This window comes from Pan troglodytes, chromosome 22 (genome assembly GCF_028858775.2).
Source record: "Pan troglodytes isolate AG18354 chromosome 22, NHGRI_mPanTro3-v2.0_pri, whole genome shotgun sequence".
In the NCBI taxonomy this organism is placed as follows: domain Eukaryota; kingdom Metazoa; phylum Chordata; class Mammalia; order Primates; family Hominidae; genus Pan; species Pan troglodytes.
The window spans coordinates 42,392,966-42,680,508 of NC_072420.2; the positions used below are offsets into that span (position 1 = coordinate 42,392,966).

A 287,543-nucleotide genomic window follows, 5' to 3' on the forward strand; every position below is an offset into this window, starting at 1 on the left:
CCCCAGGGAGAAAGCTCTAAGCTACTGCCCAGCTGGCTCCAAAAGGGGTCCAGAAATCACTTTGAGGGTGACCCTGGGGCTGCTCCCTGCATCCCCACATCCTCCCCCATTTCCGACGAGCAGCACCTGCCCTGGGCACTCCCCAGCGTGCCCTCCTTCTCCTCGGCAGATGGGGCTTCCTGCTGATTCTTCCTGCAGGACAGTCAGGTGTGTGAGGGCGGGCCCTCCAGCCTGGGCACCTCCTCATGCGGCTCCCTTGGTGAGTCGCCATCACACAGAAGGCGGGTAGAGGGAAGAAGGCAGCGGACTTGGTGGTCCTGACGCTTGTAAACCTGAGGACAGGAAGTGAGCAGCGCTGTGCTGAGCTGGTGCCTCTGGGAGATGCTGGGCTCCCTGGGGCCTTGACTGTCCTGTTGGTGGCCAACTCCCTTGGCATGTGGTCCTGTGCAGTACCCGTCTATCAAACGACCGCAGACATGAATGAATGAATGAATGAATGAATGAATGCTTTAGCCTGACTTCATACCACATAGGTAAGTTTCAGGATGTTAGCACAGCTAAAAAGCAATAGGGCAAATTACAAAACAAAAAAAGAAAGCTAAAAAAAAAACAAAACTGTCATGAGCACGCCTGGCCTCGTAGCAACCCACCAACGGGACTGGAAGAGTCACGTGAACACACACCCATTTGCTGGCTTTAGCTCATGTCCTGGCTGTACAGGACTTGCCTCTGTTTCGCAGCCATATTGCTGTTTAATTTATTCAGGGAGAATTCACATAGCATAAAACTGAGCACTCTAAAGTGAGCAATCCCTGGCACTTAGTGCACTCACAATGGCATCCAACCAGCCTCACCCTCTAGCTCCAAAACATCCCTTCTCACCCGAGTAAAACCCTGGCCCCATGAAACAGTGTCTCCCCAGCCCTTGCAGCCACCAGTCTGTCTCTGTGGATTCACTTGTTCTGATATAAAATGGGTGGTACCATATGTGGCCTCTCCACCTGCCATCTTTCACTCAGCACCGTGTTTGAAGGGTGTATCCACATGGTAGCCCGTATCAGAACTTCATTCCTTTTTATGGCTGAATAATATCCCATTGTATGGGTAGACCACATTTTGTGAGTCCATTGATCTGTGGATGGGCATGGGGGCTGTTTCCTCTTTCGGTCCTGTGAATAGTGCTGCTATGCAAATACACAGGTGTACATGTAGTCATTGGAGTCCCAATTCTTTGTACCATCAACAGTTTTTCATCGTTTATAAAACATTAGATCTGTAGAATGTCTACCTCAACCTCCCTTCGTTTCCAGGCATGACTTGACCAAGGGCACAGAGGGTCAGGAATGGCAGGGGCAGGCCTTGGACCAGGTCTTCTGACCACATCCTCCACTGCCACGAGGATGAAGGTCCCCGTGGAAGGAAACGGAGGGTGTGACCCACTCGCCTTAGCAGGTTGGGCAACACCCACCAGGCCAGGCCGCAGGCAGCGCTGTTGAAGGCGGGGCCCCATCGCCTCCCACCACCCACTAAGGTCACAGGAGGCAGCCAGGCTTGCCCACACATGGGGGCAGCTAGAGGAAACCTGGTTAGGGCTTCAGAGAGGGGTCAAGGTTGAAGCCATCTGAGGGGTCAGAGGCAGGAGGCAAAGGGGCCTCTGCTTCCTTCAGCGGCGAATCCAGAGTCTGGGTGCATGGAGGCGAGCAAGAGGAACAGGCTCGTTAGGGAAGCCCCACCCAGTTACTCAGCACCTCGTAAACATCGATTATTCCCACTACGGGCTAAAGGAAAGAGAAGGAAAATTCCCTGGTAATGCCACCTCCCCAAGCAGCCACCATGAGCCTTTGAGGGTTTGTGCGCATGGAAAGAGAAATCTGGTGTGGATGATTGTACGTCAGTGGATCAGCTCTAAATCAATGGAGCGGGTTTTATGGTATCCCCTTGGTTTCACATCAACTAGGAGGTCACTTATGCACCTGGGACATCACCTTTTCTCCTCCATGAAAGCTGTGAAATTCTCAACACCTAGTCCAGCAGCTGGCATATAGGGGGTATAGAAAAAATGCTTGTTGTAGGAACTAATGCTGAAACCCAAAGCGGCCCTCGTAGAAAGTAAAAGCAAATGCCTTTGATGCCTGTCATTCTAGGATCCCTCGGAGAGAAGGCATGCCCACCACTTCCCCACACCTCCCCCAGCCCCTGGCTCACTCATGTTCTGAGCCCTTTTGGACTCTCCTGCCGGCAAAAACAAGTTTAGGCAGCATTTTCACCTCTGTCCTGTTAATATCTCAGTGGATATCTTAACTACAGAATAGACATAACCTCATTATAACAAATTAACTCAACTCAGCAGCTAGAAGGGACAGTTCCTGTTTAAAGGTAACTAATGCTGAATATACCACAAAGAGATAGAAGATGGATATATGAACAGGAAGTTGAGATTTGACGGACAAAATTAAAAGGAGTTCTAGATTGAAAATCACTTTCCTTAGAATGTTGACAGCATTGTTCTCTTGCCTTCAAGCTTCCGTTTTTATTGTCTGTGTCTTACCAAATCAGTAAATGCACACAGTGCAAAAAGTGAAAAACTCAGGGCAAGAAAACACAACGCATGAAGCCCTGCTCTCCCACCTGCTCATCCCCTAAATCCAGGTCTCACACCGCAGGCAGTCACACTCCAATCTTGCAGCACTTTCTTCCAGTATTCTCCCCATCACATGCTTACACTGATGTTTGTTTGAATTTTTGTTTAAGATTTTATGTATTTATTCCCAACTAGGGAAGATGAAGATTTAGGGCTTTCATAACAGCCCCAGCCACACCCACAGCCACGCTATAGAGTTATGTCATCATTTACAATGAAATCAAAATCCACTGTTTGTACATCATTATGATTCAATGTGATTCCACCCAACCCAGGCCTGCTCATTTGGCTGGATGTTGAGTTCTAGCTTGGAGGAGGCATTCTTTGCTGCCAGTTGCATGGACTAAACATGAAAACATTCCTACCGTACAGCTAGAAGTGTTGGATAAAATGTGAGACTCCTTTTAAATAACTAGCTAAACATACAAGAAGAAAGGAGACAAAACCTCCAGGGGCCAAAAGAAGAGGGAAATAAAGCCTGAATAGTGAACATCGGCTGGGCTTAGATTGACTTGGGGATTGCATTACTATTGGCACCCAGGGACCTGGAGTTGAACACTCCAGAGACAGAAGATAAGCTCAGGGGCCCAAGTAAGGCAGGATATTATAAGCAAAATCCTTGAAGGGCCACCCTGAGAGGAAATATTCACCCACCAGCAGAGGAAGATGACCTGAAAGCATATCTATCTCAGCCCATGCCAGGAGCAAGAAAAAAAAAAAAAGAGAGAGAGAGAAGAGAAGAGAAAGAGAGGAGAGGAGAGGAGAAGGGAATGCCCCTTAAGAGCTTGTAATGATGGGCCTGTCTTGTTCAGGTTTTGGATTTGAATTTATACTCCCTGCATAGTCCAGGACCCACAGAGCCACAGAATTAGCACAAAAATGATCACAGGCTGGCAAGACAACTGAGAGTCTTGAAAACACAAAATCTCTCAGTAAAGACAGCTTCAGCTCAAGCACAAAAGATTCTCACAGATAGAGTCCTACTGAAAATGAACGCACAATCCAAAATTATAAATCACACAAGGAAACAATCCACCAGCAGACCCAACAAGCAGAGGAATTGGATCCCTAAGAACCCTAGGTAATAGGATTATCAGATGATGGCTTTTAACAGGTATGTTTAAAATGATTACAGATATAAAACAAGGAAATGAGCACAAGATGCTACCAAGAAAACAAGGCAGATTCCGAAAGAATGGAGTAGAACATTGGGAAATGGAAAGTATAGTGAGTGAAATAAAAATCTCAGTGAGTATCTTAACTATAGAATAGATATAGCCTCATTATAACAAAGTTAGCTCAACTCAGCAACTAGAAGGGGCAGTTCCCATTTAAAGGTAACTTATGCAGAATATAGCACAACAGATAGAAAAATGGAAATATGAACAGGAAGTTGAGATTTGAAGGACAAAATTGAAAGTTCTAAATTGAAAATCACTTTCCTTAAAATGTTGACAGCATTGTTCTCTTGCCTTCAAGCTTCCCTTTTTGTTGTCTAGAAGTCTGACGCATCTGATATCTGATTTAGCATCTTCTTGCACTCCACCTGAAAGCATTTAGGATCACCTCTCCAGCTCCATCCTGGAGTCACCTCCCCATCCCTGTCCTGGCATCACCACCCCATCCCCAACCTGGCATCCTTCCATGCTGGGCTTGCAATGGCTGTTCTCCTAGCCATCACTCTAAGCACTTGCTGAGCCCTTTTTATGTGAGATTCCTGTACTTTAGTTTGGAAACATTTTCTTCTTTTTCTTTTTTTGAAACTCCTATTATTGGGATGATGGGCCTCCTGGAATAATTCTCTAATTTTCTTTCCTTTCCTCTCCTATGTTCCACTTCTTTGCCTATTTGTTCTTCTTTCTCTGATAAATTCTTTTCTTTGATTTCTTAGACTTATTTTCTACTTTTGAGAGTTTTATTTTTCTCATCACATTAAAAAAATTTCATTTCTGTTCTCTAAATATTTACACACACACACACACACACACACACACACACACACTCCTGAGCTGGTGTTCATTAAAATGTTTGTTCTGAGACATTATAGATTTTGAAAAAGTCTTCTTCTGATCCATACTTTGTTTTCTCTGCTTTTTTAATCTGCTTGTTGGATTGGTTAGGATGGTCGTGTCTTTGTCTTTCATGTTAGGGCTTTCTTTGTTCTAGTGGGCTCTCTGTTCGTTTTTCAGACGTCAGTTAGCAACAGATATTTGGAAGCTCTGTGTGTGTGGGAGAGCTTATCACTGGGTGACTGTCACTGCAGCATGATGGAGGGAACTTCTAAATGTCAGGTCTGCAGATCTTTTCCTGCTTGGAGGTGCTGAGAGAAGGGAGAGAGCCTGGAGGGGTGGAGGTGGGGTGCAGGTCACGTCTTAAGTACATAGAGTCTACCCGATTTCCTCCTGCTGAGTTGCTTCCCCCAGCCCCACTCTGGATATGCCTGGAGTTGTGGGGTTCAGGCACATCTGGTTCAAACTTGTCCTGTCTGCTGATGGAGTGGAGAGTGGGAGGCCATCTGGGTGTCTACCTGCTCCTGGTGAGGGCGCTCAGGTGGTCCTCTTCTGTCCCACTCTTCTCTCTGTCCTTCAGAGTCTGGTGCCTCCACCCCTAAAGATTGACATTATTGTTGGTAGATTGAATGGACATAACATTATTCTGTCTAATGAGTATACATTTTCTAAATGCTTGTTTAGCTCATTGTGGTCTAGGAACAAATGGTTTTCAGAGCCACACGGCCCACAGACAGACTCACCACCTCCCGATGTGGTCTCCACCAGGCCAGTGGCTGGCCTATAAGTGACAACATCCAGCCACAGCCTCATTAGGGCACCAGGTGGGCTTGTCAGGTCGCACACCTTGGCTGATCGGCAAATGAAGGGAAACGCCAGCACATCTCCGTCCACCATTATCGTGAGAGGGCACTTTCCAGCTCTTCTCTGGGGACACATCCCTCCGCACCTTCCCTCCCTTCCTCCTCCTCCATGCACCCCTTCCCATTCACCCTGAAGAGACCAGCTGGGCTGGCTCCTCAGCAGACCCCTCCTCAGGAGGTCTGGTCTGGCTTCACTGATCCCACAAAGGTGATGGGTTTGGCTATGTGCCAGCACGCGGCCATGCCCTCCCCTGGTCTCCGGCATCATCCCACTTATAAAGAGTCATTCCTTGAAGGCAAAGATGGGGTCCCACATCACCCAGTGTCCTTCCCCGCACCAGCCAAGGTCACCCTCGAAGAGCAAGTTCTTCCCCACAGCCACCAGGAAAGATGGAAAGGAAAAGGAGAGGCTCTGCCTGAGTTCCACAGCCCAGGAGGAGGCCACCCTGTCCTTTCTCCTGGAGCAAGGGCAGCCTCCCCACCGGCCCCACCTGCAGAGCTGCCGGGTGCCACCTCCCTGAGTCTAGTTTTTCCAGTAGCACCACTGGGACCAGGAAGTGATGTAAGGAGGAAGGAAGACACCTCAGGGAGGCCAGCTTCCTCTGGGTTGCCTCAGAGGGGCTGAGGTTGCTGAAACCTCCAGGCTCCATTCCAAGGGGCGAGGTCCGCCCAAACATGACAACGTAAAGGGAGGTCCTCCCTGACCCTCAAGTCCCACTCTCTGGGGCCAGCCCTGCTCACGCTTTGGGGAGCACCTTTCTGAAGAGCTCCACACAGCTGTACATTGATACTGTCGAGTTTACATCGTGTTGTGCAGAGAAATGAGAAGTCGAGAATTCATCCTGCCCCACCGGCTTCCTCACCTTCTCTTGCATTTTCTTCCTGATCTAGCATCCAATGCATTTTTTTTTTAATTCAAGCTTCCTTCCTTTGTGTGCTAACATTTTACCTGTAGATCCTAGCACATTTCTTTAGGCAAGGAAACAGACCCTTTGTTGAGCACCTTCATCGTGGCCACTGCAGTTGCCTGGGAGGCTCCGGAAGGTTTTGTGACTCCTGAAGCCAGCTGAGGCAGCCACCTGAGCAAGGGGGTTGTTCATCCCAGGGCTCACCCTCATTCAGGGCCATGACCTTTTCTAGTAAGTGTGCACTCTCTTAGGTCCCACCCTGTGTCACCCGGACTCTCTTGGAGTTCGGCATGTGGAGATGACTTTCTTCCTCACTCTGGATGCAATTTGGGAACTACACCGAGGATTGTGGCCAGGCGCTCTTCCCTCACCTCTGACGGATCCAGTAGGTGGTCCCAGATTCTCACTCTGACCCAACCACTATGACTTCAAAGCTGCTGTGCACAGTTACCACTGCTGGGCAGACCTTCCAGAACCTTCCAGAACATCCCATGATTCAGAGGGAAGACACCCTGGATGAGGGAGTCCTCCATTTTTCCGAGCAAATGCACGTGTTCTACACACAACTCCAGGTCATTCTCCAGTGGTACCTGAGCCCTCCATAGGGCCCCTGTGAGGGATCCTGGGTGGGGACTTCTGTGACTGTGACAGCTGGCCTCTGGGCCACCTTTTCCAGAAACAGCATTCCTGATTCTCCCTTGGGAAACCATCACCTCCACATTCAGGGTGGCGTCTGCCAGCCTGGCCCAGCCCGGGCTGTGGGAACTCTCCCTCCCCGGGCTGACATGCTTGGTTTTGAGGATGGGCGCAACCTGCTGCGGGGCCACCACACTGCATCCACTCTGAGACGCCATGAATTCTAATCCTAAATGTACCATTGTCCTGATCACCTCCAAAATAGGAAAAAATGCTGCCAATGACAATTGTAAGAGGCCATTGACTCCCTCATAGCTGTTAGAATGCAGAAAAAATAGCATCTAAGGAACTACGAATGATTTTTAATCTGGGGCTTGGGAAAGGGGAACTATTGGGAGAAAGAAGTTCTCTTTGCACTGAGATCCTCAGGCCATTTAACCTTGGAGACAAGAAGACAGGGATATATTTTGCAAAGGACTTGCCCATTACTAAAGGTGACACAGGGGAAAGGAGACACTAAACATCTGGATCCAGCCATTTCTGACACTGGATTTCATGATGCAGTTCTTCTTCTTCTTCTTCTTCTTCTTCTTCTTCTTCTTCTTATTATTATTATTATTACTATTTGTCTGCAGGGCCTAAAGCAGTGACTAGCACCATTCCTGGAACAGACTGGCCACCTGGTGCCTGCTCACTCTGCAGTAAACATTGGTGCCGCTGCCCTCCTGAACATCAAAGTCCGTGGACAGGTGCAGAGAAGGCCAGAGCCCAGGCACCTGAGAACAGGGCCCTGTTGCCTCGTGCAGTGGAGTTCTGAACTCCTGACCTCATGCAACAATTAGTTATAAAAGAAGGGAGAAGCAGGGATTGGGAGAAGAAGAAAGGGAAGAAAGAAGGACAAAATGAGGGGGGGAGGAAAATTTGTTCAGGGTTGATAGTCTAAGACGTCAACCTGGCATCCAAAATGTCAGCTTTGGGGCAGGGATTCTGTCCTCCAAATGTCACCTTGTGCCAGTGCCTGCCCCTCCCTCTGCAGTGCCAGTAGGAGGCCTTCACACACTACACCCACTCTTTTGAAATGAACAGACCAGCTAACCTTGGCACTGTGGATGATCCTGGTAAACAAAGTCCCCTGAGTACTGGGGTCAGTCAGGTTCAAGGGCCTGGGAGAAGATGGCAACTCCTGGTTCAATAGCCTGGGAGTGGAGCACTCTGGGTAAACCAGTTGTTTGCCAAGGAAGCCCTCAGGTACACAGGTCCCTCTGCTGTCAGGCGTCCTGGTGAAGCACCAAGAGGTTGACTGGCCACTGACCTCCACTCAAGAGGGACTTCAGAAGAACCCTGAAGTGAGGCCCAAAATGTCCTAAGATTTGTAGGACAGTGTACTGAAACCACGGATCCAGAAGACATGCCAATCATGGGTCAGGTGTTCCCCATCTGCTCTCTGAGAGTGTGGCTTCAGGTGTGGATCTAGGTTGAGTGCTGACAATGAAATCTTGGTGCATCTGAGCCCAGCAGGCTGTTTCTGACTTGGCTGGCGCTGAGGATGGAGGAGCACAGGAAGAAAGTATCCCAAGGACAGTTTTCTGAGCCAGTGTCATGGAGGTGTGAATGAAGCGGGGCAGAGTGGGAAACCTGGGCGGAGTGCTCCACTACTACTCTTTGGCTGGTCCCTGAACTGGATATCCTGGTCAGTAATGAGGGGATGTTTGGCACCACACCCCCCCTGGTCCTGACCTCATCCCCCGGCCACTGGGAGGGCTGCAGTGAGCTAGATGGTCTGGGGGCCTGGATGTCAGGGCATGCGGACCTGTCTTGCACCTTGGTTTGCTCCAGCCAGGGAGAACCACTTTTCTTCTAGAACCTACCATCTCCACATCTCACAGCTGATGAAGGCAGGCTGGAATCATCTCTCTGACATTGCTCAGGGCTGGGGTTCTAGAGGGAATAGCCAGGGGTGTACTAAAAGACCCTTGGCCCCAGAACAACGGCAGAGCATGTGAAGCCTAAGACCCACTTTTGTTTCCTCCCAGGAACAAAGGGGCAGACTTTTCCTAAAGTGGAGGATATAAAAATGCATTCAATCCTCAAACCAGAAGATGCTCCTGAACGAAAAAACACAGAATAGAGATCAGAGGGGAAGGAAAATGCCTGAATTTTCTGAGAAATTAAGAAGAAAAATGGGAGGCTTGTTAAATTATCACTATTTCAAGACAGGCAAGGAAATAATGTAGGTTCCTAAATGAAAAAAAAAAAAAAGTTAAGCTAAATGACAGTCTTAGTAAGAAACAGTTCCTAGGCATTGCTACCTAGCATAAAAATCTTTAAGGGTGAGTCACCATTCTGCAGGGCCAGGGAGACCCACTGACAGGGTCACTAGGCACGGTGCAGCCAAGAAGGCCACCAGTGTGTCAGGGAGATCATCACGCACCAAGATTGACCTCATGTGTGTGTGTTGAGGATGATGGGAATGGCTCCCACAGCCAGAGAAAGGAGATACAAATACAGACCAGCAAGAGTGACCCCTGGGATGCTGGGCTGTAACCGAAGGCATGGATGTGAAATCATAGTTTCTAGTAAGACACAGAAATGTGTATGTGATATTCACATAGGTTGCATGCAGCTTCCTACGTCTGTCTGCTGAGGGCCTAGAAGCAATGACAGCCCAGTAACAATGAGCACCTCCAGCACCCACATCTTGGCGTCTAAGAACCATTCTCCACTCAGACAAACGGTTTCCTTGGAGAAATGGCTTCTTCCGAGGCTGGGGAAATAAGTACAAGGTGGGCCTGGAACTGTGTCAGAAAGCAAGGAAGCACTCAGAGAAAGATGGGAGGTGAGGGGGCACAGGAGCCTGCGTAGAGGTGCCCAAACCGGCCAAATCAGGGCTAACCTGACCTTCAAAATAATCAGAATATCCCATCAATTAAACAGGGATCCAAGACCACATATTGATGTAAATAAACAAAAGTGGGAGAGGAAAAAGCCCTCCTTGGTACACAGTATCATGTCTGTGGTATTTCTGCCAAAAATGCGTAACCTAAACCATATCTTGAGGAAAATTAGATAAACCTAAACTGAGGACATTCCACCAAATAACTGGCCATACTTCCCAAAAGGTCCGAATGAACCCATGAAGGAGCCCCATGTCATAAGTTAATTCAAAGTCAGAAAAGAGAAGACTGAGGAACTGAGGACTGATAAAAACGGAAGCCACATGGCTATTGAACACCATGGGGTCCCAGGCCAGAGAGTGAAAAAAAAAAGAGGTGCTGCTTGCGTGTTTTTCAACTTTCTTCTTCTATAAAGTACAGTTTTGAGACAATCAGCAAAATTTGAAGAGAATTTGCAGATTTGATGGTCATATCCTACCAATGTTAATTTCCTGAATGTGATGGGCAAATTGTGGGTGATGCAGGAGAAACTCTTGTTTTTAGGAAATGTACAGGTAAGTATTTAGGAGTAACAGGGCACACTGTCTGCAACCTACTCTCGAACAGGTAGGTAGGTGGATGAGAAAGGCAAATGCAATCAAATATAAGCAAACAGGGAATCTGGCTGAAGGGTTACCAGAGTTCTATGTACTATTCCTGTCACTTTTCTGTAATCTGAAATTATTTCAAAATACAGAACGTAAGAACTATAACATTTCAATACAAACTTCAGTGTTGGGAGCTTCCATCAAGACACACTTCTCTCCCCCACCTGATCACCCGTGTGTGGAGGGACCCAGGCAGAGGACGACGCCCGGCTCCACCCTCTGCTTTCTTGGGGTCCCACGGCCTGGGTTAATTCAGGACACAGGGGCCCTTCCAGAAGGCCATCTGCAAGCTTCCATCACTGCCTCAAGCCTTTGGTTTTCAGAAACCAGATTACTCGAGCTCATTGATAAGAAAAAGCAGTCTCAACCAGCTTCAAAAAAGTAGGCAAGTACTTTGCTTTATTGACATCAAATGGAACTTCTTGTCCCTCACGCAGTCCACACAACAGTAGCATAATACAATAAAGGCACAATGAGGCATATTAAAACATAGCCAGTTTCAACAGCTTGGATATTTCCTGCCATGGAAAAGTATCCTGCCCACAGATTCACATTAACATACATGGTACATTAATATCAATCTCTATCATATACCAGGCCACGGTACATGTTTGCACGCAGGGTCACGTTCTGCAACAAACTTATTCTAATAACAGTATTCAGAAGGCACCCTATGGGACACAGGTGACAGTGAAGTTACGAGGCTAGATGGCCACATCTTTTACATCCAAGAACCGCCCTGGGGCCACACCCCAACCTGCTGAGGTGCGGAGGCACGTCTGCAAAGCAGGTCAGAAACACTCCCCCCATACCCCAAAACACTATCCCTATCCCAAATCACCTAACAAAAATGAGAGCTGGAAAGGGCGCAGATGAGCATAGGTAATACTGTCTATGTCTAGGTAATACTATGTAATTTTATCTTCATACTGTGTGTGGAGATAAAAAACACAGTTTCTCCTGCACCTCTTCCCCAAGACTGGTGCACTCCAGCGACCTGAGGGGGCTCGCCTCAGTCCCCGGGACTGAGGTTACAAAGGGAGAATTTTTTAATGACTCTTAGGCCCGTGGCTCTAGAGTTGCCAAAACATCTTAGGCAACGAGAAACGAACGGCAGCCAGTACCATGTGGGCATGTGTGTGTGGTTGTCCACAAGGACTCACCAAAGTAACAGACTGGAATCGTTAAGAGCTGGCCACACATACGCCCCGCAAAGCTGGCTGCTACCATTCGTTCCTTGTTGCATAAAACATTGTTTTCAAAGCCAACCCCACTACTTAGTCATCATTTACAGACTAGACTATCCAATGTTATGAACATTTTTAACAGGTTTCAAGCAACAGCTGATAAGGTATTCATCTCTTAAGATATTTTATAAAACAATTCCATGGAAACTTTAAGACAGGCCTCTCTGCCCACCGTCATGTATGAAGATAAAAAACACAGTTTCCCCTGCACCTCTTCCCTCAAGACTGGTGAGCTCCAGCAACCCAAGGTGGCTCGCCTCAGGAGAGAGTGGATGCTTCCACGCCTGGGGCTTCATCACTGAGAGACCAGCCTCAGCGGCCCATTAGGAGCACAACGAAATGATTCTGACCCACGGTCCCTTCAGAGAGCAGGTGCCTAGATCGATGATGGAGCGGGCATGTGCACCTGAGCCAGCTTCGCCTGGAGGGGACACTCCGGTCAGCAGCAGCCGCCTCCTGATGGCACCATGTCACCTCTGCTTGGTTAACATTTAGGTAAGCCACAACGGGGCCCCACGCAGGATCGTTCCATCCCCACGAGGAACACAGGACAGGACAAGAGCCCCACGTGGACCCCCGGTCTCCGCAGGCAGCCAGCTAGGTCTTGCTTCGCCGCAGGAGAGTGGCGGCGGGGCCATGGCCGCCCTGGAACTTGAGGCTCTGCAGGTTGATGTGGGCCCCATGCCTGAGCAGAGTCTCCACCGTCTGTGCGTGCCGGCCCTGGGCGGCCAGGTGCAGCGCGCTGAGCCCCTGCTCGTCGAACAGGTCAATGACATCGGCGCTGACCAACTCCTCCACCACCTCCGAGTGCCCGTGGGCGGCAGCCAGGTGCAGCGCCGTCTGGTTCAGGGGTCCCCGGGCCAGCACATCGGCCTTCTCCTCGACAAGCAGCTTGACAGTGGCCAGGTGTCCGTTGCGGGCAGCCAGGTGCAGAGCGGTGTAGCCGTCTGAGGTCACGGCCTCCTTGCCAGCGCCCCGATGCAGGAGCAGCCTGGCAGTGCTCGTGTGCCCTGTCTCCGCGGCCACGTGCAGGGGTGTCTGTGCCAGCAGGCTGCAGACGTTGACGTCGGAGCACAGGTCGATAAGGATGCGGGCCACGCGGTAGTGCCCGCGCTGTGCGGCCAGGTGCAATGGCGTCCTCCCATCCAGCGTCTGGGCATTCACAGTCACCCCTGGCTGCTTGGCCAGCAGCTTGACGATGGGCAGGTGGCCCTGCCAGGCAGCGTAGTGCAGTGGCAGCCAGGCATCCTTGCCCTGCAGGCTCACGTCCACGCCTCGGCGCAGCAGGATGCGCACGATATTCTCCTGCCCGTGCTGGCAGGCCACGTGCATGGGCGTCCGGCCCTCAAAGTCCACCTCGTTGACCGAGGCGTTCTTCTCCAACAGCAGCCGTGTGCTAGACTCGTCCCCGTTCTGGGCTGCAAAGTGGAGGGCCGTCCACTGGTCCTCATCCTTGGCGTTGACACTGATCTTCCGCGCCAGCAGGAGCTCCACGACACCCCGCACCCTCCTCTCCACAGCCATGTGCAACGGGGTGGAGCCCCTACGGTTGGTCAGGTTGGGGTTGGCATTGTTCAGCAGCAGCCACTTGACGCACTCCTCTTGCCCGGCCTCCACCGCCAGGTGCAGCAGGCTGGCACCGCTGTCCAGCGCCAGGTCCACGTCCTGTGGCTGCAGGATCTTCATCAGTTTGCTGGTGTCCCCGGACACGATGGCATCCACAAGCTTCTTCTTCTGGACATCTGTGGTGCCCAGATCTGCAGGGAGAGGAGAGGCAAAGGTCAGAGCGTGGCTGCACACCCAGGGACGTGGCGTCTCTGGGAGCCTGGCTGTGGCGCTCAGGTGGAGGAGTGCCATGGCCTCCAGGCTGCTCGCTGGTCACCCGACTGTGTTTGAGCGTTGTCTGTGCCTCGTGATTAAGGTCAGTCCTAGCGGGAGCCCCGGGGCAGGCTGGCGAATGTCTCCCAGGTGCTCGTTAGTCGGTTTGCAAAATAAAACCCGCTCTCCCTGTCCTGCGGGGTGGTGAGCCCCCTTGGTGCTTAGAGATGGCAGTGACTGCAAACATCCCTTCATTAAAGAAAGAAGGAAAAAGGGCACAGACTAAAAAGACCAGGCCAGAGCCCCCATTCGCCTGGAAGCCTTGGCACCTGCCACCCACGGACGCCCCAGGCCTAGCAGCCTGCAGAGATGGTGACTAGAGCTGGAAGGGGCTGCTCCAGCTCTTGCCCCACCTCGAAGTGGCACCTCCTGACCTGGGGAGGTTAAGTCGGAAGTTTTCTATGATAATCCTGAAGGGACCGAGCTTCTCGTTTCAGGAGGACGTTAGTCCAGCACTCAGGATGAAAAGTTGTATTTACCACAAAAATCCTACTGTAGTGCCTGGAGTTCTGAAACCCTGCAATGAGACTCTCCTCCGCCCTCCTGTGAAACGCATGGGGACTTGGAAGTCGGCGGTGGTAAGGTGTTAAGAAAACGGAACCCTCCCAGTCAGGCTTGGTGTTTGAACACTGGCACTCCAAGTGGAGCCAGTGAAGTAATTGTCTCTCGAGCATGAAGACAAGATGTCATTTCAGAGTATTAGACCCAAAGAGAATGTTCTAGAACGTACTTATCCATGGGAGATGGTGGTATTTCTTTCTGCTCAGTCTTAGACTTTGCCCTGCCTCTCCTCCTCAAGCCCATCACCCACTGCTTATCTGCCGTCGAGCCAGGTCTTCCCCACGGTGTCCATGTAGCATTTCCTTAAAACAAGGCACCCTCCTTTGCCCCCGATATTCTAATCTAAAAATCCCGGGAAGTCTGTAAGATCCAGGAAAAGTCTTTGCCTCCAAGAGGATGTTCCCAATCCACCAGGAAAAGCCAACTTCCCCTTCCCCCCGAGATTGCAGCCTTGGCCCTCAGCCCCCGTGGCTGTAGCCCTGAGTGTAAATCCCTGTATTTTCCATCAGAGCTGCAGCCCCTTCAGGAACAGGGCAGGACCACGTCTTACCCCTGCAGCTGGCAGAAAGGAGGCCAGAACAAGCACCAGGTCCAGCACCCTGGGGCAGGGATAGGAAAAAAAGCACCTTCCAAAAACAAAAGCCATCAAAATTAACATAAAAAGATAAGATTAGCTAAATGAGAAGTGCTCCTCCCTAACAGGTGGTTTGCAAAGGTGGCCTGGTGTTAAAACCTCCAAGGATAACCAACACATTACTAGGCCTGGACTACTGTGAACAGGGAGCCCACATATGCAAAGGCGTGGGTGTGTACCCAGCAGCCTCCGAGCAGAGGGTGTGGGACTGCCATGCCCGAGACAGGAGGCCCGCCAGGGAGTGGGGCTCGGCTCCTCGCCAGGCTCACTGCACTGGATGGGGTTTCCAATCTGTAGACCTGAGGTCAGCCTCCACCCATGGCACTGGCACAGGCAAGACTGTTGCACAGACTGGTGATGTGGCCTGTTCCCCACACATGCTAAGTGACATAAGACGGAGCCAAATGCCCAACACCCAAAATTAATTACTTAAGACAGAGAGAACACAAAGAAGAATTCTTGCTGGGTCAAGAAACTGTCCCCTTGATTCCGTTTAGCTTCTCACTGAGTCCAGTCAACTGTCCCGCCAAGCCCAGCATCTCTCGGGACACAGAGGTGTCCCCACTCACCGCTGGTTGAAGGTTCCCGCTCAAAGGACAGCGACAGCGATCCTCTGGAAGAGAAGGCGGAGTCCACCGAGGACACCCCCGAGAGCCTCTTCCCACTGCCGGACGATGGCAGCTTGGACTCAGAGGAGCTGCGGCTGAGCTCCTCGGGGCCCTCGACAGCCTGGGAAACTCCAGAGTCCAGCTGCGAGAGCAGCTCGGAGAGGCTGTAGTCGTTATCGAAGGTGGGGGCAGAGGCCCGCTTGAGCCTCGCAGACACGGGCACCACCTGCGAAGATGCAGAAGAGGGGGTGGGTGAAGACCCTGCCATACCCCGCATGGCCCGCCCATGACACAAACACAGAAGAGCAAGGTCGGCCACGGGAGGGAGGTGGGGGAGGAAAGGACGGACCCTGGAAGCAATGCAGATAACCTATTGGTCACCGAGCTCAGACCCCGCATCGGCACAGCACTAGGGAGCTCAGACGCCGTGTCCACACAGCGCCGGGGAGCTCAGACCCGGCGCCCGCACAGCGCCGGGGAGCTCAGACCCCGCGCCCGCACAGTGCCGGGCAGCTCAGACTCTGCACCCGCACAGCACTTGGGATGCTCAGACTCTGCATCCGCACAGCGCCAGGGAGCTCAAAGACTTGGAGCTACAAAGACTTGCGCTGGCCCCACCCAGCACAGAGACATCTTAAGGAAAGATCGACTTCATAAAAGTGCAAAATCCAGCCTCATGCAGCTCTGGATACCATCTGCTCAGTAACACTGCACAGAGCGTCACCCAGACAAAAGGCAGGCGGTGTCAAGCTGCAGAATGTGAAGCATGTATGGCGGGACACAGCTGCCCAGCACAGGCCAGCGTTGGCAGGAAACGAGAGGACAGACAGGAACTGGGCAGGACCCCCACACGTGGCCACAACTGCGACCTCCCCACGGAGCCACGTGGGGCTGGCCTGGGGGCTGTGTGGGGACGAGGGAAAGGGGAAGGACCCGGCTACAGGGACGAGGGGTGATCCAATCCCACATACACCGATGGGGCCTTTTAAAGAGTCTCGCTTCATGGACTGCAGGGGCAGCAGGTTTCTGGTGGGTAAGTGGAATCTGACAGGATTTCACGCTTCTTCCCTTAGGCACACCTGTTTGCCCCAACTCCCCACCCTTTGTGGGACGGCTCGAGGTCCCGCACTGTTGCTGGGTGTACCGAGCCACCCCTACATGTTGGTTGCCTTCTTTCCCTTATCAGGGCCCAGGTCTGCCTCTGTACCAGCAACCCCCGGGCACCTTTGCTCCCGGACTCACTGGCACACATGCACTTTATGTTGAGACAGTGGGCGCATATTCCTGATATACATATTTCCTGATCTCCTGAGCTCACACCAACAGCCTGGGATTAATTGCCCAACACCAGATAACACGTTATAAAGCTCACTTATCAGCTCTGCCTCACAGGTCTGCTCTAGTCTCATTACCTGAAAAGGTATTTAGCCAGCCCTGGCACTTGGAACTTCTTATCACATCTGAAATCACCTAGGTGGCACTCATCAGAGTACAGACCATTTATGGGCAGCTATAAAGGAACTGGATCCCCGAGCCAGGGGTGCAAAGACACTCAGACACCAGCTCTCCCTCCCCGGCTGGGGCTGGGCCTTCTGATCCCCGTGGTCCACACACATCCAATGAGTGGCTATTTAGTGTCAGGGAAGCCCTTCCGCCACTCACGCAGAATCAGACAGGAGGTGGGGCGGGGATGCAGTCAGGCAGGTGGACCTGAGCCCCCATGGGAACTACACTTCTAATGGAGTTGGGTGCGGGATGGGCTCAGAAGAGAGGGAGAGTGGTCCGGGCGGCGGGGGACTCTGCAAAGAGGAGTGGTTTGGAAACTCCTGCCTGGAAGCCGAGGAGACAAAAGACCCCTGTGGGAAGGACGCGTTACCTCGCTCCTGGGCTCCGGGGGGCTTTTCACGTCCAGATCATGAGCAGTTTCTTTCACTTCATCATCAGGCTTTTCACACAGGTCCTCGGTTTCAGAAGTAATTTCTTGTGGGGAAGAAAGGGGACATGTCACTCGGATGATGACTTCTGCGTACACACGCGTTCCATATAAACGCGGGGCCCCCACGAGCTGGGGGATTTCTCACACGCCTCGGCCCAGCCTGAGCTCACCAGGCAAGCCCAGGGGCCCTACATGGACGATTTGCTGGCCAAACCCAGGCCCCCCATCGGTAATCATTTGAAGGCCTCACCAGACTCAAGGCAGAAGCCTTCCCCAGGGGAGCGCCACCTGCCAGTCACAGGGAGCAGAGCTGCCAGCACCTGGCGGATGAGCTCCCCATTCATCCCGTTTCCTGCCGTAAGCTTTAAATGCAGCAGTTTCCATCTCATCAGGGTGACTTTCCTATGCCAGAGACACATCTGTCCCAGGAAGTCAACTCCTCAAGAGAAGGGCAACGCCGCCGGCCACCGGCCAGGTAAGTCCCCGGGAAGAGCATGGCTGCACCTGAACTTCAGGCTCCCATACAGACTCCTCTGGGTGGCAAGCCCAGCCCTGGTGGGGAGCAGGGGGCGGATGGTTGGAGGCAACTCAGTTCCAGCTGCCGTGGCCGAGCCGTGAGTACCAGAGGCCGCAGGCAGGTACTGGGGCCAACCTATCTGTGCAGGGCTCATTTCGGCCCACCTGTTACACGCCTTGTTTCTCACCCAGGCCTGGTCCCTGACCCTGTCCTGTCTGTCACCTCTGTCTCCTGTGACACCCACAGAATGTGGCGGGGAGACCCCGGGGTGCTCACCTTGGAAGGTGGGCCTAACTCGCGGATCCCCCTGCCAGCACCGCTGCATGAGGCGTATCAGGTGGCTGCAGGCGCGCGGCCGGGCTCTGCACACGGGCGGCAGCTCGGGGCGGTGGCCCTTCACCACCTTCACCATGATGTGCAGGATGTTCTTCTCATCTGCCAAGGGAAGGATGCGAGTCAGGGGCTCTGCAGGGCTGGGTGGCAGCATCTCACCCTTGGGAGGAAACGACACACTCGCCGGGGGCCACAATGGGGCCATCCCCACACCACCCCAGGGAGACGGCTTCCCCCCTCCCGTTTCAAAGGCAGAGCTTCCTGTAACCCTCACCCTCATGGTGCGCCATGCTCTCTAGTTTCCTGGTTTTGAAATCGACCTCTTTCCCTGGGTTCTGATCTACCAGATGGAGTCAGTGTGTTTGGTCACAGAGCAGATCTTTCTAGGCATCCCATCCAAAGGAAGATGAGGTTCAAAGGAGAACAATATCTTATGAGGCTCATTCCATCAACAGCCCAAGCCAGCAAAGGGAATGAGCCTCACGCACCATGGAGGAGCCACAGCGTCCTACATCCACTGAGACCCAACTCTCTCTACAATGGTGAAGAAGTCTTCCTCAGTTCCAACTCCAATCCCAAGCTCAGGTCCCCAGCTGGCCTCCCCTGCAGGTGCACCAGGGCTGGGGTGTGTGGGAGGGCTCTTTCCCCTCAATTCACCATGTGGGGCCGCACCTGTCCTTTCCAACTGCCTTCACTAGCATGCATGGGCTCTCGCTTATTATTATTATTATTATTGCCACAACTTCTACCCTGACTGGGAAGGGCCCAGGGTGACCTCCAGTGGGCCAAGTTCTTTTTTCTGCTTAGCCTGGAATCGTCAAGGCGGACCCCAAGCTTCTTGTTCTCAACAGCCCTCTCTGCCCTCCAGATCCAAACACACCCACGCATGGAATGGCAGCTCTTTGGAGAGGCCATGTGCCTCAGCAGGTGTGGAAAATCAGCCGAGAATCACCCACGGCTGCCAGGATTCCATACGATGTTTTGCTCCACTTTCCCATTAAATCTTGTGCAATAAATATCGTAAGTATTTAACAGGCTATTTCCAAGATTATTCAGACTTCAAAACCAACAGCTCCTCTAAATAAAATGGAAGCAAACTGAAGTAAACGCCCGGAATGTTTCCTGCTGCCAAGCACAGACTGGAAAAGCTGGGGAGAGGCCTTGTTCTCCTGCACCTTGAACCCCCTCCTACCCATTTTTGCCTGAGGTTGCAATTTTTTGAATTTGAAAAATCAGACCTTGGCGATGACCTTGAACAGTAGGATATGGATAATTCCCACATGCTTAGCGTTCCAATAAGGGAACACTAGGCATATTCAGCAATAAAGCACAAGGGCTTGAGCCTTGACCTGTCCCCTGCGCCTAGCTTCGGGTGTCACATCTATCAGACACTGCCTCATTTCACAAGCCTTCGGGCTGTAGGCCACTGTGCGGGAGAACATACAGAAGGCAAGAAAGGCGACGGGCGGTCAGACAACACAGACGGACACCAGCCAGCAGAGGCCTGGCAGGACGCGTTCCGTGCTTTCTACTGGCATTCTTTTAAAGCTGCCAAGATACTTGATCTTGCGATGCTGGAAGATCTCTTCTCACCCCAGCACTTTCCCATACATCGGCTCCTAGTCTGAGCCCCGACTAACAAGGGGCTAGGCCTTGACTTTCATCTTCATTTTTAGACATTTTCGGTCACACCACAAAATATCATGAGTAGCCCAGAAATGTCTTTAGAGGAAAAGGGAATCTGTCCAACAAAGCTAAAAAGTCCTGGATTTTTATGATAAGTAAGTCAAGGTGTGACAACTTTGAGGATGGTGTTCGGAATGGTGGCTGCCTGGCTGGGGAAGCAAACACCACAGCTCTCAAGCTGGGCAGGGGTGCCGCTCCTGCAAGCAACTCCATGGCACTGAGCGGCTCTGGAGGTTGGCTGCGCAAGCACGCGGGTACATGTAATGCTCCTGAACTGTATGCTTCACACGGTTGACATGCTAAGTTTTGTTATGTGTATTTTATTACTATTTTTTAAAAAAGTAAACAAAAAAGAATTAGCTGGAAATACCAGCACAGGCAAACCCCTGGAGACAGAAAGCAGGTGAGTGGTTGCTGGGGCTTGAGCAGGAGGAAGGGAGAGGGACTACAGAATGGCCATGGGCTTTGCCTTCTAGCATGATGAGAATGTTCTGGAATTAGACAGTGGTAACGCTTGTTCAACACTGCCAGTGTAGTTAATGTCACTGAATTATACACTTTAAATGGCTAACATGACCAATTTTATGTTATATATATTTTACGACCAAAAAAAAACTAGCTGGCACCTAAAAAAATTCCATTGAACAGGCCCCTTCAGATCTGTGTCTTTTCCTGCGTGCAAATTACACCACAGAGCAGCACCTATGGAAGCGTGGATCACAGGCTCTGTTTTAGGATAGAGAAAGGACAACAAGGTGTCCCCCCCATTATTCCAGAAAAGACAAGCACATTACACCTCAAAGACAGGTCCACTCACCTGCAAACGGCTTCTTCTGTGTGAGCACGCCCCAGATGACGATGGCAAAGCTGGAAGAGAAACCAGGCACGTTAGCATCTGACAGCCAGAGACTCAAAGCCGAATGCACTCATGCACAGCAACAGGCATGAAGAAACCTGTTCTGAAGCCTTCCAAAGACAGAGCCATGACACTGAGATATTTCTCCTGTTTTTAAAAAGAGAAAATTCTCTATAGTGAAGCCCAGCATGTTGATAGCTCAGATGTCAGACAGACTCAAGTAACTTCGCCAACTGGGCTACAATCTTCAGGCAGCTTGAGGGACTTCCAAAGAGGGTGCCACCCTATGCGGGGAGTGAGCTCCTGGGGAACAGCGCCTGTGTGCCTCACTGATATCTTCTCGCAAGCACCAGGCACAGAGCACCTGCGCAGGCATTTACTGAAGAAATGGATGAATGAATGATGGGCAACTCCCATGCCCTCCCCCAACAATGATTTCATTCTCTGAAAACACGGATTCTGGTTCTGATCAGTGTTCCTAACTTAGGCTTGCTGAGATTTCAGCGTTCCTAACAGAGGCTCACTGAGATTTCATCGTTAGAGGGTTGTTAAAGAAAGTGCACAGAAAACATAGGAGACAACACAGCTGAACGCCCCAAAGCCTTTTTCGGGGGCTGCTTACAAATATATAGATAATATGAGGGATACGTTCATGTACATTACTCTGGATACACCAAAAAAAGTGCCCAAACTGATTAAAAAAAAAAAAAAAAGAAAAGAAAAGAAAAACAGAAGTCCGAAAACTGAGTCTCCAAGGAGCACTGAGTTGGTGAGGGCTGTTTACAGACACCGAATTCACCATCGAAAATTCGTTCAAACGGCAGGTTCAAAAGCTGGAACTCCAAACTCTAAAATCAATGGAGAGGATCTCAATCTCCCCAAACTCTACAAGCTGTGACTAGTCTCCAAAGTGACACTTCCAGGCAACTCTCAGCTTAAAGCCCCAGCTAAGCACATGCACAATGGCCACTGTCAAACCAGTCAGCCTGGGCTGCTGGCGGCGGCAATGACCAAAAGGCAGAGCTCACATGCGGGGTCCGAGTCACAGTGCTGCAGGATAACAGCCACAATGGGAGGCTTAGTGCCTGCTCACACGCTCCCACCCTCTTTTCTTCTCCAAGAAGTCTGTGTGATTAAGACCTTTACAATTTGAAAAAGGAAGGGACTAGGTGACTTGGGGATTGATCTCTGACCAACAAAGGTTAAGTGCCATGAAGAAGATGAGCTGCTCACCTCACAAAATCAGAGTGAATTTCGGAAAGTACAAACACACATGCGTACAGACCACTGAAAGCAGCAGGTTCTTCCAACAGACAAGCCATAAAGCCCACGGGTCATGAAATCACCAAGGCTCTGACAGGGCAGGGCTGTCAGCCTGGCCCAAATGTGGACCTGGGAACAACCTTCCTCCTTGGCCAGCAACACTCACAGCAAAGAAATCCCTGAACTCTACAAGCACCCACCCCTTCTATGTGGACTTAGCCCCCTTTCTGTTTGTTTGTTTTTTAGACAGGGTCGCGCTCTGTTGCCCAGGCTGGAATGCAGTGGTGCAATCATGACTTACTGCAATCTCCACCTCCCGGGCTCAAGCAATCCTCCCACTTCAGTCCCTAGTAGCTGGGACTACAGGTGCACGCCACCAAGCTGGGCTAATTTTTGTATTTTTTGTAGAGATGAGGTTTCACCATGTTGCCCAGGCTGGTCTCAAACTCCTGGGCTCAAGTAATCCTCCTGCCTCGGCCTCCCGCAGTGCTGGGATTACAGGCGTGAGTCACCGCGCCTGGCCTGAGCCCCATTTCTGACTGGCAGCAAGAGGCCTTTCTGAAAGCTGCAGCTCAGGGCATGAAGCATTGAGGTTGAGAGCCCCTGGCACCCACAGGGGATGGGGGGCGGCATGTCACACACCTGTATACATCGTGCTTGGTGTCGAAGAGCCGGCTCTTCTCCCTGATGCGCTCTGGAGGGAGGTAGGCGATTGTGCCAAACAGGCCATCCATGCTGAGGTCATGCGAGTGGGACAGCCCATTGCACTTGGCCAGACCAAAATCAGAAATCTGCAACACAGCCATCAGAGCGGGGCTCATTAGCCTGCAACAGTGATATTTTATGATGCTTTATCAAAGGTCCCTTCTGCAATCTCAGAGGGTGGGTGAGAGCTTTCCAGGAGCCCCTAAGAGCCGTGTCTGTGCCTCTCCAGGTAGCCCTGCCCCAGGCAGGGAGGGAGACAGATTCTGGGGCAGAAGCAAGCCTGGAGGCATTAGGAGCAGCACATTTGACAGGCAGTGAAAGAATCGTACTGTAAGGAAGGAGTCTCTGGGACAGAACTCCAGAAGAATTAGAATCCACCTTCTGTAAAGCATCATGTTTGCCACGGTGGTTGAGAGCCGGCTGAGCCGGCATAAAGGGAAAAAAACAAGCCTTCGAGGGTTCGGGTAAAGAGAGACACATGTGAAGACCAGGTCTGCTCCTAGGGAAGTCGGGGAGCCGGTTATGCAACCTGCCAGCTGGGGAGGCTGGCGGGCAAGTGGCTGCAAGTCCTTTAAAGGGAAACACAGAAACACACCTTCAGAAGCCCTTTAAACTTTAAAGCAAACAAAACACACGCCTCAGAGCCCCGTCCATCTGGAGTGTTTTGTGATCAGCAGACACTGGCTGGCTGCTTCAAACACATGTGTTCGAGTGAAGGTCTAATAAACACCTCTGCTGGCAGCGCCCGGGCCCCAAGGAGCACCGGCCACCCAGCTCCTCCAGGAATGCCCTCAACGTCCGCATTCAGGGGAGGCAGGTCTCAGGTCTCCTTCGGGCAAAGGTGACCTTGGAGCTCACTGGGGAGACTTCACAGACCCCCGGTCTGACCTCTCTCGGGGGCATCCCCTTTCCTGCCAGTGTCCTACCCTCTCCAGTGTAACTCAGTCACCTTTGAAGCTGCTGAAAACCGTATGTGGGATGAAGCCACAAGTCATCAGCATTAATGGGACTCTTGATCCAGGGGGAGTGCTGCTCTCAACTTTCCTTCAAGGCATATGGATTTTTTTAAAAACCCTTTTCATTAACTCTTGAGCTCCTCTCAAACACACCCATGGAGTGACAGGAAATGAGGCTGAGTCAGGCCTTAATTCTGGGCTGGCCATGCCCATGTGGTGAGCCAATAGGGCTGCTGTCATCAGCACCAAACAGCTGGGAGAATTTACGACCTGTGACTCGGGCTTCCAGGGATCCTGAGCACATCTGCAGGGAGGTAGGGGGGAAGGCCTGCGAGCAGGGACCGGCCCTCCTTCTCTGCAGCCAGGAGCACCAGGACAAGGCCTCGACTCCAGCGGCTCTCACGTCCTCCCACTTCCATTTCTCCCAGGGCCTTCAGGCCTGCACCGCCCTTGAGAGCCACACTCTGCACTCCAGGGAAAGTGCCAGCTCCCCAGAGGAACGCCATCACCCGACCCTGCAAACCCCGGCGGCTGCTGGACGCTGGGACACAACAACGTGTCCTAACTCTCCAAATAGCTCCAGAGCACTGGAAGTTTCAGTTCAACAGTCATCAGTGGCTTGAAAGCCTTCAAATTCAGAAATGGGCTGAACAATGAGAACACATGGACAGAGGGAGGGGAGCATCACACGCCGGGCCCTGTCGGTGCATAGGGGAAGAGGGAAGGGAGAGCATTAGGACAAACACCTAATGCATGCGGGGCTTAAAACCTAGGTGATAACCTAGATGGTGGATGGGTGCAGCAAACCACCATGGCACATATATACCTATGTAACAAACTGGCACATTCTGCACATGTATCCCGGAACTAAAAGTAAAATAAAAAATAATAATAATAATAAAGAAAGCATCACACACTTTCTAGGCAATTCCTCCTCCCCCTGTATGGTTGAATGTAGGAAAAAAATATCTCCCTCCCACGGTTAGTTAAGGATCAGACTCACTGTTCTAATCTTGCCTGTACAAGTTAGTAGCTCCGTGGCCCTGGACTATTAGCCTCTCTGTGCCTGTTTCCTTTTTTCATAAAAGGAGGCAATAACAGTACCCGTCCTGTAGCTTTGTTGTGAAAATTAAATGACATCTGAGATCATTAAGAAAGAAAAGAAAAGAAAAGAAAAGAAAAAGGACGGGGGTGCAGAGATCTCAGCCCGGTGCTTCCCCAGGCCTGCAGCCTTTTCTCCTCCTGTCTTTGTCAGATAGAGCCAGCCACTCCAAACTATACTTGGTGAAAAGAAAACGAGCAGAAATTCTCTGTAAAACCTCTGGCAACAAAATGCAAGCTCGGAATTGAGAATTCTAGGAGGGTCACTGACCCTCTATGTTCTCCTCCCTCCATGTCTCGGACCCCGGGCCGGCTGCATTTCCCCTCCGCCCTTCCTCATCTTCCCACCCAAGCTGCCCCTCGCCCCGTGTCCTCAACAGCGAGCTACTGTGGCATCCACTCTGACCAGCAAATGCTTCAAGAGTTACAAACACTCTCATCAGCACCCGACTCTGCATCTCCAAGAGCTGAGGGCTCACAGCTGTCCCCAAGCACATGGCCCTTCAACTTCAAGGTCCAGCTGTCAAGACTAAGAAAGCAGCCTGCCGGGGCTTTGCTGCCTCTAAAAGAAAGACACAGCAGAACGTGACCCGCGTGTGACCCTTTGAAAAGCGTCTGTTTTGGGCTAACTGGACATATAAATGCAGCCTGAGATTTTAAACCAAGTTATTTCATTTTTAAGTTGAAATTGATTCCAACTAATATCTTAATATTGGTATTTAGTATATTTAATGTTGAATAATATCAAGCATTAATTTGATACTATTACTTTATATACTATTTATATTTATCTACTTTATGAAGCAGACAGTTGCTGTGATATTTTCAGTTTGAATCAAGCCCTGAGCACTGAGGTAGCCCATCTCAGAGGCAAATGGCAGCACTGGAATGGCAACTTAGGATCTAGTTTCAGGATTCTGGATTACAGTTTTCCTGCATTGAATAACTGTCTACTGAGGACTGCCCAGAAGCCCAGTGGTCAGTCCATGCAAAGCTTCCACACTTTGTCTTCAGGAACAAAGGCGCTGACTCTCAGAACCCCGACACACACTCCCTGCTGCCCTCTACGCACACCAGTAGCTATTTCGCAGAAAAAATAAGTATGTCACGTAAAGGCATTTTTCTGTTTGTTTTTGGGCTTCTTGATGGTGACTAACATGCCTAAGAAGGACGCCACACAAAAGCAATCTTTCCTGCGGCCTGTCAGGGTACACAGGGCCCTAAGATGTCCCAGGGGCGCCACACAGAGATGTCCTGTCACTTCCTGGCCAGCACCCAGCGTGCCTTCAACAGCAGCCTCCCTGAGAAAGCAGTTCCAGGCAGCATCCGCCCCCTGCAGCCGTCCTGAAAGACAGGGAAGCCCTGCTGCCTGCTGCCCCTGCAGGAAGGCCCAGAGCTCTCTGCGTCTCTTGGGCTGTTTCCTTCACCTAAAGGCTCTGCTGCTGCCTGCCCCGACTCCTGAGGGCAGAAAAGCCCCACCCTGTGTGAAGGCCCAGCCCCAGGAGCACTCTCAACCCCTCCCACAGGGCTGCCTCTAGGCCCTGCCTGCGGGCCACACACCCTGCCCCCAAGTGACTGCTACGTGCAGTGGTCATTTGGTTTCTTTCATGTCAAGCACAGTGGCAGGCCAGGTGGAAATCAAGGTCTCCGCTCCGTGACTTACAGCTGGACGATCCTGGCTGCTAATTTACTCACTCTAAGCAGAGACTCAGTGAGAACCAGAGGCCACCGTCCACTCTGCACCTCTGCTCTGAGGATGAGGGCAGCTCCCGCAGGTGAAGCCTCTAGCATGCCCTTTCCGGTATTTAGTGCATGTTGGACGGCAGAGCTTACTAGTCATTAGGGCCCCAGAGCCTGTGCTACCTAGAAACAAGCCCGTAAATGTTGGCGGGAATGGAGGGTCCGCATGTGAGGCCCAGCCCTGCCCGTCACAGGAAACGGGAATCCCAGGGGTCCCAGAACATAAGCAGATGCGGGAAACCACCAGAGAGCCCGTTCAAGCCAAGTCATTTGATTTTTGTCTCCATTATCTCAATTTCCTACTTCACTTCACAGGACGGTGCTTCATCTTCTAGCTGAAATCTTACTACTGCGCAACACCTACCTAAGAGACAACTTATAATTACTGCCCGAAGTGAAAAATTGACCTCCTCACCACCGCCCTGGCTGAGCAAGGCACGCGAGATGCACTCGTCCGCAGAGTCTGGGCACAGGGAGCGGCCGTGCGCATGCCATATGGGCCACCGCTCCCGTCCCACCCAAGAGCTCAGGGGCAGGGCCGGGCCCTGAATTCAGGTCTCTCCTAATTAATGGTCAGGCCATCAGAGAGGCCTGGAAGTGCTGTGCCACCAGGAACAGTAGCACAGCCAAGCCAGGCAGGGGACTCCTCTGCTTGTCCCCTGCATGAACTACATGGATCCGGGCCATGGCTCTCGGCTCCTTCTCACTCCCAGGGCAGACACCAGTGTCATGTGGACCAGCATATCACCCTGGGCCTCCCAAGAGCATGTGAACATCACCACGTGGGGAAAAACTACAACACGCCAGGTGTAACCACCACATGTCAACGACAGTACAACCCTAGCCACGAAGGCCATCAAAGGAGATACAAGGAAATACAGCCCTGATGCAAAGGTGATGATGCTAACACCTGCCAAGGCCCAGAGGCAACACTGGTTTTCAGTTATATTATCTCTCTTACTTTTCTGTGTTTCAAAAACCTATCAGCGAAGCAAAAGCAAGCTCCAGCTCCCAGGCGTTGCACTAACGCAACACGCTGCCACTCCACACTCTACGCAGGGGCAGACAGAGGCAACGAGCCCCTCCTCACAAGCCTCTTTCCACAGCACTTTGAGGACCCCACTGCAGAGGACCCCCACATTCCCACCACCCCGAGCTCCTGAAAACACTGAGGGAAATGCGTCCCTTTGTTGCAGAGCCTGAGGTCTCGCAAGGACACACCTGGCCCACGGGCTGAATTCTAACCTGATTTCATAAGACCAAAACCCACAAACCCGTAATCTTTTTCCGGAATGAGTCATATGCCAAGATTTGGGGGAACAGCCCCCATGTTCACCAAGCTACCCTCCAGCTACATGGCGCGTGGTTTTCATACCAACCAGGACAAGCTTAGGCTCCTGGAGTCCTCATGCTGCAAAAGGCCTCGGTTTCAAGCTCTTTCCTCCAAGAAGAACCACCTCCTCTTCTGCCCTTGTCCTGACCTCAGGGCTTGACCCCTTGATACCCTGCTCCCCAAGACACAGGCCCTCCCTGCCCAGCTCTCTCGGGCACCGTGCGGCCCCCCACCTTGACGTGGTAGTGGGCATCCAGCAGGATGTTCGCGGGCTTGAGGTCCAGGTGCAGGAGTGGCGGGGCCATGCAGTGCAGGAAGTTCATGCCCACCGCCGTCTCGTGGATGATGCGGAACCGGAGATCCCATGGCAATGGCTCCGAGGCCAGCAGCTTTTCCAGGGAGCCCGTCTCCATGTACTCCATGACCAGGCCGACAGGTTCGCGGCAGATGCCATACACAGGCAGGATGTAGCGAAACTTGGCCATCTCCATCTTCTTGGCTTCTTCCAAAAGCTCCATGCGCTCCCTGAAAAAGTTCAAAGGCATGAAGAACACGCAATGGTCACTCAGCCACAAACATGGAACAGCACCCTGGCCAGAAGACGACCGGCTCCAGAGGGCTGAGCAAATGCCTCAAGTGCACACACATGGGGCACACTTCAATGTCACATCACGAATGCAGGGCTTTCCAGAGTCTCAGTCCTGAGGCTGCTGAAATGTACCTATGCATCACAGGGTTATCACAAGTGAGGAAGAGGGAAATTCTAATCGTTTTACAGGTAGCACTGATAACACATGTGGGGGGTCCACGTGTGTGAATAATTCCACAGGCAGCCATGAGCCAAGGCTTGGGGGTCTCAGAGACTGCAGGTGCAGGCCGATAATCCCTTCTCCTGGGAGGAGGGAAGAGAAGTTGAGGTTCCACTCAAGGTTGTAACTAGGCAACTAGGCCGGGCACGGTGGCTCATGCCTGTAATCCCAGCACTTTGACAGGCCAAGGCGGATGGATCACCTGAGGTCAGGAGTTCGAGACCAGCCTGGCCAACATAGTGGAACCCCGTCTCTACTAAAAATACAAAAATTAGCCAGGCATGGTGGCAGATGCTTATAATCCCAGCTACTCAGGAGGCTGAGGCAGGAAAATCACTTGAACCAGGGAGGCAGAGGTTGCAGTGAGCTGAAATCATGCCACTGCACTCCAGCCTGGGAGACAAAGTAAAACTCCATCTCAAAAAAAAAAAAAAGAAAAGTTGTAACTAGTTATGTTCAAGGAACCCAACTCACCTTCTCGGTTTAAGCCCAATACCTGAGTTGGCCCAGTTATTCCTGAATCCAACCTCACACTCAAACTAATGAAACAGCATAGGTCCAAAGCATGGGGTTGCCAACGGCCAAATCCAACCAGCCATTTTTTAAAATAAAAAATATAGGCTGGGTGTGGTGGCTCATGCCTGTAATCCCAGCACTTTGGGAGGCCGAAACAGGCAGATCACGAGGTCAGGAGTTCGAGACCAGCCTGATCAACATGGTGAAACCCTGTCTCTACGAAAAATACAAAAATTAGCTGGGCATGGTGGCGCCTGCCTGTAATCCCAGCTACTCAGGAGGCTGAAACAGGAGAATCACTTGAACCTGGGAGGCGGAGGTTACAGTGAGCCGAGATCGTGCCATTGCACTCCAGCCTGGGTGACAGAGAGAGACTCCATAACAACAACAACAACAACAACAACAACAACAACAAATATATATATATTTGTTGATATATATTTGTAAAGAGAGAGAGAGAGAAAATGTAGTAAAATAGACATAACATAGTATTTATTATTTTAGCCATTCACAGGTGTACAATTCCCTGACATTACCCACATTCACAGTGTGGTACAACCATCACCACTATCTACACCCAAAACTTTTCCATCATCCTCAACAAAAATTCTGCACCCATTAACCAATAACTCCTTCCCTCATCCCCATCCTCAGTAACCTCTTTTCTACATTCTAGGCAAATTCGTATAAGCATAAGCATATAAAATTTGCCCTTCTGTGTCTGGCTTATTTCATTAAGCATGTTTTCAGGGTCTATTCACACTGTAACATATATCAACACTTCCTTTTCATGGCTGAATAATATTCTGCTGCATGAATGTACTGCGTTTTGTTCATCTGTTCGTGGGTGCGGGCCATTTCCACCTTTTGGCTCTCGTGGATAATGCTGCACATCTGCACACATTGGGGGACAAACGCCTGGAGTCCTGGCTTTCAATTCTTTTCGATATATACCTAGGAGCAGAATTGCTTGGTCACAGTCTATGTGTCACATTTTGAGAAACTGCCAAATGGTTGCCCACAGCGTGCCACCACCTTGTTTGTATAAATAAACTTTTACTGGAAGAAAGTCTCAATCATTCATTTAAACACTGGCTGTGGCTGCTTTTGCACTTCAAAGGGGAGAGGAGTCCTTGCAACACAGGCCCTGCGGCCTGCAAAGCCTAAAATGTTGCCTCTCTAGGCCTTCGTGGAGAAAGTTGACCAACCTCTGGTCTAAGGTCACTTCCCTGCTGCAGCCTGTGTTTTCACAGACTAGAATCCCAGTGCAATGGTCTGTATTAGCATCATGGGTCAAAAGTCTCAGAATGCGTTCAGAGTAAGAGGCTGAATCCCACGGACGCACGTTGGCCATGCAGGATCGAGATCAGCAGCCCCAAACACAGACATAGTAGAAAGCACCTAGGAAGCTGGCTGGAATGCTGGTTCCCAGGCCTCACTCCTTGAGAATGCGTTCCAGGTTGGGGCTGGAAAATCTGTTTTTTTTGTTTGTTTTTCTTTTTTGAAACAGAGTCTTGCTCTGTTGCCCAGGCTGGAGTGCAGTGGCATGATCCTAGCTCACTGCAACCTCTACCTCCCAGGTTCAAGTGAGTCTCATGCCTCAGCCTCCAGGGTAGCTGGGATTACAGGTGTGCAACACTCAGCTAATTTTTTGTATTTTTAGTAAAGATGGGATTTTGCTGTTTGCCAGGCTGGTCTTGAACTCCTAGGCTCAAGTGATTTGCCCGCCTCAGCTCCCAAAGTGCTAGGATTACAGGCATCAGTCACCGTGCCCAGCCAATCTGCTTTCTAATAATATAATAAGCTCCCTAAAGGAAATATTCAGAACCACACTAGGAGAGATCCGACCTCCTATAGCAGGAAACCCAGCAGCTCCATGTCCACGCACAGGCCACGCAAGGCAGCTGGCTGGGGTGGCCTCCAGACAATTCCCCCAGAATCCAGCGTCCAGCCCAAGTCCCTGCCTATAACCCAGTGTCCGCTGCCACAGCAGGGGGCTCTTCTGGAGCTTGGACACAGGCCTGCTCCTCCCAGTGACAAACCCGGGAGCAGGTGCTGGGAAATCACTCAGTGGCTCCCATTTCCTCGCCTGCTGGTGAATCCAAAACAGTGCCAAGAGAACGCATCCATTTCTTAATGATCTGACCGCCCCTGCAAGAGTTCAGCCCCTCCTAGGCTTCCCTTACCATAGTGAAAACACTTTCCCTGCAGGAAAGGCCAGCAAGAACCCCTGGATCCTACTGTTTAGCTCTTGCTGTGGAAATTCCCATACATCGGACAGGTACCAAAGGCTCGGAGATCTCAGCCTGTCTGCCCCCCGACAATGCAAGCCCTGCAGCTAGGGCTCTGCGCCTCAGGACATAGCCCACTGGCTCTCAATTAGAGGCAACTTCACCCCCCAAGAAACACTGGGCAATGTCTGGAGAGATTCTGGTTGTCACAACTGAAGGATGCTACTGAACATCCTACAATGCATAAGACAGCCCCAAGCTAAGAATTACTCAGCCCCAAATGCCAATGGTGCCAAGTTGAATAACCCCGATGTAAACCAAGTGAGTGCATTTTCAGCCAATAAACTACTACTGTCCAGAATCAGCACTTCAGTACTCCCAGCACTCACCTGACCTATATTTTAAGCAGTTCTGTGTATTGGCAAGTGCTTGCTTGAATCCACCGTATGTCAGAACTAAGGACAAGAGGTCCCTTTCCCGTCTTCATGGTGTTTACGTGTACCCTCTAAGGAAGAAGATGGAGAATTACCCCCAAAAGAGAAGTGTGGTTGAAAAATCTAAGCCTCTTGAAAGGAAGGTCCAGGGAGCTATGGAGAATCAAGAGAGATCCAAAGTCAGAAGTCAGCGTAGGAAAGGGGCCCTGAGAGAATCGGGAAGGCTGAGACCTGCGCAGAGTCCAGGGGCACCCGGGAGGCCAGCAGAGAGGAGCAGTCGCTGTGGATCCCCTTGGGCTTGGCAAAGCAGAGAGTGGAAGCCAGGAGAGCACACACACTCTGTTGGAAGAATCTGCAGGACGGGTCCATTGACTGCACGTGGAGGAGAGAGGCTTGCAGGACCTCTCTGGAGCTGCACCAGGGGTCACTAGGCAGCTCTCTACGGTGGACGCGGGAGCACCCCAGGAGGAGCAGCTGGGGGGTGTGGGGGGTGGGCAGGTCGAGTGTGTCTGAATACACTCAAGGAGCAAAGAATCCCACTGGCCTTGGGAACAAGTGAAGCAAGTATCAGGAATGAACGTGAAATTATTATGAGACAAAACTTAGGGGAGCACGGCCTGCTTTCCTAGCGCTCTGGTTAAATGACCAACTAATGGAAAACAAGATGCCCACCAGTGTGCAGTGCTAGCCTGTGGGGGTCCCTGGGCTGAGCTGAAAGCTGCCCCATCACCGGCATACCGTCGGCTGCTTCCTCCCTCCAGGGGAAATCCCTCTCCCTGCAGCCACAGGCTTGGGCCAGGCTCTGGGACCCATCAAGGGATGGGGGTTGCAGATCAGATCGCGGGACTCTCAACCCTGCTCCCAGTCTCAATGAGCATTGGGAAAAAAGGAAGACGAGGGCCTGATGCCAATGTCAAGCATCAGCTAAAATGAAACCGGTCACCAAAGAAGGAAAATGACACCTCTCAGCTCCCGGCCTTTCTCCTCCTCTGGGAGCACCGGTTGGCTGAGGCCCTCGTTTGTTATTTAAAGGAATACCAGCACGACTTCCAGCCCGGCAACTGCCACCAACTTCCAAACCGTCGGACTGGGACATGGTACCGGCTGCTGCTTCTCTTTATGTCTTGTTAAGAATCAGAGTTATGATTTGTCTGTTTCCGATTGCTCAAATGTGGCCAGCTTGCCGCCCCTCCCCTACCAGTGTGGCCTCCCTCCTCCGGACACTCTGCCCCGGGGCGCTGGCGAAAGTCCTTCCATAGGACTCAGACCCACATCCACTGTGCAACCGTGTGAGGCACACCCTCCTCGCCGGAGGGTTTCGAGGAAATGACAATTCGGGTGTTTAGAGGCCAGCCATTCGCAAGGGTCATTTTTCCACATTAAGTAGACATTCTGAGAGTGAACTCTCTAAGCCAAAGCTGACTGATAATAAACACGTATTCTGAGAACAATGTCAATCAAAGGAAGGCTGAGTAGCTTATTAAGTGGAAGCTCTGAGCCACTCCGCAAATAGTGTTTTCTTTTATTTGCCCAAAGGGCTTAATACATAAAACCCCGGTGACTTCTGATTGCAGAGTGAGCTCATTAGCGACTCTAACAGCTATGGGCTGGCAGCAGTGCACACCCCTCCCCAGCGCACCGAGTTCAGCAAGTACTTTACTCTCCCTGCCCTGGGCTCTTTCTGCAGAACGGAGACCCCATTTACCTTACTTTAAAAGAAACAACAAACAAACAAAAAAGGGCCACTGCTGCTAGTTGGCTCCCGAAAGCAGATCCCGGCTAGAGTCTCCTAACGGAGTCCACCCCAGCTTTGCGCAACTGCCTGAAGGGAGCCCAGCACGACTTCCCCCTTCCAGGGGCCACACATTTGAGGGCATTTTCTCGAGGAAAATCAGCTGTCCTGGAAAAAAAAGTCATTGTTTCCGTGGACAAAAGTGTCGTGACAGCATGATCCAAACTGGTTTGGGGTAGACAGGATTCCAGCCGAGGAAGGGGTTCCCGGGACCGCCCTGTGGGAGATCTGAGGCCCAGGAGTGGGGGTGGGGCGGCTCCCTTGCCTACCAGCCTGGATTTCGCTCAGAAGCACCAGCATGTCCTCAGAAACTTTCCACACTGTTTACCATCCAGTAACCACTGGGCCAAAACCCACACGACCCCTCCTTCCAGCCCCTCTCCAGGTGCTCCCTAGGCGCACATCTGGGAAACTCCAGCGGCTTTAGGAAGCTCCAGCCCTTCTGGGGTCGGGTGTCGCCCGGCGGCATTTGCAATTCAATAAGCCTGAAAGGGCCTCTTTGCAACAAGCTGCAAGAAGAGGCTTTTCTGATCAGGGAGGTTAAGAAGTGCTCAGGTACTCGAAGCACAGAAAGAACCCACCGATTGCTTTTGAGCAATGGCACTATTTTTTTAATACATTTTTTTCTCCTAAGCAGTGTTTCTGGCTTATTTTAATGATTCTGGCTTATTCTGATGACCACACAAAAGGAACTGTAGATTTATTACTATTATCATTATTTTAACACGTGGAGAGATGCCGAATCCAGCCTAGGTGCTGGGGTGGCGGCCAGGGAGCACAGAACATCGCACAGTCACATTCGCACCGTCTCCAAATCGCATTTCTTACTGTTGACAGTGAAGTCAATGTTTCTGGGTTGACCAGAACCCCCTCTTGTTGGTGTTGATTAAAACACAACCTAAAAACTGTGCCTTGCTCCAAGCTCAGCTACGCTTAGGCACAGTTCAGTGGGGGTGGCGTCCTATTCCCCTCTCCTTCGCTGCTGGTGAAAGCGTTGCTAATTCTGCTTCCACGCAGGAACGGGAAAAGCCCCCTCTCCCCCGCAAAAGTGTCCTGGGCCCTGTTTTGGGTTCCACATGAAAAATCTCTGGGCATTAATTAGGATTAACTTGGGGTTCAACTTTTTAAAGATACGGTGAGTAGCACTTACATGAATTCGGTTTTCTCCTCATTTAGGGCTAGCCAAAGTGTATTTCGCCCTCCCAGGGAGGGCAATGGAGTAGCGAGAAATACGAGAAATATCATCACACCAATCATCTCTGAAAGGGACTTCCTAAAGAAGTCCCAAGGTTCTTCTCCAGGCTCAGAAATTCCAAAGACCTGTGGACCAGGCCAGCTGCGGTTTCCCCTGCAAGCACGCATCCTGGAAAGGGGGAAAGAACGGCCCCGGGGCATGGTCTTGTGCAAGCGGAGAAGCAATAAAAGAAGGGAAAAGTGAGAAGCAGGGAGGTGGGGGAGACGGTGAGACCACTCAGGTAACAAAGAGCTCCGAAGGAGAAACCTAGCAACTACCTTCGGGAAAATGCGGCCGGAAAATGTGTTTCATCATCTGTTAGCCGATGCCTCTCAGCGAGGCCTTCTGCACACCAATCCAATTATGTTCCCAGGGAGCCTCGGAGGGGTTCCCACACGGCTATTTTTAAAACTGACAAGAAACGGGCTTGTCCAATCGTCAGCTCTGTTGTTACAAACCTGGGGTTTGCTCAGGCTCGCCCCGACCAGCCGGGGCTGAATGTGGCAGGAGCGTCTCCCAGCCGGCGCCCCGCAGGCACTGGCTTCTTCTGAGCATCCCCTTAGCTGGGGGCTGGTAGGGGAGGAACGGGGCCTTTGGGATCACTTTATTCTCTCCAAACTGATCACAGCACCCATCCCTACACCCCACCCTAGGCCCTGTGACCCCCACAATGAGGGTCAGCCAGGGAGGCCAGCTGCCTCTCCAAAGCCACCCCACAGGACCCTCCGAGGCACCGAGCCCCATGATGAAGGTAATCTCAGATCAATGGGGTGTCACCTGTGAACTCCCAGGAGGGCCCCCTGGCAGGCACTTCCTGTCCCTGGGAGCCTCGCCAAGTGTCTGGGGGCTGGGCGGCCCCCCAACCTTTCCTGCACAGCAAAGCAAGCTCACATGGCCTGGCGCAGCCTGCTCATCAAAGAAGCCCCGAGCAGGTGCTGTGGCCAAGGGCTGGCTAAAGGCCGGGCCCAGGGGAGCTGCAGGGAGCCAGGAGACCCCAGACCACCTTGAGAGGCAAGCAGCGTTGGCCAGTGAAAATCAGCCTCACCTGCACCTGTACCTGTGCTGGCTCCTATGTAACAAGTGGACGAGACCATCACTGACCCCCAGCAGCCTGGAAGAGGGCCAGACCCATGTGTCAGGGGTGAGAGGGGCTGTCCTTCCAAGAAGAGAAGCAAGACTTAGGCAGAAGGGGTACAGGGCCGGGGGCTGCACACAAAGACCCTAGGAGAATCCTATCCCCCAATTCAGGGAACATCTTGCAAATATGAGGGGCTGGGGTGGGAGGCAGCTCGTCAGAAAAGCACTGAGAAATGTGGCAGGGCAAGTGGCACAGCAACTACTTCAAGACCTAGGTACAACCTTGTGAGACTGCAATGCAACCAGCTCCTGGAGCACAGTGGGACTGATGTACATTCCTAACAAGAACCTCAAGCTCAATACAGTCAATAATTAACCTAAAGGAATCAGCTTCACAAAGAGCCGGGGTTTGACCAACTTCTCAGAAAGATCAGCCACTGCTGCACATGGCAAAGCCCCAACCTACTCTACCAGGCCCAGCAGAGCACAGGAGGTGAAATGCTTCCTGCTAGGCGATGCTGACCTCGACCTAGCCACCTGACATGCCACCACCTGTCTGCTTTGGGCAGGGTAGGAAAGGCTTCCAGTTAAAGTACAAAACACTTTTCAACCAAGCTATGCAATATCCTAAGTGATCCACCTCAAGTGGAGAAAGCCTCCCTCCAACCAGGCCACCCAAGAAATAAGGGACTGGTCGCTAGAAATAACAGAAGATCCTAAGGATGTGAGCTGGTGAGTCAGTCCAGGTAGGTGCTTGTTTACTTTGCTCTTCCAATACATGAAAGTGGTGTTAAAATTTTCACTGATGATTAAAGCTCACACACATCCCCAAGAGATGAAACGAATGCCCCTATGGAGAGGGTTCCCTTTCAGAACCTAACCACTGGCTGGTATTCAAAGTGGTTTGGATTTCATCAAAATAACCACAGCACCCCTCCTGGCCTGAGAAGTTCCCAGAATCTGAGGCAGGGGAGAAAAAGTGCACAGCCTGGGCCAGCATCTCACCATTGAACTAGTGGTGATTTGATGACACTCGTCACCACTCTACTGATGTTTCCAAGAAACACTGGATTTGAGGGTTACGGCAAAAAGCCACCACTATCTCTGCTGTGTAGTCTCCTAGCCAAGGACGAAAATGCAAAGGGAGAGGACAGGCCTCTCATCCACAGAGGCGTCACAGTCACGGCATGGGGCTGCAGCACGCACTGCCACCCCAGACACCGGCATCACAACGATTCTGCAGAAAAGCTGGGGCTTAGCGGCCCCATCACTCAATCAGCCGAGCATTCGAAACCAGGTCTGCCAGGCAGCAAAGGCTAAATGGTATTTTAAAAAGGGGTCGCTTCTGGGTGTATGTGTTCAAGGAATCTCTAGGTAAAATATAAGCATAGCTTCCATGTAGAATGTAAGCTTCATTAAAGGATAAGTAATTAAAATGTGCTAAATTGAGCCTTACATATAAACCATCAAAATCAACTGTAAACAGTGAAATCTACAACAACAACGAGGTACTGTTCAAGAACATTCTCCCTACCTCTCAAATTATGCACAGACGACAACCGACCCACCGAATTTAACACGGGCGGCTCTGCGTCCTTCCCATTCGTCTTTGTTACCTTGAACACTCCTGCTAGGTAGGTACAGGCAGGTTCCATTCTGACTTTTGGACTGGGAAACTGGGGTGCAGGAGGGCCCCATGGCAGGGCCACAGAACTTGAATGCAAGGCCCTTCCCTAGCGGTTCGGTCTCGAAATTAAGTCAGCTAAAACGAGAGTGTGCGGCGAGGAAGCGCTGGGCGGACGGATCAACACCCCGGACCCCGTGCCGGACCCCACTGCCAGGCCCGAGCCCCGGAGCTCCAACGCGCAAGCGCCGGGAGCCCGGGAAGCCTCGCCCGAGCCAAGCCGAAGCTTCCGACCGAAATAATTACTGTCTTACACCAATTTGTGTTCCAACGTAAATTACTAAGTAAGTCGAACGGAGGCTAACTCCACTCACAAAGCCCAGAGGCCCCACATGGCAATTTTTCTAAGCCCTGCGCAGACCGCAGCGCCCCGGTGGGTCCCGGGCGGGCCGGACGCGCCTCCGAGGCGCGGGTCCGAGGCGCAAGGCAAGCTGGAGACCCCGAAAAACCAGGGCCACTCGGGGAGTGTCAGGAAGCACGACTGGGCACCTTAGGACGTCCGGGCAGACGCGGCCCCCGAGGAGCCCCAGAGGAGCCCCCTGACCCGGCCCCGACGTGCGCGATCGCGCCCGGGCTCGCCAAAGCCCCCGCGCCCCTCCGGCCGGGACAGGCCGAGTGGACATTGTCGGAGCCCCGCGGCCTCGCCGGCAATTGGTTTCCCCCCACGAAGCTGCTCCGGGGGTGAGTTCGGGAGAGAGAGGCAGGACCCCGGGACCAGAGCACCCCGACCCCGGCCCCGGCCCGGGCCCCAGCCGCCCCAGCGCCCCGCCCGGGCCGCTCACCTGTCGTCGACGTGCAGGCTGGGCGAGCACTTGATGGCCAGCCAGGTCTTCCAGTGGACATGGCGCACCTTGTACACCTGTCCGAAGCCGCCCGAGCCCACCTTCTCCCAGCCCGTGAACTCGCCCGCGTCGAAGGTGCGCAGCAGCCCCAGGGCCCATGGGGTCCCGCCGTCGCCCTCCATCGCGCGCGTCTCGCCAGCGCCGCGGCGTTTACCCAGGTGCCCAGGTGCGCGCTCCGCCCTGTTACGTCACTTCCGTAGGTCGTCCCGGCCCCAGGCCCCGCCCACTTCCCCGCCCCCCGGGCGCCCTCTCTGCCAGCGCCCGGTGACTGCGGACGGATGAATAGACGCTCCGGGTCACTGCGCTCTCCCCTGGGTGCGCAGAGCTTCTCACGCTTCTCACGGGTCTCGACGTGCGCATCAGCTGCCCTGCTTTTCTTTGCTTTTTTTTTTTCCTTAATTGCGGAGTCACATGCAGTTGTAAGAAATCATTCACTTTGCCCAGTTTCCCCCAGTGTTACCACTTTGCAAAACTTTGCCAAAAAAAAAGTCCAATCTCACAACCAGGATATTGACTTTGATACAGTCACCGATCTTATTCAGTTTTGCCGTTTTACTCGTCTTCCTTTGCATGTATTAGTTTTACACAATGTAATCATCTGTGTACCTTCCCGTATCCACCCCCACCTGGCCACTCCTGTGGCGATTTTACAGCCGCACCCCGGAGCCTGGCATCACTAATCTTTCCTCTATTTCTAAAATTGTTTTATTTCAGAAATGTTATGTTTAGATACAGGAATCATACAGCGCCTAATTTTTTGAAATTGGCTTTCTTCACTCGTCAGTCTAATTCCCTGCAGGTTCACGTCTTGCTTTTTTACACGAGTTTCCTCTTAGAAAGTAACTTTTTTAAAAAAAATTACCCAACAGCAAATCTAAAGTCCATTTCAAATGCAAGAGTCCCCTCATCCTTTCCTAAATAACAGCCTCTTTTTACAGGTAGAACAGATGGTTTGAAAAGGAAAGATTTTTTTTTCACATATGGGTAAAAAAAATTCCCAGCCTTGGAAGGATATTTGGGTTAGAGGCCGAAGTGCATCACAGATCACGCACGCGTCCACACCTCAGAAAACGCTCACTCATTCCTGAGACGCAACGGTGAGTGAAGGCTTATTTTTGGCCACAGGAGATTAATAATGAAGACAGGAGGGCGGAGCTAAAGGAGAGGGTATTTTAACGACATTAACTGTGTTTTTGTGTTAGTAACTCGGAAAGAGAGAGGCTGCCCCAAGTCAGCGCATTGAAAGCCGCAGACCTAGTGTCTCCAGGCTCCCCCTTCCAAACGGGCGCGGGCCTTCTTTCATAGCCTGTAGCGGGGAGCCGCGTCTCCCCACTGCCTCCCCACTCCCATCCGGCCGCTCTTTGGAGGGAACTCACACATCCCAACATGACGATGCTTGCTCGGGGGGCCTCCTGGGGGGACCAGGGAGCCACTTCCTTTCCCACATACTCCGGAAATTAAAGTTGGTCTCCTTAAGGCTGGAGTGTCAAATCGTTGTTTTAAGCTTGTCACAAATGTAACTTACATTTGGACTAATGTTTTAAAAAATAATTGGAGTTTTGAATCTACGAAGATACCTTGGAAGTAAACATAGTTATTATTTTGGTGGGAAAAAAATGAATGGACTAGAAAGTGAGTCACCTGTCCTGTTTCCGGGGCTCAGCTCTAGCAAAGTACCTTTCTCCATCTACAGTCTCCGGCACACAGCTCCGCAGCTGGGGGTGACTAAGAGCCCACACCACTCAAGTAATAAAACCCTCCAATTTCATTTATTTAATCATCTGTGTGCTTCATTTGACAAATATTTATGGAGTGTCTGCTGCTAGCTCAGTACCTGGTGCCTGGGACTGAAGACCAGAGCCCCCTGGAGACGAAAATAGCCAGCTCCCAGCTGTGAGCAGATCGGGTCCAAAGATCACGGGCTCGGCGGCAGGAACCTGGTTTGGTATCCGGCTCCTCTGCGGACTTTGAAGTGCTTTACCGATTCACATGACAACTGGTAAAACGAAAACAAACACCTTTACAGGAATTGTGAATTCGAGTTCCAGACCCTCTGGGATTCCGGGAGCGCCGTTGCTATTTATGTTAACAGTCATTGGTCCCAGCCTGGTAAGGTTAGAATTTCCAAGTATAAAAGTAATTTAGTTTCGTTTTAAATACATTTTAGGGCCAAAGAAAAGTGGAACAATTTAAAGAAAAAGATGAAATGAATAATAGGGCAAGTTTTGCATCTCAGACTTGGGAGGTGGCTGTCCTGAGGTTTCATGGGACAACATTAATTAACCTCATGAAGTGCCTTCATGGACAACGTGCCCGGTGTGGTTACAAACAAACCAATCAGCACAGATCCTGGGTGGAAAGCAGGGCGCAGCCACGGAGGCACAGTAGGGGTGCAGACTTGAAGGTTTTTAGGAGGTAAGCCCCGAGGGCATGAAGCTCCACAGAGAGACTGTTGACCCGCCTGGGAGTGCGGGTGAGGAGGGGAGGGACGACTAGGGGAGATAATGGGGGGTGGGAGGTGGGAAGGAGGAGTGGGGGAAGGGGGCTGTCTGCTGACATTTGCAAGCCCCCACTCCCCCACTACCCTGTGTTCCTCCTGGCCCCTTTCCCAGAAGAATTCCAAGCCAGTTTCCTCCTATACTGGATGTCCTGACAGCGAATCTAAATAGGTGATCCCTTGAGCTCCAGGTCCCCAAGCTGTGCCCTTCTTCATAGGGGGCCATTTAGCACTGACCCACACAGCAGTCACCCCAAGGTCCCTGGTCTGGAAGTGCCGGGAAGCTGCCTTTAACATCCTACCGCAGGGAACGATGGAGGTTGCCTGCCAGGGAGAAGACAGGATAGAGAGGTCTCTGGGTTTGCAGCCAGCCTGCCTCAGATGGGGTCCCAGGCTGTGACCATGGTGCATTTGCCTGTCCCTGATGTGTGGGATAGAGGGACCTGCTTCGAGATGTCGGTGGGGATCCACACAGATGATAATTACATGTGTGTGGCACATGCCAGGCCATGGGTGAATACTGAGATTTTCAACTGAGTCATTTTCGTCTTTGTCCTTCTCAGGGTCCTGGAGCGACTCAACCCTTGTAAGTGCATGGCTCAGTGAGATCGTGGAGCTGACATAGGGCTGACCTGGCTCTCAGAGGCCCCAGAATAAAGCCGGAGCCCCTGGGGTCCACCTGCCGGCATGACCATGGGACAGGGGCGTGGAGCTGAGCTGGGCCAGCCACCTGGGAACACTGTCCCCTCCCGCCAGGCCTCTGCACCCAGCCTCCTCCCTGCCTGGCAGGCTCCTCCCTCCCCTACAACAGCCGCTCCTGCCACCACTTGCATTGTTGTTTTTGAGAATTCCCTGTGTGTTGTGTTATTTTCTAAAAGAACACAACTTGTTCACTGCAGAGATTCTGCCTTCACTAATTCTGACAAAGTGATTTAGGGGAGACATCGAGGGCCTGACTCGCACTTGCGAGGGCTCCCAGACCACCTCTGGGAGACCCATCTCCGCCTGACACCCAACTCCTCGCTCTTACTCAAGCAAATATTTTCTATTTACACAAACACTTCCTTATCAGAGACAGCTCCTCCTTTGACCCAGTGGTTCCATGAGTCTTCCTGCGGGATCATCCATTCCGTGTCCTGGGAACACAGCATGAAGGGTGCTGTTCAGCAACCTAGGGGCTTGTGTCTGATGGCAGAAGCCATCAAGCAGACGGGGGATGAATTATAATAGTAATAATGCTGCTTTGCACCCTCATGCTCCACTCCATAGTCTTTAAATGTGGGGCTTCTTAAAACCCCAATTTGGAGCCTCCCTGATCCTCCCCTCTTTCCCCAGGCAGCTCATCCAGGCTCACCTCAGCTTCCATGTATTCTACGAAGATCCCTAAGCTTCTCTCTGCAGGCCAGACCTTTCCTCCGAGCCTCAAACCCCCAAAACTTAACATGGTGCCCACAGTAGGATGTACCTAAGGCACCTCTACCCATTTGAGATAAGCCTATGCTTTTCACCCCCAAACTGGTTCTTTCCAGCATCTCCTGTTTCTGTGAATGAGCCCTTTCCGTTCTGAAGGCCAGGACAGAGTAGCCCATGGCCCCCACTGCACACTCAATCCAGTCCTGTGTCCCAGCACCACCCTGACCAGGACAAGAGGCAAACCTGCCCCGGCCCCAAATGTTAAAGGGCTCCAGTCTGCTATTCCTTGGACCTTCCTGTCTACCCAGTGCCTGGAGTCAATTGGGCCAGGAGACACCCATCCCCATAGATCAAGAAAGCTTTGGGGACCCTGAAATTCCCAGTGCAAATGTCCCTCAGCCATCTCCAGCCCCTGCACATGTTCATTTCCCTGAGAGCAACTGCACGACAGGTGTGAGCACCTGAGCCCCCAAGTGTAGCCAAGAGAAAGCTGCGTGCAAGGGCCATGGGCAGAGCTCGGCCTGAAGCCCAGGATGTTCACGCATGTGCCAGTGAGGCTGTTCGTGGGTTAGGACGGAGCTGCAGGCAGAAAGAGCGGGGGACTCTTCGGGGGCCAGAAGCTGAGAATCCTCAGCTGTGCTCTAGGCATGAGAGTGCATTTGTCAGTCAGAGGACTGAACACACTTCATTTAACCCTTTGTTAGCTTGATGTAGAACTTTCAACAATTCAGACACGTGGCCCCTAGGCCCAGTTATTGCACCTTCCGCTGGGGTCCAGAAGCTTCACCACAGGTCTGGTCACCAAGCCTGGCACCTCTTCCATCCTGAGCCTCCCTGCCTGTGACTCTGTCCCCTGTGCCAGTGCCTGGACCCCAGTCATGGTCACTGCCATCTGGTCATGACAGCGGTCACCTTATCTCCGGAAGGCTCAGGGGGGTCTCCAGACACCCATGAGACCCCAGCCCCAGCCAGTGTGTCTTGACACGGTCTAGAGAAAGAATTCAGGGGACAAGTGGTCATGGTGTGAAAGGCACCGTTTTGCTTTTATTGCAAAGAGAAAGTGGGCACTTGAAAGAGAGCTCGGACTTGTGTGGGAGAATGAGTCACACACAGTGAAGTTTGGGTTTCTGATTTTGTGGGCTTTTCTTTAATTAGGAGGTGGAATAATCATTAAGTATTTTAGAAAAAAGGGGATTTCAGGGACCTCCTGATTACCACCCTTTTTCTCCCTCATTTGGGTTTGCCTGGAAGCGTCCTGGACATGTCACCCTGACAGGGGTTTCGGCCGCTTTCTCTCCCTTATTTGGGTTTTCTATTATCCTGGGGTTTCTTTGCCTGGTACTAGTTTTAGCTATGATTTGGGTTTTTCCATCCTCCCACGACCACCGAGTGCTATTCCTGTCTCAACCCTGGCCCTCTTGGGCCCATTCTTCACCTGCAGCGGGACATCTGGAAAACACACCCCTGGCCTCGCTTTCAGGGTGGAAATGAGCTTGGCTCCTCCAGCTCCAGCCTGCAGCCTCTGCTGCTCCTGGCCCTCCAGCCGCCTCTCCCCTGACTGGGCTCCTCCCAGTTCCTCCAGCTTGGTGCTGCAGGACCGGTGCACACGCTGTCCTGGGGCTCGGAAATCTCTCTCCTGGCACCACTCCCTGATGCCTGCCTGGTCTCCCCCACTCAGCCCATCATGGGTGTCTCCCCCAGCCCCAGGCTTCGTCACATTCCTCTGTTACAAGCTCAGGAGCCTGTGCACAAGTTGCCCTGCCTCCCCCACTCTCAGCTTCATGGGGCGGAGCAATCTCTGCCCCTTCTCCCACCACACAGAGGCTCTCCATGACCCACCCCTGCGCATCTCTACTGGCCGGCCTCTGCTACCCCCACTGTCTCTGCTGCAGCCACACTGACCCTCCTTGCTTTCTTCCCCAAACCAGTGCCCTCCTCCCCAGGCCCTCTGCACTGCTGCTGCTTCTTCCTGGGGGGCTGTGTCGTCCCTCTGCCGTCACTGCTTCCAGTTTCATGTGACCTCCTCACAGCTGCCCTCCTGGATGACCCGTCTAAGACAGCGCTGGTCCCCTCCCGCTGGCCACCACCCTTCTGGGAGCCACTCAAGAGTTTAGGGGTTACCTCTCTGCTGACACTCACCCTAAAATGCATGGTACTATTAACTTGAGTAAATATTTTGGTTACTCAAGGGTGAGCCCCACTTACAGTCCCTCCAGAGTGCCCCCCACAGCGCCTCCTGAGAAGTACAGCAAATGCCGCTAAAATCAGAGGTTCTCTGCACACGGCACTTTTAGTACATCAGTAATCTTTTTATGGCATCCCTAGACCAAGGAAACGTCCAGGGGGTTTCATTTATTCAGTGGTTAGGATCCAATAATTTAAAAAATATTGATGGAAAAATAGTCTAGCAGTTTCTCCAAAAGTTAAATATAGAATTGCCCTATGGAATTGAAAACAGGCATTCACACATAAACTTGTACATTCATGGCAGCAGTATTCATAATAGCAACAGGCAGAAACAACCCAAATGTCCATCCATGGATGAATGGATAAACAAAATGCAGTCTCTGCATGCTGCGAAAATTCACTGGATCCCTAAAGGAAGTTCTGATACATGCTGTATTGTGGATGAACCTTAAATAGGTTCATATGTATTATACAGTTGTATGATACATTTCTATCAAATATTGTATATAGACATTCGTATGGTCCATTTATATCAAATATTCAGAACAGGCAAATCCACAGAGGCAGAAAGTAGATGGGTGGTTCCAGGAGCTGAGAGACAGAGGGAATAGGGAGTTAATGGGTAGGAGTGTCCTTTCCGGTAATGACAATGTTTTTGAATTGGATGGTGGTGATGATGGTTGCACATCATTGTGAATGCACTGCACTAAACGAATTGTACATTTTTATTTTTAAATTTTTTTTAGAGGTGGAGATCTTGTTATGTTGCCTAGGCTGGCCTTGAACTCTTGGGCTCGAGCAACCCTCCTTGCCTCAGCTTCCCAGGTACCTACAGGTGCACATCATCCTACGCAGTTGAACTGTAAATTTTTAGATGGTTAGTTTTATGTGATGTGAATTTTATCTCAACTTTAAAACAAAGTTATATCTTAACAACTTAGTAGCTTTTTAAAAAATGATATGCATAAATTAAAAGAAAAAAATTTGTATCTCATTCTTAACAATGGTTACATACTTATGGGATGGTTTCCCCTGTCCGACACTATACAACTTCTCAAACCTGGAAATGTCCTGTGCTGCGCTAATTTTCACTTACTGCTTTTTTCACAGCAACCTCCAAAAACCCAACTTTGCAAAGATATGGCATCGTCAGAAGAAATGGGGTGCAATCTAATGTTGACAGTGTAAGTAGTCCGGAGTGAGCAGCTCACGTGGTTTCTCAGAGACTTTGCGGGTTCCCCCCAAACTTTAAACTTTAAAATATCCTGGTGCACCTGCAGGAGTTCCCTGTGCTGCCCCGCAGTGCCACAGCACCCAGTCTGAGAACTGTAATAATACATATATGCTGGATTAAATTAATTATAAAGTTAATTCTTAAATACATCCTTAAGATGTCCATCCATTGCTTCTTTTCCCTCTCTCTTTTTGTTTTGTAATCAACCTTACCTTTCAAATAATTTTGTAAATATGGGCCAATTCCTTCCCTAAAACACCCACTTCTGGAAGAAATATTACACACCCTGGAGAATTTCTTTGCACTTACTGACTCCCTCTCTCAACACAGGTGGATGAGAGTGGGACACCTGCCAGTTGTTTGCATCAGCAGACACTCAGAGTCCACGGAAAAAATGAGCCCAGAGGTTTTTAAACCACAACACAAGCAAAAGGCACCTGGTCCCGTTCCTCTTAAGACAGAAGAAAGAGGCGTAAAACCAGCTCCAGGTGCCACCCTTAAGAAATGTTACAGTGCCGGATGGGAAGAGTAAACCCTGAACATCTCTTCTTAATACTTTACAGACTTCAAGTGTATTTTATGGTGACAAAGCATATTGAAGACAAATGAAACTCTACAACCCTGAAAACCAGCCTGAATTATTTTGAGAGACAGACAGTGGCTGCGAGGAGAAGCGTCGGGATTTTCTGGGCTGGCCATCTCCAGTGTCACTGACCCCGGTCTACCCCTGCATGTTTGTTTACGGGAAAGGAGTTGAGGAGGAGGTTGTATGCCTGAGAGCCTGAAAACAATCCAGGGCAGGCGGAGCGAGGAGAGGACTTTACTCCTCACACTCACATAGGCATCCTGAAAAGCCACTTTTCTTTCCAAGGTGGGCACGGGCCTTGAGCTTGGAGTGGAGCCAGTTAAAGTTGTCCGCTCTGGGTCATCAGATGGAGATCTGATCTTGGGTCATGAATTGTGGTTTTAGGAGAAAGGCAGAGGCTAAACCCATCTTCTGTCTGGTGGGGATGCCCAGCAAAGGGCTCAGAAACACAGCCACGGGCCTCTTGCAGCAGCTGGATGCACATTTCAGGAGGTTGCCTGAAAGCAGAATTGACTTCAGAGATTAGGGCAGCAGAGCCCAGCCACAGAGTGGTCCCAGGAGCCAGGAAGTGCCACACAACCCCTCGCTTATTTTTACTCAGTATGCCACGGAAGGCCTGACCTGTTAAAAGTGCCCTTTAAGAATGGCTGGCCCGCCCTCTCTCAGAGGGTTCATGCTGGGGAGAGGGTACCTGCACGCCCGCTAAGTTCCAAATGACAACCCAGGTGTAGAAAGGGCTTAGACTTTAGGGTTCAAACCCATCCTAGAGTCCGGTCCAAGGCCAGTTACAGCCAATGGGCAGTGGTAGGTGCAGCCCAGCCCATTAGCTCATTTTTGAGCCTCAGAGGGACAGAGCAGCACTAATGGGTGCACAAATGGCTAGAATGTTCACCAACTCCTCGAGGGTGGCATTGGACATTTGGGCAAGGGTCTTATGGAGGCTGAGAGTTGACTGTGGGCTCATCACAGCTATTTTGAGGGTCTTGACAGCCCAACTAGCAAACAATTCTGCAGGGATGTGCAGGGATGAGAGGTCAGGGCAAAGGGAAATGGCATTGTCAAGTGGACGGCCAAAAAGTCCAGGATGCCCCCAGGTCCCAGGGAACGGCGGGGGAGGAACTCAGGGACTGGATTACCCACAGGACCTGGTGAGACCCACAGCCACGGGCTGACTTGTGTCCACTCAGAAGCGTATGTTAAAATCCTAACCCCCAGTACTTTGGAATGTGACCTTATTTGGACATAGGGACTTTGAAGATGATCAAGTTAAGATGAAGTCATGGGGCCGGGAGCGGTGGCTCATGCCTGTAATCGCAGCACTTCGGGAGGCCGAGGCGGGCAGATCACGAGGTGAGGAGATCGAGACCATACTGGCTAACACGGTGAAACCCCTTCTCTACTAAAAATACAAAAAAAAAAAAAAATTAGCCGGGCATGGTGGCAGGCACCTGTAGTCCCAGCTACTCAGGAGGCTGAGGCAGGAGAATGGCATGAACCCTGGAGGTGGAGCTTGCAGTGAGCCGAGATCGTGCCACTGCACTCCAGCCTGGGAGACAGAGCGAGACTCCGTCTCAAATAAATAAATAAATAAAGATGAAGTCATTAGGGTAGACCCTAAAGCAACAGAGCTAGTGTCCTTGTAAAGAGGGGAAGTCTGGACACAGACACACACCTGCACTAAGGGAAGTGGGTGGGAAACACTGGGAAGACGCCACGTGACTGCAGTGGCGCAGCTGCACGCCAAGTGATGCCTGGGGCACTGGAAGCCGGGGAGAGGGTTCCTGCCTGGCCCCTAAGCTCCAAATGACAACCCAGGCATAGGAAGGGCCTACATTTTGGGGTTCAAACCTATCCTGGAGTCCGGTCCGGGGCCAGTTACAGCTAATGGGCAGTGCTGGGTGCAGCCCAGCCCGTAAGCTCATTCTTGAGCCTCAGAGGGACAGAGCAGCTCTAATCGGTGCAAAAATGGCTGGAATATTTCACCAACTCCTTGGGTGGGTGGGTGGGGAGGGCATTGGACATTTTGGGCAAGGGTCTTCTTGAGGCTGAGAGAGGCCAGGAAGGAGCTTCCCCTGGAGTTGTCTGGGAGTGGGACCCTGCTGACACCGACCTCAACTTTGGACTTCTGGCCTCTAGAGCTGTGAGAGACTAAACACCTGTGGTTTTAAGCCACCTGGTTTGTGTCACTTTGCTGTGGCAGCCACTAGAATCTAATACACCCAACTAGATATGTATCTTTGTCACAGTTACAGGAATCTTTATTTTATCCAAAAGCAAAAGACACTGAACTTCTGTGTACATTCCAGGCCTGCTGATTGTAGCTGGTCTATAAGCTCGTGTCGGGGTCTATGGTGGTTGATTTTTGTGTCCCTTTGACTGAGCCATGAGGTATTTGATCAAACATTATTCCAGGTGTTTCTGTGAGGCTGCTTTTGGATGAGATTAACATGTAAATCAGTAGAGTCAAGCAAATCGTCCTCCCCAATGCAGATGGGTCTCGTCCATGCAGCTAGAGGCCTGGAAAGAAGGAAAAGCTGATCATCCTCGTGTAAGAGAGAATCCCTCCTACCCGACAGCCTTCCAGCTGGGATATTGGCTTTTTCTTGCCTTTAGACTTGAACTGAACAATTGGCTCTTCCTGGCCCCAGGCTTTGGGACTCAGAAGCACACATTGACTGTCCTGGGGCTCCAGCTTGTGGACTACCCTGCAGAAAGACTGTGGGACTCGTCAGCCATCATCATCCTGTGAGCCAGTTTTACACACACACACACACACACAGTCTCACTCATGCTCACACACACACTCACACACGTACACACAATCACACTTGCACACAGACACACTCTTACACACTCATTCACACACATGTGCACACACACACACACACACACAATTGGTTGTTTCTCTGATGAATTCAGGATCTTAAAGGTTACCTATTTCATTGTAATGCTGTTTTCTAGCACCAGGCTAGTCCTTTTGTCGGCAGAACTGGTAGGCTCACTTTTTTTTTTTTTCAGACTGTTTTGTGTTTTATTTTCTTTCATTTATAAAAAAGCATTTCTAAGCCAGGGCAGTGAAGCCTGACGCTACCGTTCACGGTCAGTGAAATGAGCATTCGAGGATGGGACTCAGCCTGTCTGGACAGGTCCCCAGACAAAAAACACAGAGAATCAAGAACCCAGGCGCTCCCTGTCGGACGCCAGGCCGGGCCCTGTGACAAGGATCTCAGCGCTGGCGGTGGGGCTGCCCTGAGGGTTCGAGGCCTGGCTCTTCCTGCCCCACTGCCTGGTGTGCAGCTCAGGGGCCAGGCCGCCTGCGCCCCCCGCCGGGCGGCACGCCCGGCCCAGGGTGGGGGTCCGGCTCGCCCCCAGGGGGCCAGCGGGGCCTCTGTTATCTCGCTCCAGAACCGACATCGCCAGCCAAGACCTTCCTCGTGGAGCCCTCAGTCTGGCCAAGAACGCTCCTTGGAGTCTGCTTGGAAGCACAGCGGGCTCAGCTTTGCCAAATTCTCCGAGGAGACTTTCCATGAGGCGCCTCCTGCCATCTGTGGGCGGCGTTGGGAACTGCGGCCACGGCTGCTTGGGAATCAGGACGTCCCAGCTCCCAGCCGGCGGTCATTCATCCCCTCAACACACACTCTGGGCCGCCCGCCTGACTCCAGGCAGGCCCTCCGGGGACTCGGGAAATAGCAGTTGTGAAACATTTCTGAAACATTCCTCTTCCATTTATTCTGTGATTTTCTTCAGAAACACAAGGCGTGCACGAGTCAGCTTATTAGCTTATCCTTCACCCATACGTAGGCTCTTCTTTCCAATCAATTTTATCTTCGTTTTTTTCTAAGAAAATTTTAGGAATTTTGCTTTTGTTTTGTTTTTGGGTTTTTTGTGTGTTTTGTTGTTGTTATTTTGTGTGTGTGTGTGTTTTTTTTTTTGGTTGGGGGGGTTGGCTTGGTTTGGTTTTTGCTTGATTTTTTAATTTTAGGGATTTTTAAAAAGCCAGCATTCCTTAATCTTCTGATTGTTGTGTGACTGTTGTATAATATTAAGAAATACATTCCTGTCATCCACAACTAACAACCATTAATAATGTGTCATATTGTTTACTTTTTTGTTTTTAACTAAATTTTGCTTTGGGGAAGTATCCATGAAGATACAATATAGCTGTGAGATATTTCCTGTACCTGCTAGGTAACACCCCTTCATGTAAAACGCAGAGCATTTGGTTTATCCACACCCCCCCACCCCCCGCCCATGCATATTAGTGGTTACCAGTGCTAAAGGGACAGCGCCCCCCACGTGCATTTCTCCAGGTACTGAGGCAGGAGAATAGGGTCTGGAGGCAGGGGACCAAAGGCTGTTTCACACAGACTTCCTACAACTAAATTGAAAGGAAAACCCTAACTTTCCACTCCTGAGTAACAAAAGGACCAGAGGCTATTCCCTTTCTAAACCCCCCACCTTTTCCTCGAGGCAAATGGGAAATTGGCTGTCCGCAACCAATCACACTGATTGTGGGCGGAGTCTTCGTTTGCAACTCTGTACCTTCACTCCAGTCTCTGAACGGTTGCTGTCCACAACGAATCAGACTGATTGGGGGCTCAGTCTTCGTTTGCATAGAAGTATAACTTTGTAACTTCACCGTAGCCTCTGATTGGTTGCTTTTGGCACCTTCATTTACATGAGGTGATCCTGATGTGGCCAATTGGAAACTTCTAAGGGATATTTGGACCCAAGAAGATCCTGTATCCAGGCCCTTGAGCCGCTGCTCGGGTCTGCTCCCATAGTGTGGAGTGTACTTTGGTTTTCAATTAATTCCCGCTTTCATTCTTTTGCTGCTTCATTCTTTCTTTGCTTTGTTGGGCGTTTTGTCCAATTCTTTGTTCAAAATGCCAAGAGCCTGGACAAGTTGCAGTTATGACCCTCGACCGGTGATAGTAGCACTCGCTCCTAACAGCTTGGCTGCAGTAAGCCTAGGCTTCCAGGGAGAGCCTCTGCACCTGCTGCTGTGCTGCTTGAGTTCTCTCAGACAAGGAAGCATAAAAAGGGCTGCCTTTTTCAAACAGCAGGGGAAGGAAAACACAGTGATAACAAATCCAAATGTTATTTCAATTGAGATCTTATCATATACATCATATACATAGCCATTTAAAAAGTGAAAACAAATATAATAAAATCAAATTATATTCAATAAAAAGAGCAAGGTGCAGGCATTTACATAATGAGACCCACTTCTCTTAATGTATTATATAGTCTATAAAAGCAAAAGATGTGAAGCACCCCAAATCCCCATGGATGGGCGATGGTTGAATTATTATCACTCATCCATAGGAAAGACTGCCGTGCAATTGTGAAAATGGGAGGAGGACTGTGTCTACACGTGCCTCTGGAGTGATTGCGACCACTCTGAACAGAGCAAGGTGGAGGAAATCTTCCATTTTTCCAGTACAGGCAGGAAATAGGGACCCATCCCTCTGTCTATCTATTTACTATCTTTATTCCCATCCATCTATTATCTATCTATCTATGTTTCTACCATTCATCATCTATGTACTACCTATCTACCTGCCTACCTGTTACCTATCATCTATCTACCATCAATCAATCTATCTCTCCCTGCTTCCATTTTAAAAATAAACAGTGTGAGCACAGTCCACAGGGAGGGGGCTGGAAGTCTCTGGGGGAAGGCACAAGTCCTTGTTGCACATGCCCTGTGTTCTAGATTTGACTATGAAACCATGCAAATATTTTACATCCTTATAAAACACAATTAACTTTAAAAAGCAATGTCTAAATACCAAAAATAAAATAAGACAAATGAACCAAATGTGTATCCATTTGGTAGTCTGACCAACCGGAGGAGAGCTATTCCAATTGACTTTAAAACGTAGGAATTTAAAAGTAACTACTAGTGGAAAATGCACTAAGGGCAAAAAGAACAGAGAAAGAAAGGAAAGAAAGAAAGGAAGAAAGGAAGGAAAGGAAGGAAGAAAGGAGGGAGGGAGAGAGAGAGAAAGAGAAAGAAAGAAAGAGAGGGAGGGAGGGAGAAAGAAAGAGAGAGGAGAGGAGAGGAGGAAAGAAAGAAAGGAAGGAGGGGAGGGAGGAAAGGAAGGAAGGAAGGAAGGAAGGAAGGGAGGCATCTTAACCCCTTTCCCACAATCACACTATTGGCTGAGTGTTGATGTTATCCTGAGACTGCCCTGTGTGTGTTGAAGCATAAAGGAAATGTGATATAGAAACTCTATCATGCTGTATGGTAAAGAACTGAGATTTTTGGCATGAGAAAATAAAAGTTAAGGAGCTGTAATTTAAAAGAAAAATATTGGCCAGACACAGTGCCTCATGCCTGTAATCCCAGCACTCTGGAAAGTGGGAGGATCACTCAAGCCCAGGAGTTCAAGACTAGCCTGGGCAACAGAGTGAGACCCCGTCTCCCCCCAAAATAAACAAAATTAGCGAACATGGTGGCATGCACTTGTGATCCTGGATATTTTGGAGGCTGAGGTGGGAGGATTGTTCGAGCCCAGAAGTTTGAGGCTGCAGTCAGCCATTATTACAACACTGCACTCCAGCCTGGGCAACAAAGTGAAACCTTGTCTCAAAAAAAGAAAAAATCATAAAAGACAAGGAAAATATCAGCACAATAATTAAAATCAATAAAAATGGATGATGCAAGCATTCTATTAATTAGGCTCGTTATCATAATGTAAATACATATTTGGGGGACTTGTTCCTCCAAACAGCAATGCTCTCTCTTCCTCCTCTACACTTTATGCCAACTAATTTTACATAAATGGGAAACTGTCATTTCTACCAAAGCGAGCTGCACTGTGTTTCTTGGGGTGAACCTCTAGGGAGACAGCCATTGTGAGAATGAAAGGGGAAATATATTATTCAAAGTTTACTTACAGATTTAAAAAATGCCTATTTCCTCCCTGTTTTCTCCCACCCTCCAAGTTTATTAGTTACCTCTATCCACTAGCAATGGACAGATTTTCATGATTTAATTATTTTTACTATCAATTTTAAAAGTCAGCAAAACATATTTCCTTTTTAACAATATATCATTTTAAAAGGGTACAGAGTTGCAGTTACATAGGACGACTAAGTCTAGAGGTCCAGTGCAGAGCCTGAGGACTGTACTTAACAATTCTGTGCTGTACCCGGGAAATTTACCAAGAGAGGTTTCAGGTGCTGTCACCACACAAACACACAAAACGCAACCGTGGGGAGGTGGACATGTTCATATGCTTGACCGTAGTAACTTTGCTGTGAGTATCTCTATCAACACATCATGTTACACAATGTAAATATATGCCTTTTTTTTTTTTTTTTTTTTTTTTGAGATGGAGTCTTGCTCTTGTCGCCCAGGCTGGAGTGCAATGGCATGATCTCCGCTCACTGCAACCTCCGCCTCCCAGGTTCAAGCAATTCTCCTGCCTCAGCCTCCCACATGGCTGGGATTACAGGCGCCTGCCACCACGACCAGCTAATTTTTGTATTTTTAGTAGAGACAGGGTTTCACCATGTTGGCCAGGCTGGTCTCGAACTCCTGACCTGGTGATCTGCCCACCTCGGCCTCACAAAGTGCTGGGATTACAGGCATGAGTCACCACGCCTGGCCACCATTTTTATTTTTAAAATGATAAAACAAAACACATTGCTGAACCAAGAAAAGAATCGAGATGATCGTGCAAATAATTATGCATACTATATTTGGGAAAAATAAAAGTTATGAAACAATAGCAGGTCCAAGTTATATATGCAACTGTGTAAAATGCGTTCTTTAAAAATCAGGGTTTCTGTGCTTTCAGCAACCTACACATGTTCTGACTTGCGATCTCAAGGTCTGGGAGACATGTGTGGTGAAATCACACACACCTGCCCCAGCAGAGGGGTCACTGGACGTCTTCATGCGCTGCAGGGAACTCAGATGAAAGGGACCTTAATTAATGTAACCTTTACGTTAGATTCAAACATGCCTTTATGACTACTCATCTGATTTGTAATTTAAAGCTTAAGCAAAGTATGGCATTATTTAAATGCTCATTTTTAATTTGTTGAAAGAAAAGTCAATATTTATCATTAAGACTGTGGCTCAAGTCTAAGACCTATCTAGTGGGAAGCAGGACTAGATCAAAGGTCTGACTGTAAAGTACATGAAAATTTTTAACTTTTTTTTGTTTTTTTGAGACAGAGTCTCACTCTGTTGCCCAGGCTGGAGTGCAGTGCTGTGGTGCGATCTTGGCTCATTGCAACCTCCACCCCCTGGATTCAAGCAATTCTCCTGCCTCAGCCTCCCTGGTAACTGGGATTACAGGCATGTGCCACCATGCCTGGCTAATTTTTTTGTATTTTTAGTACAGACGGTGTTTCACCATGTTGGCCAGGCTGGTCTCGAACTCCTGACCTCAGGTGATCCACCCACCTCGGCCTCCCAAAGTGCTGGGATTACAGGTGTGAGCCACTGCACCTGGCCAAAATTTTAATTTTTTAAATAAAATGTTATCCTTAGACTGCCTTTCCTCCTCTGTTTACTCTTCTTTACACTGTGTGTGTACATGCACTGGTTCACATGTGTGCATGTGTGAGCATGCTCTGTACTCATGGGTGTGTGTTGAAGGCCAAAAGAACGAGGGTCGTGACCAGCTCAGCACACCACTGGAGGCTGTATGAGCAAACAGCAAACTGTTCTCATGAATGCAGGTTCTTGGCAAACTGACAAACCACGTCTGCCACCAGAAGGAATGCTGAGGGCAGTCACGCCCCAGGCGCATCGTTTCTTGTGATTATCTACAGCCACATCTGAAGCCTGTTGTATAAAGAAAGCAATTATGTGAACCAGTGATAAATCAAGCAGCTGACCAATCGTTGCCTTTTGCTCCCTGTTGATTCTACCTAGTAAATACGAAGGGCTTTAGAGGCTCAGGGCCCTTGCTCACTAGAAGCAAAGAGCCCCCGACTCCTTCTTTAAAACGGATCTTTTTGTCTTTGTCTTCATTTCTGCGTTCATCCCTCTTCGTTCAGTCCTGTAGTAACCGTCATAGGTGTGCATGCACGTGTGTGTGTGTGTGTGTGTGTGTGTGTGTGTATGCACATGAGACTGAACCTGAGAAGCTCCACACTCAGCTACATCAGGGGCAGCCCAAGACCTGCGGAACATTCCAGCATGACTCATGTCTCCCCGTCCTGCCCCTATCTTCCAGAACACTGCCAGCCAGATGTATCTTATGTAACGCCATCCCCCATGCAGAGGACCTGCAGGTTCTACACACTGGCATTTGGGGGCCCCTTGGGAAAGTGACCAGTGAGGCTGAGAGGTCCACAAGCCCTACCCATACTCCAAGAACCTTCAGGCTTGCAGAGATTTGAGGAAACCTCCAGTACAAGAGGTAGAAAACAAACAGAAAAGAAACAGTTCAGAGATTGGCGGCAGAGGAAGAGCTTCAAATCTTCAGAGAAGATGTGTCACCCATGAAACTAGAACACAGTGAGTAGGGGACAAGGAGGACCAGATAACCAGAAAGAAAGCTTAGAAATTAAAACATGAAGGCCAAGACTAAACATTAAAGAGTCGAGAAGATCGTCCAGAAATTACCACAAAAGGGGCTGGGCATGGTGGCTCCTGCCTGTAATCCCAGCACTTTCGGAGGCTGAAGCAGGTGGATCACCTGAGGTCAGGAGTCCAAGACCATCCTGGCCAACACAGTGAAAACGCAACTCTACTAAAAAAAAAAAAATGCAAAAAAATTAGCCAGACATGGTGGCGGGCGCCTGTAATCCCAGCTACTCGGGAGGCTGAGGCGGGAGAATCACTTGAACCTGGGAGGCGGAGGTTGCAGTGAGCCGAGATCGTGCCATTGCACTACTGCCTGGGCAACAAAAGCGAAACTCTGTCTCAAAAACAAAACAAACAAACAAAAAAAACAAGAGAAAAAAGAAAAGAAAAACGAAATTCCCACAGCACTACATCTGCAGTAGGCACTGAAAGCCTCCTGTCCTAGGAGACTCCCCTCCTGCCTCCTGGACAGTCCCCTCTGCCTTTGTCTCCCTTCTCTCCTCTTAGAATTCCCACTAGCCGGATGCCTCTGCCGACTGAAGCTACTATGAACATTGTGTGTAAGTCTTTTGTGGATATATGTTTTCATTTATCTTAGCTATTAGCTTAGTGCAAAAGTAATTGCGTTTTTTGCTGCAAATTTCTGAGTTAAGCCTACTGAGCCGAGATCGCACCACTGTACTCCAGCCTGGGCAACAGAGTGAGACTCTGCCTCAAAAAAAAAAAAAAGAAGAAGAAAGCACAGAATTCTCACCCACACTCTCTGCTCCTGCATCCCCACCAGATCTGTATTGGTGTGGTGCATTCATTACAGCTGATGAACCAAAACGGATACATTATTATTAACTAATTATTTAAAATTAACATTTAGGGCTGGGCACAGTGGCTCACACCTGTAATCCCAGCACTTTGAGAACCTGAGGTGGGCGGATCACTTGAGGTCAGGAGTTTGAGATGAGCCTGGCTAACATGGTGAAACCCCGTCTCTACAAAACACACAAAAATTAGCCAGGCGTGGTGGCACATGAGACTACAAGTCCCAGCTACTCGAAAGGCTGAGGCAGGAAAATCGCTTGAACCCAGAAGGTGGAGTTTGCAGTGAGCCGAGATTGCGCCATTGCACTCCAGCCTGGGCGACAGTGTGAGACTCCATCTCAAAATAAAAAAAGAGACTCCATCTCAAAAAAAAAAAAAAAAAGAGAGAGAAAAGAAAAAGTCATGGAAAGCAGCTCAGGTGCTTCTTTGCTTTATCACTCCCAGGAAAGTGAGGCTTTTTAAAAGGTCTCAGTGATGTTCTGCAAACTTTATCATCAAAGACAGACAACACTCAATACACTCTAGAAAATCTCTACGTGCTTAAAGTCAGGTGTAATTGAAGTTAAATGGGGGCCAGTCGCAGCGGCTCACACCTATAATCCCAGCACTTTGGGAGGCCAAGGTGGGAGGATTGCTTGAGCCCAAGAATTCAAGACCAGCCTGGGCAACTTAGTGAGACTCCGTCTCTACAAAAAAAAAAAAAATTAGCTGGCATGATGGTTCATACCTGTAGTCTCAGCTACTTGGGAAGCTGAGGTGGGAGGATGGCTCAAACCTGGGAGGTTGAGGCTGCAGTGAGCCGTGATCACACCACTGCACTCCAGTCTGGGCCACAGAAGGAAATCCTATGTCAAAAAAAAAAAAAAAAAAAGAAAGAAAGAAAGAAAAGAAAAGAAAAAGAAATGGTAAATGATTTGGAGTTTTAAAGTCACCAGGCTTCAGTCACTCATGGAATGATTTCAGAGACTCTTCAAGGAGAATATGTCAAATAGTACTTAAAGCTGTTAAGGCTTCCAACCAATTCTTGAAGTCCTTGAAGGTTGGTAGGAAAGTCAAAGAGGGGAGAAATTGCCTGGAGAAAACAGTAACGACGCAGGGCTGGATGAGGGGTTAGTCTGTGGATTGAAGAAGTGAAAGGTTATTAGACATAAGGCTATCATTATCTCTACCTGATCTTTAGAAGAACAGAACGGGAGGAAATATCCTAAAGAATCCAACACAAGGAAGTTTGTGGACAGGAATGCTGTTAGATGATTGCGTGAAGTTGGGAAATCTCTCCAACTTGTTTCATTAATAAGAAAATAAATCACGTCTGGGGTAGTTTAGCCATGTTCTTGCTCTTGGCTTGAAACAATGGTTGTCAAGTTGCCGCCGGGGGCTATAAAACTTGATTTGGTCCCGAGTTGAGGAAAAGGACGCTGGGCTCAGCTGTGAGTCACTGGAGCCTGGAGCCACTTGTCCATCAAACAGAAGTTCTCACAGCAATTTGCACGGAAAACCAAAGCTGAGGTTAAGCCTCGTCGAGTCAGAAGTCTGACTCTGGCTGGTGAATAATCAGTAGAAATATTTCAGCTTTGACGCCACCTGAAGGCAGGTGTGGGTTGGGGGTGGCTAATTACATCCAGAGTGGGACAAAGTTCCCCGGGCAGCTGTGTTTGCAGCTGTGACAGCAAACATCGCAAACAGCAGTCAGGAGCCAGGAAAGCGATTGAGCGTTTTGCTGTTACCTTTTAAATTAAAAAAAAAAAAAATGAGCCAGGCGCAGTGGCTCATGCCTGTAATCCCAGCACTTTGGGAGGCCAAGGCGGCTGGATCACCTGAGGTCGGGAGTTTGAGACCAGCCTGACCAACATGGAGAAACCCCGTCTCTACTAAAAATACAAAATTAGCTGGGCGTGGTGGTGGGCACCTGTAATCACAGCTACCCGGGAGGCTAAGGCAGGAGAGTCACTTGAACCCGGGAGGTGGAGGTTGCAGTGAGCCGAGATCACACCATTGCACTCCAGCCTGGGCAAAAAGAGCAAAACTCCATCTCGAAACACACACACACACACACACACACACACACAAATAGGTCCTTGGTTTTAAAAACAAAAGTCTCTGCACCGTTTGATGACACATTCGCTGGCTGGTTGTTTTGGGAATGTTCCACTGAATCTTGGAGGGATGCTCTTCATTAGGGCCCATGCATTTCAGCCTAGTGTGCGCCATCCACGTTCTCATTGTTCTTCTCCTTAAAAGAATTATTCGGTCTGAGTAAGGGCCTAGCAGCCTCTCACAATTCCCAATTTCTCCCAAAGTACTGACAGTGATCCAAAAACAAAGAAAAGAACCCCAGTTCCACAAACATCAAATTAAAGATTCATTCAGACAATATTTTGTAATGATATTTTACTGAGGCCAGGTGTGGTGGTGTATGCCTGTCATCTCAGCGTTTTGGGAGGCTGAAGCAGGCAGATCGCTTGAGTCCTGGGGTTAGAGACCAGTCTGGGCAACATGGTGAAACCCTGTCTCAACAAAGATATACCAAAAAAAGAAATTATCTGGGCATGGTGGTGCACACCTGTAGTCCCAGCTACTCGGGAAGCTGAGGTAAGAGAATCACCCAAACCCAGGAAGTTGAGGCTGCAGTGAGCCGTGATCGCGCCACTGCACTCCAGTCTGAGTGACATAAGTCAGACCCTCCCTCAAAAAACTAATAGTAATGAATGATTCAGTTTTACTGACAATGAATTCTATCTTTTAATTGAGAAACCTAAATCATCTGATAATGAGATAACAATTATTTCGGGGGGTGACTGAGCCGATGTTAGTAGAATGACTGAGTATAGCACATCGGGCTATTCCTCTTCTTATCCTAAATTGATGAGCTGGATATTTAAATAGAATTCTTTTCAATTTTATATTTTTACTGATGCTTTCAAGACCCATATAGTAACTGAAAATCTAGGAACACGTTTTAGCTCTGTTTCTAAAGCACTAAACAAATCAGTGTCCAATCTACCAAGTGGAGAACCACCTGCAGTAAAAAGATCTTAGCTTGGGCGACTAAGATACGAAGATACTTAGAGCATGTGACATGGGTATTTTTTTCACTGCGGTATTTACTGGGAGTTTCCACTGTTTTTTAATTTTATCTATCAAGCCTCTCTAATAGACCGTCCCAAGCTGGGCACCAGAAGGTTATATAGGAATGGTTGGGATGTATGGGAACAGTCCAGGGAATATGATTGTTTAAAACCAAATAAGGCACAGTAATACACCGCTAGCTTCTATATTTAAATGCCAACATGTACCCAGGGGGCATCAGAATGTACTACAATTTTAGACATGAAACTTACATAATGATGTCAGATAAATGCCTTTTTCATTTGCTATTTCCATTATGTAATCATCAAGCATAATAAAGATCACTTGTCATAAAGAACCATTTTCTACTGGACAGTTACATTCCATTAATCATTAAGGTAGCATGGAGAATTAAAAGGCTTGAATAATCATGTTTTACCATTTGCTGAAATGGGACAACAAATATAACTTAATGAAAAAAGTTGAAGAATTCATTAGTGATCTTATTAATAAGAGTGAATCATTGGAGATGAGGGTTTTCGAGGCTCATGAAGACTTGAAAATTTCAAGTGATAATTCCAACCGGATAGAACACTTTCAGCTATTGGTTTGAAGCTTCAATGCTTTGATGGCTAAGGAAGTATGTCTTCCAACAACACCTAGACCCAGAAAAAACATGGTTAACAGTAAAAGATGTTGGGAGCCTTTTCTCCCCATGGTTCATCTGAACTGGGCAAATTCTTTCTCTTATCTCTCCAAATTATGATCTTAATTGTTAAATTTTTCTCTTAGAATACAGCATGAATAATTTGTACAACCCATACTACACAATACTAGTTACATGGAAAATACAAACCACATTTTAAATGATTTAACCTTGGTTATAAGGCAGTTCCACAATTATTCCCCAGAAACCTATACACTGATCTTCAATTCTGTAATCTGACTCCTGGGCATTTATTCCAGAGAAATGAAAACTCATGTACACAAAAATACTCACACAAATATTCATAGCAACTTTGATTCAGAATAGCTGCAAACTGGAAACAACCCAAAATTGTCCTTCAATGGGCTAATGCCTAAATAAACCATAGTGTACCCACATAATGGTCTCAGCAATGAAAAGGAATGAACTGTTGACACACCCAGCAACTTGGGAGCAACTCCAGGGTGGAGATGCTGAGTGGAAAATCACAAGGTCAGAAGATTGAGACCACCCTGGCCAACATGGTGAAACCCAGTCTCTACTAAAAAAATACAAAATTAGCCGGGCATGGTGGCGCACACCTGTAATCCCAGCTACTCAGGAGGCTGAGGCAGGAGAATCGCTTGAACCCAGGAGGTGGAGGTTGCAGTGAGCTGAGATTGAGCCACTGCACTCCAGCCTGGGTGACAGAGGGAGACTCTGTCTCAAAAACAAACACAAAAGAAAAAAAGGAAAAACCAATCTCAAAAAGTGATACATTTGGTATCTTGACGTGGGGCAGATAAACAGACCAACACAATGATACACCAGCATTGTATAGAATCTAATACACACACAAACACACACACAGGGTATAAATGAAATCTGAATAAGACCACTGGATTATATCAAAGTCAAATCTAACTGTGATCTAGTACAATAGTTTTTCAAACTGTTAACCACTGGGGGAAACCAGACAAAGTATAAGAGATCTCTCTGAATGATTTTTGATAACTGTATGTGAATATACTATCTCAGTAAAAGTTGGTTTTATGTGATCTGCTATCTATCTCAATAAAAGTTTCTGTTAAAAAATCATGGTTTTGGGAGGCCAAGGTGGACGGATCACCTGAGGTCAGAAGTTCGAGACCAGGCTAGCCAACATGGTGAGACCCAGTCTCTCCTGAAAATACACAAATCAGCCGGTGTGGTGGCACGCACTTGTAATCCTAGCTACTCGGGAGGCTGAGGCAGGAGAATCGCTTGAAGCCGGGAGGTGGAGGTTGCAGTGAGCCAGCATTGTGCCACTGCACTCCAGCTTGGGCAATGGAGTGAGACTGTCTCAAAAAAAAAAAAAAAAAAAAAGCATGGTTAACATGTAAAGAATAATACCTTGATAGACAAATATACCATATTTTTTAAAGTTATAGAATGTATGATTCCATTTTATATAACATTCTTGAAATGACAAAATTATAGAGGTAGAGAGCAGATGGTGATTGCCTGAGGCTAGGGAATGGGGGAGGGATTGGGGAGGGTAGGGAATGGGGAGGGATCAGGGAGGCTAGGGAATGGAGGAGGGATGGGGAGGGGAGGGAATGGGGGAGGGATCGGGGAGGGTAGGGAATTGGGGAGGGATCAGGGAGGCTAGGGAATGGGGGAGGGTAGGGAATGGGGGGAGGGATCAGGGAGGGTAGGGAATCGGGGAGGGATGGGGGAGGCTAAGGAATGGGGAGGGATGGGGGAGGGGAGGGAATGGGGAGGGATCAGGGAGACTAGAGAATCGGGGAGGGATGGGGAGGCTAGGAAATGGGGGAGGGATCAGGGGCTAGGGAATGGGGTAGGGATGGGAGAGGCTGGAGTGCAGTGGCACAATCATCGCTTACCGCAGCCTTGATCTGCCAGGTTCAAGTGATCCTCCCACCTCAGCCTCCTGAATAGCTGGAACTACAGGCACATACTACACACCAGCTATTTTGTTTGTTTGTTTTATTTTTTTGTGGAAATAGGGTCTCACTATGTTGCCCAGCCTGGTTTCAAACTCCTGGCCTCAAGTGATCCTCCTGCCTCAGCCTCCCAAAATGCTGGGATTACAAGTGTGAGCCATCACACATGGCCTCTCGTACATTTTATAGGTCTCTATATTATAAGTCCCATAATACATCATCTTTACTTTTGCTTGACTTTTAAATATATTTAACTGACAAGATAATAAAGTATTTGAATCTACCCACATTGTTACCATTTCCATTGTTCTCTGTGTCCTTGGACAGGTCCAGATTCCCACCTGCCATCACCTTCGCTCTGCGTGGAAGACATCCTTAAAGAGAACTCGCACTGCAGGCTACTGACACTGAACTCCTTCAGCCTTGTGTGTCTGGAAAAGTCTTTAATTGGGGAGCTGATTATAATCCCCAAAAACACAGTCCCAAACACCATAACCCCAAACGCTGAAATCCCAGAAGATCAAACCTGAAAATCACAACCCCAAAAGATCAAAATCCTGAAAATATAATTCTGGAAAAAATAATTTTTAAAAACATTTAAAAGATATTGCAGTTCAGAAACATATCAAAACAGGACCACACACTTCATAGACCACTTTATACAACAAAATAGGTGATAATAATAACATATACTTTTGCAAGCGTAAACACTCAGGTAAACTAATGACAGTCGCACAGGTTATGAGCAGATGAACCACATTCTTTTTTTTTTGAGATGGAGTCTCGCTCTTGTTGCCCAGGCTGGAGTGCAATGGTGTGATCTCAGCTCACTGCAATCTCTGCCTTCTGGGTTCAAGCAATTCTCCTGCCTGAGCCTCCTGAGTAGCTGGAATTACAGGCATACGCCACCACGCCTGGCTAATTTTTGTACTTTTAGTAGAGACGAGGTTTCGTCATGTTGGCCAGGCTGGTCTTGAACTCCTGGCCTCAGGTGATCTGCCCGCCTCAGCCTCCCAAAGTGCTGGGATTACAGGCGTGAGCCACTGCGCCTGGCCAGATGAACCACATTCATAAAGAAATAGGTCAAAAGGGAAAGGTAGAAACACATGTCACTATCGGTAATTGCGCACACCCAGCTTTCTAACTGTGGTCATCTGAAATACCAAATGAACAAAGTGTCTTTCAACAAGATCAATCAAAACCCCCGACGGGTCACCACTGCATGTAGCTGCCCAAAGAGCCAAAATCTGGATAAATTTTATCTTTCACAAATGCAAATGTACAAAAAGAACATCTCTTCATTTACTGAGGAAGTTTCAACATTTTCTGATGTCCAAGGCAGCAGAAGAAAAGTCTGTCCCAGCTCTCAGAGATAGACCAACTTGCCTTCTGTATTTGTTCTCTCAGGCACCCCAGCTGATTGGATGGTGCCTGCCAGCATTGAGGGCAGATCATGCTCACCTCGTCCACTCAGACTTGCACAATAATTTCCCCAGGAGACTCACAGACACACCCGAAAGAATACTTTACCAGGTTTCTAGGTACTCCTCAATCCAGGCAAGTTGACATCTAAAATTCAGTCCACACGTGCCAACCCTGGTCAACTTGGCATACATAGGTATCTCATTCGACCATACTTAATTTCCAAATAAAGACAATAAGCTGATAGTTTTACTTAACATGATGCAACTATCCTATGATTGTGATTTTCAGGATTTTACCCTTTGGGGATTTTGATCTTCTGGGACTTCAACATTCGGGAATATTGTGTTCAGGGTTGTGTCTTTCAGGATTATTATCTAAAACCCTTTATTTGGCCTTCTTTTTTGAAAGATATTTTTGCTGGGTATAGAATTTATCCTGACAGTTGCTTTCAGTGCTTTTCCTATGTTTCTCCAGTGTCTTCTGGCTTGCATCTCCTTGATGTGAATTTGATGTGTCATCATTATCTTTGTTCCTCTGTATGTGATATGTCTTTCCTCTGGATTCTTCCAGGTTTTTGTCCTTATTACTGGTTTTCAGCAATTTGATTAGTAAATGCCTTAAGGTAGTTTTCTTCATGATTCTTGTGCTTGGTGATCACTGGGCTTCTCAAATATGTAGTTTTATGGCTTTCAGCAAATTTAACAACATTTTGCTCATTCTTTTTTTTTTTTTTTTTTGAGACAGAGTCTGACTCTGTTGCCCAGGCTGGAGTGCAGTGGCATGATCTCAGCTCACTGCAACCTCCACCTCCCGGGTTCAAGCAATTCTCCTGCCTCAGCCTCCCGAGAAGCTGGGACTACAGGCGTGCACCACCACACCAGGATAACTTTTGTATTTTTAGTAGAGACAGGGTTTTACCATGTTGGCCAGGATGGTCTCGATCTCTTGACCTTGTGATCTGCCTGCCTCAGCCTCCCAAAGTGCTGGGATTACAGGCATGAGCCACTGCACCCGGCTTCACTATTTCTTCAGATATTTTTTTCCATCTCTTCCTCTTTTCTTCCAAGGACTCTTTAAAAACTCTAATAACATATATTTGGCTGCTTGAAGTTATCTCAAAGCTCGCTGATGCTCTGTTCATTTTCTCCCTCTTCTTTTTCTGTGCATTTTATTTTGAATAGTTTTTTTTTTTTATTGCCCTAGCTTCACTGATCTTTTCTTCTGCAATATCTGACCTGCTGTGAATACTATCCAGTATGTTTGTTATGTCATCACTGAAATTTTCATCTCTGGAAGTTCTATTCATTTTGTTTTTAAAAAACTACATCTTTCATGCCTTTAACAGGTTTAATTATTTAATTATTCCTCTAGCTTTTAGAACATCTGAAAAACAGTCATAATTACTCTTATCTTTGTCTACCAATTCTGTCATTTTCAAGAAGATTTGATGGGTTTATTTTGCTCCTTATCATGAGTTGTATTTTCCTGATTCTTTGCATGCGTGGTCATTTTTGATTGGGTGCTGTCCTGATTTTGCATTGCTGGGTGTGAGGTGTTCTTGTATCTCTATAAAATATCCTTGAGCATTGTTCTGGGATTCAGTGAAGCGTCTTGGAAACACTTTGATCCTTTCCACGTTTTGCTATGAAGCTTTGTTCAGTGGGACCAGAGTAAGGTTTAGGGGTCATTTCTCCTCATGTTTAGGCAAAATGCTTCTGAGAACTCTGCCCAAATTTCCCTAAATTAGAGAATTTTTTCCCTCTGCATGCTGGGAACAGGTCACTTCCTCACATGCGTGCTTGTCCGTACTCAGCTGAGAGTCATGGGGTCCTCTGTTGAGCTCTGGCGCTGTCTCTGCACAGCTCTCTCCTCCCCGATACCCTGCCCTGAGAACTCTGGCTACCTTGTCCGTCCTGGACCTTACCTTTGTCTCATCAGTTCAGGGACTGCTGTGCCCTGCCTTGTCTCCCTCTCTGCACTGTGGCCTGGGAAGTCTCTCCAGTCCATATGCTGGGCAGTCATAGGATTCACCTGGCTTGTTTTTCATCTCTCAGGGACCACTGTCTTCACTCCTGATGGCCGTATATTGTGTCTGGGCTTTTTTTTTTTTTTTTTTTTTTTTTGAGACGAGTCTCACTCTGTCACCCAGGCAGGAGTGCAGTGGTGCGATGTCAGCTCACTGCAACCTCTGCCTGCCAGGTTTAAGCAATTCTCGTGCCTCACCTCCCAAGTAGCTGGGATCACAGACGCCCACCACCACGCCCGGCTAATGTTTGTATTTTCAGTAGAGGCGGTGTTTCACCATGTTGGCCAGGCTGGTCTCAAACTCCTGACCTCAAGTGATCTGCCCACCTCGACCACTCAAAGTGCTGGGATTACAGGCGTGAGCCACCACACCCGGCCATGTCTGGGCTTTTTAGCTGGTTCAAGCAGAAGAGTTAAGTCTAGTTCCTACCCCATCAGGGTCAGAAGCAGAAATGTTTAGATCAGACAATTGAATTGCCTGTGTGAGCCCCTCCATACAGTATGAATGGCAGATGCAAGACCCTGGTGAGGGGTGGTGGGGGGTGAGAAAGAAGACTGGCAGGCAGGAAGCAGGGCCAGGCCCTACAGACCTGGAGGCTGCAGAAAGGATCTGTGGGTATTCAGAGAGCTCTCAGGATCCAAGGGAGGACGCTGGGCTTGGTGTGTGGGCCACACTGTAGAATGTACACCTTCAAGGGTTACTGAGGTGACGGCATGGAGAATAGACTTCCTGGGACAAGAGTGGAAGCTGACAGGCACTTAGGAGGTGTCAGCTGGAAACCTGGAGTCGGGGAATAGCGGAGGACATGGTGAAATATGGACATTTTCTTTTTCTTCCTTTAAGAGATGGGGTCTCACTATGTTGTTCAGGCTGGTCTTGAACATCTGACCTCAAGTGATCCTCCTGCCTTGGCATCCAAAATGTTAGGATTACAGGCGTGAGGCACCACACCTGGTCTTAAAACCTGGACATTTTTGCAAACACTTGGATGTCAGGGTGGGAAGCAGGGCAAGTCCAGGATGAAGCTGGGCTCTGAGCTTGTGTGTTTAGTGATGACAGGGCTGTTGGCTGAGCATAGGGTCAGTGGGGAAGGGCCAGGTTTGGGGCCGGGCCGGGGAAAGGGCGTGTGAACTCTATGAGCTGGACGTGCTGAGCTTGATGATCCGGTGAGACCCGCAGGTAGAGAGGAATTGTACGCTTTAATTCAAGGAAAAAATGGCAAAATACAAAGGACACATAGGACTCTCCTGAGGCCAGCATGCCTCTTCCAGACGGTTTTAGATAAGCAGCAAGGGCAGCCTCTGGGTTTCTAGAGGCTGTTTCCTACAACATGGAGGCAGGTGCCTCTCTTTCCTTCATTACCTTGCTATAAGATTTTGTGACTAAAACTCAAGAGAGAAGAAAACAGCTAGTGTTCAGGTCAAGCCCCAAATTGTGATGCAAATGTGGTGACGTGAAGGAAGTAATGTATGCAGTGGTCCATTTCCAAGACAAACTGCCTTGAATTGGCTTAGGTCAGCAAACTACATAAGAAACAGGATACACTAGGCCTCTGCTTGGATCGTCAACGCCTGCTTGTCAGCCTCCCCTTTCCCCCTTTCTCCCCTCCCCCTTCGTTGCCCTCACCCAAACCAAAGAAATTTAGTCTAAGATGAAAGTTTACTAGCTTGCAAAATAGCTCATTTTATCTATTCGTATCAGCCTGCCCAGCTACTTAGGTCATAAGTCAAATGCTTGAAGAGCCCCTGGGCTGACTAGGATTGCAAAGCATTGTGGGCTGCAACAAAATGCAGCAGGACAACCCTAAAAAGACACCTAAGACCCCTGCCCAACAACCAATAGGTGATGTCTGGGAAGGTTGTGAGCCCATAGTGCTCAGCCTATGAGGAACTCGGGGAGGGACCTGCACACTAGGGGATACATTGTTTGTTGAAACTGCACTGGGTGTGCCTGCCCATCAGACACCCAATCTTGCAAGACCATCATTAAAAGTCTCACTTCTGCTGTTCTTCGGGTCTCTGAGTCCGTTCTTTGGGTTTGGACAGGTGAGTTTGTCTCTCACAGATGCACCAGTGTTCAGGAGGAACTGAATGTCTCACTCGGGGAACAGGCCATATTGGCAGGAGTGAAGTCTTGGGTCTGGTCCTCCCTCTACCCAGAGGTGTGCTGAGCAGTAGTGTGTCTCTAGACAGGTAGGTCTACATTCCAGTGAAGGGTGCCTTCCCCATGGCCTCCCTCTTTATAAAACACACAGAAGGCAAGCCTGTCAGTGGGGAAAGAACGGGCTACTTGGCTCCAAGGCAGTCTGGATGTGGCTGCCATGCTTCGAGGACACGGAATGCCAGCTGCCTGCACTTGGGAACCCTGGGCTCAGGGGAGCCACATTCCCCGGCTAAGGGAGGAGAAGCTCTCAGCTCCACTGGAAGCAAGGCTTGGGTGGAAGGCGAGGCCCCGGCCAGCTTTGTCCGGGCAACCCAGCGCCACTTCCAGATGATTCTGATGATTGCACCGCCATACAGGCAAGGTCACTCATCCCTGTCAGGCCAGAACGAGGACCCCTGTGAGAATACACTCACACTAGATGTACAACCTGATGGGGAAGAAGCCAATGGCCCGCTCTGTTCCCCTCTCTACGGAGCTTGTGCCTAATGCTTGTGAAAAGGCCGTATTCAGACGGTGTGCTTGTCAGTTTTCCACCACACTGCGTGGCTTTTAGCAGAGCAAATCACTAGGTGGTAATATGCACCCTGAAAGAAACATGGGGGCGCTGATGAATCGAACGTGCATGCTAACATGCTAACAACATCACCACCGTTTCCCCCTGCAGTGTTCTGAAAGGCTGAAAGTCTGCCTTTGTGTGCAATGAGAACCACACAGGGCTGGCACACACAAGGACTTGCTCACAGCTGGCCAAACGTGAAATGAATGAATCCTACTTCCTGGCAGAATTCATTGCTGCCAGATGCTATCTAAAATACAACAAAAATATCCAAGGCTTGGTTCTCACAGGTTAAATCCTCAGAAGACTGGATATGTAAGATGTTTCCTAACTTTAAAATGACCCAGCAGGCCGAGTGCAGTGGCTCACGCCTGTAATCCCAGCACTTTGGGAGGCTGAGGGGGGTGGATCGTTTGAGGCCAGGAGTTCGAGACCAGCCTGGCCAGCATGGCGAAACCCTGTCTATACTAAAAATACAAAAAATTAGCCAGGCATGGTGGTAGGCACCTGTGATCTCAGCTACTTGGGAGGCTGAGGCAGGAGAATCACGGGAACCTGGAAGGCGGAGGCTGCAGGGAGTCGAGATCTCACCACTGCACTCCAGCCTGGGTGACAGAGCGAGACACTGTCTCAAAAAAAAAAAAAACAAAAAAAACCTAGCAAATTAGAATACATCATTCAATATTTGATCAAAAGATCAATAAGATAAGGGGTCATTCCAGACCATCTGCCCAAAGAAACTCCTGCTGAAGTATTTGCCTCTCTCTAGCTGTCAATCTTTTTGGTGCCTGTTCTCTCTCAATCTAAGCTTTACAAAAAATGCTACATGCACCCTCTTGGTGGCTTTTTTTTTTTTTTTTTTTTTGGCAATTCCTGTGAAAGCTTCTGATACCTCAATATCTCAGGGAACATTTCAAATAATCCAAACATTTTATGAGTTCTGGACCTGAGAGGAATCAAGATGTGGCTGACAGCAGGAATTGTGAGCGTTCTCAAAGTATATGAACTGCACCACCTTCCCTAACAGGCAGTGGGAGCAGAAGGCCAGCAATTGAAAACACGGGTCACAGCACCTTTTATTCATCATCATACAACCTGATGTGACAGGAAATACAGCCAACATCTCCAAACAGTCTTAATGCCTAAAACAATCCAATGGGAAAGCCCAAGACGCCGCCTCTAGTGGGGAAGCCATGAGCCTTCCGCCTTTGGATGCCACAAATGGGAACGATAGAGGTACAGGAGGTCTGCCTTCCACGCCGGACTCTCCAGCGCAGTCCCATGCCGGACACAGCGAGGCGGCACTTGGCACAGAACGTTTTCCTGAGAACACGTCACACGCTAGAGCATTCCAGAGGCCCGAGCCCCTTCTCAACCCAGAGACCAGGATTCACGGGGAGCAGCTGTACCTGTGGCCTCCCCGCAAGACTCACACCAGTGGATGGCACTCAAGTCCACAGCTGCACGGAGCCACGGGTCCAAAACAAATTCTCCACTGAGATGGGTCCACAGAGCCTGGTGGCCACAATGGCTGGATCTAATGTCTTCCTTTATGAATACATCTGTGCACCTGGGATCAGTTAAAAAACGAAATACTTCCTGTCATGATGATCAATATGCAGAACCGCGTATAGGTGAGGACTCTTCTGCCCGGGTGGTACATGGTTGTTGTATTTTGCTATCTAGTTTCTTTGATGCAAATTTGTAGCAATTGCTTTAAGACAACCCATTTTGCCTCAGACAGTGACCCTATTAAGACCACGTATGTTTACAGAAAACTTGGGAGTTTGATTTTTCTTTAGAGTTCTCACTTATAACAAGAAGTAAGAGGTGTCTGTGTATTGAGATAAACAGTGGTATATACCACACAATCTAAATTAGGTTCTTTAACAACATTTGATGCGGTCTTACTCTAGGCACTAAAACAACTTCTTTAAAAAAATAAAATTGTGATTTCCAAGGCCTTTATTTTATAGGGAAGAGGAATAAAAGATCAATGCTAGTGGGTGTTTCGTCATGAGCCCAAAGCCCATTGGGAGTCTCTGCGAGGTCATTTGCCCTTTAGATTCTGCAAAGGCAAAAAGAAATCGATACTGATTTTTAAAAATATATCTTAGGAGCCCTGGTCTCCTGCTGATTCCATGGATGCCTGGAGCACTTGTATCTGGAGAATGGAGACAATATCACCCCAAGCCCGAGTTCATTTGATGAGACTACTATGTATAAAACAGTTAATTATATACATAAATAACATAAAATAATTCTCATAAATTAAAAGTCAAATGATCTCCCACTATTCATTCAACTGAGAGGTGAGAGCTAGGCGCGAGTGATGGTGGGTAAGGTGAGGAGGTGAGCCCCGCAGACCCTCCTGCATGCTGCCTGGGGATGAACTTTCCTTAGTTCATGAAGGCATATATTGCACAAAACAAATTCCAGCCCTGTCCTCAAAAGTCTGCTGTTTGGAGTGGAGTGAAGTGCTGAGAAAGTTGCGTTTTGAAAAACACAATCATCCTTTGTTCTGCTGGCAACATCAGGACTGCTCCTGATCAATTACACAGCCATGCCAGTGTTTCCTCAAGATGGACTCCCAGTGAGTGCAGGATCTGGGATAATTGGCAAAGCAGGACACCTTAAGGCAGGTTTGTCCTCTCACTGTGGCCACAAACAGAGTACCAGGAAAGTTAAGAGCAAACTTCTCCCCACACCTCTCAGTGTTTCTTGTCGTGGGCAGCAGGAGGGCTGCGTGCCTCCCCCAACCCTGGCCCCTGCCCCCGAAACTGGTACACAGACGTGACAGCACATGTCCCCGCACACGCAGACCTGGCTGTTCACCGCACATTCAGTTTTAGGGGCAATTAATGCTTCTATTAGTGAACTAACCTCTCTGCTTTCATTACCACCTGGCAGGAAATAGCATTTTCTCTGTGTTTCAGAAATACCTACACTTTTCCATTGTAAAGAGCCAAACTCATTCAATATTTTTATAGAAAACTGGACATGAAATACACCAACCTTTGGAATTGAAGTTTAAACAGAAGGAAAATATGAATTTTCCCCCGTTTCTTCCACTCGGGATTCTGGCTGGGCTTCAGCCAGAATGGATACATTTGGATTGCAGAGAATCCTGAGACAACCCGGAGGAGCCCCTGGGGGCAGCAGGGAGGCTCACTCCTCACACACAGCCGCGCAACCCTCTGCATCTGGGCAGCTGTGAAGGGTGGACAGGGACCGATGGTCCTACAGTGCACATGACTTTATCATGTTAACATAAAACTAAAACACAATATTGGCCATAACAGTCTTGAACACATAATGTATGTTTGAAATAAAGTTAAAAAAAAAAAAAGGAAAAAAAACTCTATTGGAAATCGATTCACGGATATTACTAAGATGCCTTTTGAGCCGGAGTCAGTGACCTCACGTGACCCCTTGCACATGATGACCGTGATGACCTCGAAGGTTGCAGGATCAGGTGCGGCTCAGCACGCCTCACGTATGGTTTCAGCCCATAGTTGTATAAGAACCGACTCCACTCCTAGTTCAAAGAGAATAAACGTTACTTTAACTTCTATCTGCTCGCTTACAAAAAAATCCAGAAGTGAGGAGAAAATGTTCCCTGCTGCCTGCTGCCACCTGTGAATACTGTCTGTGTTCTCACAGGAACCAAGCTCTAAAAGAAAAAAGAAAATGAACCATGTGTGTTCCTAATAACTTATCTCCTGCCTCTTAAAATCCTGCTTCTCTCTCAGCTTCACTTTCCCGAACCCTGTGTCGGGCGAACACTGGTTCTGTAAGGGGAGGCAGATGCGGCCCCGGCCCAGGACTTACTGCCTTGGTAAGGCATGGGGTGGAGCCCCATCCAGTTTAAAACTCTGGCCTGCCAGAGGTCCCTTCTAGAGTTAAGCTGACAGACCGTAATGGTTGCTGGCGGGGGATCTGGAGATACTCTGCAAAGCTAAGTCAACCTTACATTGCAATGTATGACTTTTTGTTTGTTTGGTATCCAGCAAACACATCTAAACAAATCCCAAACATCCCTCTGCAGTTCTTGCCCCGAGTCTCCCGGAACGCAGCTCAGTAGCTGTACATCTGCTGCTGCTGCTCCGCCTGCACCTGGGGCTGGGCCGCCTGCTGTGGGGGTGCCTGCGGCTGCGGGGGTGGCAAGACGTCAGTCTGGGGCACTGCCCGCCATGTGAGCGGGTGCTGGTCACTAAGCTGGCTCCCCAGGGGCGTGATGGAGTTGACCAGGGTCGTCAGGTTGATGAAGTGGGCCACAGACTGTGGGTTCGAGGCTTCCGGCTGGGGGTGGATCTGGACGTCATTTTGGCGATTGTGCAACATGGCAGAGCCGCTGACGGTATCAAAGGTCACGGTCAGGATTGAGTTGTCCAGCTGTAACTGGCGTTCAGGGGTGGTAAGGTGCCCCACGGCCACCGGCTGGAGATTGGTAAACTGAGTCGCGGCCGCAGTGGTGATGGGGGTCACGGTGATGTTGGTCAGGCCGACTGAGCTCGATGGTGTGGTCACATTTGGGTCACCCAGGGTCACCACTACCTGGAAGATTCACACACAACAAAAATCCGTTCATTTCTGCAAAATGGGGAACGCAAGGACCTCCCCAGGATGCGCTCTGTGTTACCACACCAAAGAAGCACGACATTCTTTGGTGAAAGAGGAAACCGAGTTAATTTTGTTCTGGAAAAATTCCAGCGAGAAACAAAAACAAGAAACAGACACAATCATGAAGGCAATGAGAAGGAACTAAGAAACAAATTAATTTCACTGGCTAGAAAAAAATTGAAAAAAGTAAGCACGAAAAAGACGGAAAACAGATGCTTCCTTTTCTATCCATTCCTCTGAAGTGCCCTGCTGTTGGTAAATGAAAATCCCACCACAAAGCTACAAAGAGCAATAAAGGTATTTGCAGTACCAATCGCTAATAAGAGAAAGCATTCTCTTTCATGGAGAGGGATGAAAGGCCAAATAAATGAGGAACTTTTGCAGTCAAGATTACCATCCCCCAAAACAAGACAGAGAAGTGCAGTATCAGACACAGACTGATCAAACACTCAGAGGCTTCAAAAGCAAAAGTGACGAAGGCTGAGCAAGACAGAAGGTTCCACTTGAGAAAGTGGGATTGTGGGATTGTCTTCACCTTCCAGACTGAGGGATCCTTGCTCTCCGGCTAGTCAGCAAATACACAGGGCTGAGCTTTCACCATAAGGGCACTTAGGTAGGCCACCCGTGACCTCCGCAAACTGCAAACAGCCTACCTGATTCCCACTCGGGCAGGGATATCTCTCTTCAACATGCTAGAATATATGTTGCTACTAACAATGACAAGCATGATTTGTAGGTCAGAACTCAGAAACGCTTACATGAAACATGCTTAAGTGAAAAACAGAATGTCTGCTGCCTTCAACCACATGAAGTCCACATGTACACTGTGTGTAGTAAAAAGAGATGGAGTCACACACACGTAAGGCTCTCATGCTTAGGGAAAGTGACCGGCACCTAATCAGAACATAAAGCCGCAAACTGACCTGCTGAATGCTCTGTACTGCGGAATTGGTCTCGTCGCCTACGCTGCCTGTGAACTCCGTCTCTTTCTCTGAGTATTCGCTGAAGGTGGCGTCCTCGGGCACCGGAGCACCCGCCTCCTCTTCTGGCTTCTGCTTTCTCTTGTGACTTCGCTTGGCAGCTTTCCCGTGCTTCCCTTCGGCCAAATCCTCCTGCTCCAGAGTCAGCTCAGGCTGCAGAAAAATCGGTTTCAGCCGAGAACCAGGTTAGTCGGTCACGTCAGGCAGCGGCCAGGGCAGCCCCAGCACTGCCCTGGACACACTCTCCAATCAGTGGGGACGCTTGTGGGCCACCGAGCTGCCACAAGAAACAGTGACCACAGCTTGGTCTTATATTTCTAAGGATCGGGGCAAGTTCCTTTAGTTGCAGATTAAAAAAAAAATACATACAAGTCATAGTTTTAAAAGTTGTATTTTATGCTAAAATGTAAACACTTCTTAGAAACTTAACTTTTTAAGCCACTGGGTATTTCCAAAGGGAAATGTTTCTGCCCGGGTGAGCTGCTAGAGCAAGGCTGAAAATGCTTTCAAGTCAGGGCTCTCTCTTCCCCAGGGCTGAGACAAATCCACCATAAAAAACAATTTTGAATTAAAACAGATTTGACCGCAAAACCTGCAGGGACAGGGAACGAGGGCCCAGCTGCAGTGATGAGCCCAGTGGGCCCCTCCCCGCACGCTTCCCTGCAAGTGTCCAGGACGCTGCTGGGCTGTGACCACATCCTCTGAACCGGGCCAGCTCCACACCAGGCTCGCTCAGGCTCACAGAGGCCGCGGGGCAGTGGTGGCCGGTGAGTGGTCACCTGCCACTCCTCTCTTCCTGTGCCATTCCACACAACCTGATCCTAACCCAGTGGCAGACAGACCCAGCGCGGGCCTACACCGCTGTCATGGTGGGACGACCCTTCCCCCCATGCCTGTGACTTGCCAAGGGTAGAAATGGCCTGTGGGTTCTGGGGCTGGGGCTGGAGCCGCCGTACGTCACTCAGCCGGACCCAGTGCCCTTCATGAAGACTGCACTCTAAAGCGCTGTTTCAGAACGAGAGGCATACACGTGATCTTAGACCACTGAGAGCATGGCACGTTCTCTTTGAAATAAAAAAAAATTTTTGCTAACTAAAAGTTTAGTATTAACTAAAAATTTCTTTAAAAACTAAGTTCATCTAATTGCTATGTTTAAACTTATTTTGCTTAGAACAATTTAATGATTGTTCTGATTTTTTTTTTTTTTTTTCAGACACAGTCTCGCTCTGTCGCCTGGGCTGGAGCGCAGTGGCACAATCTCGGCTCACTGCAACCTCCGCCCCTGGGTTCAAGCAATTCTCCTGCCTCAGCCTCCTGAGTAGCTGGGATTACAGGCGTGCGCTACCACATTCGGCTAATTTTTGTACTTTTAGTAGAGACAGGGTTTTGCCACGTTGGCCAGGCCGGTCTTGAACTCCTGACCTCAAGTGATCTGCCTGCCTTGGCCTCCCAAATTGCTGGGATTACAGGCGTGAGCCACCGCGCCCAGCCAATTGTTCTAATTTCTATTTTTTTCTGGAAAACATCTGTTTTCCAAAGTGAGATAGACCAGTATTCAACAAACTGAGGTCATAGAAACTACAGAAACGAGGAGATGATCTAAGAGGTTCTGAGGGGAAGAGAAGCCAAGAAAACAGGGTAACCTGGCCACAGGCTTGCCCAGAGCTGCTCCCTCCCGGCCTGTCCAAGCCCCTCTGGTCCCTTCTGCAGGTGTCCACTTACCCCAAAGTTTCTGAGCCCCTGGGGCCCCGTGCTGCTCACCTGGACGATGCCGATGGAGGAGGCGTCGATGGTGGTGGTCTCCGGGAGGTGGTCCAGGTCATCGATCCTCACCGCGAGCACCTATGAGGAGCACAGGGCGTGAGCTGGGGGTCAGGGTGCTGCTGATGCAGGTGGGAACCCAGAAGCCACACACGCCTCGGGACCACCTCCACCACTCCTGCCCTTCCCTCCCAGGCATCCCCCACACTTCCCAGTCTCCTCTGTTCAGTTCTGACTTTGAAACTCGGTGTCCAGAAGCCCAGGGCTTATCCTCACCCCTTATTTCATGCTCCCACAATGGTCTTGCCCCTGTATCATCTCATGTCCACTCCCCCAGGGGGGAGACTGTGTCCTCCCTTTTTGGCCCCCCACCAAAGGGGTGAGGTTTCAGTGGCGCTTCTGTTATTTCCAAGGGAGACCACAGCAAGGTAAGATACGGTAGAGTAAACTTGTTCTATGAGCAATCACCAAAAATGAGACATTTGTGCCTTACACATCGTACTTTTCGTTGAATCCATACACAAGTGCTTTCATTTGTTGGTTTTGTGATGAAGTGACGCCCTGCCCCTACCTTCCCTCCAATGGCCACACTGAACGGGGTCCTCAGCACGCCCCATGTGTCCACAGGGCCCCTCCCACCAGCTCAGTGCGTCCTGCCCAAAAGTGAGTGACCTTCACCACCCACACCCTGCTTACAGCAGTTGCGTTTGTTCCTGTGATGACCTAATTAGATCATAAGAAAGACAACGGAAAACGAGTACAGAGACAGCCGAACGTGATAAAGGGGAGGGGCTACAAAACAAAATCAGCAAGAGTCTGCCTGTAAGGGTGCTTCACCCAAACAGCTTTGCAAACATCTTTAAATTTCTGATCAACTAAAGGAAGTTAAAATGAAAAAGCAGACTATGCTTTGTGGATGTAACTCATTTAAAAAAGGAGAGAAGTGCATCATTAAATTTACATTCCATGACTAGGTCTGGGCCCCTTCCTGGAAAAGATGGCAAACAAAGGCTGGTCTGTAAGTGTTTTAAGTTAACATAAATCCTGCAATGGCTTTGAAGACTCCAGTGTAACTCTCATTGACACTGAGCACAGATCTATACTGTGACACTCGCAAAGGACCCTGAGCAAAAGCAACCAGACTGCTGTGGACGCACTCTCTACCGTCACCACCATCACCACCATAAGCACCACCACCACCATCATCATTACCACCTCTATCATCAGTATCATCACCATCAACACCAACACCACCACCTCCATCACCATTACCAACACCATCACCACCCCCTCCATCACTATCATTACCCTCATCACCACCAACACTGTCACCACCATCACCACTACCACCACCATCATCATCAGTACCACTACCACCACGTGGCATCACCACCACTGCCATTCCTATCACCACTATCACCACCACCACCACCACCACCATCACCACCACCACCATCACCACCACCACCACCACCACCACCACCAACACCATCACCACCACCACCATCACCACCACCAACACCATCACCATCATCACTACCACCATCACCACCACCACCATCACCACCACCATCACCACCACCACCACCATCACCACCACCATCACCACCACCACCACCACCCATCACCATCACCACCACCACCCATCACCATCACCACCACCACCATCACCACCACCACTACCACCATCACCATCACCACCCCCACCCCCACTATCACTACCATCACCATCACCACCACCACCACCATCACTACCATCATCACCATCACCATCACCACCACCACCCATCACTACCACCACCATCACTACCATCACCACCACCATCACCACCACCATCACCATCACCACCACCATCACTACCACTTCCATCACCATTACCACCATCACCGCCTCCTCCATCACTATCATTACCATCATCACCACCACCACTGTCACCACCATCACCACTACCACTGCCATCACCATCAGCACCACTACCACCATGTGGCATCACCACTACCATCCCTATCACCACTATCACCATCACCATCTCCACCACCATCATCACCACCATCAACACCACCACCTCCCCCATCACCTCTACCACCACCATCACCAACACCACCATCACCAACACCAGGTCCCCCATCACCACCATCACCTTTACCACCATCACCTTTACCACCATCTCCACCACTACCTCCACCACCATCACATCAATATCATCAGTATCCTAGTCACACAGTCTGAAAGCTGACACCACCAAAGAACCACCATAGAAGCATTAGCTTCACTCTTCTTAGGATATAAGAAAAAAGTGAAAATTGCTTTCTGTGTTCTGTTTGTAATGTAACATTCATTCAAAGTAAAGAGAAAAACCATAGCTTGGAGTCATAAAATAGTATCAATCCTAAAAGATTCTGAATCTCTGTAAGTAGTTCATGCCTGTTTAACTAGTCCAACAGTTAAACTATAACTAGTTTAATTTAACTAGTTAAATTAGTGTGACTCCAACGAACACCTTCTTCCTCCTGAATCTGTGGCACCACCAGTGGGGACAGGCTCAGGGGGACCGTCATCCCACTCTCAGACAGCCAGGCCTCACTGCGGTACACACACAGCTACACAAAGCTGACCCGAGTCCCCTTCCTTCCCCTCACACTGCTGTCTAGGGTTGTCTCTTCCATATCCTCTATTCTAGTTTGTAATCACTTTGCCTCTCTGTCTACTTCTTATTTTTCTTTCTGTCTCCTACCCAGACCGTAAAGTCCAGGAGGGCAGGGATGGACCCTGGCTGGCCGGCCCATCACATCACTGGTAGGCATGTGTTTGAGTTAACGTAGAGGGAAACAACTGTGAGATGATCAAAAGGAATGACACAAAGAGAGCACAGGATAAAAGGCTGGAGAAACAAATTGGTTCGAGAACAAAGACGGACAAAATCCCCCCGCACCACCTTCCCTGGGTCTGGAAGGCTTTGCTCTTGAGTCACTTGGTTCTGTCTGGGTTGGGCTCGAGGGGAGTGGGGATGGGCAACACACAGCCCAGTTGAAGGAGCAGAGCACAGAAGGAGAACTTGCAGTTGGGCCACCTTAGGAAGTGGTTTAATCCTGGTGAGAGGACTCTGCCTGACAGTGTTTGTGGGAGATGTCTTTATCAGTAAGGCCTCTCCACCCAGCTACGCACATCAAAACTCCGGTGTACAAAATTGATGTGCACAGTCTTTATCAATACGCGGAAGTCTAGAAACCCACACGCCATGGAGAGGAACCGCTCAAACGCCAGCCTTGCTCACGGGCTGCTGGGTGGGCTGCAGGGCCTGCCCTGCCCCTGGGGTGCCAAGATGGTCCTGGCGCTTTGGGTTCCTACTCCCCCGACTCTGTTTTCTAGGTAAAAACACCAGCTGGCCACTACATGAAAAGGGAAGCAATGGAGCTCGGTTAGAGGGATCCAAGCTCCCCGCTGAGCGGGGCACAGGGCAGAGTATGCAGCCACGGTCCCCTGGCTTCCCGGACTGGAGAGCAGGTTGAGTCCCTGCATCTCCCTGGGAGCCTGATCGGGCTGCAGAGGAACAGCAACACGGCAATGTCCCGGGTCACCCCCAAACTAGGGAGCCACCAGACTGACACCTGAGGCAGACGGTGCTTTCCCAATTCCAAAAGGAAGTCACTTTCATTACAGGACATTGGAAAATGGAGAAAAATGTGAAGACAAGAAATTACCCATCACTTCAAGAACAAGAGAGAAATCACTGTGGGATGTTTTGCTCCCTTCTTTACCTACCTCATTTATATAAGTGAGTATTACATATACACACAATGTGTGTGACGTGTATTGTGTATACACACATTATAGATGTGCACAACGTATACTGCTCTTTCACGTACGTAATGAGCATTTCAGATCCTTGTAAGCATGTGTGTCAGGCAAACACACTGCTAAACCATCACTAATTGAATCACGTTCTTATTGTAGGGTTGGAATAACCATTTATTAAACATAATACAACATCCTATTGTAGGGGTTGGAATAACCATTTATTAAACACTCGAGAAATACCGTGATGCTGCCTTCAAGAAAAACACCCAACGGTGAGAGCGGCAACTCGTGCCAGCCGGCCAGTGTGGTCACTCTGCATCTAAAACCCCCTGCCCCCGCAACAGGCGAAGGATGCCGTCCTCCGCCGCTACCGTTTGCGTTTCTGGGATGCGCGGTGAGCTGAACGCCTTTCCGTGTGTTTTTCACCACGGCTGTTCTTCCGCATGAGCTCCGTCTCCGTGTACACCCTGAGTGTGCTTCGCGTGTTTCTCAGTGGGTGCCTGTTATCACTAATGTTGACAGGCTCTATCTGTCTAACACAGTCACGGCCTATGCAAATTTTTTCTTTTTTTTTTTTTTTTGAGATGGAGTCTCGTTCTGTCACCCAGGCTGGACTGCAGTGGCGCAATCTCGGCTCACTGCAACCTCCGCCTCCTGGTTTCAAGCGATTCTGCTGCCTCAGCCTCCCGAGTAGCTGGGACTACAGGCGCCCACCACCATGCCCAGCTAATTTTTATATTTTTAGTAGAGACGGGGTTTCACCATGTTGGCCAGGCTGGTCTCAAACTCTTAACCTCGTGATCCACTCGCCTCGGCCTCCCAAAGTGCTGGGATTACAAGCATGAGCCACCGTGCCCGGCCCAGATTTTTCATTTTTCCTTTGGCCTGTATTTGTTCTGAGTGCTTATGGAGTCAAACCTGCGTTCACAACTCCTTTTGCTGCTTTTACGCTTAGAGAGTCTACTCTTTTCTGTGACCTGACAACTAAGTTTTCCTCTGGTTTTGTCTTTCAGGGTGCTCCTTCTTAAAGCACATTTAATTACGGAACATCCTGGCCCTTCCTGTGGAGCAGGCTTTCAGAGCAGCTGGGCTCTGCCTGCGTCTGTACAATTTCCCCCTCCCCATCCTCAGTGTCATACTTTACTCGGCCCCAACACCACGTGGAGCCCCCATTTTGCACATTAGTTCCATGAGTGGGAAGAATGGGGGGAGTGGCAGGGCTGTGCTTCCATCTTGCCCTAATTTCAGGGAGGACATAATTTATAACCTTAGCAAAGGTCCGCCTGAGGCTCTCCTAACCTCTCGCAGCCACTCACTCAGCGCCTCCTGTGTGGCAGGCAGTGCCAGTCACAGACGCACCTAAGACTCAGGGCCTGCCTCCAGTACTGGGGGTCTGCAGAGGGAGGTGGGCCATGTGCCAGCATGGGGGTGTCCGGTGCGCGGCCCGCTGGCGGGGCACGGAGGGGGCACAGCCACCAGCTCACCTCGGGGTGCTTGCGCCGCATGTGTCGGCTCATGGAGGCCCTGGTGGACACCTTGGTCCCGCACAGCTGGCAGCTCTGCGCCTCCACCTTGTCGTGTGTGAGCTGAACGTGCTTCTGCAGCATGTACTCGGTCACGTACTTCTTGTCGCACACGGAGCACGTCCACTGCTTGCCCACTTTTCACACACACGCAGACGCACATGCGCGTGGAAAGGAAGAGACACGCAGGTCACTAGTGCAGCCATCCCAATGACCCTGGCCCGCTGGACGAGGCAAGAAGCCTGTCACGCCCCGCCCGTCCTGAGAGGGCCGGTGCTGGTCCCCGAGCACACATGAGCACAGAGCCTCTGTCCCTTGGGGAGCACTGCCGGCAGCAGCTGCATCACGGAACCAATAGGAGAAAATTCAAGAAGGGATACTTGAAAGCGGTGGCGGGTTGACCTTCAGAGGCCAAGGGGCCACCATGAAGCCAAGACACCACTAAATGTGCTGGAACCGTCTAGATAATAGAATAGTCATTTCCACCCCCGCAGGCGCTCAGACAGCCCCGGCAGCCTGCCGCGTGCAGCCCTGCAGGCTCCTTCAGGCTGCGCCGCTCACCTGTGTGGATGAGCTTGTGGGTCTCCATCGTGTTCCTCTCGCTGAATGTCTTCCCACACAATTCACACATGAAATCTTTAATCCCTGCAGAGAAAGGCGCACATAACTTCCTATGTTTAATGAGTGTTGTAAGTCCACATCAGGGCATGTCTTCTCCCTGACACGTTCCAGGCACTGCAGGGCCTTCAGGAGAAGGTGAATTGCAAGAAGACAGCAGACAATGAACGCTCATCCCCAGCCTCGGCCAGCAAAGTGTGGCTTGGAAAGTTTCTGCTTCCATGGTGACATTTCATATCAAAAAAACATGAGATGTGGGAAAGGCTGTCTGAAAACACAGACAGAAAGTGGAACCCACACGTGGACAAGCAGAAAAATGATGGGAATTTCTTTAAAGCATGAATGTATCCACACCTCCTTTAGTCCAGGAAGCTCTTAGGCAGCATATGTGATATTACAATGAGAGAGGAAACGGGAACTGAAACCAGGACCAACGGCAAGGAGGACACAGACGAGCCAAGCATAAGAGACAACAGAACTGCCGTGCTCGGACAAAATGAGTGTGCTTCTTCAAAACTTGACTAATTCAAATGAGAGCTGATGCCAGGCACCGTGGCTCATGCCTGTGATCCAAGCACTTTGGGAGGCCGAAGGAAGATCGCTCGAGTCCAGGAGTTCAAGACCAGCCTGGGCAACATGGCGAGACCCTGTCTCTACAAAAATAAAATAAAATAACAAGCTGGGCATGATGGTGTGTGCCTATAGTCCCAGCTACTCGAGAAGCTGAGGTGGGAGGATCACTTGAGCCCAGGACTTCAAGGCTGCAGTGAGCTGTGATCACATCACTGCACTCCAGCATGAGCAACAGAGAGACCCCATCTCTAACAACAACAAAAAGGCAAATTAGAGCTTACTTGACTTTTTTTTTTGAGACAGTGTCTCACTCTGTTGCCCAGGTTGGAATGCAGCGGCGCGATCTCGGCTCACTGCAAGCTCCGCTTCCCGGGTTCACACCATTCTCCTGCCTCAGCCTCTCTGAGTAGCTGGGACTACAGGCGCCCGCCACCACACCCAGCTAATTTTTTGTACTTTTAGTAGAGACGGAGTTTCACCGTGGTCTCGATCTCCTGACCTCGTGATCCGCCCGCCTCAGCCTCCCAAAGTGCTGGGATTACAAGCGTGAGCCACCGCGCCCGGCCTTGACTTTTTAAAATATTTGATAAGTACTCTGTCAGTCCTGGCTCATGGACTGGCCTCACGGGAGCCAGAAGCGGATGCGTTAATAGACCGACACCAGAGGTGGCAATTCCTCCCGCACGGCCACTCGTGCCCAGGGATTCTAAGACCCCCCCCTTCCAATGGAGGGGCCTTAACACCCCAGAGCCTCCCAGAGTAGGGAGGGTCCCTCCCCAGGTCCAGGGACAAGACCAGGAAGTGTCACTGTTTTGTTGCTTATTTTAAGGACACTTTTGATTGACATCAAACTCATAGACAGAAAAACACAAATTGTAAGTGAGTGCGGGCTCAACAAATTTCCACAAAGTGAATGAACAAAATAACCAGTTCCCTGATTACTAGGGAAAAAGAACCAGCATAGCCATCATCGTGACATTCCCAGGATCAGGAGGTGCACAGTAGGTGGCCTTGTGGTGGAAACAGGTTTAATTAGAGCCCGGGGGGAGGCGTACAGATAATTCTGTTAAAATCTGTTATTTTATGGATGAGGAGGCTGAATCTCCCAGGACAGTCTGTGGAACTTGAGAGGGTGAAGACGAAAAGGCCAGCCCTTAGCGACTCTGATTGAGAGAGTCTGGGAAAGAAAACCCAAGCCTGGTCTTTAGACAAAGCCTCTCAGATGATTCAGGAAATCCAAGAGCGAGCATCCCCAACAGACGGCCACGTGAGGAAAGTTGAGAGGACATTCCTCAGAAGCTAAAGGACCCCAAAATGCTTAGAGAAATAAGACAAGCTGTGGGCCACTGCCCTGAGGAACGGCCACCGCCTTGGGAACAGCCACTGCCCTAGGGAAGGGCCACTGTGGGGGATGATCGCCAGGGGAGAACTGGGGAGTGTGTTTGTTTCACCAGCCCAGACACCTTGCTCTGACGGCTGTCAGCGCCCCACCAGGCGGCACAGGACCCGTGCTCCCCGGAGCGAAGGGAAACGTGTGGCACGTAATTATGTATGTGGTCCACAGAGAGGGAGACAGGGAGGAGACCAAAGGGGGACCAGCTTCCTCCTGGTGCAAGTGCTCACATCAGCTCACGTCTGGGGGGCTCTGGGGGGTCAGGGGCAAGCAAGAATGGAGTCCACGGTCTGTTTCACCCCAAAAACTGATGGGGAGGTGGACCCTATGAATGCCCTTTAAACAAAGGTTGCCCCTCAAAATGGGAACAAGACAAGTAATTTTTAAAGGCACTTAACTCAGTCCTGAGGGCTCACTGTGGAGCATGGGACAGAGGCCACCACAGCCCAGTGAGTTGGTAGGCGGCAGGCAGAGTGTGAGGTGTTCTGAGAACCCAGATGAGGGCATGTGGCCCAGTCTTGGGGAACAAGAGTATCCCAAAAATGGTAAAGCATATACTGGACAGAGATTCCCCAGGAAAGAGATGGACAGTACACTTCTGCAGTCCAGGGGCAGAGGAGGCTGGCACGCCCGGCCAACCCAAAGCAGACCCGTGTGGCAACCCGTGCCGCTCTGGGGAGCAGGGGAGGAAGGTAGGCAGGTGACGTGGGCTGGATAAAGGCAGGACCCAACGTGCAGTTGAGGGGCCCCCGGGGAGCACTGAACAGGCTCACGCCAGGGAACTTCACGCTGAGACACAACTCCACCACTCAGGGACTACCTTCTCTCAATTCTGATGTCTCAATTTTCTCTCCACAAGCACAAAAACACTCGCCCATACAGAAGGGTTTTATGAGAATGGCCTTGTATTGGCATTGCGCAGGGTGCTCTAGTGTTTTATGAGAATGGCTGTGTGTTAGTGATTGCGCAGGGTGCTCTAGTGTTTTATAAGATCTTGGCCTTGTGTTAGTGATTGCGCAGGGTGCTCTAGTGTTTTATGAGAACGCCTTGTGTTAGTGATTGCGCAGGGTGCTCTAGTGTTTTATGAGATCTTGGCCTTGTCTTAGTGATTGCGCAGGGTGCTCTAGTGTTTTATGAGAATGTCTGTGTGTTAGTGATTGCGCAGGGTGCTCTAGTGTTTTATGAGAATGCCTTGTGTTAGTGATTGCGCAGGGTGCTCTAGTGTTTTATGAGAATGTCTGTGTGTTAGTGATTGTGCAGGGTGCTTTAGTGTTTTATGAGAATGTCTGTGTGTTAGTGATTGCGCAGGGTGCTCTAGTGTTTTATGAGAACGCCTTGTGTTAGTGATTGCACAGGGTGCTCTAGTGTTTTGTGAGAATGCCTTGTGTTAGTGATTGCGGAGGGTGCTCTAGTGTTTTATGAGAACGCCTTGTGTTAGTGATTGCGCAGGGTGCTCTAGTGTTTTATGAGAACGCCTTGTGTTAGTGATTGCGCAGGATGCTCTAGTGTTTTATGAGATCTTGGCCTTGTGTTAGTGATTGCGCAGGGTGCTCTAGTGTTTCATGAGAATGTCTGTGTGTTAGTGATTGCGCAGGGTGCTCTAGTGTTTTGTGAGAATGCCTTGTGTTAGTGATTGCGCAGGGTGCTCTAGTGTTTTATGAGAATGGCTGTGTGTTAGTGATTGCGCAGGGTGCTCTAGTGTTTTATGAGAACGACTTGTATTAGTGATTGCACAGGGTGCTCTAGTGTTTTATGAGAACGCCTTGTGTTAGTGATTGCGCAGGGTGCTCTAGTGTTTTCTAAGATCTTGGCCTTGTGTTAGTGATTGTGCAGGGTGCTCTAGTGTTTTATAAGATCTTGGCCTTGTGTTAGTGATTGTGCAGGGTGCTCTAGTGTTTTATAAGATCTTGGCCTTGTGTTAGAGATTGCGCAGGGTGCTCTAGTGTTTTAGGAGAACGCCTTGTTAGTGATTGCGCAGGGTGCTCTAGTGTTTTATGAGAATGTGTGTGTGTTAGTGATTGTGCAGGGTGTTCTAGTGTTTTATGAGAATGCCGTGTGTTAGTGATTGCGCAGGGTGCTCTAGTGTTTTCTAAGATCTTGGCCTTGTGTTAGTGATTGTGCAGGGTGCTCTAGTGTTTTCTAAGATCTTGGCCTTGTGTTAGAGATTGTGCAGGGTGCTCTAGTGTTTTATGAGAACGCCTTGTTAGTGATTGCGCAGGGTGCTCTAGTGTTTTATGAGAATGTCTGTGTGTTAGTGATTGCGCAGGGTGCTCTAGTGTTTTATGAGAATGCCTTGTGTTAGTGATTGCGCAGGGTGCTCTAGTGTTTTATGAGAATGTCTGTGTGTTAGTGATTGCGCAGGGTGCTTTAGTGTTTTATGAGAACGCCTTGTGTTAGTGATTGCGCAGGGTGCTCTAGTGTTTTATGAGAACGCCTTGTGTTAGTGATTGCGCAGGGTGCTCTAGTGTTTTCTAAGATCTTGGCCTTGTGTTAGTGATTGCGCAGGGTGCTCTAGTGTTTTCTAAGATCTTGGCCTTGTGTTAGTGATTGCGCAGGGTGCTCTAGTGTTTTATAAGATCTTGGCCTTGTGTTACTGATTGTGCAGGGTGCTCTAGTGTTTTCTAAGATCTTGGCCTTGTGTTAGTGATTACGCATGGTGCTCTAGTGTTTTATGAGAATGCCTTGTGTTAGTGATTGCGGAGGGTGCTCTAGTGTTTTGTGAGAATGGCTGTGTGTTAGTGATTGCGCAGGGTGCTCTAGTGTTTTATAAGATCTTGGCCTTGTGTTAGTGATTACGCAGGGTGCTCTAGTGTTTTATGAGAACGCCTTGTGTTAGTGATTGCGCAGGGTGCTCTAGTGTTTTATGAGAATCACTTGTGTTAGTGATTGCGCAGGGTGCTCTAGTGTTTTCTAAGATCTTGGCCTTGTGTTACAGATGGCACAGGCTGCTCTTTGTCCTGTCGCGTCACCGACTCCTTTCTGTGCACATCAGCGTAGTACACACATCATCCGAGCGGACACCTTGCTCTTTTCTGGATGCACCATGGCTTAGCCAGTGCCCTACCGAGGCCACGTCTGACCTTCCAGCGCCTTCCCTAACTCAAAAGATGACAAGCAACCTTGCATGCACATCCCTGGCCCTTGTCTGGTTGCTATTTCTTGTGCACATTCCTGAGGGGGAAACAGCTGAACGGGAGGAACATTTAAAGACTGACCAGTCTCCCAATGCCGGAAGTGAGCTGTGCAGCATGCTCTGCGGTGACGAGGCCCCTGTGGGAGGGGGACCTTTTGAGATATGCAGCTGCTCACCCCGGCCCCAGGAAGCTCTCTTGGGGAACCCGGCACTCACTGGGAATCACAAAGAGGAATCGTCTTGAGGCGGCTCTCTCTTCTCCCACGGCCCACCTGGCTTCCCTACGCAGTGAGTGCCGTGGCTGGCGCGGCCCGGGCCTCGGACTCACCCGTGTGCCGCTTGCAGTGCTTGAGCATGTTGACCTTCTGCGCGAACCTGCGGTGGCACTCCTTGCACTCGTACTCCTTGATGCCCTTGTGCAGCTTCATGTGGTGGCGCAGCGCGTGCTTGGTCTTCATGCCTTCGAGGACACAGCGAGTCAGAGGCAGCCACACCCCCACGCAGCCCACCCGGGGGCCCGTGCCCGAGACCCTGGGGCAGGCACAGGCAGCGGCCCGTGCGGTACTGGTGAGGGTGTGGGCCGGCCCCCGAGGATCCCGGCCAGTCCACCAGCGGTGAGACCTGGGAAGTGACTGTGCCCAGAGGCCGGGAGGGACTGACTGCAACATCAGGTGCACTCACTCCTGCCAGGGCCTGGCCGAGCCCTGACCACGCGAGCAACGCCGGGGCGGTGGGTAAACTTCCCTGCATGCCCATGGCAACCCGGCAGGAGAATTCGGTGAGAGATAGATTAATACAAGCATGACTAAGGGTTCCCTTCAACCTTGACAATATGAGTGGTGATTGGGATTCGGACGCGAGATGGTTTCAATCTACCTGTAATTTAAGAAGCCAATCTTAAGAAGCTGAAATACTCCAAAGCCTCACTCACACAGCCAGTGGAGAGAGGGTGGCCCTGACATAGGGGCTGAGTCAGAGGGTGTGGTGCGCTGGCAGGGACAGCACTGTACAAGGCCCTCCGCAGGGGGCACAGGCATGTGCGGCTTGGTACACCTGACCGGGAGGCTGACACGCACCAGGGAACAGGGCGACCCAGCCCAAAGGCAGCCTCCCCACCCCCGAAGAGGAGCCTTCACTGTGCCTGCCCAGGGCGGTGGGCAGCCTGCACTCCCAGGCCACCGTGTTCCCTCCACATTTGGGGAAGAACTACTGAGCCTGAACACAGCTCTGTAGTAAGCTGGTCAACGCTTCCCCTCTGATTCCACCCTCACCAGATGCAGGGGTGACCGTCCACCAGCTCCTGCCAGAATTCTAAAGCCCGGGCCAGAAGACCTCCCTGGCTACGAGAAAACTGCGCGGCTGGGCCAGCAGGGGGAGCAAAGGCCCCACGATGAAGCCCGCTGCCAGCACACACAGCTGCACAACTCCTGGCCTCGGGTGGGGACGGCACCTGCAGGCCTATTACCAATGACCGAAGAGTGATTCCACTTGAAAAAGTTACTTTCAATCTTTTTGATTAAAAAAAAAAAAAGAGTGCCGGTCATTGCTGACACGCCCAGACCCCAGCACTTCCCTCTTCCTGCTTCTAAAATGAACATATTCCAAATTTCAAAACTAATACACAGTCACAGAAAACCCAGAAAATACAGAAGAGATGGCATCTCCACATTCTGACCTCCCCACCACAGCCAGCGTTGGTGACAGTAATGTTTTTTCTTCCATTTAACAAAGAAAATCTGCCAACAGTTTCAAAATAAACACAACTGCCAGACAGAGGAAATTTTAAAGCTTGCTCTACTGGGATTGTGATTTAATCCATTTACAAATTACCATGGGGAAAACTGATGTTTTTTAAATACTTATAATTTTTAATCCCGAACAGGGGATGCCTTTTTTATAGCTTTCAACACCGGGTGTCATATTCTCACCGGCCACACTAAGTTCTTGCAGATCATTCCTGAGTAGTTCAAGGCCCATGATGTGATTCTGAACAAGACATTTTCCTCCACACACACAGAAAACCTACTGGCTGGGCCCCTGCCCCCACCTGCTGGTGACAGGCTCTCACGACTACTAACAGCCTCCCACTTGGTCCCTGACACTGACTAAGTCCCTGGTCAGGGCTAGAATTTCTGGAAAAAAAATGTAAAGTAATAATATGCAACAGTGTTTCTTGCAACACTGTAATAATAAATGACTATAACAAAACAACCAGAAACTTTATAAAATAAAGGGTCTGGTTATATGAATCGTACCAAGGGCTTGAAAAATAAAATCAGGCAATATTTACATGTTCTGATATAAAAAGATCTCCAAGATGTATTTTCAAGTAAAAAAAAATAGCAAAGTATCAAAAAAACAAATGAGCACAAGCATGCGCTGGTATGTACTAGCAACTGTTACATGATAGCAAGATGACAATACTGAAATTTGGTATTCTGTAAAATAAATCTGGCAACTAATGTATTAATGCCAGCATTTTATTTCAGCTATTCAGAATTCATTTTAAAAAACGATGCAACTAAATAATTAATACATTTCAAACACTAAAATGTCTACAACATTACAAAATGTGGCTTTATCCCACACCCCTTGCCTCCCAGGGCATCTGGTGGCATTTGGGGACCTGCAGGGGACCCAGGTGTGGCTCCTCTCTGCCTAAGAGGCCCGGCCCTGAATAAGCCCCCACCCCTGCCCCTCCTGTCTCTACACGCTACTCAGGACCCCTCCAGCCAGGCCCACCACACTGTCTTAAACATTTTACTTCTTGGGGGCATTGGGGAGGAAAGGGGAGGAGCAGGTGGTGAAAGGGGCTGGGAGCTTAAGGCAGACGCGGATAAAGAGCAAGCCAGCCTGTCCCGCTAAGGCAGGCAGACACTGCTACCGACATTCTGTTCAGAGAAACCACCTGTCCCGCTAAGGCAGGCAGACACTGCTACCGACATTCCGTTCAGAGAAACCACCGCAGTGGCTCTGCGAGGACCGGCTGGGGTTTGAGGGGAGAGTAACTACGCCACCTTCCAGACCCGTTTGTATTGTTTAAAAAATATGTCTTGGCGAGGTGCATGCGCTGCTTTTTTAATAACCACCCATGTGCCATCCTTGCGCGAAGTTACCCTGGAGGAGGGGCAAGAGCCTGTGCTGGCCTCTGAGGTGAGGAACAGAGGGCCAGGAAGTGGGGAAAGGAAAGACCCCCTTTCTGGCCTTTTCTGCAGGCAGTTCTTTTAGGCTTTGACACGCAGCGTTATTCTACGGGTGCTCATAGGGGTCACCCGGCGAGTGCAGTTCATGCAGCTCCTGTGTTTCCATCACACTGTCACCGCGACAGCATGAGCAGGGTCGCTTGAAACAGCCCAAGACAGACCTGCCGCTCCAAAACTTTTAGGAAGTTGTTTTTTCAAAAAAAAAAAAAAAAAACAGGAATGGGTTAAAATTATGATGTGTACTGGAATTATCTTTGTATTTTGCTTACTAAGTTGAGACATTTTATTACTAGGTTTGTTATTAATGAATGTTCTGTTGTTACAATGAAGATTCCTCGGCCATGGTGAGTGTCTCTCTCACCACGCAGCTGATTCTAGTCTGCGGAGTGAATATGCTGAGGGTTTTGCATCTACTGTCGGACCCCATGGTGGCTTTGGGAATCATTCTATACTTCAAACAATTAGATCCTGCATTATTTTCCTACTTTTAAAACGATTTGTTTGTGCCTTTAAATTTATCACATCTTTCTGCTTTCTGGACTACTTGATTTTTCTTGCAGATTCCTGATTTAAATGCTGCCTCGAGTCCTTCTTTCCTTAAGTAAGCGACTGAAGCCTATGGGCTTCCAGGGCCACACACTGGCAATGCCTCTCGCACTATGGTCGGTATCTTGGTCACATCCCCTTCCAGAGCCCTGCAGCTGGGCGGCCTGGCTGAGCCTGGCCCGTGGCCCGCGGCACCCACACCCACCTTCCCCACACTCCCAGTTCTCGCTCACATCCCCTCCCAGCGCCCTGCAGCAGCTGAGCGGCCTGGCTGAGCCTGGCCCGTGGCCCTGGCGCCTGTACCCACCTTTCCCACACTCGGCCCGTGGCCCCGGCCCCCACCCCCGCCACACCCACCTTCCCCACACTCCCAGTTCTCGCTCACATCCCCTCCCAGCACCCTGCAGCAGCTGAGCGGCCTGGCTGAGCCTGGCCCGTGGCCCCGGCCCCCGCCCCCGCCGCACCCACCTTCCCCACACTCCCAGTTCTCGCTCATGTCCCCTTCCAGCACCCTGCAGCCAGGTGGCCTGGCTGAGCCTGGCCCATGTCCCCAGCACCCGTACCCACCTTTCCCACACTCGGCACACAGGTACTCGCGGACGTTGTCGTGCACACGCATGTGCTCCTTCAGCATGTCCTTCCTGGCAAAGGACTTCCCACACTGCTCGCAGGCGTGGCTCTTCACACCTGAGAACACAGGCATCCGCAACTCAGAGCCGAGCAGCTCCGACCTGCGGTGGCCGCAAAAAGGATGCACCAAGGAGAGGGGCCCAGCCTCCCCAGCAGCTGGAAGCACAGTAACAGGGGTGGGGTCGCCTCTTCAGCGGCCTCCACAGAGCCCTCCCGGGGATCCTGTGACTCCAGTAGATCCCTGCGGGCCTGGAGGGGTGAGGGGGCTGGGGGCGCTGGGCTGTGAGTGGCAGGGCTGATAAGGACAGGAAAAGCTGGAGAAACAGAGGAAGGCACGGGGGAGGCAAGGTGCGACGGCTCTGTGTGTAGAATACGCGGAGACCCCCGGCATCCCTCCCTGCCAGCCCCCTCCAGCGAGGGCCGGGACCCCGCATGCTGACAGACACGCACCTGTGTGGATGAGCTTGTGGCGCTCCAGGTTCCCTATGCTGTTGAAGATCCGCCCGCAGATCTCGCAGGGGTGGATGTACCTGAAACCAGAGACAAGCTCAGGATGGCCGCACAGCCTCGGGGCTCCACGGCAGCGAGGGCACTTCACCCAGCACCTTCATCTGCAAAGGTGAGGCAACAAGGTGCCACGGGGACGATAAAAGAAGCAGATATTTGAGCCTCTGCCACGGGCTCAATCGTAACCCCCCGAATTCCTACGTCGAAGTCTTAACCCCGGCACTTCAGAATGTGACTATGTTTGGAGATGGGGTCTTTGCAGACGTGATTACATGGAAAAGAGGCCATCAGGGTGGTCCCTGACCAATCTGACCAGTGTCCTTATAAGAAGATGAGATTGGGCACAGACACGCACAGTGGAACGGCCCTATGAGGACACAGGGAGAAGACAGCATTTACGGGCCAAGGAGAGAAGTGTCAGAGGAGGCGGCCCTGCCGCCACCGTGACCCCTGAGCTCCCGCCTCCAGGACTGAAGATGGTAAGTGTCTGTTGTTTAGGCTGTGCCGGCTGTGGTTCTTCGTTAGCGCCCCTGGACAGGACTGTTTAGTCACTCACTCAGCAGACCGCGCAGATTATGGCCTGTATGTCAGATGTGGCCTGGCATTAATGAAATCTAATTGTTGCAGGAAAAAGCATTTTGGGTCATTCTGTAGGCAGGGCAGGAACCCCGCTATTTTCCTGTAACATGGCCAGCTGGTGCCAGGAGACTATGCGGAAGCACAGGATAAACCCCAGCCCTGCTGCCCCTAGCCCAGCTGCCCCCGAGCCCTGCTGCGCCCCCAGCCCTGGCCCTGAGACCCAGAGGACATCACTTGTTGGAAGCTACAAATGGCTCCTTAAAGCATGTGTCTCTTTGCAAGGAAGCATGTCCCCTCTCTCCTGACACAACCCGGGAGCCCCCGACCAGGCCTCACTTCTGCACGTTGGGGTCCGGCAGGTTTTCACGGTGGATGACCATGTGGGCGTGGTAGGTGGCCTTCAGTGCAAAGCGCCGGTTGCAGATGCTGCAGCCGTAGCCCTTCTCCTTGTGCACCTCCATGATGTGCTTCAGGTACTCCTTCCCCCGGCCGAAGGTGAGCTGCGGGCCAGGTGGACAGGGCACTGCTGACACCCGCATGAGGTCCCTGGTCCTCTTAGCTAATGAGGTCGTGTCCACAAACCAGGGCACCCGACATGGCCTGAGAGCCCATGACTCATGCCAGGGCGGAAGGGACTCTCAGAGGCTTGATGGGGAACTTTTCCGAAGCCATAAGGCCTCATGCCCAAAACTCAAGAGCACGGGTCTCCTCGGAAACAAACCACCCTCCTTTTTGGCGAGCCCCTTCCATGCACAGGGGAGGCCTCGTGAGGGCTTCAGGCCTGAGCAGGGAGGAGGAGGGGGAGGGGAGAGGGGCAGGGGAGAGGCGCCCCAGCCTGCAGCCAGCACAGCCACCTTCTAGGAGGCCGACCCCCACACTTCATGTGTGTTCCTGAACCGTGTCACAAGGCAAGTTCCTGGAGGGCGCCTGTGAGACCCACATAGACCATCCCTGAGCACCAAGGTGACACGGGCTGGCCTTCCCAGGCACAGGTGATGGACAGGCACCCAGTCTGCAGTAGGACCACCGGCCCGAGCCTTTGGGGAGGGAGGGCTGCTTCCGAGATGCATGAAGGTGCCTGCTGTGTGGGGCCCACAGCCTTGAAACGACCACCTTCCTTTCCAGACCACCCAGGCACCGCGGGGCAGACCCGCCATACCTGGCACCGCTTGCAGCTGTACTTGTGAGGCTCCGAGTCTGCGCTCTCATCAGAATTGTCGTCGTTTTCTTCCGAGGAGATCCCGATCTTGCCGATAAACTCTTCCCTCTGGTGGTCATCCATCAACGCGATGTCCTGGAAAACAGCCACCACTTCCGGTTTCTAACAGCGCAGCAGACGCTTCACTCAGTTATCTACACCACAGGGACGACCAATCATTTCCCCAGATGCAGAAGAAAACGCCTCTCTGATGCCTGTGACGCCCTAACGAGCTACACTTGTGCCCCAGCCCATCCCAGCTTGTCCCCAGGGGTCCCCACCTAAACGCTAAAGCTGCCCTCGCTCTCCACGCCGCCCGTGGCTTCCTCTCACACGCGCCCAGCAAGATCCCAATCTGTGCCCAGGGCCAGGCACTGCTGGGAAGTCCCCCGAGTGAGTCTCCCATACCACCTGTTACTTCTTCAGTTCTTGATCAGCGCTTCTCCCACCCTTTATCACACCCCAAGTCCTCCCTGCTCCCGGGGCTTCTGCTCCGTTCCTCTCTTTCCTCAAAGGTGGGGAGGGACACAAATGCCAGCACCGGGCTGAGAAGCAGCCACGGCGGGAGAGCAGTACTTCAAGCCTGGCAGTTGGGCCACAGGAGGTGAGGCCAATGCAGTCACAGAATTCATTTTGGAGAGATGAAATGTGACCAATTGTCAACTATTTGAGGACGCTGCTATGGTCTGAATACTTGAACCCTCCCAAATTCCCATGTTGGATCCTAACTCACCAGGAAATGGTATCAGGAAGCAGGGCCTCTGGGAGGCCATTAGATCATGAGGCTGGAGCCCTCAAGATTGGGATTTGGGGTGGGGCATGGTGGCTCACGCCTGTAATCGCAGCACTTTGGGAGGCTGAGGCAGGCGGATCACTTGAGGTCAGGAGTTCAAGACCAGCCGGGCCAACAAGGTGAAACCCTGTCTCTACCAAAAATACAAAAATTAGCTGGACATTATGGCGGATGCTTGTAGTCCCAGCTACTTGGGAGGCTGAGGCGGGAGAATCACTTGAACCCAGGAGGTGGAGGATGCAGTAAGATCTTGCCATTGTACTCCAGCCTGGGCGACAGAATGAGACTCCGTCTCAAAAAAAAAAAAAAAAAAAAAAAAAAGAATGGGATTTGGGCCCTTATAGAAGAGATCCCTACCCTTCTACCATGTGAGGACACAGTGAGAAGGTGCCATCTACGAACCAGGAAGTGAGCCTCGCCAGACACCGAATCTATGGGGGCTTTGGGGTCTAGCCTCCAGAACCGTGAGCAGCACATGTCTGCCCAGAAGCTGCCCTGCCTGCAGAACTCTGCTATGGCTGACTGTGACAGACGCTGGCCTGGGGGCCTGCCATGAGCATGCCTGGGTGAGGGCAGCACGCGATCGACACCTTGAAGTGGACGTGGATGTGGTCCCTGAGCACATCCACGCGGAAGAACTTGCGCCCGCAGATCTCGCAGGTGTACTTCTTGTCGCCGTGGGTGAGCAGGTGCTTGTTCATATTGCTCCGGCAGGAGAACACCTGTGGCAGAGGGGCCGCATGGTGAGGGGCTGCGGCGTCTCGTGACGGGAAGGAGCCTCTCCATCAGGCTCCTCCGGGGAAACCACAACCCGGGACAGAAACACAGCACTGTGGTCCAGGCCTTGCATCTCAACAGTTCCTCAGTGTGTGAGAGACACAAATAACCACTGATGCCAGAATAAGGGTTACTTGCTGAATTGTGTAAACAGGTGCTTACGTTACAATAGAAAATTGACCATTTCCTAGTCTTTATTATAAATGTTAGTTCAGCTCCATATTTTTTAGCCCATTTAAATATTTCCCTAGGATGGACTACCAAGGAACCAGCAAACCACAGAAGTACCTGCAATTTTCTGAAAGGAGATATCAAAGAAGAAAGCTAGTTACCCCCTTGGCTTTTATACTGTGTTTAATGCACATTCCCAATGTCTCTGATTTCCTGCTCTTTCCAGCCTGGCATGATGGGTGTGGAGATGCATCCATTCATCCAATACGCATCCAAGGGGGTCACCTCTGTGACCAGGGCTGGGGTTGGCGCTGGGTGGTCCACATGACAGATGTGGCCCCACTGGCACAGAGCAGTGGACAAGGCTGGAAGCTGAGACCACTGCTAGGGCCCTAGAAACCCCAGCGCTCCACAGAACTCTGCGGGTCTCTATCTGGATGGCCGTTCCCAGCGGCCAAGTAACCCGGGGTGTGACCTCCTAAAGTTCGCCTGATGCCCACATTGTCAAGAAGAGAACGTAACAGATGAATGAAAAGGAATGAGTGATTCGCTAGGGACAGGATGCCGGCATCTCCAGGCGACATCTCTTTCCAAGATGTGCAGATGACTCGGGCTGACAGCGCTGTGCCCCATCCCAGGGATGCTAGGTGGGGCAATGCGACAGGGTGAAAGGTGAGCAGGAGAGGACAGAGTCTGCAGATGTCATGGTCTTTACAGGGAAGACTGGGCTGAAAACGACAAATAACTGGAAACAACAAAGAATTCAGTCACCCAAACTACAGGCTATTTCACACCTGCCTCAACCCTCAGTGTTTATTCAATAAACACTGCACAGAATAAAAACCTGTTTGGATGTCAGGCACAGAGCTGGTTTTGCACATACGATCTCTCAACAGCATGGAAGGCACTTGGAGCCGGTACCCCCCAAGGGGCAGAGGTCAGTGGACAGAAAGACTGGGGACGGGGGATAAGGGGCACAGGCTTCGCCCACCTCTGCCCTGTGCACAGCTGGCCCAGCTCGCAAAGGCACTCCAACTCACCTGCTCTACCCCAGCCCTGCCCCTCCAGCCCACAGTCCGGAGCCTCACCTGGACCCCCAGCCACACCTCCCTGCTCACTCATTTGCTCAGGCTTGCTCTGTGGTTTGAAAAAAATCAGGAAATTTCACATAAACACAGATTTCCATTTTCTCTTTAAAAGGTCAAAAGCTCGGTGATGGTGCTGCATGCTGGAAGGCAGGACGGCGGGGACAGTGACAGCGGGCCTCCTGCGGGGGCCTGTGCTCCCAGCTGCTGAAACACTGGATGAGCGTCACTCCGGGGCTCACGTGAGCTGTGTGTGGCTGGGGCACCCTCCCCTCGGCGGCTCCTAAAGCCACTTGAGTGACGTGCAGGAGCTGCTGGGCCCAGAGCCCGCTTGGGAGCTGCTCAGAACCCTTACTCTGCAGCATGAGCTTTGCATCCTGTGAGGGACAGTTCCTAGGCCTCCAAGGACAGATGACATCTTACAGTCACCTGAGTGAAAGCTAAGTAACGAAGAAGTGACGCCACCTCCAGTCACAACCAAGGTGCTTCTGCACAGAACTTGGGGCCATGGCAGCCTGACAGCTGTGAGGGCCACGGCATGGGCCCTAGGCTCTCCCGGGACGGGCAGCGTGTTTGCTGGATGTTTAGGATCCAGCATCTCTGCCAAGCAGCCAGGTGTCTGAATCCTGAGCTAGTGCCAGGATGGCCCCCTCACCGTGCAGCCCTCGGATGGATGTGCTCCCATGGATGACATCACCCTTTCCTCTCTTGGGCAGCGCCGGGCATCCACTGAACGTGCCTGGGAGCACCTGCCATGGGATCGGTCATGCTCTAACTTACAGAACGCCAGCCATCCACTGCACAAAGGAGACTGGCACTGACAGGCAAAATAAAGCCACTGGGTCCCCCTGCGTCCTCATTCATTGTGCCCCAGTCCTGACCACAAGGTCACTGTCTCAACGATGCTATACAGGAGAGTGGGAGCCAGGGAGCAGCTCAGGAGGAAAATCATGGCAAAGAGGAAAAGAGGCTGTCCAGGAAGAATCTTTTCTCAGCCCACTCACTGGAAACCCATCTTAAGTACCAAAGAAATCCAAATGGCAAGTGTTTAAAATGGGTGGACACCAGTTTAAGACAACCTGAGCACCCATCGTTACCCCCCAAATCTTCCCTGCAATATTCTACAAGTACAGCTCATAGAGTCTTAACTGAAGAAAATGAAGTGCTTTCCATCTCAGCGTCCGACGTGGATGCGAGCATTACCTTGCCACACACCGGGCACCCGGAAGGCTCCTTCTTGTAGCGGGCCAGGTTCTCCCCGCCGGCCTCCAGGTCCTCTCGCTTCACTCGCCGCACTCCTGAAATTGCCAACCCCACCAGCAAGACAGTGAATACACACAGAACACGCGAAGGTCCATCAGATTCCACTTCAGCCAGCATCCTTTCCAGCGCACGGGAGGACAGGGCTGCCCACAGTGGGGACAGAAGCGTGGCGGCTTAAGTAACATCACTTGCACACTGTTTGGCATCAGCACTAACCACCATTCCTGAAGCAGCCCCAGGGAAGGAAGGAAGATGGCACAACGTATGTGGGATCTGCAGAGACAGTTCTCGCATCTGAAACATTTGGAAATGTAATGGCATCGAGTGCTAAATGTTCCTAGGTGGCAGAGCTATGATGAGCTCCTATGGAAGAAGGCACTTCTACTCCATCTAAAGGCTCAAAGCCAAGTTATGATTCTTATAGATAGTGAAATAGGCAGGCATTTTTTATTTAAAAGATACTAATATTCATCTCTCGCAAATTAACATTAGTCAAATCAACATCAGGCTGGTAAATAAAACCTTTATGGTTTTGAGGCATATTGTTCCAAATTGGGATCAAGACAGACTTTTAAATGTTCATGCAAAACAGGTAAGTTTTGACCAAAAGAGAGAAACCCACTTCTCAGGATCTCTTTCTATACTGCCGACCCATTCTGGGAGCATTCCTGCCTGGCCAGGTGTAAGTGCAGAGCTGGATTTAAAAATGCTCAGCAAACTGGACGTTGGACAAACGGACCGTTCTCCAAAGGCTCCCAGCATGACAGACACAGGAGTCTGAGGCACAGCTTAGACTAAGCTCCAATATGAGGGACAAACCCATAAAACAGTCACAAAAACATGAGTTTACTCCCACAGAAGACGACCCGAGTTACATTAAACTGTAAAATGCAACCCAGCTACACTGTGTCCCTGGAAACAGCTGACTTCCGGCAGCATCCACAGTTACCGGCATTTATGGGCGCTTGCCATGTGCGGGGTCCTGTGCGGGAAGTTTCAAGAGCAGGGTCTGGTGCAACCATCACAGCAATGCTAGGGGTTCAGGTCTGAGTACTGTCTCCCCTGCATAGGTGAGAAAACTGAGGCACAGTAGCTTGCTAAGGCTACCCAGTCACTAAGTGGAGTCCACGTTTGATTCGAGAGGCCCTAAGTATACCACCCAAGGAACCACAAAGAAAAACGTTGTGGGTCTTTATGAATCAACACGAAGAAAAGAGTTGAGCAAAAAAGGAAAGTGCTAAAAGGTACACAGGATGCAATTCCAGCCTTGTTTTTTTAAAAAAGGGACGAAGGCACACGTGTATGCCTATTTGGACGGACATGGTTATACTTCATTTTTTATTTTTATATATATTTTTTGAGATAGGGTCTTGCTCTGGAAAGCAGTGATGCAAGCACAGCTCACTGCAGCCTCGACCTCCCAGCCTCAAGCAATCCTCCTGCCTCAGCCTCCTGAGTAGCTGGCACTACAAGTATGTGCCACCATGCCCAGCTAATTTTTTGTAGAAGCAGAGCCTCGCTATGTTGCCTGGGCTGGTCTCGAACTGCTGGCCTCAAGCGATCCTCCAGCTGCGGCCTCTCAAAGTGCTGGGATTCCAGGCGTGAGCCACCATGCCCAGGAGGGTTCTACTTTACACAGGACTTTGTGGTCTCACATCTTCTTTTCAACAAGCATATGCTTCATTTGTAATTATGAAATAATTTTTTCCAAATTTCAATGAAAAGGTATATGAAGGGCTGCAGCTCTTAGTTGCTCTTATACTGGTTTTTCCCACTTTCTGTCATATTGAAAGCATTTTTCACAATATCTAGTATCTTTGAAAAAACACTTCTAATGACAGTAAAACACTGGACCCTACAAATCGTCCAGTTTTCTTAGCTCCTTCCCCAGTGTGGAACATTTAGGGTATTTCCAGCTGTTTCTCCTTGCGCACAGCAGGTCTGACACCTGTGTCTCAGCAACTTACTCTCCTGAGACAGGTTCTCAGAAGAGGATGAGCCCATCGGATGGTGGGCATTTCCAGGCAAAGGAGCAGGCGGCGCCGAACTGCTCCCCAAAGGCCCTGCTGACTGCTCCATGCCGCCCTGCCCCACCCCGCAGGAGCTGCCTCTCCCCGCCCGCAGCAGGTGCGCAGGCGGCCTCACCTTCCAGGTGCCGGCGCTGGTGGTCCAGCATGACGTCCTTGCGGTAGAACATCTTGCTGCAGACCTCACAGGCAAATTTCTTGTCGCCGTGCTTCTTCTTGTGCTTGGAGAGGTTGCTGTTGGTGGAGAAGAATCTGAAACACATCTCACATTGGAACGTCTTGTCATCTGTCCAGAGAGCAAACAAACACACAACGATTTTGAGGTAAATAACATCTCACGCAGGCACGCATGTGTGGCCTGAACGTCAATAAAGCGCGGGTGACGGGCATGAGAGTCACGGGGACGCGTGGCCAGGAAGAAAACAGCACCTGTGTGTCATACACTGTCTACCCCAGGAACTCACGATGCAGAGACGGGAACCGCGGTGCTTGAAAAGCAGACACGGAGCTCACCTTTCATCACCAAGCAACGCCAGCCGCCTCCCTCCCGGGCCACCCTGTCCCACAGCACCTGGGGACGATGACTCCACTTCCGTCAGGAAAGCTGCCCAGTCCAAAGCTTCCCCTGGGCCTGCACCCTCCACCCAGCATGACTGACTGACAGATAGAATGACCTACCTACCAACCAACCAACCACCCAAGCAACTGACCACCCGACCAATGTGGCCGCCCCTGCCCCCAGGATCCCTGGTGTCGGCCCCTCCCAACTCCTTCCCCGTGGGCGGGCATCAATGTGCCCATATTCCCCCCTTCACCCAAATCCTCCTCAGCACACACACAATCACACACCACACAAATACAAACACACTCAACACACCCCCCCCACACAAATACACAATCACACACACCACATACACACACCACACACACACATGCCCCACACAAATACACAACCACACACACCACATACACACCACACACACACGCCCCACCCAAATACACAATCACACACACCATACACACACCACACACACACACCCCACAGAAATACACAATCACACACACCACACTCAACATACCACACACATGCCTCACACAAATACACAAATACACAATCACACACCACATATACACACCACACACACATACACATACATGTCACACACACCATCACACACTGCAAATACATACACACCCAACACACATCACACACACACACATGCCCCAAATACACAATCACATACCACACAAATAATATACTCAACACACCACACAAAAACACATGCCCCACAAATACACAATCACACACACCACAAATACACACATATTCAACACAAACTACACACACAATACACAAATAACACCACACACAGAAGCCACAAATACTCAACACACCACAGATGCAAACCCCACACAAATGCACAATTACACCACATATACATTCAACACATCACACACATATAATCACACACCACACAGATACACTCAACATACACCACATACACACCCCACAGACATTCAACACACACCACATACACTATCACACACCACACAAATACACCTGCACTCAATACACACCACAAATACATTCAACACATACCACACATACACCCCAAATATACACACACCACACAAATGTACTCATACCACACACACGAGCCCCACATAAACGCACTATACCACATACACACACATTCAACACACCACACACATATAATCACACCACAGATACACTCAACATACACCACACACATCCCACATACAAACACATTCAACACACACCATATACATTATCACATACCACATACACACACACTCAACACACACCACACACACATATACATTCAACACACACCACTCACCCCAAATACCCAATCACATACTACACAAATACAGTCAACACACACCACATAAACATACACTCAACACATACTACACAAACACACATACTCAACACACCACAGAAATATACAATCATACAACGTACACCCACACATTCAACACACACACCACATACATACTCAACATACACCACAAACTCAACACACACCACACACAAAAATACACATTCAACACACACCCCACACAAATACACACCACACACACATTCAACATACCCCCAACACAAATACACACATTCAACACAAACCACACACAATCACACCACACACTCAACACACACCACACACACCCCCCCACACAAATACACACTCAACACACACATCCACATATATGCCCCACACAACACATACTCAACACATACACCACACACAACCCACACACAAATACACACACAACATACAAACACATACGCTCAGCACACCAAATACACACACCACACATAAATACACAATCACGTATCACACACACCAAATACACACTGAACACATACCACACACATACACCACACACACACTGAACACATACCACACACACATAATACGCCACACCAAATACATACCACACACGAATACACACAAATCACACATACCACAAATACACTCAACACACACACCACACACCTCATATTCAACACACACCACATACACACAAACACACCACACAAATACTAAACACACACCACACAAATACATCCACATACCACACAAATACATCCACACACCACAGAAACACACAGCCACACACCACAGAAACACACAGCCACACACCACAGAAACACACAGCCACACACCACAGAAACACACAGCCACACACAGTCCATGAAGCTTCCAGAAACACCCACATCCCTGCATCCCAGACCTCATCTCCAGCCCCTCCTGGAAGGTAGCCAGTCAAACGGTGGTTTCTGCTCCGCCCAGGACACTGACAGCCCCCCAGTGCCATCTGTCCCTCCGACTCTCACACAGGCACCTCGGGGGTCCTCACTGCCCAGTCCCTCACCCTGCAGTATCAGCCCCAGGTCCCCTCGCCCTGCCCACGTCCATCAGATGCCTCACCAGTTGACGGCTACCCCAGGGCCCAGCAGAGCTGCGTTCTCCTCCCTGTGTCGCCAACGTGGGAGGACATGACAGCTGGGTGACCCAGGAGCGGGGCACCAGAGCAGACTGCATTTCTGGGCCCCTGGGCTCTCACCCACGGACCAGCTCCCAGGCTCAGTGTTTGCCAAATATACAAATCCCCAAAACTGCACTGAAAGCTGCCATTTGTGCAAAGCAGCCGCCCTGCGCCTGTCCCTCTCTGCTGCCCGAGGGAGCCGCCACAGAGTGTCTCAGGGTCCCCCTGTCTAGGGTTTCCCTGCCTCAGGGGCCAGATCCTTTGTTGTGGGCCACCCTGTGCACCGTGGGATGCTGAGCAGATACCGGGCTTCCACCCAGTAGGTGCCAGGAGCACCCCTCCCCACCAAGGTGTCTGCAGACATTGCCGACAGCGTCCCTTGGGGCAAACGCCCTCCACTCTCCACCCCCGCCAGGTAGAGATTCACTGGCCAGGGCTCACAAAATGAGACTCTCTGGGGTGGGCCTTGGGCCTCCACATGCGTCTGGCTTCACTCAGGTGATCCCAATGTGCAGCCCAGGTTGGGGGTGAGGGAAGCAGACAACCTGGTGCCGGGAGAGCCAGGCGCTCTCAACTCCTCCCAGCTGGGAATGGACAGGGCATGGCCATCTGCGAAGACAGGAGGCAGCAGTGGGGAAATCTACGCCCCATGGGTGCCACCCTCAGGACAGGCGAAGCGCTGGGAGGGGACAGTCCCCTCCCACAGCTCCAACCATGGCAGGACAGTGGGAGGTGGCCTCTGCCAGGGCTGAACACAGTAGAGGTGGCCCTGTGCGAGGCTCCCCTGCCCACATCCCACCCCACCTGCAGCGTGACCTCAGCCCAGAGCCAGCCTCACCTGGGCCATAAGAGGAGCACCGTGACAGATGCTACGCTGAGTCCCAGCCTAACATACTGCTTGCCTTCCTCCTATAAAGTGAAACATTATCCATATAGCCACTGCCCTCAGTTTCGTTTTGGCTTAAGATGTGATGGGCTCTGTCCGGATCCACACGACTGCATGATATGTGTCCTTCACACACTGCGTCTGAGGCGTGCGTGTTTACAGTGCTGGACGTTTTCATGATGACTTTAATGGCTATGTGATATTCCATCCAGCTCACTTCTCAAAACTCACTTTGCTATTTTTGACACTGTAGATAATTTATTGATGGAATCTTTAGTAATGCATATTTTTTTCTTCTGTCAAATCTCTTTATCATGAATTCTTAGGAATGGGACCACTAGAGCCAAGCGCTTTGTGAAAGGCCACACCTTACAGCACTGTGGCATCAGATCACCACAGGCCACACCTTTACAGCACTGTGGCATTGGATCACCACAGGCCACACCTTTACAGCACTGTGGCATCAGATCACCACAGGCCACACCTTTACAGTGCGTGGCAACGGATCACCATAGGCCACACCTTTACAGTGCTGTGGCATCGGATCACCACAGGCCACACCTTACAGCACTGTGGCATCAGATCGCCACAGGCCACACCTTTACAGTGCGTGGCAACGGATCACCATAGGCCACACCTTTACAGTGCTGTGGCATCGGATCACCACAGGCCACACCTTACAGCACTGTGGCATCAGATCGCCACAGGCCACACCTTTACAGTGCGTGGCAACGGATCACCATAGGCCACACCTTTACAGTGCTGTGGCATCGGATCACCACAGGCCACACCTTACAGCACTGTGGCATCAGATCGCCACAGGCCACACCTTTACAGTGCGTGGCAACGGATCACCATAGGCCACACCTTTACAGTGCTGTGGCATTGGATCACCACAGGCCACACCTTACAGCACTGTGGCATCAGATCGCCACAGGCCACACCTTTACAGTGCTGTGGCATTGGATTGCCACACTCCCCTCAACCTGGGCCTCCTGAACAGCATAGGTGAGCCTCCCTCCCAGCCAGGCACTAAAGAGCACAGGTGAGCCTCCCTCCCAGGCAGGTGCTAAAGAGCACAGGTGAGCCTCCTTCCCAGGCAGGTACCAACCAATACAAGTGAGCCCCCCTCCCAGGCAGGTGCAAAACAGCACCCATGAGCACCCCCTCCTGGGCAGGTGGCTCCACTAGTCCTGCCGCCCCGTGGAAGGCAGTGGTGCTGCCAAGAGCTTCAGCTTTCTCCCTCACAAGCCCCTCGTGACCATGGAAAGAGAACCTACTTCAGGCCACTCCCCAGCTGTCCCGGACAACTCTGCCAAGCCGAGGGTGGCTTCTCCCGCAGCCACCCACTCGCTGCCAGTCCAGGAACCCACATGGGCACTGGGTCCCAACAATGCTTCTCCCTCCAATAACCCTGCGCCGAGGGGGTCTAGGTTTATGTCTGAATAAATGAGCCACTGAGAACAGCTGCCTACTGGGGTCTGACGAAGGGAGAGGGGCGCAGGGCACCCGGGGATGGAGAGGGGATTACTGGGGGAGGCTGGTGGGCCGCATTTTGCCTGAGGGCCTGGACGTGAGCCTTTGCTATTCCGTAGCACAGTACTTATGGTCAGACACAGCACAAGGAACACGAAGATGAGTTACACCAGCACCTGGTCACACCACAAGGGACAGGCACCACAACAGGTCCCATGGAGGGAGCTTCAGAAAAACCCACAAGACTGTAACATTTTAAAACTTCCCCCCACACCCCTCTCCAGGGTGTGCTATGAGTCCTCGAGAGAGGGCGACACAAAGGCAACAGTGACTCATCCCTCTGTGCCCCGCTGGGGACCCCCACTGCTTGGGCCTCCAGTGCCACCCACCAATGGGAATGGGGAAGGCGTGACTCCCACATACTTGGTTTAATTCTTGGTACAAATTCTTGGTTTAATTGTCTAAGGAAGATACACATTCTCTTAACTTCAATACGATAAATAAGTATAAGAGCATGCAAATCATATATTATGCAAACAAGCTCCATTTCAAGGTTTTTATCCTTTCTGTTCAGTCTAAAACGGGTAACCTTTGAAACTAGAACGTCTCAGGGGAAGAGGTGGTGCGATGCAGGTCCCTGGCGCTCTGCGGGTTCTAGGTGACTAACAAAGGCCAGCACCTGGCCTAACAGCATCTCTGGCTGACAGGAAGCTGCTGCTGCCTTAGCCGCTTCTAGTACTTTGTTTTATTTGGGTCCAGAGAAATAGTTGAGAATATCAGAGGGCAATGCCTCTTCCTCAACCTTGAGTCTGCCTCACCAGAGCGCCTTAGATGGTAGCATCACTCTTGGGAACCCCAAAACCCTCGCCTGCTACACTCCTGCAGGACTGTGGGGACCCCAAGGGGAGGTTCGCAAACAAGATGAAGGTTCATCTGTCTGGCCGGGGCTGCGTTAAGTGGAAGTCTTCAGGGGACTGTGCCCCAGGTTTCTTGGGAATTCTTGTGATAGGAGGGCTTAAAATGCAGGAGGTGCGGCACACTGGAAATTCATCCAGAAGCTTCTGGAGGCCACCTCATGCCAGACATGGATCCTTCAGAGCTGCTAAAGCTTAGGCAAAACATGACTCATTCCTGCCCCTCAGAACAGTCCAACCCGAGGAAGAAGGCATCAGGGAGGAAGAACCAAACCCTGGTTTCAAATAGGAGCCCTCAGAGTAGAACTAGCCAACCCCACCAAGGGCCCCCCGCGCCCAGCAGCTACAGCAGGGGAGCAGGGCCTCTCACATGGCCCATGTGCGGCAGCTCTGGTCAGAGCCCCTGGGAGTCCGCTGCTGCAGGTGCCCTGTTCTCAACACAGGGGCGGGTGGCACCTTAACAAGAACAACACAGAGATGCAAGTGACAGACACAGAGCAGGTGGACAAGGACGGGGTGGGCGTCGAAGGCTAACCTGGTAGGTCTCTAAGCCGACTGCCGCCGGGCCCCCCCTCTCCAGGGTGTGCTATGAGTCCTAGAGAGAGGGGGACACAAAGGCAACAGTGACTCATCCCTCTGTGCCCCGCTGGGGACCCCCACTGCTTGGGCCTCCAGTGCCACCCACCATTGGGAATGGGGAAGGCGTGACTCCCACATCCCAGAGGGTGCACGTCATCACTGCAGAATACAGGGGCGTCCTCGGGCCACGTGGAGAAGCGCAGCCGGCAGGACGGCCTTGGCTTTCCTTTGGTCTGTTTACTTGCCAGCAGCAAATTCGGCCAGAGAGACAGGGGCCTCAGACGCCCCCCAGGCCCGAAGAGGCCACCTCTCCACTACAGGCTGGTCCAGGCACACCCGGCTTCAGGCCTCACACAAGGAAAATGCTTTATTTTTGGAAGCTGGTGCACACAAGCAGGCTCAGAACAAAAAGAATGCGTGCAGGGGCAACCCCGTTCCACCCTGGACGCTGCAGGAGATGTGGATGGAGGAGGGCTCGCGGTTAGGAACAACCTTTGCAAGCAAGCGAGGCAGCACTCACACTCCTCCAGCCATTATCCTGATCTTTTCCTTTCTTCCTCAGACGGCCCTAGAAAACATTGGACACTGCTGCTCCCTGTTTTTAGCCAGAACGGCCCCCCGCTTTACAATGCTCTCCAGTGTGGGGCCATACGCAGCTCGGCTGACAAATGCAGGAAGAAAATCAATCCCTTTTTACTGGAAAGTTTCCATCTGTGTATCTTTAGGGTAACTGCTTTGAAGCAAAATGGACAGAGGGAAATGTTAAAAGTGAGGCTGTCTATTCATGAAAACAATCTTTACTTCGGACTAAAGTTCCACGGTCTCCGCGGCGTATCTAGAATCCGTACCGCGCAGCGGCCGAGGGGAGACCTGACCGGCGCCCTCACCTGTCCTGCAGTTGTGGAACTCCAGCGCGCTCTCGATGCGGAAGGTCTTCTCACAAGTGCCGCAGCGGTACCTGTACTCGCCGTCCACCTGGTCAGAGGGACACGCCGTGGGTGAGATGGCCCAGCGCAGAGTCCACAGATGCCGAGCCCCCGACGTGCTGCCCGGGCGACTCCACGCCTGTGTCTGTTATGACTCTGACCTCCACCACCCTCCCGCTCTATTTAGGAACACAAAGGATGTTTACTCTTGCTGTTCACCTGCCCTAGAAAGGAACTCCACACTCAGGGAGCCCCACTCCAAGCACCAAACACTCCCATTCTCCTGACTCTTCCTGCTGCGCTTGTGGGCATCTGACCAGGACGAGGGGCTGACAGGTGGCCCAGGGATGCCAGGACACCCACAGCCCTCACCTGCTCTCATCCCTCCTGGGACTCTCTTCTCAGGGACGCTTGGACACCCACAGCCCTCACCCGCTCTCATCCCTCCTGGGACTCTCCCTTCTCAGGGATACCTGGGCACCCACAGCCCTTGCCCACTCTCCTCCCTCCCCCACAGGGCTCGCCCACTCTCCTCCCTCCCCCACAGGGCTCGCCCGCTCTCCTCCCTCCCCCACAGCCCTCGCCGGCTCTCCTCCCTCCCCCACAGGCCTCGCCCGCTCTCCTCCCTCCCCCACAGGCCTCGCCCACTCTCCTCCCTCCTGGGATTCTTTCTTCTCATTACAACATGGTGATTTGGTCAGTTGTCTGTGTTGTCCACACAACTGGGAAGAGAACCCTGGGCTTGTTTCCACCCACCTCGTTCCTGCTGTGCTTGTAGGAAACGTGCTGCTTTAGGCTCTCTTTGCGGCTGAACAATTTTGCACACTCTTCGCACTTAAACAGCTTGTCACCTGAGGAACCAACCAACAGAGAGCTCATTCACTACTTAGAGCATTTACCGAGAGAAGCATGCCCACCGGGGAAATGCCCCACGAGCCGCCTCGCTCCCACCATGCGAAGGGGCTGCAGAGATGATCGCCCACAAATGCAGCCTCTCACTGGCGCAGCTCGTGGGAGACGACCCAAGGAGGGGAGACTCCGCGCTGTCCTCCCACCCCCAGCCCCAGCCCCAGTCCCGGTCCCAGCCCCAGCCCCAGCCCCGGGCGCCAGCCGGGCCTCGCGGACTCACCATGCGAGCGCACGTGCCTGCTCAGGTTGCTGCTGTTCTGGAAGATCTTGCTGCAGATATTGCACTGGTAAACCCGCTTGTGCTCCCCGAGCTGTTTGATGAGCTTGCGCCGGATGCCGTGTCTGCTCGAGAGAATTAAGCTCCTCTTGAGCGTGATGGTGTTATTCTGATGATGGGTGAACCTGCCCAGGGACGTCAATAAGTTGGGAAAAGACAGGTGGGAAAAAAGTTCCAGGTTACAAGCAGCATGAAAACGGCCTCCTTCCAAAACTTCCCAGCTAATCCCGAGCCTGCATGCGAGAAAGGAGGGAATGCGCCCGGGCGTCACTCCCAGCTTCCAGGGCATCTGAAAGGGACACCTTGAATATATAATGACATTAGGCAGCTTTAGCTGCAACAGCCACACACCTGACTCTGTTCTAACTCTGGCCACCAGAAAGCCTGGAGGTCAATTTGTGCCTCAATTAGAATAACCACACCTGTTTTCTGCTCCTGTCACTCTGTCTTAACTCTTCTCTGTTTTACATATTATCTGAACCTGATTTTTAAAACTTCTTTTCCCTGTTAGATGTATTTTTGATGGTAAGCCACCTGAACTCTTCTGGGCAATAAGATAAAGTATAAATAAATAAACAGGTAACATCATTTCTGATATTACTTTTGCCAACTACAAGAGGTGATCCAAAAAGGGCCAAAAAAAAGTGACCACCAACTTACTCAACTCCATGGTAAAAATGACCCAAGAATCGTAACTAAAACACAGGGCAAGCTGTTAAATTTACTGAAATTCAAATAGCAAAGTGTTTTACCACAGCAGCATCACGAAAGCTAGAAGCAACCCAACTGTCCATCAATGGATGCATGGATACACAAAATATGGGGCATATGCATGATGGTATATTACTCAGTGTTGAAGGAAATTCTGACACAGGCTACACATGGATGAGCCGGGGTAGAATAAGCCAGTCACATAAGGACAAATCCTGTCTGATTCCACTTATAAGACATCTCTAGAGTCATCCAATCCACAGAGACAGAAAGTAGAATGGTGGGTGCCAGGGGCTGGGGGAGGGGGCTGGAGCGGGTGCTTAGTGGGGACAGTGTTTCAGCTTGGGAAGATGGGAAAGTTCCACAGATGGATGGGGGAGATGGTTGCCCAACAGTGTGAACATCCTGAATGCCACTAAATTGTGCACTTAAACATGGTTAAAATGGTTAAATTTATGCATATTTAACCAAAATAAAGCATTTTTCTAAAGCTGTTTTCACAGTGGATGCACCATTAAACTCCTGAGCTCCAGAACATTCCTGCTGCCTCCTCAGCAGGTCTGTTTCCATCTCCTTCCCTGGGGCTTTCCTGCTGGGAAGGTGCCTTCCCTCCAGAATGGCCTGGCTGCTGCCAGCACTGTCTGTCCACAGGACGGCCCCAGGTGCCAGGCAGGACTTACTTTGGAACCGAGCTGGTGTCAGTGGTGGTGGTGGCCAGCTTCCCCAGAACCAGCTCCATGATCCGCTCATCTGGCGTTGCACTCACAGGCTCATCCGGAGGGACCTCGGTAATGATCTCTGCCACTTGCTCTGTACGAAGGGGATGTGACAAGCTAAGTAACCACAAGAGCAGGGGACAAACACAGTCAAACCATGGTGACACACTGCCCCATGGGAACCACAGCCAGGCCAGAGTGGTAGCCACAAATGTTGAGGTTTACAGAGGGGGAAAAAAAAACTGTCAATATTTTGGGATCCACACATTTACTAGTACAAACAGAAAAGCAAAATGTTTTTCTTAGCCTAAACTGAAGTTATAATTTGTTATTCTTTTTAAAAACCACAACATCATAACATTACTTCAATCCCTCTTCATACCAACCAAAAACATTTTGGATATATAGCAGAAACTTCGAACTTACTACATCAATTGTGACAGAGTTTTAGAAATGTTAATGTTTCTAATTAAATGTGCCAACATTAGTAAAACCATTTTAGCTAACCATTTTGTATAAGAGTTAAAGATCACATCATCGCCAATACTGGAGACCCTGGCCAGAAACCCAAGATAAATGAAATAGGGGAAGATTACACAAAAAAATTCAACCACTGGTTTCTACCACTTTGCCTACTAAATGTCTTCTCAACACAAGTAAGAATTAGTGAAATATCTACCTGACACGCTTTCCCCCGCCCCCATCTTCTCTGCCTATTCACAGAGACCTGGGGAAACTGGCCAGGGGGCTTTCAGGCGCTCCTAAATCAGCGCCCAACAGTGCACAGCCTAGAAGCCGCAGACCCACAGCAGAAAAGGGGAGGCTCAGAATATTCCACAATGGCTGCTCTTCCCAATTGTCTCTAATTCATAGAAGCAATAAGGACTCCTTTTCACTCTCATAAAAGAAATCCTGGTGTATCCCAGACAGTAAAAAGAAAAACTGCCCAGTGTCAGTAACAAATGTGAAGGGGCCAGTGGCTGAGCATCAGATCTCATCCTCACTGTGAGGCCCACGAGGCTGCAGGTGGCTTGGATGGGGGCTGTGTGAGGACCACAGGGACAAGAGCCTCACAGAGACCGCACACCCTGGAAGAGGGTCAAATGCCTCTTCAAACCCAACTGAGGATACTGCACAATCAAAGGATGAGCCCTAGCCAGGCCCTGGGAGCAACTCAGTGCCCACCCACAGGTGATGGACCAAGCACTGTTCAGCGATCAAGGAGAAGGAGCCACAGATAAACCATGTGGGCGGGTCTCGAGGCTGTACGCTGCCTGAAGGAGGCAGACAGAGTCCATTCGTGAGAAATTCCAGGATGGGTGGAATGAACTCGTACAGAAGACAGTCAGGAAAGTGGCTAACGAGACGGAAATGTCCTCTACCCTGACGGGGGTGCTGGTTTCACAGCTGTATCCATTTGTCAAAATTCACACCCTGTATCCTTTTTAGTGTGACATGTATTACATGGAAATTGTACTTTACTAGAGTTGATTGAGAGAAAAACAGACGGGCTTAGAGTCTACCTTCCACGAGGCCTTTCTACACTGAGTTTTCCCGCCCCACCCTCTGCCCCCTGCCCCGCCAGCCCTTGGGCGCCAGGAGGGCTGCGCCCCACGCAGGCACTCATCCCCGGAACCCGCTCATCACCTGTGGGTTCCTTGTCTTCCACGATGACTAGAGGCTGCTCAGCTTTGGACACTTTGGGTTTTCTCCCCCTTCGAGGCTTTTTCTTCTGTTCTTTGGTGGCAACATTCTCGCTCTCGGGCACTGCAGGGGGTTCCCCCCGGGGTGTGTCCTGCTCCTTCTCGGGAGCTGCTGCCTCGCTTTGGCTGCCTGGAGGAAGGCTTTTGGCTTGTTCTAAGTGGCCCAACAGATGTTCTGCAAAGAGAGACGCGAATGCACCACCCAATTAGGAAGCCTGCCACCGTCCACACCCACCCTGGCCTCTGGTTCCTATGTGTGTGTGTTTTCAATCTTGTTTGCCAACCTTTGTATAGGCAAGTGAACTTTATTTCTACTGTTTTATTTCCTCTGCATCAAACACAACTGCTATTTTGAAAAGTAAATTAAGTGGTAAAAGCAAGGGTAGGTTCACCATGAGGGCAGTTTAGTGAAAAAAGCAGACATACACACACACATATGTCTGCAAAGCAAAAACCTGAGAAGGAGATATCAAAATATGAATGTGTCCAGGCACAGTGGCTCATGCCTGTAATCCAAGCACTTTGGGAGGCTGAGGCAGGTGGATCACATGAGGTCAGGAGTTCAAGACCAGCCTGGCAAACATGGTGAAAACCCGTCTCTAATAAAAACACAAAAAGTTAGCCGGGTGTGGTGGTGTGTGCCTGTAGTCCCAGCCACTGGGGAGGCTGAGGCAGAAGAACTGCTTGAACCCGGGAGGCGGAGCTTGCAGTGAACCGAGATAGCACCACTGCACTCCAACCAGGTGACAGAGCAAGACTGTCTCAAAAAAAAAAAAAAAGATTTGCACCCTAGACCTGTGAAAGCTCTGGGAGACGTAGCAGAAGCAAAATCAAAACACTCTGTAACAATCCAGAGTGCATGGAAGGACCACTGTAGGGGCAGGGGAGAAAAGAAGATTCCTTGCTAAAGAGCTTACCAAAACAACAACAACAAAAGCAAGAAAAGTCCCAAGAAAACTAAAAAATTAAGCAATAAGCCATCAGGGCTTCAGCAGACACATACACACAAACTCAAGAAGAATGGAATTCCTAGATAATAACACAAGCTGAGAGGAGAAAACTGGGGGAAAATACATTTAAATGAATAAAGAAGGGTTAAAAAACACATATTAAAAAAAAGCAAGGGCATGCTGAAATATAACAAGCGCTTATGAAAAATAACCAAATAAAACTTATATAAAATAAAAAGGAGACCCAAAATAAAAACACAATGTGTCATATTAAACAAAAAATTAGACACAACTGAAGAGAGAACTCATAAAGTAAAATGAAGAGCTGCAAAGATTACCCAGAATGTAGAAAAGAGACAAGGAGCTAGAAAAATATGAGCAGGAGCTAAGAAGACATGAAGTATAATATAACAAGAAGGTCTAAAACATGTACAATAGGACAAAGAGAAAATAGGGAAGGAGGGCTAAACAATGGGCAAGATAAGGGTGGGAGATTATCCAGAATGAATGAAAGACATCACTCTTCAGATTCAAGATCTGTAACAGGGAAAACAAATAAAAATAAAGACATAAATGATGACTCTGTTATAAATTGCAGAACTCCAAAGACAGAGGAGGTTTCAAAAGCAACCAAGTACAAAGCAGTGATTACCTATGAAGGAACAACTGCAATGACAGCAGACTTACCAAGAATAATAATGGAAGGCATAAAGTAGCATAACAACATCCCCAATGTGCAGAAAGAGAATAAGAATAAACGCAAAATTCAATATCCGGTGAAAACCGTTTCCAGTGCAGATGGTTAAAGAAAGATATTTTGAGACAAAGACTGAAAAGATTGCCCCAGAGGAAATTCTGAAAGGCAATAAGAGTGATTTTAGATTGAGGGTCAGAAATATAAAACAAAGGGAACTAAAGTTAAAAAAGAAAGAAAAGCCATACATAAGGAAATTAGCAAACATCATTCTAGACAATTACAAATTCAAACAGGAAAAACAGAGCAAATTAGAAAATACTTAGAACTAAAATATGGGAGGAAGAGAGCCCACACATCAAAGAGATGTATATATACTCTACTTGTTAGATGCGGCATTGTAAATATACTTATTAAATCAATTGTGTTAACTGTGTGCTTCAAATCTACATCCCTGTGATTTTTTAGTCTGATTTATAAATTAAGATGTATGTATTAAAAGCTCCCACTACAGAGGCAGATTTTTCTATTTCTCCTCGTAGATCTGCCAATTTTTGCTTATTATTAGACTATGTTATTAAGTGCATATAAACTCAGATGCACTGTATAATCAAAATGTGGAATGCAGCTAACATGGTTCTTAAGAAAAAATCATCTGAAATGCTTACATGAGAAAATAAAACAGCTGGAAAGTAATGAGTTAAGCATCCAACTTGTTAGAAAGGCACAGAATGAAAAGTATAAAAAGCAAATAATAAATAAGAGCAGAAATAAAGTAAATATACAATAAAAAGGATCAACAAAGCCAAAAGTGGGTGCTTTCAAAAGACTAATGATATTGATAAGTCTGGAAAGAAAAAATAGAGAATGCACAAATAACCAGTCCTAGCTGCAAAAGAGAAAACAGCAGCTCTCTGTAACCACTCGTCCCCACCTATTATCGCCTTTCCATTTTTTAGTATTAGATAGCATCTATTATTTAACATGGAGGAGAAGGATTTAGCTTTCTTATAGACTATACTCTCCCTCCCAAATGCTTATCTTCTCCACAATCTCACCAACATATTTATATCACTATTTTGGGGTAAATCAATAATCAGTGTATTCATAATTATGACCATAAAAATGTATTCACAACTGCACCAATATATGTTTATGATTCTTTTTTTATTTGTTTGTTTTTGAGACGGAGTCTCGCTCTGTTGCCAGGCTGGAGTGCAGTGTGCGATCTCGGCTCACTATAACCTCCGCCTCCCAGGTTCAAGCGATTCTCCTGCCCCAGCCTCCTGAGTAGCTGGGACTACAAGCGTGCACCACCATGCCCAGCTAATTTTTGTATTTTTAGTAGAGACAGGGTTTCACCATGTTGGCCAGGATGGTCTTGATCTCTTGACCTCGTGATCCGCCTGCCTCGGCCTCCCAAAGTGTTGGGATTACAGCCATGAGCCACTACGCCTGGCCTTTTTTTTTTTTTTTGAGACGGAGTCTCACTCTGTCGCCCAGGATGGAGTGCAGTGGTGCAATCTCAGCTCACTACAACCCTTGCTTCCCAGGTTCAAGACATTCTCCTGTCTCAGCCTCCCAGGTATCTGGGACTACAGGCATGCACCACCACACCTGGCTAATTTTTGTATTTTTAGTAGAGATGGGGTTTCACCATGATGGCCAGGCTGGTCTCAAACTCCTGACCTCAGGTGATCCACCTGCCTCAGCCTCCCAAAGTGCTGCCATTACAGGTGTGAGCCACCGTGTCTGGCCTGATTTTTTTGTTTTTTTGTTTGTTTTTTTGTTTGTTTGTTTGTTTTAAGTATATATAACCTTTGTTTTCTCTGGAGTCAATTAATGCCTTACTTTTTATTAATAACATTTGCTTATTTTTTTCCTGTGTTTATATTACTAATTGAGACTTAAACTCTGCCAGAAGTATAACTCTTTCCTCTACAAACACATCAGTTAATGCTCTATTTCTTTTCCTTTTTGAGTCATTCTTCCTGGAGCCCTTGCTGCTGCTCCAATCTGGACCAGTTATCTATCCTTGAACTAGAGAACATCTCTTGTCCTACAATCTCCTTCGACAGCAACCTGGGCATTCCCTTTGCTCCTTTCCCTCAAAGGATCCTCTATTGTATCCTACACGCAGTGGACATGTGCCATCTTTTCTGGCCATCCAGCACTGTGAAACATCCTTGTGATGTTTCGCCAACTTCTGAGCCCCACCTTTCCCAAAACACTCCTTTCCCAAACTCTCCTGCCCTGAATGCAGGTTTGTGCCATAGCTCTGTGAGCAATGTGAGGCTGCAGGGGGCCTGAGAACACATTTTCTGGCATGGTGAAGGCATTGGGCTTTCAGAGACAGCACAAGTTTGGCCCTGAGGCCACCGTCGTATGGGTGGCAATGTCCCTGCCATGTGGGCCTGTCTGGGACAGCCTTGTTATGGAATCCTGAGCAACAGAGCAAGACCCTGTCTGTACAATTAGACCTGTTGACATTCACCTGTAGTTCCAGCTACTTGGGAGGTCAAAAGGAGAGGATCATTTGAGCCCATGAGCTTGAGGCTGCAATGAGCTAAGATCACACCATCGCATTCCTGCCTGGGTGACAGGGCAAGACCTTGTATCGTAAAAAAAAAAAAAAAGAAAGAAAGAAAGAAAGAAAGAAAGTTTAAATTCAGAGCACTGGTGGTTTGGTTTGGAAGTTACCCAACTTGAAAGAAGCAGCAAAAATCTGTCAAATTTGATTCTAAAACTACAAAACCTCTTCAATAGCCCTTCCAACACTTCCTACACCAACTCACAAAAGGCAGCTTCACATCCCTTGAGATCAGAGAGGAAATGAGACAAATGGACACCGTTTGCCTCATTAGAACAGCAGCACTGAAAGAGCCAAGTGAAGTCCCTTCTCTGAAGGCTTGTGCAGAACCCGTCTGTCATGTGGCTCTGGGACAGCGCTCAGTGCCAGTCCGCTGAGGATACCCAAAGTGGCATGTGGCACCTCCGCCCTCAAGAGAACACACAACCCCTCAGCCCAAAAAAGAGAAACACAGTCCCTCCTATCTCAGGGAGGTGACACAGCCCCTCCCCCCCTCACAGGGACACACACACACAGCCCCTCCCCCTCACAGGGACACACACACACACACACACACACACACACATAGCCCCTCCCCCCACACAGGGACACACAGCCCCTCCCCGTTCACAGGGACACACAGCCCCTCCCCGTTCACAGGCCGGCCTTTGGGGCTGCTCCTCAGTCTCCTCCTTCCTGGGCTCTGCTTCCCACTTCTAGGCTCCTGAGCCATGGATGTTCCCAAGAAGCCCCCCAGCGAGAGGCTGCCGCAGAAGGCAGAGCCGTCACCTGGAAGGAATGCTCAGGACCCCTCCGGTAATCTGGGTGGCAGAGGCCGGGCTGCCTGAGTACCTGGCTCCAGCCCTCAAGCCTGCCTCGGTTCACTCATCCCTGAAATGGAGTCACGGTTGTACCTCATGGTGTTGACACAAGGAAGTTTCTGGAGGACCTGGCACTGAGGGGTCTTAGTCACCATCAGCCTAATTGTAAGGGGAGCCCGAGTACCACGTCTTACGTAGTTGATGACATACAAGTAGAATTTCACTGAAAATATGAAGGAATTTCTTTTTTCTTCACTCAAAACTAGTTATTAGGAAGAAACACAAATGAGCAGCAACGTCTGTCTGGCTTTGTGGAGGGGACCACCTGGCGCAAGCAGCACCCTCCCGCTGTGAAGCACATACCATGGGTCTCCATGAGGTCCAGGGTGTGCTCTGCACAAACGCGGCGTTTCTAGAAAACCCAACCGCCCTGCTCTGCTATTTATGTCTTGGTGACAAACACAAAATACTTCTCACCAAGCAGAGGGCAAAATGACACATTCGTAAATTCATTAAAGCCAAGATGAGTAGGATGTCTCAGGAACATGTGACCAGGTAGCTAAAGTCTGCTGGTGTCAGCACAGTGGCTGTCCCAGTCACTCCTCACAACTGCACTGCCTGGAACCCCACCAGGCCTGGGGCCTCTGAGCACGTTCCACATGTGACGAATGCCACAAACTGTTTCTATGTGATTCCCCCATGGTTTATTTGATGCGAGTCTTTCTTCACTACAGATTAGCCTCCTAAGACTTGTGGAAAAATCAGCTCCCTAAGAGAAATAAACAGAAAGTTCCCAGAGCACTGCAGAAGCTGGAAATGTGTTCAATTCTTTCCCGGCCACCTTAAATTGGTATCTCAACCTGAGTAGATAAAAATGTTCTGCAGGCTGGGCGCGGTGGCTCACGCCTGTAAACCCAGTACTTTGGGAGGCCGAGGCAGACGGACTGCTTGAGCCCAGCAGTCTGAGCCAGCCTGGGTGAAACCCTGTCTCTACAAAAAATATACAAAAGTTTGCTGGGCGTGGTGGCACATGTCTGTGGTCCCAGCTACTCAGGAGGCTGAGGTGGGAGGATCGCTTGAGCCTGTCAGGTCAAGGCCGCAGTGAGCCACGATCATGCCACTGCACGCCAGCCTGGAAAACAGAGCCAGACCTTGTCTCAAAAAAAGAAAATAGTGTCTGTCAGATAAAGAAACAATGGAAAGGGCTGTCAAGTAGAGACAACAAAGGCAAGAGTGCACAACACATGCCATGGCTGGCTCCTGGCCCCTGGCCCCTGCCAGTGCTCCAGAGTCAAGGCGCCCAGCTGAAATGCAACTTCCCAACCAGGAGGAGGGAGGAGTGAGGCCTGCAGGGGTCGGGGGTGGGAAGCGGGACTGCCCAGAAGCTTTAAACCCTGAGAAAGCCTTGGTTCTGGCGACTACATTGTGGGGCAATGGGGCAGACAGGACAAAGTCTGGGACATCCCGACAGCCGCAGACAGATGACAGCGTAAGTCAGAGAGAAATCGACACAGGAGTTTTACAACTGGGGCTCCCCACACGTCCTCCTTACCATTGAGGAGCTGCAGCTCCAGGAAGGTGGCAGAACACACTTTACACGCCCACTGGCTGGGCTCCGACTCCACGGGGGCGCTGTTTTCTGGGGTGCCTGCAGCTTCAAAAGACATGAGAGGAGAAAAAGGTGACCCCCAAGCAGCTCATATGTCTCCATGAATCCTGGCACAGCGGAGAAGGGGTGTGTGCTGAGAGGCGGTGATGACAGTGATGACGGCAGCAGACGGGCCTGTGGTCACTCCACATGACAGACACCATTTTCAGAGCTTTACACACATGGCTGATACGGTCGTGTGACTGTCCCCTTTTCACAGATGAGGCAACTGAGCACAGAGACACGCCTGCTGCAGGGTCACCAGTCACAGAGCTGAGAACTCCTCCAAGAAGCCAGTCCAGAGGGACCAGGCTCATCCCTTATATGACTTCATGAGAAAAGTGCATTCCTCAAGAACCAAGTGTAATTCCTCATCTCTCACTGGCTCATAGAATAAGAGACAGTGGAACCCAAAACGGCCAGCCAGTGGCGCCCCCGTGTGTGGCTGGGCTGCTGCTCCCGCCCAGCGCTATCCAGCAGAGCTTTCTGTGGATGACTGACGTGCTCCACAGCTGGTATCCAGCAAGGCAGCCACTAACCAGATGTGGCTCATGTTCCAGGAAATAAGTGTTTAATTTTACTAAGTTTGAACTTAATTTTAAATAGGCACCTGAGGTAGGGGGCCGCTATCCCAGGAAGTACCTCTATCCCTCAGTCCATGCCACACAGGAATCTGGGAAGGGAGAGCTAAGCTGGGGGTACATGACATGCGGTGTAAGCCTGGCTATAAAGAGAACTACAGGCACCTTTTAACAAAAAAGTCACTGATGCTCTTGTGCAACCTACAATTGGGAGGCGTTTTAAGTGAGCGTACCATGATCTGGCCCAGGCCAGTTTCTCTACACCTCGTCTGGCAGCTCTGGGCGCTGGCCCAGGGCAGGACCCCTGCCCATCACTTCGACTCTAATCACGATACAGCCTGCATTGAAGTTCATTACCCACGGCAAACTCCAGGGGCCACTCACAAAGACAAACTCCTGGGTCTTTAAAAAAATAATCCAGAAGTACAACTGCATATGCATTCAGCACTAGAAAAAAACATGTATCTTTTCATATCCAAAACCAGCACTAAGGATGCAATGAATGAAGGAAAAAGATATAGGTTACTGCTATCACCCTGTGCATGCATGTTCTGAGTTTTCATAAGATAACAAGAAGAAAGAGGCATAAATGCAATATGAAATTTTTTGTCAAACTAAAAATAAATAAAGAGCAGAAAGAGGTGTGGGGGGCACCCTGCCAGCAGGGCATTTTTCTGGGACACCCCATCCCCACCAGCTTCTGTTCCCTTTTACGCTTGCTCTCTGAGAATCCGCTGCTTGAAGAATCCCAAAAGATCAAGGACAAATGGAAATCAGAGCCAAATTCCCATTTCCCACTCACCTTCCCAAACATACACGGGTTCCAAAGAGAGAAAAACACTCGCATGTGAGTTTCAGAAAAAGAGGACAAGGGCCCAGGTTAGCTGGAAGCCACCACTTCTGAATAAGGGGAATTTCTTCAAATCCACATGGGCCATTGTCTCCAGCAATAAGCCTCCACACCCCCACGAGTGTGGGTTCTCCTCAACTTGGCACTCTGCTGCTAGGTAAAGAGGACTAGAAAAACTTGTCATGACGACTGCCCGCTCATCAAGAGAAGCACTCAGGATTTTCCGAATAGTAATTGTAAAAGATAAGAATTCTTAAGAAGAAAATATTAGTTAACAGTCAGAAGGCAATTCTTGACTGCCAATCACTTAAATATCCAACAAAAGAGAAGTGTCTCAGCAAAATCTAACATCATACAGCTTTAAAGTGATGCCAGAGATAGTAACAGTAGGAAAAAGGCCTAAGATGTGGTGAGCCAGACTGTGCACGCAAAGAAAAGTAAGCAGTAAGATGGGAGGTGCAGCTAGAGCTCCGCTATGCAAACATGCAGAGTTTAAAACAAACAAACAAAAGGAACAGCAAAGCTACAGCACAGCAAACAGCCTGGCATTCCAGTGGGCGGGGCTGACTGCAGGGCCGCACGAGAGAACTTCCTGGGATGAAGTTGAGGTCTGTAACTCAGCTGTGGTGGTGCTTATACAACTGTAGACACTCAAAAGTCTCTAAACTGGCGGGAACACTGGCTCATGCCTGTAATCCCAGCACTTTGGGAGGCCCAGACGGGTGGATTACTTGAGGCCAGGAGCTCAAGACCAGCCTGGGCAACATGGCAAAGCGCCGTCTCTCCCAAAAAATGCACAAATTAGCCAGGCGTGGTGGCATGCGCCTGTAATTTCAGCTCTTGAGAGGCTGAGGCATGAGAATTGCTCGAACTCGGGAGGTGGAGGTTGCAGTGAGCCAAGATCACACCACTGCACTCCAGCCTGGGCGACAGACTGTCTTAAAAAAAAAAAAAAAGAAAGGCCTCTGAACTGTACACTTAAAATTGTTGAGTCTTACTGAATGTAAACTATATGTCATCAGTGCTGGTTTTTAAAATACAGGGGCCAGTGAGGTGGCTCACGCCTGTAATCCCAGCACTTTGGGAGGCTGAGGCAGGTGAATCACTTCAAGTCAGGAGTTCAACACCAGCCTGGCCAACATGGCAAAACCCCATCTCTACTAAAAATAAAAAAATTAGCTGGGCATGATGGTACATGCCTGTAATCCCAGCTACTGGGGAGGCTGAGGCAAGAGAATTGCTTGAACCGGGAGGTAGAGGTTGCAGCGAGCTGAGATTGGGCCACTACATTCCAGCCTGGGTGACACAGCAAGACTCTGTCTCAAAAAAATAAAATGAAATAAAAATAAAAAATACTAGAAAATGCGAATCAAATGGCAACAACAGTTGAGTTAGAACAGTGATGCTATATGCGACTGAACAGTTTCCCCAATGTTATAAAATGTGTTTGTATTTTACTCTTTTCACCAGAAAGGTGATTTTGAAAATTTTCTCTCTTTGGAACCCATGTGTGTTTGAGAAGGTGAGTGAGAAATGGGACTCTGGCTCTGATTTCCATTTGTCCACGATCTTGTGGGATTCTTCAAGCAGCGGATTCTCAGAGCGAGTGTAAAAGGGAACAGAAGCTGGTGGGGACGGGATGTCCCATAACAACGCCCTGCTGGCATGGTGCCCCCCCACACTCTCCTCCTGGTGCCCCCCCACACTCTCCTCCTGGTGCCCCCCCACACTCTCCTCCTGGTGCCCCCACCACACTCTCCTCCTGGTGCCCCCACCACACTCTCCTCCTGGGCCTCATGCTCTCTCCCATGAAGATCCAGGATGTTTCTTCGGCTGCCCCCCTCCATCTGTCAGCAGGTTCAGGTTCTTGTAAAGAAAGAAAATCAATCTTAATGTGAGCTCGAGAACAAGTTAAGGCCAGGCACAGTGCTTCACGCCTGGAATCCCAGCACTTTGGAAGGTGGGAGGATTGCCTGAATCCATGAGTTCAAGACCAGCCTAGGCAACACAGTGAGACCCATCTCTACTAAAAATAAAAATTAAAAAAATTAGCTGGGTGTGGTGGCACATCCCTGTGGTCCCAGCTACTAGGGAGGCTGAGGTGGGAGGATCACTTGAGCCCACGAGGGCATTTGCAGTGAGCCACGATCATGCCACTGCACTCCAGCCTGGGCAACAGTGCCAGACCCTATCTCAAAAAACTACAAAAAAAGAAAAAGATGGAACTAGAAAAGTAAAATCCACTACCAGAAAAAAATAATAAGTTACTTTTAAAGGGATGTGTTACTGCTCCTTCAGTACAAAACCAAAGTTTTCTCTGTATTTAGAAGACGGCGCCACTGATCTGCAAAACTGACTGATTTCTACACAAAGATGCATGTTTGGAGCAAATCAAAGAGACAGAATTAAGTCAATGAGTCTTAGGATTTCTCACGCCCACCAGGAAAGACTCAGCCACCACAATAAGTAATTTACAGGAAGACGGTTCCTGGGTTCGTCGGCCGCCAATACGGTTCTAGGAGCACACCAATGGCCCCGGAGGCCACTCACATCACTCTGCCTACTCCCACTGGGCCAGAGGTACAACAATGCCACAAAAGGCCTCCTTTTCTCCCACCATGCAGCAGCGTTCTCTCTGGGAGTGTCCACCCCAGAGGGCACGTCACTGAGCAGGCGTGGGATTACGCAGTTACCCTAGAACTCCAGGCCTTCACGTATACAGTCTGAACAGTGAGAACTGGGCAAGCAGCCAGCTTTCTGATGTTTCTAGCCTCTCTTCGAAGGTCTTGTTATCTATCGAGATACTCATTTCTGAGACGCAGGCAGCGTTGGGCTCCAGTGCATAGCTTCAGCTGGGTGAGGTGCTCGACACACACTCAGACTCTGGTGGGCCCTGGGTGCATTGGGCGGGCAGGGCTCTAGAAGAGCCACTGCCTAGAGAGGGACCCCTGGCAGGGTCAGGGAGGAGGGGCTCAGGGGAAGGAGCCAGATAGGTGGCAGAGGGTGAGAGGCAGTGTGTGTGTGGCGGGGGCGCTGACGCGGCTGCAGAGGGTGACAGGCAGCGTTGTGTGTGAGGAGCGGGTGTTGACGCGGCTGCTGGCTTGCCGTTTGAACAATCAGCAGGTGGACCCCAGGGAAAGTTCCCCAGGGCAGCCGGCAGCACTTCAAGGGCCAAGCCAGAGCTCAACAGGGGGCTCTCTCGGGAAGGAAAGGGAAGGAAGGACCCAACCAGCCAGTGAGTGGAATCGCGATGTTCACTACCTCTCCAGAAATAACTGCTTGCCATTTGTCCCCAAACACAAGTGACCATCCTAAAAAGCATTTCTGAAATCTAAGAGTAACTAAGTTGTTTATTTATTTCCCCAATTAAAAACCTTGTTTAGGTTTAAGCTATGCTCAGGTGACCATATGTTCCCATTTACACAGACTGTCCTGGTAGAATTATTACAAGTGTCCTTTTATTCTGAGAGGTTTTAGGGAGGAATGGGAATTACCCTAGGATCTCCGAAATCAGGAGGCGACTCTGTTCAACACCACAGTCCCAGGCTGACTTCATTTAAATCTATTGTTTCAAACTCAGCTCCAGATTGAAGGGTCTCCAGCAGGTAAAATGAATACGAAACACCTGTAGCTCCAATAAGGCGTGGCAACCTTTGCTTTGACCTTAGCCTTGAGGGTGGTGAGGGCATCCCCCAGGATACAAGCTGACAAGGGGGTAAACGGCCAAGACCAGCATCTCAGAACCCAAACCCCGGCGTGGCTGCAGTCTGGGCTGGCCGTGGGCACACGTGCTGCCAGCTGCCTAGGCCTTCAAGAATTCCAGACACAAGGAGCCCAGGTCCCGAAGATCACAGTTAATTGGGCTCCGCTCAGAGAGCCCAGCCTCGCAGGACTTGGAAATGGCCCCTGACCCAGCAGGCACCACCACGGGGGCCTCCCTCGTGCTGGGCCAGGCCAGGCACCTGGTTTTGGCAAAGCCACGAGGGTGGGGCTAGGAGCAGCTGGGTGAAGAGCAGTGGGTTTCTCCAAGTTCTTTTTGTCCTTTTCATTCTTAAACAACTCCCCACAAAGCCACAGTCTTTCTCTGGGAAGGGTGCGAAGCCCCCAGTACACTCAGCTCACTTTACCAACCTGGCCGAAGAGGACGCCGCCACCGCTGCAGGCCCTAGAGGGAGCCGCCCGGCCTGGCTCCTCACCAACCCTCCCCAGCAGCATCCCCAGTGGCCCCTCTCCACCCAGCCCTCACATAGCCCATAGTGGGTTCAATAGTGGCTCCCCAAAATTCACATCCACCTACCACCTTTGGGAGAGGATGTGTGCGGATGTCATCAAGTTAAGGTGAGGTCATGCTGGATTGGGGAGGCCTGAATCCAATGACGGGTGGTCTCATGAAGAGATGACACAGAGACATGGGAGAGAAGACAGGCAGAGACTGGAGTAACACAGCCATAAGCCAAGGGACGCAAAAGGCTACTGTGCCAGCCACCACCAGAGGTTGGGGAGAGTCCCGGGACAGATTCTCCCTCAGGGTGCCCAGAAGGGACCAGCCCTGCTGACACCCTGACCGTGGGCGTGTGGCCTCCAGCACTGCGGGAGGCACATTTCTGACGCGAAGCCACTGGGTTCCTGGTGTTTTATGGGGGCAGCGCAGCGCCGGGACACTCCCACACAGCCCGTCGCAGACCTGGGATTAGGGACAACCAGGGGCATTTTACAAAGCCTCAATCATACTGACAAACAGGACAGACCAGAACCTTCCAATATGTTAAGAATCTTAAGCTACCGAGCTACTAATATTTTGGATTACACTGCATTTATAAAACAAGGAAACAATGCTCGTATGAGAATCAGGTCATTTGGGAGGGGGGTCAGGAGAGTCAATATCTATTTTGCCCCCTTGAGCAAAGAATCTTCAAGGCAACATTAAATAACATTTGCTCCCCTGGGTAGTGTCAGCTTCGGCAATATGAAATTGCTGTTTTGCAGGTCAAAAGACATCAAATACCAGGAATTTCATAGAGTTTCTTCAGGTTTTATGAGGAGGATCTATGTCAAAGAGACCCATAACATGGATGAGAAGGATTTAAAGTTCAGCAGCCCCGCCTGATGGGCAAAGTGATGCCCCGACCCCGGCTTAGCGGGACAGGCACTGTGACCCGCTTTTCCAGCAGGAATGCTAGATTTGGGCAGATCACGCACATAACCTTCACTAGGGCTTTCTTTGAACATGCATGCGCACACACACAGGTACGCACACGCGCGCACACACACACTGCCCCCAAATCTGGGAGGAGGCCATTGCACGGCGAGCAGCAACACTGGAGCCGGGTGCCATGGACCAATCCTGATTTCTTCATCTACTCCACTGTGACCTGGGGTCAGTTCCTTAACCTCTGTGTGCTGTTTCCTCCGTCCAAAGACAGGGCTAGTACCCCAGCCTCATAGGATTAGGAGGATGGGTCACTCACTGCACGTAGCCCCCAGGGCAGAGCTAAGCAGTCATGCGCCATGTGACAAGGTTTCAGTCAAAGACAGTGGTCCCATGAGATTCTAATACAGTATTTTTCCTCTATTACCTTGTCTATGTTTACATAGACAAATACTGACCATGTGTTACAGCTGCCCACAGCATGCAGTACAGTCACATGCTGGACAGGCTGGTAGCTAGAACAGGCTACGCCATACAGCCTGGGTGTGTAGCAGGCCAGGCCATCAAGGTGCGCCAGTGTGCGCTCTACAATGCGCTAATGACATTGCCATCGCCCCAGGACACATTTCTGAGAATGTATCTCTGTTGCTAAACGCTGCCTCACTGTGTTAACTTGTGTTACATCCACGTGCCCAAACTGACCAAGGATGTTTAAAACAAGCAGAAAGACAGACCCGACTCTCCGCTCCTCCACTCTCCGCATCCCAGCAGCTGGCCCAGCCCAACCCATCTCATCAGTGTGGGGGCAGCACAGAGCCAAGGGACCATAACCCCTTCGGCGAGGCACAAGGGAAGGGGGGCTCCGGATCGGGGGCCGCCACGTACCGTGGACGCCAGAGCCGGCCTGCTTCAGCATGGGCTTGTCCATCTTCTTGGCATAGAAGGCCGCATACCACACGCGCAGCTCGGTACCCGGGGGGATGTCTCTGGAGGTGGTGAAGTACACGTCGCTGCCGTGCTGGTAGGCCGTCAGGTTCTGGTGCTCGGCCTCCGCTGCTGGCCGCACCAGCATCATCCAGTTGCAGTCATCCTCGTTGGAGGTGTCAAAGCACACGGGGTGCCCGTCCTTCTGGAACACCTGAAGGTGAGTCGGCCCATGGAGAAGCCGGGGAAATGGCTGATTACCCATCTGCGTATCAGCGTGTGGGGGGCAGGTGCTGAGGAACCCATCTAGACAGTGCCACGTCAGAGGCCATAAGGGCTCCTGTACGGGATGTTGAGGTGTTTACAATGGTGAGGAGGGTCACAGGTAGACCACGTGGTTTGGACGGGTCAGGTTAGTCACAGGCAAAAGGAAGCAGCAGACACAGCCAGCGGTCTATGTGTCATTGGGATACCTGAGTGTTACTCACGGCCCAGGTGCGGAACTCAAGTTCTAATCAGGTTCTAGTGGGCATGGGGACACCAAAGTTCTAGTCCTGGTCCAGGTGGGCTTTGAGCTACCTGAGCTTCACTCCCAGTCCACGTGTCACGGGGACACCTAAGGCTCTCCAGATGGCCCACTGGGAACTGGGACACAGTTCTACTCCCAGCTCCGCCACAGGGTGCTGGGCTCCTCAGGCTTTATGAGCTGCCTCCCCATCTATCAAACAGCACTACTGCTTTATGGATTAAATGCAGGCAGGCAGCAGGGAGAAAAACTTACATATTTTGAAGTTCAAATCAACCACATGACTATAGGAGGGTTTTGTTCCTTATTTTCTGATGTCATGGTCTCTTCCTCCCTGCAGGAAGAGAGCTCTCCCCTCTCCTAAGCTTTTCCTAGAGAGGCCTCTCCAAAGACGGAGCCCTTGGAAGTGAGAGGCAGGGGTGGGGGACCAGCAGGCACCTAATGACCACCAGCTGCTGAGGAAGTCGTGCTCCCAGCTGGCGGCACCCTCTCTCTGGTGGGCACAGAGGAGCTGAACGCTGGTGCATGCACTGAGAACAACCCAGTACCAGGCGATGACCTTCAGAATCGCGTAGCTGAAGGACCACCAAAATGGGCACAAAAGACTTCTTTAAAGGGGCCTCGCCCCCAACCGTGCACCCACACCGACTGTGTACATCGACCGGATGGGTGCTGCAAAGGACAGGCAGGTAGCCAACGGCCTTTCTGAGGCTGTTTTAGGCATTGTTACATATTTCTTCAACTTAAAACAGCCTTTTCTTTCCTTCCTTCCTTCCTTTCCTTCCCTCCCTCCCTCCCCTCCCTTCCTTCCTTCCCTCCCTTCCCTCCCTCCCTTCCTTCCCTCCCTCCCCTCCCTCCCTTCCTTTCCTTCCTTCCCTCCCTCCCCTCCCTTCCTTCCTTCCTTCCCTCCTTCCCCTCCCTCCCTTCCTTCCTTCTTTCTTTTGTAAACAAATCAAGTGCCTTTCCTTTTTCCCCCCTTTTTGCTGAAATCTGCCTTACAAGCTCAGCTTTCCAAAGGACTTCCAAAAACCCAAGCTTGTTGACTTCATCTGCCTGTCCTAAGACAAGCAGATCCATTTCAAGGGTCTCTAAGAAAAGTTTGCTGACTAACAACCCATTCCTCATTTGTTTATTTCACAGATATTTCTGAAGACTGGCTGGCTTGGGGTACGATACAGAGGGCAGGCATGGCAACAGTCAAAAACCAGCCTCGCCTGGCCTCATAGCCTTCCAGAGGGCTCATTTTTTACTTATTCTAAAGCCTGCCTTGCAATTTACATACATCTTAGTTTTCTCGAGTTCACGTCAAAGTAGAGAACCACTCTCTTCTCTCAGTCTGATGTGCTTTTTAGAGCGGCCAAACTTCATACTATTGCCCAATGTCTCATCACTGCCTAAACAAACACCTTCCCTTTGAAAGAGGTTTGCAAACGACCACACGCTCTGCACAGGTGTGGAAGTAACTAGAGCGATGGCCCCTGCAAGACGCTGCCTCGTAAAGCCTGCGACAGCAACGGAGGTCGTAAGACAGCTGGAGTCAGCATTTGGGTTTCTCCTGCATATGTCTTAAACACACTCTTTAGTGTTCTGCAAAATTGAAAATTACAAAATACTAACTTAATATCGATGCTCTTGCAATGTAAAAAGAAACATTTTCTTGGAAATTAAGCAGACCTACAATATTTAGAGCTGTTTTCGAGGCATTTATAAATCATGGAAACTCAGTGGTCCCTGCTCCCCATTCCCACATGGGAACGCCAGAAAAACACCCAGTTCCTGAGCTCCTGTTTGGCAACAGCCTTTACCTTCAGGGGAAATGCAGACTCCTTTTCCCATTTGGCGACCCTCCTGGACTCAAAGGGACCGAACTGTGTCCGCTTGACGAGCTGAGTGATGGCGAACACCCCCTCGGCTCCGTCTTCCAGTCGTCTGATCTCCAAGTTGGGAGGAAGGGATGACCTGGAAATGGAAAACAAGACTCAAAAGAGAGCACTCACACCCAGGGACCGACTCGTTAAGATAACCTAAAAGCTCGCCCTCACTGACCGCCAGGGGTCTTCGGAAATAAAATTCTCCAGGTGATAAAATAGAAGCCTTCCAGGCCAGGCTTGGTGGCTCACGCCTGGAATCCCAGCATGCACTTTGGAAGGCCAAGGTGGGAAGACTGTATAAGCCCAGGAGTTTGAGACCAGCCTGGGCAATATGGTGAAACCCTGTCTCTACAAAAAATACAAAATATTAGCTGGGCATGGTGGCATGTGCCTGTAGTCCCAGCTACTCGGGAGGCTAAAGCAGTAGGATGGCTGAACCCAGGAGTCTGAGGCTGCAGTGAGCCAGGATTGTGCCACTGCACTGTAGCCTGGATGACAGCACAGGACCCTGTCTCAAAGAAAAGAAAAAAAACAACAGAAGCCTTCCTAATACGTGCTGAATGATAACTGAGACTGAGGTTGTGATGATGCCCTCGGGCTGTGGCAAACTACCCATAATCTTGTGGCCTTAGCTACACGAGGCCGACCACAGGGCCCTGGTGAGATTCACCCAGAGCACACCATGGCGGGGCTGTGCACTGAAGGATGGGTTTAATTCCCCGTGGGAAAGACAGTGCCAACAGGTGCATCCCTGGCAGGGCTGCTATGGGACAGAACAGGGTCAGACTGGTATGGGGTCCAGCGATGGAGGGGGGACCACAGGGAACTTGCTGCTGAGGAGCCATATGAAGAGCGCCCCGAGAAAGACGCAAGGGCCATGGAAGTCCCAAACAGAAAGGGTTTCCAGCCAAGTGGAGCGGGCCAGTTTCACTGAGGATGTGACCTCTTTAACTGAAGTAGAAGAATGTCAAGGACGGGGGTCTGGGGAGGAAGGCATAGAAGCCGGGACGAGCCCAGGACACGTCCAGGACAGAGGTGGACACGGGGTGTCCAGTGCACAGGCCCCTCAGACAGAGGCAGATATGGAGTCCCCAGAGCACAGGCCCCTCGGACAGAGGCGGACATGGGGTGCCCAGAGCACAGGCCCCTCAGGGCGGGCAGGAGGCCGCTGAGACAAGGAGCTAGCACAGAGGGTCTGACTGCAGGACCAAGAGTTTCAGCTGAATTTTCATGGGCAACAGGCAGTCCGTAAGGGTTCTGGGGAAGAGGGGGGTTGATGGGAAGAGGGGGGTTGATCCGCTGTCTACTTTAGGCCAAAACATTAATCTCTTTGAGTCACACTAAGAAAAAAAAAATAAATGAACGGTGTTGTGGGGCAGTGAGGAGGCTCCTGGAAACAGTTCTGGACAGACGGCGACCACCTGTGCAGCAGCAGCACATGCCAGGTACCATCACCCACAACACCACAGCCACCCCACGGGAACTGCCATCCTCTACAGAGGCCACCGAGGTCCGGAGAGGAGTGCCTTGTCCAAGCTCACCTGCCCTGGGCCACCAGGTGGCACAGCCTCCCCCAGGTGAGGGTGGAACGGCAGGGCAGCTGCTGCCCACTGAGCCGCCTCACCAGGCCTGCAGGGACTGCTTCTGGAAGCTGCTGTGGGTCAGCCCTGTCCCTGTCCTCATAACCCCGCATCCCCTGCCCCGCCTGGGTGTGCACGTGTCCGCTGGCAGGGCAAGACCTGGAATGCAGAGAGAAGCCAACGAGCAGACCTCCAGCTTGGCTGCTGGTGCTCAGCACGTCAACCACCTTGGCGAGTCCACTCTTCTGCAGCCTCCACACACTGTGTCGGGAACAGCTGGGCTCCAGCTAGGAACCCTGGAGTGGATCAAAGAAACTCACTCTGGAGCTTTGAAGCACGTGTTTTGGTGTGTCCCGGCAGCAACGCTGCTCAGTTCACAGTGGGAGCGGAATCGCTGGCTCTCACTCAGAGTGCCTCTGTTCTCCCTCAGGCTCCTTCCTCCCCGTCTGCAGACCCAAAGGCCGCTAGGCTCCTGCCGCAGCTGGCATATGGAAGGCCCGGGAGCTCACGGCGGTCACTCACCTTGCCCTGCTTAACACAAAGGAGTCTTTGACCATGACCACTGGGCCCAGCTCGGGACATTCGGAGTCGTGGTACTGGCTGCAGTCTTCACACCCTGCAAGCAGACATCCGGGCATTAGAGCACCCGGGGAGGGAGACACCTAAAGAACACAAACCTGGGAAATGGGGACCCTGGCCCCATGAGGGTGACCCAGAGTCATGAGACACATGCATGCCGACACTGCAAAGACAAGCAAGGGAGGGTGCACTGGATGGCACAAGGCCTGTGTCCCGAAGGCCTCTGTCAGCTCTCGTGCACACATGAGGAGTGCAAAGGCAGGACACGCCCCCAGGGAAAGCTCTAGCTCCGCCGCACACCTCAAATCAAGCACGGTCACCTCCATGGTGACGAAGACCGAGACCCTCCCCAAAGAATGAGCATAAATGAAAATGGCCAATGTTAGCGGGTTCATCCCTCCTGCCTAGCCCTGGATTACTTTTCTGAATCAAGTGCTACCCCCTGCAAAGTGCCCTCGGCCAGAAGTTCTGAGAAAGGTGATCCTATTAAAACCATACCCCTGTAGTGTACTGCTTATGAAATAAATGTTTCATAGGGAAATTTTAAATATATAGCTTTTCCATATTATAAAAACCAAATGTAGACGTGGCTTTGCCCAGACAGCAAGCGCCATGCCCATCTGTGTTCTATGACATAGGGCTGGTCTCGGACCTCGGACAGGTCCCTGAGTCACTTACAGATAAACATGATCTCTTCGCTCCCATCTTCAGCCATCTCTGACACCTGTCAGGACACAAGAGAGCCTCATTAATGACAAGCTCTTACCAAAATACTTTTGTTTTGTTTTTGAAATTGAGCTCCCTCTGTTGCCCAGGATAGATAGAGTACAGTGGCAGGATCTTGGCTCAATGCAACCTCTGCCTCCCAGGTTCAAGTGATTCTCCTGCCTCAGCCTCCTGAGTAGCTGGAACTACAGGTGTGAGCCACCACACCCAGCTAATTTTTGTATTTTTAGCAGAGACGGGGTTTCACCATGTTGGCCAGGCTGGTCTCAATCTCTTGACCTTGTGATCCACCTGCCTCGGCCTCCGAAAGTGCTGGTATTACAGGTGTGAGCCACAGTGCCTGGCCTCTTACCAAAATAATGTTTAAAGACAATTCCTACTAAAGGCCTCCTCCAGCCAGTATAGGGACATTACGTGGTGTTCTAAAGAGAGCACACAGTGGGGTCTCCTCTTATTGTGGGATGGGGCTGGGGTCCCTGAAACATCTTCTCACCTCAAATAATGTTATTTTTGATAAAAGCAATGGATTTGAATGGCCTCATGAACTCAGACTTTCATCTTTTCATATTAGCCATCAATTTCCATTTTTAAAACAAATATATCACCTTTTTTTGGTGACAGGGTCTTGCTCTGTCGCCCAGGCTGGAGTGCAGTGGTGTGATCAAGGCTCACTGCAGCCTCTACCTGCTGGGCTCAAGCAATCCTCCTACCTCAGCCTCCCAAAGTGCTGGGATTATGGCACAAGCCATCGTGCCCACCTATATCACCATTTTTAAAAAGCCGGTTGTCACTTTTTTCCCCTCACTCACTGCGTCGTGAATTCCTCAATGGCAGGTATGTCTAATGCAACATTTCTTCTTCAGCTCCTAACCTATGCCTGGTGCCCCATGAACACTTGTTTCTCTGGGGACTAAATCAATGCGTGACGTTGTGGAGGACTCTCGTGCTCCCACATAAGCTGTTATCAGATCCAATAATTCTATTCTCTATCCATCCTTGAGGTTCACCTCCAGAAACACTTGCATAGTGGGTAGATGAGCATAAACTGACACCCCCACACACATATATTCACAGGGTGGATCTAGACATTGTTCATTCTGGGGCCTCACATTCCTGGGCTGTAAAATGGAAATAAAAACACCCACCTCATGCAGTTTGGGAGGAGCATAAAGTGAAATACACACAGTATGTGCCACCAAATGATTATTCCTCCTCTGCCCACCCCCATCCCCAACTGTGCCCACCGGCATGTCCTCCCTGCAACCTGCTTCTCTGATGCCCGTTGCTAAGTGGTTTAGGAAAGTGTGCATGCTGGCACTTCTTGAATGCTGATTCCACACGCCCTCCACCCCGCTCATCCCCAGCAGCTTGAAGGGTGAAAAGCAGACCGTGCAAAACTCATATGGAAACTCACAGTCACTGAACATGTGTGTCTGAGAGCAGTGCAGGGTTGAAAACTTCAAGTTAGGTGAGTGAGTTAGCTACAAGGAAGTGAGGCAGAGGAGAGAGAGTTCCAATTTGCCCTTAAAATGCCAGAAATAACAAGGGGGGGGGTGAAATTTTCTCCCAAAACAGCACTGTATCTTCTTTTCCTGGGAACACACATTCACGTTCAAAGGTATCTCGTGCGGCTCTAGCAAGTGTGACTCAGTTTCATAGCCGCATTCGGCCTCGCCTGCCCCAGTTCCTGTGGATGGGCACCTCGGCGCAAATAGGGACCAGTCTGGGATGGGGGCTCAGCTGGGCAGTGAGCAGGAGATGAATAGGACAAAGGGCAGAAGAAACCCAGAGTGGGGTGGGGAGTTTTCATGAGTTGCTGCTGTGCTACTGGAGGTGTAGGACCTGCGTGCCCCCTGCAGGAACCCACGTGACTCACGGTCAGGCGCTTGGGCAATGGGAACGATAGGCCTTAAGAGGCGCCCCACACTGCGGTCAGATCACCGCAGAACACAGAGTCGCAACAAAGGTATTGGAATCGGAGTGGGAGGATGGAAGGAAGTCGTCCGGGCCTTGCTTACTTGGGAGTCTGCACGAATCCCCCGAGGCCTCGTGTGGCCGCCTCTCCCCAGGGCAGACCTTGCCTCTGGCCTACACCTCTCACAGACTGCCCACCCCTTCTAGGTGCCCCCCAAAAAGGTCCCCTCTGAGCGGAGCTGCTGGGAGAGGAAACCCAGAAGAGAGGGGCGAGGGAAGCTGGAGAGCAGGGTTTTAGCCCCCTGTGCTGCACTCTGATTCTATGTAAATGTCCGAGTCCTGGCAATAAGGGTCCTGATTAGCAGCATCTGGTCCCCAAAATGAGGCCTCTCTAAAACGGCTCCTCTGGGCCCAAGATCAGAGACCACAGCCACCCTGGGCTGCAGATCAGGCCTGATAAATGGAGCATCTTCAAAGTCTTTGCTGTCTTGGCAAAACTCCCTTTAACACTCAGAAAGTGCCTTTATAGAAGGGGAAGTGTGGTCTCCAGACCTCTAAGGCACACAAGACATCCCAGAACAAGGCACACAGGAAGTACTGTTTCAGGGAAAAGTACTGTTTCAGAAGAAAAAAGAACTAGAAGTTCGAGATGCTGGGCAGGCGCGTGGCTCACGTCTGTAATCCCAGCACTTTCAGAGATGAGGACGGGCAGATCACTTCAGGTCAGGAGTTTGAGACCAGCCTGGCCGACATGGTGAAACCCCATCTCTACTAAAAATACAAAAACTAGCCAGGCGCGGTGGCACGTGCCTGTAATCCCAGCTACTCGAGAGGCTGAGGTAGGAGAATCGCTTGAACCCGGGAGGTGGAGGTTGCAGTGAGCTGAGATCGCGCCCCTGCACTCCAGCCTGGGCGACCGAGTGAGACTCCACCTCAAAAAGAAAAAAAAAAAAAGTGCGAGGTCCCCCTATCTCAACCACCAATCCTGGGAAGACTTACCTTACATTAGTGATTTCAAAATGTGGTCCCTGGACCAGGAACCAGCAGTGCCAGCACTGCTTGGGAACATTTCAGAAATGCACATCCTTGCCTCCCACCCCCAGACCTGATGAATCAGGCTTGGCAGAGGGCCCTGCACTCTGCTTGCAAAGCCCTCCACGTGGTTCGGATGCAGCTCAAGTCTGAGAACCACTGCTTTGCCTGAAAATCTCTTTAAAATTTATATGACGACTACTACAAAAACTAACTAAACGCAACTGCCATCACAATAAGACCACAGTAATAATATCAGGAAACCAAACTTATCAGAAATGTCAATTAAGCTCAGAGTAGGACCATCTGCATCTAACCTGGTGGTAAACGGGAAATGGGGGGTGACTTCAGGCAAACGGGGGGTGACTTCAGGTTCCTTACACGGAACGCTCCGTGAAGACAACTGTTAAAAACAACTTTGAAAAAGAAGGCTGAAGTGACAGACTCAGTCTACCTGACTTCAAACTTAATTATCAAGCTACCATCATAAAAACTTTGATACCGGTGAGAAGGTGGACAGAAATCAATGGAACAAAACAGAAAACCCAGAAATAGACCTAAACAAACATGCCCAAAGCATTTTTTTTTTTTTGAGATGGAGTCTTGCTCTGTCGCCCAGGCTGGAGTGCAGTGGCGCGATCTCAGCTCATGGCAACCTCCGCCTCCCAAGTTCAAGCGATTCTCCTGCCTCAGCCTCCCGAGTAGCTGGGATTACAGGCACGTGCCACCACACCCAGCTAATTTTTGTATTTTTAGCAGAGACGGGGTTTCACCATGTTGGCCAGGAGGGCCTCGATCTCTTGACCTCGTGATCTGCCCACCTCGGCCTCCCAAAGTGCTGGGATTACAGGTGTCAGCCACCGCGCCTGGCCTGCATTTTTTTACAAAGACAAAAGCGGATTGGATTTTAAAATCCAAGCGAGGAAGGGCAACCATTTCAGCAGTTGGTGCAGGAACAACTGGGCATCCACAGTTCATTCAAAAAAATGAACTATAACTTCATATCTTATTAGAAAATTAACTCAAAATGGATCACAGTCTTAAAACATAAAATATTAAATAATAATAGAACTTAGAAAAACAGAGAAAATCTTTGGGCTCTAGGGCAAGCCACAGTTTTTAGGCTTGTCACCAAAAACACAATCTATAAAAGGAAAATCATTTGCATCTTCATTCAGAAGGCAACAGGCAACCCAAAAACCAACATGTCAAAAGTAAAAACATCTGGACGCTCCTGACAAAGTCTCTCTGCCCCCACCTCCTACATCTTAGGACGCAGTTGTCAGAGAGACCTGGAACCGCTGTGACCTCTCTCGCCTCCCTCTGACACCTGCCCATCACCCACTACCTGCAGCCCCCCTTACTACCTCCCTTGGCCACATCCCACTTTCTCCCACCTGTAAGGCTGCAAAGGGTCTCCAGATAACTCTTCCTCCTCTGCCTGGGCCGCCAACCCATTTTCCACACTGCAGAGCAGTTCTTCTAGAACATAAATCCAATCACATCGCTTGCCAGCCTGAAGCTTCACTGGCTTCCCACTGTCCCAGGAACAAAACCCAAACTCCTGCACATGACCAGGCACTGCCTTTCTCAGCAGCCTTCTCACCTCACCTCCCCACCCCCACCCTCTCCAGCCACGCTTCCCGGAACACCAAGCTGGGTCCTGCCTCTGGGCCTTTGCACATGCTCGCCCCCCAAGGCTGGCCCTCTCCCCAGCCCTCTCTGCAATGCCCGCTCACTCCTCAGTACCCACTCCCCACTCCCCTGCTCAGTCCTTGCTCCCCAGCCCTCTCTGCAAGTCCCCACTCCTCTGCTCACTCCTCACTCCCCAGCCCTCTCTGCCATGCCTGCTCACTCCTCAGTCCCCACTCCCCACTCCCCTGCTCAGTCCTCGCTCCCCAGCCCTCTCTGCAAGTTCCCACTCCCCTGCTCACTCCTCACTCCCCAGCCCTCTCTGCCATGCCTGCTCACTCCTCAGTCCCCACTCCCCACTCCCCGGCTCACTCCTCACTCCCCTGCTCACTCCTCACTCCCCAGCCCTCTCTGCCATGCCTGCTCACTCCTTAGTCTTAGCTTAATGTCACTTCTTCAGGGAGGGTCTCCCTGATCCACCTGTCCAAAGCGTGGCATGCTTTCTAAAAGCGCTCTGCGATTTCCTTCACAGCACCGTCACCCGTGTAGCCATGCCTGTGTGTGACTGATCTCATGTCTCTCCCACCACACTTCAACGGCCAAGAGGGCAAGGCTTGTGGCAGCCTTGCACAGTGGAATATACTTGGACCCTCCTCGGCACCAGCACACGGGACAGGCCAACGTCTGATAAGAGAATCAGCCACTTCCTGGTACACCCCCTAACACACCCCAGGCTGTGGACGCGAGGTCCACCCCAGGCACAGCCACTTCCCCTCAGTCCACCATGGGGGTTCCACCATCTTTCAAGACAGATCCCTAACCTCACCCTCCCTGACACGTTTCTCCCTTCAATTACTCTCACATCCTCTGTGATCCCCCCAAAAAGTTGACTCTTCCTAAACCACTATCTCAGTTTCACATAATGTCATGCACATGGTCTGTTTTTTCTACTAGATTTATTTTCTTTCATTTTATTTTGAGACAGTCTTGCTCTGTCACCCAAGCTGGAGTATAATGGTCCCATCACAGCTCACTATAGCCTCAAACTCGTGACCTCCTGCGATCCTCCAGCTTCAGCCTCTCAAGTAGCTGGGACTACAGGCACGCACCACCATGCCCAGCAAATTTTTTAATTTTTTGTAGAGATTTGGTCTCACTATGTTGGCCAGACTGGTCTCAAACTCCTGGCCTCAAGCAATCCTCCTGCTTCAGCCTCCCATTTTGGATTACAGGTATGAGACCCCACGCCCAGCCTCTACTAGATCTTTAACCATGAAAGACAGAAGCTTAAAAGTGACTTTTCCACTCACTCCCTTTGTTCAATTCTTATGTATTTTGTATGTAGCACCCTATGTATAAGAGAGCCCTGATAAATCTTTTGACCTGACACCTTCTTCACCTCCAGATAATTAAGAGTGGTTGGAAAGTTCCAAATGTTTCATTTGCACAAGTTACGCCAAGAAAGTTCAGAAGTTTAGTCAGATTAGCACTAAGATCTGGAGGAGAAATTTTACATGTTCCATATAAAAAGGGATTTTAAACTTTTATATTATTGTTTTCGATATTTACAAAGCACCTAGCAAGGTTCCAATGCTACCACAATGACCTGCGCTTGGCCTCTGCCATCCCTGGCCCATGACAGGAGGTGGCCCCGGCCTGGGGTCTTTCTCCTTAGTGGCCTCCAGGGACCACCCTGGTCTGGCTTTGGCCAGGCCGCTGCCTTCCCTCCACTTGACACTAAGCCTGTCTATGGGGTTCCTGGTTCACGTACTTGAAAGAAAGTTCAAACAAAGCCTGTGCTACTGAAGAAATCTTGCAAGCCAACAATGCTGTTCTTGGAATCTGCAGCCTGGCATCCACAAGACCATCTTATCAGCTCAAACAAAACGAAGTCCATTTCTTGTCCAGATATTCGTGGGACACCTAACATGGCCAGCTGGTGTTGAAGGGGCTGTTCATTTGGGGCAGCAGAACGAGCACAACGCTTCCCCCCTTCCACACACACTACACAACAGAGGGTGCGACCGGGGCCTGCACAGGGGAAGCCAGAGAGGGCTGGTAGAGCCCAGATCCGGCTGGACCACCTGACCCGCATCTTGATTCTTGGGGAGAAGCCAAAACACCTCCACTCCCTGGGGAGACCCTACTCACTCCCTTCTCAGTACAAACGGGGAAAGGTCTAGAACAAGGAATCCGAACTTTCTGTTGTTACCAGATGGGTGGATGGGTTCAACCACAACCTGCTCGCCTAGCAGGGTGACCTCCCCAGGCAGGGCTAAGGGAGCAGGGACTCCTTTCTGTGCTGAGCTCTGAGATGTGGGGAGATGCCTGACACCCTCAGCTCAGAAAGCCCAGAAACCTCCCTGACTATCTGAGTTTTGCACAGATTTTCTATTCACACAGTGACTCTGCAGAAGGCAGCCACTCAGGTGCCTCTGCTGCGCTGGTAGTCAAACTTCCTAACACTGAAAGGAGTTAAGACGCAACTCCTTTCTACTCTAGCCCTGACCTCCTCTGTTCACAATCTTCCCCAGGGCTGAGGGCAGATTTTCCTGCTTCCCCCAGGAAAAGTTTTGTGCAAAGGGTCCTGAAAGCAGTGAAAGGAAAGCAAGCTGAGGCTCTACACACTTCAGCAGAACAGGTGAAACATACATGTTGAAGAGACAGAGTCTCACTATGTTGCCCAGGCTGGAGCGCAGTGGTTTTTCACAGGCGTGAACATAGCGCACTACAGCCTCAAACTCCTGGGCACAAGCGACCCTCCTGCCGCAGCCTCCGCATAGCTGGGAGTACAGCCGTTGTGCCCAGCTTGAAAAACCGTTTTGAGGATTATTTATTAATATGATCTGCAAAGGCTGAGGAGGTTTAGAAAAAGCTACTGGTTTTGAAATATTAGGAAATGAAAGCTTCGTGATTTTAAAAGACACGTCTGGAGAAAATGTTGTCCATCTGCACAATTTTGTCATTTCAAGAATGTCACATAGGCTGGCACAGTGGCTCATGCTCGTAATCCCAGCAGTTTGGGAGGCCAAGGCAGGTGAATCACCTGAGGTCAGGAGTTCAAGACCAGCCTGGCCAACATGGCAAAACCCCATCTCCATTAAAAATACAAAAATTAGCCAGGTGTGGTGGTGGGCGCCTGTAATGCCAGCTACTTGGGAGGCTGAGGCAGGAGAATCACTTGAACCTGGGAGGTGGATGCTGCAGTGAGACGAGATCCACTGCAGCCTGGGCAACACTGTCTCAAAAAAAAAAAAAAGAATGTCATATAAATGAAATCAGACAGCCTGTGACCTTTGAGATTGGCTTTTTCTAACTGAAATAATGCCCTTGAGATCCCTCCAGGATGTTGCCTCTATCAAAAGCTCATTCCTTTATATTGCTGAATAATATTCCATGATTCGAGTGCATTACCGTTTGTTTAGCAATTCACTCACTCACGGAAGGACACTTGCAATTTTTCCCACACGGGGCTGTTACAAATAAAGCTGTTAGGAGCAATCGTGTACAGGTTTTTTTGTACATACGTTTTCATTTCTCTGAGGTAAATGCCCAGGAGTGCAATGACTGGGTCATCTGTTAGGAGGATGTTTCGTTTTTGAGTAAACTGACAGGCTGTTTTCCAGAGAGGCTGCAGCACTTTGCACCTCCCACCAGCGACACAGGAGAGATCCAGTTTCTCGGTGGCCTCACCAGCATCTGGTGGGTCACTATTTTTTATTTTAGTCATTCTGGCAGATGTGAAGTGGTGTCTCCTTGTGGTTTTAATTTGCATTTCCCTAGTGGCTAAAGACGCTGAACATCTTTTCACGTGCTTGTAGGCCACATGTATTAATATTAATAAATCCTCTTCAGTAAAAGGTCTCTTTGCATCTTTTGCCCATTTTCCTTTTTCTTTTTCTTTTTTTTTTTTTTTTTTTTTTTGAGATGGAGTCTCCCTGTCACCCAGGCTGGAGTACAGTGGCATGATCTCAGCTCATTGCAACTTCCACCTCCCAGGTTCAAGCAATTCTCCTGCCTCAGCCTCCAAGTAACTGGGAGTACAGGTGCCCACCACCATGCCCGGCTAATTTTTGTATTTTTAGTAGAGATGGGGTTTCACCATGTTGGCCAGGCTGGTCTTGAACTCCTCACCTCGTGATCCACCCGCCTCGGCCTCCCAAAGTGCTGGGATTCCAGGCATGAGCCACTGCGCCCGGCCCTCTTGCCCATTTTCTAGTTGGACTGACAGGGTTATTTTACGGTTGTGCTTGAGAGTTCCTCATCTGTATATATAGATGCTTTGTCGCGTGTAGTTTGCAAGTATTTTCTCCCTGTCTGGGGCTTGTCTTTCCATTCCTCCCACTCCCAGTTTAAGGGTCTTCTGCAGAGCAATGGTTTTTAATGTTGTTGAAGTCAAATGGATGGACCTTCCCTTTCACAGACTATGCTTGTGATTACCACATCTAAGACCTCTCTTCACCAAGCCCAAGGTTCCAAAGACTTTCTCCTACGTTTCTCAGAAAAGGCTTTAAGAGGGAGTCTCACTCTGTCGCCCAGGCTAGAGTGCAGTGGCACGATCTCGGCTCACTGCAACCTCCACCTCCAGGGCTCAAGCGATCTTCCTGCCTCAGCCTTCTGAGTTGTTAGACTACAGGCACACATCACCGGCTATTTTTTTTTTTTGAGACGTGGTGGAGTTTCACTGTTGTTGCCCAGGCCAGGGTCCAATGGTGCGATCTCGGCTCACCACAACCTCCGCCTCCCAGGTTCAAGTGATTCTCCTGCCTCAGCCTCTGGAGTAGCTGGGATTACAGGCATGCACCACCACACCTGGCTAATTTTGCATTTTTAGTAGAGACGGGGTTTCTCCATGTTGCCAAAGCTGGTCTTGAACTCCTAGGCTCAAGCCATTTATCCACCTCGGCCTCCCAAGTGCTGGGATTACAGGCGTGAGCCACCAGGCCCAGCTAGAAAAGTCTTATAAGTATACATCTTACATTTAAATCTGTTATCCAATCTGAATTAATTTTTGTATAAGCTGAGAGGCTGAGGCTGAGGTCCACCTTTTTGTCTACAACGCCCCATGGCCTCGGCACTGCTGACTGGCTTCTGCGCCTCTGTCAAAGCCGGATGCCCACACTTACGTGCATCCATGCCTGGGTCTCCCTTCTAGTCCACTGATCTCTCCAGCAGCACCACGCTCGGCGGAGCCCAGTCAATGCAGTCTTGATGACTGCAGCTTTAATCGAGTCTCAAAGCTGGGCAGAATGGTTCCTCCCACTTTATTCTTCTTTTGCAACGTTGTTCCAGCCATTCTATTCTAGTTACTTTGCCTTTCCATAAAAACTTGAGAACAATCTTGGTTTAAGCCATAAAAATTCTTGCTCAGATTCACATATGTAATTTTAGTAACATTTTATTAATCCAGTACACCCAAAATATTATGTCAACATCTATTAATATAAACACAGAAAAAATACAATATAAAAAAAGTATTAAGGAATTTTTTCATACTAAGCCTTAGCAATCCAGTGTGGATTTTACCCTTTCAGCTTCTTAATTTGGACCAGCCCTGGTCTGGAGGCTCAGGGAGTTTTTGTTGAAGCAGGAGGAGCATCTTTCCCGCTGGGCACATGGCCTCGTGACAATATTAAAAGCACTCAGGGAAAACCCACTAACGGAAAAAGCAAACGTGTTTTCAAAAATATGCGCCGCAGAACCGTCCTGAAAAATGCTGTGGGTGGGCTTCAGGGGGCTAGCGGGTGGGTGGAGACGGACTCTGACTCAGTCAGATTGTGACACCCTGCAGATTCCCACTCTGGAGTCACGACACACACTGGCACGGCAGAGGCCCCGAAAAGTCCTTCAACAAAAATCTCTGCTGAGATGTGTTCTGTCCAGCAGGTGCCCGAATTTATTTGGGCAAAGAGCACCTTTTGCACACACTGATGAACGTGCTAAAGAAGGATGGTCCACACTGCAGACTCCCGGGGTCAGCAAAGGGGCAGGGCCTGGCTTTGCTACAAGATAGAGGACTAGACACCAGGCCCAGGGTGTGAGTCTGCCTCTGCTGTTTACCAGATGAGAGAGACCTCAGGTGAGTTATGGCCCCTCCAAGGACCTCAGTTTCCTTCCCTTACAATAAGAGGGGTGGCCTGGTACTCACCAAGTCCCTTTCAGTTGGCACAACTTCCAAATTTCAGTTCATTGTTACTGTCTCATAAAGTAGTGTTAAAACACAGATACAGACATACAGATAAAACACAGATACAGACATGTAGATAAAACAGATACAGATGGGTAGACAGAGGTTTTTTACCCAGCTTCCAAGGCTGTGATGAAATGGCACAATACAGCAACCACTCCTCACTGCCTGCTGCCCAGCAGTTAAAAGGCATGCGTTCTACAGGCCGGCAGTAACTCCCTTTCTTTCTCATCTTATTTCCCATTAAATACAATGCTTTCTTCCAGCCTTGTCCAGGGGTTCTGCATGCCCCAGGAGTGTTTGGGGGACTCTCTTTGGCCCTCCATTCCCCCCACCCCCACCCCCCAACCTCCTGCACCACCACCTCTGCCTCTGCCTGGGGTCACCCTCTCTGTCACTGTCCCTCTTGAGCAGCAGCTGCCATTGTTAAAGCCACAGGCTGTCCCTGTCTGGGCCCATATCCTTCCTCCCCTACTGGAGTGAGCCCACCAGGAGGTAGGGCAGGATTGCGTCGCAGGCCTGCACTCGCAGGGCTCAGTGGCTCAGTGTCGGACACCTCATTCCCTAGAGATGTTTCCAAGAGCTGCTCACTGACCCTCTGGTTCCCAATCTGGGACCTGTAGGCCAACAGTGGGTCACGAAAGTAGACATGGGAAGCCCACTGTCCCTCTCCACGTGTCTTGAAACATGACAGAAACTAACAGTGGTCCTCTGTTGTTACCACTGACAGCCAATCAGCAGCCTCCTTCCTGGATGGTTGCTGCTCCTCCAGACCTGCTGCGTTTCATCACCTCTCCAGCACCCAGGCTCACGACGTGCAGACACAGGGGTGCTCTGACCGGCCCTGCCGAGTACAGTCTCTCCTGCAGCATGCTGGCCTCCACCTGCGCACACCTACGTGACATGACCAGAACCCTCCTTGGCCCAGCCCCGCCCATCTGCAAGGAAGGCCCCAGGATACAATGGAACATCGGGCCCTTTTATTTCCAAGTCTTTCTTTTTGTCTTCTCTAAAATAAAGCAAATAGCTATTATATAGCTAGAAATAGCACAAGGTTTTCTTAAGAGTATTTCTTTTATGATTTCTTCTCTTTTGTCACTTTCTGAACCTCTTGGTTTCATCCAAATGGTATCTATATAAACAGCTTTAAAAAACAAAAAGTGCCCCTTTCCCCTTCCCCATTTGCTATCCCATTCCCCAGGGCGGCCATTCAAGCCTCTTTCTGCTGTATCTGATTCTACACCTCAAAATAACATGCTTCTCTGAGATCCCTCATTTCTCAAACTTGGATCTTGCATTTTTACTTCTTATGGCAGATGAAGGGCTAGCTTTCTTACATTCTCTTCCCCTCCCCTCATTTCCCAGTATGATTATAGTTAAATCGATGTATATATTATGACTCTGAAAATATTGGCTGCCCTAACAAGTTCATTATTAATACATTTTTTTTCTTCAAAAGAAATAATGAACTTAAACAACTTCATTATCAATAACTTTAATTGATTTGTTATATTTGCTTAGGCCTTATTTTTTATACTTTTGACACATAATCAATTGTACCTATTTATGGGGTACAAACTGATGCTTCTAATGGATAGTAATCAGATCAGGGGAATAAGCGTATCCATCATCTCAAACATGTATCATCTCTTTGTGTCGGAAACATTCAACATGCTGAGCACACATTTTGTTTGCTACCATTGTGCGGGGCAGAGGCGGTGGTGCAGGAGGTCGGGGGACGGTGAGGGCCAAAGAGAGCACAAAATGCACACTCCTGGGCACATGGAACCACTGGATTCGGCTGGAAGAAAGCACTGTATTTAGTGAGAAATAAGATGAGAGAGAAAGGGGTTTATAGCCAGTTTATAGAACTGTGCTAGGTGGCTTCACGTGCATGTGGCTTGTTTTTGCTGCCTGTGTGCAGGTTTTGTGTGCTGCACGTGCACGGGTTCTGTTGCTGGTGGTGGTAGGAGGGAAAGACACCCATGGCTATAACTTCCCGCACCCTGCGATTGCGTCTCCTTACAGTTTTTCACCGGGTCAGACCAACAAGATGGACCAGGGGTTCCACTGTGTTTCCTAGCACCTCCCCTCCTTGTCCCATGCCCTCAAGGTCTGACACCAGCTGCATCCTGGGCCTCCCCTTCCACATCACCCTGGGGGCGCCTGGTTCCTTCTCCTGCATGTGAAGCTGTTTCCTGAGCCTCATTGCTCCCCTTTCCTTGGTCTACTCCCCAGATCTGGAAAGCACATTTTCCTGCAGTTTCCGTAGGAGGGCGCATGGGGGTATATCTTGTGGGGGGATTTGTCATGTCTGTGAATGTCCTTATTCTACCCTCACACCTCAGTTAGGCTGCCTGAGTACACGGCCACTGGTCACTTTCACTCCGAACGCCCAATGTCCAAGGAAGGACTCCATGGTCCGTCAGCTTCCAGCGTCGTGACTGATGCATCTGGTATCTTTCCTGCCAGCAAATCTCCTCTGTGCAGCTCTCTACCTCCAGAATCTTTCGGAATTTTTGTTACAGCTCCCGTGACCTGAAATTCTGTGACCTGCTTTGATGCTGTGCACTGACTGGGCCTTCAACCATGCCCTTCAGCCCTACTGTTTTCTTGTACTGTTTATGATTTCTTCTGCGTTCTCACTTTCTGAACCTCTTAGTTTCATCAAAGATGACATCTATATTTCTCATTTTCACATCTGGTTCTTTAAGAGGGAGAGAAAGGTGTGCCCTCTACCATCTTAAAAATGGAAACTGCTGGGCGCGGTGGCTTATACCTGTCATCCCAGCACTTCGGGGGGCCAAGGTGGGAGGATTGCTGAAGCCCAGGAATTTTGAGACCACCTTGAGTAACACGGAGAAACCCCATCTCTACGGAAAACACAAAAATTAGCCAGGCATGGTGGCACATGCCTGCAGTCGTAGCTACTCGGGAGGCTGTGGTGGGAAGATTGCTTGAACCCAGGAGGTAAAGGTTGCAGTGAGCCGAGGTTGCAGTGAGACGAGATGGAGATCGCACCACTGCCCTCCAGCCTAGGTGACGAAGCAAGACTCTGTCTCGGAAAAAAAAAAAAAAAGCAAACTGAGGTAGTGTAGACTCTACCACACTGACGGCTGCTCTAACTGGCTGTCCTGTGTTTGCTTAATTTAAAAAAAAAAAGGGTGGGAGGACTGATTCCTACTTAATGATGAGGCTTGTGCGACCCTAGAGGGCTTGGATGGTGGAGAGGCTGTGAGTGCTGGGTTAGCGTATTTTAAAAAGCAGACAGAATGAGAATAGGCAGAGAGCAAAGCCTGGAGGTCAGATGTGCTGGGGGATAGGGACCCAGGGAGACACGAGGACTCCAGATGACAGGACCAGCTAACAGTCAGAGTTGAGGCAGCCTGCTCAGAACAAGGACCCTGTTGACCTCTTGCCTAACGTGGTGCTAAAATAACATTTATGTTTTGGTCACAATAAAAGACAAACCTACTATAACTAAGCAGCATGCATATATATATATATATATATATATATATATACACACACACATATATATATATATATATATATTTTTTTTTTTTTTTTAAACTTACAAAAGGCCAGAGGCCAGAGGGTTACGAGACACCTGAAACACCCCTTCTCAAAAGCAGACTCTGGTCCAGTGAGTGGACAGTTAAAGTCCAACCGCATTTGCATCCTGCAGGCCCCACCCACATCAAGAATTAAGGACCCTGAACTCACAATGAGTTTGCCGTGAGCCGCATCACTTAGTCAAGGTTTACTGATGGCGCCTGCAGTAGGTCAGCACTCAGAGCTGTCAGGTGCAGACCTGGACCACGATGAACAAGGAGATCGGTCAAACGGAGCCAGTAACAGATGGTGCATCTCAGGCAAATAAAACCATCCTCTCTGAGAAAGCCGAGCTCCAGTTTTATGTAAGGGTATGGAAGCATGGAAGAGCTGAGCCGTCTGTGCTCATCAGACCCCACGGGCTTGGAGGACTCCAGGACAGGCTGACACCTGTCATCCCAGCACTTTGGGGGGCCAAGACGGGAGGATCGCTGATCTTGGCTTCTCCTGCTCTGAGTAGGATTCATGTAGGACGAGTGGCTTCAGCAGGGTCCCTGCCCAATCCCAGGTCCTCTCCACCCGAAGCCATCCTTACTGCCTCCTCTGGAAATCCCTTCTGCCCTGGAGGGTCCCTCTCACCGCGTGCTCCCTCCTAAGCCCCTTTGCTGTCTGCACCTCCCCTCCAGAGCCTCCACCCCAAGCTGGCTACCTAGACCTCCGTCCCTCTACATGCAGCACTTAACTGCCACCCCCAACTCCCAAGCCGGCATCCTGGCGGGCCCTCGCCCTGCCAGGCCCCGGACGGCAGCTCCACCTGATGCCTGGAACCAGGAGCAGCCAGGCTCTTTGAGTTTTGCCAGTATCCCCGTGAAAATATTTCCTGAAACGCTACTCCCTGCATCTCAGCTGACAGTATAAACTGTTCATCCCTGTTTTAAACAGCTGCAAGGGACATCATTTCCAGCGTACTGTAAATACTGAGTTAAAATAAAACTGCCATGTCACTCTTGTAAATATATCTATTAGAATCTAGGCACGGTGACGTGACAGCCATGGCCATCTATTTACAACGCACACGAACAAGCTCTTCTTAAGGCCAGAAAGTATACACTTCTTCCTCTAGGAACTCCTATTTCTGTTACTACAAAATGTAAACCCAACGTTATATATTCATGCTTGAAATCACTCTATTGATTCACCCTACTGTAACTTTTTGCAACACAAACATGCATATAAATTGAATTCCTCTTGATTTTCTACAACCATAGGGCTGTGCTAACGTCTCCCGAATCATCACCGCAGTACACTTGTGTGTAGCTTCATGACAGGATTCTGAGAAATGCATTGCTATGGGATTTTGTAGTTGTGCAAACATGATAGAGTGTACATACACAACCCTAGATGGTATAGCCTACTACACGCCTAGGCTATACGGCCCAGCCTATGACTCCTAGGCTACAAACCTGTACAGCACTTAACTAACAGAATACTGTAGGTACCTGTAACACAATAGTAAGTATTTGCTTATCTAAACATAGAAAAGGTAACGTAAAAAATGCGGTACTATCATCTTACAGGACCAGCATCGTATATGCGGTCCACCACTGAACCATATCTCCTTTTCATGGTGTGACTACAATTGGAACACCACTGATCAAAACAGAAATAGTCTCCACTTTGATAAATCATCATCTGATATAAAAGCTGTGTTTAATAGAAGAGAAAGGGCTTTTTTCCCCTAATCAGTTCACATAGCATGGACAAATGCTCGCCTCTGTCCCTATTCCTCTTTCTAGAAATGCGAGCACAGAGAAGCTGGTTCCAGAAATAAGGAGACGGGAGCAGAAGGGGCTTGGTCACAGCAGAGTCCCCCAATGCCACATCCTCTTGAGTTCTGAGCCTGAATTCATCAAAGATCAACTTGTCATCAACGATCACCATGAACACTGCTGGTGTAGAGGCTCCCGCAGCTGCTGCAGACCTGTGGCCCACGGGGGAGCCACTCCCTAACACCCTTACATCTGCTGGGACCCCGCAGTTTCCACACCCCAGGGCCATGACTGCAAGAGGAGGGACCTTTCCTTAGGAGGAGCCTTTTGAGGAGAGGACGTGGCCCCGGGGCAGGGTCTTCTCCCACTCTGAGGGAGAGTTTGAAGATGTCTGCTCTACAGGGCCCCTGAATGCCTCAGGTCACCTGCACCTCAGTAAATAGTAGCTCCAGTCACCCACCATGCATTTCCAACCAAACCAGCAGCAGGCCTGCCTGGCTCTGGAACTAGGCTCTGTCCTGCCCCATCTCCCCTTCTGCCTCCGAGTTCTGTGGAGTGGAATCATGCAGGGCCTGGATTCCAGTGATGCCAGCTCCATTCCCCACACACAGCCAAAAGATGCAGACTCTGCCCCGCCACTGCTCAAAGCCCCTCAATGGCATGCACAAGGCAGTCAGAATAAAATCTCTGCCTGGTGCATGGCCCCTGCTGCCCCACCTCCACGACCACACTGGCCTGTCCCATCCTGGGCTCATCCCACCCCAGGGCCTTTGCATTTGCCACCATCTGCCTGGTGGGGGCAGGCACCACCACACCCACCTCCACCAGAGGCTCCCTCACAGCACTGGTCTCCACTGTGGCCCCTCCTCAGACAGCCCCTTCTAGTCCCAGCCCCCAAGTGCCCCATCCCCTGCCCGCCACCTGCCTGCCCTCCTTCCTTTCTCCATGCTCTTCCCATCGTCTTACCTGAGAGTTTTATGATTTTCTGTCTACACCACCTCCACTCCCCTGCCCAGAACATTAGGTCCACCAGGTGCAGCCCTCTCTCCATTCACTACAGCGTGGGGCACGTAACAGGTGTTCAGTAAACATTGGTGGAAAGAATGCATGAATGGCCGAATGAATGAATATCTGCCCACACCAGCACTGTGAGGGGAGCTGAGCAGGGCCATCCACACTTTGCAAATGAGGAACGGAGTCTGAAAAATCATTTAAGTCACCGCTCACCATCCCAACCTCTGAGCGCACGGGTGGAAGACACAGTTGCCTTAAATCTCCCTTCAATCTGCAAAATGGCAGGACTGTTCTTTCCTGGCCTTCTGTACAGATAATGACATCGAAAATGATATGAGAGCCACATCCTAAGTGAAAAGAGTTCTTTGTCAGATATAATTATTCTAAGACAAGCTAGCAGCCTTCCAACTACAGTTGATTTTTAAATTTATTTATTTGTCTTCTGGAGAAATAACCGTCCCGCCTGCTTCCAAAATGGAACATTTAGTTTGTTCTTTGCCGGCTACTTTGCGGCAAAAAGTATGAATCACAGATAGAAGAAAAACAAACTATAAAAAAAATGGTGTTTTTACTCTTGAAAATCTAAATTATAGAGCTACTATTTCTTAATCGTTCACCGTGAGGCAGCGATGTCAGGAAATCTGGGGAAGGAGTGAAGCAGTGAAAACGTGGAACACGTGAAAATGTCCGAGCTTGAAACAAAATACGGTAGTGGTGTGTGCACCGGGGTGGGATCACCACCCTTATCGAGTGTTGACATCATTGCATTCTCCAAGGAGAACTGTCACTGCTACCTTTTAAGGTACATCACAAAGCCAGTGGCTCCTTCACATGTCACCCTTCAGGAACCAAGCTAGGTTCTCCAAATTCACTTGAGTCTGGCTTAAGCCAATGTGGTTTTTTTTAAAACGAGTGTTGGTAGCTTTAAATACACACACAGGTCCACGTGTCTCTGATCACACACTTGTTTCTACCGTTTTAAACTCCCTTTGGGGACTTGGGGGTGAGGGGCAATTTCTGAGCATTTGTGGGGGAAAAAACCATCCACTACATTAGGGGGTTAAGAAAGGTAAATGGGTGATAACTCTAACCACCAGATAGGAGTGTTTATTTCCATGAGTTTTCATTTCTATTTTCTCAAGGCTAACCCCTGCGTGAACACCTCCCCTCTAGCAGGACGCTGCGCGTGGCCCCCCGTCCCCACCTGTCCGCGCGAGGCGGGCCTCACCTGAGCGGCCGGGCACGCCCCGTCCCCGAACGGCCACCCACCCCGGGTAGGCACGCGTCACCTGTCCATCCACCTCGCTACCTTGTCTCTGCCACCAAAAGGCTTTACGAAAATAAGGCGCAGGGGGTCTGGGAGACCCCATCCCCAGGACTCAGCTTCTCTAAACGCGGGGTTGGGGGGTCCAGGGACCCTCCCGTGCGACGCGCATGGGCTGTACCCGAGGGCGGGGGATAACGACATCCCCTGGGGCCTCGGCGACGACGCCGCCCGGCGGCGGGGGCCGCGGGGCCGCGGGCAGGGGGCGGCGAAGACCCTGCGCCGCGCCCACGGGCGAGCGCGGCCCGGCAGCCCCGCGGTCCCGCGCTGGGCCTGGCCGCGGGCGGGCGGGGGGCGCGAGGCAGGGGACGGGGGCGCGGAGCCCGGCCAGGAGCGCCCGCGGCGGCGGGACCCGGCGGGCGGGCGGCGCGCAGGGCGATCCCGGAGCGGCTCCGGGAAATCCAGCCGGGTTTTGACTCCGATCGCCAACGGTGCCCGCAGCCGGCGAATGTAACAAAGAACAGTCGGCATGGCGGCTGGACCGGGGCGGCGCGCGGCTGCCGGGCGCGGGGGGCGGGGGGCAGCGGGCCCAGGGCGCGCCGGGGCTCGCGGGGGCAGCGGGTGCGGTCCGGGGCCGGCGGGGCGCACGCCGGGGCGGGCGGCGGGCGCAGGGCCCGGAGCTTTACCTGCCTTTGGAATGTGCAGAGCGGGATCGGATCCGGACTCCGGGTTGCGATCCGCTCCGGAAACTGCGCAGCACCGGAAGCCGGGGGGCGGCGGCGGGGCATGGCGGGACTTGTAGTCCGCGGGCGGGCGCGGGGGGCGCAGGCGAGACCCTGGCGCGGCCGGGGGTCCTGCGGGTGGGACTGCGGGGCGCGGGCGGCGTGGACGGGGCAGCGGGCGCGCGCGGGGCGGGTCTGGCCGGAGGGAATTCCGCGCGCGGCCCCCCTCCCACGTGGCACGGCCCTGCCGCCCACGCGCGCGGGCAGCTCCCTCTCCACCTCTCCTCGGACGCGTTTCTTGCGGAGTTGGGGAGTGGTGGCGGTGGGTGGGTCGAGTTTTTCTCTAGAACAGGCCTGGGACTTGCCCCCACTCACGGTGACCTCTGGATTTGGCCGGCGGGGCCCTGGGACACGAGCCCTGTGCCCGCGAGGGGAGTCTGGCCTGGCGGGCTCCGCCACGCTACGGGTGAGCACCGGGCCAGCCGCGGACCTGGCTCTCCATTCTTCCCCGGGGGCCTGTGTGGCCTCTCTTGACCCCCTCCGCCAAGTGTGTGTGCCATCACAAAACGTGAGACGGAGAAGGGACAGACTTTTCACCTTAGTCCTGGCCGCCCATATTCAGAGAGGCCGACTGTCTTGTTCATTGCTGCCTGGCAAAAACCTACATTCATAAAGAGAAGTGATGAACCGGGAAAAATGATTTTAAATTGATGCCACAAAAGGGCTCGTTTCCCTCATGTATGTGAAACTCTTGTGAACCAATAAAAATATATATGTATATAGAAAAATGAGCAAAGTGTATGGATGGACAGTTCGTAGGAAACTCAGTGGTTCTTAAGCATATGAGAAGCTATTCAACTACGCTGTAATAAGAGAAAAAAAGTCGCAGTGAGATCATTTTTATTAGATGAGCAAAGATTTTTAAAAACGTTTAATACAGCCTGGACAACATAGCCAGACCTTGTCTCTAAAAAACTTAGCTGGGCTCGGTGGCGCGTGCCCGTAGTCTCAGCTACTCAGGAGGCTGAGGCAGGAGGGTCACTTGAGTCCCACAGTTTGAGGCTGCAGTGAGCTGTGATCGTGTCACTGCACTCCAGCCTGGGCAACAGAGTGAGACCCTGTCTCAAACAAAAACAAACAAAAGAAAGTTTTAATAGCATAATTTTGAAGAAACTAGAGAAACAAGCTCCTTTACGGGTAGGAGAATAAATTAGCGTAGCTTCCATTCAGATATTTGTGGATATCCATAAAAATTCTAAATGCACATAGCCTTTGACCCACATGCAGGAATGATGCCAGAGACGGACTCGCTTGTATGAATGGCATATGTGATCATCACATTTGCTTACATACTACGTGCCATCCCATGGGAAGTGTTGGATGCACCTGGGCACATCCATAGGCTGCAACGCCGGGCAGCCGGAGACAGATTAAGCAAGTGTTGATCTGTGAAGGCTGGTTTCTCTGCCTGGCCCAGCATTCTACAGTGGCTTCCATGTTGCACTATAGTAGGCCATCCCATGGCCCCCCAGACCTTTCTGGAGCATCCCCGGCGTCCACTGTCTCCCTGCTTGTCCCCACCTGGGACTTCACGCCTCCCTCCAGCCTCCTGTCCCTGAAGCCTGTTCCCAAGGCCTTCCGTACTCTATCTTCAAACACTTCCCAGGTTTTCCACAACCTTCTCTGTATTCAGGTCTCCGCCCAACCCCACTCCCACCACCACCACTACAGCTAATGGACATTCCCTCTATACACGCACCTCCAGTGACATCACTCACAGTTCTAAAATGGCCAGATGACTGGTTCTGTGGGCCTCAGGACATGAAACAGTCCTCGGCATATGTGAATAAAAGGTTGTTTACACTAAAAAAGTGACAGGTCCACAGCAAGTGCGAATAACTGAAAGTAAACCAAAGACTTCAACCTCCCCCAGGCCATTTCTCCTATTACTACATACAGCCCACGGCTGGAATTCACTTACACAATAATCGTCATATCTCGTCTTCAAGAGGATTGTCAATGTGTCCACTATAATCCTTCAGAACAATCTAGAAATAATACCTCTTAAGGCAGATTCATCTCCAAAATGTTAAAAGAAAAAAAAAAGTTTTAAAGTGTCAAATTTTCATTATTAACAACTAATGCAATATACAACTTTGAAAAATGGGCAGAAAGAAAGAAAAAACAACTATAAAGGTTGTTATTGAGGAAAATGGAAAATCTGAACATGAACGGTGATACCGGATAATAGTATTGGATCAATGTTAAATTTCCCAAGGGTGATCATTGTATTGAAAGTATGGTAGCCCGTGCCATTCATTGTTCTCACCAAATTGTTCTGAAGGATTTAGGGTGAAATATCGTGATATCTGCAAACGTGACAGAGACCGAGAGAGAGCAGATGTGGCAAAACTGGTGAATCTAGGTGAAGGCTATGTGGGTTATTCCGTAGGTTTGAAATTAAAAATAAATGAGTTGAAAATTTAAAAAACAACAGACAAGAGCTTCCATGGCTATCAGTGAATTTCCTTGTGAACACTTAATTCTTCCTGAAAGATACTAGATGGGATTAAGATGTAATTAATCACTGAGGGCTATGCCCGCAGCCCTGTGGACCGCCTGCCTGCCTTAGATCAGTACTTTTCCAATTAGCGTGTCTCCTTGGCTCTGGTTTTGTTATAATTTAAATACAAACCTACTGCTGTGCAAAGCATGATAGACATCCTCAATCACCTCTCCAGCCACCTCCAGCTTTTAAGAAAAAAAAATTGGCTAATTTTTCTCATAAAGAGGGAAGTCTGATCATCAGCAAATAAGTTAATTCCTACTAAATATGAAACATTGACTCTCACTTCATGTTATTCTCACCCAAAACAGGCAGCATTAAAGTTCAAAAAAGACCATATATCCTTGAAGAGTAACTGCTGACCTTATTCACTGGCAGTGGGCCTTATAGCACAGTGAATGACCAGGTTAGAGACATGCTTCACATTTGCTTACATACCCACAAATTAGGGGATGATGTATCTGGACTATCTAGTAGAACTTTATCATAGGAGTATGTAGATTTTCCATGGAGCGCTGTTGTGTGACTTGAATTTTAGTCTTGGCCCTGCCTCTGACTTCCTCGGTGATTTATCCTGGTTCCAGGGAAGGAGACCAGCCTTTTCCTCATGCTAGTCTTTGGTGGTTTTTAAACATTTGTTTAACTCAACAAATGAAATGTATCATATGCCTGACACCGCTACACCAGTTTTTTTACATATAAAATTGTTAAAAATTTTTGGCCAGGTGCGGTGGCTCACGCCTGTAATCCCAGCACTTTGAGAGGCCAAGGCTGGTGGATCATTTGAGGTCAGGAGTTTGAGACCAGCCTGGCCAATGTGGTGAAACCCCATCTCTACTAAAAATACAAAAATTAGCCGGGCGTGGTGGCGGGTGCCTGTAATCCCAGCTACTCGGGAGGCTGAGGCAGGAGAATCACTTGAACCTGGGAGGCGGAGGTTGCAGTGAGTCGAGATCACGCCATTACACTCCAGCCTGGATGACTAGAGCGAGACTCCTTCTCAAAACAAAACAAAACAAAAAAACATATAGGACCATAGTCCTTAATCTCTCCAATTGACACAGGCAGAGCCAGAGACTCACGGCTGTGAGCAGAGGTTCTCCAGGCAAACAGCCAGTGCTCAAATTCTGGTCTAGCCAGCTGTCAGCTTGGGCAAGTTACTTAACCTCTCTGTGCCTCAGTTTCTTAACCTGTAAAGCTGAAATAGATCATGCCCCATGGAGTTGTTTCAGAGAGTATATGAGTCACTACATATAAAACTATTTGAAAAATTCTTGGCACATAGTGAGTGTGCAATTATTATTAGCTGTTGTTGTGATCTCAAGTCTTTCTCTAACTTTATTTATTTTATTGAGATGGAGTCTCACTCTGTTGTCCAGGCTGGAGTGTGTGATCTCAGCTCACTGCAACCTCCACCTCCCAGGTTCAAGCGATTCTCCTGCCTCAGCCTCCCAAGTAGCTGGGATTACAGGCATGCGCCACCACGCCCGGCTAATTTTTGTATTTTTGGTAGAGACAGGGTTTCACCGTGTTGGCCAGACTGGTCTTGAACTCCTGACCTCAGGTGATCCGCCCGCCTTGGCCTCCCAAAGTGCGGGAATTACAGGCGTGAGCCACCGCGCCCGGCCTATTATATAAAAGCTATGCTTGCTACCGAGCTAGACTATAAATTAATACATCCCCTGGGCTTAGTCCAATGCTTCACCTGGTACAGCAATGATGATCACCAGCTGATAACCCTCCTACTAAGGTGCCCAACGTACCTGCACGTCCAACTTTATAAATATCAATGACATTAATATAGACCTATAAATACATAGGCAACTAGTTTTGAATGCCTGTTACAGCAGGGTGTGACTCGCAGTTTCCACTGTGGACAGTCGCACTGTGGAGCTGGGGAAGGCCAGTGGAGGAAAGCTGATGTTTCTAGGTCATCATTGGGAAGGAGGGCCTGGCCTTGGCAGCTTTCTCTCTAGGGGGATCACTGTGCTATGTCAGCCATCCTGGTGTCTAGCCCCCTTTGGTGAGTGATCTGCATTTTAAAAATAAACTTTATTGACATATACACACATCACCCTGTCTTTGTAGGGGTGCTAAGGTCAAAACAGCATGTGGTCATCCCCTCCAGTGTCCTGCTCAGTCCCCAGCACCAGGTCCTGGGTGATGGGGGGTGAGGTGGGTGGAAGCAAAGCTGCTGTCTGTGCTCACGTAAGGGTCATCAGCTGACCTTTGTCCTTGCTCTGCTAGGTGGGCAGTGACTGTACGAAGCCCCGGGGGATACAGGAAATGAGAGCAATGCAGGACAGTGAAGCCTGAGAGCCGGAGGCCTGAATGGTGCCGCTGCAAGCACGCCAATTCCGCAGCCTGCAGAGAAGCTCCTTCGTGGGGAAGGCAGGGCTTGAGTTGGGTTAGACCATTCGAAGAGTGAGTGTGAACTGCTGGGCACGAGGATGCACACTCCAGAATGACCGAGGGTGGTTGAGTTGGATTAATTTGGGCAGTGGAGACGCATTGGCAAACAGTGCTCATCTGGAGGTGATCAGCTTAGGAAAGTTGGTAAATTAGGACAAGCTTGGCCTCCAGCAACTCAATCCAGCCTCCTCCTGGAGCATCAGCACAAAGTGGGTCCCTCTGGCCACACAGAGGAAGCAACAGTTCAATCACTGGGTCCTGAACCACTTCTAACTCCAAACAAGAGGCACTGCCATCACCACCTTGTGGTGCCCAGGAAATGGAGCAGAAAACCTGGAACCCAGCTGGGAAGCATCGGGCTCCCTCTAAGGGTCTACACGGTGTCTAGCGAGCAGGCGGGACAGCTGAGAGGAGGGGTGGGCAGTGTGGGGACAGGAGGCTGGGCCTGTCCAGTAGCTTTCTCCAGGACACCAGCTCTCCACGTGCTCTGCTGTCTGGGCACCGCAGGGGGAATGAAGACTGAGGGAGACCACGGGAACTGATGACTAGAAAGAAGGCACGATGCCTGCATGGGGCCCGCAGGACACGTCTGTGACCCGACTCGACCGCCTCCCTCCCAGAACCACCGTGAGCCCCAGGCAAGTGCCGACGCTGTTCCACCTGTGGCTGAGCCAGGTACCTGTCCCCCTCTGCATGCACCCGGGCCACCCACCGGGGTGGGGAATGGACAGTGAAGTCCAAGGATGACCTGATGAAAGGGGCGCTCAGAGAAGACCCTGGGACTTCCAGGACAGAACAGGACTCGGGAAAAACAACTCAGTGTAGTGTTCTGTGTGCACATTTATTTCTTTCAAAGATTGTTTGTGTTCCAGCCACATCTTCTCCAAAGGAACCCACCCAAGCCCGTGTGCAGGCTTGCTGCAGGGCTGTCTTCGGCGTTTAAAGTGCTACTGAGGAATACAATCATTGTCACGTAAGTTCATCACCGCACTCCAGCGTCAGGCCAAACCTTTCCGTGGACCTGGAAAACCTCCCATTTTCTTCTCTTTTTACAATGCAGTTTCGACATAACATTGGTAGAGTAAACAACAAACCACAAGCCTAAATGATGAATGGTGCGCTGCTGCCCAGCTGCTAACTGAGAGAACGAGGCAGTGTATTGTGTTTCGAATGCAAACGGTCATGGACCCAAGGTAACCTGAGTTTGCTCTGCAGGATTCCGCAGGGGCCTTGTCCTGTGCAGGCTGCTTTGGTCTTCGTGTCTAGGCCGGTTTGGGGCAGTGGGGAGAGGGCCTGGCAGCCTCGAGGTCTGTTTTCCGTCGGACAGAGATACGTGTCCTGCCTTCCACCATCCACCAATTTGTACTCTGAAGTTTCCAGACGAAGAGCTGTGAGATTACTACCCAGGAAACACCTGCCTTCGGTGGCCAGCAGTGTAAATTAATCTTTCCCTCTCTGCTCAAAGCAACTTTGCAACTCTCGTCTATAGAGGTGGCCAGTAAAACCCAAGCAAAAATCTAAACGGGCACCAGGTGGCCACTGAGTGGCGACTGGTCGAGTAGCAGTTGGTCATAAGGGATCAGGGCTGGTTTTGAACTCAGACTTGAAACTTGACTAAAATAAAGTGCTCTGTCAAAACTCTCACAGCAAGTTTTCAGCTGGAACAAGGAGATGGCTACTTTTTGTTATTGCTACAATAACACACGCGTGTGTGCAAACACACATAACACACACACACACACTTAAAGCTCCATTTCACTCCTCCACAAAGAACAGAGGCACCTCCTTAAACAAAGCAAACGGGGAAGGGTTGCAAGCTCATTAAAACCAACATGAGCACCCAGTTCCAGAGATACAGACACAATTAATCTTAGTGTTCATGAGGAATCGTTTTTAAAACACAACTGGGCAAAACTTTCATCCAGACAAAAGCCAAAAACAAAAGCCCTCAAGCCACAAAAGCTTGTAGAAGAGGTGAGGCGATAAAGGTGATTTACACATCAGTATTTTTAGCATTTGGTGGATAATCTTAATTTATCTTTAACCTTCACAACATTTACTTTGTCATAAATACCCTACACCACGAAAAAACAAACCTGCATAAAACAGCTTGGAAAACAAACATTCACAGTATCAATACAGCCCGTTTCTCACGGTGCTACCCTGAAGCTAGCCGACGTGTTTCCTTTGCCTTTGCTTCATAAACTCCCTCCCATGTTGGTGTTTTCTGTAACTTCAGAAAAGGCCATTGGATGGAGACAATGTGAGCGTGTCTACAGGAAGCAGAGCCCTAGACCTTGGTATTCGACAGTAAGCAGCGCTCATGGGATTCATCTGGAAATGGAATAGTTAAAAACTTTTTTTTTTTTTTGAGAGCAAGAAGGCTTAATATAAAATCCTGGGGCCGGCCTGGTGGCTCATGCCTATAATCCCAGCACGCTGGGAGGCCAAGGTGGGTGGATCACCTGAGGTCAGGAGTTCGAGACCAGCCTGACCAACATGGTGAGACTCCATTTCTACTAAATACAAATAAATTAGCCAGGTGTGGTGGCGCGTGCCTGTAATCCCAGCTACTTGGGAGGCTGAGGCAGGAGAATCGCTTGAACCAGGAGGTGGAGGTTGCAGTAAGCTGCCATTGCACTCCAGCCTGGGCAACAGAGTGAAACTCCATCTCGAAAAAAAATTTTTTTAAATAAAAAAAAACTTCTGATATCCTTGCACTTGAATAGAGTGCACCTGAATTCCAAAATCAAATAAAAAAGAACAATTAAAAACTTCTCATCAGTGTCTGAAATTCTGACACATAATATCCTCTTGGAATTCTTATATATGTCTCAGCCTCTTTTTACCACATGGCAAAGAGCAGTAAAACTTCAAGTAAAACATTAAAGTGAACATCTGTCCCATCTGTCCCAAAAGACTAGCAGTGATGCCTGACTTTGGGGACAGAAACTTGGTAGTATTCACATATTTTGAAACTCCAGGTGCTTTTTTTACAATGATTAAAACTGGAATATAATTTTAAAAAACAAAGCAGGTTGAAAAAGTCATTTTAAAGTCACTTGATAATTCCTGGAACACCTAAGAAGTTTGTAATGCACATTTTAAAGTGAAATTCCTAATGTCGTTTTCTAATCTCTCTCTCTAAAAAAGAAGAAAAAAAATCCTATAATTTTGGTTTTTATATAGGTTTTTACTAAAAAAGAAAAAATCCTATAATTTTGGTTTTTATATAGGTTTTTACTAAAAAAGAAAAAATCCTATAATTTTGGTTTTTATATAGGTTTTTACTAAAAAAGAAAAAATCCTATAATTTTGGTTTTTATACAGGTTTTTACTAAAAAAGAAAAAATCCTATAATTTTGGTTTTTATATAGGTTTTTACTCACCAGTGGCTCTATTACCCCCAAAATATTTAATGTTTAAGGATTAACAAGAGGCTACGGAAGGAAGCTTGCCCATTTCCATCTCCAGGACAGAAGCCAAGCTTTCATAACAGCCTTTTACATGTCTTTGGAGAAAAGTGAATCATATTAAACTGTCAAAAACTTCACCCCAATGATGACTGCTCTTTGACCAGCATGTCTACTGGAAGTGGCACATTCAGAAGTGAGATCTGTGAATGAACTGAAATAGAAAGGCAACTGATGAGGAAAGCGACTGGAATGATACTTAGGGATATTCAGGTTTGTCATGTTTTCCACCAAAACAAACCCAAACAAGGGCACCCCGACCTGTGTCCAAGAGGACTGTTCACAGCAAACTTCTGAAGCGCTCATAGAAGGAATGTCCTGCGAGTTTGGCCCATTGGTTATTAAACTTCCATTCCTAAGACTGACACCTGAGACACAAAATAATTTCCTCTATTGCCCTAAAAAGACTTTGTTTTGGCTACTGGCAGCATTTGGCAAAATCCATGTATGTGTTTGGTTACTGTGTTCTACGAGCGGTCACGTATGGCTCCTGACTTCATCTGACAGGCCTGCTGTGCTCTTGTTTAGCAAGTATGACAGGCAGGAAAAAAAAACCTGGATGTCAACTGCTCCACTAGCATTATTAGAGCTTTTAACACGATAGAGAAAAATGTAAAAACCATGTGAGAATATATATATCTTCCACTTGCAAGTAGGCTCAAAGTAAACTTAGAAAAGTGTTCTGCATACTATGCATAGGATATAGTTAGTGTTCAAGTTCTATGGCTAATATCAAAGGTAGATGACTTCCTACATCTGTCGTAGCGTCTCCATTCTTATCAAAATTTCTCTATGTATCCAAAATCCTGCCTATGTTCCACTTCCCTGGACTCAGGGCCAGCTGCATTTTTTATTCCAAGCAGCAGATGAAGAGAGGTGACCCATCCTTTCCATTCACAGTGACAGCACAGGGGGGCACGTCCTTTTTGTGACATGGTCCAAGCATGGACCCGAAACAACACTTGTTAGTGTAGAATAGGTAAACTGAGTCCCTCAAACCTGCCCTCCACAATCTATTAGAGCATATTATTTCACTTATAATGTTCATCTCCTTCTAATATGAACCCTAACCCTTAGCTATGAGCACAGCCCAAGCTCTGTAGCTGTCAAGTCTCATTTAGCATCTGGTGGCAAGTTGGGCTTTTTCGTCCTCTCTGGGAGAAGCCTCCTGGCTGGAGACTCAGATTTTGTTTTCCCTTTAAATGACGAGATGGTTGGAAGAAACCCAGCAAGACAAGCGGGGCATCTGGACATCCGGCGGACACACTGGCTGCGTCCTGGTGAGGGTAGTTAACGCGGGTGCACGTCTTCTGGCTTGGAGGTGATGACCTCAGGCCCTACGTGCAGGGCTCCACGGGGGCACCATTCATGGTGTTCTTGTTTCTGTGCCTGGAGAGCAGCTTCTTGTTCAGGATCCTGGTGAGGGTGATGCCTTTCCTCCGGGAACCCTCTGGCTGCTCCAGGAACACAAGGTCATTGTGTGACTGACTCATGCCTGGGTCTTTCTGTTGATGCCGCCGGCGGAAGAACAGCTTTGCACCTTTCCTTAGAATTCCTCCTGGAAGAGGGAAGCACAGGGGCTGGTCAAGTGGGCAGGGAATGAGGGGCTGAATGACTGGTCCAATGGGACAAAGGGAAAAGGAGGCTCGAATGCCTCTAACGAAGGGCCAGTTTACTACTTCAATATGCTGTCACTACCTGCATGAGAAAAACAACTGGGATCTGGCTTGTACAAAACGAGAGTTTTCAAGATGAAAAGGAAACGAGATTATAACAGTAGAAGCAGTAAGCCTGAACTATCACTTGATATCCCTTTCTAAAGCCGATATTTATATTCCTGAATTTTTTTTCTTTTTTTTTTTGAGACAGAGTCTTGCTGTCTGTCGCCCAGGCTGGACTGCAGTGGCGCGATCTTGGCTCACTGCAACCTCCACCTCCAGGTTCAAGCGATTCTCCTGCCTCAGCCTCCCAAATAGCTGGGATTACAGGTGTGTGCCACCATGCCTAGCTAATTTTTTTGTATTTCTAGTAGAGACAGGGTTTCACCATGTTGGTCAGGCTGGTCTCGAACTCCTGACCTCAGGTGATCCACCCCCCCCTCAGCCTCCCAAAGTGCTGGGAGCTGGGATTACAGGCATGAGCCACCACACCTGGCTTATATCCCTGATTTTCTATCAGACCAAATGGAGGCAGACAGCTATTGCCTCGGTTGGGATACCTGGGTCCCCTCTGTGCCACCCACTTCCCCTCATTAGGAAGGGTGTAGGTGGCAAAGCAGTACTGTGTCCCAGAAAGGATGGTCACACTCATAAAACCCAATTAAGACCCTGAGAACAATGGTATTCACTTTCTTAGGAATGTTAAATAATATTTGCTCTTTTGGGAATAAGATTTTATTAAAAAATAATTCCAGATCCTATCATATTAGGCTATGCCATCTGAAGTTTGTTACTTGGGCATATTTGGCCTACAAAACGTCAATTTTGTGTGGTTCGATGTATCTGCTTACAGATAGATACAGATCTCTATATACAGATATTTACCTGGCTATAGATATCCATCAGATAGTAGAATATGGAATAGAAAAAAATTAGCAGCAGCAGCAACAATAATTTCAACAGCAATGATTCCTTAAAGATCAAGTACAAGCTAATGTAGTGGGTGCAAGAGCCCACTAATTTGCTTTTTCACAAATTAGTTTAACATCCTATTAACCAAGGCTGGCAAGGTCGAGGGAGTAAGCATTTCAGGCCAGCCTGTGAAATTCATTACCGCTGGCATGTAGGTGGTAATGACTTTGAAAGAAGACAGGTCTGATCATCATGAAGAGGAGCTTTATACCTAATGTGATAATTTATTCCCTTTGTGATAGGCATATCCAATAAACATTTCAATAGCCATGACATATGCAAATCGCCACCCATGTTGAGGAGGTTGAAGGAGGGCATGAAGAATATCAATTCCCTCTTCTAAATGAAATGCACACCAACAACTGTGGCATCTGAGGGCAGTCGGAGAACCCTGACCTAGACCTGCCTATGAATCTTTGTATAATCAAAGCCTACTATGGGGAAAGAAGCATGTGCCCCTGAGCCTGACTTCAAGCAGGAACTACTGTGTCCCATCTGCTCTGCCCAGGTTACAGGACAGAAACTGAGAAGATGAAGGGCCGCAATGGACTGAATTTAATTTGATCAAAGCGGCCATAATTTTTTAAAAACTTGACTCTCTCAACACAACCAAATCACTTTTTATGACGTATCATTTGGACATTTTTTACAGTGATCTAAAGTTAGGAGCCTGTGTGCAGGGGCTTCAGGGACTGCTGGAAAAGGAATGAAAAAGGCGGGTAAGTAGTATCAACGGTAAATGATGTCCCTGTTGTCCGCAGGCCTAATGGCACACCTGTGGGACATCAGTGTCAGTTCCTGGAGTGATTCACGTCCCTGAAAAATGCAGCACATCGTGAAAAACCAGCCATCAGCAGGGTGTGTTCTGACAGGTGGATAATGACCCCCAACTGGACATGACTTTGGAGTTTGGCCAGTAGGGCAGATACAGTGGTGCTGATGTGGCTAACTGCCTGGTGTATCAGAGGGCACCTGCTGGCGAAATGCCCTGGGCATGGTGATAGGGGCTCCCAGGCAGAGGAACCCCCAGCTGTCAGGGGGCTCTGAGCTGACCAGGTGACCTGAGGCTGGGGGATGAGGGGGCCCTCAGTGGTGTTTCTGATCTATAGGCACCTGCGCCTGCCTTGAAGCTCTGCTTTAGGCTGATCTTGGAGGCCCTGAAGGGCCTATGGACAAGGGCTCCCAGGTGGAACAGGGGAGAGGAAGGGGTGGATCCATCAGCTTCACCTGGACTGCTCCAACGTCACCCCCTTCACTTCTAGGGGAAATGGAGGCCTAGGGGAGGGAACACCAACCCACCCCCCGGGGTCAACCACAGACCCAAGGACTCAGAACCCCCAGCAGTGAGAGGTTCCCTCCTGCTCCATCTCCAAAGTCCATTTCATAGGCGTCCCTGCACTGAAGCTGGCCTGGCGTCTGGATCCAGGCCTGAGGTATGAGCAGGGACAATGTTATGGGCTGAACTTGGCTCCCCCACCCCCACCCAAATTCATATGTTACAGTCCTAATCCCCAGTACTTCACAGAATGTGACCTTATTTGGAGATGGGGTCCTTGCAGAAGTCATCAACTTAAAATTAGATCATTGGGGTGGCCCGTGATCCAATATGCCTGCTGTCCTTATCAAAAGGGGAAATTTAGACACAGAGACAGACACACAGGGGAAGACATTGTGAAGGGTCACAGGAAGGACGCCACGAGAAGATGAAGGCGGAGCACAGGGTGATGCTTCTACAAGCCAAGGAACACCAAAGGTTGTCAGCAGCTGTCAGGAGCTGGAGAGGTGGGTGCAGGCTCTCCCACAGGGCCTCAGAAAGGGTGGCCCTGCTAGCACCAGCAGCTCAGACTTCCAGCCTCCAGAACAGGGAAAGAATTGGCTCCTGGTGTTGCAAACACCCAGTTTGTGGTACTTTGATACAGCCCTGGGAGGGGAGGGGGCGCATTTGGCTTAAGGATCCAGGAACGTCCACCATGTCTTCCTGTTCAGTCCTTAGAACCCAGGCAGCAACATGGAGGAGTGGAGGCGGAGAGGACAGTGGAGCAGCATCCTCAGCCCCGAGCCCTCCAAACAACAGGCCTCTAAGGACAACAGGCGTGCAGGCCCTTCCTGGAGAATCTGGCATGATGGGGGTCCAGGGACACCGGGCATGAGCATTTTTCAAAAGTTCCCAGGTCTTTTGAACATGCAGCTGGGATTGTCCACTGCTAGCCCGGGTCTGGCCAAAATGCCACTAGTGCTTAGAGCACCCGGAGGCCACAGCCGACAACGCAGGAGCAGGCCAGGGCCAAGGACACAGGCACCATACCTGCTCTCCTGCATGCCGCTGCTCATGCTCCTTCGCACTTCACTCTGGGGGCCTGCAGACCACAGGGCTGTGTGGGTAGAAGCTGACACAGCCCACCTGCAGGGCCCGGCGCCACGCCAGAGACGCGCGGTGTGCCCAGGTTAAGAGGGAAGTGGGTGTGGAGACAGGCAAGGCACGGCTGTGTTCAAAAGACCTTAGAACAGGAATAGGAGCCAGGCACGGTGGCTCAGGCCTGTAATCCCAGCACTTTGGGAGGCTGAGGTTTGGAGAATCCCTTGAGCCCAGGAATTGGAGACTAGCCTAGGCAACATAGCAAGACCCCATCTCTATTTTTAAAAAATAAAAAAATTAAACTTTTTAAAAAGAAATAAAATGGGATATGTACATTTTCAAGCAGTTATGATAATTTATGCAAGTGAAATTGTACTACAAGTGCCTAAACCTGGGAGGCTGAGGTAAGTGTTTTGCTTGAGCACAAGAATTCGAGACTACAATGAGCTATGATCTTGCCACTGCACTCCAGCCTGGGTGACAGAACAAGACCCTGTCTCTCAAAATAAAATAAAATAATAAAAATAAAAACTGCCTAAAATTCTAATTCTTGGCATATTAAGATGAAATAGCAAGGATTGCAGCCTGCATGTAAAAAGATGGTAGACAAGAAAGATTTGCACGGCATGTTTGTTTTAACCCCACTCCGGGCTCCAGTCTGTTGTCTGTCCATACCCTGAGGGACTAACTCCTTTCAGTGGCAGATCCCTGCCCCAGGGAGCTCTGTGCCTCTTCTTACACCCTACCGAGAGGGGCTGGTAACAAGGTTATTTTCTGTTCTTCCATCTTCACTCACGCTCTCCAGAGCATGTCTGCTGTTTTGTTAAATTTCTTTTTTTTTTTTTTTTGAGACGGAGTCTCGCTCTGTCGCCCAGGCTGGAGTGCAGTGGTGCTATCTCAGCTCACTGCAACCTCCGCCTCCCAGGCTCAAGCGACTCTTCTGCCTCAGCCTCCCAAGCAGCTGGGATTACAGGTGCACATCACCATGCCTCGATAATTTTGTATTTTTAGTAGAGACAGGGTTTCACCATATTGGTCAGGCTGGTCTCGAACTCCTGACCTCGTGATCCGCCCACCTCGGCCTCCCAAAGTGCTGGGATTACAGGTGTGAGCCACAGCTCCTGGCCTGTTTTGTTGAATTTCATAGTTCAACATCAATGCCAGAAACCAGATTATGGTCATATGTGCCCGTGTGCAAATCTTCCTGAAATCATTTGTGTGACTTGCACACTTTCCCCTAACCTGATAATTTGTCACAACTTCTAGGGGGATGGCATCAACTTCTCGTACAGGGCACGGTCATGTGCGGGTGGGGACTGAGGTTTGCAGTTCTGTAGACTGGACCCTCAATTATATTCCCCAGCCGCCTCTGAGGAAGGAGGCCTGATCCCTACCATTTTTAGGGTTGCTTTTGGTCACTGTTTTCCTACCTATAGGATTTTAAGACAGATTCCTCAATTAGCTATTTATGTTTGCTAGACTCTGTAGGGACAAATGAGGAAGCTAAGGTTTGGAGAGGTGGCTGTCTGGGGTCGCACACTAATGGGACAGGTGTGTGACATTGTGCTTTCTGGCTCTGAAGTACATGTTCCCAGGCCCTGCTCTTCCATGCTGCTAAGGACGGCGTCTGAGAAGTGGCCAGCCAGGTGTCTAGAAAAATGGGCAAGTCTGTGGCCCCTGGGGAGGAGACTCCGGAGAGTGTGGATACATCAAAGCCCGTGGGGTCTCATGGAGCAAAGCCCCCTAATCCTGCAAGGACTTGGGTGGGATTCCCAGAATGAGTTGCGTCTCCAGAGAGGCATGCAGGGGGCAGGGGAGGAGGATTCCAGCCATGCAGACTCACCTCAGGCAGTGTGTGACTTGTCAGCCATCAATGTGGACAGAGTCTACATGCGGACAGAGGCCATTCCATTCCCTTTCTCAATAGCAATGGGAAAGCCTGTCTCGACTTGGAAGCAGATTGTTCACTATCACCTTTGGGGTAAACGATGCAGGGAGAACAGGGCCCCCAGATTTGCCAGTGCACACTAAATAGCAGCCCCATGGTGGTTGTGAGGGTCGAGGCTGAGACAGGAGCACACTCTTGTCTGCTGGGCAGTAACCCCATATGGAATGTACCGGTCTGCCCACCTCCACGAGCAACACCTGTGAGGTGTCGCTGTGTCAACCTGGCCGCAGCACCCGGAGATTCAACAGAACACGCACTGAGGTGCGGCTGGGAAGGCATTGTGTAGATGTGGATAACAACTCCAGCCAGTGGACTTTAAGGAAAGGAGATTATCCTGGAGAATGTGGGTAGGCCTCATCCAATCAGCTGAAGGCCCTAAGAGCAAACACTGGTTTTCCAGGGAGGAGGAAATTCTGCCTCAAGAATGAAGCATCAGCTCTTGCCAGGGTCTCTGGCCTGCTGCCTGCCCTGCGGATTTCAGACCTGTCAATCTCATGAGTCAGTTCCTTAAATATGTAACCTATGGGTTCTGCTTCTCTGGAGGACTGTGACTGATCCAGTAACTGATGGTCTGGATCAAGCAGATCATCTGCTTGACTTTGAGCCTGCAGAATGTGTTGCCCTTTGCTGATAGTGAAGTTCACGCTACGGTCAACAATAGCCGGGGCCATGTTGATTGCATGAAGCCTGACTACTTGACTCCAGGCTACCTTCTCTACGCCACCAGCAAGAAGCGAGACTTAGACCTCACCCGCAACCTTCAAGATTCCTGAAGATAATTTGGGGAGTGGTTATGTGAAATCTGAGGCAAGTAACCAAGATTTTAAATGGGAGACAGGGAGAAGAAGAAAAGTCTTTCCCTGGTTGTAACAAGGTTTAAAAAACAAATCACAAGAAGCCTGAAGTATAAACAAATACGTGAAAGAATTTAAACATAATTAAATTATAGCTCTAATGTCATAAATATTTCCAAATGTATTCCTATTTGTCTCTACAGAGTCTAACAGACATAAATAGCGAATTGAAGGTTCTGTCGTAAAACCCAGCAGAAAGAAAAACAATGACCAGAAAAAAAAACAATTGTCTTTGGCTTCCCAAGAACAGCATTGGATTTCAACTGGAACCACAGATGGTCCGTTGATAGAAGCGACTACTTTTTAGCTCTGGAGGACGACAAAGGGAACCAGCTTCTTCCTGTGGGGGTCACAGCGAGGTCGCCTGGCCACATCAGGTACCAGAGCGAGCGCCCTCACCTGATAGGTGCTGTACAACCTCAGCCACAGCACTGTCAGGAGGAACACGCGGAACTAGCAACCTAGGAGGGTAAAGGCGGAGTGGGGAGGGAACACGAGGCAGGCAGGTCGGCTGGCTGCTGAGCTACAGGCTGCACTCCTAGGACGTCTACGTGTAATTGAAAAAAATAAGACAAAAATAACTTACTGTGCAGGCAATTAATTCTGGTTGGCATAGCGATCCTCTTAAGTTAAAGGGAATGAGCATGAGATGAAGAGAAGTAAGAGGCAGAAAGAATTATGCAAGAGCAACATCAGAGTGGACGTGGGTAAGGGTTCTGAGCCATCTACAGACACCACACGCACACAGGACGCCACTGTGCAGGATATTTGGCAAGGTTTCTTACTGTTCCAAGTTTTTTTTCCCAAAACCTCCCTTGAAACTTTTGTGCTTACTTGTGGTAACACACCCATAATATACCCTCTTAACCATTTCTACCTGCATAGCTCAGTGGTGCTAAGTATATCCACGACCAACTTCACTGATCTTTTTTTAAACTAAAAGTAAATAAAAATTTGGGGAATACATTTCCTGTGCGGGCTGGTTTCCAACCAGCAGAACCTCAGGAGGATTCTAAATACACAGGCACTCTCAGAAACCGAATACAAACTCCTTAGCAGGACAGAAGATACAGGTGGTTCTTAAACCAAAAAAAAAAACAAGCTTTAGTTTTTAAAAAAGACACCCTCTATCACCAGTTTTGAAAAATGTTTGGTTGAAAAATGAAAATGACTTGGCACCCATAACACAGAATCGTCTCAGATTGTGACAGCATCTCACAGAGATGCTAATTACAAGTCTCTTTAAAAGCACTGGAAGGAAACATTGAAAACTGCTGCCAAGTATGTCCTGTTCAAAAACCTGGGGTCAATGAGGTAGGGGCGTAGGAGTGAAACGCACGGCACGGCTGAGCCTCTCTGCTGCATTCCCAAATGCCGAGCCTCCGGCAAGTTCTGAGCCTGCGTTGCAGGTGGCCAGCCCCAGCCCCCAGCACACCTGCCCGACACCCAGTCCCGAAAGGGTGGACCCTTCATCCACCTGGCCCGTGAAGGGAGAGGAGCAGGGTGGGTGACACAGCAAGGATGGAAACCCAGGGAAAGACCTCCCGGAAGGGAAATCAGACAGGGGGAGGGAGGAGGGGCTGTGTGAACACAGATCTTTGCATGAACAGAGTGAGCGAGGCTTGGCATTTCAGAAGGAATGAGGAGGGCGGACGGGGGGTTGGGTTCTGCCAGGACAAGAGGAAACGGGCCATCGAGTCAGGTAAGGGAGAGGAAGAGCTACCCCACCCTGCACCCATGTTTGTCCTGCTTCGCCCAGCACTCACTGTCTACAAGACAAAGAATAGGCCACAGGTGTGTGTGTCAGGTGACCAGGTCACCTTTGACATAACCCAAGCCAAGGCCTCTTAACAGGAGCACAGGAGCCTGTCACAGAGGTCAGCGTGCAGCTTACAGCCCTCAAGTGCTCTGTGGAGGGGGGTCCATGCATCAAGCACCCCAAGGCCAGGCAGTGGGCAAACAAGAGTCCAACGGGTCTGAAATCTTATCCAGGAAATTTCCTCCTTCTCCCTTTCCTCTTCTAACTTTCCATTTCCCTCAACACCTATCACAACTCTGCACTGGCAAGGAGGGGGGCATGGGAGAGGGAGGCCGCCGTGCCATGGCTGAGGGACACAAAGCAAAGACAGGGAGAGAGGGGAAGAGGACAGACTCAGACAGTCCAGCCCACGGCAGGCTGTGGGCTTTGGCACCAGGGACATTTGGGACCAGAGCATGCTGCACTGTGAGGCTGCCTTGTGGGGGCGTGTCCTGTGCACGGCAGGGCGCTGAGTGGCATCCCTGGCCTCTATTCACTAGATGCTGACTGCACCCCAGACTCCCAGCTGTGACAACTAAGGTGTCTCCAGACACTGCCATATTCCCTGGAGGGAAAAAGTGCTGGGCTTGAGAATCACTGGTCTATGGCATCAAGAACAGAGGACAAAAGGCAGCGACAGCAGCGCTTAACAAAGCTCCCCCAAGGAGCCCCATCGATTTCCCGACACAGAGGTCTCAGGACGTCCTGAGATTTCCGCTGAAAGCCTTGGAGCCCCACACAAGAGCCAGAGCCAGGAGTTAATGCTGAGCTTCACCTGAGCTCACGGCTTGGCCTGCCTTGCCCCTAGTCCTGTCTTCTGCACCAAGATGTCCTTTTGTCCCCCGAATGGTGGAGTCAGGTGGGCGCAGGCAGTGGCCATGCTCCTCATCTTATGGAGGAGGATGCTGAGGCTCGGTGAGTCTCACATCTGGAACGGACCCCAAGCCCCTAGACTATATGTCCTTAGCAAATACATTCAGGTTACTCATGCCAAGGCACTGTCTCGGCAAATCTGCACATGCTTAAGGAATTTATAGTTTTAAAGCACGGACTTAGGGCTAATGGAAGCAATCAGTACTAATGAAATGATCACCTCCTCACCACCCACATATTAAGTTAACCGATTCATTATTCCCAGGAGCTTTTCTCCCTGTAGAGCCTCCTAGGGTCAGGTGGTGAGGTCTGGTTTTGTTTCAGGTGCAGGGAGACTCTTGACAGGCACAAAGGAGCAAAGATGTCCATATCGGCAGTGGAAGGAGCCCCAGGCTCTGCCTGGCCTTGCTCTGAGTCTCTGCGGCCCATCATTGTGTACGGCTCTTGGTAACCCCTCGGGAAGCCAGGTGGAGCGAGCCCGGACTGAGGAAGGGGCCTCTATGCATGGACACACACTGACGCCAAATGCAGAGACGACGTCAACCCTCACACAGAAGGACCTGCAGATGCCCCCCCATGGGTTCAAACATTCAGCACAGGGCATTTCTGGAGGGGCAGGGGTGAGGTTGGGAGGGAGTTTGTAGGGGACAAAGGGAAGGAAGGCAGATGACTTCAGCTTGGAAGCCAGCATGAGCGCAAAGCCACTAAGTGGGGGGCCCGGGATGGGGGGCTCGGGAGCAGGTACCTTTATGCTTTTTGGCAGTGCCCGGCTCCGAGACACTCATGGAGCTCTCTGACAGCTCATCACCGTCGGGGTCCAGCAGGACCTGGCTGCTCCATGCCGCGGCCTGTGGCTCCTTCTCCAAGTCCCAGGAGTCCAGCTCGTCCTCCTGGAGCTTGGGGGCAAGGGATGCCTGGGCTGACTCGGCTTCCTCTGGCGGGGCAGAGGCTGCCGCCCTCTCCGGATGGGATGGGGCGTCCTCCTGGTGGGTGCTGTCCACAGAGGCCGTGTAGCCCTGCATCGGGGCAGCGTCGTGGTCCTGAGATAGTGAGGTCTGTCAGGGGCAGTGGGGAAGATGATAAGGGATACATGAAAGGAAGGGAGGGTTTGAAAAGACCTGAAAAGCACTCTCCAAAACATTCTGACAGCTGATTTCAAAGTCTCAGAAGATGCAGCCGTGGGCCTCAGAGAAGGCGCTTATACATCACGGCCGTTGCTCATGCTTGGGTTAAAAAAGGTCTCCCTTACAGCCAGGGCTCAGGATCCCTAGGCAGCTGGGGGTTGGCCCCCGGGGCTCAGAGGTTAACCCTCTTCCTCCCGCAGATGGGCCTAGCGGTGGGAGCGTTTGTGGCAAGCTGCAGAAATGAGATGCGAGAGAGAGAGCCCGTCCTTCAGAGTCCACGACAGCACAAAGGAAGTGGCCGTGGGTGTTTCGGGTTTAGCTGTCTTTGTGCCTACACGTTTATGTTACCTGCAAGTGGAAATTCACCGGCACATCCTCTCAAAAATTATATTTTGTGTAAAAATATTTAAGCACTAAATGAACCTCTGAGAGTCGGGATAGCGCTTCCTTGGAGGGGGGAAAGTTTGGGGAGGAGGGCACGGGAGCTCCCTTCCTTGGAGGGGAGAAAGTTTGGGGAGGAGGGCATGGGGGCTCCCTGAGGGCCAGTCATGCTGTTCTCGGTGTGGGTGGCAGTGACACAGGTGTTTGCTTAGGGACAACTGTGCTGTTCTGACTTGAGTGCCAGCCTGTGGAAGCGCCCACTGACTCAAGATTAGATAATCTCCCCGTCTCTACTAAAAAAAATACAAAAAATTAGCTGGTCGTAGTGGCGGGCGCCTGTAGTCCCAGCTACTCAGGAGGCCGAGGCAGGAGAATGGCGTGAACCTGGGAGGCGGAGCTTGCAGTGAGCCGAGATTGCGCCACTGCACTCCAGCCTGGGCGACAGAGCGAGACTCCATCTCAAAAAAAAATAATAAAATAAAATAAAGATTAGATAATCTGAGCACCAATAAAAATAATCACTGCGGTGAATTCAGAACATTAAATACTAAGATCCAGGAGTTCTTTGTGATTTTTAAATATGATCTTAGAGAAAGTATAGGGGAGATGACCACGAGTCTTGTCCTTATTTTGCTCATTCATTCACCCAAGAGCGAAGAAAACCCAACTACTGGGCCCCGGACTTCCAGAGAGGTCATGGATCCCTGCTGAGGGCCCCTGGAGGGGCTCAGGAAGCCCCCAAAACACCACCCGCCTGCCTCTGGGACGCGGGGCAAGGCCACCCTCTGGGTACAATGGCAAGGCTGATGACTCATCTCTGGCACCTCCGAGGTCCTGTTCCGGCCCGTCTCCCAGCCACTGAGGAATCCATCTTCTGCGTGCCCTCTGGCCCACCCACCCATCCCCCTGCTACTCCAAATCAAAATCTTCCCAACTCTCCCTCCACCTGTTCATTCGGAAATGTCAAAAAAGAGGAAGGGCCGGGAGCAGTGGCTGACGCCCGTAATCCCAACATTTTGGAAGGCCAAGGTGGATGGATCACTTGAGCCCAGGAGTTCAAGACCAGCCTGAGCAATGTGGTGAAACCCCATCTCTACCAAAAATACAAAAATTAGCCAGTCTCATAACAAATTAGCTGGTCTCAAAATAAATAAATAGATAGATAAAAATTTTAAAATCAATTTTAAAACATGTAATAAAAAGAGTAAGGATCTGTAACATGGCCCTTTACCTGAGGGGCTGGCCTCTCCGCAGCTGAAACCACACACTCGCCACCACCTGCTCTGAGCAGACGTCCCAGAGTGGGAGAAGGGGGAGAAAGGGAGTGCAGTGTCCACGGGGGACACTACAATGTTCATTTCTCTCTGATTACAAAAGGAATAAACATTCACTGCAAAAAAGTAAAAGGCTTTGGAAACGTGTCACGTGGAAAGTGAAAGTTCCCCGTGACTGGGTGGTGACGAGAGCAGAGGTTCTGTACCAAAGGGGAGTCTTACATCATGTTCCTCTCTTTCGATAATTTTTCTTGAAATGATTTGCCAACCTCTCAACGTGTAAAGCGTCCCCGATTAGAAAGTCTCCCGTGTCCTTGGTGAATAGGATAAACTGTGTAAACACAACACCACACATGACTCCTTTGTGGGGTGAGGAACATAATTTGACATTTGTAAATGGAACTCTCTGGACGTTAACCAAGTGCTTGGGCTAACTTCTTCAAAGGGCAGAGGAGCAGCAGGTCACTGACAGATGACCAGATGAACACCTCCCCAGCCACCACGATGGTACCTTGGAGATCCCTGATATGATAATAGTGCTTTTCTTCCGTGGCGACTTGAGTTTCAGCTTTGAAGATTCACTGAGCTGTCGAATGGCCACTTCTGCCACTGGATCCGAACCATTCAACACCAACAATTCTACCAGAAGGAAGGCAGTGTTAAGTTCATCAGCAAAAATTAAAGACTTCCATGGGAACTTCCAGGGATAATGGAAATGGTCGATAAGCAATGGTTAGCAGATATTTTCTAAAAGGGGCCAAAGAGTCAATTGTTTAGGCTTTGTAGGTGGTCTCTGCAACAACTTCTCAATGCAGCTTTTATAGAGTGAAACCAGCTAGAGACCACAGGTAAATAAATGAGCATGGCTGGGTTTCAGTAAAACTTTATTTACAAAAACAAGTGACGGGCCAGATTTTTCCTATGGGCCATAGTTTGCTGTTTGCTGACCCCAGGTCTACAACTTGATTCCCTGGGTGGTTACAAGATACTCGCTGAAGTGTCTGCTTAAGATTCACCGATTTTATTTATTTAAGTTATACCTGAATAGAGTTGATGGCAAATGGCAAAAGCAAGCAAACAACAACAAAAAATATCTAACCCTTTGGAAGATTTTGAACTTTGAAAGGCAAGGTAGTGACTCCTTTTCCCTCCCAAGAGTGCCTAAATACATAGAATAGTAACTAGAGCTATGAAGGGCCAGTTAATAAAAGCACCTCCTCCCCCAGGTTAATAACAACACACACCAGCCAACATCAATAGAATGCTTACGGCAAACCAGGTGCTGTTCAGAGACAGAGCTCTGTGCACATTCTCTCATTTACTCCTATTCCACACCCCATGAGCAGGTCCTTCCTTTAATCCCATTTGACCACTGAGGAGTATGTCCAGCAGCCAGGAGGCCCCAGAGCTGAGATGACCAGCAGGCCTCTCTGACTCACAGCTGATGCTTGTAACTTACACTTTCCTGCTCAGGTAAAGTCAAAATGACAAAGCTATTAAAGTAGCAGGATGGTAAAAGGAACTTCTGTCTCAGTTTTGGCCATGGCCTGAGGCTTACAGATGCTGCATTTCCAAAGGGAGTCAAGATAAGACCACAGAGGCCAAGAACCGGTGACAACAGTGACACTGGGGAATAATAAATAGATACTTGGTCTTCCTCCCTGGTTCCTGGCACAGAGAACAAAAAAAAAAACCCTTTGAATCCAGAGCCACGGAGCTGGGGCATCTTTCTCATTCCTAATAAGCCCCTGCCCCCCACCCGAGTGAACGCTAATGAGGATGGGCGCTGGATGTCGGAGGCACCAACCCTGTGGTTAGAAGGCTGGAACTTTCTGCCCTCCTCTCGCCTGTGGGGAAGGGAAAGGGGCTAGAGATTGAGCTCAAATCACCAAACGCCAATAAGTGAATCAATCATGCCTACATACCTACTTATAGAAGCACCATAAACCCCTAAATGACAGGGCTCAGGGAGCGTCCAGGTTGTGAACCAACGCATGCACGTACTGGGAAAGGGGCGACTCCACGGAGATCAAAGCTCCTACACTCAGGACCCTTCCAGACTGTGCCCTGTGCCCCTTCATTTGGCTGTGCATTTGTGTGATAATAAACTGGTAAACCCAAGTAAAGTGTTTCTCTGAGTTCTGTGAGCCATTATAGCAAATTATGGAACCCGAGGAGTGTGTCATGGAAACCCCAATTTGTAGCCAAGTGGGACAAAAGTGTGGTAACCTGGGGACCCACTATTTGCACCTGGCATCTAAAGTGGGAGGGTGGTTTTGTGGGGCTGAGCCTTTCACCTGTGGGATCTGAGCTAACTCCAGGTAATGCCAGAATTGAATTAAATTGTAGGACACCCAGTTGGTGTCTGCAGAGAAACAGAAAATTGCTTGCCATAGAAAATCTACACATTTGGCGTCAGGAGTGTTGTGAGTCGAGGAACAGATTTTTGTGTAGCCACTGACCCACACTGAGACGAGAGAAGTGCTCGAGAAAGGAGTTGGGGAGGACTCCTTAGGAGAAAGCTGTGCTGTAATTCCCAAAGCCACCAAGGGAGACGTGTCGGGAGCACGTCCTTCTCACGCCAGGCCCAGTGCTTCTGTTCAGTCCCCCGAGAGCCCGGTCCAGGTGCCAGGTGCAGCCTGGACATCTGCTACCGCGCCCGGCTGCACCGTGGCCGGTGAGCCTGGGGGCCGGCTCCATGGACCATGCATCAGAACCCACAGTGGGAACATCAGCCCAGGTCTTTTAAGAGGGATCCTGCCCACGTGACAGGACCCCGCAGCATGGGCAGTGGCGGCACTGCCAGGGGAAGAAACTGAGGAAGGGGCATCAGGGGCAGCGGCAAAAGCGTCAGCGGCATTAGTACCAGAGCGGCTCCAGCTCAAATAAGGGCTGGGCAAAATGAGGCTGGGACCCCCTGGGCTGTACTCCCAGGAGATGAGGTGCCCTTACTCACAGGGTGAGCTAGGAGGTCGGCACAAGACACAGGTCACAAGGACCCTGCTGATAAAACAGGATGCGGTAAAGAAGCCGGCCACAACCTGCCAAAACCAAGATGGCAATGAGAGTGACCTCTGGCTGTCCTCACTGCTGATGATACACTAAGGATAACGCATTAGCATGCTAAAAGACACTCCCACCAGCACCATGACAGTTTGCAACTGCCATGGTAAAGGCAAGAAGTTACCCTACGTGGTCTGAAAAGGGGAGGAACACTCAGTTCTGAGAAATCGCCACCCCTCTGGTAGAAAACTCATGAATAATCCACCACTTGTTTAACATATGATCAAGAAAGAACCAGAAAAAGAGCCAACCAGCAGCCCGTACGGGTCCTCTGCCTACAGGGTAGCCATTCTTTTATTCCTTTACTTTCTTAATAACTTGTTTTCACTTTACTCTGTGGACTCGCCCCGAATTCTTTCTTGCACCAGATCCAAGAACCCTCTCTTGGGGGTCTAGATCAAGATCCTTTTCTGGTAACGAAAGGAGGGGCAGGGCCTGCGTCCCAGAACTGCAGGTGGGGGACCCAGCGGGGTAGTATCCAAAAAACCATAAAACCTCCCACGAGAGGAGGAGGCAGTTATAAACTTTCACCAGGCTGAGAATCCAACACCACGTTAAGACAGTGCCCCTCCAGTGAGAACTTTCCACTCCCCTGACTGCCCCACCTTGCCCAGTTGTTGACCTGGGCAAGGTCAGACACAGGACTCAGCGAATGTGGGAGAGCTAAGCAAGAAGGAAGCATCCATTGCCCCTGAGAGCAGGTCACGAGGAGGCGAAGGGAGAAAGTTAATCCCCAAATTTAGATTGCGCAGTGATTTAATGAGTCAGTAAGACATCTCTTCAAAAATGTCTATTACCTGAAACTGACCATAAAATAGGGAATTTGCATTTCCTATTCGTAGTGACCATTTCCTAGTGGAAGGGAAAACTACTTCTACTAAGCTGGTCTAAGCAGAAAGTGGTGAACAAAATTAAAGTGACCGTGATGATGATGTCCCGAGTCCTACTTATTTGCTATTAATGTAGCTAGCGTGTTGTGCAAGAGAAAAATGAACAGAAAATTTAAAATGTAAAGTCTCAGCTGGCTTTTTATTTTGTTAAAGCATTCCCTAAAATGTAGCAGGAATATGAATGCCGCTCCTGGTCTCTGATCAATTTGGAGTTCCCTTTTCTCCCTCTCCTTCACTCATCACTCATTAACAAAACAAAAGCAAATCAAAACTTTTTTTTTTTTTTTTAAGAGACAGGGTCTCGCTCTGTCACCCAGGTTGGAGTGCAGTGGTGCAATCTCGGCTCACTGCAACCTCTGCCTCCCAGGTTCAAGCGATTCTCCTGCCTAAGCCTCTTGAGTAGCTGGGATTACTGGCATGCGCCACCACGCCCAGCTAATTTTTGTATTTTTAGTAGAGATGGGGTTTTGCCATGTTGGCCAGGCTGGTCTCAAATTCCTGACCTCAAGTGATCCACCCGCCTCAGCCTCCCAAAGTGCTGAGATTACGGGTGTGAGCCACCACACCAGGCCCAAAACAACTTTTTCCAAATTCTGAAAGGAAAATACTTCATATCAGAACAGCCCAAAAGGCCCAAAGGTGCTAAGAGGGAGAGCGATGTGGGCGTGTCTCAGTTACCTGTGTCTGAAGAAGAGAGTGTTTTGCTGACGGGGGCGCTGCGGCAGGCGATGGCCTGGACAGAGATGTCCTTCTCGATCACCTTCACCTTGATGGGAGTCTTCACCGGAGAATCTGCCAGAGGAAGATCCTGATTACAAAAGCAGCCCCGTGGCTGACTGGATCAACAGTTACCAAAAAGTGAAAGGACAGCCCTCACTGCAACTCTGGTGTGTGCAGTTGGTAAAGGCAAAGCTTAACGAAAGCCGTTTTGAGGGGAGGAGGGGCAGGAGTGGTGTCTGGAGTCCAGGTTGAAATAAAATTTCAGAAACATTTTAACTAAGCCAGAATTTCCCATTCTATTTTGCATCCTTGAACTGTGCCAACTCACGCACTCTGGGAGGATAATGCTTTTGCCCAAGCAGAGATGCAGTATGAATTTTGAGAAATAAAGCATACGCTTATACAGAAACTTCTGTCTCCAAGGCAGTGGCTGTGGAGACAGGTAAAGAATTCAGCTGGATCTCAAATGACAGCCCGTCAAGCCTTCTAGCAAACGATTTTTCACAGAAGAAAGTCTACAAGGACCACTCACTTTGAGTTTTTCAAGAAAAAAGCGTGTGCTGTCCCCACATACAGGTAATAGAGTTCGTGCTTTGTTTTGTTTTGTTTTTGCTTTTTTCTTTGAAATTTGCTCTTGTTGTCCAGGCTGGAGTGCAATGGTGTGATCTCAGCTAACTGCAACCTCTGCCTCCTGGGTTCAAGCAATTCTCCTGCCTCGGCCTCCAGAGTGGCTAGGACTACACGCATGTGCCACCACGCCTAGTTAATTTTGTATTTTTAGTAGAGATGGGGTTTCACCATGTTGGTCAGGCTGGTCTCAGACTCCTGACCTCAGGTGATCTGCCCACCTCGGCTTCCCAAAGTGCTGGGATTACAGGAGTGAGACACTGCACCCAGCCCTACAATTGAGTTCTTAATTTAACTTAGTTGGAGTTACACCTAAGTGCAACTATTTACACTATCTAGATTTTAGCTTCAGAATATACCATGGGAATTGAACCTTGTTTCAGTTTATTGCATATGTGTTTGGCAGAAGAGAAAGATAACTGTCATCCAATAACAACAACAAACTAAGCACAAGTGTGGCCAATTAGCACCCTTCCTGTGCTGTGAGAATTTCCTAACACTCGGCGCTGCAGGCTCCAGAACTCTGCAGTTGTGGGGACAAGGTGGTTACAGGCAGGCGTCATGCAGAAAGTTCCTCGACTGCATTACTGTTGTCTCACCAGAGCTCAGCGGGGACGCCCTCCCCACGTCGACACGAGGCTTGGTCTTCACAGCAGTGACAGTAGTGACCACAGTCCCACAGGGCATCACTGTGCGGTCCTTTTCTATTTTTGCAGCAGGAACAGGGGGAGGGATGGGCCAGGATTTCAACTCACCAGGTTCTATGTAAGAGAACTGCAGAGAAGACGCGTTACTTGTTTCTGATTTTGTGGAAGTTGCACAGGCTGATCAGCCAGGTTACGCTGCCTTCTTGTGAAATAACCATAATTCATAATTCCTTCCCTTAAGGTCACTTAGCATCTCCAATTAACCTGGATATTCCCAGAATGGACACAGACCCAACCTTACGCACAGCCAGCTCAACACATAATGATGACAACAGAATAGAAGCTGGGGAACCAAGCAAAACTTTCAAAGGCCTTTTTGGGGTAGGCCCATAAAATGGCATCCAGAACAGTTATCTCCTCCAGCAGACAACTCAATTGTACAGTGGACAGAACGTGCTCTATTCGAGTCTGGTCCTGCGTACGATGAAACAGCATCTCCTCTTGGAGGAGTTCTTATTTCACACAGAAGCAGGAGTGAGACTCTGCAGACATAAGTGAAGACGCTCCTAGGGCGGACAGCCTCGCCCTACCTCTGCCGTGACCGAGCCCAGCACCGAGCTGCCGCAGGCAGACCCGCTGGTCAGCGTGAAGCTCTGTGGCCCAGAAGGCTGCTTCTTAAATAAGTCCAGAGGAACTGTCGCCGTCGCCAGCAGACCTGAAAAGACAGGAGACAGGCAAGGGGTGCCGCTGATGTTTCCCGGGCTTCTGTGAGAACGGACAGGCCCACACGCGCAGCAGCCGGAACACGCTCCTCCCGTGCATCCAGCCCACTGGGAAGTGCTCACGTTTCAGAATGTTTGAAAAATGTCGATGCCATAAAAGACAAAGAAAGGCTGTGGAAACGCTGCAGGACAGAGGATGCTAAAGCAATAAGACAGTCAGGCAATGTCCGGCCCTGTGCCGGAGTGGAAAGGTCACTGCTCTGAAGGACATCATGGGGTCGTCCAGTGACAAAAACTGGAAGATGGGCATAAGCTAAGGAATTGCAGCAATGTAAATTCAGGGAGGTGACAACTGTACCGTGGACACAGCAGAGAGTATCTCCATTCCTAGGAAAATACACACTAAAGAATTGAGGATAAAGGGCCAAGATGCATACAATTTACCCTCAAGTGGTGTGTGTGTGTGTGTGTGTGTGTGTGTGTGTGTGTGTGTGTGTGTGTAAAAGAAAATGAGTAAGGGGAGGGAGAGAGAGACCAAGCATGAGCACAAATAGTAAAGGAAACTGGGCAAATGTTAAGGATACGTGAGTTTGAGTAAAGGTTATGTGGCTGTTCTTTGCATTGTTTTTGTAAAGTTTGAAATTTCATGGACTCCATCAGGCTGGGCTGGAATGAAATCTGAGTGAGGCCAGAAGGAGTGGGGACCCAGGAATGGGATCAGAAGTTGACTTCTCTCCAGGTAAACAGCACCCCCATGCTGTGCAGGTCCCCGACCTGCGTTAGGCTTCTCTCTCAGGACTCTTATCTCACGGGCATCCCAGTTTTCTCGGGACTCCAAAATCAAGCAAGTCGCCTCAGGATTCTTGCTAACAACTAGGATATAAAACTAGTTAACTGGGAGAAATAACAACTTTCTCACTTTAGGAGGTAACCAAATGGCTTGATTTTATTGCTGGATAGGCTGGGCAAGGGCTTCCCAATTTTGGTATGTTTATGGGGAGAGTTTTACAATCTAAGAAAATATTTGTATCTTTAAAAACCTAACAAATATTGAAACTACTGATGTGTACACACACACACATACAGGCCCACGTTCATTTTAGTGTTTTAGTGACTTTACCTCTAATTGTTGCTTTCTTGTGTATAAATCCTGAGTTCAATTTAAACCTCTGTAGTTTATTTTACAAGGAAAAACCCAGTGAAATTCATACAGGCAGTAGAGTAGGGATGAAAAAGCTCTGGAGATAGATGGGGGTGATGGTTGCACAACCGTGTGAATGTACTTACTGCCCCTGAACTATGTACTTAGAAATGGTTAAGACGATACATTTTATGTTGTTTATCTTACTACAGTTAAAAGGTTTTGTTTTTGTTTTTGTTTTCCAAAAAAAGGAGGTTTCTTGGAGCTAAGAAGGTTCAGAACTACTTCTCTATGCCACGAATTGTTGCATGAAAGATTTTGGATTTTTTTAAAAAAACAAACAAAAAATCCAGTTGAACGTTTCCCCAAAATGTATGACCTTGTTAATAACTCAAATTGCCTTTCGACCAAACATTCCCATGGGAAAACCAAAGTCATTTAGAGGAGCGGTCAGCTTCCTCTGCTGGATCTCCCACCGCCCTTTCCTGAGGCCGAGGTCATGCGGCGGAGGACCTTTCCAGAGGGCGGGGCCTCTGTCCTCCTGCTCAACCCACCTTGTGAGGATCGCCCAGCCTCTGAAATCTGCAGGTGTAACTCCTTCGACTTGGCATTCAACTCGCTTTGAAAGAGAAACAAGTTATGAGTCCTAAAAAATGCAATGCTTGATTCTTTTTATGAAATAGAGTATTTTTTCTGATTATAGAAAGGAAGACAAAGATGTCAATATTTAACAAACTACCAAGACATATAAGCAAAAAAAGGGAAAGAGTTATCTGCAACCTCCCCATTCGGAAACAGTTACTGTTAATATTCGGTGACTAGCCTTCCAGAGCAGTCAACAGGATGTTCTGTGATGGCAGTGACAGAGAAGCTGTCAAATGCGGTAGGCACGGAGCCCTGGAGAGGTGGCCAGTGCAAGCTGAGGAACTGAACGTCATTTTTAAAAATTTCCATTAATTTAATTTAAAGAGACACATGTGGCCAGTCGCTGCCATATTGAAAGCACAGCTATATAATGACCTAAAGACAAAATACGGAACATGATATACCTCCCTCCTCCTTCGTAACCTATTTATTTTCATTACAAAGGCATTAAAAAAAAAAAGTAGAGATGAAGTCTTGCTACGTTGCCCAGGCTGGTGTCGTACTCCTGAGCTCAAGCCATCCTCCTACCTCGGCCTCCCAACGTGCTGGGATTACAGGTGTGAGCCGCTGCGCCCAGCCTGTAACCTATTCTTTTAACTGAAAATTTTGTGGATGTCTTTCTGTATAACTACAGAGCAACATCATGTTGGATGGGCCTCTAGTATTCTGCTCTTTGGCCTTAGGAGATTTTATTTAGCCAACTCTTTACTAAACAACCCTTCTTAATGTGTTGGTGGTCCCCACTATTTCATAACTATACACAAGCTGAGAGGCACATTCTTACACATATACGTGTGATTATTTCCTTAGGAAAACTCTAATTGCCTGTCAAATGGCATGTGCATTTGAGAGGTGTTTTTCATTTAGGTCGACTGATGGCATCCAGAATGCTTATTCCCAGTGACACCTCCAATGCCATTATCACTCTCTTATTCTTTACCAAGCTGTGAGGTGGAAAAATGACCTCTCCCTTTTGCTGAAGTTTGCATGACTTTACTTATTTCTGAACATCTTTTCAGAAGTTTATGGCCGTTGGTAGCTCTGGCTTTTGTATTTCCAGTTCAGGAATTTTGTTCAGTTTTCTAAGGCAGCTGTCATCTTTTCATTCATGATTTATAAAAGCTATACACACACACACACACATGGGAAATTTTCTTCCATTACTTTTTCTAATTGTTCATTTTTTAAGGATTAGATTATGATTAATTTTAATACTTTGGTACTCAGCTAATTCATTAAATGATTATGTCTATTAGTTTTTAAAATATTCATTTCTACCTTATATCCATTATTCTTTCTAATAGCTTGGGTTGATTTTCTTGCATAGTCCTGATATGCAGTCATATCATCTCCAGGGAATGATTGGTCTTGCCTCTTCCTTTCCGGTATTTGTGTATGGCTTTTTCCCTTATCTAATTGCATTAACCAATACTTCTAGAACAAAACAATAGGCATCCTTCTCTTGATTTTAGTGAGTCTGCTTCTGGTATTTACCATTTATAGTGATTTTTAAAATCTTATTAAAGAAGTATCCATAAATTTTGCTCTAATTAAGTTTTTAAAAATTAAGAATGGGTATTAAACGTCACTGAATGTCTTTTGGACATATGTAGAGAAAATACATTTATTTTCTCTTTTGATCTAGTAATACAATGAACACCATTAACAGATTTCCTTATGAGAAAGCACACGTACATCCTTACATTCCTGGTATGAACACAGCTGGTTTTATTTTTCATGTGCTGCTAGATTCTGTTTGATAATATTTTATTTATGATTCTTACCCCATTATTTATGCATGGCCTACATTTTTCCCTATCTCTATTCTTTTTTTTTTTTTTTTTTTTTTTGGAGATGGAGTCTCACTTTGTTGCCCAGGCTGGAGTGCAGTGGTACAATCTCAGCTCACTGCAACCTCTGAATCCCAGGATCAAGTGATTCTCCTGCCTCGGCCTCCTGAGTAGCTGTGATTACAGGCACCTGCCACCATGTCTGGCTAATTTTTGTACTTTTAGTAGAGACAGGGTTTCATTCACCATGTTGGCCAGGTTGGTCTCGAACTCCTGACCTCCACCCACCTCAGCCTCCCAAAGTACTGGGATTACATGTGTGAGCTACTGTTCCCAGACTTTCTTTATTTTTTTTTGAGACAGGGTATCTCTCTGTCACCCAGACTGGTATACAGTGGCACAATCACAGCTCACTGCAGCCTCGCTCTCCCAGGCTCAAGCAGTCCTCCTGCGTCAGCCTCCCAAATAGCTAGGAGTACTACAGGCAAGGCAAGGGCCACCATGCCCGGTTAATTTTTTTAAAACTTTTAGTAGAGAAGAGGTCTCGCTATGTTGCTCAGGCTGGTCTTAAACTCCTGGGCTCAAGCGATTCTCCCGTCTCTGCCTGCCAAACAGCTGGAATTACAGGCATGAGCCTCTGCACCCAGCGCCTTTTTCTATTTTCTTCGTTAGGTTCTGGATTCAGTCAGAGGCTCCCTTCCTTTTCACCCTGGATGATATGTGTGTCTGTAAGAGACCCCACGATGGCTCCCTCTCATCATATCAGGGCAGGAGGAGAAAACTGACTCTAAGAGCTGCCTTTACAACGAAACCCATGTTTGACCTAAAGCTACCTTTAAGATGCTTAAGACATCATTTGTTGTTAACTGTTTTGGTTTCGTGTTTTAGTCTAAACGGTGCTGCAGAATGATTTCAGGATTTGGCGCTCCTGAACAGACACGGCCGTGGACACACAGGCCCATAACCCGGCCGGACTCACAAGGTGAATTCCTCTTGCCACGTGAGGTCCGGAGTGTTTTTCGTCAGGGTGCTGGAGAACCTCTGAACAGGATCGTTCAGCTGCACTACGCACACTGCATTAATGTGGCCTGTAATTAAATAGAAGGGCACCGTGTTGGCGTTTATTTTTATTATTTATTTATTTATTTATTTTTTGAGACGGAGTCTCGCTCTGTCGCCCAGGCTGGAGTGCAGTGGCGCAATCTCGGCTCACTGCAAACTCCGCCTCCCAGGTTCAAGCAATTCTCCTGCCTCAGCTTCCCGAGTATCTGGGATTACAGGCGCACGCCTCCACGCTCAGCTAATTTTTGTATTTTTAGTAAAGACGGGGTTTCACCATGTTGGCCAGGCTGGTCTTGAACTCCTGACCTCGTAATCCACCCGCCTCGGCCTCCCAAAGTGCTGGGATTACAGGCATGAGCTACCGTGCCCAGCATTATTTTTATTTTTTAAATTGCATGAAGACATTGTATGCATAGGAAAAAAAGGCTAAATTAAATGACTAAGGTCGAGGTTTACCCACTTCAGAGAGTGGGAATTCTTTCATCTGCCATTTTCAAATGCTCATAGCACCAGCCTTTATTGAAGTTAAGTAATTTTTTCCCACATTTGATATCAACAGCCCTGGGCTGTTGACCCCAAGTACCTCGCCCCCTCCGTCAGTACTGGCCACAAGCGTGGGCTTCCAGGGGGACCCTCCCCGAGAGGCAGCACCATTATATACAGAGGCATGGTCCCCACTTTTAGACAAGACTAACAGTTTGCCAAAGCCTAAACATCAGTTCGTGTTGACTCCTAAATTTGGAAATATACCTCACAGAGTTCCCATTTCCCGACTTACACCAGACAGCTGCTGTACCTGATACTAGCCAGGGTATTTGATCCAGGTAGTAGGACATGTCACTAGTGAACAGCTGTTTCTGCTTTGAGACAATGCTTCTCCCTGCAGCACAAAGTCCCCAATACACTGTGGAATCAGTAATTGCTGGAATGTGTGGACACTGGACCACGCAGCAGCAGGGTGAAGCAGCCTCCACGCATTCGCTACTGAGCTTTCACAGTCACTCTTCAAGAGAAGACTCAGACCCAGACGTGGGGACATCCAGCAGAGGCAGGAACGGGGCCTGGCCTCAGGACAGGTACGTGTGAGAGCTGGGACCCCAACCCTGACCGACCGAGTCCAGGGAGCTCACGTTTAGCCACTAAGCAGTACAGGCTGAAAGGGCAACATGTGGGCACTTTTACCAAAAAACATCCTCAACAGCTAGCTCTGCACAGTCTCAGTTGCTAGATGTGGCCCATTTGTGCTTTTGGAACTGGAGGAAGCCCCTTGCAAATAAAGATAAGTCACCTTTAACATACTCGGGCAATACAATTTGCTCCTGTTCTTGGCAAAATGGAGTCGCGCTGTAAAGAGGTGCCCTGTCCCGAGTGACTCTGTGTCTGGGGTCTCAACAGTGATTCAGAACCACCCAGAAGGGGTTATCCATTCTGTGTTGCTTGTCTTGGCTCCAACAGCAGCCATGGTCTCCCAGCATCGGAGTCCCGAGTGTGGCCGAAGCCATCTGATGCCCATCAACTCCCTACATCCCCCTTCACCCACTTTCTAAGAAAGTAGAATCTCCAGCACTTTGGGAGGCTGAGGCGGGCGGATCACCTGAGGTAGGGAGTTCAAGACCAGCCTGACCAACATGGAGAAACCCCGTCTCTACTAGAAATACAAAATAGCCGGGCGTGGTGGTGCACGCCTGTAATCCCAGCTACTAGGGAGGCTGAGGCAGGAGAATCGCTCGAACCCGGGAGGTGGAGGTTGTAGTGAGCCGAGATCGTGCCATTGCACTCCAGCCTGGGCAACAAGAGCAAAACTCCATCTCAAAAAAAAGAAAGCAGAAGCTGCACCTTGGTCAAGGATGCTTAACACATACATACAGGTTCAACAGTTAAAAAAAAAAAAAAAAAAAAAAAGGAAAGAAAAGATAAAAAAGGCAGGACAATTCCAGACAAATGAAAAAGGCCAAACCAATTATACTCCTTTCCCCCCTTGGCCTTCCCACGTGCAGAAACAGGATTGGATTTTTTACCATCTCTTGTTCCCGTTACATTTTCAGGTGCTTTCTGCAACCATGGCAGGGCTCCCGCTGCACCCCCACGGGAGGATGCCACCAGAGAATCCAAGGCCCCCCGGAGTCCCTGACTCTGCTCAGGGGCTGGAACAGCCCCTCCAGGCAGGCAGGCTCCCATCGTCACCCACCTGAGGCACCGGGCTCACTGAGCAGCAAGGCATGGATGTTCCTCACCAGTAGCTTTAGCTCGTGAGCCCTTGGAGGTTTAGGAGGACAGGATTCCTGAGCAGTAGATGCAGCACACTGTAAGTTCTGAAAAAATAAAGAGCACTTTATTTTTGGTCTTCATGGGGAGATTGAGGGCCAAGGAAGTAGCCGCTGGACTCCTGTTATGCGGGGTGGTGGCAGTGGGGTGTCTACAGGAAAACCTGCACAGGCAGCCCGAGCTCTGGGGTCTGCTTTGAAACAATCTCCCTTCTCATATGAAGGGAGGGAGCCAATGAGCCATCGCCATCCTCCTGCCTGGGAGCATTTTCTACCCCAAATACAGCAAGTACAAGTAGCAGTGCATTCACCCACAGACAGGGTTCCCAAAACTTACCACGGGGGAAGATGGAGCTCGCTTTGCCATGGTGCATTCACCCACAGACAGGGTTCCCAAAACTTACCACGGGGGAAGATGGAGCTCGCTTTGCCGTGGGTCTACACTATCCGACCCGGGCAGGTGCTTAAGAGCACGAGGACCTCTTCTGCTGGCTGCGGGCACTCAGGGCTGCTAGCACAGAGCAGGACGCCAGACAGAGGGGAACGGCCAGGGCTGTCAGCCCACACCCATTTCCCACCTCCACACAGAGTCCAACGTCCACGTGAGGAAAGTCTATGCATACCCTAGCACTGCACAGGTGAGGGGACAGGTGAGGGGACAGAGGCAGGGGCAGCTGGGACCAGCTTCTACCACATCACATCCTCCAACAGACACCAGGGTGTTTCCAACAGAAGGCACCCCCAAATCTGGAAGAGCCCAGCTTCAAACCAGCATTTCCCAAACCCGGTTCCACCTGTCACCCACTGCCAAGAGTGTTCTTTTTTTTTTTTTTTTTTCCTGAGACAGAGTCTCGCTCTGTTGTCCAGGCTAGAGTGCAGTGGTGCAATCTCAGTTCACTGCAACCTCTGCCTCCTGGGTGCAAGCGATTCTCCTGCCTGAGCCTCCTGAGTAGCTGGGATTACAGGTGCCCGCCACCACACCCGGCTAATTCTTTTTGTATTTTTAGTAGAGACGGGGTTTCACCATGTTGGCCAGGCTGGTCTCGAAATCTCCACCTCAGGTGATCCGCACGCCTCAGCCTCCCAAAGTGCTGGGATTACAGGCATGAGCCACCACACCTGGCCAAGAGTGTTCTTTTATTTTATTTATTTTGTTCGTTTGTTTGTTTTAAGTTCTTTTTCTTTTCTTTTCTAATTATACTTTAAGTTTTAGGGTACATGTGCACAACGTGCGGGTTTGTTAAAGAGGCTCTGTTCGTTGCAAGCATTCGGGGACCCAGACAGGCTTCTCGGAGGTGGCGCCAGCCCCCATGCTGTGAGAAGTTTTCAGGCAGAGACCCTGGGTGCTGATTTGACTGAGCACTTCTTCGGGGGAATGCTCACTAATGTCTCAAGAGACACAGGTGTTCTTTCCCACCTAGAAAACACTGTTCTGAGCCAGGCACTTCCCAAACGTGAGCTGAGGGTGCTGGAGCCCAAGAAGGAATTGCCGAAGTCCCTGAAATCCAAGGACATGAGCACTGGGGACAGAGCAATCTACTTGTCTGGGACAGAGATGAAATCTTTTTTTTCAATTGCTGAGGGTGATGGTTAACTGTATGTGTCGACTTGACTGGGCCATGGGGTGCCCAGATATCTGGTCCAACATGATTCTGGGTGTGACTGTGAGTGTGTTTCTGGATGAGATTAACATTTAACTTGGCACACCCAATGATGCAGATTTTCCTCCCTCTCATGGGCGGGCCTCATCCAGTCAGTTGGAGGCGCAATGGAACAAAAAGGCTGAGTAAAAGGAAACTCCTCTTCTTCACTGCTTGAGCCGGGAAAGGGGCCTTTTCCTGCCTTCAGACTTGGACTGAAACAGTGACTCTTCATGGGTCTTGAGCCCAGTGGCCTTTGGACTGGAATGTACATCATGGGCTCTTTTAGGTCTCAGGGCTTCAGACTCAAACTAGAATTACCCCACAGACTCTCCTGGGGCTGCAGCTTGCCAAATGCAGATCTCAGGACGTACCAGCCTTCATAACTGTGTGAGCTGATTACACACACACACACACACACACACACACTCCCATTGGTTCTGTTTCTCTGGAAAATCCTGACCAATATAATATATATATATATGCTATTTTGATTAAATAAACTGTACAAATTTATGGAAAAGCATGATTGAAGTTATGATCGTCTGGGTCCTATTAAATTCATGGATTCCAAAAATCTACGACTGTTTTATGAAGCCGCATACATTTTGACATTAAAAGTTGATTGTCACATTCAGAACAGTCACGTCTGATGTGAAATAAGCTACTGTGACAGAAATACTGAAAGGGACAGCGCTGGGACTCTCCTCTCACCTCCCAAGAGGCATGGCCTGGTCCCCTCCATTTGGAGAGGCTGAGTGCCCCCAGGCCTCAGGCCCCTGGGAAGCCCCCCAGACATCCACACCCCTCCTGCTTTGCTCTGCTGGCCCGGTGCCCCTTCTGCATATTGCAGGCTTCGGGAGGGTGATGGTGCTTCCTTATACTCTTGTGACCCCCACGGCCAGGGCTTAGCAGCAAACACTGACATCAACTGATATCTGTCCAGTGAAACAAAGTCTTCAGACTCTACCTACTGACAGCTGGTGACATCTGCAGACCAAGGACAGACATCACACAGGAATTTGTATTTTCAAACTGACTTCACCAAGAGCTAGATAATAAAGATGGACATTATAATAAAGATGTATTTTATCATGCTACATAAAACCACTGCCAAAAAAATATATTTTTTAAACTTCAGGGACTATAAGTGCCTGTTGTACGTAATCATGATAAAAAGATCAGCGTATGACTGAGAGAACTCACCTTAAACAAAGGATTACTGATGTGTTATTTAGGCCCATGAGGTTGACCAGGGCAAATGCTCTGGATAAGAATTTAACCAGAAAAGTGAGTAGCGCCCTAATCAGATGGAATAGGGGGGCTCCAGCATGAGGAGGGAGGCAGGTGATATGGAAAAGGGGGTCGCACAGATGAGACTAGCCTCCTTTATCGTGTGCCCCCAAAGGACATAGACCTCCAAGAAGCAGGAGCTGTTGCAGGCAGGACCAGGACAGCAGGCCGGCCCTAGCCCAGGCTAAACCATCTCTGTCTATCCCACCCACCTGGCTCTGCTTGCTTCTGGGGCAATGTTCTCAACACTGGCTGCTCTCCCAGGTACCTTGGTCCTGGAAGGATGAGGTCTAGGGCTCTGAATGGACAGGGAAATGTCAGGTTTTCCTTCCACTTCATGAAGCTTTGCAGCCCCATGCTCCAAACCCAAGGCTTTATCCCACACCCACCATCATTATCTCCAGCAAGCACCCGAGCCATCTTGGCTCTACCACGGGAGGTGGAGGAACGCTGGAAACGCACACAGATTCTCCAAGAGAGGTGGGCCATGGTGCCTAATGGGGTTCAGATGCACCCACAGCACCCAGATGAGTTTACCTGAGCTTCCTTTACAGTCGTGGGCTTGATGATCAGAACCACTGATGGAGAGGCAGAACCAACCAAATGCTTCAAGATGTCCTTGAGAGCGTCAGACATCGCACTTGTCTCAGCCACCTGGTCCTGGTGAAAGAGGAGAAAGTTGACAAATCGACTTTGCGAGCCCACTCCCTGCTCCCAATCTCATGTCTTCAGGTGACTAAAACCATGCAAAGTAGGAAGGAAGGAAATTACCTTCAGATTTTAGCTCTGTCTTTGCAAAAACTGTGGAAAGAAAGGACGCCCTGCCCTTGGAAGCAGCCTTCGGACTCAGCCCAAGTTACGAGTGCAGCACCCTCACCGTGGGAGAGAGGGCCTGATCGTCAGACATGGCGGAGCGTCAAGCAGGTACCTACGGTGTCATTAGCCTTGGCTGCATATGAGTGCTAAAATCATCCCCAGCCAATTAAACCTGCATCTTGGGTGGGGCAGGGAAGGCTTCAGGGTTTTTTTTTAAATGGCCAGGTGACTGCAGGTGCAGCTCAGGTGGGAGCCCTGCATCCAATCCATCAAAGCCATCCCCCAGCAGGCCCTGCCAAGCCAAAGGGCCCATCCACATCCTGAGAGGCCCAAGCCAGCCCCAGAAGGAGTGGCTGGGATAGGGAAGGAGGCCAGCAACACCAGCCATGCACTCAGTTCCCCACCGCAGACTGTCCTAACACACGTGCGTTCTCACGCCAATGGAAGAATCATAAAAACTTACGGACTGACCTCCCCCAGTGCTTTGGGCTGGATATTAACGGCCATTTCCGGCACACTGATGAAAGACCAGCTAATCTGGAGGTCCTCTCTCTTCTCCTTCATGTGGAACTCCAGCTATTAAAAAACAAGTTATTAGAGGGCCACTCTTTCCACCAAAGCCTTAATGTGCATGTGCGTGTGCATGTGACTGTGTATGTGAGCACGTGTGTGAGCACGTGTGTGTGCATGTATGCATGTGAGCATGTGTCTGTGAGCATGTATGAGTGCATGTGAGTGTGTGTATGCGCATGTGTGCGTATGAGCATGTGTGCTCATGTGTGCATGTATGAGCATGTGTGTGCATGTGAGTGTGAATGTGTGTGCGTGTGCATGTGTATTTGAGCGTGTGCGGAAGTGTGCATGTGAGCATGTGTGCCTGTGTGTATGTGTGCACATGTCTGCATCAGTGTGCATGTGTGTATGTATGTGTGTACCTGCTCATTTATTCACATATTTTCACAGAAAACTGCTTAGCTTTCCACTTGGCATACAATGTGCTTTCAAAATGGAGAGCAGGACCCCAAACTCTCTTTACCCCCTGCCCTTCCTGCCCCTTCTCTGGCCTCAACCTACCCCTCAAAGAGGAACCTCAGCATTGGTGGTCGACAACCAGATGCCATCAAACCTTGCAGTCTATTTAACATAGATAGTTTGCTGTGCTTTGCATTTCTCCTTCTGGGAGTATCCGCAAGGCATAAAGGAAAGAGGAGTGAGAGAAGGGCCCAGGGCGCCTCATTCTAATCCTGGGCATGGGCTCCCCTGCCCCACACTCAAACAGCCCTGAAGATTGTGTGCGGCACAAAGCCATCTTTACTGTCTCTTGCTGGGGCCGCCACAGCAGCCTCTAACTGGACTCCATCTCTAAGGATGCCTCATCCCACCCTGTCCATTTGGGAGACAGAACAGCGGCCCCCAAAGATGTTCACCCCCTAATCCCTGGAACTTGTGACTGTGAGACCCTACAGGGCACAGGAGACTTGGCAGGTGTGACAGGGGGAGGACCTCAAGATGGGGAGATGACCCTGGGTCCTTCCGAAGAGCCCAGTGGAAACACCTGAGTCCTGAAGAGTGCGGGAGCATGGGAGAAGAGGGGCCAGGGCATGTGACGTGAGGACTGCAGGCATCCCTGCGGGTGTGGACGTGGAGGAAGGCACCCTGAGCCGAAAAATGGGGTGCCTCAAGGAGCCGGAAATGGCCCTCCACTGACAGCCACAAGAAAATGGAACTCAGTCCCGTAATCCCATGGAATGAAATTCTACCAACAACCCCAAAAGCAACGAACAGACTCCCCTGTGACTGCCGCTAAGGCAGGCAGCCCTGACAGCTCCTGGATTTGGGCCTGGCCGGACACCTGGCCTCCTTCACGATGGCATCACCAATCTGTGCTGTTTTAAACTGTTCAGGGTCATTTGTTTCCACAGCCATAGAAAGCTAATATTGCATCCTTTATTCTTCAGCTAGATGCTCCGTCCAAAGCAAAAATCTTAACTTTGCAGATCTCCATTCCTTTCCCACTCCTAAACAAAAGGGAAGAACGACTTCAGACTATCTGAGTAAGTGGACTCTCACCTCATGCTAGAAGCAGGGTTAAGAGAAAAACGATGACTTCTACTTCATAACTGTCTCCAACCTGCCTTCCTTGTCTGGTAATTCTAGGAAAAAAATTGGGTAATTCTAGTGGAAAAGTGCACTTTAATTGTTTTGACACAGACGGCTCAGTCGATGGAGACCACTCTTGCATCTCTGGTTGGAGGAACATCAGAGAAGCGGGAACGCCTCCTGCCGCTAGCATCAATTATTTACCCATCTCTAGCAGCTGCCTCTGCGCTGAGAGGTAATCCACATATTGGTTCCTAACTGTGTTAACAGATCAAAGATACAATTGTGTTCCTTCTGTGTGAGCTGCTTAAAATGGCATGAATGCTTTGATATAATAAACACAATGTCAGAAATGACATTTCTTCATTTGTGTTTGTGATCCTCTCTGGTCTCATTCAGTTCCAAAACATGCATCAAATGTTGGGTAAATATGACCCAGACTTTGCAGGTTATTTTCTCATCACATTGTCCAAAACATCTGGGGGATGTAGGAGAGCATGAACGCCTCACAAATCCACGATGCCAACTCTTCACCTCTTCAATTCCCTCAAAGGGGGTGCTGCTGGAGTGGGGCTGAGGAACTAGGGGGGTGGATTTCAGAAAAAAGCCACTTAGGTAGCCAGGAAATCTTGTTAGTGCTGGCTATTTAAAACCATGCCTTTGTAGGAAAAGCATACGGGATGTCATCTTCCCTTGTGATTGGGAATTCTGCATGACTTGAGCTCATCCCTCAAATTAGGAGTCAAGTCCAAGGACACGGGAGATGAAACAGGGCATTGAACTGGCAGTGACCCTCGAAACAAGGCCAGACATCTGCAATTTTTAAATACCAGCTAAAGAGGAACTCCAGTGAATATCTGGCTGGATGTGAGAGACGCACAGCTCTCTGATGATTTGGGCAACCAAAGTCTCACTGGGCTTATTGTAATTATTAGAGATCCGTAAGTCTCTCTCTATAAAATTATAGAGATGTGTATAATTATATATATGTCTTTATTATGTCTATTATGAAAACATGGAATAATGGTAATACTAATTTTTTAACTTATAAAAATAATAAGGGGGTTCTTTTTAAATCAACTTTGTCAAAAACTGAAAAGAGGAATGCCCTACCGCAGCCACTCAGCTGTGTTTCCAAGCTGCAACCAGCACTGGATTCGGAACCAGAACTACTTTTCTCCTCTCAGATGCCACCTGCCTTATCATATCCATCAACAACACCCTGCCTCATTCAAATGCCCGAAAGAGGCAACCCCTGAGTTTATTATAAATGTATGTGTGTGTGTGTAGTGTGTATGTGTAATGTGTAGTGTGTGTGATCATTTCCTACATAGAAAATCCTATATGAAAGGTTATAGTTTGAAAATTATGACATGAATGATAATTAATAAAAACATGAACGTTACAGCCCTCTGACTCACACCATGCTCACTCTTCACATTTCTGAGAACTGTGACAGGTCTCATAACTTGCAAAGTCTACACATCTTTACCTGTAAATGGAAAGGGGAGAGCCGCACGTCGTACAGCCGGCATCCAGCACCCAAGGCAGGCGTCTCGCTGACCAAGAACTGAATAGCCTGGCCCACCACGTGACAGACCACCACCTGGAGGAGGCACAGGTAAGGGAGAAAACTGTATCCAAAACAAAGGACAGCGCGTGCATACGCATCGTCGTCTTCTTCTTTTTTTTTTTTGAGACACGGTCTCACTCTGTCGCCCAGGCTGGAGTGCAGTGGCGCAATCTCAGCTCACTGCAACCTCCACCTCCCCAGCTCAGGCCATCTTCCCACCTCAGCCTCCTGAGTACATGAAACTACAGGGGTGTGCCCCCACACCCACCTAATTTTTGTTTTTGTTTTTGTCTTTTTTGTAAAGATGGGCTCTACCTGTATTACTGAGGCTGGTTTTGAACTCCTGAGCTCAAACAATCTTCCCACCTTGGCCTCCCAAAGTGCTAGGATTGCACGCATGAGCCACTGTGCTCAGCTGCCATAGGCATCTTTTTTTTTTTTTGAGACGGAGTCTCACTCTGTCACCCAGGCTGAAGTGCAGTGGAGCAATCTCGGCTCACTGCAACCTCTGCCTCCCTGGTTCAAGCGATTCTCCCTCCTCAGCCTCCCAAGTAGCTGGGATTACAGGTGTGTGCCACCATGGCCAGCTAATTTTTGTATTTTTAGTAGAGACAAAGTTTTACCATGTTGGCCAGGCCAGTCTCGAACTCCTGGCCTCAGCTGATCTACCCACCTCAGCCTCCCAAAGTGCTGGGATTACAGGCGTGAGCCACCACGCCTGGCCTAGGCGTCTTTATATCAAAATAATCTGGACTTTATACGTTAGCAAGGATACAAATTTAGAGTTTCAAAGTTGGATAAATATTCAGATTAAAACCTTTTCTATAATATAGTTTGAAAACCAGAAACAATGTTTCAAATCTTTGCTTCCTGATGACTTTCTTAGCAGCTAAAGTCTTGACCAAATCTAGTTATCATGCGCTTTCCACATGTAATACAGTCTTTTTCCTTTTTTTTTTTTTTTGGAGATGGAGTTTCACTCTGTCGCCCAGGTTGGAGTGCAGTGGCACAATCTTAGCTCACTGCAACCTCCGCCTCCCGGGTTCACACGATTCTCCTGCCTCAAACTCCCGAGTGGCTGGGATTACAGGCGTGTGCTACCACTCCCGGCTAATTTTTTGTGTTTTTAGTAGAGACGGGGTTTCACCATTAGCCAGGAGGGTCTCGATCTCCTCACCTCGTGATCCGCCCACCTCGGCCTTCCAAAGTGCTAGGATTACAGGCATGAGCCACCGTGCCCGGCCAACAAAGTCTTTTCCTTTAAATATCATCTTGTTCTATTTCTCCACAATAGCTGATTTTTAATTCCCCAAATGTTTCCACATTCATACACAGTCAAAGCTATTAGCCAACTTCTTTTGCTAAAAATGAGTCTTAAAGAGAAAGTAAGTTATAGATGTTAGAAGTAAAAAAAAGTTTTCTTAAATTACCCAGAACACAAGGGGTTGCTTCCACCTAAATAATTTTGAGGCTATCATGGTTTTCAAAAAAGTGGGAGTAATTGGAAAAACATACAAAGTATCAAACAATTATAAAATTATGCAGCCGTACCAAAACCAGAATTATAAAATGAGCTCGTTGAAGAAACTGTCAGACAGAGAAAGATAATAACCTCAGGAATAAACCAAACTGTGGTTTCCTGACATAAATCATAATCATACAGTATTAAGAGGGGTGCTTTTCACAGCTACCATGGCACAGAGAGAGATCTAGTTTCTGCCACAGATTCCTCTACAGAAGCTGATGTAGAATGAGAGGTCAGACCCCTCCCCGCTCCCCTCCCGGGGGCAGAGGGCCAAGCAGACACGTGTGGGATAATTACCAGGCCAGGAGCCAGGTGTTCACTGGCCAGGAGGAGGAGAGGAGAGGCCAGGGGCACACTGGGCTGGACCACAGGGCAGGCACAAGGGGGTTCCGTAGGTGGCCAGTGTTTGGCCAAAAAGCAAAGCTACCAGGAGCTGAGGGTAAGTCAGACTGACCCCCTCATTCCCAAAAGAACCACTGACTCCACTGCAGGGAGTCACAGGACAGGAAGAGAAAATTCTTTAATTCTCTGGTGGATTTATCAGAATCTAAAATACCAAATGGAAAGATTATCAAAATAATTACTCAGTCGGGGCCTGCTATTCCCCCAAGTTCAGGGCTAGGACATTCCCCTGTACTTTCTCATCTGCTGGCTCCTGGCCGCAGCCAAGCCCTGGGTCCAGCTCTTCCCACCAGTGGCCCATTCCACTCTGGAACAAAAATGGAACCTGGGCACTAAGGCCCGGGCAGGGGTCAACATCCAATATCCACAACCAAATACCTCAATGCCACAGAGCTAGAAAAAGAAAATCCTGCCTTCTCTCAATATTGGCAGAAAGTCGTGCAACTCTTTCTACCGGTTCTTATAACGCCACGTTCAGAAGACTGATTCACATGAGTTAATTACATATTTCCATCATCTCCAGAGTTCACAAAGGGCCAGAACTAAAAAATGTTTGTATAAGAAATGTTGTCTATTCATGTTAAAAATAAATGATCTATAAACAGTCCTTTTCGGAGGAACATGCTTTGTGGCCAGATGAGTTACACGCACCAATGGCATGACACTGAGAAAATTCCCTGTCCTTGGTCTCAACAGCCCACTCCTTTTACTGCTTAAAGTAAAAAATAAAAAATAAAAATAAATTTAAAAACCCAACCCTGACTCTGAGCACTGCATAATTCCTCTGGAGCCTTCTCTACTAAGCTAATCAGCATTGTACCAAGAAAACAGACTCAGAGCCTCAACCCAAGCAAGAAAGAATTTCATTTTCTTTCGTATCCAGTTCTGCAGAAAGCTTCTCACCACGCACTCCCTGATACACAGAGAACCAAGCACTTGATTAAAAGCAAGCAAATAAATAAGTAAATAGATAAAAGGACTTTAAAACTTCTAGAATGCGGGACTCCAAAGCTCATAAGTAATCACTCGAGCCCCATCACTAAGGTAATGTAATCTCTACATTCTACTCTAGGACAGAATGTGTGATGTCTTTTCATAGTAACACCCTGGCGTGTCTTCCCCAGCCCTAGGGCTTCGCTACCCTCTAACTAAAACCTACAGTGCAGACCAAGCCTTTCTTAGCCTCCCCTCAGAATTCGGCTAGAAAAGTTAATTAAAGAAACAATTTAGGCCAAGTGTGGTGGCTCACGCCTGTAATCCCAGTGCTTTGGGAGGCTGAGGCAGGAGGACTGCTTGAGTCCAGGAGTTCAAGACTAGCCTGGGCAACATAGCAAGACTCCATCTCTTAAAAAAAAAAATTAACCAAGCATAGTGGTGTGCACCTGTAGTCCCAGCTACTCAGAAGGGTAAAGTGAGAGGATCACTTGAGCCCAAGGGTTTGAGGCTGCAGTGAGCCGTGATTGTGCCACTACATTCCAGCAGAAAGAAACATTCTGAACCTGCCTCAAATTTTTACATGGCCAAACAAAATACTGCTCCTGCTCCACTTGGAGGGATAACCATTAGGGCCAAGTCCTCTTCCAGCGCCAGCCCCTGCCTCTGCCACCCTAACAAATAATGCCCCATTTGCCAAATGGATGGGGACAAAATGGAGAGGAGATTTTAAAAACAAGTAATCTTCTTTTAGTGTATTAAGGTGTTATCCACAATGGGGATTAAATTCTCCCAACCCGTGCCAACAGTGGCAAGGCCCCGACGGGCTGAAAGGGGTTCCTCGCATCACAGCAGAAGTCAGGATCGCCTGACACAGGTAAGCAGCTCCTCCTCTCTAGTTAGCCTTCCTAAGTGGCCAGATGTCAAGGGTTAACATCTACCTAAATACCCATGAGTGGGTAGAGACCCTGATTTTGACCCTAGATCCTCCCTCCCCCAATCAGCCATGGTCATGAGAGCCTCTTCTTAGCTTTCCAAGTGAGCTCTTCGGGGAATTCCAGTTCTATTCAACTGACAGACTGGGCCCTGAGTGTTTCCCTCTGAAACAGTCTGCTATTAATACAGGATTTTAAAAAGTTAAATAGAAGCAATTATTTGGCATGGGCAGCAGTGACAGTGAACTCCTCAGAGGACAGGAGTGAACCCCCAGCCCCAGGGCAGAACTCCACAGAGCCCAGGTCTGCATCCGCAGGAGCAAGCTCCCTCGACAACAACCAACCATCCCCCAACCTGCATTTTTTTGACATTTTTTTTTCCCAAAACAAGAAAAGATTATTTACATAAAGCATTTGAAAATCAAGCAAAAGAAGGGTGAACTTTGTATTCCAAATAAACAGCTTCCTCTCTGTATAAGTGACAGAGTGTTTTTCGGAGTGGGGGGCTATTCACGGTAAGTCAGGGTCTCCACGTGGAAAGCCCAAGGGGGGACTCATGGTTGGCAAGTGAGGGTTTGGGTCGGGGAGCCCTGGGCAGCAGATGGAAGCGCCATGGGGAGGGGAAAACAAGACTGAAGGCTGAAGAGCAGGCTGAGCGGGGAGGCCTTCATTCACCTTCTCGGTGCTCTCTCCAGCCTCAACACCTTGACCTCATGTAGTCACATACCTATGCAAACAGCGCTTATCTGGAAACTATTCCTTTGTTTAGACTTGGGGCCAAAAAATTCCAGGCACAGTTACTCCAGATTTTGCTACTGTTCACCAACAAGAGAGCCCCTGAGTCTTCAGATCTCACTGTGCCCTTTCACTTTCCTTTTCAATTAAGCTTCCTGTACAGCTGCCTCGGCTCCTTCTCTTAGAACACTCTAGAGAACTGGAAATCATGTAATTACTTTTGTCTCCAAAGAAACTAGCAATGCAGCTGAGGAAATGTATACAAATGGTTTAGATACTTGAATAATTTTCACTTTCATCACATTCTGTAACACGCAAGGAAAGAACTCCCAAGTAAAAGGAAGGCAAAGACCCTTCAGTAATCATCTGGATTTCCTAGTCAGATGTCTTTCCCCACTCTGCAAGCGAGTCTCACCTCTGTAAATATTCTTTAAGACAGTATGAACTGGATATAAAATACTATTTCTACTCTGGAACTGGGACTCAATTTAAAAAGTAAACTCCATTAGAGCTAAAGATTATCCCAACATCTACAACATTGAATCCTGTTTGCCCACTAATTCAAAATAAATGGCTAAAGATGTATTTTTATTTATTTATTTTTGAGATGGAGTCTCACTCTGTCCCCTAAGCTGAAGTGCAGTGGCACAGTCTTGGCTCACTGCAGCCTCCGCCTCCTGGGTTTAAGAAATTCTCCTGCCATAGCCTCCTAAGTAGCTGGGAATATGAGTGTGCCGCACCATGCCCAGCTAATTTCTGTATTTTTAGTAGAGACAGGGTTTCACCATGTTGGCCAGGCTGGTCTCAAACTCCTGACCTGAGCCTGCCTCAGGCTCTCAAAGTGCTGGGATTACAGGCGTGAACCACCGCACCGGGCTTAAAACTGTATTTATTTATTTATTTTTTTTGAGACAGTCTCACTCTGTTGCCCAGGCTGGAGTGTAGTGGCAGGATCTCGGCTCACCAAAACCTCTGCTTCCTGGATTCAAGCGATTCTCCTGCCTCAGCCTCCCGAGTAGCTGGGACTACAGGCACGTGCCACCACACCTGGCTTAGTTTTAGTAGTGACGGGGTTTCACTATGTTGGCCAGGCTGGTCTCGAACTCCTGACCTCATGATCCACCCACCTTGGCCTTCCAATTTGCTGGGATTATAGGTGTGAGCCACTGTGCCCGGCCAAAGATGTATTTTTATAAGAAATTCTCGCAGGGGACTGAGATGAAAAGGGTTGGAAACAAGATGGCGGCCAACCCCAAGAGCTGCTGTTTATCCTCTTTTGGGGGAAGCCTCGACCACGTGGGGCTCCTGCGTCAACCTGACTCCAACCCTGCCCCCAGCAACACTCTCCCTCCCTTTTCTTGTTACATACTTTAAACAAGGAAGCCTTTCAGTAATGCTGCACTGCAAGGAGGTGTTGTTAATGCATCACACGGTTTAATGTGGGCATTCTACAGCAGAAAGATCTGTTTGTGAATGTGTTGTCTTTCATCAAGTTTACACTAAAAGACAAAATCAAGACAGTTCCTTTAACATGAAGAGCAGAAGGGAAGTAGGTCTTCTCCAGGCTGGCAGCTAGTGCTTCCTGACAGGGCCAGGCCACTTGGCCACACCAACCTCCTACGCCCCATGCTCTGTATTCTGACCAACCGACGAAACCTCGGGGCCACCACAGGTCTTTCACTCTGTTTCCTCCAGGCCAAAGTCGGGCTGCACCTGCAGGCTGGCTCGGCCCAGAATTCCATACACCATCATCCAGACGAACAGGTGGCCTCGTGGGAGTCGCATTCAGGGGCAGCATCTGCCCTGGATCTCAGAGGACGGGGTCTCCAATGAGGAACCTCCACCACCCGCCCTAGGAAAGACCCTCATTCAAAACAATTTCACAACCTGTTAGCATTTTAGCATAAATTCCAGGTTAATGGAATACCTGGAATTTCAAATCATGTAAAGCAAAGCAAAAAAAAAAAAAAAAGACAACTGAGCCGAGCTTCCTGTTTACAGTTAGCTAGAGTGACAAATGTGGACAATTTTAAGTCATGGTGCCCATACCAAACAGGCAGCCCCCTGAGTTATGGACAGGGCAGGAGACCGCCCCCCATCCCCCAACCCCGCAGCTCTCAGGGCGTATTTCAGCATCAGGTAGAACACACGTGCACACAACACACCACACACACCCAGGGCGAGCTATGGGTTTCCCCTAGAGAGGATATGGAATAAGGTTCTGGGGGAAATTCCACACGATCGTCCAGTTCCGTCTGTAGCTGTGGTTTTACAGATGCAAAGGGTGATAGTGCTGACCAGTTCTCCTTTCCCCATCTCTATTGTCTTTTTTATGGTGAGGATGTGGTGGGGGCACGAGCTTAAGTGAAATAATAAAAGTGATAATATCACACCTGTAATCTCAGCACTTTGGGAGGCCAAGGCAAGAGGATCACTTGAGTCCATGAGTTTAAAACGAGCCTGGGCAATATAGTGAGATCCCACCTCTACAAAATATTTAAAAAGTAAAAAAAAAAAGTAATAAAAATGCAAAAAGATCACACTAATGGCATGGTTTATTTTGTGCTGTGGTTGGAGCTAGATTCTGGAGGCCAAATGAGGTTCACTCCAGCCTCTGCTGCGTCAGAGCTCCATACCTTGGCCAAGTGACTGCACCTCTCTGCCTCAGTTTCTCCTTTTGTACAGTGGGATGATGCTTCTGACACAGGAGTGTTGTGAGCTCTCATGAGAAGGGATACAAGCTCTATACCCAGGACCTGGGCACACCTGATGCCATCACATGCCACAACATGTGCCATGCGGGGTACTGCACGGGCACAGGCCTGCCCTGCTTCCCACAGCCCTGTACGGGAGGGGCCCCTACACAACAGACACAGACCCTGTGGCTCAGAGAAAGAAGGAAGTGCCCCAAACAAGCCCAGATCCAATCAGGGTCTCCCTGCCTTCTGAGATGGGCCTTTCCCCAGACTAGGTGGGTTATAACTTTTATTTAAAACTTTCAGTTCCAGCTGATGGTTATACCATTGGGAGCCTCCATTTACTTAGAAATGAAACTGAAAACAGACAACTAAAGCATGTCCAGGACTCCTGGCTCCACACCATGCCAGGCGACATCACTCAAGTCTCCAAAGATCACCAAGTGTCCAGCTCAGCTCCTGCCCTCATCAGCAAGTTTTCCAAATGAAAGTTATGTTGAAAGCCACAGTTACCATACTGTAACCAGAATTCAGGCAGTGGCTGCTAGCAGAGCATGATGAACAAGAGCAGGTCTGGTATAAAGACAGTGACTTTGCATTCCAAAGCTTAGCTTAGGGGAAGAACAGGCTTCTGCCTTAAGGGTACCCCTTTGCTTTTGGGGCAGAAAGCAGGCACTTTCAAAAGGGGGCTTGGCATGAATGTCATGAAAGGGAGGAAGCGAGCAGGTGAGGGTTCACATAACTTGCTTTGGCGCGTTATCTACTGAGTGTCCAAGCTGGTGACCAGTGGTGCCTTAGTGGACAGGACTAGATTGTAACAGCCGAAACTCTTCCGGTGGGAGAGAGTTTCATCATGGGCACACTCTGGGTTATAAATCGACTGTTCTCTCTCCAGGCAACCACCTGGTGGGTGAGGGTTTCATTCTGGAGCTCCTGAGCACATGGTTAGGTGAGCTTTCCCGGTAGGCAGTGTCTGGTGAAAGGGTGGTAAGAGGCTATAATTGCATTTCTGAAGGGCTAAGTAAAAAGTGGGGAGCAGGGGGAAGTGAAGAAAGAAAAGAGAAAAAATAGTAATAAACCAACAATAACTCATACTCTTTTTCTTAGAAAATGGGGGTATTCAGGGCCGGGCACAGTAGCTCACACCTGTTATTCTAGCACTTTGGGAAGCCGAGGTGGGTGGATCAAGAGGTCAGGAGCTCGAGACCATCCTGGCTAACACGGTGAAACTCCATCTCTACTAAAAATACAACAAATTAGCCGGGCGTGGTGACACGTGCCTATAGTCCCAGCTACTCAGGAGGCTGAGGCAGGAGAATCACTTGAACCTGGCAGGCGGAGGTTGCAGTAAGCCAAGACTGCGCCACTGCACTCCAGCCTGGGCAAGAGAGTGAGATTCTGTCTCAAAACAAAAACAAAAAAAAAGAGAAAGAAAATGAGGGTATTCGGTTACAATATTTCCTAAAAGAAATGCAACTCTTTTTCAGTGAGTGACCTGTCACAGCACAATTCCTAAGCCCTGATTCACATTCATCTTTTTACCGAGGTGTGGACCTCAGACCCCCAGGGAAGGGGCCATGAAAAGCTTCTGAACCCCCACGCGCCAGGGAAGGGCTGTGGCTGAACCTGCGGGGGAAGGGCTGGCTCTCAGGTGGCTTGAGATATGGAAATAGGAATTTCCTCCTTCTAGGTCAAACATTCTGGAGCAAACCTCTCCCAAGACATGAGGAAAGACAACATAGGTAGAAACTTGTTGCTCTTCTGTAAGAAGGTAATTAAAGTCTAGGAGAAATAAATGCACTCGGTGCATGTTGGGACTAGAAGAGAATGCAGAGAGAGCCCCGGAGAAAAGTTTAAAGGCCATGCTCTGCTGCCTCCAAGCCAGCCCTCACTGGAGCCTGCTCACAGCGGCCGTGGGCAGGAGCGTGCTTCCACACCCGGTCTGAGCAGATACCCTGCAAGGCAGGCACCCAGGAGAATTCCCTTAGGAAAATGCCACAGCCCTGCAGAGCCTGCTGCCTGCGATAAATATGTGTTTGGTCTTTGTTCCTGATGCCTGGCACAAAGCTCTGAAAACCCTTGGAATCTCCCGAGAGATAAGAGTGTCTTTTGAGAGGAGTGTGTTTTTTTTTTTGAGACGGAGTCTTGCTCTGTCGCCAGGCTGGAGTGCAGTGGCGCAATCTCGGCTCACTGCAACCTCTGCTTCCCAGATTCAAGCAATTCCCCTGCCTCAGCCTCCCAAGCAGCTGGGACTACAGGCGCGTGCCACCACGCCCAGCTAATTTTTTGTATTTTAGTAGAGACGGGGTTTCACCATGTTGGCCAGGATGGTCTTGATCCCCTGACCTCGTGATCCACCTGCCTCAGCCTCCCAAAGTGCTGGGATTACAAGCGTGAGCCACCATGCCTGGCCAAGTGTCTTTTATATGCTAACAAGAGGGCTGTTGCGGGGGACCCCAGATAGCACCAGGATGGGGGCTGGTCACTTGAGAAACTTTGAGCCCTACCTCCAGCATCCCACCACCCCACCTCCAGCATCCAACCACCCCACCTCCAGCATCCCACCTCCCCACCTCCAGCATCCCACCTCCCCACCTCCAGCATCCCACCTCCCCACCTCCAGCATCCCACCACCCCACCTCCAGCATCCCACCACCCCACCTCCAGCATCCCACCACCCCACCTCCAGCATCCCACCACCCCACCTCCAGGGAGGGCAGAGGGGCTAGAGGTCGCATTCAATCACCTATGGCCAATGATGTAATCCATCATGCCTAGCGAATGAATCCTCCATAAAAACCCTGAAAGGATGGGTTTGGGGAGCTTCCAAGGTGGTGAATACATCAAGGTGCCGGGCGAGTGGCCCGCCCAGGCAGGGCATGAAGCTGCTGGAGTCCCTGCCCTCCCCCTCCGCCCACCTAAGCATCCCTTCGACGTGGCCGATCCTGAGTCATATCCTTTACAATAAACTAGTAATAGTAAACTGTTTTCCTGAGTTCTGTGCTGTGAGCCGCTCTAGTAAAATATGTGAATCTCAGTGGGGTGGGTTGGGGAAATCTCCCATCTACAGACAGTCAGAAGAACGGGGGCAACCCAGAGCTTACGCCTGGTGTCTGAAGTGGGGGCCGTCTTGTGGGACCCAGCCCTGGGCCTTTGGGATCTGTGTTAAGTCTGAGTAATGTCAGAATGGAGTTGAACTGGAGGACACCCAGTTGGCACCAGAGTTGAAGAACTGATAATCGGTGTGAGAAAAACCCCCACACATTTGGTGTCCAAAGTGTCGTGAGTAAACATAGTTGAGACTGCTCCTGGCCGCAGCCGCGGCTGGGCCGGGTGTGGACTCTGCACTTATCTGTTGTTGGTCCTGTGGGATGACTCAAGCTGCTCCAAGCTCTGGAAGACCGCACTCTGTGTAGACCGCACTCTGTGTAGACTATGCAGAGAGGGTTTTGCAGATGAACCAGATATTTGCGAAGGTGATGACTTGGACACACAGAGGCCTTCGGGGTGGCAGGAGAAAGTCCAAGAAAAAGGCATCCAGTGGGCAGGGCAGCCAGTTTCATTGGGAGAGGGACCCACAGGGAGACTCCAGATGGAACACCAGTCAGGGGTTTGTCAGCGGAGAGGAGGTGGGGAGCTCAGGCCAGCCAGTCCTCGGCCTTATCCTTCCGATCAGAGATGGCATTACATAACAGACAGGCTGGGTTCCGGCGGCCTTGTCCCTGTCTTGGCTCAAATGCCAACCACATGTCCCTTGTCAAGGCTGAGTTAGAAAGATAGGAAGAGGCAACCTGACACCAAAGTGTGAGCTTTGAAAGGGAGGGGCGATGCCCTGGAATGAGAAGTTCCTGTTTCTTTTCTACCTCTTATTTGTCACAGGTCCTCAAGTTCTGTTACAGTTTTTTTTTTCCTTCTCAAGAATTATGCCCAGCTGAGGGAACACGAGGCGGTGCAGACATGGAATTCGGTGTAAATTTGGAGACCATGGGGGGGTGTGGCTTAGATACCAGAGAAGAGGAACACCACTGTGAACCCGCTGCCCTACACGGCAGTTCTAGGGCTGAACTCACCGAACAGTGTTAACAAAAAGAGGCCTTGGCGTCTTATCATTTTTATTTAACGCACGAACATTAAGCAGTGTCTCACCCTGGACATTTTACAAGAGATTAAGCTGGCTGGATGCTTTTGCAAAAACAGTGCCCTAAAAATGTGTCATGTTTGGCCAAGATGCTCATCCAAGAATGGAAAAGACCATGTACACAATCCAAGCACCCGAGGGTGTTCTACTCCCGACTGACCCTTCCCAGGAGCCCGGGCAGATCCCAACAGGACTTCCTCCTTGTGGGTATGCATAGGATCCAGGCTGGCAAGAGCGACCAGGCTCCTCCTCCCGCACTCACAGCCCCGTGAAAGGGGAGGGGAGGGGAGGGAACCCGTCTACCCAACTGGTGGGCTCACCCCACCTCAAAGGACAGTGTGAGCCACAGCCACGACAAGGCAGTGGCAAGGGCTCCTTTCCTCATTTGGCCACAAAAACATAAAAGTCAAGAGCTACGTGGAAAATTGTTGCAAAACAAAACAAGAGTCCGTGTGTGTGCTTTTCCTCCGGCAGGAAAAAGCTTCCGAGAACACTGTTAACAGCAGCCCCATCCCAGCAGGCGGCAGCAGGAGATAGATGGTTAAAAAAAAAAAAAAAGTTTGGACATTTTTATTTTTAACTTTTTAATGAGCATGAACTATTTCTGTAACTATATCAAAACAAATACAATTTAATCATCCACTTTCACCGGGTGAGGTGGCTTACACCTATAATCTCAGCACTTTGGGAGGCAGAAGACGATGGATTACTTGAGCCCAGGAGTTCAAGACCAACCTGGGCTACAAAGTGAGACCCCATTTCTACAGAAAAAATAAAAAAACTAGCCGGGCATGATGCTGCATGTCCGTAGTCCCAGCTACCGGGGAGGCTGAGGCAGGAGGACTGTTGAGCCCAGGAGGTGGAGGCTGCAGTGAGCAGTGTCTGTGCCAGTACACTCCAGCCTAGGCGACAGAGTGAAACCCTGTCTCAAAAAATAAAAAACAGTCCACTTCCTAAGGCTGCTTTTCTGACACTATGTATCAAGATTCTTAAACATGTGCTAGTCCACTTCCTAAGGCTGCTTTTCTGACAATATGTATCAACATCCTTAAAAATGCACGTACTCTTTCTCAAGTACCTCTACTCTTCTACTTCTAGGAACAGTGAGGAAATAAACACATGAGCAAAACTAACAACACAGGTAGGAGAAAATATTGAGCCCCGCACAGGCTTGGCATTGCTCCATGTGCTGTACCTGCGGTAACTCACTCCATCCTCACAGCCCGTCTAGGGGGTGGACAGTATCCTCTACCTTTACAGGTGAGAAGCCGAGCCACACAGAGGAGGAGAAAGAACGGAGCAAGGAACCCTGCTCCTAACCAGGACAACACGGCTGCTGCTTCACAGCCTTGACTCGTTTTTTTTGTTTGTTTGTCTGTTTGTTTGTTTTTTCTGTTTTTCCCGAATAGAGTCTGGCTTTGTCGCTCAGGCTGAAGTGCAGTGGCACCATCTTGGCTCACTGCAACCTCCACCTCCCAGGTTCAAGCAATTCTCCTGCCTCAGCCTCCCAAGTAGCTGGGATTACAGGCGTGCACCACCATGCTCGGCTAATTTTTGTATTTTTAGTAGAGACGGGGTTTCACCATGTTGGCCAGGCTGGTCTCGAACTCCTGACCTCATGATCCACCTGCCCTGGCCTTCCAAAGTGCTGGGATTACAGGTATGAGCCACCGCGCCGGCCAGCCTTGACTCTTATGTGTTCATTCATTAGAATTTTGGGGGAATTTTAGTAACATAGGGGAAAGAATATAAATGGAATATAGTGTAAATTGTAGCAAAAAATAAATGCAGAAGCAAAAGACTGGCAATGCACACCAACACATGAACAGAGCTAATCACCAGTTCACGCAACTACCGTGTGTTTTTATCAAATATTCTTCTGTGTCTTTCAAGTTTTCATCAATGAACTCGTATTGATTTTATGATAATAGCAGAATTCCTATGTTTGAGACAGAATGGAACCATGGCAGCCTGAGGTCTGAACTTGCCAGAGCGTGGGAGTATCTGCAAACTGCAGCATGCCCGTCTGTGCTTGCTGAAGCCTGATCCCCACAGCCAGAAAAGTCCTGACACTGAGGGCCAGGCGCAGTAGATCATGCCTGTAATCCCAGCACTTTGGGAGGCCGAGGTGGGTGGATCATGTGGATCAGCCTGGCCAACATGGTGAAACCCCGTCTCTACTAAAAATACAAAACTTCACAGGGCGTGGTGGTGCACACCTGTAATCCCAGCTACTCGGGAGGCTGAGGCAGGAGAATCACTTGAACCTGGGAGGCAGAGGTTGCAATAAGCCAAGGTCACGCTGCAGCCTGGGTAACAGAGCAAGACTCTGTCTCAAAAAAAAAGTCCTGACACCTTGAATGGTGCTGGGAAAACTGGCTATCCACGTGCAGAAGAATGAAATTAGACCCTTATCTCACACATATATAAAAATCAACTCAAAATGCACGAAAAACTTAAATGTGAGACCAGAAACTATAAAACTACTAAAAAAAAACATGGAAAGCTTTAAGACACTGGATTGGGCAATGATTTTTTTTTGGTATGATCCCCAAAACACAGGCAACAAAAACAAAAACAGACAAATGGGATTGCATCAAAACTAAAAACTCTGCACATCCAAGGAACCATCAACGGAGTGAAGAGACAACCTACGGAATGGAATCACATATTTACAAGCCATTTATCTGATAAGCGGTTAATATCCAAAATAAATAAACAACTCAAGTAACTCAACAGCAGGAAAACAAATAACCCAATTAAAAAATGGGCAAAGGATCTGAATAGATGTTTCTCCTTTAGATGGCCAACAGGTCTACGAAAAAGGGCTCAACATCACTAATCATTAGGGAAATGCAAATCAAAGCCACAAGGAGATATCACGTCAAACCTGTGAGAATGGCTATTAGCAAAAATATGAGCAATAGCAAGTGCTGGTAAGGATGTGGAGAAAAGGGAACCCTTGTATGCTGTTGGTGACAATGTAAATTATTCCGGCCATTACAGAAAACAATATGGAAGCTCCTTTAAAAATTAAACAGAGAACTACCATATGATCCAGCAGTCCCACTACTGGGTATACTGTTAACCCTTGAACAACGTGGGTTTCAACTGCACAGGTCCACTAATACATAGATTTTTTCCCACCTCTGCCACCCCTGCTACAGCATGACCAACCCCTCCTCTCCCTCCTCCTCAGCCTACTCAACGTGAAGACGATGAGGATGAAGACCTTTATGATGATCCACTTCCACCTAATGAATGGTAAATAGATTTGTTTCTTCCATATGATTTTTTTTCTTTTTTCTTTTTTTTTGAGACGCAGTCTCGCTCTGTTGCCAGGCTGGAGTGCAATGGTGCGGTCTCAGCTCACTGCAACATCCACCTCCTGGGTTCAAGCAATTCTCCTGCCTCAGCCTCCCAAGTAGCTAGGATTACAGGCACGCACCAGCATGCCTGGCTAATTTTTGTATTTTTAGTAGAGATGGGGTTTCACCATGTTAGCTGGGCTGGTCTTGAACTCTTGACCTCATGATACACCTGCCTCACCCTCCCAAAGTGCTGGGATTACAGGCGTGAGCCACCGCACCCAGCAGTTTTTTTTTTCTTTTTTTGAGATGGCATCTCACTCTGTTACCCACGCTAGAGTGCAGTGGCTTGATCTCGGCTCACTGCAACCTCCGCCTCCCAGGTTCAAGCAATTCTCTGCCTCAGCCTCCTGAGTAGCTGGGATTACAGGGATTACAGCACCCGTCACCACGCTCGGCTAATTTTTCTGTATTTTTAGTAGAGACAGGGTTTCACCAAGTTGGCCAGGCTGGTCTCGAACTCCTGACCTCGTGATCCACCTGCCTCAGCCTCCCAAAGTGCTGGGATTACAGGCATAAGCCACCTTCACAACATTTTTCTCTGGCTTACTTCATTGTAAGAATAGAGTATATAATACAGATAACATACAAAATATATGTCAATTGACTACATTATCAGTAAGACTTCTGGTCAACAGTAGGCTATTAATAGTTAAGTTTCTGTGGAGTCAAAAGTTATATATGGATTTTTGATGGCACAAGGGGTCAGTGCCCCTAACCCTCATGCTGTTCAAGGGTCCATTATAGATCCAAAGGAAATAAAATCAGTATGTTGAAAAGATACCCGGAGCATTATTCAAAACAGCCAAGAGATGGAATCAACCTAAGTGTCCATCAACAGAAGAATGGATAAAGAAAATGTGGCAGATATACACAATGGAATATTAGCCTTAAAAATGAAGAAAATCCTGTCATTTGCAACAACATGGATAAACCTGGAGGACATTATGTTAAGGGAAATAAATCAAGCACAGAAAGACAAATTCCACGTGATCTCACTTACAAGTAGCATCTTAAAAAGTTAAACTCAAAGAAACCAAGAGCAGAATGGTGGTTACCAGGGGCTGGGGAGTTGGGGACATCGGGGAGGTATTGGTTAAAGGATACCAAATTTCATTTAGAAGGAATACGTTCAAGAGACCTATTGCATACCATGGTGACTAAAGTTAATAAAAATACATTATATACCTGAAAATTGCTAAAAGAGTAGATTTTAAATTTCTAACCACACAAAATGGTAAGTATGTGATATCATCTATATGTTAGATTTAGCCATTCCACACGTGTATATATATATATATATATATAAACATCATGATGCATACCATAAATATGTACAATTTTCATCAATTAAAAAAATAAATTTTAAAAACAAAATAAAGTCATTGACACCTGACAAGGATTGACAAATCATAGCTCAGGTAAAGGAAGGGTAAAGAAATTAAACAAAGCTTGTATGTGAAATAGTGAAACCTTAAGAAATCTCTATACCCTTCCATATTTTTAATTATTGTGGTAAAATACACATAAAACTGACCATTGAAGCCATTTTTGAGTGCACAGTTCAGTGGCATGAAGTCCATTCACTTTGTTGTATCAACCATCATCACCATCCACCTCCAGAACTTGCATCTTCCCAAACTGAAACTCTGTCCTCACTAAGCACTAACTCCCCGCTTTCCTCCACCAAGCACCTGGCACGCACCATTCCACTTTCTGTCTCTCTGAATCAGGCTACTCTAGGGACCACTAAGAAGTGGACTCATACAGCATTTGTCCCTTCACATCTGGCTTATTTCACTGAAGATAATGTCCTCAAGGTTCATCCACGTTATAGCCTATGTCAGAATGTCCTTCCTTTCTCTTTTTTTTTTTTTTTTTTTTTGAGATGGAGTCTCACTTTGTCACCCAAGCTGGAGTGCACTGGCGTGATCTCGGCTCACTGCAACCTCCGCCTCCCAGGTTCAAGCGATTCTCCTGCCTCAGCCTCCTAAGTAGCTGGGATTACAGGTGCACGCCAACACACCTGGCCAATTTTTTTGTATATTTAGTAGAGATGGGGTTTCACCATGTTGGCAAGGCTGGTCTCGAACTCCTGACCTCATGATCCGCCCACCTTGGCCTCCCAAAGTGCTGGGATTATAAGCGCGAGCCACGGCACCCGGCCTAGAATGTCCTCACTTTCTATGGCTGAATTCTATTCCACCGCGTGGACGAGCCACAGTTTCTTGATCTATTCGCCCATCAGTGGGCCCTTGGGTTCCTCCCACATTTCAGCAGTTATGAAAAATGTTGCTATGGTCATGGCCGTACAAATACGATGCTGTTTTTCACTTCTAATTTACATGTACTATTTCTGTCATGTCCATTTCTGAAATTGTATTTATTAAAAGGATTACAATTGAATTACCTACCGTGTAAGGCCACTTTTCTGGCAATATGAAGTTTTTTTAAAGATGGAGTCTTGCTATTTCCACAGCCCCGCTTCCTCCACTCCCTGTCCAGACCAGCCCCGAACATTCCACTCCTCTCTGAACTGGGAAAGTATCAAAAACACCATACAGAAACCACCCAGCCACAAAGGGATGCAGTCTCTATTTGCCACAAATAGAGAGGGTGCTCACCGCCCGGGAAGGCACTTCCAAAGCAGCGGGCTCCAGGAGGGCAGGCCCACGGCTCTCTGCACCTCAGCTCCCCAGAGTGTAAAATGGGCACTGGAGCACCTGCCACAGGGCCCTCCCAGCTCTCCAGGCGGTGCCAGTCTCAGCATCCCGCACTGCTGCCATGGGCTTCCTCCTGCAACCCCAGTACTTTCCAGTGACTTCCTCACATTAATTACAAGGATTATCTAACAGCGTGGCTCCAGGACTGACGAGGGTATGCAGGAAGGAGAGCTCTCCTATGCTGCTGGGGCAGAGAAAACCGGGAACAGCACTTTGGTGACTGACTCAGGAATACTTGTCAAGCTGAAGTATGCACACCAGTGACCCGCCAGGCTCATGCCTGCCCTTGGGGTCCTCCGGTGCTTGTGTGAGGAGTTGGGAGGCGGTGAACAGACACAATCGCTGCAGCACTGTCTGTGCGGACTGAGCATCCCGAATCCGAACATCCCAAATCTGAAACGCTCCAAAATCTGAAACTTTTTGAGGGCCAAGTGATGCTAGAAGGAAATGCTCACTGGAGTATTTTGGATTCGAGATGCTTGACCAGTAAAAACATAACACAAATATTCAAAAATCCAAAAAAAGATCTGATACCGGAAACACTCCTGGCCCCAAGAATTTCAGGTAAGGGATACTCAACCTGTACTTTCAAAAAAGAGAAAATAATTTCATTATCCAGCAACCGGAGATGGGTAAGTAAGCTCGGGTTCATCTGGAATCCTGAATTATAGTTGAAGCAAAATGAACTACAAAGAAAAGAACTACAAAAACCAACCTGGAGAAGTCTCAAAATTACGGTGATCTACATAGAGAAAGCTTGTTGCAAAAGTGTACATAAAAAATGGTAAAAATGTTAAACACACAAATACCCCAGCTGTCACAGGGATACGTAAGAGGTGGGGTGAAGGGGCTGGCAGCACTCTCCTCAGTCTGGGGCCACACAGGCGTCCCCTCCTTGCTGCCTGCTAAATGGTACCCACATACCTAACTTGATAATAAAATGCAGACAGAGCCATAGACATCGTACAGCAACACAGGTAACATATAAACACAGGTTGAAAATGAAGGAAGAGCAGCCCAACGTTACAAGAACAGTCATCACTGTAGGTAGGAAGAGGAGGAATGGAGGATGGAACTTCATTACAGATGATGCTTTCAAAAATAGATTCTTTATATACACATATGGGAAATGTACATGTGAGTTATGGGGAAGGCGGGAAGCACTGATTCCTTCTTTTCCCTCCTAAAGTGAGACCATACCATCATGTCTAACTGCAACTCTAGACTGTAAGTTACAAATCAGTGCATTCAGCAGCCAACAAGAATATTGTATTTCTCCATGTGGAGCTGGTCTTGGGATTTGCTAGTTATGCTGAACATAACTGGCAAATAAACCATTTTTATTAATGGGGAAAATTCAGAGCCCAAGAGTAAGAAATATATAATGATGATGATAATAATAATAATAATAATAACAACAGCAACAATAATAAGTACAAGGGTAAGATTTGTATTGAAGAGAAAATTTCAGCTGGTCATGGAGAGTCACATCTATAATCCCAGCACTTTGGGAGGCTGAGATGGGAGGATCACTTGAAACTAAGAGGTCAAAACCAGCCTAGGCAACATAGCAAGGCCCCATCTCTGCAAAAAAAGAAATTAAAAAATTAGCCAGGCACGGTGACACGTGCCTGTAGTCCCAGCTACTCAGGAGGCTAAGGCAGGAGGATCATTTGGGCCCAGAAGTTTGAGGGTACAGTAAGCTGATGCCCCTGCACTCCAGCCTGGGCAACAGAGCGAGATCCCATCCCTAAAACAATACAAAACAAAGCCAAAAAAGAGAGAGAGAAAATGTCTTAGGACTTATTACAGAAGCTTTTACGCTTTATGCTATCTGATCAGTCTAGTAAGTCGAGCACATAAACTGTTAGCAACAGGAAAATGAATTCTACATAACATCTACACAGTTCATATACACATAAATATATGTACATAAATCTAGATATATCATAAATATATAAAGTCTACAACATGATGTGCATATTTGAGCAACAGATATCAGATGTCCTGAGATACGATTCACCTGTTGAAGCTGTACACATCAATGGTTTTAAATATATTCGCAGAGTTCTACAACTATCACCACCATCAGTTCTAGAACATTTCATCACCCCAACATGAAACTTTCAACCCATCAGCAGTTACTCTCCATTTTCCCCCAAGAGTCCCTCACCCAGGCCTTGGCAACAGGAACCTCCTTTGTGTCTCTGCAGGTTTATCTATTCTGGATGGTTCATATAAATGGAACCACACAATATGAGGTTTTTGTGTCCAGCTTTTTCTACTTGACACGGTATTTTCAGGGTTCATCCGCACCAGAGCGAGTGTCAGAATCTCGCTCCTTTTGAAGGCGGAATAACGTCCCTTTATGTGGACGGATCACACTTTCTTCATCTACCCATCAGCTGATGCGCCAGATGGTTGTTTTGATTTTTTTCCTAGTGTAAGGGTTCCGCATTTTCAATGATTCTAAACAAAGCAAACTCCCCGCCCCCGGCATCAAGTTCACCTCTTCCTGCAGGGAAAGGGCTCCTGGGCTCACCTTCTCCTCCGCCGACCTGAGCACGCTGGAGACCTCCTGCACCACCAGCTCCAGTGCCTGCTGCTGCGGGTCCTCCTCAAAGGACAGGAAAGGTGGGCCCTGGAACAGAGGGGCAGCATGAGGAGGGCGTGCACAGGAGGGGCTGCATCTTTTAAATTACAAATCTGTTTAAAGTTCTGAAAAATTAAGAAAATGTACTAACACATCTTTCTGTGAACTCTGTGCTTCTAATAACAGCAATGGCTAAATATCAGGAGGTCTGCACATCCAAGGAGCAGCTGGTGATGGATTGTGCTCAGTGGACAGGATTCAGTTATGGGACAAGGCTGGGAAAGGACAGGAACCCGGGAGTAAACCTGAAGATGCTGCAGGAAGGCAGCGAAGGGTGTTTTGAATCTTCCTGCTGACAGCATAAGGAAACAGACTCTTGGGGCAGGGCTGCTTCGTGCAAATCAGAGATCTGTGGGTCTAGCGGCGCATCTTGCCCAGCACAGAGGGCTCCAGGCTGTGTCCTCCCTGATTGCTAGGGACAGTCCTCTATTCTGGTCTAGGAGAGGCACCTCTCCTGTTGCGTGTGGTTGCTGTGGCACGATTACTTAGGGTGCCCCCCATTCTCCTCTCCTACCCCCCAGGGGCTGGCCTCTCCCTGGGATCTGAGAGGGTGGCCAAGATTCCTTGGCTGGAAATGAACCCGCCTGGTGGCTGCCCACAGAGTAGACTCCTCAACCCCTACTTCACAGCCTTCTGGAGCCACCTGGCCCCAAGGTTCACCTGTGTCCATGGCTCTGCATGTTCCCCCAGCATCCTTCCAGGAAACTCGGTCAGCTCATGTCTGTTCTGGTTCTTCCAATTAAAAATCTCCAAGCAAAGCCAGGCATGGTGGCTCACACCGGTAATCCCAGTACTTTGGGAGGCCAAGGTGGAAGGATTGCTCGAGGCCAGCAGTTCGAGACCAGCCTGGCCAACACGGTGAAACCCTGCCTCTACCAAAAATACACCAGCTACTCAGGAAGCTGAGGCATGACAATCACTTGCACCCAGGAGGTGGAGGTTGTATTCAGCTGAGATCACACTCCAGCCTGGGCGACAGAGTAAGGCCCTGTCTCAAAAAGAAAAAAAAATTCTCCAAACGAGAGACGCACAATTAAATGAACAGGACCACAAGGCAACAAGGCCAACGTTTTATGACAAAGAAACCAGGGCTTATGTGACCAACCAAGTCTTGTCCTTTCAAAACTAAGCTCTCGAGAGGCCAAACGTGTATGTCGACAACATAACCCCAGATCGAAACTCTCCTAGAATTCTGTTCCTGACATGCTGTAGAAAGCACACCGTGTTTCAATGAGCTCCGACTGGGTGGTTAAAAAACACACAGCCCCACAAGCTCCCATTGTATCTCATCTCCACCGTGGTGAGCTAGGTCCAGCTACAAGGCGTGACCGAGGGTGGGAGAGGGGAAGCGGTGTAAAACCTTGCCGTGGCGATTCCAGCAAGCATGGTGCAAGTGAGCAAGCGATGAGGTTATGCTGTGGCTATTTCTCAAGAATTCCCAATGACCCGCATAAACCTAAAAGGGACAGAACATTTTGATTTATAGGCTTCTAACCTCACCCTTTTCTTGCACTGTCTATCTCATCCCCCAAAAATCAGCAGAGAATTAAATGTACTGCTCGAGAGGGCTGAAATCACAGTTTCAGGGCTGCTCTGCTGGCATTCTCTGTGGTGGGAGCTTGTTTGAGTGGGACCTGCTGGCCAGGGCCACCCTCTGAGCTTGGTGATGAGACGGTTCTGTGCACCAGGCTCTCTGGCCTGAGAGAACAGAACCCAGCACAGAGGCCAGTGCCAGGCAGAGAACCACAAGCAGGCAACATGCCAGCAGCTCGGAGGATGCAGTGGAGAAACAATGTACCTTCTGTAGGAGCCTAAAGATACGCTGTTGCCTTATACCAGCCTGGGTGCAGACTCATGCTCCCCTGGGGCGGCAGATGCAGCGTTTACCCTCTTCCCTTGCTACCTTCTGAATTCAAACCTTGAAAAGAGTTTGTAGCCGGGCGCCACGGCTCACGCCTGTAACCCCAGCACTTCGGGAGGCCAAGGCGGGCGGATCACGAGGTCAGGCGATCGAGACCATCCTGGCTAACATGGTGAAACCCCGTCTCTACTAAAAATACAAAAAAAAAAAAAAATTAGCCAGGCGTGGTGGCAGGTGCCTGTAATCCCAGGTACTCGGGAGGCTGAGGCAGGAGAATGGCATGAACCCAGGAGGCAGACCTTGCAGTGAGCCGAGATCATGCCACTGCACTTGAGCCTGGGCGACAGAGCGAGACTCTGCCTCAAAAAAAAAAAAAAGAAAAGAAAAGAGTTTGCTGGAAAACTTAAGGTCAAGGGGTGGTCTCACAAAGAAAATAAGTTATTAAGAGAGATTGCTTTTCCTTTTCTGATCTGCCTAGTCCTTGAGTTTCAGGAGCAGGGTGTGCCTGCCTGCCACACACAACCACAAATTTAGGTATCTCTGCATCTCTGCTGCTGTGTCAATGCTGAGAGAACCCTCATTCCAGACCCCATTCCACTTAGACTAAAGGAAGACTTTGTGTCCGCATAGAAAAAGAAACACACAAGAATTGCCAGGAAAACACTGAAAAAGGACGACAAGGGTGACTAGCTCCACCAGATATTAAAACAGACTATAGAAACCCCGTAATTAAAACTGTGTGGCTCTGGTGCACCAACAAACACATGCACTACGAATGAACAATATAACCACCCTGAAGGGGATGGGAAAAATACGGATATAACCTAAGAAGCTTGGAAAACTGCATCTTGACTGCATATAAATGCTATAATCCAGTAAATGTGTTTCATAGGTTGGGAACTCAGAAACTACTTCATGCATATACTAGAACTGAACACATAAGTAGTAAGTAAATAAGACAGCAGGTGTGCAATGTCTTACTCTTGGAGAAGGGAGTTAAGAATAAGAAAGTGAAAAAACTAAAATGAACTCTGTACTGTTGGACTAGAACCCAAGGTACAGGATACAATCACGGTTTTTAAGATAAACACAGAGAGAAATACACAGAAATATAGACATGCGCACACATGTTGATATACACACGTATGTTTGCTATTGCTGAACACTGAAGGGGAGCAATGAGAACCAAGAAGTAATGAACACACTCAATGCTTAGGTCTTGGTTTCTAAACACTTCTCCAATAAAAGGAATCAGGGCTGCTTGAAGAAGTGGCTGAATCCAGGGCCTGTGGGGAGCCAAAAACAAATATTTTGTGGAAACATGAAGTAAGGAAATGAAAAAAAAAAAGTGGGCTTGATGGAAGAACACAAGAGGCTACTCTCAAAGGAGCACCCTGATGGCCCAAAGGAAAACAACTTAAGCAACTGATTCGGTTTGGCTCTGTTTGTAACCACCACGTGTCAAGAGAGGGACCTGTAATCCTCACCTGCAGAGGGAGGGAGGTAACTGGATCATGGGGCAGTCTCTCCCATACTGTTCTCATATAGTGAGTTCTCACAAGATCTGATGCTTTTATAAGTGTTTGGAAGTTCCTCCTTCCTTCTTCCCTCTCCTGCTGCCTTGTGAAGAAGGTGACGGCTTTCCCTACCATCATGATTGTAAGTTTCCTGAGGCTTCCCCAGCCATGCGGAACTGTGAGTCATTAAATGTCTTTCCTTTATCAATTACCCACTCTCAGGGAAGTCCTTTAGAGCAGTGTGAAAACAAACTGATACAACAATATAATAAACAGTGATAGTATGGGATTATAACCCACAGAATAAAATACATATCCATGAGTCCATATTGAGCTAAACAATCAGATAAATATCTCATTGGAGGAGAAATGACAGTTCTGTCTTGCAGGAGAGTTCCAAATAATAAAGACAGTAAGGAAGAGGAAACAGAAAGTCACCATCAAGCGAACTGCACCTGCGTCATCACTGCACACAAGATACACCAATGGTTGCGAAATCAGTGAAGAAGAGTTTAAGGAGCAACGGGCTCTGTACAGGCTCAAAGTATCTCCCCACACTACCTGTTAACTACAGCAGGAAAGATAAAGGAGGTGACATGATGTGGATCTGTGTCCCTGCCCAAATCTCATGTCGAATTTTAATCTCCAGTGTTACCAGAGGGGCCTGGTGGGAGGTGACTGGATCATGGTGCGGGGAGTTCTCATGAATGGTTTAGCACCATCCCCCCTTGGTACTGTACAGTGAGTGAGTTCTCATGAGATCTGGTTGTTTAAAAGTGTGTAGCACCTCCCGCCTCTTTCTCCCCCTCCTGCTCTGGGTCATAGAAGATCACCTTCACCTTCCACCATGATTGTAAGTTTCCTGAGGCCTCCGCAGAAGCAGAACCTGCTATACTTCCTGGACAGCAGAACCATCAGCCAATTAAACCTCTTTTCTTATAAACCACCAGTCTCAGGCATTTCTTTCTGGCAATGCAAGAAGGGACTAATACAGGAGGAGACATAAAATACAAGAGGATGACCCCAGCAGAACTCACCTTAACCAAGGCACCAAGCTCAGCAACCTCTGCAACAAGACACACTGACATCACAAGCCCCAGACACAGTGCACACCACTTCTGTGGTTTGTATAATCTTGCTCCAAGCATATGAAAATGCCAGGCAAATGGAAAGACAGTCAGCAAAATAATGATCAACAGTCTTTAGTTATCAAGGTCATAAAAACCAAAGAAAGACTGAGAAACCCTGACAGACTGCAGGTGATGAAGAAGGAACAACTCAACGCCACAGGTACCCTTAATGGGACCCTAGAACAATACAAGGAGACAGGTGGAAAACTGGTGAAATTCAAAGAAGGCCTTCGCTTTAGTTGTTAGGCATTGTGACAATGTTAATTTCTTTTTCTTTCTTTCCTTTCTCTTTTCTCTCTCTCTCTCTCTCTCTCCCTCCCTCCCTCCCTCCCTCTCTCTTTTTTGAGACGGAGTTTCACTCTTGTTGCCCAGGCTGGAGTGCAATGGCGCGATCTCGGCTCACTGCAACCTCTGCCTCCTGGGTTCAAGCAATTCTCCTGCCTCAGCATCCCCAGTAGCTGGGATTACAGGCATGCACCATCACGCCCAGCTAATTTTATATTTTTAGTAGAGATGGGGTTTCTCCATGTTGGTCAGGCTGGTCTTGAACTCTTGACCTCAGGTGATCTGCCCGCCTCAGTCTCCCAAAGTGCTGGGATTACAGGCGTGAGCCACTGCGCCTGGCCTAATTTCTTGAACTATTACATTACATTAATCTCCTTGTGTTATGAATCATAGTAACATGCCACCAATGTTAATTTCTTGGTTCTGATCATTGAGCTGTGGTTATGCAAGGCTGAGTGAGGAATATATGAAAGTTGAATTATTTTTTCAACTTTTCTGTGAAAGCAGTTCAAAATAAAAAGTTTAAAAAATAAGACTTTAAAGAGAGCAGCCCACCTTTATTGTCTCACTATGTCCCAGGCATTTTGCTAAATGCCTCATACAGATCTGATCTCACCTCTAGGAGAGTGGATTTTGTTTTCTGGATTGAATCCAGTTTTCCCTTCTGCAGATGATGCACAGAGACTCTCCCAGGATCGCACAGCTAGGAGGGTAGAGCTGGAGCACAAAGCAAACCCGCAACCAGCTCCAGAGCTTCCCCACGGGCCCTTCCACGGGCTGAAGGAGTGCCTTCCCTCCTCAGCAACCTACCAGGGGCCCGCGGGAGTGGAAGTTAGCGTTGGGGGAATTTTAGTTGATGTGAACACTACACCCACACTTTCCTGAATTCCTGTCTTGTTGGGAGAATGGGTTAGTGCAAAGAACAAACTGAACTGGCGCCTATTCCTGGGGTTTGCACTGATGACTTGCAAAGTCATCAGAGCCTCCTTTAATGTTGATGCTTTAGAAGTGAAAAACAAAGCACATTAAACAGCTTGTTTTGCCCAGGCCTGGCTGGCTCCCAAGACAGAAGGCCTGAGTCCAGATGGGGGAATGGGCATCACCACTGTTTCTCCTCCTCCAGAGGCCCATCATTCACCCCACTGAGACCAGGGCCTGCCCCAAGCCGGCTTTGTGCTGGGTACTGGGTCTGGCTCTGCCCAGACAGCTCCTGGCTCTGCCCCAGCTCACAATGCCGGGAGCTGACCAGGGCATAAGTGACTCTGGGGGGGTCGGGAGGAGGACAGGGCGGGAGCATCTTGGCTGAAGGGGAGGATCAGGGAGCTCTGAGCTGAGACCCAAAAGATTTAGAGAAGTTAAATAAGCAGGAAAAAAGATAAGAATTCCAAACAAAAGGAATGACCTGCGGGAAGGCCCACACAGGAAAGGTCCCTGGACACTGGAGCAACAGAAGGGGTCACGGTGGAGGGTGCAGGGTTCACAGCCCCAAAGAGGCCCAAGTTCCTTCTATTGGAGGAGGGAAGGGCAGCTCCATGGTCCTTCCCCACAGTGGCCACCACAGTTCTACCAACTGGCTTCCTACACCACAGCCACTGTCATTGGTCAAGGAGTTTGGACTTCGTGAGCACAACTGGAAGGTCATTATATAATGCAAAGACTCTGAAGTCTGGTGGCCACTTTGTTTACTTTTTAAATGCAGAAACTCCTATTCAAGTCAGTGCTATTAATAATATGTTCCAAGTCCACACAGCATCTTTTTTTTTTTTTTTTTTTTTTTTTTTTTACAAAGACCACAATGATCATAGTCTTGATCATTTGCAATTAGAACATTCCTCTAAAGAAACCCTGGGCTGAAGGACTAAAGAAACAAACAGCGTTGGGGACCCTCCTAGTCCGGGGCCTCATCCCACTCAGGTGGGCCGCTACTAGACAAGCCCAGAGCACAGGCCACGGAACACAGGCCTCGCTTTGGGACAGGTGCTGCCCACACATGGTCCAGACAGCATCAGCCTTGGGAGGAGTTCTGAGCAGCCCACGGGCAGGGGCCATCAGAGGCAAGCATGCTGGATCCCAGAGTCGAGGAGACTGTAGGACAGCAGTCCCGGAGACTCCCAAGGGGATGTCGGGGGTGTAACTGATTATCATGGACCACTTTGTAAATATTGATGTAATCGCAGGGGAGCAAAAGGAAAATCCCAACTCCTGCTTTTGGATACCATAATATTAGTTCTCAGTCTAAGGAGCCTGACCTGAGACTGAGCCAGTTCTGGGATCTTCTGAGCCAGTTCTGGGATCTTCTGTTCTGTGTGACCAAAGAGTGATCACATCAATGGGAATTAGGGGTCTGCAACACCACACCAAGTGGAGAGGCAAGAGTCAAAGCTCAAACAACTGCTTTTACGTGGTGCTGGGTGAAAGAGGAACTCTATTTACACTGTTGGTGGGAGTGTAAATTAGTTCAACCATTGTGGAAGACAGTGTGACGATTCCTCAAGGATCTAGAACTACAAATACCATTTGACCCAGCGATCCCATTACTGGGTATATATCCAAAGGATTATAAATCATGCTACTATAAAGACACATGCACACGTATGTTTATTGCGGCACTATTCACAATAGCAAAGACTTGGAACCAACCCAAATGCCCATCAATGATAGACTGGATTAAGAAAATGTGGCACATATACACCATGGAATACTATGCAGCCATAAAAAAGGATGAGTTCATGTCCTTTGCAGGGACATGGATGAAGCCGAAAACTATCACTCTAAGCAAAGTATCACAAGGACAGAAAACCAAACACCGCGTGTTCTCACTCATAGATGGGAGTTGAACAATGAGAACACATGGACACAGGGCAGGGAACATCACACACCAGGGCCTGTCACGGACTGGGCGGCTGGGGAAGGGATAGCATTAGGACAAATACCTAATGTAAATGACAAGTTGATGGGTGCAGCAAACCAACATGGCACATGTATACCTATGTAACAACCTGCACATTGTGCACATGGACCCTAGAACTTAAAGTATCATAATAAAAAAAAAAAAAAGGAAAAAAAAGAAAGAGGAACTCTGATGGATGGCAAGTGTGTACTAGCAGCTTCTCACCAGTGATTCTCAACCATGGGACACCCTCACAGTGTGCTCCCCAAGCCTACTGAGGCGGATGTGGGGGGCAGGCACGTGTGTCACTAAGCTCTCTGGGCGAGACTCCTGTGATCCCTGCACACCTGGCGTCCACCTGGCCAGCAGGCAGATCAGCAATGGTTTCCTCCAAAGTCAGTGCAAATCACTGTCACATATAATTTAGACCCCTTTCTGGAGTGAGGGTGGGAATCCGAGGTCCCCTGCTATACGGGGAGTCAGTGCTGCTGCAGTGGTCATCAGAGAGCAGGAGGACTCCTCCGGTGCTGACCAGTCCTTGGATCCTGGAAGGTGCGAGCCCCACTGTTTGGGATAACACATTAACGACTCTACTCTCTGAGCTCTTCTCGCTGGCTCTCATTTAAAGGAAACATTTAGGTCTCCAAGTTGAAACTGCATCCCACAAGGGAACAGGCTGCAGCCACCGATGGGCAGACCTTGGCAAATTCCTCCAGTTCACGGGCCTCAGTCTCCCCTTCTGGAGAAGGGGCTTGGCTAGAAGAGTTTAGGGTTTCTTTCCATCTTAAAATACAAAGGTGGGGTAAAACTTGGAATGGGAGGAGTTATTGTCTCCGTTGGACAGAAAATTCCACTTTTCAGACAGAATGCTGGACGTGATTAAGTTATTACCAGTGTCTTCTCAATCCCTAAGCGACAGGCCAAGAACTGGTCTCCTCCCTGGGTAGGACAGAGTGATATCAGGACAAGGCAGAGGCAGGAGGGGGAGCACTAAGCTGTAGCTGTCCAGGCGAGAGCGGGCTTGGAGTGTCAGCCCTAATCCGGGATTAGTGGGAATGGAGGTGGGGGAGGGCAGCCACGAATGGACACAGCAGCCCCTGCTCTCCCACACCGCCATCACTGTCACAACAGCGATGGCCCAGGATGCTGGGATGTGTGTGACAATCGCTGGACTCAGGGCGGCCAGGAATGCAAACACCACTACCTGCTCACCCACAATGCCATCACTGACACGGCAGCGACGGCTCAGGATGCCGGGAGGGTGTGTGACCGTCACTCACAGGGAGCCCAGTCACCCAGATCCTATCTGCCTGCAAAACCTTCCATTTGAATGCAAATCAAATGACATTCCCAGGCATCAGGGCTGTGTTCCCCCACCCCCGTCCCCAGGAAAGTAAGCAATACCAAAAACTGACATCACAGAACTAATGGACTATGTCCATGCAAAAATGCCAGAGATGGCCCTGGGTTGCTTTGAGCATGAATCCGGGACACTGTTGCCTCTTCCAGGCAGGAGGTCAGGAGAGACAGGTGTCTGAGACTGCAGTGTGTGGCCAACAGCAGAGAGAGAACAGAGAAGGTGCAAACAAGGTGAGACCCTCTCTCCTCTCCCTGAACGCAACCCCTCCCTGCTCCCACACAAAGACTCAAGTAAAAAGTTTTCATCCAAAACTTTCAAATATTTCCTTCAGTGTTCTCAGATTGACTTGACCAGCCTAAGACAGATGCCAGGGACATCCTCTTCTCTGCCTCTCAACACTTCAGTCAGATGGGAATATGGAAGGATCATATCCAAGGGGATCATATTTTCTGAAGCCAATCCATAGATGTCAGGAAACGAACCATCCCAAATATACAGGAGGTAGGGTCACTGCCTCTAAGCCTGAAACTCCAGAGTTAGAAGCTGAACTTAAAGGTCATTCACCCAACACTTGCCTGCCTCCTACAAAGGACACAGATGAGACTGGTGCCCAATCACGCCACCAGCCTGGAGGGGACTCAGCTTCAGAAGCCTTGATTCCAGGTCAGTCAGGGGTCAGTGATGGCAGCTTCCTGGGGAAATACCTGCATTTGCTCCTGGATGTGAGGCCAACAGGGGTGGAGGGCTCCCACAAGAGACAGCTGGTTTCCCTGAGACACTCTCCAGCTCTGGACAGCTGAGGCACAGATTCTGGGCACCAGGACAAAAGTCAGTCAACTGACCCTGAAGCCTTTTTCCTCCAAAAACTACAGTCATTTATGTTCTTTTTCAAGAGTTCAAAACAAGGTCTCTTGATTTGTTGGATGGCTGCTAACTGATAGTCAAAGCTTTTTTGTTTTTTAATTCCATGGCCATGTCTTCCAAGGCCATGCACAAGGACCAGGCACAGGGCCCGCCATGGAATATTTTGAAGGTTGATGGGGCCGGACATTGAAAATGAGCAATTCTGCTATTTCCACAGCGAATGACCACTGAGCTGCACAGGCAGGTGCAGGAAACTGTGGCCTGGAAGGGTGGAGCAGCGGCCAAGACTAGGGGTGCCTCCCCAAACCCACCCAGGCTCCAACTTCTCCTGTGAAATGCCTAAGAATAGTACATGCCAGGAGCTTGTCGTTAAACTAAGATGTCTTAAAAGCAAAAATAAGTCAACGAGTAATCAGCGACTACAGAAACACCCAAAGGACTGTGAGGCAGCAGAGGTAAGACACGAGGCCCTTAGCTTGCAGGCCAGGGCAGCTGGATTCACACGCCAGCTCTGCCGCCCACGAGCTGTGTGGCACTGGGCAGGCTGCTTGCCCTCTCCGGGCCTTGGTTTCCTCATCTGTAAAACAGTGATAACACCCCTGTCCCGGGAGTTGTGAGGATTCAGAGATGGCAGACGCACCGAAAGCCTCGGTAGGATGTCTGCCCAGCGGCTGGCCCTCAGCAAACGGTCACTATTTTTATATGCCAAGAAATGCAAGTCTTTGGAGATAAATTCTTGGTGAAATTCAGCTCTATGAGAGGCGGAAGCACATTGGGGTCACAGCTATTCATGTATCATGTGCAAGCTCAGTAAGTGTCCGATCGGGCACGGGAATTCGCCCCGGGACTCCAGGCAAGGCAGGTACTGGCTGGCGCGGATGAGCACTTCTGACGGTCCCTCCAACTGCCAGCCTGTCCCTCGCGGAGCCCAGGGCCTGGAGCACCTGCCGTTTGGAGAATAAAATCAATCACTTTGTCTTGTCTCTCCGTCAAGGGGCCTCGCTCCCCCATCTCTCTCCTAACTCTCGAGGATGGTCTGCGCTGGGGGGAGGACTCCCTTCGCCTGGGTCAGGGGCTGCAGCGACGCCTCCAGGAAAGACCTTGGCCCGGACGGCCCGCCCCGGCATCTGCCGCCCCCCGGCCCGCAGTCCCGGAAACTCACCCCTTTCCTCTCGGCCTCCTCGTTCAGGGCGGTCACCCAGGCCGCCTGCCACTGGCTCCTCCAGCTGCCCAGCGTCAGGATCCAGGAGAGCAGCGCGTCGGACCCCGGGCGCGGCCCCTCTCCAGGCTCCACCGCCCGCCGCTGGGGCTGGGGTCGCGCCCTGGCCAGCGCCCACTGCGCCAGGTACAGGCCTACCGTGGCCAGGGCCGCGACGAAGAGCGACACCAGCGCGAGCCACTGCGCCTCCCCGAGCCACGAGCCCAGCCGGGCCATGGCCATGGCGCATCCCCGGCCCGCCTCGCCCCAACTTCCCTGGCAGCCCCGAGCCGGAACGGCGGACTCAGGACACGCGCTGGCTGCGGCCACAGCGCGCTGGGGGCGTGGAGGGGGCGCGGCGGGGTCGGAGCCCGGCGAAGAGCGTGGCCGGGGGCCTCTGGGCGGGCAAGCGGGGAGGAAGCGCGCGGCGGCTGCGGCCCGGGCTGGGCGCAAGCCCCGCACACCTGCGGAACAGGGGCGCCAGCGGACCCCGCGGCCCGCGCTCCCGACTCGGCGTCTGGGAAGTTCCTGGGCCGCTGCGGGCCGCGCTTCCTCCTGCGCGCGCCGCCCCGGGCGTCCCGCCCGCGGCCCAGCGGTGGCCGGAGGAGGCTCTGGCCGCGGGGCGGGGCGGGGCGGGGGCGGTGCCCGAGGGAGGGGGCGCGGCCGGGCCTGCGGGGGCCGCAGTCCTCCCCCCGCTCCCAACGCGGCGTGCCCCCGCCCCCTTAAAGGCCCGGCCTTCCCGGCCCCGCCACGTGCACGCGTCGCCCGCCCCTCCGGCGCCTGCCCGCGGGCCGCGAGGTGACCCGGGCCTCCGGATTCATCAGCCCGACCCCGGCGGCTGCTGTGCGGCTGCTTGGCTTGGCTCGTGTGCGCGCTTGCACAAGTGTGTGTGTGCGCACATGTGAGTGTGCGTGTGCACAGCGCGCAGTCAGGGTGATTTCGAGGACTGCCATTTGCTCGCCAGCAAGACAGGATCCAGGCTCAGTCCTCGGAAAGTCCCTGGAAATCCGTGGCTGCCCCTGGAGCCAGGGGCTGGGCCTGCCTTAGGGGGTGTGCTTCTCAGAGGCAAGGAGGGGCTCAGCACCAGGCCCAGGCCCTGCCTCTGTGTGGCTGTGTTATTCATTCAGTGTGTGGGTGGGGCGGGGGTGCCTGTGGTGTGATGTGAGTGTGGTGCCTGTGGTGTGATGTGTTGTGGGTGTGGTGTGTGGTGCACAGGGTGGTGTGTGTATGTGTGGTGCATGGGTGTGGTGTGTGTGTAAGCGTGGTGCATGTGGTGTGGTATGTGTGTTGTGTGCCAGTGTGGTGCATGTGGTGTGTGTGATGTGTAAGCGTGGTGCATGTGGTGTGGTGCGTGTGTGGTGTGTCGGTGTGGTGCATGGGTGTGTGTACGTGTGATGTGTGAGTGCACAGCATGTGGTGTATGTGTGTGTGGTGCATGTGGTGTGTGTGTGGTGCACAGGATGGTGCGAGTGTGTATGGTGGTGCATGGGTGTGTATCTGTGATGTGTAAGTGCAGTGCGTGTGGTGTGTGTGTGTGGTGTGTGTGTGGTGTGTCAGTGTGGTGCATGTGGTGTGTGTGTGGTGCACAGAGTGGTGCGAGTGTGTATGGTGGTGCATGGGTGTGGTGTGTGTATGTGTGATGTGTGGTGTATGTATGTGGTGTGTCAGTGTGGTGCGTGTGTGTGTGGTGCACAGGGTGATGTGAGTGTGTGTGTGTGGCACATGGGTGTGGTGTGGTGCTGTGTGTATATGTATTGTGTAAGTGCGGTGCATGTGTGTGTGTGTGTGTGGTGAACACAGTGGTGCATGTATGTGTGGTGCATGGATGTGGAGTGTGTGTATGTGTAATGTGTGAGTGCGGTGCATGTGGCGTGGTGTGTGGGTGGTGTGTCAGTGTGGTGCGTGTGGTATGGTGTGTGTGTGTGTGGTGTGGTGTGTGGGACATGCCCCTGTGCCCTCCTCTTGCAGAGTGGACGCGGTCCTTAGGGAGTGCCATAGAAACATACTAGCCTGAGATTCTCCGGGGCCTAACACAGGCCTAAACCATAAAAAAGTGATTCCCCTGTTATTTTCTGCAGCTGTATTAAGGGGACTTGACCTTGAAAGGAATTAGATAGACTGAGCATTTGGCCTTCTCTTCCCTAGCCAGGAGTCTGCTGCGGGGCCAGTGGATGGTCCATCAGAGGCGATTCTGGCCCTGAATCCGTGGGCCCGGATTTTCTTCAGGAAAGAGGAAGGAATGGCACAGCAGCTGGACGGAGAGCCTTTGTGGGGAACAGGGTAGGACGCTGTCAGGGAGGTGAAATTAGACGGGGATTGCCCAGGTGAGCTGGGGATGGACCCTTGCGAGCCAGGTCTGTTATCAGAAAGTGGAAATAAGAATGAGACTATCCATCCTGGCTAACATGGTGAAACCCCGTCTCTACTAAAAACACACACAAAAAAAAACTTAGCCGGGCGTGATGGCGGTCGCCTACAGTCCCAGCTACTCGGGAGGCTGAGGCAGGAAAATGGAGTGAACCCGGGAGGCGGAGCTTGCAGTGAGCCGAGATCGCGCCACTGCACTCCAGCCTGGGCGACAGAGCGAGACTCCGTCTCAAAAAAAAAAAAAAAAAAAAAGAATGAGACCATCAGCGTCCTGCAAGTGACCCATGTGTTACACACGAGCGCTCCAGTCTGCCGCAGCCTCTTAAGGGCGGAGGGAACTGCTCTTCTTTTCTTCTATTCTGTGTTATTTTAGGCAGAAACAAAAGAAATCCCTTCTTATTTGGCAGAAAAGTCTAATTATGTCCTGACCTGTAGCTAGACCTATGCAGTCAGATAATTCGAGTCCTGCTGGTCCCCTTGCCAGAATAACCCGGGTGAGGAATCCGAGGGCTCAGTGTTCCCCGTGCCATGTGTGCACACAGGCCGCCTGCGGCTGTGTGGGCAGTGACGAGAGCCTGTCCTGTGTGACCGGTGGAACCCGTCTCATTCCTTCAGGTCTCAGGTGTGCTGGCCCATCCCACTTACTTATTTAGAGGCTTGTAACAAACCATAAACTAACCAGCACCCCTAGTTTGGAATTTGTCACACTTCCATGTGACAAATTTTCTTTTCTTTCTTTCTTTAATTTCTTTCTGTATTTTGAGGCAGAGTCTCACTTTGTCACCTAGACTGGAGTGCAGTGGCACAATCTCGGCTCACTGCAACCTCCGCCTTCCAGGTTCAAGCAATTCTCCTGCCTCAGCCTCCCGAGTAACTGGGACTACAGGCGCCTGTCACCACGCCAGCTAATTTTTGTATTTTTAGTGGAGACGGGGTTTCACCATGTTGGCTAGGCTGGTCTTGAACTCCTGACCTCAGGTGATCTGCCCACCTCAGCCTCCCAAAGTGCTGGGATTACAGGTGTGAGCCACTGCGCCCAGCCCCGTTAAGTGTTTTCAAAGATAATGTCAACATATAGATATTGGATTACTTATGTGTAGAAGCAAATCGAGGGAAAATAAGGAATGATGCAGGCTTGCAGGACAATGCAGTTGGCCAAAACACGAAATCGGAACAGAAACATCTTGTAAATCTATGAAAAAGAGCAGGCTCCCTTTACACAGGCTCCCAGTCCTACACATCCACCAACTCCCAGTCCCCTTCTCCCACTGCAGAAGACACTGGAGGGCTGGGTTCTCCCAGAGCACAGGATTCTCCCTCACACCCAGTGACATTTCCTGCTCCCGGCACCTCTCTCTCCACCCCATCTCCCTTCGACCCAAGGAGTGAGACTGCAGCTCTGCCCGGGGAGGGCTTCTGTCTCCACCAAAACCTTCAAATGGGTCTCTGTCACTCTGCAGTGGTTGTTTGCTATTTTTAGCTGCTCATAAAAGGAAAGCACTGTGGCTGTGGCCCCTCCTGCACGCTCACCTTGAGCTCCCGGCTCCCAGCTGTTTAGGTCAAGCTAAGCCCGCTTCCCATCCATCTGCTGGGTCCAGCAGAAACCTTGAACCAGGGCTGCCTTCGCTAGCATGGCAGGCCTCCAGGCGGGAAGGAGGAAGCCAAGTGTCTACATTCTTCATAATGCTTTACAGTAGCTGGGTTTGAGGCCACAGTCAAGAGCCACTGCTCTATTTTTCACTTTAAAACATTTCTAAATGCTCGTGGTGGAGGTGAGAATTGTCTGTTAGATGATCTCTGCTGAGTCACCCAGTCTTGGGTGCAGTGCCTCATCCCTGCATCAAAGCTGGAAGTCTTTGAACGTCTTGCTCTCCCAAGCCCAGGAGGTTCTGGGATGATGTGACATTTTTAGAAATTAATAGATATGTCTAGTGTCATGTATGTCATGTATCGCACGTCTATAAACAGTTATACTTTGTTATACTTTTGGGTTTTAAAAAATTCTTTTAGAAAAATGTGGGACTTTTGTTAAGTTTTCAATGTCATTCTTAAATTTCTAGAAGCAGGGAAAAGAAGAGCGTCCAAAATGTTTATAGTTTGTCTCTGAGTGAAAAGTTTCCCCTTCACCCTGAAGCAGTTCACATTATTAGTATTGCTTGAATTATCAAGTTGTGCCCCAATATTCTGAGACCAGCACCTTGGGGGCCCCGGGGGGCTGTGATAGTCACTTCACAGGCCCTACCAGGGACCTCTAGCAAGTGGAAATACACAGCTTCCCCCCAGCAGCACTTGGGGGCAGACGTTTCGAGAATTCCCTCTTAGCAAAATGCTTTTAGCACTTGGCTCAGTGCCCTCGGCAGCTGCTGTGGGAAGCGAGATTTCTGGAGACCAGAGAGGCTGTGGAGACATTTGACCCAATCTCCTTGGCTCCATCTCACTGGCTTAGTCATTTCCACCACCTGGAGGCTGGAATGTGCTTCGAGTCTATTTCCTGTACTGCTCACAGGGTCAATACCGGAGCCGGCGGACCCAACCAAAGGTCACCCGTGGCCAGAGCCTGGCCCGGCGCCAGACAGGGCTTTCCCCCCGAAGAGGGGCCGTGAGTTCTTCTAGTAATCATTTGCATGACTTATGGAGATGCTGTTCATGATGCCTTCCCCAGGAGGAAAGCAGCAATGCTGAGTAACTGCACTAACTCCCCAGGTGAGCCTCAGATGCCACGTGAACAGTCTCTGAGAGTGAAGACCAGACTGCACGTCTGCCGTCCCTCCCAGGACCGACTGATGGAAATGGTAGTGCCATCGGCTGAGCCCCTGCCACCCGCTGGCTCCCTCCCGGGTCCCCACAGAGGCACCAGGCACCCTTAGGCACCTGACGGGTGTTCAGAAAGTCATGGCTGTGTGTACCGAGCATTTCCCACCATCAGATACCACCTGGGTACTCAACTTCATGGACTCACTTCATTTTCACAGCAACACGCAAACGAGAGCATCGCCCCATTTTAAAAATAAGGAAACTGAGTTCAGAGAAGCTAAGTAACTATCCAAGGCCACCCAGCAAGAAAGTGGCTGAGCCAGGGTTTGACCCCAGGGGCCGTGTTCTCTCCATCTCCTTTCATAAAGATCAAGGCAAACAAATTCTGCAAAAAGAGAAAAATGTTAAAAGCTGGAAATAGAGGCCCCATTGCTAACATTCATGTGCAAAGATCTGCCTGAAGAATTGTCTTTTGTGTTCTGAAGTCCAGGAGACATGGCCTCTCAAACCCAGAGGGGAAGTTCACTCCCGGAGCTTCTGTGAAGTCCCAAGTCCTTTCTGGGAAAGACGTGAGACGAATCCAGCCCTAGCATTTGCCATGATCAGTGTCTCTGCACAGGCGCCCACCTAGGAGAGCCTCCCAGGATGTCCACTACCCACCCTGAGTGGACAGCAGATACGCTGCTCCTTCAAATCCCACCCTGGTGGCGGCTCCTCAGGGACCCTGAGTCACGCCATGATGCTGGGAGGCGGCCGGGCAGCGTCAGAGGCAGGGCCTGCCAGCCTGCTGCAGGCCAGCCAGGCCTGCCAAGAGTCTGCCCCGGGCAACCCCAATGATGCATCCTGCGAGTCTGTGCCCATGCCGGGCAGACGAAGGAATGTGGCCCAGATGGCTGCCCTGCCTCTGCCAGGTGGCTTGGTTAAGCCTCCTTTGGGAATGCCCAGGAGCAAGGTGACTTGACATTTTTGCCTGTACCCAAGGCTGGGACCAATTTTATGAACGAAAATATTTAACTTCGATTCTTTTTTTGTAGAGGCGGGGTCTCACTGTGTTGCCCAGGCTGGTCTTGAACTCCTGGGCTCAAGTGATCCTCCATCCCCCATTTTTTTTTTTCTTGAGACGGAGTCTCACTCTGTCGCCAGGCCGGAATGCAGTGGTGCAATCTCGGCTCACTGCAATCTCCACCTCCCAAGTTCAAGCGATTCCCCTGCCTCAGCCTCCTGAGTAGCTGCGACTACAGGCGCCCCCCACCACGCCCAGCTAATTTTTTGTATTTTAGTAGAGATGGGGTTTCACCATGTTGGCCAGGATGGTCTCGATCTCCTGACCTTGTGGTCCGCTCACCTCGGCCTCCCAAGGTGCTGGCATTACAGGTGTGAGCCACCGTGCCTGGCCTCCGCCCCCAATTTTTAAATATATTTCCAAGGAGGCCATTGCATAAATTGTGTATTTTCTCCAACTCCAAAGAATGCTGGTCCCACACCTATGCACTGATAACCAAAATCACACTGTTGCAGGAATTGACCTAGAGGAATTGACCTCATGATGTGTTCCTGGGCCGGGCCCCTGTAATCCCTGCACTTTGGAAGGAGGCCGAGGCAGGAGGATAGCTTGAGCTCAGGCGTTCAAGACAAGCCTGGGTAACAAAGCGAGACTCCTTCTCTATTAAAAAAATAAAAATAAAAATTAGCCAGGCATGGTGGCTTATGCCTGCGGTCCCAGCTACATAGGAGGCTGAGGCAGGAGGATCATTTGAGCCCAAGAGGTTGAGGCTGCAGTAAACCATGTTTGCACCATTGCACTCCAGCCTGGGCAACAGAGCAAAGACCTTGTCTTGAAAAAAATAAAAAAAGATGTGTTCATCATATAGAAGTTGAGTTTGTAAGGATGTGTCAGGTGGCAGCGGGAGTCTGGAGAGAGGGTGCACGGAGGAAGAGAGAGATGACTTCGCTGGAGTGAGATGACCCCTCCCCATGCTGAGACTCTCAATGAATGCCATGCACAGCCTCCAGCTAGGGGTGGCCACAGCGGGGCCTTGCTCGCCTTGCTCGCCTTGCTCGCTGGGGACAGCCCCTAGGCTGCAGGACGAGAGCTGCTCCTAGCTTCTCAGAACCTGCGGGATCTGCTTCTGCAGCTCCAGTGATATGGCCATTCCCAGCACTGACTCTGGAATAACACTTGATCTATAGGCGGCTCCACTAGAAAAGAGCCAAGCCCCGCAAGCCAGAGGGGTCTCCCCTTACCCAACACAGGACACAGGAAAGCTGCCCTTATTCCCTGCAGGACAAGGCACATTTCTTGTAATTAGTGCTTTGCCTGTCTTCTGGGCTACAGTTTTCCTTTCTACTATTGTTTTTATTGAGCACAGTGAGTAGAACCAACTAAATATCTGGAGGGACATTTAGTCTCTTTAAGAGTTAAAGGAAATCCCATTAAAGGGCTTTTAAAAACAATCCAGGAGCATGCATTTATCTACACATAACTAAGTACTAATTACAAATTATTATTATATATTCCAGTGGTTACCCCAAATAGTGCAGTAAAGACGAAGGGAATAATTTTCCTGCTCCAGGAAATACTCATGCTTCTGTTTGCCTAGTACTTTGTAAGAAATCCTATAACAAGTAAGAGGCAGGAATTATCACCCCCATCGTGGGAATGAGGGGTGGAAGCTTAGAGACGCTGAGCAACTCGCCAGGGGCAACAACAACGTGGTTAGGGTTAGGGTTAAGAGGCGGAGCTAGACCTGGACTCCAGGTGTTTGCTGCATGATCTCCCATGTTGCACCAAGCAGTGAGTCTATACAACACCCCCATGGAATTAGAGAAGAGCAGCTCATTGACACAGATTTATTGCAATGCGTCATTTCCCCCGATTTCGATGGATCATCATCTCCTGTAGCTACTCAGAGCAGGGAGCTGGGACTGAACTATAGTACGTGAAGTCATTGTGTATATTCTCTTAGTGTGTCATTTCCCCGCGGAGTCACCTTCCAGAAGCTCTGCCAGCTCCCGCTCATGGGGCCCGAGGGAGGGATGGACCCTGCAGGGTGGGCGGTCACAACAATCGGGGCATCCATGCTGCCTGCCAGTCCAGCCCCCTCCCCAGCTTGTTCTCCTGTCCAGTCGGCTAAAGGGGCAACGAAGAGGAAGCCAGAGACTCTCAGGAAGGAAGCAGCCCCAGCTCCTCCTCCGGGCTCTCCTTTTGTTAGTATTATGGCAAAAACCGCAATTACATTTGCACCGACCTGGTAGAAGCCCCAGGTGACGGGGAGAGGGGCACTGGTGGGTCCCAGTGGGAGAGAAAACAGCCTCACAAGCCCTGCTCTTTCAGTCTGTGAAGCGCATCACGGCCTCCCTTGCAGGTGGGTGAGGCACGGCTGTCCTCATGATCCTCACAACTGTTGTTTGAACCAGGTACCTCTGTGTCCAGCAAAGGGGTGGGGACTGTCCTTCCCCCATCTCAGGGCGCTGCATGGACTCACAAAAGCAGCCTTCGAAAGGCTTGGCTGGGCTTGATTTTAAAAGGAGTCTCAAGTCTCTCCCCGAAAAAAAAAAAAAAAAAAAAAACAGGAAAAGGGTGGCCAGGTTAAGCCCGCTGGGTCCCGGGTGTTCTGAAGCAGGGCAGGCTTGGTGGCCTTCTGTCACTGAGGAGCAGAGGGTCTGTAGAAAGGAAAATCACAGAAAAAGAAAACTGTAGGCCGGAACACAGGCTGTTGCTGAGCCGCTGGACGCTAGCCCCACACATTGAACAGTGCCCTTCAAAAGGGAACTGGAGAAAGAACGTTCCAGGATTAAAAGGTGAAGTCAGGGAAGCTGCACAACCTCATAAATCCATGCCAACATTCCTAAAAAAAGAAGGTGTCTTAGTTCAGGCCACTAGAACAAAATAACATCCCGGGTGGCTTGTAAACAACATTTATTTTTCACCAGGCTGGACGTCTGAGATCAGGGTGCCGGAAGGGTCAGGTTCTGGTGACGGGTTGCTGACTGCCGCCTTCTGGTTGTTTCTTCACATGGTGCGAAGAGAGGGAGGGAGCTCTCTGGGGTCTCTTTTGCAAGGGCACTAATCCTATTCACGGGGGCTCAACCCTGTGACCTCAGTGTCACTTCCCAGAGGCTCCGTCTCCTAATACCATCACACTGGAGGTAAGGACTTCAACATGTGGATTTTGGGGGAACACGAAGGGTCAACATGTGAATTTTGGGGGAAAAGGAAGGGTCCTTCCTCTGCAGGGGATGTCAGGGTGGGAACGCTCAGGGAACCTGGCAGAGGACCCTCTGTGGGGCAAGATCCTTAGTCGGTGCCCAGAGACTCCTCGGCTAGGCTGCTCCAAGGAACGCAGGTTCCAGGGCAAGTCCACAGAAATAGCGAGGAACCGGGTTAAAACACCCAGAATCTCAGCCAGTGCGATGGACGCTGGGCTGTCCAATAAATGATCGACCAAAGATCCTTTAAAGGGAATTGAAAAGATGAAAAAGAAATTAGATACTGCCACATTTTTATTTTAGCCCTCATCAAAATGCTGAGGCGGGCAGATCACGAGGTCATGAGTTCGAGACCAGCCTGGCCAACATGGTGAAACCCCGTCTCTACTAAAAATACAAGAATTAGCCAGGCATGGTGGCACATGCCTGTAATCTCAACTACTCGGGAGGCTGAGGCAGGAGAATCGCTTGAACCTGGGAGGTAGAGGTTGCAGTAAGCCGAGTTTACCCCACTGCACTCCAGCCTGGGCAACAGAGTGAGACTCCGTCTCAAAACCAAAAAAAAAAAAAAAATGCTATGAGGTGGATGAAACAGATGTTATTATCACTGTTTTGCAGGTGAGGAATCCGAAGTCCTCATCAAGGACCCTCCACTTATTACAAATTCAGCTGGGACTGAAGCAGTGTGTCCGCAGCTTGGACACCAAACAGGCGACCCCTTTACTAGCTGAGAATACGCCTCTGTGAAGACAAGTGACTGCAAAGCAGCGAAGCCTCAGTCCTGAGAGCATTTTTCTAAGACATCAGTTCCATCAGATATGTCTTTGGGAATCATTTCATACTCAGCCAAGTGTTAGAAAGGGCTGGTTGGCATTATCTGCTCCAATAATAAATCCATGTGTGCTAATGTTCATCAACGCTGCTCTGCAGGGAGAAGTCAAAGCACGCAAGCCAGGCCTCCATGGGGAGGCCCGAGATGACTGAAGGGTTTGTGCCTAAGCATTTGTTCAGATGCAATAATCCACTGCTCTTGGGGAGAAAATGATCCTTTTTTAAAAAATTATTTTGTCTTTTTAAAAAACTGATCTAACAAATTTTGCAGAATTGAAGGAGCAACTGAAGCAGAGTTTTCTTGTTGATAGAGGTGTGTCCGGTGTGCAGATGTGTCCTTTGGAGACTGGGTCGACATGTCGCCATGGCACTGTGCCTGCTCCAGTCCCTGGCCAGCCCTCCATCTGTCAGCGACAGCACACGAGGTCCTCCTGGACAGAGAGTATCCAGTACTATGGACACTGTGGACACAGAAAATGCTTCCTTCCTCTCTAAATCTCCCCAGGAGGGCTCCCTGGTGAGGCCCAAGGGAGGTGATCCAGACAGCCGTCTCCTCACCAGAGCTTCTCCTCCCGCCTCAAACGATGGAGAGAAAACATGGAGATGCTTCTTGCCGGCAGGTTTATAAGATTCAAAGCTTCTGGTGAGAAGCAGAGACAAGGTAGTATCCTTCTGTGTTGGGGAGAGCTGGCCACTGCTGATGCCATAGCTGAGAGTCTCCTGCAGGAGCTGTCCCAGGAGGCCACAGGAGGGGTTGTCCTGGTGCATGCCTACGGTAGCAGAGCTGCTACTCCTGCTGGTCCGTCCCTGGTGTTTAATGAGCCCGTCCTGAGATGAAGGAGGGAAAGTGGGGGCAGGCAAAAGAGAGAATGTCCATTGTGCCAGGAGGCATCCCCGCCTTCCTCCTGTAGCTCTGGGACCAGCTGCAAGAAGGCAAAGTATCATACCAGCCTTTTGAGAGGGGAGGCTCAGAAGCCCATCAGCAGACGAATGAGCAGACAGAATGCGGTCTATCCGTGTGATGGAACATTATTCAGCCGTAAAAAGGAATGAAGCAGTGACCCAGGCTACAACACGGTGAACCCTGAAAACGTGATGCTGCGTGAAAGAAGTCACTCACAAATGCCACACATTGCGTGATTCAAACGCCACACAGTGCATGATTCAAACGCCACACATTGCATGATTCAAACGCCACACATTGCATGATTCCATTTACATGAAATGCCCAGAATAGGTGAGTGACGGGGCAGAAAGCAGGTGAGTGGTTACCTGGGGCTAGGGGTGGGCCGACAGGGAGTGACTGCTGATGTGCACAGGGTTTCTGCTGGGGGAGATGAAAACATTCTGGGGAACTAGATGGGGTGACGGATGCACAGCCTTTGAGTGTGCTGAATACCATCAAATGATACACTTTAAAATGGTGGTAATGGTACATGTAATGTTATGTGTATCTTACCACCGTTTAAAACAGAGCTTGACCGGTTAGTTTAACAAATATTATGAGTGGCTTTTGTTATGGGCCGGGTGTGGTGGTTTGGTCACTGATTTGGCAAATATTTGTTGAGCAGCTGCCGCGTGTCAGGTGCTGGGCTAGGTGCTGGGGGTTAGTGATGAGCTAAATCAATTCTCATGGGACCTGAACTCAGCAGAGGAGACAGAGGGACTATTCCACAAGTAACTGTGTAAACTGCATGGGTGGCAGGGCAGCCGTGCAGCTAGGAGTAGTGACCAAGAAGAGTCCAAGGAAAGCCCTGCGATGCCACTGGATGGTGGGCAGGGGGCTCAGGCAGGACTGCAATGAGCCTGTGGGTTTTGTTCCTACAGCAAAAGAAAGGAGTGGCTGACTTGGCAGAGAAGAGATGAAATCATATTTGCATTTGACCAAGATGGAGACAGTAGGGGGAGGAGGTGGGTGACCCGGAGGCTCACCTGGGATGGTGAGCCAGGCCCCTCAGGGGGTGGCGGGTGGGAGTGGGCTGTAGAGGTTGCCATGCAGGGGTCTCCCTTAGGCAGCATAGTGGGTGTGTGGGGCAAGGCTTGTGAGGAGGGGCCACCCCAGCAAGGATAAAGCGATGCCTGCCCACGGGAGTATCACGTTGGTCTGAGATGCAAGAAGAAAGAAACGAAGGAGAGGACCATGGAGGGGGCTAAGAAATTCTAAAGGCAAGAAACAGTCAGGGAAAAGAAAGGATTCCACGGTGGGGGTGGCAGAGACCGAGTGCTGAGCCAGCGCCAGGCGCCCACCCTGTGGGCACATGTTATAAAGCAGCACCATGAAATGGAATGGCGAGGCTCCCCAACACAACAGACTATAGAAACTGATGCCTGGGTGTGAACATCACAAAACACTGGGAAAGGACATAATTAGTAAATCTTGGGATGAATTATCAAATGGGAAGAGACCAGTGAAGTCAACCAGGGGGGCCCACCACGCGATTGTCCGGGTGAGGAGGGGAGGTTGGGCGCCTTCCCTGGCATGCAGGTTGCCCCCATCCTGCCTCCAGGGCTCAGGGCTCTGAGAGGACATGGTTGCAGCATGAAGGGCATGGGCTTTGCCTCCTCCACTGTAGGGTGGGAGCCAGTCCTGCTGCAAAGAGCTGCTATGGGGTTGGAGGTCACACATGTGCACAGACATGGCGCCTGGCCCATGGCAGGTGCTCCATACAGCACAGGAATAATGGCTTCGTTACACAGAGCCAAGAATAGGGAAGAATTTGTTTTGCTCTAAGTGCACCCTTCACGCCAAGCGTATTTAACTTCGATGAATAAGCAGCAAAAACAAACTTTGGGTTTTGTTACTACGGCAAAAGAAAGGAGTGGCTGACTTGGCAGAGAAGAGATGAGATCATATTTGCACTTGACCAAGATGGCCCCAGGAGATAATGGGAGGAAGGGGGTGACCCTGGAGGCTGATCTGGGATGGTGAGCTGGGCCCCTCCACTGTCGAATGTTTAAAAAACATTAAAAATGAGGCAAAAGGAGGACAGAGGAATCCGCCCCTGGCTGATGATGCTTCTTTTTGTTAAATACAAGTGAAGAGAGTATAGAGAGTCATTCATTCATTCATGCAGCTCATCTGGACTGAGCATCCACTGTGTTAGAGAGACCACGTATAAATACCCTTTTAAATGTTTATTCAGTAATGAAGATATTCCTGCTTCTGACTTCTCCATCCAGGTCTTGGAATCACCACCTCTCACACACACACCCAGGAATCATCTCTGTACCAGCCTCCTTTTCTCTAACCTCGATCCCATCCCATCTGACCAATCAGAAACCAAATCCCACCAGCCCTCTCTCTGTGATCGAACTGCATCTTCTTTCTTCTTCCCCACTGGGTCCATCTGCTGGCTCTCTAGCTGGAAGCTTCTCCACACCACCCCGCACCCACCTGCCAGCCCAGCTGCCGGGACTTTGGAACAGACCTGGCTGTGGATCCCCCTGGGGGGCTTCCAAGCTGTGTGACCTTGGACATGTTATCTCACCTTCCTAGTGTTCATCTTCCCCATCAATAAGACAGGCATGAAGCTGCCTAGCTCACCAGGCCGTGGAAAGGATGGAAGACCACAGCAGGAGGCGTGAAGCTCCTGCATGGTGCCCAACACAGGCGAGAGGGCAGGTAAGGTTTCCGGGGCCTACCTCATGCAAGTGTCGCCCATGGCTACTTAGGAATAATTTCTGGCACTGGGGCTCCCCTATGTTCCCTCCACATACATATTTAATCACTTTCCATTCCCCATCCCCCAGACCTGTCCCCTAGATCCTTGGCCAGTGCTCTTTGCCACAGTTTCCCTTCCCTTGGGCTTCATCCTGCTGAAGACACTGCTGACCCGGCTGCCTGCAGTGACCTGCAAGCCTGCACCTGCTGCTTCCTGAACTCTCCTTAGGTGCTGCCCAGAGACACCTCCTCTATCCTGTGGAATGTCATGGGGACCTGGATTGCTATTTCACATTTCATGTGTGTGCCTATTGCCCCGGCTGGACTCAGTTCCTTCAGGACTAGGACCAGGCCTTATGGTCCTTTGAATTCCTCCTCAAAAATCTGCAGGTTTTCCAGAAACATCTCTTGATTTCAATTAGAGGTTTGTAGCTCTAGCACCAAAGTTAAGTTGGATCTAGGGCTGCTGTTTGCAAGACGTACTTACTAATCCAGGTGTGCACAGGCCATGCAGCAGCCAGGCCCTCCAGTGCTGGGCTGGGGCTGCCCTGCCCCCTCCCCTCTCAGGATCAGTCCTCCCGTGGAGACCGGGTGTCTTTCTGGGGTGCAGAAGCAACCACTCACTCCTTGGCTTTGAGGCTTCATGAGACCACAGGGAAGCACTCAAGCCCCTCAGCCTGGAAAACAATGCCAGCCTTCCTTTCTCAGATAATCCCTCTGATCCCTGCCCCCCTGACCCTCCACAGGCACATCCAGCCTCCTGCAGGGCTCCTCAGACCCCAACCTGCCCAGCTGTTGGCATCACCCCTACCATTTTCTGCCTGCAGATCCCTCTCCCTCCTCACCTGAAAATCTCTCTCCTCCCTCCAAGAATCAGATCACGGTTACCCCTTAGCAGTGTGAGAAATAAACTCACCTGTCCAAGCCCAAAGAACAGACTTAGAGACCTGGAGAACAGCGAGAGTGAGACTTTTTTTTTTTTAAATTGAGACGGAGTCTTGCTCTGTCGCCCAGGCTGGAGTGCAATGGCACGATCTCAGCTCACTGCAACCTCTGCCACCCCAGTTCAAGTGATTCTCGTGCCTCAGCCTCCCAAGAAGCTGGGATTACGGGCCTGTGCCACCACACCCTGCTAATTTTTTTGTATTTTTAGTACAAACGGGTTTCAACTTGTTGGCCAGGCTGGTCTCAAACTCCTGACCTCAGCCTCCCAAAGTTCTGGGATTACAGGCATGAGCCACTGAGCCTGTGCCATTGGGCCTGAGAGTCAGACTCTTAATGATGGTCTTGCAAAATCAAGTGTCTGATGGGCAGAAACACCCAGCACGGTTTTAACAAGTAATTTATCCCCTGGTGTGCAGGTCCCTCCCCTGCTTCCTCATTGCTGCTAGTCATTAGCACACCGGGGGTCACAGTCTTCCCAGATGTCGCCTATTGTTTGTTGGGCAGGGACTTCAGGTGTTTTTTTTTTTTTTTTTTTTTTTTTTGGTAGGATTGTCCTGCTGCATTTTGTTGCAGCCCACAATGCATTGCAATCATAGTTAGCTCAAGGGCTCTTCAAGTATTTAATTTATGACCAAAGTAGCCGGGCAGGCTGGTAAGAACAGACAAAGTGAGCTATTTTGAAGGCTAGTAAACTTTCATCTTAGACTAAACTTTTTTGCTTCGGGTGACAGCAACTGAGGGCAGAGGCAGCAGACAAGCAGGCGTTGACAATCCAAGCAGGGGCCTAGTGTATCCTGTTTCTTCTGTAGTTTGCTGACCTAAGCTGATTCAAGGCACTTTGTCTTGGAAATGGACCACCATAGACATGATCTCCTTCAGCAGGAAGTGTCACACATAGATTAACACCCCTGACTCCAGGTCTGACTGTTTGGCGTCAAATTCTGGCTGCTGTGATTTTAGGTAAATCATTTCGCCTTGCTGTCCCTCAGTTTCCCCATCTGTAACATGGGAGGAATGAGACTGCCCACTTCTTACAGTCTCTGTGAGGACAAGATAACTAATAAGCACATGTGCAAGCACAGGGCCTGGCACAAGGTCACTTCCATCTGCTCTCGGTGTACAGTAGACGGTCACCCCAAGATCAGGTCTGTCTCCTTCCCTCACTGTCTTGTTCCACTTCATATCCCAGCATGGGATAGGGAACTGGTCAGATGGGGTAGCCTCAACAGATGGTTGTTAGATAATTGAATAAATGGGTGAATGAATGAATGAATGAGTGAATGAATGCAAATGACAAAAACCAAGTAGCAGGTTTTCTTTTCTTTTTTTTTTTGAGATGGAGTCTCGCTGTGTCGCCCAGGCTGGAGTGCAGTGGCACGATCTCGGCTCACTGCAAGCTCTGCCTCCTGGGTTCACGCCATTCTCCTGCCTCAGCCTCCTGAGTAGCTGGGACCACAGGCATGTGCCACCACACCTGGCTAATTTTTTTGTATTTTTAGTAGAGACGGGGTTTCACCATGTTAGCCAGGATGGTCTCGATCTCCTGACCTCGTGATCCTCCCGCATCGGCCTCCCAAAGTGTTGGGATTACAGGCGTGAGCCCCCGCGCCCGGCCGGGTTTTCAAGTGCAATTTTGTTTGGAGTCCCAGAATTTAAAGTCACCCTGTTGGTGAAAAATATGAACTTCCTCTTGCATCTCACTCAGGGCAGGGGGTTAGTGGGACAAAAGCTGCTTTCAGTCTCCTGGCCAGTGCCTCTGAGTAACAGCCCTTTTGTGAAGGGCAGAAAGGAGAGTGTGTAGTTGTCAGGAATATTCAAGCAGAACCAAAGCTGACATCACGCCTGTAAATATGCATGCATGCCCACAGCTACCCTGGTATTGGCTGGCTCAGCCTGTGCAGTGATACCACACACACACACACAAACACACACACACAGCTGGTTGTCCCTCACTGCTGCTAGTCACTAGCACACCGAGGGGGCCAGGGTCAACATCCTCATGACCGTTCCTAGTGGCTTCCACAGAGCGGGGACACAACAGCAAATCAGCGCCGGCGAGAGGTTTGCAGTGCAGAATTCCTCCACCCCCTGGAGCTGGGATGTTAGAATGTGTTCCCCAATTCAATATGCTTCTATTTAAAATAAATACAATCTTGGCTTCAAAATCATGGGTCATGGCACTGCTGTATCTGGAGGTAGGAAGCCTCTTCATCAGGGCAGTTTCAGGCCGTTCATCTTGCTAGAGTGTGGATAACACACATCAAAAGCAAAGTTCCACATATTACATTTATTTTAAATCTATAAAGATGGAAAATGATTAGAATAAAGGTGCCAGCCTATAGTTAGCTGTTTCTAGATATTCTTTTGTCCTTGGCTTAGATGTACCACAGTAGGAATTGTTCTTTCTTCTTGCTCCCATTTCTTTTCTTGGAGTTAGGGGGGTAGGTCTCCCAGTCGTGACACCTGCTTCATGCCTTTTTGCACCGCACAGAGATGGTGGTAGTGGCCTTGGAGGCTGCAGTCTCTTAGCTCTCATGACTGCTACCACATTCGTGTTCAGTTGCTCAGGCCGTTCACTGCACAAGGACACCTGGCAGAAGGAGCAGTGGGGCCAGTGTACCTCCTGGTGGAAGGCTGCATCTGCCTGGAGGAAGGGGTGTCTTTTTAATGCAGGCAGAGGCCTGTCCAGCCAGCGGCAGCCCTGGCTCCCTCGTCCTCCCAGGAGTACCATGGCACTGCACTCAGGGGCTTCTGAGGCTGCTGTGCTGACTAGGAAGTCTGAGACCCCCAGTGATGCACAAGAAACTGGGGCTGGGTGGTCTGTCAGCCGACTTCGGGGGAGCTGTGTTCAGGAGAGAAGGGCTTGGGAAAGCTGTGCTCTATTCCATGCTGGATAAAAGGAGCAGAGATAACCCGGTCAGGGTCACGGGTAGAGGCGATGGAGACAAACAAGACAGAGGAGATGAGCTGGAGCCGCCTCCAGCTGGAAACGCAGTGCAGAGGCGCCCAGGCCAAAGCAGCCTCTGTTCACAAAAAGTCTCCCCGAGGCCCTGCAAGGAGGAGCAGGAGCCAGTGCTCCCCTCTCCCCGCTGGGAGGAAGTGCCCGCCTGCTACCCAGGCAGGGGAGGGGCTTGCTGGCATTTTCCCAGGAGCAAATGCAGCACAGAACGGGGGTTCCTGAGGCCCCAGTCAATGAATTCCACTAGGAATGCGGTGAGACCTCAGGGGCAGAGGCCCACAGAGGACATCTGGCATCTGAGAGACGGACACACGGGGGACAAGGGCATTTCCAGGCCCTCTGAGCAGTCTCTGCGCTTGCATGACGTTAGATGATGAGGAATAAAAACCCAAACCTTATTTCAGCGCTGCATGGAAAGAATTTCCCTGAGCTGATATGAATGACATACCTTCTGCTTTTAATGAGGTCCAGTATAAAGACGATTTGTGTGAAGAATATTTTGGTCTTAAAAGACTTTGTTATTTTGGCCAGGTGTGGTGGCTCACGCCTGTAATCCCAGCACTTTGGGAGGCCAAGGTGGGTGGATCACGGGGTCAGGAGATCGAGACCATCCTGGCTAACACAATGAAACCCCGTCTCTACTAAAAATACAAAAAATTAGCTGGGGGTGGTGGCGGGCGCCTGTAGTCCCAGCTACTTGGGAGGCTGAGGCGGGAGAATGGCGTGAACCCAGGAGGCGGGGCTTGCAGTGAGCCAAGATCGTGCCACGGCACTCCAGCCTGGGCAACAGAGTGAGACCCCGTCTCAAAAAAAAAAAAAAAAAAAAGACTGTTGTTTTACCAAGGCCCCTTTAGTTTAAAGTGTATAATAAACTCTTCCTTTACTATTAGTTGGAGTTTGTCTCTCCAGTTTAACCTGAAAGGTTACTGTGATTGGGCAACCAGGAGGCAGTTTCCCCAGATGCTTCTTGATCAACAGCTGTTCTGTTTCAAGGGCCTGCTCCTGACTGCTTTTGATCAGCTCTTGGATTTTTATTTTTATTCATTTTTTTTGAAACAGGGTCTTGATCTGTTGCCTAGGCCGGAGTGCAATGGTGCCATCTTGGCTCACTGCAACCTCTGCCTCCGGAATTCAAGTGATTCTCCTGCCTCAGTCTTCTGAGTAGCTGGCATCACAGGCGTGTGCCACCATGCCCAGCTAATTTTTGTATTTTTAGTAGAGACAGGGTTTCACCATGATGGACAGGATGGTCTCGAACTCCTGGCCTCAAGTGATCCCCCGCCTCAGCCTCCCAGAGTGTTGGGATTACAGATGTGAGTCCCTGCGCCCAGCCAGTTCTTGGATTTTTAGTTGTTCTGGTTTATATTTGGTTGACTTTGATAAGGCTCCTTATAAAAGGGCACGACCTATAAACCAAAGTGTCTGGATTATTACAGAAAATAAAATTCAGGTAAGAGCCAGATGTTGGCTGATAAAGGGAGTGCCAGGAACCCTCCGGCTCTATAGATTGTGCCAGAGCCTCAGGGATCACCGGCCGAGCTGGGGCTGCACCCTGCTGCTCAGTCTTCTCTTGTCACCCTGGGAGAGGGAGATGGTGGGATTGGGCTGGGGGTTAGGAGACAGTGCCACAACAATGCTCTTCGAAATCAAACATGCGAGAAAGCAACGTTTAACTTTGTTTTTCATTTGGCGTATTCACATTTCCGTCTTTTGCTTTTGGTCCATGTTTGCTCTCCTTTCTGTGCTTGTCACGGGCATCTGGTCACTCCCGGCCTACTGCATTCCTACTCTTTCTCATCCCAGTTCAAGCGTGTTCCCCAGGCCAGCCTGCCCCTTGCATCTCTGCCAAGACGTTGTTTCTCACGCACCTGGGAAGGTGTTTCACATGCCCGAACACACTGAGGGTCAGAGGGACTCCAGGGTCTCAGCCAGCCGACCCTAACTTCCCAGGCTGCGTGTAAAGCCGTTGTGCAGAGTCTTTTCTGGAAGTAGAGCCTCTTCTCCACTAAGTTATTTTTTCTTTTTAACTTAGGCCTTGCCCACGAGATACTTGATAGTCTTCCAGCTTTTATTTTATCTGGCCACTTTGATCAACTTTGATCAGCATCAGCATGATTTCAAAGTCTTTGTCAAGAAACAGACGCTGGCGTTGGATGAGGCATGGGAAAGATAAAGAGAGTTGGCTGAGAAGGACGTGGTCCCCAGCCCTGTTCTTGAGGCTGGTTCTTTAGGGGGCCAGGAGGTGCGGAGCTGAACGCTTCCTGCCTGAGGTTTCATCCGCCCGCAAGTGCATCAGGACTCTGCTTGCAAAGCGACGATCATTTCCTGGGTTATCAGTCTGGAAGCTGCATCCACAAAGAACAGGAGGCTGTTGGTTTTTGCTCATGCATTCATTCCTTCGTTCATTCGGCATTCCTTGGAGTGCAGCCAGCAGCCACGGGGCGCAGGTGCAGTCCGTTCTGGGCCACACCTGAGAAGAGCTGCAATCCTTGCCTCTTGTTGGAGGCTTTAGGCCCCACCTCGTGCCCTCCTGACCTACCTTTCTGCCTCAGCCCTGCTCTGGCACCCGGCAGTGCACAGGTGGGGCCTGGCAGCCCTGTGCCTACGCAGCCCCACGTATGTCCTGCTTCTTGCCTCGGGTTTCCCTACTGCCCCTGCGTGGGACTGGCGTCACCATTCTGGGGGACAGGTAGATCTTGAAATGATGAAACATTAATTCCCTGGGGCCAACCTTGACCAGTGAGTGACAAGAGATGGAGGACAAAGGACAAACACTTGCCACTTGTATCTTCCTTCTCAGAGGCTTCTCTGTGGGTCTCCAGGGTCCCCAGCAGGAGGCAGCGAATCCCAGCTGCCCACAGCCTGGTAATCCAGTGTGGGTCCTCTTCTTCCCTGTTTTCCTCCTCCCAGCCCGGACCTGCTCCTGGAATCACTTCCCAGAACTCACCACTAGGCCACAAGCTCTTGTTATTTGAGGAAGGTAGCTAAGGCAGCCACAGGGAGCTCACAGTGTAGGGAGATGGAGCCAGGCACCCAGGAACCATCTCAACCCACGTGGTGAGGGCCAAGAGGCATTTCCCAGAGCCTGTGGCACGGAAGAAAGCCAGCCCGGTCCCCTGGGGCAGGTCAGGGGAAGGCTGAACTGGATCTTGAAGAGGAAGTGGGGGAGGGAGGGACACTCTAGACCGCAGGAGCAGTGAGTTCAAAGGCCAGGAAATGCCAGGAGGCCGGGCTCCGTGGAGACGGGGCCGTATTCTTCTGGTAGATCTGCCCGGATATCCAGCGTGTTTGATTGGACCTGGTTGAGATGAGTTTGGAGCTGAAGGCATTTCCTGGTCAAAGTGCAAAGTGACCTTGGAGAGAATTCAGTTTTCCTCAGAGGGGATGAGGAACTCCCACCCTGGGATCAAGCGAGGAAGAACTGCCATCAAGTTTGTGTGTCCTCTACAGCCTCGCTATTCCAGGGTGTGGGCCAGGACAGCAGCTTCCACACCATCTGGGAGCGTGTTGGAAATGCAGAGTGTCAGGCCCCGCCCTGGACCTGTGGAACCAAACCCTGCAGTTTCGTAAGAACCCAGGGTTTTGAATGCACATTAAAATTTGGGAAGTCCTGTCCTAGGGCACTTTGCAGAGGATGCTTTTGACCGGGCTTGGGGCAGGGCAGCAGAGTTCTGTAAGGGAAAGGGTCTTCGATGAGAGAGGAGAGGAGGGACTCAAAGCACCTGCTGGGAACTGGGGAGGGTAAGGCAGGGTGAGGAGCCAGAAGATGCTGCCAGGTCTCATCCATGGGTGAGGGGTGACATGCTTCATGGAAATGCAGGGTGGGGGGAAAAGGGGAGGGGGCGATGGGCTCTGCCTGGGGCTGCCCCATCTAAGGTGTCCATGGAGATAGGAAACCAGAGACGTTCACCGGGAGTGATTTTAGTGAATCCTTGCTTCTCTTGAGTCTTCACTGTTTTCCAAATCTTTACAAACCATCTGCTTAATGATTAGGTCTAGAATGTTCTTAGAGATCACTGTCAACGTTACCAGACTGAAATTTCTGGAGTCATCTTGTAGACAATTGGGATATTTATGTTTTCCCCTTTCATTTGCAACTTATATTAAGGTCCCTGCATGGGGCCCCAGTAAATAGCACCCGTCTTCCTCACTTGGGTGCTGGAGATGTTAGATATTGGATAAGTTGAATAAGCTGAGTGAAGTAATGAGTACCCAGGGAGCAAACTGTCACGATTTGTCCTGTGAAGGTAAGTTGAGGATGCAGCCTGAGATCTCCTGGTCAAGTTGGGTTGTGAATCGGGTAGATCTAGGCACCCAAGCACTGGCAGGGCTGATGGGGCTGACGGGCTTTCTGCAGGCAGCAGATTCCTAACCACGCCCATCAAATATTCTTCCAGAACTCCTCCCAGGAGCAGGGTAGCCTGGGGTCACTGGAGGCCAGGAGATGGGCGATTAGAGCCCCTGTCCCAAGGAGACGTGGGGTTGGGGGATGCTTTTCCACTACTCACCTGACTTCTAGGTGAAGGTCGGGTGTGTGGTGGGAAAGTTCGCCACACCTGCCAGCTCTGGCAGCATTTCCTGCAGGTCCACCTGGGCCCAAAGGCCTGGCCCTAGCAGCATCTGAAGGCATCCCGGTTCTCTAGTCTCTGCCCCACTCTGGTCCCTGCAGACTGATTTTACCTTGTGCACTGCTGTCTTTAGTGAGGAGATTATGGGCAAAGTCAGAATAGAGGATGGAAGCCCTGAGCTCCAAGGACGGCTGTCCCCAAGCTCCTGACCCTGAGGAGACACATGTGCTGCGTGCTGGGCACTGGATAGTCCTGGTCGTCTCCGGCTGGTCCTAGGATCTTGGACAAGTCTCCATCATCCTGGAGCCCTGCGGGGCCCTCCTGAGGCAATGGGGGCCCAGCTGCCCTTGGGACTCCTCCAACCGCCGCTCTCCAGGGTCCTGTCCTCTGCTTCTCTCAGGCCAGTGTGGGCAGCACCTGCCAAGCCCTGCTGCTCTCGGCCACCTCCCGGCTAGGAACATGTGCTTGGGCCTCCACCTGTTGATTTTTGAAAAATTATTATTTTTATTATTTTCTATTTTCTTTTTTTTTTTTTTCTGAGACGGAGTCTCACTCTGTCGCCCAGGTTGGAGTGCAGTACCACGATCTCAGCTCACTGCAACCTCCGCCTCCCGGGTTCACGCCATTCTCCTGCCTCAGCCTCGGAGTAGCTGGGACTACAGGCGCCTGCCACCATGCCTGGCTAATTCTTTGTATTTTTAGTAGAGATGGGGTTTCACTGTGTTAGCCAGGATGGTCTCCATCTCCTGACCTCGTGATCCACCCACCTCGGCCTCCCAAAGTGCTGGGATTACAGGCGTGAGCCACCGCGCCCAGCCGTAAAATTATTATTTTTTTAAAGCAGTTTGTGAAATCCCTGAAAAGTCAACTTTCTCATCTGAAGAAACACAGTGAATGTTATGGAACTCCTCACCATCTGATGAGGCCATTTGGAACTTGATCAGTGTTTTTCAAATTTGCCTAACCAAGAATAACCAAGGTGTTGGTTAAAAATGCAGTCCCCAGGCTCTCCTGGGGGAGGACAATGAATCGTTTAACACGGCTGTTCAGTGTGGGCCTGCTTCCAGCAGCCTGGGCTTGGCCTGGGCACTTGTTAGAAATGCAGACTCCTGGGCCCCGGCCAGGCCTGGGAAAGCAGAACTGCCCCGTAGCAAGCTCCCCGGGGGGTTCCGGCCACTTGGAAGTTTAAGAACAGGCCTTGATTGATCAGCGGTTCTCAATCTTGGCTGTATATTAAAATTTATTGGAAACATCCAAAGAGTTAACAAAATTTTCTCATGTCTGGGGCTTACCCTGAGAAATTCTGGTTGGTCCGCAATGAGGCTGGGCACACAAATACCCTATATTTACTTGTAAGGTATTTTATTTTAGTATAATATATGTAAAGAAACGGGCGTATATCATGTGTTCAGCTCAGTGAGTTCTCTCCAGTGGGTCAAACCTGTGTAACCAGAACAGGAATGGGAAGGTGACCAGCACCCAGGACCCCTATACTGCCTCCAGTCGAGACCCCTGGCCCCCACCAAAGATAACCAGGTATTGACTCCTTACGGCATACGTGTTTCTGCCTGTTTTTGTTCCTTACACAACAGAATCATGCAGCAAACACTCTTCTGTGTCTGTCTTTTGCTCACTAGGTGTGGGACACAGCATGTGGCTTATCCACACTCCCTGCCCAGCAGAAGTCATTGTGTGAACACACCTGTCTATCCCTCTGTACTGCTGTTGATGGGCACTGGATGGTTGGCACTGTGGGGCTATTATGAATACGGCAACTTGTGTCTCGACAGCTCCCCTAGGGACTTTATGTAGAGCCAGGTTTGCCACGGGATGCCACCACACCTGCTGGACACCGCCTGTACCTTTGTGGTAACCTGGGGCCCTTTCCCGTCAGCTCCACCTTCAGAGGCCACCGAGTTACTGTGGCAGCTACTGCTTCATCTTTGTGTCCTGCCACCCAAGGATGACAAATGGCCACATCCAGAAGCCCCCGCATTCTTCCAGGATAGCGGGAGCCGCAGGGTTTTTAAAGTTCTGCCTCACTTTCTTTCAGTCACACTCAAGGGATTTGAAGAACACTGCCTTACGCACCGGCCCAAGAGTCGCCAGGCATCTGGCCAGGGAACGGGCTGCAGTGGGATACCCTGCCCAGGCTCCCTGCTGCCAGGAGGCTGACGCTTCCAAACAGAGATGGGTGAGGGGAGCGAGGTACCTGTCTGGGTGTAAAATGGAAGAGGATGCCAGAAACTCAGTAATCAAGATAAATATTTTAATGTAATATTAGAAAAAATCAAAATTAATGCAAAACATCCATTATGAACAAAAAACCCCATCATTTTAACTAAAGACCAGTGCTGAGCTGAGCCACACTGGATCATAGGCAAAAGGAAAGATGTGCACCCCTATACGTATGTTTTATATTTTGAATGGTTTTGTTTTATTCTAGAACATTAAAGAAGTTGAAAAATCTTGAAAAACGGAAAAGTAGGTAACATTATCATAACATTGTTTCAGGTTTAAATATTTTACTAACACTGTAAACAAATTTATTATAATTTTGTTTTTCTGGCTTTAATGGAAACAAACTCATCAATAGCATTGTCAACATCTACTTCTTTGTGTGTCTCATTTTCTTTTCTTTTTCTTTTTTCTTTTTTTTTTTGAGATGAGGCCTCATTCTGTTGCCCAGGATGGAGTGCAATGGCCTGATCTCGACTCACTGCAACCTCTGCCTCCTGGGTTCAAGCGGTTCTCCTGTCTCAGCCTCCTGAGTAGCTGGGATTAAAGACGTGTGCCACCACACCAGACTAATTTTTGTATTTTCAGTAGAGACAGGGTTTCGCCATATTGGCCAGGCTGGTCTTGAATTCCTGACTTCAGGTGATCTACCTGCCTCGGCCTCCCAAAGTGCTGGGATTAGAGGTGTGAGATAAACCAGGCCACGCTTACCTCATTTTCAATTCAGATAGCTGCTATATTTGATAATTTCTCTTGACCAACTGATGATCTCAAATCATTTTAAGTTCATATATTATTTTCAATATTAATAACATTAAGTATGAAGTATTTTAATAGCATTAAAAATTAAAGTGTCACTTGATTAAGAGATATTACAAGTGACAATCTCTCATTAACATTAAATATTATCAAATATTAATATTAAATAATACAAAATATTTACAGTTTTACTAACATTAAAATGATTTAACACTGGGAGCCTGAAGCAAGAGGGTCACTTGAGCCCAAGAGTTCAAGGCTGAAATGTAGTAAGACTGCACCAGTGACTAGCCATTGCACTCCAGCTCAGGTGACATGGCAAGACCCTGTCTCTAAAAACAAATAAATAAATAAAATAATTTAAAATTTATCACTTCATTGCCTGGGGTCCTATTGCCTGGAGAACTATTGGTTTACATATTTTATCTGCTGTTTTAATTGTTTTAGATAGGAAAGCATATGCTGTCTTTGTTACTCTGTCTTGGTCAGAGCAGAAATCCCCCATAACTCTGAACTTTTCCTTCATATTTTTGATCCTGTCTTGGCTCATTCTGTGTAATTTTTTCCTGATATATCTGCTTCTTCATTAGTTCTCTGCAGTCATATGCAATCTATTCTTTAACTCATTCACTGAGATTTTTTACTTAAAACCTCTTTTCTTTTTTAGAAATTCCATTTGTTCCTTTCTCAAATCTGCCTGTTCAGTACTGATAGTGTCCAATTACTTGTCATCTTATTGTTTCATGTTTCATTTATTTAAACGTTTCATAAGTATCTGCTGTGTACCTGGCACATGACAGTGGTGATGTCAGCCGTCTCTGATGGTCTAGTTCTGTTGCTGGTTGTTTCTGCTGACTCTCATTCAAGGGGTTGCTTGCCTGCTCATGTGTTGAGTGTGAGCCCTTGGCTTGATCTGCTGGAATCATGAAAGTCTAAATTTGTGGTGCTTTCACAAATACAATTGTTGTTGGATTCACTGCAAACCACAGGTGTCACGGACTTGAAATCATGAGTTGGGGAACCCCAAGACCAACCCTGGGTTCACTGATTGGCTAGGAGGACTCACAGGACTTAGTAGAGAGTTGCACTGATGGGTGTGACTGATTACAGTAAAAGGACACAAGGCCAAATCAGCAAAGGAAAAAAAGGGCATGAAATCTGAAAGAAACCAGGAGCAAGCTTCCAAGAGCCCTCTCATAGTGAAGTCACACAGGATGCATTTAATTCCTTCAGGAACTACTTGTGGCAACATGAATGAGACATCGCCCCCAGGGAAGCTCGTTAGAGACTTGGTGCCAGGGTCGTTACTGGGGGCTAGTCATATAGGTGTCTTCTGCCCAGGATGCATCAACATTCCAGACTCTTGGAAGGAAAGTGGCTGTTCAGCATGAAATGTATGGTTTGTACACGTTTAGGCGCAGTAAGCCACTGGGTTTATCAGGGACAGTGAGAACCTCCCCAAATCCAAGTTCCTAGATGCCAGGCAAGACCTAACCTTGCCTCCTCTCCCAGGAGAGCTGTGGTTACTCTTCTCTGTACACTTTGTCAGTCCCCACCCACCTTGCAGGGTCCCGATTCAATGTGGGTGTCACAGGCTCAACTCCCCTACTTTGTCAGTGTGCCCAGACAGTGACACTAAGAGTGTCCACCATCAGGTCACTGAGCTCTGCCTAGCTCAAGAGTTTTGTTGGCTTCTTGTAGGTAAGTTGAGGAAGGGCTTGGAAAACTCCCTACTCTTATAAGTCTGGCATTCATCAAAAAGTGTGTTTTGTCAAGAATTTGAGTGCTTCTCAGAGCACCTAATTCATCCTGTGTCAGCTATAAAAGCCCCTTATTTTTTAGAGGATAAAAAAATGTCAATAAGAATTCATAGTCACAGTTATCCAGGCTAAAAAATACACATGAATGTTGGCAGGTTGTCATCCACTGGACAACTTTTCCAACAGAAACTTTAGAACCCCAAGTTTCCATTTATCGCTATTGGAATCTGTTTCTCCCTGCTGGCTGCATGCCTGCTTCATTCCTTCCTTTAATCAGGGCCGACGTATTCATTAGGCACAGTAGACAAAGTGCTTAGAGCCCCTGGCACTTTTAAGGAACCATAAATTTTTTTTAATGGACCACAACAATGTTTTAGTTTATTTTAAAATCAGAAGGAAAAAAATGAGTTGTTAGGGGTTGAAGAAAAGTTTATTTTTAATACAGCTTGGATTATATTTGCCCTTATATCAATGTAGTTGCAAAATATAACTTTGTATATATTTTGTGGAGGAAATGTGTCCCCAAAGTGTCTAGGGCCCACAAAAGTTATGATGCGACCCTGCCTTCATGGTATTAAAAAAAAAAAACTAAAACCACTTACTGGGGACATAATATGCTCCTAGACCTGTGTCCTAGCATTGGCAATGGAAATATGGTTATTCCAAATAACAGAAATAACAGAATTTCCAAATTGTATAAATTTTAATATTTTTCCTGAGCTCTGGTAACTCTTCAACTATAACTCTTTGGATCATCAAGTAAGTTTCCAGCGAAAGAACTTTAGCTCCTCAATTATTGGTAGCCTTTTCTTCGTGACAGGCTAGAGATTTTTCCAAACTATTCACTCTGACAAATCAGGAAAAGCTCCCACTCAATGTTTCTAAAATAATGGCCGTGTAGGGGCTAGACATGAAGCCTAACACTTCTTAGAGGACCAACAGCAGTTGATGTAAATCATTTTATTTAAAGGGCTAGTAAGTTATTTTGTACTTAATGCTTTCACCTAACAAAAAGTCAGACAGACATGTTATTTTTATAACATCAAACTTATACATTATTCAGTAATCTATCTTTGGTCTTTGGTTTTGTGAACAGAAACTGGCTCTTTTGTTCCATGAACTCCACTTGGAAACCCAACTTTCATGCCCATGAAAACCTACTTTTAAATAATAATGGGGACCCTCAGAACAAAATCTCTGCTTCCTTACACACCAATTTCTGTTTCAAGTGGTAGAAATTAAGTTTGCATCCTAACTTCCTGATGTCTTTATCACATGAGAAAAGATCTAGTGTTTCTGCCATTTTAACTACATATCATCGGTCACCAAAAACACTGAGAACCCAAAGCAATGGCTCTTCCTCCAGCCATCAAGCTGGACACCACCCCAGCCTGGTTTTGTAGAGTCCATCCTTGCCACCCAGGTCATCTGAAGACCTGGCCAAGGGAAAGGGCTAGTGGCAGATTATGACCCATTATCAGCTTATAAAATCCACATACTGGATTGTGACCAAGATTTTTCACTGAATGAATAAAATAGGCAGATTTACTGTGAAGCTGAAGTTCCAGGTGCCTCAGTTGTCAGGAAATTTGCAGGTCATAAATATCTCACTATTTTATAATTTGTAATATTTTATGGCTTTGTAAAACTGTGACCGTGCATATACCAAACAGGAGAGAGATGCCTGTCTCTTTCCATCCTGACCTTCTCTCCCATAATTTCTTTCATGACGGTTGCTGCTGAAGTGACCATAGGCTTTTTCAGACCTGACTAAAGGTGAGTTGAGGAGGAGATAAAGTTCATCTGAATTTAGTGAGATGTGTGTAATTTTTTTTTTAAGTTTGAGAAAATCTCTACTGAGTTCTTTCATAAATAAGCTGCTTAGAATTTGGGAGAATTTTCCACTGGCAAACTTCTGGCATAGCATCCCCAGACATACAGGGCAAGGTGCTTTAGAACATATTAGCTAACTTATCCATGACAAAATAACAAGTTCATTTCCACTTCTGGGCAAGATGAAATCATAGAGCCTTGATTTTCCATCTTGCGTGAAATGACTAAATTCCAGACAAAGCATATGAGTGATTTTCAAAACACTGAACATAAGGCAACAAAGAACAGTGATCACCAGGAGATGAGAAAGAGATGGGATAAACCAGCAGTGTTCCTGAGTTGAGGAGATGGAGCTGGGAGTCCAGGAAGGGAAAGGTGGCTAGGGTTCTAAGCATAGTGTGCTGGAAAAGAGAAAGCCTGAGAGTGAGCGAGCGAGCGCGCGAATTCTCTCTGGAGGTCTGCAGAGAGGTCCCTTGACTCTTCAACATGTAAGGAAACTTCTTGAAGCTGGTTAAAAAAAAAAAGCAAACAAACAAAAAAACTCAACAAAACACATAAGCATTAGAAGGAACAATCCCTGGAGTTCATACAGTGCTTGAAGTAATTCAAGGGCATTGAGTACAGGGGGTGTACTTGCCTCAGTAACGGAACAAAATTAGCCCGTATTTAAATTCTGCTCTGATCCCATTTAATACCATTTAAAAGCAAAACCTGGATAAAATGGTTTCCAAGTAAGTTAATTACATCCCCCCAATAAAGCTCCAGAATATTTATAGAAATACAAAAACAACCAGCACCTATGGGGTAAAGTTCACAATGTCTGCAATTCAACAAAACATTACCAGACATGCCAAGAGGAAACAAAAAGGTACCCAGAATGAGGAGAAAAATACATCAATTTAAAACAAACCTAGAAATGGAGTAGATGATAGAATTAGTAGTCAAGGACATTATAAAGGTGTTCTAACTGTATCCCATATGGTAAAGAAGCCAGAGAAAAGATGGAATGTGTTAAGTAGAGACATAGAGTATATACCTAAGATTCAAATCAAACTTCTAGAGATGAAAACTACACATCTGAAATGAAAAATACACCAGATGGCGTTAGTGGCAGATTAGACATTGCAGCAGGTTAGTGAACTAGAAGACATAACAATAGAAACTATCCAAAAGGAAACACAGAGAAAAAAGAGAACAATGCACCAGAACAATAGTGATTTCTGAGACAATTTCAAATGGCCTAATATAAGGTCATGCATCCTAATCAAATTGCATAAAACTGGTAATAAAGAGAACTTTAAAAAAGCAGCCAGAGTAAAAAAGACATACTGTATACAGAGGAACAAAGGTAAGGACAGCAGGATTTCTCACTGGAAATAAAGCTAGAAACAGTGAGCAACATATTTTAAGCACCACAAGAAAAAAAAGCTATCTAGAATTCCATGCCCATCAAAAATAGCTTTCAAGGTTGGCAAAATAAATATTTTTTAGATATACCTGAGCTGAAAGAACTCAGCATCAGTAGACCTACACTAAAAGAAATGTTAATGTCTTTTGAGCAGAAGTAAAATGATGTCACAGGAAACTTGAATCTGCAGGCAAAATAATGAGTACCAGAAATGGAAACTTACATAGGTAACTATAAAGACTTTTTTAAATTAAATATCTTTAAAAGACAATTGACTATTTAAAGCAAAAATAATAACAATGTATTTTGGAGCTTATTACATATACAAAGATAAAATGGCTGGTTTCAGGGCTCTGGCAGGGAAAGAGGGAGATGAGTCTGGAACATCTTGTTGTGCCAGAAATTAAGAAAAAAAAACCTCAGGCTCTTTGAGCATTTTTCTTACTTTGCTGAGAGGACATGTCAAAGCTTGCAGCAGCCTGGTCTGAAACTCCTACTAAATTTAGGATAATTTGAACATCAAAAAAATAAAAAAGGTGGCAACTGATTAGAAACCATCGAACAGAATAGGAATCTATGAATCCACAACACATACACATGTAAATTAGTAAGTTAATGGGAATTACAGAACATTTTTTTTTTCTTGCAGTAGAAAGCCCACAAATAAATGAAGAGGGAACGATGGATGAGAAAACCTCCATTTGGCAACAACTGTAAAAATAAATTAATTCAGGCAAGGAACATCAAGAGATGCTAAAGTTAGTGGGTAGAATTGAGATGAGGAGTAGAATTTTACATAGTCTCAAAATATCTCCCCACAAAATACTTATTAACTACAAATGGGGGCAAACATAGAGGAGACATTGGCAGAAGTCCACCTTAGTCAAAGGATTAAAATGAATGCCATCAGCAACAGGGCATACAGGCATCAGATGCCATCCGTAGGTTGAAATGAAGAGAATAGAGCTTCTGTATATTTTGACCCCAAAATGCATAGTGATGGTCCGGCCATGAGGAAGCATGGGACAAACTCCAAGTAAGAAACACTCTACAAAATGACTGGTTCACAGTCTTCCAAATGATCAAGGCCAAAAAAGCCAGAGAGAGAATAAGGAATATTCCAGACTGCAGGAGACTGGGATACCTGAGAATGGGGAATGGGAGTAAAAAGTTAAGAAAAACAAGTCTGTTAATGGTTTACAAATACCACCACACACCTGTACAGTGCTTCACACACAATAAGCACTCAGAATTAGTTACTATTCCTTTTCTTAGGTTTACTGATGAGTTTATTAGGCAACTTTCCATACTTGGGTGTCCTAAGGGGGACCTTGGCAGTGCCAAGGATGCACATGGATTGTCACACATCCAGAACAATCACGGCAGCACAGAGTGCCTGGGATTCACAAAGTTCCAGGAACTTGTCAATCTAACACCAGCCATTCAAACATTTCCATTCTCCCTTGGGCTTACTGAGAATCACATGAAATTAAAATACACTATGGATCTCTGTGTAGGTGAAATCAAAATCTGGAGACCATTTGCAGAGATCTTCACTAACTTTCCTATATTAGCTAAAAATAAATTGGTTGACTGTTGCCTCAGACAAAATTTCTTTGCTGTATTTATCAAATACTTAATAGGCACCTTCCCTTTGCCAGGTCCTGGAAACACAAGAATAGCCCCTATCCCTGGGTCCCTCCTAGTCTAGCAGGATAAACCACACGCAGATGAAACAGAAAGTAATAAGTCAAATGACAGGCCGATATCAGGGTGTTATGGGGAACACTTAGGAGGGGCAACTGCCGTGGGCTGGGGTGAAGAGCACCTGGAAAGGGGCCAGGAAGTATTTTCTGGAGGAAATGATGCCAACCACAAGTGGGATTTAAGACACTGCACAAAAGGCAGACTTGCATTATCATGAGGTGGATGAGCTGACCAAGGGCTCTCCTGTGGAGGACGGGGTCTGATGGCTAATAGCATGACACCCAAATTCATGCTGCAGCAGGGTTTCCCCATGCTGTATTTGTAAAGTGCCTCTATGACAATATGGCAAATCTCACACATACACCATGTATGAGGAACACCTGCCACTCAACTTTCCAAGTTCATAGAGCTCAAGTTCATAAGAACTGAGCCAAGATTTTGCCTCTGGCTGGGGAAAATATTAAACACTGGGGACATGATTTTGCCACCACACTATTTACTGTCTGGAGTATGTGCCAAAGATTGAGAGGATGCAAAGGAGTGCAGCAATCCCAAACCTCACAAAGCCTGTTATTGCTAAAAAAAAAAAAAAAAAAAAAAAAAAAAAAAAGGGGGGGAAACCTAAAAACAATAAAAAGAAAACAAAACCACCACCAATAATTGGTGACGAATTGAATAACAGGGTTAAAGCAGAAGGTTAATATATATATATATAATTTGTTCCTGGTACAGTGTGTTCCAGACACTTTGGGCAGAGGCTCCCGAGAAAGGCTAGTTTAGGATATCAGCAAAGGAAAACAGAACTGTCAGAAGCCAAGAAGTACGAGTCCAAGCAGGTGAGAATCAGCACTGATCAAACCACTGTGGGTCTGTGTACCTTCTAATTCTTTATTTTCCAGTCAGCTTGGTAGCATTAACTTATCTACAGTTCAGCTGTTCACGTTACAGGGAGAGCTAATAAAATTTTTAAAAATGATATACCCCGGTTTTACAGAAAAACCTCATTAGAATGAAAAAAAAGCTATGACATTAAATTCTTTAGATTATCAAATAAAACTGGTTTATCAACTGCTATGCAGAAATATCAATGCAGGGTACTTAAAAATGTTCTTTTTCTGCATTTACCCCCCTGCCCCATCAACTTAAAAACTACCAGTTCGAATAGTAAAGCAAATGGCAGATGAGCAAAGATGGTTGCCTATCTGGTTTTAATCATCGTATTTGCGGTGCCCAAATAACTAAAGCTTTAATACAACCTTAATTCTATAAGCAACCTGGAACGGGGGAAAATTAAATCTCTCACAGCTATTCACATTACCCAAATAGGAAGATTTTAACTTTACTTTCACAAATGTAAATGCTACACCCGGTTACTATCAAAGTACAGGGCATACCATTGAGACTGACTCGAAGCAAAATACAGTACAAATTTATTGACTCCAATCATTCTTAGTCAACATTTAAGCAAACTGTAGACAATGAAATTGAATACAAATAAGCAATGGATTAACATTAGATAGAAATCCTATTTTACCATGAATTTTCAGTTCGAAAAAGCTTATTCCTAAGTAAAATGGAAAAATGACTTACTCTGCTAAGGCATATGACAAAATACACAGAATTATAAAACCATTCGTTTTTCTTTTAACCATAAGCATATATTCAATGGAAAACTTGAAATAGCCTTGGACTGATGTTCTGAAAACTAGTATTAACTGAGTATAACTGTGTGAAAAATCTGGACAGCATTAACAAATGAAAGAGCACTGAATTCTGTTATTTTAAAGATTTACAGTGAAATACTTTGGTTCCCAAAAGACTGTCTCTAAAAGGAATTTTTAAAAACACCTGACATTGTAACTCATTTTTTCTCCTCCAGAATCTAAACACCAATTTTGTCTTCTCCCCAGTCACATGGGAATGCCACAAGCTGGAGTACCCGCTGAGATCCACTGAAAGAGCATATTAAAAATTACAAAAAATTAAACTTCTTAAAGTGCTAAAACCACAAAAAGCCATACATGAAAACCTATTTTTTAAAACTTAAAGTTTAGTAGTCAGTGTTAAAGAACACTTTTAAAGAGTACGTATTAGCATTATTTAAATCAATAATGCATTTCACAATTATTGCAGAAACATCACTGAGACATCGTAAATTGTCAAACTGACTTGTAATCCAGTTAGATACAATTTATACAGAAATCTATTTGGAATGATACCTAATTACTTTTTACTAAGAAACTTCAAATAATTTTACTTCCTGAAGTTCCAGATTACAGTTGTATACACACACGCACGCATGTGTGCACAAACCCAATTTGAGACAACAAAGGCCAACTTTAGATCTGTTCATTCTTCCGTCTCTCCCTCACCCTGATCACAGAGTTGGCCTTGTAGGTGCATCCACACCGCACCTCCGTGAACAGACACATTTTATTCCTGTTTCACAGCAGCTACTCTCATTAGCACCAATGGGACTACATATGGATTGAAACGGTCACTAATTAAGTGCTGGGGCACATTTTTACAGGCAAGGCTATAAACGTTCCATTCCAAACCAGAAAACCAAGAACATCACACATCTCCCCACAAATGCAAAGAACATCACTGTTGAATTGTTAGTTGTATATTCTGGTAAAATTATAAATGCATACTAACTAGTTTTAAAGGTGAATATTCTACAAATCTTCAAATATTACTGTTAAAATGCACAATATTTGTTACCTCCACTGCTTACTTTGAGTGATAAAAACATGTTTTATGTTACTCCTTCCTTCTCCCACATAAAGAAAACGATTCAATATCAAGTTCTCAGATTAACAAAGAATATATTAAAACATTTTACATTCTTTCCACAACTGCATAAAAAAGCAGGCATCCTCCATACTTACATGGAATAAAGAGCTTTCTACATTTTCAAAATTAATTACAATCTTAAAAGATATTTACATGAATATCTTCACTAGCTAATGAGTTACAACAATTTAAGACCAACTTGTTTTACACCAAGTATTTGCCTACTGGCTGAGATAAACATTCTTAAAAAACTTTACTGAATAAAGTAATTAACATATCTTTCATTATTTTACTTCTTAACATTTAAAATAGTTACGAGTGGAAGCATATTTTTTTTGACCACCAAAATAAACTCTTTCAGCCTAATGCTTTTAAAGTACAGTATAAAAAGTAATAGAAAAACCAGAACGGCATTATAAATGTTTTTGGTTCAAAATTTTATTTGAAATCTTATATTCCTTGCTTAGACAAAAATGTGAAGACAAAACACCAGTCATTTTTAAAATCTAACAGATATGCAGAACCTATGTTTAGATCAAAAATATTTTTTTTTTTACTGATTAACAATATTATTTTTAAAAAATCTTCAAAAATGTAGCATAAAGGTTTAAGTCCTGGGACACTGAATTTATAATGCCAAGATACTCTGTATCAAGGAATTATCACCGATAGATACTCTAATGGCCATGTAGGTGATGATTACTCAGGGAAACTGTCTTCTTTTGAAGTGACAGCTACCAAGATGGTCAGAGTAAGAAATACCACATTATACGCGGAATGAATTCAATGTACAATAATCCATCCTGATGTTTCATGTAAAGCCATATGCTTTAGTTTTATCCTTAAAATGCATAGATTTCTTTAAGAAAACAAAGATGGCAAGAATCAATAACTGCAATTTATTTTCCCTTCTCCATCAAATTTAAGAAAGAATACGAAGTTAACTACTAAAATATTGTGGAATTTTGGAGTTTTTTCAAGTGAAAGAATACAAGGCAAAATTTAATACATAATATCCATAATGTACAAAGTCAATCAGTATTTTATAAAAATGTCTGGTTCAATAAAAAAAATGAGAATATCTTTCCTACCACTGGTATGGAATGTTGGCAATAAGATTGATGGGTACAGAGTTATTTTCTGCTAGAGCACAAATTTAAAATTATTTCTTAATGACAGTAGTTGGCTTTTAAAAAAAATTTGAAAGAATACCTTGTAACACAAACTAGAGTCTAAATTGGTATTACTTTCTTAAAAGGATTTTGTAGTTTCGTTTTTTTAATACATCTAACTCCCACCCCCACAAGTAAAAATTTTCCCTTTTGAAACACATTGAACTTTGGATATCCTACTGAAAGGCTTTCAATTACAAATTATACATAGTATTCTTTGAAAAGCCCAAAACCCATGGACCAAAATAAGTAGCTAAAACTAATTCTGGACCACTGATAGTGCTCTAATACCTATTTTTGAAATATTAAGCAATGATGTAGAGAATGGCCTTGCCCATGATTTTAACCATCAGACCCCCAACAAATTCTAACAGAAATTGTCACAAGAGGCAGGAAAATGTGTATGTCGTATATATTGTTCTTGGAAAGCATGTTGAAACTGCAGTGAGGTGTTTCTCCTCTGCTCTATCTGGAAGTAAATGGTAATTTAGAATTTTACATCAGCTGTGCTAATTCTTGAGTGTCTGGGATCTATTTAAATATATGTCCCGACCTTATTTGTTACACTAATGTTAAAATCAAAATTAGTGCCATATGGTTAGCTTTGTTTTTTGTCCTAACTACACTCAGATTTTCAATTTGTGACAGCATAAATCAGAGGAAATGAAATATGTGCAGTCCTTCAAATGCTGGTCTGAATTTAGACTGTGGTGCAGTGTACATGTAACATGGTACAAGTTTTTATAACAATGTCTATCACTACTGAAGCCCTTATAAACTGACTGTAGGGGACTTCCATAAATTGTTTTCATTTCCCAGGTCTTCCTTAGAGTTTAACTATCATTTATTATATTGACTGAGAGCAAGTTTTTGTTAGTTTATAAAAATCTAAGTGTTACTACTGCTGATTTAAATTTCTCACAATTTTCATACAAAAAGAAGTTTTACATGACCACAAAATACCAAATATTTATTTTTATCAAGTGTCAGGATAACTTATTAAAGTTGAGATTTATCTTTTATTGCTAAAGTAGTCTAAGATATAAATCAATACTGCAAACTACTCCACTTCTTCCTATTTTGGACTTAAGAACACGGTTAAGATTTAACTAGAACTCAAGTGTCTAAAATAATCAAAAGAAGGAATACTTCGACAGTATTCCACTAATCAATAAAAAACCAAAAACCTCAATTAAATGATTATACTGACACCATGGAATGAAGAACCATGCACACAATCAAGACTAATCCAATTTCAACATTAATGAAATCAAACCATCTTGTTCTTGTAAGGTCCAGAACCACAATATTTTAAAAGCTGTATTTCTAAAGTTAAGGACATTACTAAGTAATTATCAATTTGTCTCAAACTTAATTTCAAGCGTAACAATCTCCAACCTTTATTATTCTTGTTTAAAAAATATTTTGTTTCTTATGACACATTTCACAACTCAGGTTGAAATCTGGGGACTGCCTCCCATAGGTAAAAAGTGTTGGTCTTTCAATTGTGTGTTTGTTCGTGACTCCAAAGACTAAATGCAGTCTTGAATGTCCTGTGGCAAAGTTTACACATAAACTGTCTTTTAAATGTGATTGCTGAAAGGGGTGGGGCATGGTAAAAAAGGGTGTCTGATTCTTGGGGCACAAACAGTTTTTCTGTGGCTGGAGTTGGGTTCTCGGACAGGCCTGTGGGGCTGTCAGGCTCCAGAGGCTGGATCTTGGGCAGTGGTGGTGGCGGTGGCAGAGGTGGTGGAGAGGGAGAGTTTGTGGGAACAGGGCACACCTCAGATTCCTTATGTGCCGATTCCTCTGAAGCCTGAGACATGTGCGATTGGAAGTGACTCCAGAGTCGAAAATTAGTGCGAAAAGCTTTGTTGCACACGTGACAAATAAATGGTTTCACAGAGCACAGAAGCTCCTGGTGACGCTCCAGCTGCTTATGCACCGTGAACATCTTCCCACACTTCTCGCAGGGCCACAGGCTGGCTTCTTTGCTAGGACCCGCTTCTTTGGGGGCTGTGCTGGCCTCGGGTGCCTCTTCTTCAGCCTCCTCCACAGGCTCCTCTTTGACTTGGATTTTCAGTTGCTTGGAAAGACTAAGGTCTTCGGGAAGACAAGAGGAATCTTCCGAGTCGAAGTTAACTTGTTCTGAAGAATCACTGAACACGTTGTCGTCTTTTGTGGTGACGATGTGGTTTACTTTGTTGGGCTCAGCCTGGGATTGGGGCCTTGAAGAACCAGTCACATCACCATTGTGGTCCAAAACGGGCAAAGAAAGGTTTTCGGTGGGTGCCATGTTGTTCTGATTATGGACTTCAACCTGGTGCCGCCAGATGCTGAAAGAGGACTTGAAGGTGCGCATGCACTCGAGGCAGGTCAGCTTCTTATACTCACACTTGCTCTCGTGTTCTTGCTTCAGCTCGGGCGAGAAAAACCTGAGGCTGCAGTAAGGGCAGACGGCCGCGTTCCGGCACAGCCGCTCGTGGCTTCCTTGCTCTAGGAGAGAAGAGAGCTTAGCATTACAGAGGCGGCACTGGTAAACCTCCTTGTTTTCTACTGGACTTGCAAGAGGAGCATGCTCTTTTGGTTTAGCAACTTTATTTACTCCAAGGGGTTTTTCTCCTGGATGCATTTTTATATGCTGCTTAAATTGAGAGAGAAAGCGGTACGCTTTTCCGCAGTAAGTACAAATGTAAGCTCCTTTGGCTCGAGATCTCAAGTTCCTCTTGATGACTTGCTGTGCTTGGGAGCTACTCTGTCCCTGAAAACCAGGCTTGCCGCGCCTTAACTTAATGATCAGGGCCTTCTTAATTTCTCTCTCTCTCACTATGTCAATCAGCTTTCTTTGGAATTTTTCATCCAAAACAGCATGTGAACTAGAGGCTGGTGATGGGTTCTTCACTATGCCGTGTTGGGTCTGACAGTGTGTCCACACTTTGAAGTTGGTGTGAAACCTCTTGTGACAGATGTCACAAGCGTAGGGCTTTTCTGGGTTATGGTACATGTTAACATGACGGTGAAGACCTGCTGTTGATCTAAAGATCTTAAGGCAATGTTTGCATTTAAATTTTTTGTTTGGTCTCGTCCCCTCCAACTCACCAAATTCGTCTTTATTCAAATCAGAATCTGGAAAATCTGCATCAAGGAGAGTAGGGCTTGAGCCTTCCTCAAAATTATCTTCTGACACAGGAGACCCGCGCTCATTCACCTTTAACTTCTTAAACGGCAATCTTCGGTCCGCTTGGAACCTCCTTTTTGCTGGGAGTCTGCTCATGTCTTTTTGGTCATCTTCTGTTTTCAGAGACAGGTCTCTTGTGACCGACGAAGATGAGGCAGCTGCTGTTGCTGCCGCATCTCCCACAGTGACGCGGATGATGTCCGAGGGGTCCGACAGCGGGCTGCTGGGCTCAGTCTTTATGCGCACCTCAGTCACAGGGGAAGCTCCCTCCCTGTCTGTTGACTGAGAAGCACTAAAGGACCTGAGGCGATGCGGTTGTAGCACTTGAGGCCTGTCATCTAGGGCTGTTTTTTCACTACAATCTTTTAAAGATGACTTCTGAGATAAAGCACACAACACATTCCCTGGTGCATCACTGGACACCGAAGATGATCCCTGGGAAGATTTCAAATCTATGGAAGGTGAATAGACAGGAACCTGGCTATCCATCGACAATGACCGTCTGAGGAGACTCTTAACAAGTGGGCCACTCCTGTCAATGCTTTGGTTTCCAGAACCAGATCCACTGGATGGGATCACTAAGCCTAACTTTGAATAGTACAACAAGTTTCTATCTTCACCTTGACCATTTCCTTTGTTAGTTTCTTTTAATAGATAGGGAGTCTCTGATGAGCTACAAACAGACAAAACAGGTGGCCGTGGTCTCTTCAAAGCCAGCTCTAGAGCTTTTCCTTTTGGAAGCTGACCACTCACACCTGGTTTATCATCCATAGCTTCTCTGTCTTGCAGAGGCTTTGAAGGCAACACTGCATTTCTTTTCACCAAACTGATTCTATTAGGATCATCCAAAGATCCAGAATGCTCAAGAGACTTTGCATATACCACAGAACTATCTTTCGGCCAACTCTTTTCAGTTAATGACAAATTATGAAGTGGTTCGATTGGTTTTGGGACATGTGGCTTATTGGTATTGGCCTTGACTGCAATGCTAGGAGAGGGCCGGGAAGTATGGCTTACATCGGGTTGATTTTGACTAACAGTTTTTCCTTGCGCTTCGTTTCTACTTTGACAAACAATGACACTTCTCTTTTGAGAACTGTTTTCATCATCTTCTACAAACACTTTTTTTCTATTAGGACACGTTGGAAAGGGGGCTTGAGGTGTTTTAGAAACGATGTTAGTCAGAAAGGAAATCCCAAGACTATAGCCAAGTTCTTGCACAGCAGCAAGGCTGCTCTTCTCAACAAATAGAGAGGAAGAATAAATGTAGTTTAAAACATTATCAAAAGCATCTGGCTCACAGAAGTCAAGCTGAAATACAGTTTGTGACTCATTTTCCTTATTTGTGAATAAACTCTGAAAGTATTCGCTGCTGGCAGCCAAGACGTTTTTATGAGCTCGGAACTTTTGGTCTCCAACAATCAGCAGCACATCACACAGCTGTCCTTTGAGACGCTCCTCATTCAGGGCACTTAGGAGAGAAATGGCGTGTGCAGGGTTGATGTAATGCAGTAATCCCTCCATGGCTTGAGTTTATCTAAAAGACAAAATGTAAAATTACTACAGATATTGCAGTGAAAAGTTCCCCCGGCTCCTCAAGAGCAGGGAACATCAGCTGTCTTTGCATAGGTACCAATATTTAGCAGACCGTAGGCTGACAGAAGCTCTATGAATGAACAATAAATGTAAAATAAGTCTCGTGGTTTAAGTAGGTCCTCATTAAAACAGAAGAATTGCAGGAACTATAATATAGGCATTTGTATATCATCAAAAAGGCTGCCAGAACTTGGCAGGTGGATATGGAAGCAATATTTGAAAATAAAGGTTTATTATTTAGGGTCCTTATCCATTTGATGCTTGGCACTATTCCTTACCAATTCACAAAACAAGTACGAATTATCAAAACCCCTGAAGTCTATAATTCTGAAAGAAAATCAGCTTTATTACTACATATACTTAAACATAATGTGAACTGTTAACAATTGGTTGCAAAGCAGGTCTTGTGAGACCCTTGTTTTTTATTTTGAGACAGGGTATCTCTCTGTCACCCAGGCTGGAGTGCAGTGGCACCATGATGGCTCACTGCAGCCTCAATCTCCTGGGCTCAAGCAATCCTCCCACTCAGCCTCCTGAGTAGCTGGGACCACAAGCACATGCCACCTTGCCAGGTGATGCGGTTTGGTGGTGTCCCCACCCAAATCTCCTCTTGAATTGTAACTCCCACAATTCCCACATGTCGTGGGAGGGACCCAGTGGGAGGTAACTGAATCATGGGGGTGGGTCTTTCTCGTGCTCTTCTCATGATAGTAAGCCTCATGAGATCTGATGATTTTATAAAGAGGAGTTCCCCTACACAAGTTCTCTCTTCCCTGCTGCCATGTGAGATGTGACTTGCTCCTCCTTGCCTTCCACCATGATTAAAAGGCCTCCCCAACCACGTGGAACTGTGAGTCCACTGAACCGCTTTTTCTTGTAAGTTACCCAGTCTTGGGTATGTCTTTATTAGAAGTGTGAAAATGGACTAATACAGTAAATTGATACCAGTAGAGTGGGGCACTGCTGAAAAGATACCCGAAAATGTGGAAGCGACTTTGGAACTGGGTAACAGGCAGAGGCTGGAACAGTTTAGAGGACTCAGAAGAAGACAGGAAAATGTGGGAAACTTTGGAACTCCCTAGAGACTTGCTGAATGGCTTTGACCATAATGCCGATAATGATATGGACAATGAAATCCAGGCTGAGGTGGTCTCAGATGGAGATGAGGAACTTGTTGGGAACTGAAGCAAAGGTGACTCATTATGTTTTAGCAAAGAGACTGGTGGCATGTTGCCCCTGCCCTAGAGATCTATGGAACTTTCAACTTGAGAGAGATGATTTAGGGTATCTGGCAGAAGGAATTTCTAGGCAGCAAAGCATTCAAGAGGTGACTCAGGTGCTGTTAGAGGCATTAAGTTTTATAAGGGAAGTAGAGAATAAAAGCTTGGAGAAGTTGCTGCCTGACAGTGCGATAGAAAAGAAAATCCCATTTTCTGAGAAGAAATTCAAACTGGCTGCAGGAATTTGCCTAAGTAAGGAGGAGCCGAATGTTAGTCACCCAGACAATGGGGAAAATGTCTCCAGGACATGTCAGACCTTTGCAGCAGCCCCTTCCATCACAGGCCCAGAGGTCTAGGAGGAAAAAATGGTTTCGTGGGCCAGGCCCAGGGCCCCCTTTCTGTGTGCAGCCTAGGAACTTGGTGCCCTGTGTCCCAGGTGCTCTAGCCATGGCTGAAAGGGGCCAAGGTACAGCTTGGGCCATGGCTTCAGATGGTGCAAGCTCCAAGCCTTGGCGGCTTCCATGTGGTGTTAAGCCTGCAGGTGTGCAGAAGAACTGAGGTTTGGGAACCTCCACCTAGATTTCAGAGGATGTATGAGAACACCTGTATGTCCAGGAAGAAGTCTGCTGCAGGGCTGTGTCCCCTCCATGAGGGGCAGGGCCCCATGGAGAAACTTCTGCTAGGGCAATGCAGAAGGGAAATGTGGGGTTGAAGCCCCCACATAGAGTCCCCACTGGGGCACTGCCTAGTGGAGATGTGAGAAGAGGACTACCATCTTCCAGACTCCAGAATGGTAGATACATCGACAGCTGGCACTGTGTGCCTGCAAAACTCACAGACACTCAATGCCAGCCCATAAAAGCAGCCAGGAGTGGGGGCTATACCCTGCAAAGCCACAGGGGCAGAGCTGCCTAAGACCATGGGAGCCCACCTCTTATATCAGCTTGACCTGGATGTGAGACATAGAGTCAAGGGAGATCATTTTGGAGCTTTGAGATTTGACTGTCCTGCTGGATTCTGGACTTGCACGGGGCCTGTAAGCCTCTTTGTTTTGGCCAATTTCTCCCATTTGGAATGGCTGTAGTTACCCAATGCCTGTACCCCCACTGTATCTGGGAAGTAACTAACTTGTTTTTGACTTTGCAGGCTCATAGGCCGAAGGGATTTGCTTTGTCTCAGATGAGACTTTGGTCTGTGGACTTTTGAGTTAATGCTGAAATTAGTTAAGACTTTGGGGGACTGTTGGGAATGCATGATTGGTTTTGAAATGTGAAGACATGAGACTTGGGAGGGGCCCAGGGTGGAATGATAGTTTGGCTGTGTCCCCAGCAAAATCTCATTTTGAATTGTAGCTCTCACAATTCCCCACATCTGGGAGGCACCCAGTGGGAAGTAACTGAATCATGGGGGCAGGTCTTTCTTATGCTCTTCTTGTGATAGTGAATAAATCTCAGGAGAGCTGATGGTTTCATAACGAGGAGTTCCCCTGCACAAGTTCTCTCTTCCCTGCCACCATGTGAGATGTGCCCTGCACGCCTTGCCTTCTGCCATAATTACACAGCCTCCCCAGTCACATGGACCTGTGAGTCCACTAAACCTCTTTTTCTTTGTTAGTTACCCAGTCTCAGGTATGTCTTTATTAGCATTGTGAAAATGGACTAATTACACCTGGGTAATTTATTTTATTTTATTTTTTTAGAAATGGGGCCTCACTATGTTGCTCAGGCTGGTCTCCAACTCGTGGGCTCAAGAGATCCTCCTGCTTCAGCCTCCCCAAGTGTTGGGATTACAGGCATGAACCACTGAGCCTGGCCAAGAGACCTTTAAAAATAGAAAAGAATTTGGAAAGCAAAAAATTATTTGCTAATTACTAATGAAAGTGTTTACGCCAGGCACGGTGGCTCACGCTTGTAATCCCAGCACTTTGGGAGGCCAAAGCGGGCAGGTCACTTGAGGTCAGGAGTTCGAGACAAGCCTGGCCAACATGGTGAAATTCCATCTCTACTAAAAATACAAAAATTAGCCGAGGGTGGTGGCATGCGCCTGTAATCCCAGCTACTCAGGAGGCTGAAGCATGACAATCACTTAAGCCTGGGAAGTGGAGGTTGTAGTGAGCCAAGATTGCGCCACTGCACTCCAGCCTGGTTGACAGAGCAAGACGTTGTCTCAAAAAAAAAAACAAAAAAAAAGATTAGAAGTGTTGAAGAATAAAAGAAGTTTGTTTTCTTTCTTATGCTATTTGCCTTGCAATCTCATGAATACTATTTTCTTACCAAATCACATTTTCAACAATAGCACAAAGGAAACTTTAGCCTAGTTCTAAATTTAATTAAAGAGTTTAAACTGATATTTCACTGAAATGCTCTTCAAATCTAAACATGAGAAGAGGAGGCCTAGTGGTAGAGTGCAAGCTCTGGTGCCAGACACTTGGGTTGAGATGCCAGTTCCTTGCAGGCTGGCTGATTGTCCTTGGGTGTTTCTGTTAGCCTCTCGGTGTGGCAGGTCCCTCACCTGAGTTAGGAATGACAACTGTGCCCTCCTCTTGCAGGGTTGTTGCAAAGAGTTCATCTAAAGAAAACTCAACAAATGTGCACTTAACTTTCAGAAATTGCAGGATTAATAGGCATCTAATTCAGTATCAAAGAAAGTGGGCAGATTAACCCCACCATACTCTCGATGCAGACAAAGCCATTTCATGCAGAGACAATGCCTGACTCTGTGTATTTGACCCTTTATTTAGGCTTCTGTTCCTCTAACACCTCATCCTTTTCATTTTTTTTTTTTCTTCTAGACAGGGTCTCGCTCTGTTGCCCAGGCTGGAGTGCAATGACTCAGTCTTGGCTCCCTGCAACCTCTGCCTCCTGGGTTCAAACGATTCTCCTGCCTCAGCCTCCTGAGTAGCTGGGATTACAGGCATGCACCACCACGCCCAGCTAATTTTTGTATTTTTAGTATAGCTGGGGTTTCACCATATTAGCCAGACTGGTCCCGAACTCCTGACCTCATGTGATCTGCCTGCCTCGGCCTCCCAAAGTGCTGGGATTACAGGTGTGAGCCACCACAGCTGGCTCATCCCTTTCATTTTATAATGCCATATTTTCTTTCAAATATTGTTAAGACATTTATTTTTAAGATTACATGAATCCCAAGTAACTATCTGTGACGGTTTTATCTTTCTCTAGCGGGCAAACTGTAGATGAACCAAACTTGACCCCAGCACATTTGTAGGTTCTCTTCTGGCCTTTGCTGGTTACCCCAGCCGCCAGGCTCTTCAGGAAGAGCCCAGAGTCTCCTAGGCTGTCAACCTGGGAGTGGCCACACACGGTATACAATTCCTTCTGACTCCCTGATAAGATGCGACTCAATTTAACCGACTGAGACACAGGACTTTGCTTCTAGAGATGATGCCTTTAGCCTGTCCACAAACAACTACTTTGGTCAGACTGTACCAAGTTTCTGTCCACTCCCGCCTACCATCCTTTCAAAGTAAATGGTAAATTTTAATTCCTCTATTTTTTTTTAAATTATTCTATTTGTGACTACTTGATAATTTCCCTTCCTTTTTCTTCTCTTAGTCATTTAAATTTTCTTTAATCCTACTATACTTTCTTTACATCTATTTGTATGAAGAAACCCTTACCATCTTTTACAGAGATCAGCAGAAAAAGACATAAGCTTATAATGTTACACGTATTGACTCAGCTGGGTACTGTGGAGTTTTTAGCACTAATAATTTTTGACAAAGCTAGTTCAGATGTTGCCACAGGGAAAAGCTGTAACACAGAGTTAAAGGTACAGATTTAAAGGCTTGGATAGTCTTTGTCAAAAGGGGTTCTTAAACTCAACTTGGTGGTTTAAAACTAGCAATTAAAAAATAAATGACTAGGACAGAGTAGAAAATATCAGAATGCATCAAATGTCATAAGGCTAATTATGAGCTTGAGAAACTTTTGTTTCTATTATATATATGTACATACCCACATAAGCAAGCATGGACTGGATTGAGATGTAAAATGTATTCCTTCCTGTGGGTCAGTCAAAATATTTTGAGAGCCACTGTTCTAGGCTAACCAACCTCTTTGAGCCTCAGTTTACCTCGCCATAAAATAAGGATAATACTAGCAGCTACCACATAATGCTATTGTGGGAATTAAATAAGATAATAATAGTCGCTACCATTTATATAGCACCTAACTGTACAGGAACCTACACTACAAACTATACCAGAAACTTCTCATGTCATTCATTCATCAAAATGGGATCAAAGAAGGTGTGAAGGAGGCGAGGGATGAGCCATGGAGATAAATGGAGGAAGAACATCACAACAAAGGGAGAAGCTAAGGCAACAGGAGGGATGGAGCAGTGTGTGCTGGGAACCATGTAAGATGACATCTGAGAGGCAATAAGAAGTAAGACCGTCTAGGGCTGGGAGACCTCCAGAAGAACTTTATTTTTTACTATGGATGAAATGGACAGCCATTGAAGATTCTGAGCAGAGGAATGACAAAGACCTGAATTACATTTCCAAAGGATTGCTCTGGCTCTGTTGTTGAGATTAGACAACAGAGGGTAGGTTAGGGGGGAAGCTGCGGGCCAGCTTGCAGTCCACTGTAATGACCCAGATGAGAGAGGATGGTGGCTGGGACCAGGGTGGTAGCAATGGAGGTAAAGGCAAAGTCATTAGAATTTCTAGTGGACAGACTGCAGGAGAAAACAGAAGGTGTGGAGTTAAGTATTCTGCCAAAATAACTGGAAGGGCATCCTTAGGAGAGATGGGGTTTGACAGAAAAACCAGGAGTTCAGATTTTTTAAAGAATTCAGTTTTGATATCCTACATGTGAGCAGCAACCTGTTCATCAATGTACCCTTTATGAGCCTCCATCTCTGCCTTACTGTCCCTACTTCCTTTCTTGTGCTTCCTGGGATCAGTTCCCAAATAAACGTCTACCTCTGAATCCTTGTCTTGGGGTCTACTTTTGGGGGAATCCAAACTAAGACACAAACAGAACTCGAAGCACAGGTAAAGGCTAACCACTTCACACTAAAACCTCCCTTCCAAGGGCTTGTCCTGGCCCTTTAGTGTGAAGACTAAACCAACGGGAGTTTTCTACATCCCTGGACCTGAAGCAAATGGTATTCCACAGACCGTATGCATCCCGTTGCCAAAAAAGCAACATTTGTGTCTCTTTTGTTTAGAAAGGTTTCCTTCTTTATGCATTATTCAAAGTATCATGATCCCTATTTCTGCTCTAAGTCACGGCTTCAAATTTCTTGGATCACAGACCTCTATCTTCTTTGGATGAAAACATCTATGGACTAGGGGACAATAATAAAGTCATTCAAAGTTAAGTTGTAAGAGAAATACTCACTGTCCCTGAAAATTATTGGGGATTTAAAACTTAACTTTCCTATAACCTCCATTTAGAGCCATCACACCTGCCTGAAAAGTGCCTCGAGATGTCCAAATTCCTGATACACAAGTGCAGAATAACTTTATAGAGTATTTATTTTCCATTCCATTCAGTAGAACAGTAACTAGGTACTTAGTAACAGCTAAAATTTGGGTGTTTATTCTGTCACATACACAAAAATAAAAAAGTTATTTTTATGTATTAACTCAATATTTACATCAACCATAGGAGGTAGGTACTATTATTATCCCCATTTTACAGATGAGAAAACTGAGGCACAGACGGTCAAGTAACATGCTCAACGTCATAGAGATAAGTAGCAGAGCAGGATTCACATCAGCTGGCTTGGATCCAGAGGCTAAGCTCTTAACCCCTACACGACACTGCCTCTAGTTTCCTCTTCCAATTCTCGTATCATCTTCTGAACTAGACAGTGTCATCAATCCTTTTTACAAACAAATGAGAAAACTGAGGCATTGAGAGGTCAAGTCATTTGCCTAAGGTCACCCAGACAGTTATAGACTTATGGCTAGCATCTGTCCAGTGTGTGCTAGAACCCTTCTAGACATGGAAGATATCAATTTAACAAGTATGGCCCTGCCTCATGGAGCTTAAGGTCTTGTGCAGGAAGAGGACAGGTCAATTCATCAGCCTAGTCCAGTATGCTGAGCAGCAGACAGGATGTTTGCAGAGGTAGAGACGCAGTATAGATGACAGGCATCAGAGCCAGGTGAGATGGAGGCCAGGAAGGGCGTTCTACGAAGAAAGTTTTATAGGGAATGCTGGGAAGAGATAGGAAGGATGAAGGACATTTCGAGGGACGAGTATTTATTTTCCATTCCTTTCAGTAGAACAGTAACTAGGTACTCAATAACAGCTATAATTTGGGTGCTTATTCTGCCACACACACAAAAGAAAACACTTTTAATGTATTAACTCAATATTGACATCAACCCTAGGAGTTAGGTACTATTATTATCTCCATTCTACAGATGAGAAAACCGAGGCACAGAGGGTTAAGTAACATGCTCAATGTCAGACAGATAATAAGTAGCAGGGCAGGATTCACATCAGCTGGCTGGGCTGCAGTACATGCAACACTACAGAGACAAGACAGAGCAGGAGGAATCCAAGGGAACCACAGGTGGCTTTGCCTGGTGAAAGGTAAAGGTACACATAGGGGAGGAAATGCCCATGAGGCTGGAGGAAGATGGAGGCATGAGCGCCCTGGGGGCTAAAATATGTCATCTGAGGATCTTGCACAGGAAAGCAACATTGTCCATTCTCCCCAGTACCCCAGGATCTAGAGACTCTAGATGTCTAGAGAGGAGACAGGGATAGCTAGGAGATGCAGATCCCTCACCTTCACATTAAGGCCCTTGCTTTTTTTACATTTTAATTCAATTATTAAGTTTTGAAAACAATGTACCCTTTCCTAGTCTGGCTGCAGACAGACAATTAACATATTGAATTTTTGTGTTTTAATGACAGTCAGTATATTTGAGTTTAACAATTACCTAAAAATATAAAATGCTCCATCCATCAAGAATGTAAGTAAAAAGGGGGAAAATCACAACTGCTGACGATCACGAGATAATCCAGCAAGACTGTTTGTGGCTGGTGGCTGTGTAGACCGAATCCTCAAAAACTTTTGATTTCTCTGCTCTTCTGCTGTCAGATAAGGCGAGCTTTGTTGCCGGGTGTACTTTCTCCTCAGTGTATTTTTCAGATCTAGACCGATAAGTTTGCTGGCACATCACTCCAAATTTCCATGCAGGTTTTCATTATGAGTAATCAGGGCCTCCGACTTACAGAAGCAGTGCATCTTACACATAAACACGCGCTGCTGCCACCACCGTCTACGCCCCTCCTTTCCACGGCTCATCTCCACCTGACTCATCACGGCAGAACTTCTGCCACTTCAGTCATGGTGGAAAAACCTTGGAGCTCTTAAAAGACCAGTGGGTGAAATTTGGAGAAAAGGTCTATTTACGAGCAACAGAAAAAACTAAGAGGAAAACCCCCCAGGAAAACCAGTTTCTGAAATAGGGCCGGCTTGCTTACCACTTTGATCCTCGCACACAAATAGCTTCCCAAAGCCTTCCCGGATTGTTTCTACTTCAAGACTTCTGAAATTTCAAAATGAGAGAATCTTTATGGTTAACAATTCACAGAAGACCTTACAGTTCCGTGGAAAAGCCTTTCGAATCAGTCTATTTGTCTCAAATCCTGGCTCCGCCACCTATTAGGCATGGAACCTTCTAAAGATGACTCAACCTTTCTGCCTAGTTTCCTTACCTGTTAAACATGGCTAACACTACCCACCACATAGGATTTTTATGAAGGACAGAAGAGGCAACATGTTTGAAAGCCCCAGTACGTTCAGCGCTTCCCATGTGGCACATGCACATCTTCCTTCCTTCTCCACTTCCCCTCACAGATGCTTGTGTGGGCCTGCTACCCACCACACATCACAAGAGGTGCTGGTGATGGGGAGATGAGTAACTGGCCTGCTTCTTGTTCTCCTGTAGCTCACATTTCCATGGTAGGACAGACAATAATTAACAAAGGATGTGAAGAATGCTACGGGAATACCGATTCCAGGAAGCAATTAATTTGGCCAGGGTGTAGGAGGGTGGATGAGTGAATAGTGGGAACTATTCACTATTAACTATGAGTGAATAGTCCTAAGGAAGGCTTGGGACTCATCACTCCTTTGACAATTATAATACAAGCTGAATATCTCTAGTCCAAAAACCCAAAACTACTTTCTGAGCAACGACATGATGCACAAAAGAAAGGCTCATTAGAGCATTTTGGACTTTTGGATTAGGGACGCTGAACCACTGGGTATAATGAGAATATTTCAAAATCCCAAACAATCTGAAATCTGAAACACTTCTGGTCCCAAGCATTTCAGATAAGGGATAGTCAACCTGTAATACTAAAGGTTCCATTCTTTACATTTCTACTATAGACGCTTTTCAGAAATGCTCATCTGGCCTTGCTGGGGCTTAAAACCTTCCAAGGGCTTGCCCTGGCCTCAACTTCCAATTCCCTGGAATGGCTACAAAACCCTTCAGAACTGGATTCCAGAAGATTATTTCATACCATCACTTCAAATTCCTCAGGTAATAAATGCTAAGGGGGTGGGGGACTCATATCTCACATCTTTTTTTTTTTTTTTTTTTTTGAAGAGTCTCACTCTGTCACCCAGGCTGGAGTGCAGTGGCATGATCTTGGCTCACTGCAACCTCCACCTCCTGGGTTCAAGCAATTCTCCTGTCTCAGCCTCCTGAGTAGCTGGGACTACAGGCGCCAGCCACCAGGACTGGCTAATTTTTGTATTTTTAGTAGAAATGGGGTTTCACCCTATTGGTCAGGCCGGTCTCGAACTCCTGACCTCAGGCGATCTGCCCACCTCGGTCTCCCAAAGTGCTGGGATTACAGGCCAGCCACCTGTAAGATATGAGCCACAGCGCCCGGCCTCATATCTTAACATAAATTAATTCAATGCAAATACTTTCCTCTTAATAGAGTGTTAAATCAGTTGTATGGAATTAAGATTTTTGAGGGAGAGGGAAGGTAGGCAATTTCGAATATAGAGCATTCTAGTGAGAAGCAGAGGAAAGCAGAGCGACTTGGCACTCAGAAGGGTACCAGGGGGTGAGTGAGAGGGTGAGAAACAGAGATGGAAAGGGATCAAAATAATCTCACCTACTTGGACTAGTGTCATAGCTAAGGTACACTATAAATTAAGTTGGCTCCCAGACTAGCCACAAAACTGCTACTACCAGTTCTACAGGAAAATGGCTCTTTACATCCAGCATCAACCTAGATTTCAACTCTGGGAACATGGGTCCTTTGGAATGTTGGGGATTGCTTCTATAGTCCTAACCATGATACTAGAAAAAAGAGGGAATGCATGTAACACAAGGCAAATACCTAGTTAAAAAAACAAAGCATCTACATTTGACTTTGGAACATAAACACACACACACAGACTGCTTATCCCCAAACCCTCATTTCAGGATTTAGCCGTAACACCTACCATTGGATTTTACTATTCGATGGTGATAGGAAGTTGCCTCTGAGTTTCGGTCTTATCATCACTCACTTGGTGACAATGCAAATATCCTCAGATTTCAAACCTAGACTAGCTTATCCAATCCTTCAAGAGGAGTCATGTTACTATCTTGTATTCCATTTCACCACACTTTCAGTCTCTAACAAGGGGGTTTGATTTTGGTTTGATGGTTGTTCTTGGCCACATTCAGGAGAATGATCCTACTCCAACATAGTTCAAGCTCCTTTGCACCTTAGCAGAGCAGACTCTGGTCACAGCCTTTGCTGTTTTCTTCCAACCACTACACAGCCATTCCACCTCCTGTTAACAGCCCCATGATTTTGCTATAGAAGAACTGCTCTTGTCCCACTGTGTGCTACAGCCTGATGTGCTCCTCTCCCCTACCTCTGGGCTAACCATACAACCAAAGCCAAACCAATCAGAAACTTTGTCCTTGGAATATGAATCCTGAGAAGAATGACAAAGGCAATAAATAAATGAAGCTGACTTATCTCAACGGAGGCCTGAAAATGCAACCTTGCTAGTGCCTGCTACATAGATTCCTGGAGTTAGCTTGGTTTTTGTCCTTCTTCCTGGCCCAGTTTTTTAGCTTTTCTTTTAAGTCCAAGAGCAACCCTGTATCTTTACAATAAACTACTTTTTCCATTCAAGCCAGACAGTTTCTGTTCTTGTTATTAAAGAACCCTAATATATTTCCACGTGGTATTCACTGTTCCTGTCATGCCTTCCAAACCCATCCTAATACAGCTTCTAGACTGAGCTTCTTAGAACAAAGCTTTGATCGCTCACCCAACATACACGTTAAATATTCCTATTATTAATTCAACTTATTTACTGAATTCCAATTCTGTACAAGGCATGGTTAGATTTATCTGAAATATAGGGGTGCACCAAACAGACAAGACCCCCACTTTCTAGTGAGATAAATCAGATGCTAAGGAAACAAATAAAAAAGACAACCTCAGATTCTGCTAAAAGTTATGGTGGAAATAAATAAGGTGCTACATCGCTGGATGCAGTGCCTAGAGAGGATGGTCAGAAAATACCTTGATGGAATATTTCAGCTGAGACCTAAGATCTGAATGAAGAGAACCAGCTGTGCTCCTGTTTAAAAATAAAATAATAAAAACAATTGTTCTCCATTAGGCTAAAATTTTTAAAACAATGACTAAAGGGCTCTATAAAATCTGGTTTCAAACGACTTTTAAAATTTTCTTAGCCAGGTGTGGTGGCTCATGCCTGTAATCCCAGCACTTTGGGAAGCCAAGGCGGGTGGATCACCTGAGGTCAGGAGTTTGAGACCAGCCTGGCCAACATGGTAATACCCTGCCTCTACTAAAAATACGAAAATTAGCTGGGTGTGGTGACGGGCGCCTGTAATCCCAGCTACTCGAGAGGCTGAGGCAGGAGAATCGCTTGAACCTGGGAGGTGAAGGATGCAGTGAGCTGAGATCGTGCCACTACACTCCAGTCACCACTGGGTGACAGCTGAGCCAGAGCGAAACTCCGTCTCAAAAAAAAAAAATTTTTTTTTTTTCTTTCCCTTAGTTATTCCCTAGTGATCCCTTTCTGCTCCAGATACTCTGTCTCTAAGACCTAACCTGCACATCTGACTTCTTCCACTCCCCAATCTGGAAAGTCCTAGAACTCACCTAAACCCCTCCCCAGCACACTACTCAGAATATTAATCACCTTTCAAAGCTCACGTCAAGTTCCAGCTACTCCATAAAATCTTCCATTATGGGTTGAATTGTGTCCCCACTCTTCCCTCCCAAATTTATATGATAAAGACTTAACCTCCAGTACCTGGAGAATGTAATCATACTTGCAGACATGGTCTCTAAGAGGTAATTAAGTTAAAATGAGGCCTTTAGGGTGACCCCTAAACTGATGTAACTGGTGTTCTTACAGGAGAGGAAGATTAGCACAGAGACATGAACAGAGGAAGGACCAAGTAGGGACAAGAAGATGCCATCTATAAGCCAAAGAGAAGCCTCAGAAGAAGCCAACCCTGCTGACACCTTGTTCTTGGACTTCTAGCTTCCAGAACTGTGGGAAAAGAAATCTGTTGAGTCATCCAGTCTGCAGTACTTTGTTATAGCAGCCCAAGCAAATGAATATACCTTCCTTGACTACTTCATCTTATAACGTGCAAATACCTCAACTTCAGCACCATTTACATGTTTATTCACTGCCTTTATTGTTAGTCATTTGTGTCTCCCCCCCAAGAGGACTGAAAGCTATTTAAAGACTGATAATCTATTTAATATCTTTTGGCATTATCAATGCTCAACATGTTATCTTCCACAACAATAAAGATTTGACTTTTCTGTACTCTTCACTTCAATTAGATGCACGAGTGAAAATTATGGCTGTTAGTTGTTTTGCTGAAGTAAAGCGTATTACATCACTGCCCTGCTTTGGAGTACTGTACTGATTTTTCTGTTCCTAAAGAAAATCCAAACTACAGACTGGCATACAAGACTTTTCATACTCTGGTTACAATTCATCTCTCCACCCTTATTGGACACTACTTACCATCTACTCTACAAACTTGCATATCCAGCCTCTGCCACCCAAAATCTCTCTCTTCCCTCTCCTTTACTTGGCTAACTTCTTTCGAAAGATCCAGTTGAAATGTCACCGACTCTACAAAGCTTTTGTAATTTGCCCCTAGCCAGCAGCTCAGTCATCTAAACTACCACAATACTTCATCTCTCTGTAATAACACCACAACTTCTTCAATTGATCTTCTTTTACATGTGTCTCCCCCAAGGGACTCCCTAAAGAAAGAACCCTTGTTTGCATGCACGTATCCCTGATGCCCAGCACAAGGCCTGGCAAGCTAGGTACAGGGCAAAGAGAGAAATCATCAAACTTGAGGCTCAAGACCTGGACTGGCTCACCTTTATTTCTCCAGCATCCGTTACAGAGCCCCAACACGTGGCAGTATTCTTTGCTTTTTCTATTAGACCTTGTGACTTTAATCACTACTGGACGATGATTCCCAAATCTGTATCTCTGTTTAGACTCTTGAGGCTCCAGCCTCTCAGGTACCTACTGAACGGTTCCATCACAGTATATCCTCAGGTCCAGCATGGTACTTAAACTCCACACCTCTCGTCCCTGCTCCCACATCTGTTTGTCCTCACATATTCCCGATTTACTTTAGTGTGTTGCCAGCCCCTAAAATTTCTTCTCTTTCCCTTATAGCCTATCACTGTGACCTGGTCAAACCTAGCTCTTAAATAGCTTATAATCTGCTCTCTCTACTTCCATTGGCTTTGCGGACAACTAAAACTGTCCCTTCGGCTGGGCGCAGTGGCTCATGCCTGTAATCCCAGCACTTTGGGAGGCCAAGTGGGGTGGATCACGAGGTCAGGAGATCTCAAGGCCATCCTGGTCAACAGGATGAAACCCCGTCTCTACAAAAAAAAAAAAAAAAAAAAAATTAGCTGGGCGATGTGGCGGACGCCTGTAATCCCGGCTACTCAGGAGGCTGAGGCAGGAGAATCGCTTGAACCAGGGAGGCGGAGGTTGCAGTGAGCCAAGATCACGCCATTGTACTCCAGCCTGGGGCAACAAGAGTGAAACTCTGTCAAAAAAAAAAAAAAAAGAAAAAAAAGAAAAAAAGAAAAGAAAAGAAAAAATTGTCCCTTTAATGATCTCATTTCCATCGAGAGACCTTCTTAATAACTTAACCCCAATTTTGTTATTTACAATTTTTCCTTCAGAGTGTACACATCTAATATTCAACAGTGTAAGTTCCTCGAGGGCAGGGGTTATATCTTCTTCAACTTCTATTTCAACAGAATGAAGCACATTATACTTTCAATAAATAGTGTTAAAAAGGAAAAATAAACAAAAAGTTACTTTTAAGTAAACCAGCACTTCAAATTTTGACTTTCTTTTTAACATCAATATTTAGGGGTGCTTAAATTTAAACTTAATGACTACTAGTCCTTAGAGATCATCATTTACTCCAAGTACACGAGGAAAGCTTTAAAAGATAATTTTCCATGAGAAATCTTTCTAAAATGGATTAACCCACTTTCTTGTCTTCTTAAACAAGGTATGAGGACCATAATGTAAGCTGCTTAATTGAGGACTCAGGGTCATCGTGTGAACAATCGCTGGACTATTTTGTAATACACGCGTGCCCTCGGAGGCTCGGTGCCAGGGCTGTGAGCGCTTGCACGAAAGGAAAAACCCCAGGCCGTGTGAAGTCTAACTTTCCCCGTCCTCTCGGTCAGGCAATCCCACAGGGGCACCTGTCTAAAAACACCCCGCCTCCGAACGCGCGCTCTTGCGGAATTCTCCTGAACCGTAGAGCCCTCGTGGCTGGGACCGCATAGCACCCGGGGGCAGAGTGCGAGCCCCCAGCGGCGTGCTAGGATGGAAAAGCAGGAGCCGCTGAGGATGGACTACGGGGCGTGTTCCCGAAAAGCCGGGAAGAGATGTGGCGGGGTCGCCGCGGGCGTCTCTAAGGCCGGCACGGGTGGCGTCTTGACTCCCTGCCCCTCCCGCCGCAGACCTCGGACGGGGGGAAGGGGGCTCCTCCAAGCGGGGAGACGGTCGCCGGCCGAGCAGCAGAGCTCCTGGCCAGCGGAGGGTGCTATGCTCTGCGGGACCGCCGGGAAGTCCCAGACAAGGTCTGCGGGGGCTCTGGAGGAAAAAAAACGCGCTGTGAGGTCCAGGCGTCCGCGGGAGGGGCCGGGGGCGGGGAGGGAGCGTCCAGCGGGCACCGAGCGGTCACGCTCCGGCCACCGGGCCGAGGACGGGGCGGCGGGGCTAGGTCCCGGACCGTGAAGGGAGCGGCGGGTCGCGGCAGGTGCGGGGTCCCCAAGGCCGCCGGCCAGCTTCCGCGCACACCCCGCGGCCCGGGCCGCCGGCCCCCAACCCCTGCCCGGAACAGGAGAACGCGCCCTTCTCCACGAGGCGTTTCAACCGCTCCGCGCGAGGGGCGCGCGCCTGGGCCAGGCGTGTCCCCTACCCCACGGGCAGCTCGGCCAGGGTGAGGAGTGAAGCCCGTGAGGGAATGGAGCATGCGCATTCGCGAGGGCGAGGCCAAGTGCTGGCAGGGAGCGTGCGCAGTGTGAAGGTACAATCGGCTACGTGGGAACCCGGGACATGCTCGGTGAGCGCCCAGGTCCCGCGCACGCGCAGAAGCGCTCGGAGCCCGCAACCCGCTGGTAGAGAAAAAAGAGGAGAGAAATCACCTCAGAGTTACGTCAGGAAAGGCCGCGTTTTGCGGGGAGGCTGTAGCCTCCCAAGGGGCCCCGCAGTTCTCCTAGAGCTAGGGGCGTGACAGTTACTCACCGGTCTTCAGTCTCGAGGCAGACGCCGGGCCCCTTTCCGCTCACACTCGGCTCGCGCGCGCCGCAGCCGCCTCTGCCGCTGTGATTCCATCCATCTTGAATTTGACGTCATCCCACACCAGGGATGAGGTCATCGCAGGCATCGCTCGTCACGTGCGCGGCACTCTGATTGGGCGCCGGGCGCCGGAGGGCGGGGCGGGGGGGGGGCTCGCGGCGCAGGGGGACGGGGGAGGGCGGGCCTGCCCGGAGCCGCGCGCCGAACGGACGCTGCCGCGCTGCAAGCCCGCGCTTTCGGTCCATGAGGGGAGCCTGCGGCGGCCGTTAGGGGAGGCGGCCGGGCTGGGGGCCACGGCGAGGAGGCTGAGCGCCCCGGCGGGGTGGAGTCCGTCGCGGCGAGGAGCGCGCCGATTCTCAGGGGACTTTGCCGCCTGCCGGAGGCGCCCTTGCTGCGGGGTCGCCCCGGGTCATTCGGCCGCGGTCCTGCCCAGCTGGGCCGCCAGTAGTCCCCGCTTCCGGCGCGGCGGGATGCGTGGCGCGACCGCTTAGTCCCTCGGAGGGGAGGACGCGCTGCCGTTCACCGGTGGACGGCGGGCGACTCCCCGAGCCGACGACCCCGACAGCGACGGGAGCGACGCGCGGCTTTCTGACGGGTGCGGGCGGCGAGCGGGGCCCTGCGGTCCTCGGGTCGGCGGCAGACGCTCCCGGCCCGCGAGGAAAGCCCGCGGGAGGCGGCTCCTGCGGATAGTCGCTCAGAGCGCTTCCATTTCCTCCTCCCGACGCAACCTGGCCACCTGGCCCCTGGGCGGGGACCCGGCGGCCGCGGCCAGGGCGTCCGGGCTCGTTCGCCGCGCAGATGGGGGTCGGTCCTGACCCCCGCCGGGGCGTCCACAGCGGCCCGCAGGCAGCCGGAGACTTTGCATAGTGCCCCGCTCATCGGAGGGCTGTGATCTTTTTTTTTGGCAGAAATATTACAACTCCACTGATGAGAAAACTCACTTCGCTTTCAGTCAAAACCAGAAATTAGATAACAGAAATGCCACACTGTCAACACCGACCGGGAGGAAAGCCTCGCTGCCGGAGACCGCTCAAGGGAGCCCTCCGCGTGTTCTCCCAGCCCGGGTCGCAGGTGGAGGGGGCCTCCTGCAGGGACGGTTCTCCCGCAGACACTCAAACTCCGGGATGTAAAACCCGTTAATAATTGTCAGGGGTCTGTTAATTGCCAAATACAGTTTTTGAAAGTTGTATGCACTAGGTAAAATAATTTATGTAATGTTTGGAAGTATGTGAAAGACAGACATTAGATTGATACAAATTAAAAATTTGTTGCCAAATTAACAGCTCTGTTGTAGATTATTAGTTTGACTAATTTTAAGAGGACTCTTAGTCTTACATAAAGAATCTTGCACCTAAAAATTTTCTCCTACAACTTTAAAACACTAAATTTTTTTTTTTTTTTTTTTTTTTTTCCTGAGATGGAGTCTCTCCAGTCCCAGGCTGGAGTGCAGTGGCATGATCTCAGCTCACTGCAGCCTCCACTCCCTGGCTCAAGCCATCCTCCCGTCTCAGCCTCCGCAGTAGCTGGGACTACAGGTGCATCCATCACACCTAGCTAATTTTTGTATTTTTGGTAGAGATGGGGTTTCACCATGTTGCTCAGGCTGGTTTCAAACTCCTGGTCTGAAGCAATCCACCCGCCTCAGCCTCCCAATGTGCTTGGATAACAGGTGTGAGCCACCATGCCCAGCCTAAAGAGTGTCTGTATTTTGAACTGTATGGTGGAAAAGCACAAAGTGACTGTTCTGAAGGTAGAAGGCAACAGTGATTATAAGTCTTAAAAGAACCTTGAGTTTTAGGTTCCCCTGTGATTAGGCTGGGGGAGCGTGTGCTGCTATCCTAGTTTTATAGGTGAGAAAACTAGTACTGGCTTTGCCACATGCTGGAAGCAGCCTCCCTTGAGCGATCCCTTTCTAGCCACCTGCTTAGCTGTTTTTTTGTTTTGTTTTGTTTTTTGTTTTTTCAACCTTCCTCAGGACGATACACATTGGTGTCTCTGCTTTGAGCTATATGATCAGGCTTTTGGCCTCACCATTTCACTGGAATTGACCTGACTGCCAAATCTGGCAGAAACCGTTGCATCTTTCAGTTGCTCTCTTTGATTTGTGACACGCTTCCAATTGCTTCAGCAGTGATTGCTTCAGTTACGCCTCATTCCCTGGATTTCCCACCTCTTGGCTGACTGCTCCTCCTGGGCCGGCTGTGTTGGCCCTTCTGCCCCTGCCCATGCTCGCACTGGGTTTCTTGGCACACACACCCTGTGCAGTCTCATCCATGCTTGGAACATATGCCCAGTTGCTGGAGCCAGGAATGTGGGCACCATGGTGGGCTCCTCCCTCACTTCCAGTATTGGGTCTATCCCCAAGTCCTGTCCGTCCGACCTCCTCAATGTTTCTCTGGTAACGTAGCCGCTTAACTGCTCTCCCAGCCTCCAGGTTTCCTCCTTTAATCCACCCTCACATTAGAGCCCAAGCGATTTTTCTAAACAGCAAAAGGGATCATGCCACTCCCTTGCATGGGGTTTAATGGCTCTCCATTGCCTAGGTGAGAGTTCAAACCACAACGCACAAGTGCCTGAGGACTTGGCCCAGCCTCTCCCATCTTTCCCCCACCTCCACTCTGACATGCAGGCCTCTAAACTAGTCTTGCTCTGTCTCTTGCCTCTGGGCTTCTGGGCTTCAAGTGTGTTGTCCCTTCTGCCTGAGCTATTGCCCCCACCACTACCACCCTGTTTTAACGGGATAATTTCATCTTGATTGGTGTTTCTTCCTCCAGGATTCCACCACCTCCCCACCCCACCTGACTGGCATCTTCTCAGCTGTATCTAGGGTTGGTGCTCCCTCCTCTGTGCTCCCATAACACCTGGTGCAGGTTTTGTTGACACCACTCGTGTAGGTTTGGATTTGCCAGCCAGCACCCTCTCATCCGCCCTGCAGGTTTCTTGTTTGCCTCTGCCTGCCCAATGCCTGACTTTCAGTCTAAATTCCTTACCTCTTTCAGCTTCTGGTGGCTGCCAGCATTTCTGAGCTTGTGGCTGTATCACTCCAATCTCTGCCTGTGTGTTCACATGGCCTTCTTCTGTCTGTCAAATCTCCCTCTACTTCTTAGTGTTAGCCGTACACTGAAGCACCCCAAACAGGATCTCTCACACCATAGACACATATGTTCTTTTATACAAAATGCACATTGTTTATGCAGCCACCTCATTAGACACCCTGCGGACAACCCACAGCTGTGCACACAGCAAGCTCACAGCTGGACTTCCTATCGACATTCTATCTGCCCTTGAACCATTTTTTCCATCCTTGACTGTGTCCTACTTAATTAAAGATGCTGCTGTCTGCCTTGCTACCCAAGCCAGAAACTTGACGGTTATTTCTCAATGTCTGCATTCAACTGTCACTAAGTCCTATCAATCTACCTCTTAAATGCCACTTAAACCTGTCCTTACCAGCCTTATTTCAGCTGTTTCTGGCCTGCAGCAGCTCTGTCCAATCTGTAGCCATTGCAACCAAGTTCCTGCCTCAGTTTTGCTTCCTTCCCTTCCCAGCCTAGTGCGTTTTCAATCAAATTTATCTTTCCAAATGCAACTCGGGTTAACTTGCATTGGTGCTGTATACCCACCCACCCTCCCATGTGGCTTGCAGATGCCTGCGGCCTCAAAACTGGGCATGGCCTGTCCAGTGCTGCCAAGGTGGCTTTGCTTTCTGCTTGCCTCGCCTTTGCCAACCCCTCTAGCCATGTAGTCTGGCACAGGCACTTCCTGGGATGGCCTTTTCCTATTCAATCTGCAGGCAAATCCAATTTCAAGTGTCAGACCGAGGCTGCCTCCCTCTGCGCTTCAGTGATTCCACTATACCATCTATTTCACCTATTCCCGTCTGCTCAAAGGCCGGTTTCTCCACTAGTTTGTATGCCCCTTGGCACAGAGACCATGTCTGTTAACTTGTGTATGCCCAGAGCTTTGGGCCTGTTGCTAGGGCTGTGTCCTGGGCCATCTGTTCCTGATGGCTAGAGTTTTCTTTCTGAAACTGTTACAGTGGTAGCCGATTCTCCAGTGTTAATGCTGTTAAGTTGGTTTGCATTTCTTATAACAAAAAAACACAGCCCTTTCATAATTTGGGGGAGGGGAGTCTCTATGGGGTTTAACATATCTACTTCTGCATATTTGGAAGTGGGAAGTTTTAATCAGCTGTGATTCTCTTAACCATCACTTCATTGGAATGGGTACCTGGCTGTCCAGATTTGCCCAATCTATGGGTTGGGTGGTTATCTCTTTAAAAAATTCATTAGTTTCCTGTGGCTGCTGTAATAGCTTTCTACAAACGTGGTGGGTTAAAACAATAGAAACTTACTCTTTTACAGTTCTGGAGGCCAGAAGTCCGAAATTGGTCTTATGGGATGGAAATTCAGGTGTGAGCAAGGCCACACTTCCCCTGGAGGATATAGAGAAAGTGCCTTGCTTTCAGCCTCTGGTGGCTGCCAGCATTCCTGGGCTTGTGGCTGCATCACTCTGATCTCTGCTTCTGTGTTCACATGACCTCTTTTCTGTCTGTCAAATCTCCCTCCACCTGTTTCTTTCTTTCTTTTTTTTTTGTTTTGTTTTAGACACCTGGTCTTGCTTTGTTGCCTAGGCTGGAGTATAGTGGTGCACTTATAGTTCATGTAACCTTGAACTTCTGGGCTCAAGTGATCCTCCAGCCTCAGCCTCCCAAGTAGCTAGGCCTATGGGTGTGCACCACCACACCTGGCCTTCTCTGCCTCTTTCATAAAGGGACACTTGGGAAGGCATTTAGGGCCTACCAGGAGAATCCAGCATGATCTCCCCATCTCAAGATCTTTTAATTTAATTACATCTGCAAGACCCTTTTTTCATATAAGGTAACATTGGAGGTTTCAGAGATCAGGACTTGATATCTTTAAGGGTCATTAGTCAGCCTACTGCAGATAAGAACAGTATTCCTGTGTAGCGGCATGGAAAGGCCTTTGAAAAGTATGTGAAACAGAAAAAGAAAGAAGAGAAGAGAATGGGAAGCGGGGAAAGTGAGGAAGGTAGTAACACTTTGGGTTGCTGTGTAAATGGTTTCCAACAACCACCTTCACAGTGAATATCACTCTGCGTGCTCAGAACTGGAGTGCCCCGGGCCATAGTGCCTCTTCAGCATGGTTGAAGTTGGGTGGGATTAAGTGTTGATCACACTGGGTTCTCATAATTGAGAAGCCCTGTCTGTAAACATTATCATAAACAAAAAGTGGTACTAAGCTTAAGGACCTCCCAGCCAGAAGCATTAGTGCTGGTTTTCTCCAAAGGCCGTAATTGCCTCTTCCTCTCTCTTCTCGCCACCCCATCCTTGTTCTTGAAGAGCAGATGCCTGGAGGATATCCCTCCAGTTCAGCATACAAACGCCACCAATAATACTTGGATGGCATTAGATCCACACCAGTTTCTAAGAAACCCTTTTGTCTTAAGATTGGGAGAGGACTGTGTGTGTGTGTGTGTGTGTGTGTGTGTAATAACAGTAGTAATTCTATTTGATTATAAACTTTGTATGAATTAAGAAAATTCTTATGTGCTATTCCTTAAGTTGCTATCATGAAAGGTAAGGAAGACCGTTGCATTCAGATCTGCACCATGGGCATCCTTTGGTTAAAAAAAAGATGGATCCCACATCCCCAAAGCTGTGAAGTGGGGTGAAGAGTGGCTGCTTCTGTTGTTACAATTATCTGCTACATGTCCTCAACTGTGATCCCATCTGCACCGTGATCCTGCTTTTTAGGAATAATTCCCATTTTACACACCAGGAAAGGGGGCTACCCCTTTCTACCCTCAAGGACTGTAAAGGTGACTACCAGATGATCTCTAACCTCAAGGAAATGGCACCAGCTCTGTCTCCTGGAAATAGACACAAACTATTGATACAAGTGGTAAATGCTTGGAGACATGTATGCTCTCAAGGTTATGAGGCACAGAGGAGGGGAGACTCTTCTGCCTCTGCCAGGGACTCAGATGCAGCTGGCCTGAGCCTGGAGATGGTGGTGCCAGGCCTTGGTCCTCTCAGTGCATCGAGCTCCCTGGGCCGGGGCCTGACGAGGACGAGCGCTGAAGTCCATCAGTTACCCCCTTCCATGCAGTGGCCACAAAAAAAGCGGGGGCAGCTTTGCCCCAGACAGAGGCTTTGCTGATTCCTGGACAGGCCTGAGGGGGCCGACAGTGGCTGCTCTGGGTTCACAGGCTG

The 287,543-nt window shown here is 48.9% G+C and overlaps 5 protein-coding genes and 1 long non-coding RNA gene across 24 annotated transcripts; 2 read left to right on the top strand and 4 right to left on the bottom strand.

The window, feature by feature from the left end:
* Positions 1-10,970: 10,970 nt before the first annotated feature.
* RIPK4 (receptor interacting serine/threonine kinase 4) lies at positions 10,971-38,755 on the bottom strand. 2 transcript variants are annotated; one of them, XM_001134659.5, is made up of 8 exons: positions 38,512-38,755; positions 28,186-28,477; positions 22,760-22,908; positions 20,816-20,865; positions 18,256-18,414; positions 17,403-17,506; positions 15,488-15,752; positions 10,971-13,602 (listed from the first exon to the last, which is right to left on the bottom strand). In XM_001134659.5, the coding sequence occupies exons 1-8, from the start codon at positions 38,691-38,693 to the stop codon at positions 12,443-12,445; spliced, it is 2,361 nt and encodes a 786-aa protein (XP_001134659.1). In that variant the 5' UTR covers positions 38,694-38,755; the 3' UTR covers positions 10,971-12,442. The 2 variants fall into 2 exon arrangements, with proteins under 2 accessions (XP_001134659.1, XP_009430710.1); XM_009432435.4 differs by lacking the exon at positions 18,256-18,414 and having other exon boundaries at positions 38,512-38,749.
* A 471-nt stretch (positions 38,756-39,226) lies between these two features.
* LOC107970151 (uncharacterized) lies at positions 39,227-47,988 on the top strand. Of its 2 annotated transcripts, XR_001712512.3 has the most exons (4): positions 39,227-39,668; positions 40,398-40,680; positions 45,779-45,852; positions 46,233-47,988. It is a non-coding gene; the product is annotated as an uncharacterized LOC107970151 (long non-coding RNA). The 2 variants fall into 2 exon arrangements; XR_002941063.2 differs by lacking the exons at positions 45,779-45,852; positions 46,233-47,988 and adding an exon at positions 41,632-41,964.
* Positions 47,989-70,677: 22,689 nt separating this feature from the next.
* PRDM15 (PR/SET domain 15) lies at positions 70,678-150,816 on the bottom strand. 8 transcript variants are annotated; one of them, XM_016938571.3, is made up of 25 exons: positions 150,550-150,816; positions 131,445-131,490; positions 130,710-130,803; positions 128,542-128,695; positions 126,172-126,424; positions 118,611-118,712; positions 111,969-112,199; positions 110,286-110,415; positions 108,838-109,019; positions 108,465-108,559; positions 107,670-107,757; positions 106,739-106,798; positions 100,031-100,198; positions 97,826-97,920; positions 95,180-95,311; positions 93,758-93,892; positions 92,935-93,098; positions 91,963-92,042; positions 91,450-91,569; positions 87,462-87,593; positions 81,978-82,061; positions 81,378-81,553; positions 76,095-76,175; positions 74,277-74,486; positions 70,678-73,287 (listed from the first exon to the last, which is right to left on the bottom strand). In XM_016938571.3, the coding sequence occupies exons 2-25, from the start codon at positions 131,479-131,481 to the stop codon at positions 72,808-72,810; spliced, it is 3,483 nt and encodes a 1,160-aa protein (XP_016794060.1). In that variant the 5' UTR covers positions 131,482-131,490; positions 150,550-150,816; the 3' UTR covers positions 70,678-72,807. The 8 variants fall into 8 exon arrangements, with proteins under 8 accessions (XP_016794060.1, XP_016794057.3, XP_016794061.1 ...); XM_016938568.4 differs by having other exon boundaries at positions 150,546-150,777; XM_016938572.3 differs by lacking the exon at positions 106,739-106,798.
* Positions 150,817-156,381: 5,565 nt separating this feature from the next.
* C2CD2 (C2 calcium dependent domain containing 2) lies at positions 156,382-225,089 on the bottom strand. Its single transcript, XM_001135072.8, has 14 exons — positions 224,441-225,089; positions 213,261-213,359; positions 193,183-193,296; positions 190,062-190,166; positions 189,312-189,434; positions 185,766-185,889; positions 183,495-183,603; positions 180,635-180,699; positions 178,808-178,932; positions 178,170-178,344; positions 176,902-177,015; positions 172,782-172,909; positions 170,237-170,546; positions 156,382-160,590 (listed from the first exon to the last, which is right to left on the bottom strand). Exons 1-14 carry the CDS (start codon positions 224,717-224,719, stop codon positions 160,370-160,372), a joined length of 2,091 nt encoding a protein of 696 aa, XP_001135072.2. The 5' UTR covers positions 224,720-225,089; the 3' UTR covers positions 156,382-160,369.
* A 32,793-nt stretch (positions 225,090-257,882) lies between these two features.
* ZBTB21 (zinc finger and BTB domain containing 21) lies at positions 257,883-281,943 on the bottom strand. 10 transcript variants are annotated; one of them, XM_054675297.2, is made up of 5 exons: positions 281,255-281,373; positions 273,913-273,977; positions 273,366-273,579; positions 263,543-265,158; positions 257,883-262,939 (listed from the first exon to the last, which is right to left on the bottom strand). In XM_054675297.2, the coding sequence occupies exons 4-5, from the start codon at positions 265,143-265,145 to the stop codon at positions 261,945-261,947; spliced, it is 2,598 nt and encodes an 865-aa protein (XP_054531272.1). In that variant the 5' UTR covers positions 265,146-265,158; positions 273,366-273,579; positions 273,913-273,977; positions 281,255-281,373; the 3' UTR covers positions 257,883-261,944. The 10 variants fall into 10 exon arrangements, with proteins under 10 accessions (XP_054531272.1, XP_063659614.1, XP_009432913.2 ...); XM_063803544.1 differs by having other exon boundaries at positions 273,366-273,797; XM_009434638.5 differs by having other exon boundaries at positions 257,883-265,158; positions 273,366-273,797; positions 281,255-281,424.
* Positions 280,331-282,588, top strand: LOC134809237 (uncharacterized). The gene is made up of 3 exons (XM_063803512.1): positions 280,331-280,621; positions 280,731-281,072; positions 282,217-282,588. The coding sequence occupies exons 1-3, from the start codon at positions 280,331-280,333 to the stop codon at positions 282,436-282,438; spliced, it is 855 nt and encodes a 284-aa protein (XP_063659582.1). The 3' UTR covers positions 282,439-282,588.
* Positions 282,589-287,543: the final 4,955 nt, after the last annotated feature.

Excerpts from the sequence above, each read along its gene's own strand:
- RIPK4 (XM_001134659.5), bottom strand. The coding sequence starts at position 38,693 with ATGGAGGGCGACGGCGGGACCCCATGGGCCCTGGGGCTGCTGCGCACC. Across the intron at positions 18,415-20,815 it reads ACAGAAGAAGCCGTTTGCAG|ATGAGAAGAACATCCTGCAC; the intron begins GTGAGTGGACCT and ends TTCCCTTGGCAG. Across the intron at positions 15,753-17,402 it reads CCCCGGAGCCCAGGAGCGAG|GTGGTGCCCGTGTCTGCGAG; the intron begins GTAACGCGTCCT and ends GCATCTTCGCAG.
- PRDM15 (XM_016938568.4), bottom strand. The coding sequence starts at position 150,647 with ATGCCCCGCCGCCGCCCCCCGGCTTCCGGTGCTGCGCAGTTTCCGGAG. Across the intron at positions 109,020-110,285 it reads GACACCAGCTCGGTTCCAAA|GTTCACCCATCATCAGAATA; the intron begins GTAAGTCCTGCC and ends GTCCCTGGGCAG. Across the intron at positions 108,560-108,837 it reads CAGGCACGTGCGCTCGCATG|GTGACAAGCTGTTTAAGTGC; the intron begins GTGAGTCCGCGA and ends TTGGTTCCTCAG.
- C2CD2 (XM_001135072.8), bottom strand. The coding sequence starts at position 224,719 with ATGGCCATGGCCCGGCTGGGCTCGTGGCTCGGGGAGGCGCAGTGGCTC. Across the intron at positions 172,910-176,901 it reads ACTCTCTTCTTCAGACACAG|AATTGTTGGTGTTGAATGGT; the intron begins GTAACTGAGACA and ends TCCTTCTGGTAG. Across the intron at positions 170,547-172,781 it reads TCATATCAGGGATCTCCAAG|ACCTCACTATCTCAGGACCA; the intron begins GTACCATCGTGG and ends TGCCCCTGACAG.
- ZBTB21 (XM_009434580.5), bottom strand. The coding sequence starts at position 265,145 with ATGGAGGGATTACTGCATTACATCAACCCTGCACACGCCATTTCTCTC.
- LOC134809237 (XM_063803512.1), top strand. The coding sequence starts at position 280,331 with ATGGAAAAGCAGGAGCCGCTGAGGATGGACTACGGGGCGTGTTCCCGA. Across the intron at positions 280,622-280,730 it reads TGGAGGAAAAAAAACGCGCT|GTCCCGGACCGTGAAGGGAG; the intron begins GTGAGGTCCAGG and ends CGGCGGGGCTAG. Across the intron at positions 281,073-282,216 it reads GGGAACCCGGGACATGCTCG|AAATATTACAACTCCACTGA; the intron begins GTGAGCGCCCAG and ends TTTTTTTGGCAG.